Raw genomic sequence first — 288,358 nt, 5'->3', positions numbered from 1 at the left:
TGTTAAAAAGATGAATCAATTGATGGGTAGTAATGCCAAGGCTAGGCCATATCCAATTAATAGTGCCTATCAACTGTTGGAGATTATTAAGAGTTAAGGGCCTTGGTGGAATAATTTGAATTATTTGAGGCCAAATAGTTTTATGAGAGAGAGCATATAACCTAAATACTTTTAAGGCATTGACTGTTGTACCTTTTCAGGTACAATGTGTAAGCCTGCTTGGGCTATAGATTGCTGTAAATGAGCAAAGGTATTAGTTAATTGTCCTTGAGATTGGGCAGCAACTAGAATATTGTCTATATAATGATATTGTCTATATAATGATGCTGCTTTTTAGTGGGCTGTAAAGCCTGATGTATAAAAAGCTGACAGATAGTAGGACTACTTAGCATGTCTTGTGGCAAGACTTTCCACTGGAACTGTTGCAGTGGCTGAGAATTATTAAGTACTGGGATGGAGAAAACCAATTGCTTTTTATCTTTTTTTGCTAAAGGTATTATAAAAAAACAGTCTTTTAAATCTATGACTAAAACTAGCCAGTCTTTAGGGATGTAGGCTCGGTTAGGGATGCCTGGTTGTAAAGCTTTCATTGGCTGAAGAATTTTATTAATTTTTTAAGGTCATGTACAAGTCTCCATTTTTTAGATTTTTTAAGGAACTACAAAGATTGGAGTATTCCAGGGGCTATTAGAAGGTTCTATATGCCCTGCATCAAGTTGTTGTTGAACTATTTAATGAAGTTTTTCTAATTTTTCCCCCTTTTGTGACCACTGATTAACCCACATCGGTGTGTCTTTAAGCCAGGTGAGAGGTAGGGGAGATATTGGGACAGTGGCCATTAGGGAAAATGTGGTAGGGTAATTTTCATTTTCCATTGAGCAAGAAGGTCTTTTCCCCATATATTTAATGAGGTCAGGAGGACCTAGATTTGAATATGCCCCTCTTGGACGTCTGGGCCATAGCACCAGAGTAATTAGGTGCTTTTCTTAGGCTGGGTGAGACCCCCTGTGCCTGTTAGGGAAGTATCAGCCTCTATTAAGGGCCAGAATTGGTTAGAAATCACTGAACTGTCAGCTTCAGTATTTAATAGCCCGGGGAAGATTATACCCTTAATTTTAACTTAAATTATAGGTTTATTTAATTTAATAGAGGTTGCCCAAAAAACAGATTAATTGTTTGCATTTCCAACATTCCCCTCTTTCTGTATAGCATCCTGCGTTTTGGGTACTATACAGGGGAGGAGAAGGAGCTGTGCTATACAGGTGCCTGGAGGGATAACATGATATCCTGAAGCTTGCAGCATTATTTCAATTTTTTCTTCATAGTTTGAATCCGTAATATTTGGTTGAACTAAAATTTCTTTATTAGTAACACTGGATTTTCCCATAATTAGTCCTACTGTGCCTTTAGGCAATGGCCCCCCATAGGAGGCAATGGCCTCAGGAAGGAGCTAGGGAAATTTGATCCTGTTTCTTTAAGATTAATTCCCGGGTGTTGGCCAGTTCCATTCCTGTGCTTCCTCCTGCTGCAGCGCCAAATTCTGCTACTCAGCACTTCCCTGCGTCCAAAATGACTGTCTGTCTGTCTCAGGAGAGCTTCTGTTGTGAGTTGGGATGCTGGAGCTCGCATCCCCTTGTCTGTTTTCCTGTTGTTTTGAGAGGTCGCTGTCTATCAAATTTTGATTGGCACTGATTGGCTCAGTGTTTTCCTTTTTGGTAATGTGGGCATAGCTGATTAGAAGCTTTTAAATTTTCTGAATTTTTAGGCGCAGAACGGCATTTTCACTGTATATGGCCAGACTTGCCACACCAAAAGCATTTTTGATTTGTAGAAATGGCAGCGGCTAGCAAGGTAGCTTTGTGTTCCTCAGTCCCTATGTTTTGGCATGCTTTTAAATATTGCCCTATGTTAGTAAAAGTAAATCTTACTGGGGTTAGCACTTTTTTACAATCATTATTGGCATTTTCATAAGCTAACTGAAGCAATAAGGTCTGAGCCACTTCCTGGCTTTTTACCTGCCTCTGAATTGCTTGTTGCAATCTATCTATAAAATTCATATACACTTCTGTGGTCCCTTGGCAAATGTTAACATGTGAGTTGGGATTGTGGATGTTGGATTTCGGGACTTGCTTCCATGCCTTGAAGGTGATTGCCGAGCACTGGGCAAAAACCTGGGGATTTAAAACAGCTTGCATGTTGGCGGTGTCATAGGCGCCAGTGCTGGTGAGCATTTCAAATGCAATAGGAATTTGGTGGTCTGCATTTACTGCTGCTTGCTGACTGCAGCGGTCAGTATATTCAGTCAGCCAAATTGTGTATTGGGCTGGAGTGAGAATGGTTTTAACTAAACTTTTTCAGTCACAGGGAGTCATAGTGTACCCCTCTGTTATTGCCTCAATTATTCCAGATGTAAAAGGGGACTGGATCCCGTTTTCTTGAACACTCTTCCTTCGTTTTTTAAATATTTCAAAAGGCAAGGACTCATAAGTTACTTGTCTTTTCTGGCCTTGTCTCACGATTATGGGGAAAGCTGAAATAGTGTTCCAATCCCCAACTTTTGCCGCTTCCTGGAGGCAGCTATGCATAGCTGTGGGGGTTTCATTAACTAGCAGCAGTGGTGGGTGGTGGCAGCGGGGGCGCTGGTGCTGGTGCTGGCATGGGCCAGCTTTCAGGTTCTTTGTCCCAGGGCAGGAGAGTCTCCATGAGCAGAGTGATCCTAGCTTCCGCCACCCCTGTGGGTGGCGGATCTAATGCTTCTTTTGGCAAAGTTTTCATCATAGGTATTTAACTTCTCCTTTTCCTTCTCCTGAATATTTGAGATGGCGTTGTTATCCTCCAAACTGGAAATTTTCTCCCCACTTACTTTGCTTTTAGTTTTTATTGAAGGCATATGCAGGGGAGTTAAAACTGTACAAATTACACCCCAAGTAACTAAATTCTGATGACCTATGGGGATCCTGTTTTCTTGGAGACATTTAAGTTTTTGTCCTACTGCTTCCCAAACCTCTAAATCATATGACCCTTTATCTGGGAACCACAGATGTTACAGAATTCCTGGGCTGCTCCAATTGAAAACAAACCCACGGGCTCGTTAGTTAGGGGCCTGATTGCCCACCGCCAAAATTATAACTCTCAATACCAGAGTTTAGTGAAAAGAAAAAGAATTGTTTATTTAGCATTTATATAGATTTAGTTATTTGCGGATTTCTGTTGTTAAGTCTTACGTTCTTTAAAACACCCATAAACACATATCCTTGCCTCCCCCCTACCGAAACAGGCTAGCTTTAGAAAAGTCAGAAAAACCCTTTCCCTACTTTCCAAACACAGTTCAGCTTTACCAGTAGCTGCCAATCATTCAATCCTATTGGGGAGACCTCGTCTGTGTTATGGGGTCCACCAGCTTTTAATCCAGAACCTCGTGGATTCTCAGCCTCCTTGTAAACTGCACAGTTAGTCCTTTTGTAATCCACATGGCCAGTCTGTTCCCAGTCAAATCCCCACAGTCAGCCTCAGCCTCAGTTAAATCCGCACAGTCAGCCTGGCTAAAATGTCTGCCGCTTATTTTTAAATCCCTGACTACGTCCTCTGATGTAGTGGATGCGGTAACCAGTTCTGACCATTCACAGAACCTCATGCAGGATGTGTGCCTTCTCCATACCATTCCCTGGTCCAAGTCCCCTCCCATCTACCTGAGGCTTTGGATGCATTAAAGCCATTTTGCATAAGAAAGACACTAGCTACCAGCCTCAGGCATGTGGAGGCATCCTGAAAGCTGCTTCCTTTTCCCCATCCCCCAGCCTCAAACTCTGGGGTTTTTTGGAACACCCCTGTTTCTGTTACACAGACAGTGTATATTCATGGCTTGTAATAGACTGTGTAAATTCTTTTTTTTCTACCTGACATCCTGCAGTTTTTAAAAACTGAAAGAGCTGACAGAAATAAACATCCTGTTTTTTTAGAAAGACCCATTCCCAATATAGAAAGAAAATAGAAACAGAATTTTTATGAAAAAAAGTTATTTAGCTCTCTCTCTCTCATATATAAATCCTAAGTTGGGAAGCGCCACTGGGATGGGGCTGTGATTGTTTTTACAGTGTGCCTAGCATTGCATGGACTTTGTCTTCCGGCTGGCGGGAAAAGTAGTGTTTCTGTCCTGGTCCACGTTCCAGCTTATCCTGTCACAGGAGACTCGTTCATCAGCGAGTATCCCTAGCGGGGATATTAACTACTTGTTCCGTGCACGTGGTGTTGTGGCAATTTTTTGAGAGAAGAGAGAGAGTGAAAATGAATGTAAGCATATAGATAGGAACAGAATAGCTGAGACATTTTTAGAAGAGGAGAAATTTTAGAGAAGAAAAGGAAGCTCCCTTCCTTTAACTAAGCATGCCAGCAGCCTTACCAAAGGAGCAGTGCCGCTGTCCCTTCGTTCGGGATGATTTGGCCAATTTTTCCCCCTCCCTAGGCATGCTGTCCACAATCCTTGGCTCAGAGCCGGTAGCACTTCAGCGCTTCCTCATGCCCCACATTGGGCGCAACCTGAGGGAGACTCTGGGTCCCTTGGAATACATGAAGAAACTACTCAGACACTCACCATCTGAGGAAGGAAGGGAGGGGGATTTGTCTGAGGAAAATTGCCTTTGTTTCTTTATTAGCCAGGGTTTTTATCTACATGGGAAATGCATAAGGAAAACATGCAGCCCCTCATCAAATGGTTGTGAGTAATAACAAAGGGAAATGCAGATTAATACAGGGTTGAGACGCCCAGGTATTTTACACAAGTTCAAAACATTTACTCTTGCTCAGTCGTTCTGTTTTTTCACATCCTACTGACAAGAATTTAAGGCTGTTTAGAAAAAAACAGAGCAGGTTCCCTTTTCCTTAAAAGCCACTTTGTATTTCTATTCTGTCTTTGAAATCTCCTGGAGGGTGGGATTCAGAGCAGGCCTGGAAAACAACCTGCCTGCAGGCTAAGGGCCCAGTGGGGGGTGGCTCCGCACAGTGGTCAAAGTCTTTTAAACCAAACCTATCTGTTTCCCACATCTCCCCATGCCTGTCTGTCCCCTACCAGTACAAAATGATACCTGCCTCCCAATGTCTTTCATTGACCCCACTCTGAGACCCTTATGTCTCCTTAATGTCCCCATCGATCCTGCTTTCTTCACCCACCTCAGGTGGCGGACAACAGCATCTAAGAACCAAATGTGGAGCAGCCAACCCTCCTTCAAAGTTCAGCTCTAACACTTAACAGCTTTGTCACTTTGGGAAGGTTATCTGATAGATCTGTGACTCAGTTTCCTCCTCTATAAAATGTAGAAAATGTAAAGAATCTAGAAAATGTGGGGAACTAGCTAAGAGACACACTAAGATGGGAGGCAGATGAGGATAAGAATGGGAGTCTGTTGCCGATGAAACAAGGCCCTTGGCTCTTTTTCACCTGTTGGAACCATCCACTAGAGGTCCAGTTTGAGCCCAGGGTTATACCATTCCAGAGTGGAGGTGCCCTACTGTCCACAGCTCATGCTCCTTGCCTCTCCCCCATGTGTGTTGTATGTGTGTTTAATTCATTCCTGTTCTGTTGAGTTCACATGGCTTCACATATTTTTCACTCAACAGTATGTTTTTAAAGGTATGCCCACTTTGCAGCAGCAACACCTAATTGCCTCTCACTGTTGTGTGTTTCTGTAGTTAGTATGTGTTCACCACAATCTCCCACCTCCCCCCAGCCAGACAGCAACTGTCCACCTGCACAAGGAAGACTGAGACAAGTATCCCCATCACTCCCTACAAGGAGCTGGGAACAGTTCTCCAGAGCAGATGATGAGCAACAGAGTAAACACAGTTAGTTTCACTAAGCTCTGCCCAGTTTGCTTTATATGCCAGAACTTGTCTACATCTCCTTTTAGAAGATATGGGGTCTTGTCCCCTTCACAGCCACACTGGGTGTCATATGACTTTCAAATTTATGCAGATTGGTTGGATGTGAGGTGGACACTCTTTTGTTAAATTTGCCTTACTCTGATTACCATCGAGTTTGAAAATCTCCATGCGTGGGTTGACCACTAATGTTTCCCCTTCTCTCAATGTTTTCAGTTGTACCATTTCCTTTTCTATTTTGAATTAATCAGTAAGTTTTAGCTAATGCACATATCTTCTCTACCCTGTGGGCTTTTCTTATCTTTATTTGCTTTATACTTTTATATATGCTTATATCTTTAATTCTGATGTAGCTAAATCCCTTAGTTTCTGGATATAGATGAAAATGCCAGGTATAATTTTAAAAGTTTTCTATTGCTCTATGATGATGTACCACATTTTCTTTTGTTAATAAAACTTTTGTAGCTTTATCTTTTATACCTAGGACTTTATCCATCTGAAGTGACCTTGTGCAAAGAATTTTTTACACATAATGAGTCAGTTTTCCAAACACATCTGCTAAACTCTATCCTTTTTCCAGAGGTGAAGCTTCTTTCAAAGTCATTTCTCCATGATTGGATCACACTGTTTGTCTTATTCCTATGGCTTCATAGAGGTCTAGTGTTTAGTAGAGTGAGCCCTTAGCCTTGTTCTTTTTTCCAAAAATTAACTAGTATTTTGTTTCCCTTTGTTCAACCACATCAATGTTGGAATATGTTAATTACATCCTTCAAACATGCTGGTGAGATTTTGATTGGAATTAAATTTATTCTGAAGATTAAGAGCAGAACTGCCATCTTTAAAATATTAAGTCACCATCCTGGCTTGTGTGGCTCAGTTGGTTGGAGCATCATCCCGCAGAGCAAAAGGTCATGGGTTTGATTCCCAGTCAAGGCACATGCCTAGGTTGCAGGTCCAGTTTTTGGTTGGGGCGTGTACAAGAGTCAAATAATCGATATTCCTCTCCCTCCTTTCCTCTCTCTCTAGAATCAATCAGCATATCTTTGAGTGGGGATAAAAGAACATATATATATTGAGTCATCCTATCAATGAATATATTATATTTCTTCTTCTATTCACCTTGTTTTATGTTCTTATATAAAGATTAATCATTTTCTGAAAAGTTTTCTGATTTCTTTGTTAGACTAATTCCTAGATCCTTGAGAGATTTTGTTTCTCACATGAATGGCATATTATTTTTTTAAATTACTTTTTCTAATTAGTTACTACCAATGTAGAGAAATGCTAGTGTTTTTGTATGTTGATCTTTTATCTGGAATCTTACTGAGACCTCTTATTATTTTGTAGTTGTTGATATTGTTTGTCTATTCATTATTTAGGATTCTCATATAGATATCAGTCTTTTTTTAATTTTTATTCCTAAAAATAATGACAGGTTAATTCCTTTCTTTTGGCTCTTAGGTAGCTTATTCCTTGTTTGTGTTTGATTGAGGTGGGAAAAACATTAAGCTCCAGTGAAGAGTCATGGAGGGGTAGGTATCCTTGTTTGTATTTGATCACAAAAAAGAATGTTTCCAACTGCATTAGAAAAATGTTGTAGGTTTTTTGAAGACTATCTTTATCAGTTAAGAAAACTTCTCCTTAATCCTAAGTTTCTGAAAGCCTTTAAAAAGTACTGACCTTGGACTTCCAGCCAAGACGGAAGCATAGACAGACACACTGCGTCTCCCTCCACACTAAGAAGGAATGCAACTACCTCAAAACTAGAAACAACCAGAAGTTCCAGAAAATGGAGCTGCATGGAAGTCCAGCAAACAAAGATATAAAGAAGAAATACTCATCCAGATAGGTAGGAGGGGTGGAGCCAGGGCAGAGAGGATGTGGTGTGATGGCAGCAGCAGTGGCGGCAGCAGAGGCAGGCCAGCAGAAAGCGCAGTCACATGTTTTAAAAAGTCAGGAGGGGCACCTGGGGGGGCTTTCCCAGCTCCTCACTGGACCTCGAAGCCCATGGTCCCAGCACTGGGGAAAATCAAGCCTCATTGCTTCTGACTGTGCAGACTGGTGGGGGTTGGTGTGGAGGCAGAAACTGCCAGTCTCAGCAGAGTCTGCATGTTTAAAAGGCCCCCACGGTTCTAGAACATCCGCAGACTCACCCACTCTGGGAATGACTGCCAAGGCAGCAGCTGGAGGGGTGCCAGTCTGGTGCGGAGGTGGGAGAGGTGCCTGGAAGGGGGGCGAGTGCCGGGCAGGTGGCATTGTTCCCTCTCAGACCCCTCCCCCACATACAGCACCACAACAGGTAGCCCTGTACTGACTAATCCCTAAGGCTCCACCCCTTACAACATAACAGGAGTGACAGCTCTACCTGAGATTCAAAGGCAAACAAACACAGGAGCCTGTCAGAATGAGGAGACAGAGAAGTATGGCCCAAAAGGGGGAACAGATCAAGGTTCCAGTGAGAGAACTAAGCAATGAGGAGATAGCCAACTTAACAGACACAGAATTCAAAACACTGGTGATAAAGATGCTCACAGGCTTGACAGATATGTTTGAGTATGTTAAATGCATAAGAGAAGAAGTGAAGGCTATGCTAAGTGAAATGAAGGAAAATCCACACAAAATCAATGGTGAAGGGAAGGAAACCGGGTTCAAATCAATGATTTGGATCATAAGAAAGAAAAAGAAAAAAAACAACAGTCAACCAGTGCAGAATGAGGAAGCAAGAATTGAAAAAAATGAGGAAAACTTCCCAAATTTTGTGAAGGAGACGGACATACAGGTCCAGGGAAGCATGGAGGGTTCCGGGCAAGCTGGACCCAGAGGGGACCACACCAGGGTGCGTAAAGACTGAGATTCCAAAGGTGAATAATAAAGACAGAGTCCTGGGAGCAGCAAGAGAGAGGCAGAGAGTTGCCTACAGGGGGTTGCCTATAGGACTATCAACTGATTTCTCAGAGGACACTTTACAAGCAGGAAGGGACTGGCAAGCAGAATTCAATGTGATGAAAAGCAACCTACAACCAAGATAACTTTATCCATCAAAGCTATCATTTGGAATGGAAGGGCAGATGAAGTGCTTCCCAGACAAGGTGAAGCTAAAGGAGTTCATCATCACCAAGCCATTATTATATGAAATGTCAAAGGAACTTATTTAAGAAAAAGATCATAACTATGAACACTAAAATGACAACAAACTCACAACTATCAACAACTGAATCTAAAAACTAAAAACAAAATTCAAGTAAGCAAACCAGAATAGGAACAGAATCATAGGTATGGGGATTATTTGGAGGGTTATCAGCTGGGAAGGGGGAGGGGGAGAAATGGGGAATGGTGCAGGGACTAAGAAGCATAATCAGTTGGTACAAACTAGACAGGGGGATGTTAAGAAAAATATAGGAAAGGGTGAAGCCAAAGAACTTATATGCACGATCCATGGACATGAAGTAAGGGGAGTGGGATTGCTGGAGGGAAATGAGGTACTGGGCAGAAGGGAGCAAAGGGGAAAAAATTTGGACTACTGTAACAACATAATCAATAAATATACTTTAAAAAAATAAAAGAAAGTGCTGACCTTTTCAAATATTTTTTCAGCATAGATTTTTTCCCATTAGTTCATTAATGTGAATTGATCAACTTTTTAAAGTTAAACCTTCCTTGAAATCCTGGGATAAACCATATTTGATCAAGATTTCCCAACATTTTATTATGAAAATTTTTCAAACATAGAGAAAAGTGAAATTTTACAGTAAACCATATAAATTCATCAGTTATATTAATACATTACTAATTTACTATTTTACACTATTTATATTAATATTTTTTAAACATACTTTACCACATACTATTCACTCATCCATCCATTAATCCATCCCTCTAGCCATCCATCAATTCATCTTATTTAATTTTTAATTTTTTAAAATTTAGTTTCATTGAGATAATTGACAGATAACATTGTATGAGTTTAAAGTGTACAATGTGTTTTGATATCTTTATATATTGCAATATGATTACATTCATAGCACTAGCTAACACCACTATCATCTCACATAAATTTTTTTGTATGTGATGATAACTATGAACATTTGTTCTCTTAGCAATTTTGAAATTTATAACACAGTACTGTTGTCTATAGTCACTATGTTGTGCATATTTTATTTCTAAATAGGTTGCAAAGTTTAGGTCCCTTTCCCCTGAATGTTTCAGCATGTGTATCATTAACTAGAGTTTTATATTTCTGAGTAGTCCTTCATTTTCATTTGAGGTAAAATTTACACACAATGGCTTTATAAAATGCACAAACCCATGTGACTGAAACCCCAATGGAAACGCAGAACAATAATCCCAGAAAGCTCCCTCATGTCACTGCCCAGTCCCCACCTCCTCAGAGGTAAAAACATCTTCGATTTTTTTCCCACTGCAAATTAGTTTTGCCTGTTCTAGAAATTTATGTACAGTGAATTGCATGGTACATACCCTTGTGTCTGGCTTCTTTCAATCAACTTAAGAGTTTTGAGATTCACCATGTCTCTGTCTTATTGCTGAGTGGCATTCTGTCTCATATATATACCACAGTTTGATAATCTAGTCTCCCATTGGTCGACACGACGTGTTTCCTTTTATTGGTATCATGAATAAAATTACTATGAACATTCTTGTACAAGTTATTTTGTAGACATTTGTTTTCATTTCTCTTGCGTTAACATCTTGAACTGGGAATTCTGGGTTATGGGGTAGTTGCCTGTTCACCTTACAAGAAACCACCAGATCTTATTCCAAAACACCCTATCAATATATATGTGAGTTCCAGTTGTTTCACATTCTTGTCAACATTTGGAGTTATAAGTGTTTTCAACTGTAGCTGTTGTGGTGAGTGTGCATTTTAAAACACATTGCTGGATCCAGCTAGCTAACAATGTATTCAGGACTTTTCTATATGGGCCTGCCGTCGCCCGCAGGCCCACTGTGAGTCCCAGAGACTGTGGGCTCCTTGGCAGATGCAGCCCCTGGGCCTGGAGCGGGCTGACACTGAGCGGCGCCCCTGGTTGCTGTGGGAACAGGGCTTCAGGCGGCTCTGCAGGGAAGCAAAGCGGCTGCAGCGCGCTGAGGAGGATCCACATATTTTAGAAGGTGCTCAGGAGGTGAGCATTCAACTGTAAGTTTGAGAATCTAGTGGAAAGTGAGGAACAGGTGTAACGGGGGTCTGACTGGATCACTGGGGAGTGGGGAAACCCGACCCCGTCGGAAAGCTGCGCTCGCAGGACACAGGGAGGGAATGCAGAGATCCGAGGGCCTGCCTTCCCCAGAGAAGGGAGAAGGGCCATGGGAAACCCCAGGGCAGGAGACTGCAGCCACAGCGGGGCACGACATGGGCCCACTGAGGGTAAACAAACTGGGCACACTACCCACGCCTTGGGCAAAGACGCTGGGCTTCGGCACCCGAAGAAAACCTTCCTATCTGCTTCCAGGTCATGGTGGCTGGAGGAGGGGCAGGGACCTGCGGATGCGAGTGGTAGAGCCCGCCAAGATTGCCTGAGAATATGACCACTTCTGCCTCGCAAGGGATTTGGGGGCGAAAGATTCAAAATCGAGTGTGTGTGGAAGCTCTTCCTTTCCCCTCACTAGCCTGGGGGTCAGGGAGCCTTGCTGTGCAAGGGGTGGTGGTGGCAGGCTGGCGCTGTGCTGCCCTGCCTGAACCTGCCTGGCCAGGTGCGGGGATGCACCAGCCAGCCAATGGCTGGAGAGGTGGGGCGCAAGCACTGGGCCAGTGGGCAGCTGCCAGTATGGCCCAGCACACACAGATCTCAAAGGACACCTGGAGCTGAACTATGACTAGGAACCAGCTAAGCCATCTGTATTTTCCAAAGGACAGTGTATTTAAATGGGAGAAAGCATTCCAGGCACATCCTTGCACTGAGGTGGCAAGGGTTGATGGGGTTATTTGCATTTGGGTGTTTTAAAGGAAATGGGCTTTGAAGCAAAAGCCTCTTATTCTTCCAAAATAAAATACTCCTTTAACTAAAAAACTCCTTTTCCTTTTTCACCAAACCTCTGCCTCTGGAGTTTATGGGTGGCAGGCAGCAGAACCCCATGTGGCTATACAGCAACAGTAATGGCACCCACCTTGTGGCCCTAGCTGCTGTGGTAAGTCAACTCTGCCCCCCACCCAGGCATGAGAGAGTGGGACTGGGGTTTCCCAATCTCCAGGAATTTCTCTGCATGCTCACTCAAGGCAGAGGCTGCTTAAATGTGCCTAGCAGGTGGGAAGGAAACAGGTCTGGGAAGGGTATAGACTCTACAAAGGGGTGAGAATCACCTGAGTTTTGGAACCCCAAAAGGGGTCTAGGTGAGAACTGGTTGAACTTTGGGAAAGCGACTGCTTGGAGGACACTATTTGTTAGATTGGTTGGCAGAAAACTTGCTTGTGAGCACTTGTTTGGAATAATGGAGCTGGGGGGTCAAATTCTGCTTATATGTTCCCATTTTGCCTGGATATTTCTTGTCATAGCTTTTGGCCTGTATGTCTGGGCCAGCAGGGGCTATTCTGTATTCACTACTGGAGGGAGCCCACTGGGTAGAATTTTAGTGGGCTGGACTATGTACAGTCATTATCCACTGCTTAAGGAGGTATTGGTTTATTATTGTAATACTCTGTGGACTATGTATATTTTAGACTGTGGGCAAAATGGGCCATAAATGGTTCCCTAAGTTATTGTACCATCATGCAATTGGAATTATATTCCCAATGGTTAGACAAAGAGATGAAGTCCATTATGGGAAGCCATTTATGTTGTTGCATAATAGGGTTTGACCAGGGACAGAGAACTACTTCATGGTGCAGGAAGGGAAGTGGCCTCAAAACCTCTCCCTGAAAGAAAGACATAGGAAGAAAAGGAGAATAAGGACATAAATCTTGTTAATGCCCTGAAGCCAGTGGTACTCAGAGTTGGTAGCAGGAAGACCTCCCCCAACACCCCCCACTAGCTGCCCCTGAAGTAGGGCCCACAGGGCCAATGGCCCCACTCCTGTATGACTGATGAGTCTCCCCCTCAAAGACCCATCAGAGCACCCAATTTGGCCAGGGAGCATTCTTATGCAGAGCAAGACAGTTTTCTTTGAGGCAGTATCCTATAGGTAGAGTAAATTAGGAAGGCCAGTCCACTGGCTCCTATTGGGCCCATACTTCATTTTCTGCTTCAGACTTACTGAATTGGAAGAATTCTAACCCCTCATATAAGGATGATCCTCAGAAAATGACAGCTCTTGTTACCTCCATTTTTGCCACTCACCATCCAAACTGGGCAGATGCACAGGTTCTCCTTAACATCCTGCTTATATGGTGGATGGAAGCAGGCTGGCTATAAACAAGGCTACTGAAGAAGCTCAGTGCCTCCAGCAGGAGAATCCCACTGGGACTCCAAATCCAGCTGGGGCAATACTCTTGATGGAGCCCAACTGGGACCCAAATAGTGGGGACCGAGGCTTCCTAAAGCATTTTGGAAAGTGCATATTGGAAGGACTTAAGAAAGCGGTGCCCAAGCAAAAGAGCCTGAATATGGTACTGGCTATTCAACAAAAATCAGATGAGGGTCCTTCTGAATTTTTAGAAAGGATCTATCAAGCATATAGAAAGCACACTGATGCTGACACAGAGGCACCAGAAAATGTGCAAATGGTGAACATGATCTTTATTGGGCAAAGTGCCCTGGATATCGGAAAGAAACTCCAGCATTTAGATTGGGCATTGGGAATAAGTCTCTCCCAGTTGGTGGACATAGCTTTTAAAAATTACAATGCCTGAGAAGCAAGGAAGTTAGAAAGGCCATATTGTTCTTAGAAACAGAGTGGGGAAATCAGAAGAGATTAAACCTGAGGGGGAGGAGGAAAGACCCACTAGGCACCAATCAATGTGCCTATTGCAAGGAGGAAGGTGGTTGGAGAAAAGAGTGTCCAAAATTCAAAAGGGAAAATAGGGATGGAATTCCTCACTGGGAAATGCTAAAAAGGCAAGGGGAGCATGATGATGAATGGAGAGCCCCAGGGGCTCTCTTGGACATCTCCCGAGCTATTACTATTTCCCCACAGGAGCCCTGGGTACAGCTGATGGTGGGGAACAAGAAAATTGATTTTCTTGTATCTACAGGAGCTACATACTAAGTGCTGAATACAAAGTAACCAAGGAAAGTTCAGATACAGTAATGGTCACTGGAGTGACTGGACAATTACAAAAACAGGCATTCCTTCAACCCCTAGAATGACACCTCGGGGATCCAAAGGTCATACATAATTTTCTCTACATGCCAGACTGCCCTATTCCATTGCTGAGCTGAGATTTACTTTGCAAATTGCATGCCCAAATAACTTTCTCCTTAAAAGAAGCAACTATATATAGCGGTCCCACTGGCACATGCTCTCCAGCTCCAGGCACTCCTGACTTACTCAGAAGGTCCCAGAGATGAACTCTTTCCACCTGGGATCTATGAACAGTTCAACCAAACCATTCAGGCTGATAGAACCCCAGGTAAAGCAGTTCACATCCAATCCATAAAAGTTAACCTAAAAGAGGGGGTGAGGATCCCATGGGAGAAACAGTACCTCCTCAGAAAGTAGTCTTTAGAGAGAATTCAGCCAGTATTGCAGAAGTTCTTAAAATCGGGACTAATTTGGCCATGCCAATCACCCTATAATACTCCCATTTTGCCAGTCAAAATGCCTTACTTGGGTAAATATTGATTTGCAAAGGATCTAAGAGCCATAAAGGACATGGTTCAGGACATTCATCCTATGGTGCCCAACTCTTATATTCTATAGATGTCTGGAGTTAGCAAATGGTTTTCAGTCCTAGACTTGAAGGATACCTTTTTCTGCATCCTAATAGATGAATAGGCTCAACTACTGTTCACTTTTGAATGCAGGACCCAGAAACAAAAGTCACACTCCAGTACTGCTGGGCTGTGCTGCCACAAGGATTTAAGAACTCCCCAACTATATTTGGTGAGGTAGTAGCCAAGGACTTAAGGGATATTCAGTTGAAGTCAGGAGTTCTTCTGCAATATGTAGATGACATATTGATAACTAGCAGCACCTGTGAGGACTGTTTGCTCAACACCATCACAGTCCTAAGTCATTTGGCAAAAAGGGGATATAAGGTATCTCCTCACAAGACCTAGATTTGCGTACCTGGGATTTCAACTGAAACAAAGCACTAGGAGCTTCATGGTGAATAGAAAACACTGAAAATCCCAGAAAACTGAAGGTAGCTTCATGGGTTGTTAGGGATTATAATGTTCTAACAAATTTGGATTCCAGACTTTGGACTTATAGCAAAACCGCTGTATGATTCCTTGAAAGGACTGGACTCTGAACCTTTCAAACGGATAAGGGATTGTCAGGTGGCATTTGATACTTTGAAGGGAAAGCTGGTTTCAACTCCTGCACTAGGATTGCCCAATTTCCAGAAGTCTTTTAAATTGTATGTTCATGAAAGGCAAGGGATTAGACTGGGTATACTAACCCAGGCTCTGGGAAACATCCCTAGCCCCACAGCCTATCTGTCAAAGAAGTTGAATCGCACAACAAAGGGATGGCCACCATGTCTTTGAGCAGTGAAAGCTACCTGTGACATCTTACAGGAAGCTGAGAAGTTACCTTTGGGGCAACCTACTTGAGTATTGGTACCATACCAGATACCAACTCTGTTGGAACGGAAAGGATGATATTGGCTGCTGTCAGGGAGCATGGGGAAATACAAGGCCACTCAGTTGGATAACCCAAATGTTACCTTGCAGACTACAACAACTTTGAATCCAGCCACTCTGCTCCCAGACAGGGAGAAAAAGTCAGCAGGTTAGATATACTGGACAAACCATTGGTAGCACCAAACTGGGAGCTGTGCACAGATAGGAGCAGCTTCATTGACAACAGCCAATGATGAGCTGGGAATGCAGTAGTCAATGAATCTACCTAACCAGGCTGCCAAAATGCACTGCCCAGGACACTGAAGGGACAGTTCCCACATGAGCCAGGGAAACCAAACTGCTGATAAAGCAGAAAGACAAGCAGCTGGAGGGCTGCCATGCTTAGGGGTTTTGATCCCCTGCTTGGACTTATCAAAATTTAAACCTCACTACATGGAATGACATGAGAAATGAGCCTGTGAATGGGGGTACACTTAACACTGATCCCAATTCTATATGGAAAATCAACAGCCCTGATATGATCTTACTTCCAGAGGCTCTCTTGTATGCCATACTCAAACACCTACATGAAGGGACCCATTATGGAAGGGGTGCTTTAATGGACCTCATTGGGCCACATTTGAAGGGCCCCCATTTGCAAAGGACTGTCCAGAGGATTACCCAACCTTGTCATATATGTGCCAACAACAATCCTAAGACAGAACGCAGGGAGTACAATATAAAGGGTTAGGCCCATTTGAGGACTGCCAAGCAGACTTTATGCAAATGTCTGAAACCAGAGGGAATTTCAAAATTTTATTAGTTTTTGTGGCTACCTTTTCCAGATGGGTAGAGGCATACCTCACTAGAATTGAGAAGGCAATTGAGGTAGCAAAAATTCTACTTAAAAAATAATTCCTAGGTGTGGACTTCCCACAGTATTCAGAGTGACAATGAACCATCATTCACTTTGGAGATCTCCCAGAAGGTTTGACAGGCATTGCAAATAAGATGGAAACTATATGCATCTTGGAGACCTCAATCTATAGGAAAGATTGAGAAAATGAATCACAAAATAAAGAAGACCCTGGCAAAAATGTACTAGAAAATGCATTTGAAACAGTACCAGGCACTTCCCATTGCTTTGCTCCTGAGTAAGGTAGCACCCAGAAGTGGGCTTAAGTTAAGCCCTTTTGAAATAGTTTATGGGAGACCCTTCCAAACCTCAGTTCTGGGAACACCCGCCCCCCATATTTGGAACATGAGTGGAAAATTAAGCAATATGTACAACATTTGAGGCAAACACTAACCGTTCTGCAAAGTTTGCTCATTGCAGGTCTACCTACTGATCTGATGAGCCCTTACACATGTTCAAACCAGAAGACTGAGCCTTACTAAAGACTTTAAAGACTCAAGTACCTGAACAGCAGTTAGCTGACCGATGGACTGGTCCCTATGATGTCCTGTTGACAACACATTCTTCTCTGAAGCTTGAGGGAATTAAGGCTTGGATCCACCACACACAAATAAACCAGGCATTGCCTGAGGAGAATTTGAATCCTGCTGCTGTGGTTGATGCTGAAAAGGAAAGCTGGACCTGTACTCCAGAAGGAGATTTGAAATTACTATTTCAGAAGAAGAGAGTGGGCCCTGATGCAAAGTGACAATGTTCCTTTATTTTATTCATGTATTTGCAGTTTTAGGGACTTTTAGCTGCCAGATATGGAGTTTGGGTGTGGTTCATTCCATTATTGAAAAAGACAAGGATTGAAAGTGAGTTATGGTTATCCCTAAGTGAGTAAGAAGGTCTATGAAGGTTGTAGAAGGTGTGTAGAAAGTTGTAAGGTGTATAGAAAACTTAAAAAAGGCTTGTGAAGGTTGTAGAGGCCATAGGAAGATGTGAATTGATTTTTGAACAGAAAGAAATTTCAGTAGTTGGATAGAGTTATTCTCTGCTTTAAGATTTGTTTTTTGCTTTCTGGTCTTTTGAAGACTTGAGAAACTTAACTGTTTTGTTTACACTGGGAATTCTCTGTCTCTGTCTTTTGGGACTTCATGCCATTTGGGTCTTGTAAAGGTCATTTGCAGTACCAGCTAGCATAAGAACATGTCTCTGCTGTTTGGGGCTCTGTGCCATTTGGACCTAAGAAAGGTAATCTGCTGCAGGTTAGAGCTGGCTAGGGTAAGAGAGCATGTCTCTGCCATGAGACAAGTTAGTGAGAGGTTATGTTTCTGCCAGGAGATAGTGGACACACTGGAAGGTGAGAGAATGCTTCTGCCATTGGGGCTTCATGCCATTGAGGCTTCATGCCATTGGTGCCAGGTAGAATCTGGCTGGAGTGAGAACATATCTCTGCTGTTTGGGACTTTGTGCCATTTGGGACCTAGAAAATGTTATCTGGTGCCAGTTAGAGCCAGCTGGGGTGAGAGAATGTCTCTGCAATTGGGGCTTCATGCCATTTGGGACCTGAGAAAGCTTATCTGTATGGCCAGTTAGTGGGACCAGTTGGTGGGAGACAAGAGTATAATGCTAATTTTAGCCCCCTCTAATTTTTTATTTTTATTTTTGTAATTCAGCCTTTTTGCTTTGGATATTTCTATTCTGTTTCTGTTTTTTTAAAAATTGAGGTTTCCCAGGGAGAGTTAAAACTTCATATTAAGTGGAAAAGTAAAAGATATAAGGCATGGAAATGCAATTTTGGTGGATATTGGAAGGATAAGGATTTTCCTTCATATTTTTATCCTTACCTGATCCCTCTAGAATTTGGCATTCTTAATGAGTAAAGATATAAAATTTCCTTTAAACAAAACCAATAAAACTGATTTCAAATTATGATTTTAATAACAAAGACTTCGATTGGAATATCATGACTGAAGAAGGCATGCCTGGGCTCTGGTTGTTACCAGAAAGCCTTGAGGAACTAAGACTGACTTTGGAAGCTAACAAAAGCCCACTGGAGAAATGGTCTGGTACCTTGTTTGGTCGTGTGGTTCATGGCAGTCTTTCCAGGGAAAGATGGCAAGGAGGAACCTTAAGACATGATGGGAACTTCAAGGACTTGAGAAATGCAGGTACTGCAGGCAAATCCTTAAGGAATTGTGGGGCTTGGCTTCTATGCCTCGAAGACCTAAGAGTCAATCTCAAGGTTCCTTGTGGAAGTTCCAGCAAAGCAGACTTAAAAAAGCCTATGTGTTCATTGCTGCTCTTGTTGTTTTTTTGCAAATGATGAAGCAAAATCAAAAATTGGCAGTCATTTTGAGGCAAGTGGGGGTGATCTTAGGGAGGGAAATGAGGTTTTAAGGAAAATCACAATGCTCAGTTGTGATCATCAGACTTTAGTACAGCTCACTGTCTTCAAAGTTTGTTTTTAATTGAGAATTGGACTGGATTAATCTGATGATATCAAATGGTCACTGCTTAGTATCATTCCAATAAAGGCCTTACAAATGAACATCTTCTCAAAAGACAGTCTTGTGGACTCAGAAAAAGTGTAGGCTTCCCTTGAGAAGCCCACTTGCATCGCCGCCTCCTGGGACTCAATGGTTTGGCTAGACTAAATGATTGAGTTGGTGAAGTATGGGTCAGCCTATCAGCTTTGCTTTAAAACTGTTCTCTTTTCTGCCTTAATAGTTTGGACAGAAAGGTCCATATATGTTAAAGAGGACAATATCAGGATATTCCCCTAAGCCTAATTTTAGTTGAGCATAGTAAGCAATAGGGCTTTGGACAGGTGTGACATACTTTGCACATCTTCCTCCAAGGAAGATGTAGAATTAGTCCCTACCTTTGTCATTTACTTGTTATGGTTCTGATTGTCCCTTCTAACCCTCTTGCCAAAATAATCACCTCCAAAACATTACAAGGATGTAAACTCATCCAATAATGCCATCATTTGGACATTATGTATGCTGCTTTCCAGGGACAACCAACTAACCTGGACTTTGCAAGATCCTTCTCCCTTGTGTAAAGGGTCCCCTCTACTCCAAAGCCCCTTTGTTCAGGACCTCTGGACTGGGGGATAGGTAGGACTGCATCCCTTGGTCAGCAGGAAGTAGTTACAGGAGAATAAGACCATTGTTGATTTGCCCTTGTACGATTACAAGTGTCCAGAGTGTTAAAAGGGGGAATTGTAATGGAGGGAACTCCCCCCTGGAAATGGGGATGGGTGGAGAAGTGTTGAAGGCAGTGCACATGTGCATCACCCTGGCAATCAGGACTGATGCACATAACACAAACCAAAGGCACGTAATGCTGGTGCCCAAAACCAGGAAGATGGGAGATTATGAGGGATCTTTAAAAGGCAGAGCATGTGCAAATGGCACTTTCACTTTCCCATCCCCTGGCTGGTAGGTCTGTGTCTAGGGGCTGAATTTCCTGAGCTGGGGATCTAACCAGAGGGATACTGAGTGCCCCCTGCCATGACACTCCAGGACTTGCCTGTCCAGATGTTCAGCAGGTTTCAGGTAGGAGGATAGTGGGGAGGCTCAGGAGGTGGGCTCAGGGAGGCTCCAGAGAGTAGGTTCAGGGAGGTACAGTCTGACAAGGCCCACACCCCTTTCCCAGGCAGGAAGCCACAGCAGCTGCCACCTGTCCATGATACATGCCTCCTGCACAGACCCAGCAAGCGCAGTACCCCTTCCCAGGTGGAAGCCATGGTGGCTGTTATTTTCCCATGGCCAACACCAGTGTAGGCCAGTCAGGTATGGCCCCTGTGCAGCTGGGGAGGATCAGGCCCCACACTCCTTCCTGAGCACTTTGGGCCTGACCAGGAGCACTGCCAGTGCTGGGAGTAAGGAACAAGGCTGGTAAGAAGAGGTGGAGGGGTGGGGAGAGGAGATTAAGGTTCGAAGGTTCCAGGAGGCAACCAAGGGATAAGCCTTTTGCCTCTCCCCACATGCAATACCACGGGAAGCCTTCTGGCCAAGGTGGAGGCCTAGACAGACATGCTGTGTCTCCCTCCACAACTAAGAAGAAATACAACTATCTCAAAACTAGTGACGACCAAAAGATCCAGAAAATTGAGCTACGTGGAAGTCCAACATACAAAGATATAAAGAAGAAATACTCATCCAAACAGGTAGAAGGGGCGGAGCCAGGGCAGAGAGGATTCGGTGTGGTGGCAGCAGCAGCAGTGGCAGTGGCAGCCTGGTGGAAAGTGCAGTCACACATTTTGAAAATTCAGGAGGGACACCTAGGGAGTGCTCCCAGCACCAGACCAGACTGCACAGCTCACTGTCCTAGCGCCGGGGAAAATCAAGCCTTATTGCTTCTGACTGTGCAAACCATTGGGGTTGGGGTGGAAAAGAAACTGCCAGTATCCTAGCAGAGTTCACTTGTCTAAAGGGTCCCACAGTCCTAGAACGTCCTCAGACCCACCCACTCTGGGGATGACAGCCAGGGCAACACCTAGAGAGGCACCAGTCCCATAAGGAAGTGGGAGAAGTGCCTAGAAAAGGGACGAGTGCTAAGCAAGCAGCATTATTCCCTCTCAGACCCCTCCCCCCACACAGCACCACAGTGTGGTGAAATGGGTCACCAATACTTATGAGTACCTAAGGCTCTGCCCCTTACAACGTAACAGGTGTGACAGCTCTACCTAAGACACAGGCAAACAAACATAGGAGCCTGTCAAAATGATGAGACAGAGAAGTATGGCGCAAAAAGGGAACGGATCAAGGTTCCAGTGGGAGAACTAAGCCACCAGAGGATAGCCAACTTAACAGATGTAGAGTTCAAAACACTGGTGATAAAGATGCTCACAGGCTTGACAGTTATGCTTAACTATGGCAAACACATAAGGGAAGAAGTGAAGACAAAATCAATGGTGAAGGGAAGGAAACCAGGGTTTAAATCAATGATTTGGAATATAAGAAAGAAAAAAAAAATCAACCAGTACAGAATGACAAAGAATTGCAAAAAAATGAGGAGAGGCTTAGGAACCTCTGAGACAACTTTAAATGTGCCAACATCTAAACCATAGAGGTGCCAGAAGAAGAAGAGGAAGAGCAAGAAATTGAAAGCTTATGTGAGAAAATAATGAGGGAAAACTCCCCAACTTTGGCAAAAGAAATAGACATACAAGCATAGGAAGAACAGAGAGTCCCAAACAAGCTAGACCCAAAGAGGACCACACCAAGACACATCATAAATAAAATGTCAAAACTTAAAGATAAAGAGAGAATATTAAAAGCAGAAAGAGAGAAGCAGAGAGTTACCTACCAAGGGGTTCCTATAAGACTATTAGCTGATTTCTCAAAAGAAACTTTGCAGGCAAGAAGGGGCTGGCAAGAGGTATTCAAGATGATGAAAAGCAAGGATCTATAACCAAGACTACTCTATCCAGCAAAACTATCATTTGTAATGGAAGGGGAGATAAAGTGCTTCCCAGACAAGGTAAAGCTAAAGGAGTTCATCATCACCAAGTCATTATTATGTGAAATATCAAAGGGACTTACTTAACAAAAAGAAGATCAAAATTATGGACATTAAAATGACAACAAACTCTGAACTATCAACAACTGGCTCTAAAAAATAAAAACAAAACCCAACTAAACAAACTAGAATAGGAACAGAATAACAGGTAAGGGGCTCATTTGGAGGGTTATCAGCTGGGAGAGAGGAGGGGGAGAAATGGGGAAGTGGTGGAGGGACTACAAAGCATAATTGGCAGGTACAGAATAGACAGGGGGAAGTTAAGAATAATATAGGGAAGGATGAAGCCAAAGAACTTACATCCACGACCCATGGACATGAACTAAGGGGGGTAGGATTGCTGGAGGGAGAGGGGTACTGGTCAGAGGGGAGCAAAGGAAAAATATTTGGACTACTGTAACAACATAATCAATAAAATATACTTAAAAAACAGGCAACTGCTGCAGTGGCCATCTGCCAGCAGCCTCCTCACTCCTCTGGTGGTGGGTTTGGCAGAGTGGACATCAAGAAATCTAATATATATAAAATATAAATAAAAATGCCATTTTCCGTTTCATTGAACTCTGTCTCTAGAGCTATTGCCTATGGGCTGGAGACAGTGGGACCCCACTGGTTGTTTGGTTACAGCCAGAGAAGAAAAAAGAAGACCACCTTCAAATGAGCAATGACAACACAGATAACTTCTCAACAAAAACAATTGGAGACAATGGAATGAAAATTTTAAAGTGCTTAAAGAACTCTACAAACCTAGCAACCCACACCCAGCATTAATTTACAAAAATTGTGGGGAAATAAAAACATTTTCAGAAAAACAAAAACTGCAAGATTTTATTACTAGGTCACACTAAAAGAAACCTAATTTACAAAAGTAGTTTTTCCAGGAGAAGAAGGAACAAAACTCAGAAAAGCAGAAAATAATTAAAAACAACAAGAAAGATAAATATGAATATTAACATGAAACTATCATGTCTGGTGGGGTTTTTAATATATAGAGAATTAGAGCATAAAACACAATAGCACATAAATCAATATTTGAGAATTAAAATATCCTAAGATCAAAATAAAATAAAATGTCCTAAGATCTTTACATTTTCTGGAAAGAGTTAAGTGCCAACAGTAAACTTTGATGAAAACATGCATTGTAACTTAAGGATAACCGCTAAAAGAATAGTAAAATTCCAAGCTAAGACAGAAAGGAAGGAATAAAAAGTTAATAAAAAAAAAAACAACAAAAAAACAATGTAGGAGGGAAGAAGAAATCTGGAATAGTCAGGACAAAGAGAATACACATAGTAAAATGTAGAAGACCCAAATATATCAGTAATTACATTAAATACAAATGGACTAAGTGTTCCAATCAAAAGGCAAAGATCACTGAACTAATTAAAAAACAAAATCCAACTGTTTGCTATTAACAGGAGCCACATCTAAAACTTTGAGGATAGATATGTTGAAAAGAAAAGAATAAGAAAAAATAAACATGAAAAACTCAAAATAAGCTGGTATAGTTGTGTTTTTTTTTTTAATAAAGTATACTTTAAGGCAAGAGAACCTTAGAGAAAAAAGGGGCACTTCAAAATAATGAAAGATTCAATTCATGAAAAAGACATAGTTCTAAGTGTTAATGCACCTAATAGCATAGTCTTAAAGTACATTAAACCAATATGGGCAAAAGATGAATAGACATTTCAAAAAGGAAGGTATTCAAATGGCTTATAAGAGAAGATAGATATTCAGCACCATTAGTTACTAGGGAAATACTGTACAAATTTCAGCTTTACTGAGATAGAACTTCACACATCAGAAAAGGGAAAAATAAGGACTGACAATGACACATGTATTGATGAGCAACTATAACTTTTATATAGTTGCTGGAATGAATGAGTAAAGAAATGAACGATATCTGCTAAAGCTAAACATATGCCTACCCTAGAACCTTTCAGTTCCACTGACTGGTATACCAAGATCTGTCCAGAAAAAGTCCAGTCTTTGTTAATATCACAAGGACAGTTTGCACGACATTGATGTAACCTAGCAGCCAAAGAGAGTGGACTGGAATGCACATGTGTGAAAAATGATGACTTCATTGTACGAGTCAGTGGGGACAATAGATGCCGTTGAGTGAGCATGTGTATTGTGTGGCCATCACATTCAAAATGAGTGAGTAGAGCCATGAATCTCCATCAAATTTTGTGTTAAGCTTGAACATTCCTCTGTGGAAAATATTCAGATTATTCAGAAGGCTTTCGGGGATGATGCAGTGAGTGCAATGCACATAGAAGTATGGCACAAAACACTAAAGATGCTCTACAATCTGTTGAAAGTGATCACATTCTGGAAGGACTGCAACAAGCAGAACACCTGAGAATGTTGGACATGTAGGGGCTGCAATGAACAAAGATCAATGACTGCCAGAAGCTGTACTGGGGATTCCAAAAACTACTGTGTCTGAGATTTTAATTTAGGATATTGATGTGAAATGTGTCATGACAAAATTTGTTCTGTGGATTCTGCTACCAGAGAATGAACATTGTGCTGCAGTTCCTAATGACTTGATTTGGACACTACCAATGAACCCAATTTCCTCTAGAAGGTCATAACTTTGAAGGGGATTGAGGTGTCATCATCCTATGCACAATTTTTCTTGTATCCTCGATAAATGTCTCTATGTGTCATATTACATGGATGGATACTTTCTGGACAGACATCTCAAACGCCTAGGAGAAATGAGTGTATGTATCCATCAAAAGTCATGTTTATAAGGATATTTATAGCAGAAATTTTCACAGTAGCCCCTGATAATAGAAGAAACTGGAATAAGCATTGCTAAGAGAGTCCCTTAAAGTCAGGAGAAATTGAGGCCTAGGTGTACCTTGTGCCTCAGTTTTCAGAACTGCTGCTAAGTTGCTAACCTGTTATTAAACTCAATTCAATTACCAGCCATAAACATCCTGGAACAACAACTACAAAACAAAGTGGACACATATAGACTTTACTTTCTCCTTATAGTTTTTACCTCTCCCATTTGCATTTTGGAACTAACCAATCCCTGTTAACCTAGCCAAATCCTTCATTTTTGTAAAGAACCAAAACAGAAACCATGTTTGTAAATTTCACTTCTATAAAACCCTGACTTTCGTTGTTTTCTTCAGAGCACAATTTAAGTTGTTGCCTGAATTTGTGACTCCCAGAATGAAATTTTGTTTGCTCAAATAAATCCTTTTATTCTTTATTATGGTCTAAACTTATTTTTTTGTTAACACCTCAAATTAGAGAAAATTCAAATGTCCATCAACATGGATAAATAAATTGTGCTATAGTTTTACAATGCAAATTTACATAAAAAAGAATGAACTACCACTATGTGCAACAACATGAATAAAGCTCAAAAACATAATATTAAGCAAAAGAAGCCAGACACAAAGGAATATATACTATATGATTACACTTATATGCATTTCAGGAACAGGTAAAATTTAATTTTATCACCCTTAGAACAGTTATAATGGGGCAGGGGCAGCATATTGACTTGGAGGGCATGAGGAAACCTGAAATGCTGGGAAGGTAATATATCTTGATTCAGATTGTGTGGGTATATACATAAAATTCATTAAAATGTATACATAAGATTTATGTACTTTATGTATGTTATACCTTAAGAAAAAAACACATAAAACAAAAACTGACAGAATCACTTACAAGGATAAACAGACAAAACTACAATTATATAAAGATATGTAAAAACATTTCTCTCTCAAGAAAAAGTTGATTTTAGAAATCAGGAAGGATGTAGAATATTGGAATGATACAATCAGCAAACTTGACCTAGTGGACACAGATGGAACAATGCATCTAACAACTGGAGAACATGCTTTCCTTTCAAACTCATATTGAATGTTTACAAATCTGGCCATCTGATGGCGCACAAAGAAAGTCTCAACAAATTTCAAAAGACTAAAATTTAGAGCACTTTTAACTGTAAGACAGTTAAGGTAGAGATCAATTTAAAATGATAATTGGAACATTCCATGTATTTGGAAATTAGGGAACTTTTAATAACCCAAAGGTCAAAGAAGAAATCACATAGATGGGAATTAGAAAAAAAGTTTTTAAATGAGTTAGATAAAAATACCTGTTGAAACTTCTGAGATAGAGCTAGAGGGAAATTTAGAAAAGAAGAAAGACTAAATAAGTAGTTGACTGAGTATCATGTCAAAAAGGTATAAAGTAAATTTAATCACTTTAGTGTTTACCGCTTCTCTAGCTTTTTAGTTCACTTGCTCTCACTGGAAATAGTAATCTTTGTGCTCCTTGGGTTTGGGGGTCATGCCTTATTCTTTATATCCTCAGTGCCTATTAAAGTACTGTTCTGGAACCAATGCAAGTTCAGTTTGGATTCAGGCAACTAGATGAATATGCGAGGTAAAGATGAGATTTCTTTTATTCTTTTTTTCTTTTATTTTTTGGTTTTTCAATTACAGTTGTCCCATTTTTCCCCCATTGGTCCCCCCACCCAGCCCATCCATTCTCCCACAATCATATCCCTTCCTGTTGTTCATGTCCATGAGTCATTCATACACATTCCTTGACTAGACCCTTCCCTTACCTATCCCCCTTCTCTCCCTCCCCCCTCCCCCCTACTGACTACTATTCTAGTCTTTACCTATTTAGTTTGTTTGTTTGTGTTGCTCTTTAGTTTCCTGTATTAGGTCATATCATATGGTATTTTGCTGTCTTTGCCTGGCTTATTTCACTAAGCATAATTCTCTCTAGTTCCATCCATGTTGTCGCAAATGGCAGGAGTTCCTTCTTTCTTTCTGCTACATAGTATTCCATTGTGTAAATTGTACCACAGTTTTTTGATCCACTCATCTACAGATGGGCACTTAGGCTGTTTCCAGCACTTAGCTATTGTAAACAGGTCTGCTATGAACAAAGGGGTGCATAGGTTCTTTTGAATTAGGGTTTTAGGATTTTTCGAGTATAATCCTAGCAGTGGAATCACTGGTTCAAAAGGCAGTTCCATTTTTAGTTTTTTGAGGTAATTCCATGCTGTTTTCCATAGTGGGTGCACTAGTTTGCATTCCCACCAACAGTGCAGTAGGGCTCCTGTTTCTCCACATCCTCGCCAGCATTTGTTGTTTGTTGATTTGTTGATGATGGCCATTCTGACAGGTGTAAAGTGGTATCTCATTGTGGTTTTTACTTGCATCTCTCTGATGGCCAATGATGTTGAGCATTTTTTCATGTGCCTATGGACCTTCTGTATGTCCTCTTCAGGGAAGTGTTTGTTCAGGTCCTTTGTCCATTTTTTAATTGCATTGTTTGTCTTCTTGATATTGAGTCGTATAAGCTCTTTATATATTTTGGAGATCAGTCCCCTGTCTGTGATATCATTGGCAAATATGTTTTCCTATATGGTTGGTTTCCTTTTCATCTTGCTGATGTTTTCTTTTGCTGAGCAGAAACTTTTTATTTTGATGTAGTCCCATTTGTTTATTTTTTCCTTTATTTCTCTTGCCTTGGGAGATGTATCCGTGAAGATATTGTTACGTGAGATATCTGATATTTTCTTGCCTATGTTTTCCTCTAGGACTTTTATGGTGTCACGGCTTATATTTAAGTCTTTAATTCATCTTGAGTTTATTCTCATGTGTGGTGTAAGTTGGTGGTCTAGTTTCATTTTTTTGCACGCCCCTGTCCAGTTCTCCCAGCACCATTTGTTAAAGAGGCTCTTCTCACTCCATTCTATGTTCCTTCCTCCTTCATCAAAGATTAGTTGACCATAGAGACCTGGGTTTATTTCTGGGCTCTCTATTCTGTTCCACTGATCTATATGTCTGTTCTTATGCCAATATCAGACTGTTTTGATCACAGTGGCTTTGTAGTATTGTTTGATGTCTGGTATCGTGATTCCTCCTGCTGTGTTCTTCTGTTTCAAGATTGCTTTTGCTAATCGGGGTCTTTTTTGGTTCCGTATGAATTTTTGGAGGATTTGTTCTAGGTCAGTCAAATATGTCATTGGTATTTTAATAGGGATTGCATTGAGTCTGTAAATTGCTTTGGGTAGTATGGCTGTTTGGATGATGTTGATTCTTCCCATCCAAGAACACGGTATTTGATTCCATTTATTTGTATCTTCCTTAATTTCTTTCTTCAATGTTGCATAATTTTCAGTGTACAGGTCTTTTATCACTTTGGTTAAGTTTATTCCTAGGTACTTTATTTTTCTTGTTGCTATAGTAAATGGTATTTTCTTTTTTGCCTCTGTCTCTGATATTTTATTGTTGGTGTACAGAAATGCCTTAGATTTCTGTATATTTATTTTGTACCCTGCTATTTTGCCAAATTCACTTATTATATCGAGTAGTCTTTTAGTGGAGTTTATAGGGTTTTCTAGGTATACTATCATGTCATCTGCAAATAGTGATAGTTTTACTTCTTTCCCAATTTGGATGCCTTTTATTTCTTTGTCTTGTCTGATTGCTGTGGCTAGGACTTCCAACACTATGTTGAATAGAAGTGGGGAGAGTGGACAGCCTTGTCTAGTTCCTGATTTCAGGGGGAATGCTTTCAGTTTTTGTCCATTGAGTATGATGTTGGCTTCAGGCTTCTCATATATAGCCTTAATTATGTTAAGGTATGCTCCCTTTATTCCCATTTTGCTGAGTGTTTTCATTGTAAATTGGTGTTGTATTTTATCAAATGCTTTTTCTGCATCTATAGATATGATCATGTGATTTTTGTCTTTCATTCTGTTTAAGTGATGTATTATATTTATTGATTTGCGAATATTAAACCATCCTTGCATCCCTGGGATGAATCCCACTTGATCGTGATGCATGATCTTTTTGATGTATTGCTGGATCCTGTTTGCCAAAATTTTACTGAGGATTTTAGCATCTATGTTCATCAGTGATATTGGCCTGTCGTTTTCTTTCTTTGCTGTGTTGACCTGGTTTTGGGATTAGGGTAATACTGGCTTCATAGAAAGAGTTTGAAATTTTTCCCTCTTCTTGGATTTTTTGGAATAGTTTGAGGAGGGTAGGAGTTAGTTCTTCCCTAAATGTTTTGTAAAATTCACCTGTGAAGCCATCCGGTCCAGGGCTTTTTTGTGCAGGGAGATTTTTGATTACTGTTTCAATTTCCTTCTTTGTTATTGGTCTGTTGAGACTTTCTACTTCTTCTTGATTCAGTTTTGGAAGGTTATGTTTCTAGAAATCTGTCCATTTCTTCTAGGTTGTCAAATTTCTTGCCATATAGTTGTTTGTAGTAATTTCCTATAATTGTTTGTATTTCTGAGGTATCAGTCGTCATTTCTCCTCTTTCATTTCTGATTTTGTTTATTTGGGTCTTCTCTCTTTTTTTCTTGATGAGCCTGGCTAGAGGCTTATCGATTTTGTTTATTTTTTCAAAGAACCAGCTCCTAGTTTTGTTGATTTTTTTGGATTGTTTGTTTAGTTTCTATGTCATTTAATTCTGCTTTGATCTTGATGATTTCCTTTCTTCTTTTTGCCCTAGGTTTTGTTTGTTGTTGTTGTTCTAGTTCTTGTAGCTTTAGGATTAGATTTTTTATTTGAGATTCTTCTAGTCTTTTCAGATATGCCTGTATTGCTATGAACTTCCCTCTTAGGACTGCTTTTGCTGTGTCTCATAAGTTTTGGGCTGTTGTGTGTTCATTGTCATTAGTTTCTAGAAATTTATTGATTTCCTCTTTGATGTCATTGTTAACCCATTCATTATTTAATAGTGTGTTATTCATTCTCCATGAGTTTGGGTGTCTTTGATTTTTTTCCCTGAGGTTGATTTTTAGTTTCAAGGCATTGTGGTCTGAAAAGATGCTTGATATGATTTCAATTTTCTTGAATTTGTTGAGGCTTGTTTTGTGTCCTATTATGTGGTCTATCTTTGAAAATGTCCCATGTTCCTTTGAAAAAAATGTATATTTTGCTTCTTTGGGGTGAAAAGTTCTGTATATATCAGTTAAGTCCATGTGGTTTAGTGTGTTGTTCAATGCCTGTATGTCTTTGGTGATTCTTTGCTTGGATAATCTGTCTGTTGTTGATAATGGAGTGTTGAAGTCCCCTACTATGAGTGTGTTGTTGTTAATATCCTTCTTTTGGTCTTCTAGTATTTTCTTTATGTATTTGGGTGCTCCTATGTTGGGCGCATATATGTTTATCAGTGTTATATCTTCTTGATGGAATGTTCCTTTAAGTATTATGAAATGTCCTTCTTTGTCTCTTTTTATTGCCCTTGCTTTGAAATCCGTTTTGTCTGATATGAGGACTGCTACCCCAGCTTTTTTTTCAGGTCCATTTGCTTGGAATATATTTTTATATCCCTTTACTTTCAGTCTATGTAAATCTTTTGTTTTGAGGTGTGTTTCTTGTAGACAGCAAATATGTGGGTCCTGTTTTCTTATCCATTCCCCTATGTTTTTTAATTGGAGCATTTGAACCATTTACATTTAAGGTTATTATTGACATGTATTTATTCATTTCCCTTTGTATCTCTGTTCCTCTACTCTTTTTTGTTTTTTCTCTTCCTTTTTCTTAGAATATTCCCTTTAGCATTTCTTGCAATGCTGGTTTGGTGGAGATGTATTCTTTTAGTCTTCCTTTGTCTGAGAAACTCCTTATTTCACCTTTTATTTTGAATGAGAGCCTTGCTGGGTAGAGTATTCTTGGTTGTAGGCCTTTGTTTTTCATTGCTTGAAATATTTTTGACCATTCCCTTCTGACTTGTAATGTTTCTGTTGAGAAATCAGTCGATAGCCTTATTGGAGCTCCCTTGTAAGTTATTTGCTGTTTCTCTCTTGCTGCTTTTAGGATTCTCTCTTTGTCTTGGAATGTTGCCATTTTAACTATGATGTGCCTTGGAGTGGGTTTTAGGGGGTTCCTCTTTATTGGAACTCTCTGTGCTTCCTGGACTTGGATAACTTTTTCACTCATCAGGTTCGGAAAATTTTCTGTCACTATTTCTCCTATCAATTTTACAATTCCATGCTCCTTTTCTTCTCCCTCTCTTATTCCGATAATCCTGATATTATTTCTTCTCATGCTATCCTGTAATTCCCTTACGTCTTGTTCATCTTTTTCAATATTTTTTCATTTTGCTGTATCATTTGAGAATTTTTTCCTACATTATCCTCTAACTCACTAATCCGATCCTCTGCTTTGTTTAGTCTGCTTTTGACTGATTCTACTGTGTTTTTCAGTTCAGAGATTGCATTCTTCATTTCTTCCTGGTTCTTGTTGATAGTTTCTATGTGTTTTTTTATGCTGGTGTAGTTCTCTGCGAGTTCCCTGTAATTTTCTTGGAGCTGTTGGTAACTTCCTTGGAGGCTGTCATAGTTGTTTTTGAGGTTTTCGAGCATATTGAGCTTCTTCACCACCATTGTTTTGAATTCCATGTCTGACATTTGGGCTATGTCTATTCCATCTACCTCTCTTTCTGGGGATTCCTCTTTTCTTTTCATTGAGAGGTTGTTTCTGCGTCTTACCATGTTGGATTCTTCTTGTTTGTTTTTGTTATTTGGATTTGTCTGCTTTGCCTTCCCACCTTTGTGGTATGAGATTCTTTATGGTAGATATGGAGGTTTCAGTGGTGCAGTTTCTTTGATCTCCTGAGCCTGATGTTCTTGGGGTACCTTTTATATCGTTTGTTTATGCTGTCTGGTTATATTTTAGATGTTTTTTGTTAGGATCTTCCTTCTGGCTAGTTGATTGAGAGTCACTCTATCCACTTTGTCTTGAATTCTTTTGTGGAGATGTCAGTTCAGCCTTTGTGTGTTGTCTTGTTTTTCTGTATCCACAGCTGCTCTAATGAGGTGGGTCAGAGGTTCCTGTTCCTTACAGCAGTGGGCCCCCCACACGGCGCGTTCCTTCGGTGTCTGTTGGAGCTAGCCAAGGTGTCTTTGCAGGCATGCCTGTGAGTGGGTAAGGTGGCCCGAGAGCTTGCCTCAGGCCTGTCGCATAGCACTCTGGGAGTTTCCCAAGGTGGCCAGGGAGTTATCCTCAGGTCTGCCGCACTGTGCTCCAGGAGTTGGTCTCTCGCCTGCCAGTGCTGGGCCCCAGACACTTGTGTACAGTGGAAGTGAGCGATTGGTGCCTATTGATGCCGGCGAGGTATTTTTGCACTCGCGCGCCCCTGCTCGTCCAAGGCAGCCGGGGAGCTAGCCTCTGCGCAGCGCTCAGGGTGAGTGTCTGTGAGCCGCTGCTGCCTGCTGTTCTGGCTGTGTGGCGCCCACTGTTCCCGCACCCGCCTGGGCGGGCACGAGCCAAGCCTGAGCAAATGCTTTGTGCTCCAGCCTGGCACTCGGGCCTGGCGCCCACTGGAGGTGGCCAGGGGTGACTGCGCACAGTCTTCTGTGTATTCAGAGGTCCCTCCCTGCGCCCGTTTGGGCACTGATCTTATATTTGTTGGGGTGTGTCTGAGGGGCCCCTGGACTCTTGGCCCTGTGCAGCTGGGCCAGTGAATGAGGGCACTTCCCTACGCGCACCCCCGCGTCCCAAGGATAGGCTTGGGGAGTGAGCGCATGCACTTCTGCGCCTGCACTCCTCAAGAATGTACTTTCACCCCCAAACTTTCCCCCCCTCTCCGCAGTTCACAAGAGAAAAATATAAAGAAAAATATTACAATTTCATGTGCTCAGCAGCACGCTGTCTCCCGTCTTTCAGCGCCTATGCTGCCTGGTCGAGTCCTGTCTCTGCCAGTGGGCAGAGATCCGCTTTCCTTCTGACTTCCCTCTGGGGAAGCCTGTGGTCGCCAAAAAGCCTTTGTGTCCTTCCAGCCACAGCTCAGGCAGCCACCCCAGTCAGGAATCCCGTTTCGTCCCTTTTTCTTCTTTCACTATCCTCACTAAACAGGTTGCTCCCAGGTGGATTTTCTCTAATCCAGCAGTGCCAAGGCTCGACTCCTGCCAGTGTCCAACTGCTCACTGAGATGTTCTGTCTGCAATTAGTCCAAACTACAGACGGGTCTCGGGCGCCTGAGAGTGCAGCCTCCCCTCACTCCTCCGCCATCTTCCTTATTCTAAAGATGAGATTTCTGACATTCCTTTATTGCAGATATAGCATTCACACTTGCTCTCCACCACATGCATGTGCTGAACCACCAGCTGACCGCCAACTGTGCTCCAACCACTCTGCGTGCTCTGGTGGGGATTCCACCCCTTATATACTATGCCTAGACAAAGCTGACTACTAGCCAAAATATGACATCAATGCTTATATAACTGTGAGTGCGTTGCGCATGCAAATCTAATTATTATCTCTAAATAGCTTATGCCTGGGCATCTGGGGTGAGGGAGACTGACAGACTCTATTGTCCTCACACAATACCTTGCACACAGTTAATACTTGTTTTAACTGAGTTAAGCTCATAGTTAGTGCCTTAGGGTTGTTAGAAACCCAGAATCTCATATTCACATACTTACAAAAGCCAGGTAGGTGATGTGATGCATGAGGCCAACAGGATGGGGAAGGCAGCAAACTCAAGAGCATGTGTCCCATCTCAAGGGAGGACTGGTGCTGCTTGGCACAGTTTGATTGTTGACATGAGAGAACACTGGCCTGGTATGGATAACTCTCTTCCATTTGTTTATAAGAAGGTAGAAATTCAGATTTTGATGTGAAATCTCCATTTTTAAGGTATTGTAAACTATTTTTTTAAACACAGCTAGTGCCGAACCAAACTATATGGCCCTATGTCTGCCAGTTTGCAACAGGTTTATTTCATACCTTAAGAAGTGAGAATGTATTTCGTGTCTAAATACCCCAACCAATAGACTCTTGAGCATCGAGCATGTTTCTGCCTGGAGAAAAGAGTAGTGAATGCTTCCTAATTGGATTTCTGGGGCATAGTTCTAAGAGGTTTGCAGGTTTTTAAAAGCCTTCTGTAAAGCTGGATGTTTACCCCACCTGAATCAGACATGTGTTCCCAAAGATTTTTTTCCTCCTTCTGTTGTAATATTCTTAATGATTCATTCTGACTTTGCCATTCTGTTTTCCACATATTTGTCAACACTTTCATGTTTGGATCTTTATTCTGGAGAGTCTGAGGCTTGCACAGAAGATTGATTTTTAATACCCATTGCATTGTTTTTTTGGCTCTAACATTTGCATACTATTATGGCACTTTGTTTGAAAAAATAATCTTGGTGGGCAAGCAAATGTAAAGGCCAGCCTTTTGTTTTGTTAACATCCCAGTTATGTGGTGGTAACCCTTGTGATGATTTTTGTCCCTTGCTATGCAGCACCTACCTAGTTTTTGTTCCAGGGACAGGGGCCAAACCTGGCTGACTCAACCCTTGCTCAATGATGAGGGCTGGTTGAAAAACTCATGTTTTCCAGTAGCCAGCAAAGATCACTATTTCAAAGTTGTTAGAGGGAAAAGGTCCAGTTTACAAGACTTCTTTTTGTTTGGGAGAAGTTTTATTTATAATACTGGTGGGCGATTTTTTAATTCATACCTTTATTTTCCAAATGTTCTTTTTAAAATTAGTTATTTTTATATATTATGTTTAAAAGTGTTGATGGCTTCTGTGGGCTTCTGCTAACCATTGCTTATGGAGACATAATAGCAGCCATTTACTGAGCACCTAAAAGGGGCTGGACTCCATGCTCCACATTCTACACACATTATCTTTAATAGCCATCTGCCTTCCAGGGTTGTTGTGAAATTTACCTCAGTTTTCTGGAAGATGAGCCTGAAGTGAGAAGAAGTGAGATGAATTGCCTAATGACACACAGCTAGTGGAAATGAGATTCAGAGGCAGAGAGATCTGTCTTCAGAGTCAAGCTCTTACATTTTTTCAGAGCTGTATTTTTTCCCAAATAAAAAATATTTCAGCAGCTTGAAACAACAATCACTTGGAACATCGAGAGTATATATTTTTGAAGCAAAATCTTAGAAATTGTTTGCTGTTTTTCCTTTTGCAAATTTTAGCCTACTATTTGCTTGAAGAAGATAGATTTAACTTCTTGGTCTTCTTTGAAGATGGGAACTGTGATGTTCTCTCAGGATTTTCTCCTCTCTCTATGCAAACAAATATTTGTAATACATTATTTCCAAAAATCTGTCAAGCTGAAGACCTATTAATTATAAAGTTTACTCAAAAGATTTCTTATTTAAGTTTACTTGCTCAACTGAAAACTTCCTAACTTTGAAAAGAAACTGTCTGCAAATAAAAAGATAAATTTGCTTTAGTACACTTTTTATTTATTTATGTTTTAAATAACCAGAATGTTTCATAAAGATGGAGAATTCTGAGAGAACAGTTGTGTCCATCACTATGCAATGAGTAGTAATTTGACCTCCCCCATCAATTTTCACTGAAGAGATCATGTGAAGACAGTAAGAAGAGGCTTTGTATCTTCTGGGTTACCATGAAAGGATGTTTGGCTCTTACAGATTGGCCTGGAATACTGCTGACTATCATTCTTCTTTTGAATATTTGAATCTTGTATGGTTGTTATTAACTATAATAATAATTATTATTATCAAAACAGAACCCCATATTACCCTTTTAGATCTTCTTAATTAACTAATAAGACAAAGCTCGCTCATTTTAGTTATCAACAAGTATTTAACAAGTGTTCACAGGGATGGCAAGTAGGTCAGAGTAGCAAAACTACAGCTCTAGAGGGAAGAGATTGTGAATCTGTGTAAATGTCATGTGGTAGTAAGTACTCTGAAGAAGTAGATAATAGGGTAGGATTCTGTTTTAGAGGGGGTAGTCAGAAAAGACCTTCCCAATAAAGTGATGTATGACCAGAGAGCTCAGTAAGGTAAGAGAGGGAATATATAGATACTTGGGGAAGAGTTCAAAAAAACATGACTCCAAGACCAGAGGGGACATGCCTGATAAGGTCAGTGGGTAGCAAAGTGGGTGAGGTGGCTAGGCACCATGTGTGTGGGGAGGGCTGGTGGGCAAGAGCAGAGGTGTAGGAGGGACCAGATCATATCAGGCCTGGCCAGCTACAATAACGACTCTTCTCTTTCTCTGAGTCAGGGGCAGCCATTGGGAAATTCTGAGCAAAGTAGTAATATGGGCTCACATATGTTTTATAAAGTTAAATCTGGCTGTTCTATGCAACTAGACTGGGAAGAACAGGTGGCAGGTAAGAACAAAAACAGGAGACTAGTTAGGAGGTTACTGCTGTGGCTGGGATGAGAGTGATAGCAGTGAAAGTGGTGAGGAACAGACAGATCTGGGACCATTATGAGCAAAGACTCGATGAGAATTGCAGGTGGGATGGTTGTGGGATTTGAAAGAGAACAAGTCATTGATATTGACTCCAAGGTTTTTAGCCTGAGAAGTTGGTGGAATTAAATTGCCTTTACTGAGATAGGAGAGGAAGGGGTATATGGGAGTGGTGATGGGGAGTGAGATGAGTGGTTATGTTTGGCTGAATATAACTGAAAAACTCAAAATAATGATGGCTTAAGTAATATAGAAATTTATTTATTTAGTTAGTTTTTATGAAAGAAGACTAAAACATAGGCTGTCTTCAGGTGACTCCCTGAGATTATTGGTGATTCAGGCTCATTCGGGTCTTCATCCTCAAGGTCTCACATGGCTGCTAGAACTAGTGCCATCATATGTGCATTCCAGGTAATAAGAAGGAAGAAGAAGAAGGATTATGGAGTGCCCCCTCCCTTTTAAGGAGACTTCCTAGAAGTCCACACACTCTTGCATCTCATTGGCTGAAGCAGTCATATGGCCACATCTGGCTGCAAAGGAGCCTGGTAAATGTCTCCTCAAGGTGTGTGTAACCCCTAGATAAAATTGGAGTTCTATTACTCAGGTTCTGAATGAATATTAAGGTAAGGCACCAGCTCTCTTCCTTAGAGTTTGGAGTTTAATTTTGGAAGAAGAGTGTTCTAGTCTTATCTTGCTGTGTGACTTTGAGCTGAGATTCCACATTACTAAACTTCTATTTTAACTGCAAAATAAAGCAATTGGACTGAATTATTTTAAAGTCCCCATCTAACTGTAACATTACATGAGTGTTTAAGTTTGTCATATAGTAAGAATAAGTTTTATAAAAGAGAAAAAAGTGTTTGAAGAAAACATGCAAGAAGATGACTGTCAAATGTCTTAAAATTAATTTTTGTAATTGAAAGATTCATTTCAAACATATATTAATGCAGTTTCATTCTTCTACTTTTCAGAATGTTTTCTGCATATTGGTGTAGATGATTTTAATATATACCTGTAAAGAAGCATATGAATTTCATAATACTAGTATGTATTGGGTAAACTTGATATTTATTTTAGAGTAGGAAAAAATTAATAAAAACATGAATAATCAACTCTCTCATTACTTTACTCCATATATACATTTCTGTTAGCCTCATTTACCAACTTTTGACCTGTTCAACCAATTTAGTACATGTGTTCAAATTTACAAACTACAGAATATCTTCATACACATAAAAAGTCTATGTCCTTCAAGGGTCTTCAATTTATTACTGGTAATACAGTAAGTATACAAATAGGCATGTAATAAGGTGAAAGGTAAGTTTTCTGAGAGGGGCTTCATGGGTTTGTTTGGGAATGGAAGCATGTTATTTAGAGAAGGGGCCATTTGTGCTGGTGGTGGAAATCTGGATGGGCCAGAGATTGGTCAACCACAAAGGCATTCTAGATGAAGAAAAGGAAGCATCAGGCAACAGAGAATGTTCCAGTTCAGTGGAGATGAGGTGTGAGGGCACAGTGGAAAGATTATGGTATGTTAGAGTTAAGCAGACCTGGTGCTGAACCCTGAATCTGCCACTTGATAGCCAAGACCTTGGGCAAGTCACTTAAACTATTTGGGTCTCATATCCCTCATCTATAATAGGAAACAATACTACCCTCTTCATAGAGTTATTGTCTTATTAAATGCATATATGTAGTATCATCTGTAATAAATTATATAAAAGAAACTGCCACAAGGCATGGTACTCTGTGCTTCCATAGATAACAAGCCCCTTCTCCTATATGGGTAACTGATATTGTCCCTCATCACTTTTTGGGCCGTCAAATATTAATGCTTTTATTAGCCTCAATTTGATCTGCATTTTATATTGTCTGATTCTGTTTCTCTACAAATACAGTGACATGCTGAAAACCAACTAAGGTTTCTGTGGAAAAGCATTTGCATAGTAAAAAGAATGAGGTAGGGGTACAACCATGAAAGAGAAGAAATGCCTTGGTTCACCCAGGGAAGTTACAAACTCTAAAACTGCTATTCTTGCAGACACCCAGCCTCTCCCTTGCCCTCACTCCCACTTCATTATCAGCACCCAGGCTTGTAGAGTTTACTTCCTAAGTCAAGCTGCATTTCAACCTCTTCTCTCCATCCCCACCAACCCCTGGCTCTTCAGCACCTATATCTTTGGGACACCTGAGTATTCTTTCAACATCCTCTCTTGCCCCTTTCTCAGTTCACTTTCCGCAGAACAGTAAGAATGATATGTCCAGAATAGATCTGATCCTGGCAGTCTCCAACCTAAAACCCATCACTGATTTTTAGATTCAGCCCTCTCCCTTCTCATCTCACCTGGTGTCTTCCCTTTCCTCACTCTGTGGCTCCAGTCATACAACCATTCTTTTCCTGCCTGTAAGGAATCTTAGTTCTTCTAATTTCAGGGCTGTTGCATGTACTCCTCCATCTGACTGGAAAGCTCTTCCTCAGCTCTACAACCAGTAACTTCTTATCTTCTAGTTTATTCATCACCTCCTTAGGGAAGCCTTCCTTTACCCTTTGGACTTCGCCAAGTCTCCAACCCCTCCCATGTCACTTCTTCTCATAACATGGAGCATTTCTCCTTTGGAGTCTTATCGTTGTCTACCAGAATGCATTCATTTGTATGATAGATGAATACTCTGTGCCACCACCAGTCAGAGGCTCCATGAATCTCTGGTACCTAGGACAGTGCCTAGGATGTGGTAGGTGCTCAGTCAGTGTTGTTGGATGAGTATGAATGGTGCTCTGGGATACAACCTTGGTGTGTCTTCCTTTCACACATAGCCATTGTCTTCTGACCTCTCTGAATGAGTTTCTGGGGGGCCTGCACATACTTTAACAACTCCTTCATTCACTTTATTAACATGTGCATTTATTCAGCCATAATTCACTGAGTGTGCATGGACACTAGGCACAATACTTGGTACTAGTGCTACATAAAAATCCCCCCCCCCCCAAAGCCAGAAGCACTCAGAAGGCTTTAGACTAGGAGAGCAACATGGTTGTCAGTGACTTAGGAAAACCACTCTGGCTGTGGGGGATAGTTAGAGGAAGGGGTGAGGCTAGAATCAGGAAGACCCAGATGAGAAACTGGTCCAGTGATTCAGACAAGAGATGATGAGACCTGATGAGGGACATTGCTGTGGAGATGGAGAGAAGCATTCACACAAGGTACTTAGCAGGTAGAAATCACAGGCCTTGGAGTCTGAATGTGGGTGGAGGAAGAGAAAGGAGCCTAGGATAACCCCAGCATGGTGCTATCATCATTCATGTAAGAGAAAACAGAGGATGAGTAGGAGAGAAAGGAGGAGAGGGAAGGAAATGAGTTTAGTAGAACATGGCTTCCCAAGCCATTTAACAGTTTCTATTTCTAGAGAAGGTCTGATTAACCAGAAGCTCCATTCAACAGAGACTCTGCTTTTAGGAATAATCAATTTCTCCCAATACCTTACTCCTGGCAACTATTGATCTGTTCTCTATAGTTTTGCCTTTTGAAGAACATCACATTAATAGAATCATATAATGTGTAGTCTTTTAAGTCTGGCTTCTTTTACTTAGCTTAATGCATTTGATTCATTTATGTTGTTATGTATATCAATAGTTCAGCCCATATTACTGCTGAGTAGTTGCATTCCATGCTGTGGATCTACCACAGTTTATTTATTCTACAATTGAGAGACTTTGGTTTATCATTTTGGTGGATAACAAATAAAGCTCCCAAGAATCTTCATGTACAGGTTTTTGTGTAACATAGGATTTTATTTCACTTGGATAAATACTGGGAGTGAGACTGATGGCTTGTATGGATGGTATTTAATTTTATAAGAAAATATCAAACTGTCTTCCAAAGTGGTTGTTACTTTTTGCATTTCTACTAGCAATGTATGAGCATTCCAATTTCTCCACATGCTTGCCAACATTTGATATTGTTAGATTTTTGTTTTATTTTTAATCATTCTAATAAGGGTAGTGGTATCTCTGTGTGCTTATAATTTTCATTCACTAATGACTAATGATGATGAGTATCTTCTCATGTGTTTATTTTCCATCTGCATATTTTATTTGGTGGAGTATCTGTTCAAATCTTTGCCCATTGAAAAATTTGGTTGTTTTTATTTATTAAGTTGTAAGACCTCTTTATGTATTCTCAATACAAGTCATTTGTTGACTATATGATTTGCAAGTATTTTTTTCTAGTTGTGGCTTGTCTTTTCATTCTCTTAACAGTCAGTGTCTTCTGCAGAGCAATAATTTTTTATTTTTGATGAAGTCCAGTTTAACAATATTTTTCTTTTATGGATTGTGTTTTTTGCATCATATCTAATTACTCTACTTAATTCGAAGGCACAAATATTTTCTTTTATGTTTTCTTCTAGAAGTTGTAGCTTCTCATTTTGATCCATTTTGAGTTAATTTTTGTATAGCTTGTGGAGTATAGGTTGAGGTTCTTTTGTTTATTTATGTTTTGCATGTGTATGTGCAGGAACATCTCTCATTTTCTGGTTGAGTTGATCTTTTTCCACTTCTCACTGAGTTTCCATGAACTACTTTTGTACCTATGACCTAGGTGGGTTACACAAACTGGAATATTCTATCTACTTAACTTCCTTTCTATTCCTAGTTTAAGCTGATTTGTTTTCTCTAATCATATATGAGATTTAATCTAGAAGAGCTTTGTTGGTCTTTATGACTGTGTTCTATATTGGAATAGAAAGGAACTTTCTTCACTGCAAAAGGAGCATTTAAAAAACAAAAACAAAACAAAACCTACAGCTAACATTACAAAATTGCATTACACTTAGTGGTAAAGACTGAATGCTTTCCGAAAAGATCAATCACAAGGTAAGGCTATAGATTTTCACTATTACAATTCAACATCATACTAGAAGTCCTAACGAGTCCAGTAAAGTAAGAAAAAAAAGGCATATTGGTTTTAAAGGAAGAAATAAAACTCTCTGATGACATGATCAACTATGTAGAAAATCCATGGAATCTACCAAAAATGAAAAAAAAGAAAACTTCTAGAACTTATAAATGAGTTTATCATGGTTGCAGGATACAAGGTTAATATATAAAAATTCATTTTATTTATATTTTCTAGCTATAAACATTCTCTCTTCTCTCATGGAGAGACCAGCACAGCAGGAAATGGGGTGGGGGTGGGAAGAATTATAAAACAATACAGTAATTGTTTTACATAGCAGAGGGATCTTTGAGCTAAAGCCAGAGGATGAGAGAGGCAGGCCCTTGCCTTCTGGACAAAATGCAGTAGGAACAGGATTGCCAAGGCTCAAAGCCTGATGTAAAGAGAGTGAGGGCAAGAAAAGGGTGGACATGCAATAAGTGACCAAGGTGGACTTTGTCCTGCTGGCTCACTAAGAACCAGCTTTCTCTACCTTCATCTCTTTTGCAGTTAAGGGATAAGTAATTGACCCAAGAGGCAGATACTCCACAGGGAAAAAACTGGCTTGCTAATGTGCCTGCTTCACTGCCTGGTTCATGTGGGCTCAGCAAACACTTGCTTTTTGAACTCACATCATATTCCTCTGGCTAATACCTGCCCTCCCTGGAGCAGAACACTTTTCCTTTCTGTTTATTTAAATTGCAGCAACTCCAATCTAAGTTACCTTCTCACTTCCTCAAACTTCTGTTGGGAGCATTCTAGAACTGATGTTTGCACAGTCTGATGTTCTCAGAAGCATGATTCTTTGTACAGTTTTATTATTAGAAGATGATGAATTTTTAAAATGTCAACTCTGGCTTTTTCATCATGACAGAGTGTAACTCAGATCTGCACTTCCTTCATCAGAAACCTTGTAGGTCTCAGCTCTGTGCTGAGGACATGACTTTAGGTAGCAGTTAAGGCCACAGATGCCCAGAGGATCCAGGGAGGTCCAGTGAGTGATGGAACACAACCACCCAACTCCTGGTAATGTTGAGGAATATAGATCCTCCATGGCCTGTCAAGAGAAGAGAGAAAACTGTATTTTATGTGAGGTCTCCTGAGTTTTAAATATTGGCATCAAACTAAACAAAAAACAAAACAAAACAAAAAAACACTGTGAGAACATAACACGACACAACTGCTATCTGAGTGTACTCTCCTCTCACTCCCCCACTAGCTGGCTTCTGATCTATGGCATCGTTGACCTAATGTCAGGCTTCAATTGTTGAACCCTATTTCCAGGAGGAGAGCTGAGATCGCAAAGAAGTTTGCCTAGGTCACAAGGGGAGGACAACGTCTGTGCTGGGCATGATATTCTAAACTATGGATCCTGACATTTTAAGCTTTACGCTAATTTTCCTCTTAGGTTTCCAGTCAGAGGGCTTTCTCCAGTGAGGTGCATGTTCTGCAGCACTGATTTTCAGCCAGAGAGGAAGGCTGTGGGTGAGGCACCCAGGCAGAGTCTGTGCCATCACATAGGTCTTGGTTGAAATCTAGATTCCATTGCTTATTGGCTGTGTGAGATGGGAAAATCACTGCCTGTCTGGACTTCATCTGCAAAAGCGGTATGCTCATAAGTTCTATTTCAAAAAAATAAACAATCCAATTAAAAATTGGCAAAGAACCTGAACACTTTTCCCAAGAAGACGTACAAATGGCCAACAGATATATGAGAAGATGCTCAACTTCACCAGCTATTAGGGAAATAGAAATCAAAACTACAATGAGATACCACTTCATGCCTGTTAGAATGACTATTATCAAAAAGACATATAGACTTCCGGCCAAGATGGAGGTGTAGACAGACATGCTGTGTCTCCCTCCATAACTAAAAAGGAATACAACTACCTCAAAACTAGAAACAACCAGAAGTTCCAGAAAATCAAACGACATGGAAGTCCAACAAACAAAGATATAAATAAGAAATACTCATTCAGACAGGTAGGAGGGGCGGAACCGGGGCAGTGAGGACACAGGTGGTGGTGGCAGCAGTGGCAGGTTGGCAGAAAGCACAGTTACACATTTTAAAAAGTCAGGAGGGACACCCGGGAAGTGTTCCCAGCTCCTCACTGGACCACGCAGCTCACTGTCCCAGCACTGGGGAAAAATCAAGTCTCATTGTTTTTGACTGTGCAAACCAGTGGGGGTTGGGGCAGAGGCAGAAACTGCTGGTCTCAGCAGAGTCTGCTTTTTTAAAGGGCATTCATGGTCCTAGACTGTCCATACACCCACCCACTCTGGGAACGACAACCAGGCCAACATCTAGAGAGACACCAGTACCATATGAAAGTGGGAGAAGTGCGTGGAAAAGGGGCGAGTGCTGGGCAAATGGCATTGTTCCTTCTAAGACCCCTCCCCCACATACAGCGCTACAACGTGGTAAAACAGGTTGCCCTGTACTGATGAATCCCAAAGGCTCCGCTCCTTACAATGTAACAGGATTGACAGCTCTACCTAAGACACAGAGGCAAACACACAAAGGAGACTTCTGGCCAAGATAGAGGCCTAGACTGACACGCTCCATCGCCCTCCACAACTAAGAAGGAATACAACTACCCCTAAACCAGAAATAACCAAAGTTCCAGAAAATAAATGGAAGTCCAACATATGAAGTTATAAAGAAGTGGCGCTCATCCAGACGGGTAGGAGCGGCAAAGCCAGGGTGGAGAGGTCAAGCTGTGCTGGTGGCGGCAGCAGCAGCGATGGCAGCTGGACAGCGGTAAGCACAGACACCCATATTTAAGGAGAGGCGAGAAGCACCTGGGGAACACCCCCGGCTGCAGACCAAAGCTGTCAGCTCGTGATTCCAATGCCTGGGAAGGTAGATCTCCATTTCCATGAACTGTGAGGCCCGGAGATGGTGGGGATGGAGGAGGAGGCTCCCAGTCTGTCAGCGGAGAGTTAATGGCAGGAATCCCTCTTTGACCCCCACCTCCACAGAAAATGCTACAGTGTGGTTAGAAGGGTCACCTGGTTGTGATGAGTGCATGGTGCTCTGCCCCCTATAGCATAGGAGGTGTGACAGCCCTGTCCAGAAAGCAAAGGTAAACACAAAACTGTCAGGATGGAACAGATCATGATAGAGATCCCGGTGACAAAGCTGACCAGACAGCAAATATCTAATCTAATGAAGCAGCAGATAGGAAAGCTTTCTGAGGCACAGTTCAGAGCTTTGGTTATAAAATGCTTAGAGACCTAACAGCAGATCTTAAACAAGACAGGGAAGGAAATAAGGCTAGTCCTGCTGAAATTAATGAAAACACATACAAACCTAGTGGTGAGGGAAAGAAAACCAGGGATCAAACCAACAAATCAGAACATAGGGAAGGAACAAACAGTCAACCAATGCAGAAAGAGGAAACGAAAAGTGAGGAAAATGAGGAGAGGCTAAGAAACCTATGGGACAGCTTTAAGCGGGCCAACATCTGAATCATAGGGTTGCCAGAAGGTGAAGAAGAACTAAAGATTGAAAAATTACGTGAAAAAATAATGAAGTAGAACTTCCCTAACTTGGGGAAGGAAATAGACTTACAGGTCCAGAAAGCACAGAGAGTTTCAAAAAAAAACTGGACCCAGGGAGGACCACACCAAGACACATTATAATCAAAATGTCAAAAATTAAGGATAAAGAGACAATCTTAAAAGCAGCAAGAGAGAAGAACGGAATTATGTACAAAGGGGTCCCAATAAGACTATCAGCTGATTTCTCAAAAGAATCTCTGCAGGCAAGAAGAGACTAGCAAGAAATACTCCAAGTAATGGAAATCAAAAACCTACAACCATGATTACTCTATCCAATGAAGCTGTCATTCAGAATAGAAGGGCAGAGAAAGTGCTTCCAGGACAAAATAAAACTGAAGGAGTTCATCAGATGCAAACCACTGTTACATGAAATGTTAAAGGGACTTGTTTAGGAGAAAGAGGATCAAATCTATGAACATTAAAATGAAAACTGTATCACAACAACCAACAACAGAAGCTAGGGAATTGAAACAAAGACAAACTAAGTAGGCAACAAGAGTGGGAAAAGAGTTATAGGTATGGGGAACGTTATGGGGATAGGTCAGCAGGGAAGGGGGAGGTAAGGTGGGAAAGGGTGGGAGATGGTACAGGAATTAAGAAGCATAGTAGGAGGGAGTGGAGCATACAGGCAGATGTTGAGAAGAACTATATGCACAACCAATGGGTATAGACTAAGTGGGGAGGGGGACAACTGGAGGGAGAGGGGTCAGTAGGTGGAGGGGAACAAAGGGAAAAGAAATTGGGACAACTGTAACAGCATAATCAATAAAACATATTAAAAATATAAGACGTAATAAGTGCTGGAGAGGTTGTGGAGAAGAAACCCTTATTTACTGCTGGTGGGAAGGTAAACTGGTACAGACACACTGTATGGAGGTTCTTCAAAAAATTAAAAATAGAGTTACTTTATGACCTAATAATCCCTGTTCTGGGAATCTACCCCCCCCCCCAAAAAATGAAAACATTTATTTATAAAGGTATATGCAACCCTATGTTCACTGCAGCATTATTCCCAGAGACCAAGACATGGAAACAATCCACGTGTCCTTCGATAGATGATTAAAGAAGATGTGGTACATATATGCAATGGAATACTACTCAGCCATCAGAAAAGATGAAATACTGCTATTTATGACAACATGGATGGACCTTAAAAATATGCTAAGCAAAATATATCAGTCAGAAAAAGCTAAGAACCATATAATTTCACTCATATGTGAGATATAAAACTGAAACACATAGACACAGACAACAGTACGGTAGTTACCAAAGGGAAGGGGAGGGGAGAGGTAGTAAAGGGTAAAGAGTACCAAATACACAGTGATGGAAAGTGATTTACAGTAACTTTGGATGGTGGGCACACAATGCCATATACAGATGATGTATCATAGAAGTATTCACTTGAAACCTATATAATTTTATTAATGAATGTCACTAATAAATTTAATTAAAAAATAAAAATAAAAAACAACAACAACAAAAAAATTGTTACCAGATCGCTCCACGCCAGTGGTTGGCCTTGCCCCAGCACAGTCTGGTACCTTTCATGTGTTAGGCGACTTCCACGTTCTTGACTTGTGCAGGAAAAATTTCAAGACAAAAGTCAAGGTGAAAGTGAAAGTCAGTTTATTAAAACAAAATTATGTGCCTGAGGAAAGGGGCGTGGGTGTGCTCAAAGGAGAGCAGCAGGCTGGCTTTCTTTGTCCTGAGAGTTTTATCTATTTTCTATAGACTGGAATTTTAGGGGGGTGGTTCTGGAGGATGATATCAACAGAATATTTATTAAATTTCCAGGTGTGTCATTTAGTATGCTGATGTATAAAAATAATCTTATAGTGGGGTCAGGGATCAATCTCTGGTTAGTTTCACCTTTATCTTGGATTTGTCTGGCTCTCATTGGATTTTTTGTTATCAGTCTCCCTGACTAAGGTGATTTAAATCACCTGCTCTGAGGTAGCTTTGGCTAGGGAGGATATGTTTAAACCACCTGCTCTTAGGTATCTTTGGTTAGGGAAGATAGGGTCTTGTGATTTATCAGCTGGCTATTAATTGCTCAGCCATTCAGGTCCTTAATTCAGTCATTTGTTTCAGTTTTCTTATTCCACTTGGCAGGGAATTTTCCTAGTTTCTTATTAACTTGACTCAAAATTATTTATTCCAAACCTCATGGTTGTTTACTTTGTATTCTATTCCAAGAAAGAAAGAAGGAAGGGAGGGAGGGAGAGAGGAGGAATAGAAGGAAGAAAGAAAGGAAGAAAGAAAACACATACATGCAATCATTGAGCTTTCTTGAAAATTATTTTAATCTTTTATCAAGTTCTAGTTCCAGTTTTCAAACTTCTTCCCTACCCTGCATGTCAGTACTTTTTTTATAAGAAATAGATTTGCTTTTATATGTTTGACCTTGAGCCCAGAATATGGAGGAAGGACAGATGAAAATAAGCATAGCCTAAGTGAAAACACTGCAAATCTACACCTGAGGCTGGGGGAGTGGCCTCACATCTCTTTGGTACCTTTGAGTTTTCTTTCTGGACTTTCATCCTCTATGCCAGAGTCATCACATATGTACCCAAAGCAAAACCTGGAATCAGCCTGTGGCTGAAAGTGGCCACACCAATTTGAAAATCTCTTTTAAGAGTTTGATCCTGCCTGTCTGTAGAGGAGGGTTGCCATGGTACCTCTCAGGGGTGGGGGCATTTTCAATTAGACAAAGACATTCCAACACTTGAAGACAGTTGGTTAAGAAAATATATCTTGACAAATAGTTGGCATTTTAGTTTGCAGAAGAGTCAGAAACTGCCAGTAGCTCTGAGTGCCCTTTGAGGCAGAGAATGCAAGTGATCAAAGTAATCTGTATTGTCTGTAATTGGACTCCCAAATGGTAGGGCAGGGCCAGAAGTCCTTTGAGGATGTTTTCTCGCTAATAAAGAGACCTATCCAGCCAAAGATTCTGTAAGTGCTGTTAAGATCAGAAGTCAATGACGTTCATTCCTCCTGAAAAGGGACACCAGCATTCTCTCTCTCTCTCTGTTTTAGAATAAAAAGTTTATGTTTAGAATTGGCTAGCTGGACTCAGTTTGGATTATCCCAATTTTGTTAACAACATCTAAAGCATCATAACCTGGAGCCAGTCAAAGATATGCCTTCTTCTCTCCATCAGGCCTGATCAGGGTGTTGACCTTGACAGCATCAATGTTGTAGAGCTTCTTCACAGCCTGTTTGGTCTGGTGCTTGTTGGCCTTGACATCCACAATGAACACAATTGTATTGTTGTCTTTGATCTTCGAGGCTGACTCAGTAGTCAGAGGGAACTTGTTAATAGTATAGTGGTCAAGTGTGTTTCTCCTGGGAGTGCTCTTCTGAAGATATTTAGGCTGCCTTCGGAGCCGCAGTGTCTTAGGCCTCCAGAAGTGGGGTGATGTGCAGATCTTTTTTTTTTTTTTTTTTTTTTTGTGGCTGTGGACGCATTTTAGCACTGCTTTCTTTGCCTTCAAAGCCTTTGCCTTGGCTTTGGCTTTGGGAGGGGCAGGGGCTTCCTTCTTTGCTTCAGATACCATCTTTGTGAAAAGGCCAGCATTCTCTTTTACTCTCATACTCACTAATTCACCCTCCCCATTTCCTCCAAAATCTTCCTGCCTTTCCAGGTTCGTTTTCTCTTGGGTAATATACCATATTGTATTTTGGATTCATTTGAATATGTCATTCAGTCCCAGTTGTGTGACCTTGTTTCATTATCTGTTAAATGGAGATTGTATGGTGGAGGATACTTGTAAACAGTAAGTGCAATGACATCATAAATGGCTTAGCACAAAAAGAACACAGAGCTATCCAATAAACACTGGTTCCTCCCTTCCTTCCCCTCATAACTTCTATTTTTCTTTGTACTCTCTGTGTAAAGAAGTGCAACAATAAATTAGAAATACAGGATGGGAAAAAGTAGATTTACAGTTGTGAGTGCATTGAACACAGAGTTTATTCTTGTATTAATTATTGTATTATTTTCTATACAAACCACTTTTAACCTACTTTTGCCATACTGTGTAAATTATCCCTCTATTTCTGTGGCTGTTTGGCTAAAGTAAAAGAGTTGGATAGTAGTCACTGTTAAAGTGGAGGAGAGACTCTTACAGTAAAAAGGCACAATATCCTAAGATGGTTGGAACAGGACAGACAAAAATATTAATTAGTCAACAAAATCTTGCTATGACTACTTCTAGTGAGTCCAGACTGCTGAGAGTGAGAGAAGGAGCCAGTGAAAAAGCATCCCCAATAACACTACAGTATGAATGTACCTAATACCACTGCACTGTAGATTTAAAACTGCTTAAAATGGTAAATTTCATGTTACATGTATTATGCCACAATTTACTTAAAAAATTGTTACGTGATTTCTTGATTTTTATTCCAGTTAAAAAATAACACAGTTAGTGCATTAAACTAGAAATAAATCCATTTAGGTTTTTTTGTTATTAACAACAATTATATTCTTTTTAAAATATATATTTTATTGATGAAGCCATTACAATTGTTCCAATTTATCCCCCTTTGTCCCCCTCCACCTGGTATGCACCATTGCCTCCAGCAATCCCCGTTTAGTTCACATCCATGGATCATGAATATAAGTTCTTTAGCTACACCATTTCCTATACTGTTCTTAACACCCCCCTATTTTGTACCTACCAATTTGTACTTCTTAACCCTGAAACTTTTCCCCTATTCTTGCCCTTCCCCATCCCAACTGATAACCCTCCAAATGATCTCCAGATCTAGGATTCTGTTTCTGTTCTGCTTGTTTGCTTAATTTGTTTTTTACACTCAATTGTTGATTGTTGTGAGTCTGTTGCCATTTTGATGTTCATAGTTTTTATCTTCTTTTTCTTAAATAAGTCCCTTTAACATTTCATATAATAATGGCTTGGTGAATATTAACTCCTTTAGCTTTACCTTGTCTAGAAAGCACTTTATCTGCCCTTCAACTCTAAATGATAGCTTTGCTGGATAGAGTAATCTAGGTTGTAGATCCTTGCTTTTCATCACTTTGAGTAATTCTTGCCAGTTCCTTCTAGCCTGCAAAGTTTTTTGGAGGGTGGGGAGGGAAGAATGAGCTGATAGTCATATGGGAACTCCTTTGTAGGTAACCCTCTTTTTTTCTCTTGCTGCTTTTAAGATTCTCTCTTTATCTTTACCTTTGGTATTGTAATTATAATGTGTCTTGATGTGGTCCCTTTTGAGTCCAACTTGTTTGGGACTCTGTGCTTCCTGGACTTATATGTCTATTTCCTTCACCAAATTAGGGAAGTTTTCCTTCATTATTTTTTCAAAGAAGTTTTTAATTTCTTGCTCTTTCTGTTCTCCTTCAGCACCCCTAATATTTGAATTTTGGATTCTTCTTTCTTCTTGCTGTTCTGATTGAATGTTTTTTTCTTTCTTATGTTCCAAATCATTGATTTGATTCTCAGCTTCATCCACTTCACTGTTGGTTCCCTGTAAATTTTTATTTATTTCTCTTCGTGTAACTTTCACTTCTGCCTGAGTCTTTTTTGTGCTGTTGAAGTGTCCAGTGAATTCTTTGAGCATCCTAATAACCAGTATTTTGAACTCTGCATTTGATAGGTTGCTCATCTCCATTTCATTTAGTTCTTTTTCTGGAGTTTTGTTCTGTTCTTTCATTGGGGCCATGTTTCTTTGTCTCCTCATTTTGACAGCCTCCCTGTGTTTGTTTCTGCACATTAGGTAGAGCCGCTTTGACTCCTTGTCTTAGTAGCATGGCCTATTGTAGAAAAGCATACTAGTAAGTTGGATGGGGCAAAGCCTTAGGTAATTGCCAGGGCAGGGTAACCCATGTGAACCATATTGACAGAGTCTCTATGGCTCTAAGTGAGAGAGGGCTCAGAGAGGGAACAGTGCTGCTGCCTGGCCTCTGAAATTTTGTCTGCGATGAAGCTGTCTCCCAGGACTTGCCCTGATACCAGATACTTCAATTTCTCCTCATATGCCACTGGTGCCCTTCTAGCTGTTGCCTCAATACTGAAGCCGAGAGGGAGTGAATCTGCACAACTCCTAAGTCCACTGTGGGCCTTTTAAGAGGAGACTCCTGAGAATCCCACAGTTTCTTCCACCACCCCAATCCCCACTGGTTTTTACAGCCAGAAGTTATGGGGACTTATCTCCCTGGCACTGGAACCCTGGGCTGGGTGGTCTAGTGTGGGGCTGGGATACCTCACTCCAAAGGTATCCCTCCTAATTTTTATCTATCATACATGGTTGTGGGACTGCCCATTCCATGTCTCTGGATCTCTGCCCCTCCTACCCATCTGGATGAATGTGGCTTCTTTAATTCCTTTGTTGTTGGACTTCCATACAGCTCAATTTTCTGAAAATTCTGGGTGATATATTTTTTTTTGTAGTCTAGCTTTAATTGTTGCTGTGGTAGCATGAGGAGGCAAGCCATATTTACCTATGCCTCTAGGCACACACACACAGCACTGGTGAGTCTTCAGACTGCATGAAACACTTAACATTTGGGTTTTCAACTAAAGGTCTCCATATTTTACCCCTGAATGTAAATTCATCTGTATAGAATTTCAAAATCACTAAGCAACTGTGTCACTGATGTAGTTGAATTTTGTTGGGACTGGAAAAAATTTAAGGACATTTGGCTTCTCATGCTACCTAGGCATTCACTCAGACCCCTCCCCAAAGAAGATTGCTCTCAACCACAGGATGGGCTCCAGTGAGGAGCTAGGGGAAGTGCTATTGTAAAGACAGTTAGAAGGGCGGCTGTATTAAATTACCACTTAAAATGACAAGTGCAGTAAATTACTTAATGAATATTCCACTGCAGGGTCTAGGATTTTGTTATCTTCAAATGAAAAATGGAAAAAACAAAACAAAAAAATGAGATGCAATTTCAGTGAAACTCTGCTCAATGTTTTTCAAGCCTGTGGAGTTTCATTCACAGCTCTACCCCCAGAAAAAAAGCGTGTCAATCATAGAATTTGGGAGCTGAAAGGAAGAAGAGCTTCTCAGGGGAGCTCTGAGCCTACTCTTGTGAACAGGTGCTGGCAGTCACAGCGGGGCTTCTGCTGTTCTGGGAATAAATGGGACCAGAAGTGTGACGCCATACTCAGGGTCAGAAAGGGACAATAAACACTGACCCTGAGGGGGCCAAGGATAACCCTGCTCCTGCCCACTAGCTCACAGACTCTCTGGAAGAAGAGAAGAGGAAATTGTATTTCTCAAAGTCCTTACACTGTACCTGAATTTTCTAAGAGTCTAGGGGCTCTGTGGCCATGCGCTTCTGAGTCCCTTACTTACTGCAGGGGTCCACATTGTTCCCACTCCGGTCCCATTGTGATGAATGGCAGAAATCAGCAGAAAGGATGGAAGGAGGTAAATTGACTCTTTTGGAGTCCTCCTAGGTGATGAGAGCCAATGAAAATGACAATGTGACCAGATTTTACAAAGAAAAAGGTAAGTGCTTTATATACTTTATATATACATCAACCCAGTTCCAAAAGTACAACTCTGCCCATCTCACACAAGTGCAGAATGGCTTCAAGCAAGTAAACAACTTATGGGAAATTAACCCAGATGGTAAACTGGGAGGCTGGGAGGACTCCAGAGCCTTCCCCACGTCCATCAACCCACAAACTCCATTCAGCAACCTCGGATAAGGGACCACAGCAGTGGAAGAGCAGAAGGTTTTCAATTCAGGTGGAGCGAAGTAGGGCTGGATAGCAGAAATGAAATGCAGTGCTAGAAAAAACTCAATCAAGGCCAAGTCATGGGGGCTTTGAGTGCTAGAGTAAGATTTACCGCCTATGTTGAATTGTTAATTAAGAGACATTGGGGATGTGTGAGGAAGGAAGTGTTGATGTCAGATCATTAGGAAAGCTCCTCTGGCTATAATCTGGAGGGCAGCCCTAATGGAAGGACTTCAGGAGAGTATCAGTGGTTCAGCAGTGATATCTGTGGCATTAGGATCTGGACTTTCTTTGTTTTCTAAGCAGTATACTTTCTTTTTTGCATACATCTCCTCATGGGAGGAGGCAGTATAGCAAGCTAGTCATGAGCTCTATCAAACTCTACCTCTTTGTAGCTGTGGGATTTGGGTAAATTGCTTTCCCTCTCTGAACTTGGTTTTTTCTTTTATAAAATGGGCATAATAATATGCACCTCATAGGGTTATTGTGAAAGATATATAAAAATGGGTTTTTTAACACTTGTCTATACATATTTATAAATGACAGCCATTATTATTACTATTAGGAATAGATAGTAGCTTTTTGCACTGTTAATATAAGCAAGTCTGACCAGAATCAAAACTATGAAGTAAGTGAAATAAATCTTTGGTCACCTTCTCACTCTACCCTCCACCTGCAAGCTCCAAAAACTCATTTTATGGAAAAAACTGACTGGAAGTCAGGGGAACTTAGTGACAGACTTTGTCTTAGTATGAAGACTCATATATTTTCTACTGAAGTATTCATGTGTTTAATGCTAGGCTCTGGTGCCTTGTTGGTCAAACACCAGTCTGGAAGCTGCTGTGAAGGTAGTTTGAAGATGCAATTAAACACCTGCAACCAGCTGACTTTAAACAAAGGAGATCACCCTCAACTCTGTGGGTGTGCCTCTGCATTAATCTGCTAGCACTGCCATAATAAAATACCACACACTGGGTGGCTTAAAAAACAGAAATTTATTCCCCACAGCTGTGGAGGTTGGAAAGTTCAAGTTTAAGGCACCAACAGATTTGGTTTCTCCTGAGGCTTCTCTTCTTAGCTTGCAGATAGACATTCTTTCGTTATCCTTATGTGGCCTTTTCTCTGTGCACCCCTGACCTGATGTGACTTCCTTTTTTTAGAATGACACCAGTCATGTTTAATTAGGGTCTCACCCTGTTACTTCATTTAAACTTAAATATCTCTTTATCCTATCTCCAAATACAGTCATATTGGGGGTTAGGACATCAACATATGCATTTGAGAGGATACAATTCAATACATCATAGCCTCATACAATCAGTTTTTGCCTTAAGAGCAAAAACAGGTTTCCTAGAGAAGAAGGATTTCTGACTCAAGACTGTGACAGAAACCTTGCCTGAGTTTCTAGCCTTCTATTCTACCCTACCTACAGGTTTTAGACTGGTCAGTCCCCACAGTCATGTAAGCCAATTCCTTAACTCAAAACACACACACACACATGCACACACACACATGAAATATATATGGTATATAGTATATGATACATGATAGAATACATATATGTGATATGTAATTGGGGGCAATTGCATGCATGCCTGTCTTCTGGCCTCTCCACAAGGGGTCTTGGAGCTATGCTGACCAGCAGCTGAAGGCCCAGGACTGGAGGACTCAGGAAACACTCCTGGGAGTGCAGTGTGGTTGAAGGTAATTGTGGAGGAAAAGTTGTTTCTCCAGTGTAGCTCATTCAATATTTATTTATTCAGTAAGGACTGGCCTTTTGAAAGTGAACCCTGTTTGAAAGTGAACCGTGGAAATCTATATTATTTCTATAGATAACATACTTTCTGAGTCTTTGGTGATTGATCCTTCCTGCCACCTTATCTTGTCCCCTGGCTTCATAAATGATCTCAATTGTGACCCTCAGCTGTTCATTAAGTCTGTCAAACACTGTGAGTTTTCTGTCTCCAGTAATGTTATAGAAATCAAGGGTTTTGCTAGTGAATAACTTATCTGTCTGAATATATTAATTATTGCATGAACCTCTCCCCCCACCTACAACTGGCCACGTCATGGTCAGGAGAATGTCTCATACCAAAAGAAAGTCTTCATCTGTGTTAGGCACATCAAAACAAGCCCTCAAAAACTAAGACTATGAAAGTGCTTATATATTTGTATCTGTGGGGACTGGCTAGGATATATTGCAGTAACAAAGAGGTCCCCAAACTCAGCATCTTAAAACAACACCAGTGTCTTTCTTTTTCATGCTACTTATCGCAGGGAGCTCCTTTCTGGATCATCCTCATATTGGAAGGCCCAGGCTGACAAAATAGGTCCTGTCTGTATTTTTCATGGCTGTGAAGAGGGAAAAGAACACTTGGAGTCACTCACCTGGTGATTAAACGCTTGCCCAGCAGTGAAGTGCCCCCTTCATTTACAACTCATTGGCCAGAGCAGGTCATGAGGCCCTAGCCAAATCACAGGGCCAGGAAGTAGAATCTTCACATGTGCCTGGAAAGTAGAGTGCTGGAAATATTTAGCATGCAGTATTAATACCTACCACAATAATATACTATGGTTAGCAATATTCACATCTGTCTCTCACACCAAATTGCAAGCTCCTCAAGGCAATGCACTGTGTGTTACTCCCTTTGTAATCCCGAGGTCTAGCAATATCCACAATTCCCGAGGTTTCCCAGTAAATATTTCTCTTGTTTTTTTTAATTGTTCTTTTATTACAGTTGTCCCAATTTTTCCTTTGTTGCTCTCCACTGTCCCGCCCACCCCAGCTCCCACTGTCAATCCCCAAAATGTTATCCATGTCCAAGGGTCATTTATACATGTTCTTTGACTAGACCCTTCCCCTTCTTACTTCCTTTCTCCCCCTCCCCCCTCCACTCTGGTCACTGTCAGTCTGTTCCTTGTTTCCTAGAATCTGGTTCTATTTTGTTCATTTGTTTGTTTTGTTCATCAGGTTCCACTTATAGGTGAGATCATATGGTACTTGTCTTTTGCCGTCTTTCTTATTTCACTTAGCGTACTACTTTCCATTTTCATTCATGCTGTCACAAAAGGTAGGAGTTTCTTCTTTCTCTCTGCTGCATAGTATTCCATTGGTTAAATGTACCACAGTTTTTTGATCCACTCATCCACTGATGGGCACTTACGCTGTTTCCAGCAGTTGGCTATTGTAAATGACATTGCTATGAACATAGGGGTACGTAGGTTCTTTTGAACTGGTGTTTCAGGATTCTTGGTGTATAATTGCAACAGTGAAATCACTGGATCAAAAAACAGTTTCATTTTTAGTTTTTTGAAAACATTCCACACTGTTTTCCACAATGGCTGTACAAGACAGCATTCCCACCAACAGTGCACTAGGGTTCTCTTTTCTCCACATTCTCGTCAGAACTTGTTGTTTACTAATTTGTGATATCTCCTTGAAATATTAAGCATCTTTTCATATATCTATGGGCCAGTTGTATGTCCTCATTGGATAAATGTCTGTTCAGGTCCTGTGCCCATATTTTAATTGGATTGTTTGTCTTCCTGGTGTTGAGTCATATGAGTTTCTTGTTTTTTTTTTTTTATGCACCTTGAGATATTTTATGAGCTCTGTTTTTTTAAATAAATTAAATTTGTTTAGTTTTTTAAATTTTTGATTTATTTATTGTTTTTCTATTACAGTTGTCCCACTTTGTCCCCCATTTCTCCACCCCACCCAACCCACCCTTTCTCCCACAGTTAATACCCACCTCATTGTACATGTCCATGGGTTATTTATACTAGTTCCTATACTAAACCCTTTCCCTACTTACCCCCTTTCTCTCCCTTACCCCCTCTCAAATGGTAACTATTAGTCTCTTCCTTGTTTACAGGCCTCTCATTCAATTTTGCTCATTTGTTTGTGTTGTTCATTAGTTTCCTGTATTAGGTGATATCATATGGTATTTGTCTCTCATTGTCTGGCTTATTTCGCTAAGCATAATTCTCTCCAGTTCCATCCATGTTATCACAAGTGGTAAAAGTTCCTCTTTTCTTTCTGCTGAATAGTATTCCATTGTGTAAATGTACCACAGTTTTAAAGTGCTCATCTAATGATGGGCACTTAGGCTGTTTCCAACACTTGGCTATTGTGAATAGCACTGCTATGAACATAGTGGTGCCTATGTTCTTTTGAATTGGGGTTTTAGGATTCTTTGGGTATAATCCTAGCAATGAAATTGCTGGTTCAAAAGGCAGTTCCATTTTTCATTTTTTGAGGAAATTCCATACTGTTTTCCATAGTGGCTACACCAGTCTGCATTCCCACCAACAGTGCAGTAGGGTTCCCTTTACCCCACATCTTCGCCAGCATTTGTTGTTTGTTCATTTGTTGATGGTGGCCATTCTGACTGGTGTAAAGTGGTATCTTATTGTGGTTTTAATTTGTATCTCTCTAATGGCTAGTGATGTTGAGCATTCTTTCATATGCCTATGGACCCTCTGTATATTCTCTTTGGAGAAGTGTTTGTTCAGGTCCTTTGCCCATTTTTTAATTGGGTTTGTCTTCTTGGTCTTGAGTCATATAAGTTCTTTGTATATTTTGAAGATCAGTCCCTTGTCTGACGTATCATTGGCAAACATGCTTTCCCATTTGGATGGATCTCTTTTCATCTTGCTGATGTTTTCTTTTGCTGAGCATAAACTCTTTAGTTTGATGTAGTCCCATTTGTTTATTCTTTCTTTTATATCCCTTTCCTTAGGAGATATATTGATGAAAATTTTGCTGTGTGGGATATCTGAAATTTTCCTGCCTATGTTTTCTTCTAGGACTTTTATTGTGTCACAGCTTACATTTAAGTCTTTGATCCATCTTGAGTTTATTCTCGTGTGTGGTGTAAGTTGGTGGTCTAGTTTCATTTTTTTTTCACATCTCTGTCCAGTTCTCCCAACACCATTTGTTGAAGAACTTCTTCTTCCATTTTATGTTCCTTCCCCCCTTGTCAAATATTAGTTGACCATATAGACCTGGGTTTATTTCTGGGTTCTCGATTCTATTCCATTGATCTATATGTCTGTTCTTATGCCAGTACCAGACTGTTTTGATTACAGTGGCCTTGCAGTATAGTTTGATATCAGGTATTGTGATTCCTGCTACTTTGTTCCTCTTTCTCAAGATGGCTGAGGCTATTCGGGGTCATTTATGGTTCTATATAAATTTTTGAAATATTCTATATCTGTGAAATATGTCATTGGTATTTTAATAGGATTACATTGAATCTACAGATTGCTTAGGTGGTATGAACATTTCAATGATCTTAATACTTCCTATCCATGAACATGGTATATACTTTTATTTATTTGTATCTTCCTTAATTTCCTTCTTCAGTGTTCTGTAGTTTTCCAATTACAGTTCTTTTACCTCCTTGGTTAACTTTATCCTTAGGTCCTTTTTTTTCTTGTCGTTATTGGAAAAGGGAATTTTTTCCTACTTTCAGTTTCTGATATTTCAGTGTTGGTATACAAAAATGCCTTCAATTTCTGAGTATTGACTTTGTATCCTGCTGTTTTACCAAATAGTCCTGGCTGGTTTGGCTCAATGGATTGAGCGTCGGCCTGCGAGCTAAGTGTCGCTGGTTCGATCTTCCAGTCAGGGCACATCAGAGAAGGAAAACTCTGACTCCAAAAAACCTCCGCTGCCTTGCGGCATACCTCTTCAGGGGAAAGGCTAAGGGAGTAAACCCCGACAGAAAATCCGGAGCCGGAGTCCCTAAGGCGGTTTGACGTTGTAGTCAACACCGGCAACTCCTGCGGCGCACCTGAAGCCAAGCTGTATTGACTCCGTCTTTCCCTTGGACCCTTCAGATGCGAAGAGAGGGGGGGTCTGCTGCATGGGCAACAGCAGACCCTCCATATCACCCTGCCCAGGCTCTGTAGCTTCAGCTCCACTGGAGAGGACACTCCAGCGTCATCGCAAGATGTCGATTCAACACGGGAGGAGACAGATACCGTGTCACTCCCGAGTCGGACTGCACAGCCATTCTCGGCGGTGCAGATAGACTCTTAAGAAGCTACACCATCGTCTCTCGAGACGGACGGCTGCCGATACGATACGATACGATACTTGTTAGATAAAATCGTTTTTTGATAGAGACTATAGGGTTTTTTCTGTATGCTATCATGTCATCTGCAAATAATGACAGTTTTACTTTCTCCTTTCCAATTTGGATGCCTTTTATTTCTTTTCTTTTTTATCTGATAGCTGTGGTTAGAACTTCTGAAACTATGTTGAATAGAAGTGGGGAGAGTGGACATCCTTGTCTTGTTCTTGATCTTAGGGGGAAAGCTTTTAGATTTTGTCCATTGAGTATGATTTTGGCTGCAGGTTTCTTGCATATGGCTTTTATTACGTTGAGGTATGCTTCTTCTATTCCTACTTTGCTGAGCATTTTTATCATAAAAGGGTGTTGTACTTTATCAAATGCTTTTTCAACATCTATTGATATGATCTTGTGATTTGCTTTGACTTTGTTTATGTGTTTATTAATTTGTGCATATTAAACCATCCTTCCATCCTTGGGATGAATCCCACTTGACCATGGTGTATGATCTTTTTATTGTATTGTTGAATCCAGATTGCTAATATTTTGTTGAGGATGTTAGCATCTATATTTATCAGCGATATTGGCCTATAGTTTTCTTTCTTTGTTGTGTCTTTACCTGGCTTTGGAGTTAGGGTAATCCTGGCCTCATAGAAAGAGTTAGGGAGTCTTTCCTCTTCTTGAATATTTTGGAATAGTTTGAGAAGGATAGGAATTAACTTTTCCCTAAATGTTTGGTAAAATTTGCCTGGGAAGCTGTCTAGTGTGCCAGGAGTTTTTGATTATACATTCAAGTTCACTTGTTGTTATCGGTTTATTCAGGCTTTCTGCCTCTTCTTGATTCAGTTTTGAAAGATTATATATTCCTTGGAATTTGTTCATTCACCCAGATTGCCAAATTTCTTGTCATGTAGTTGTTTGTAGTAATTTCTGACCATCCTTTGTGTTTCTGTGGTATCAGTTGTGACTTCTCTTCCTTCGTTTCTGATTTTACTTAATTGGGACCTCTGTCTTTTTTCTTGATGGTTAAAGTCTTGTCCATTTTGCTTATCTTTTGACAGAACCAGCCCCTGGATTTATGGATCCTCTGAATTGTTCTTTTAGCCTATGTCATTTAATTCTGCTCTGAACTTGTTTATTTTCTTTCTTCTACTTACTCTGGACTTTGTTTGTAGTTGTTATTCTAGTTCCTACAGATGTAGGGTTAGGTTGTTTATTTGAAATTATTCTATCTTTTTTAGGTAGGCCTGTAATGCTATGAACTTCCCTTTCAGGACTGCCTTTGCTTTGTCCCATAGGTTTGGGGCTGTTTTGTGTTAATCTTCATTTGTTTCCAGGAACTTTTTGATTTCTTCACTGGTGTCATTGTTAACCCATTTCTTATTGAACAGCATGTTATTCAGTCTCCATGAAGGTATTTGAGTTTTTTCCTTAAGGCTGGTTTCTAGTTTCAAGCTACTGTAATCTGAGAAGATGCTTGATATGATTTCAATTTTCTTTAATTTGTTGAGGCCTGTTTTGTGTCCTACCATGTGGTCTGTCTTTGAGAATGTTTCATATGCATTTGAAAAGAATGTACACTTTGCTTCTTTGGGGTGAAACGTTCTATATATATCAATTAAATCCATTTTATCTAAAGTGGTATTTATTGCCACAATATCCTAGTTGATTCTTTGTTTGGAAGATCTATCCATTGTTGACAGTGCAGTGTTAAAATCCCCTACTCTAAGTGTGTTGCTGTGGATATCTTTCTTGAAGTCCTTCAAGATTTTCTTTATATTTGGGTGCTTCTGTGTTGAATGCATATATGTTTACAAGGATTATATCTTCTTGCTGGACTTTTCCCTTAAGAATTATGAAGTTCTCTTCTTTGTCTCTTTTTATGGCCTTTGTTTTGAAGTCTATTTTATCTGTATAAGTATTGCTATCTCAGCTTTTCTTTCATGTCCATTTGCTTGAAATATTTTTTTCCATTTCTTCACTTTCAGTCTGTGTACATCTTTTGTTCTGAGGTGGGTCTCTTGTAGACTGCATATATGCAGGTCATGTATTTTTTTTTTTTTTTTTTTTTATCTATTCAGCTACCCTATGTCTTTTGTTGGGAGCACTTAATCCATTTACATTTAAGGTTATTTTTGATAGGTACTTATTCATTGCCATTTTTTCCCTTTGGACCTCTTTTCCTGTCTCTCTCTTTTCTTCATCTTCTTAAAGCGGTCTTTTTAGCATCTCTTGCAATGCTAATTTGGTGGAGATGTATTCTTTTAGCTGTTTTCTTTTTGTCTTGGAAACTCCTTATTTCACCTTTCATTTTAAATGCGAGCCTTTCTTGATAGAGTGGTCTTGGTTACAGGCCTTTTTTTTTTTTTTTTTTTACTTGGAATATTTTTGGCCATTCCCTTCTGGCTTATAGTGTTTCTGTTGAGTCATCAGTTGATAGTCTTACTGGAACATCCTGGTATATCACTAGCTGTTTCTCCCTTGCTGCCTTTAAGTTCTCTTTTTGTCTTTGAATTTTGCCATCTTAATTATGATATGTCTTGTGGTGGGCTTCTTTGGGTTCTTGATTGGGATTGTCTGTGCATCCTGGACATGCATGACTTTCTCTCTCTTCAAGTTAGTGAACTTTTCTGTCATTACGTTTTAAATAGGTTTTCTATCCCTTGCTCCTCTTCTCCTTCTGATATCCCTATGGCATGGATATTATTAAGTTTCATGTTGTTCTGAAGCTCCCTTAAATCTTCTTCATTCTTTTTGAGTCTTCTTTCATTTCATTTTGTTTTCTTGCTCTGTCTGGGAATCTTTTTCTACCTTTTCCTCCAGCTTGCTGATCCAATCCTCTGCTTCATATAGCCTGCTTTTAATTCTTTCTAATGTGTTCTTCATATCAGAAATTGTATTCTTCATGTCCTCTTGGCTGTTATTGATAGTTTCTATGTCATTTTTAATGCTGTTGTTGTTCACAGTAAGTTCCTTGTAGCTTCTCTGGAGTTCGTTGTAGTTCTCACTGAGCTTGTTGAGCATCAGTGAGATTATAACCATTATTTTGAACTCAATATCTGATAGTTTTCTTGCCTCTATTTCACTTATTAGTCTTTCTGGGGATTCTTCCTTTCCTTTTAATTGGGTTTTTTTTCTTCATCTCCCCATTTTAGGGACTCTCTTGTTTGTTTATGCTTCTTTAGATTGGTCTGCTTTGACTTCCTTTCTTCGTGGTGTGACCTTCTGTGGCAGGAGACCTGTGGTATTCAGTGGTGCAGTCATTTTGATCTGCTGAGCTTGATGCTCTTTTGCTGCCCTTTATGCCATTTATGTGGGTTCTGTGGCTGTAACTGGACTTTGGTTGTTGCTGGGTAATTCTTTAGTGGGTTCTTTTCTCTGGTTGCTGACTCAGTGACTCTGCCCACCATGTCTTGTACACTGTTGCACAGGTGCTGTCAGAACAAAACCAAGCAGTGCAGGAAGGAAACCTATACCCTTAAAAATAACCACCACCCACAATCACACTACCAACAGCAAATGAGCCAGTATTAATAAAGATGTTAAATAGATTAATATTATTATTTAACAAATGAATATGAGATGACTAACTGAAGGAAAAATGATTTTGAGAGGGTAGAGGGAGGAGCAATAATAAGAGTACGAAATAGGGACAAGGCAATGAGAGAAAGAAAGTAATATTTACATCATAACTACAAAGAGAGGGAAGAAGGTGGAATGAAGTAAGACAAGGGAAGTACATAGTATTATGTTTAAACATAAATTTAATATATGTGTGTGTATATATATATAGTGAATGTGTAAAAGAAAGGAGACATTCCTCAAAGTCCCCACAGATACTGGTTTTGGGGGTGGGGAAAGGAGATAATACAGCTTTTGAGGTACTTTGCATATCTCTGGCAATTTGCTTACTAGGTAATAGTTGTGCTGCAGCCCAGAGCAAAAGGGAAGATGATAGGCTTATGATACTTCTCAAAACAATGATGTATGATGCTCTGGGTCAGCATTTAAATTAAGAGCAGGCAGCCATAAAAGAGAAGCCAAACTATCTGATAGGATGTAGGTGGGAGTTGGTTAGGAGGTCTGGGATGTAAGGGGAAAGTCATGTAGTTTGAAGAGAGAGTCCATCACGAGGTCTGGAGAAAGAAATAGGAGACCCACTGGGAAAACCTGCCTGCAGAACACGACAGCATGCTGATGAGGTTGGAATCACGAGGACCTGCCTAACCATGCATGAATTAGTTGGAGATGCCTGAAATACTGAACTGTGACTGGGAATACTGAGCCATGGACTTCTGCTTTTCTGAAAGATGATACCTCTGACTGGTGTATTCTGAAACTGCCTTGGTTTGGTGAGGGGAGGCAGTACTAAGTGTTTTTGGATGTTTTAAAGGGAGTGGGATGGTAGAAACTAGCTGTTATTCTGAATCTGTGAAACGTTTAAATAAGCCCTCTTTCCTTTTCCACCAAACTTTTGTATTGGGAGTCATGCTTCTTTGTGGTGGGCAGTCAGACTCCACAGCTGTTCCAGAACAGCATAGGCTGAGGCTCTGTAACAAGAGAGAGAAGAAGAAGAAGAGGAAGGAGAAGGAAAAGAATAATAAAAAAAAAAGGGAACCAAATTGGAGAAAAAAAGATCCACCACAGCACTATGAACAACCAATAACCAAAGATTAATATAGGTGAGATGGGAATAAGAGGGAAAAAAGAAAAAAAAGAAAAGCTTAAGAGGTGTCTAGAGGAAAGGAAGTGATTTTGAGAAGATAGAGGGAGAAGGAATACTAAGAATAAGGAATGAGAACCAGGCTAAGTTATGGAAAACTTAAAATTTAAAACAAAAAAAGGAAGGGCAAGAGGAAGGCAAAATGGTGTAGGAAATGGGAATGGTAAAACTTGAGATTTGAAATAAAAACATAGTGAAGATCTATGAATAAAATTGAAGAAGTGCAACAACAATCACCATATCCACAACCAATGAGCAAAAACTGATAAAGGTGGAGAGTGAATAAGAATATTTTAAGAACATAAAAAAGAATATGAGATGACTAATGAGAAGAAAAATGGTTTTGACAAGCTGGAGAGGGGAGAAATAGTAAGAGTGCAGAAAGGAAACAAGTTGTAGCAAGAGAAAATGGAATTTAATACAATAATAATAAGTAATAAGGTAAAATGGAGTAAGAGAAGGGAGGAGCAAAATATGAGATTTGAAATAAACTATGATATAAAAAATCAGGACTTAATATGCACAAACTTGAAGGACAAGAAATAAATGTTGAAAAGCTATGTAAGAGGAAAAATAATGCAAATGATGAAGATGACTGTGGTAGAGTTCATCTTAGTAGTATCTAGTGTTTTCCACTTTCTTATCTTTCTGGACCCACTCCTGGTGATGTGAGATGGTGTCCCAGTCTGGGCCTCAGCATCCTATTCAAGACTATCAGTGATACACAGTCTATGGCTGTCTCTTTCAACTGTTAATTTAGCCAATCTGTAATCAGCAGTCAGGATTAACAGCACAGGGTAGGTCAGAGTAATTCCAGTAGTTGGGGCTATTACTTCCCCTCAGGCTGATGCCACTTGGAAAGGAGTGGTCTCTCTGAACAAGATGACTTGAAGTATGAGGGATGATCCAGTATACGGATCCTATCAGCTGCTCCCTCCATTCTTTCTCAAAAGCCATTTTCCCCAAACTCTCCTCAACTTTCCCTAGTCCACTCTGCTCCCACTTTGCTGGAGCCCAGGATAGGTGGCTGCAAATGAAATTTTATGTGTTGGCCCCTTAAAAGACTCTCTGTGACTCCAACCATCTCTACCTAGCAGACAGAAACCCCACCACTTTTCATAGCTGTATGTTATCTGGGTTCCTTTCCATCTCTGACAGTGTAGGCTGGAGAGCCTGGCTTGCTGCCTCCCCAGCCACTGGTATTTTCCTCAGGCACTGCAGCTGCCATGCATGGGATCCCAGCCGGTCCTCTAGCATCTCCTCTGCACTCTGTACCAGTTGCGCTGTTGTGGTTTCTTTTCCTTCTTTTTTAAAATATGTTTTATTGATTATGCTGTTATAGTTCTCCCAATTTCTTTTCCCTCCACTCCCCTCCACCCACTGACCCCGCCTCCCTCCAGTTGCACCCCCGCTCAGTCCATGCACATTGGTTGTACATATAGTTCTCAACATCTTCCTATCTACTGCACTCCCTCCTACTATGCTTCTTAATTCCTGTACCATCTCCCTCCCTTTACCCCTGTCCCCCTCCCAGCTGACCTCTCCCCAACATGTGTCCCATACCTATAATTCTTTTCCCACTCTCGTTGCCTACTCAGTTTGCCTTTGTTTCGATTCCCTAGCTTCTGTTGTTGGTTGTTGTGATACAGTTTTCATTTTAATGTTCATAGTTTTGATCCTCTTTCTCCTAAGCAAGTCCCTTTAACATTTCATGTAACAGTGGTTTGGATCTGATGAACTCCTTCAGTTTTACTTTGTCCTGGAAGCACTTTCTCTGCCCTTCTATTCTGAATGACAGCTTTGCTGGATAGAGTAATCATGGTTGTAGGTTTTTACTTTTCATTACTTTGAATATTTCTTGCCAGTCCCTTCTTGCCTGCAGAGTTTCTTTTGAGAAATCAGCTTATAGTCCTATTAGGACCCCTTTGTATGTAATTCTCTTCTTCTCTCTTGCTGCTTTTAAGATTCTCTCTTTATATTTAATTTTTGACATTTTGATTATAATGTGTCTTGGTGTGTCTCCCTGGGTCCAGTTGTTTTTTTGGAACTCTCTGTGCTTCCTGAACCTGTAATTCCATTTCCTTCCCCAAATTAGGGAAATTCTGCTTCATTTTTTTACATAATTTTTCAATTTCTAGTTCTTCTTCACCTTCTGGCAATCCTGTGATTCAGATGTTGGCCTGCTTATAGCTGTCCCATAGGTTTCTTAGCCTCTCCTCATTTTCCTCCCTTTTTGTTTCCTTTTTTTGCACTGGTTGACTGTTTGTTCCTTCCCTATGTTCCGATTTGTTGCTTTGATCCCTGGTTTTCCTTTCCTCACCACTTGTTTCATATGTGTTTTTGTTCATTTCAGCATGACTAGCCTTCATTTCTTCCTCATCTTGTTTAAGATCCGCTGTTAGGTCTGTAACCTTTCTTATAACTATAGCTCTAAACTGAGCCTCAGAAAGATTATCTATCTGCTGGTCCAATAGATCATATATTTGCTGTCTTGTCAGCTGCGTTATTGGGATCTCAATCATGATCCCTGCCATCCTGACACCTGTTTACTGTACCTTCCTGGGTGGGACTGTCACATCTCCTATGTTATAGGGGGTGGAGCCCAATGCACTTGTCACTACTGGGCGACCCTTCTCACCACACTGTGGCGCTTTGTGTGTGGGGGGGGGTCCAAGATGGATTCCTGCCATTCACTCTCTGCTGAGAGACTGGGAGCCTCCTCCTCCATTCCCACCCCCTCCAGCCCTCAAAGTCCTAGGCAATGGGGGTCTGCCTTCCTTGGCATTAGAATTATAATCTGATGGGTTTGGTCTGCAGCCAGGGGTGCTCCCCAGGTGCTTCTCACTTCCCCTTAAATATAGGTGTCTGTGCTTACAGCCATCCTGCCGTCCCACCACTGTCACCACAGCTGCTGCTGCCAGCACAGCTTGACCTCTCTGCCTCGGTTTTGCCCTTCCTACCTGTCAGATGAGCACCACTTGTTTATGACTGCATACGTTGGACTTCCATGTAGCTTTATTTTCTGGAAATTCTGGTTATTTTTGGTTTTGCAGTAGTTGTAGTCCTTCTTAGTTGTGGAGGGAGACAGAGCATGTCAGTCTAGGCCTCCATCTTGGCCAGAAGTGTTGTGGTTTCTTTTGTTTGTCTGTGGTTATAATTCTTCTCTCCAGCTATTGTTTAGTTTGTTATTCCAGATGATTTTTTCACAATTTAGATGTAATTCCAGATTTGTCCTGGGAGGAGGTTAGTGTAGCTTCACTGACTCCTCCATCATCTTGAGTCTCTGGTTTTTTAGTAAATAGTTGATGAATTAAGAAACGAATGTCCTTTTTCCCATCTCCCCTCCATGTTGGATTTTGTTTTGAATGAAAGTGAATAGCTTCTTGATTATAAGTAACCACCTTAGATCTTATGAGAGAAGTTTGGAAGCTATTTGAGATGGAGTCCAAAAGAACTCCTTCTGTGATAGGCACTCAAGGCTCTGAATTTTTTCATCTGACTATTCCAGCCCTGCTTTATTCTGGCAATACATGGCCAAGATCAGGTCCGGGTTTCTTCTTTGCAGATATCTCTCTCTGGTCAGCCAGTTCAAGTGTCTGAAATTTTACCATTAGGAGGCAGTTATGAAGCGATGCCTTTTAAATTTTACCTCCCTGTGTGTGAGCTGATACATTAAAACTTTCAGAGTGAAAAAGTTAATAAAATCCTCTCCAGTGAGAGGTACCCATCTAAAGAGTGAGAGACTATGAGAAACATGGAGAAATCAGTGAATGGAAAAAACATCTAAGCATGGTACAGGGGTGGTAAGCATAAGTGAGGTGGCAGGCTGTGAAGATCCAAGCACCTGGTGCTTGGGTAGGAGGTAAGAAAACGTCAAGAAGGAGGCAAAGGGCACTACCCAGAAGACATGGTGGTCCTAGAATGAACTGTGCCTCCCTCACAGTGATGTCAATGCATCTGGAAGCCAAGGCCATGTGCCAACAAAGAAGAGAGCATGGCCTGGAGATGAAGGGGCACTAGGAAGAACAGCTACAGTGGGAAAGATTGATCAGGCTTTAGAAATAGACAGACCCAGGTTCAAGTTCCAATTTCAGCATGTTCTCTGCTATATGACTCTAGATGTGTTTTTTGTTTCCTCTGAACTTCAATTCTTCCATCAAATGGAATTAATTACATCTCATAAGGCTAATGTGAAGATCAAGAGACAATATATGTAAAGGAGTAAAGCACTGAGCTCTGTGCATGGCAGATAACAGTTGCTCAATAAATGTGGGCATCCTTTTATCCTTTCTCCTGCTCCAATTTCTTTGGAGCCCACCTTATTACACACACACAGCAATGAGAAAATTCTTAGTTTTATAAAAGTATCATTCTTATTTTAGGAGTCTTTAGACTAGTGTTTTTCAACTGTTTTGATCACAACCCACAATCAAAAATACATTTGAACAAGATCACATTTGGGCTGGAGGAGGAAATAGGTGCAAGCATCAGACTCCATCTCATCAGGCTGAACATGAAGGAATCTCAAACTCAACATCCCTCTTTGTGTCCTGAGAAACTTCTTCACAGACATGCCAAGGAAGTGAGGGAGAAGGTTCACAGCAGCACTATTCATAAATAGCCAACTGGAACCATCCCTATGTCCACCAGCCCTGGGTCAGTTTATATATTTCGGTGCAATCAGAGGAAGAAAGTTACTCATGAATGAGCCACAGCTGTACACAACAATGGGAATAAATCTCACAAATACAACACTGAGTAGAAGAAGCAGTTCCTGGAAGAACTGTTGAAGAGCTCAAGGACAGGTCAAATTAGGTTCTGTATTTCCTGTTATATATGTGAGTGATGAAATTATAAAGAAAGCAAGGGGAAGATTATCATTTTAAAAAAGCAAAGATAGTATTTGCCTTTGGGAGAAGAGGGGCAGGGAGGTGAAGTGGGTGTCAGAGATGGCTTCTAAGGTACTGGCTCTGTTGTCAACTGTAGTGGTGGGAATTCAGGTTTTGGTTTTATTAGTCTTTAAAATATATAAATTGTATATGTACTTCTGGGAGCTTAAATTATTTCACAATGAAAATAAAGGTTAAGAAATAAACAGAAGTACATTTTATGCCCCACTGAGGACACACATTTTATACCTATGTTTATGTGTGTAAACTAAAACAAATATTTTACCTTTATTACATGAGGTGCACTTTTGTATATTTTATTCTGTTTGGTTCAGTTCTAGGTTTTTAAAGAATTATTTGTTTGTTTATTTATTTATTTATTTGTAGAGAGAGGGGAAAGGAGAAAGAGGGAGAGAAACATCACTGTGTGTTTGCCTCTCACTAGTGCCAGTTCTAGTTTTTAATGCTAGTTGTTAACTACTAAACTGATTTCAGAACCCAGTAATGGATCATTACCTATAGTTTAAGAATACTGCCTTCAACTAATAATAAAGCAGTATTCCATCTTGCCTATATCAGAAAGGCTATTTGAAATATTTGGCAAAGCCCAAATAAAGCAGATAGTCCTTCTTGGAAAGGACATACCACTTCTGATAAGCTATTTACATTTCAATAGCAAAGCTTTTCCTCCGGGAAGGATGACCAATATGTGATTGCTGGTTATTGCACTGCAGAATCAGGCACCCAAAAAGAAGGCCAGATACAACAGTTTGAGGGTTCTGTTTTGGTGGTGCAATAAGAGTGTTTCCAAAATTTCCTCAATAAAGAAGCAATGGAAATTATTCACAGATGCAGCAGGGAGTGAGAATTGCTGGACAGGGAGTGCTGAGATGAAAATGGAGCTAGAACAGAGCACCCCATGGGAGAGCAAGTTGTTTCCATGCCATCCCATGATGGTGGGCAAACTGCATGGAAGGAGCAGGTTGTTGCTGGCCAGATAACAGAGAGGCAGTAGAAACAATCATAGACCACCAACAAACACACCTTTGGTGTCTAAATTATTCAGACTGGTCCTCTCCAGGGCTTCAACATTAGCACCACTTTTAAAGTTAAGCATGATGTGTGAAGAACAATGCAACTCCCACCCATGTGAATCATACATTGGCGCTAAGGAGACTAGGCACCTGTTTGGATGGTCTCCTTGCTGCTCTCTGGTTTCCTGTAGGCACCCAAGTTCAGCAAAAAGTGACTCCCAGGCAGGCAAGAGCAGGAGCTTACAGGATACTGACTTCAGGGACCCCAACCCATCTAGCAAAATCCTGTATGGGATATTTCAGATGGCCTCTGCATTGGGCTGGTCCAAGAGAGTGACCAGAGGGCAGGCTCTGGCTGCTTGTGAGAACTCCATTCAAGCCTTGAAAAGAAAAATAGATGGAGCAGCTAGATGTTACCACTGAAAGAGGTCAGAGCTAACTACTGCCCTATTTCCACACTGAACCTTCTGATAAATACATGGCTAGTAGATAGTCAGAACCTTTGGCATGAGCTGCCAGGAGGCTAAGAAATCATTTGGGCTCTAGATGGTCTCTGCAGTGATGCTGGGACAGCCAGAGTGCCACCTAGCCATAGGGTTGGATTATTGTAGGACAAAGACAGGAATGAGATAAAATGAGAAAGAGTAAGTGACAGAACTCTATCGTTCCTTCTTTTTTTTTTTTTATAGTCACTGGAAATTTCTAGCCAGGATAATAAAACTTAGGTTCCCAGGTACCTCTTCATTCCAGAACTCCTCTTCTAAAGTAGGAAGGAGAGTTGTTCTGCAACATTATGGGCACTCTTCGAGCCCTTTAGCATCTTATGTGCACAGGAGAAGATATCCCCAGGTGCAGTCAGTTCATACATATTGAGGGCCTTCCTTTTCCATCAGGGTATACAGCAGTGCAGAAAATTAGGAACCTTCTGGCCTCTTAAAGAGTCCACAGAAAAGGATCTGCTGAGACAACATGAAATGTGTCCCCTTTGTCCCCAGTAAACTGTTAATGCTTCTTTATCTTAAAGATAAAAGGCTACAATATATTGCAGCTCTGTGTGTGTGTTCATGTGCTTATGTGCACATGCATTTGTCCACAAACTGAAGAGAGAGAACAAGCTTCTGAGAAAGACCAGAAAAGAATGGAAACAGTCTGTTAAGCAAATGTTGACATAATCAGGTGTCAAATATCACCTTGCAGAGGTCAGCTTTTCTCCTATGGGCCCCTCTCCCCAGTGGCTCTTGGCCATTAACCCATTCTCTTGCTACTAACCTACTTTCTGTAGAGGACTCACATATGCATTTTAAGGTATCCCCTACAAAGAAAATCAGGGTTTGAGAATATAAATATGACATAAAAGCTTTATGAAAGAAAAGGCAACAATTTCACACCAAGTATGCACTTCCTAATAATAACAGACATTAAGCTGCTGTAGGTTTTTCCTATCCTGTTTGTAAATGTGCCCTGAAGGTAAGAAGCCATGAGCACAACCAATAACTCTAATAACTGAATAATAAATAAGCATCGAGTGTGGGAGAAATGCCAACAGGCTGGAACAGCGCCTCCCTGAGCAGGTTGAAATAGATCAAAGAGAAATTATTAGGACAACTCTCTATAGATTTCCTGACCTTCACGTTTGTCCAGAACATGTGGCTGCAAACAAACACACTCTTAAATGCACACATAGCACACACTACTGACCTGCTTGCAGTTCCAAATGTGTCTGCTGAAAACATGGTTGTTTTAGTGTGGGCTTAGAACAGCCACTGCCAACGGCAGGGCAATTGCTTGGAGTATTTAAGACTATCACAAAATTAGATGGATCCTGACTTCAGCATCAATCAGCTTCTTTCCCAGGGGGTAAAAAAAAGATGTGTGTGGTAGGGGACAGGGAATTAGGTTACTGCGTTGGAAGAATTAACATAATGGAAGGAAATGAGAGCTGCACCTAGTATATAAATTCATTGTCATAAATAACTCACTCCTGAAACATGTTTTCCTTTATGATTTCTGGCAGATTTGGCCCAATGATTTGGGGCATGTCTGAGGCTCCATTTAAGTCTGAAGTAAGGGAAAGTGAGCTTCTTTAGGGAAGAAATACCTACAGGCATGAATAGGGAAGAAATGGCTGGCACATGTGATGAAATGAGTAGTTCACAGTTTTTGCCAGAGCTCAAGGGAGAAATGCTACCTAATTAGAAGGGTAGCCTCCCTCTCTCAGGAACTTCCACCAAGGATGCCACTGCCACCTTTGATAAAAACACCCAGAGCTTGCCCCTGGCCATGTCCCTTTGGACCCTGGGAGAGGGAATGGGGCATGGGGCCAGCAAATTATACATTTTATTAATATTGTTAGTATGTCCTTCAAAGTAGTGACAAAATACTAGGATAACATTAGAAATGAAAGATACAATCTCTATTTCAGTCCACAATATAAAACTAAATTATGAAAAAACAGTTCTATGGGTATGCACATATTGATCTAACAGTCCTCTTGTTACAGAAACAGGGGTGTTCCAAAAAACCCCAGAGTTTGCAGCTGAGGGATGGGGAAAAGGAAGCAGCTTTTAGAATGCCTCCACATGCCTGAGGCTGGTGGCTAGTGTCTTTTTCATGCAAAATGGCTTTAATGCATCCAAAGCCTCAGGTACATGGGAGGGGACTTGGACCAGGGAATGGTATAGAGAAAGCACACAGATCCTGCGTGAGGTTCTGTGAATGGTCAGAACTGGTTACCGCACCCACTACATCAGAGGACGTAGTCAGGGATTTAAAAATAAGCGGCAGACATTTTAGCCAGGCTGACTGCGGATTTGACTGAGGCTGAAGCTGACTATGTGAATTTAACTGGGACTGACAATGCAGTTTTAAGGAAGGGACATACCTTGCTGCTTTGAAAAGGAAAAGACTGACCATGTGGATTACAAAAGGACTAACTATGCAGTTTACAAGGAGGCTGAGAATCCACGAGGTTCTGGATTAAAAGCTGGTGGACCCCATAACACAGATGAGGTCTCCCCAATCAGGATTGAATGATTGGCAGCTACTGGTAAAGCTGAACTGTGTTTGGAAAGTAGGGAAATGGTTTCTCTAACTTTTCTAAAACTAGCCTGGTTTGGTAGGGGGGGAGGCAAGGATATGTGTTTATGAGTGTTTTAAAGAACATAAGACTTAACAACAGAAATCCGCAAATAACTAAATCTATATAGCTGTTAAATAAACAATTCTTTTTCTTTTCACTAAACTCTGGTATTGAGAGTTATGATTTTGGCGGCGGGCAATCGGGCCCCTAACTAAAGAGCCCGTGGGTTTGTTTTCAATTGGAGCAGCCCAGGGGTTCTGTAACACTCTGTGTTCATTTTATGTACTTGGCATAGAGACCTATATACAGGGTATTTGGAAAGGTTGCGGCTGATTATTGGAAGAGTAGGAGAAGGAGAAAGAGGGGAAGGAGAGAAAAGGAGGAACAGGATGATGATGTTGCCTTGGAATGGTTTTGTTTAATCTTTTCTGTAAAAGGGATGAATTAAATGATCTATACTATTCTTTGTAATTATGAAAAACCACTTTCTCATTCAATCCAAAATTCTATAAATATGAGTATTGTATTTTTTTCAGTGTTGTATACAAACCCATTTAATAGATTGTGAATGAAAAGACTAAACCTATTCCACCATCAGACACCATATTAACAGTGGAGTGCAAAGAGAAATTGACCAGGCAAAATCCCAGATGGAAAGCAGCAATTTGAATAATGAGCCATTTGGATTTCATGGCTAAGTTCACCTTTTCTGCTGGCATGAGAAGAGTAAGAAAGCATCAAAGTGGTGATGTTAAGGATATCAGAGCCAACTCCTTTCTTGAGAAGAAAAATTCACACACATCCATTAAACCATTATGAGCTTGAAAAGCTGGCTTTTGTTTTTGTTAATGAGAACTTCTTGTTCTCTCTGTCAGTAGAAGTGAGTAAAATGTGAGTGTCTTCTCTTCATTCATTGATTCATTCAATGACTTTTCTACTGAACATCTGCTAGGTACTGTACATCATCAATGTCAAGCCAATTGAGAAACTGTCAGTGCCCTCAGGGAGCTTGCAGTCCAGTAAGAGTCTAAGAGGTATTCATATATTACTATCACACAAAGCAGGATAACATAAATGCCCTGAGAGAGTTCTTCTCTTCGGCAGCCGTCCGTCTCGAGAGACGATGGTGTAGCTTCTTAAGAGTCTATCTGCACCGCTGAGAATGGCTGTGCAGTCCGACTCGGGAGTGACACGGTATCTGTCTCCTCCTGTGTTGAATCGACATCTTGTGATGACGCTGGAGTGTCCTCTCCAGTGAAGCTGAAGCTACAGAGCCTGGGCAGGGTGATATGGAGGGTCTGCTGTTGCCCATGCAGCAGACCCCCCCTCTCTTCGCATCTGAAGGGTCCAAGAGAAAGACGGAGTCAATACAGCTTGGCTTCAGGTGCGCCGCAGGAGTTGCCGGTGTTGACTACAACGTCAAACCGCCTTAGGGACTCCGGCTCCGGATTTTCTGTCAGGGTTTACTCCCTTAGCCTTTCCCCTGAAGAGGTATGCCGCAAGGCAGCGGAGGTTTTTTGGAGTCAGAGTTTTCCTTCTCTGATGTGCCCTGACTGGAAGATCGAACCAGCGACACTTAGCTCGCAGGCCGACGCTCAATCCACTGAGCCAAACCAGCCAGGGTGAAATGCCCTGAGAGAGATGCAGATAAAATACAGCAGGTGCTCCAAGGTGGCACAGCTGTGACAAGAAGAAGCTACCATCTCCATTGTTGCAAATGCCAACTACTTGGTCTCCTAAAGCTGACCTGACATTGCATATATATGGGCAGTATGTTGGCTCTTACCTGCAACCACTTCTCTCCCTGTTGTGCTCAGTACTTTCTGGGTCTTTAAGAAACAGAGTGACCTTTGGCCTTTTGCTTTGTGTTTCAAGGATCCAGAGGCCTGAGACTACTTCACATGGTCTTAACATCTATGCACCCAGTAGACTAACTCTGTGATTACAGGTCAACAGTCCAAGAGAAGAAAAGGATACAAGGTTAGATGGTGACATTTTTATAGTATCCAACCTGAAAAGTGCTGGCTGTTTCCTAGATTATCTGCACTACGAACACCCAGGGTGAAACATCCCAGCATTATCAAGAAATAGCATCATCTCAAGCCCCGCCATTACATTCATTAAAAATAACTGATCTCATGGTCTGCTCAGAGGAAGAAAAATATCAACCCTCTTCATGGAAACACACACACAGACAGTTAGGTTTCTTAATGCTACCTTTGTTTATATTCCTAACTTTTGGTTTTCACCAGTAAACCCAGAACCTTCTTGATGAATTTAGGTTGACAAAGCTCAAAAAAATACATTCTTTATGATAATATGGGGCCAAGGGCCTCTCATGGAATTAAATATTTGCTTTACCTTGCTCTGGTTCATGATCAGATAGCTCTTTAGAAAAAGCTATCCAGGGTTGACATTTGCTAGGATTTTCTGTTTTACAGAAGAGAGAAAATCAATCTCAGATGTTACCATCAACATTGATGTTAAAAGACCAGTGGAGAAAGAAAATAACAGAGATGTTACTGAGAAGAATTTTTCTCTCCAGATGTTCTGATGGGCCTCAAAAATACACAGCACCCACCCTTCTAAACAAGGTTGCACAGATTATAAAATAGTAAATAATAAACAAGGAAGGGATTTTTTATTCTTACTTTGTAAATTATATGCTCATTGTAGAAAAATAGAAAATATAGATAACAAGAGATAAAACAATTAGCCAAAATTCTTCTGCCCGAGACAATCATATCAAATATTTTGGCATATATCCATTGCTATAGATTGAATATTTGTGTCCCCTCAAATTCATATGTTGAAATCCTAACCTTTAATGTGATGATATTTGGGGGTGAGGTCTTTGGGAGATAATTAGGCCCTCCTCTCATGAATGGGATTGTTACTGAACAGCAAGGTGGAGTCCTGCCACTTGCCACCACCCTCTAGGCAAAATTCCAGAGGGAAAGATTTGGTGATAAAGGAAAGTCTTTATTCAAATACAGTCACTTAAACCTATCAAGTCACAGCTTTAATTACTTAAGCCTATTAATTAAGGCTAAACTGTAACACTTGGGTTCTATCTTTTCCCTCGTTGGATTCTATAGGGTTAGTTTACAAACTAAACATAATACACAAAAGCTACACAATTCTGGAAGAATAGCAGGCTTCTGCCTCAGAGCTTATTCCCTCTAGAACACACAAAGAATAAACCTGGGGCCCTCTGCCAGATCAGGCTATGCCTGGAGTTCCTTCCCATCCAAAATATCATCTCTTGGGAAATGCAGGCAGCTGCTGCACCATCATCCAGGCATCCTCAAGGAAGAAGAGCCTGAGAGCCTGAGCCAGAGCCAGATTCCAAGAGAGAGAGAGAGACAGCTCAGGAACTAGAACAGCTTATGACCCAAAGAGCCAGCCCTCTTTTTATTTCCATTGGTTCTGAAGGCATGCAGCTTCTCAGCCAATCCCATCCTAGACTGCTTTCTATTGCCTGGACAAACTCCTCCTATGACCCCCCTTCTACTTCTCCCCAGTGATCTTGATCAGATTTCTCTCTATCAGGATTAGTGGTATAAAAAAAAGTCCCAGAACACAGTGAAAAGTCTGCCATCTATGAATCAGGAGGTGGGTCCTCACCAGTCCCAAAATGTGCCACACCTTGGTCTTGGACTTTTCAGCCTCCTGAACTATGAGAAATAAATTTCAGTTGTTTTAAGCTACCTTGTCTATAGTATTCTATTATAAAGGTCTATACCATAGAAGCACAGTTCCAGGCAAGTTTACTTGGGATTTGGTGAGACTGAAAAATAACAGTGGAGCATTGGAGAGGGAATTCATACCAAGTTTATTCTTGCAGCAGAAGGTGAGAAGTAATAGAAGATCCACCTTTATACTATTCTTGTGGTGGCAGGTGAAACAATGGCAAATTACTTGCCCTTAGTCTCATGGCAGCAGCCGAGACAGTAGCAAATTATCCGCACTGCCTAAACGAGAGGGGCTCATATATATATGGAGTTAGACAAAAGTGGCACAGGGCCAACCACTGTGAAATAGCATGACAATTGTGCACCAAGGCATTTTTTAAAATACGTTTTATTGATTATGCTGTTACAGTTGTTTCAATTTCTTTTCCCTCTACTTCCCTCCACCCAATGACCCCCCTCCCTCCAGTTGGTCCCCCACCTTAGTCCATGCCCATTGATTGTGCATATAGTTCTTCTCAACATCTTCCTGTCTACTCCACTCCCTCCCACTATGCTTCTTAATTCCTGTACCATCTCCCTCCCTTTCCCCCCTTCCCCCTCCCAGCTGAACTCCCCCCAATATGTTCCCTATACCTATAATTCTTTTTCCACTCTTGTTGCCTACTCAGTTTGCCTTTGTTTTGATTCCCTAGCTTCTGTTCTTGGTTGTTGTGATAAAGTTTCCATTTTAATGTTCATAGTTTTGATCCTCTTTCTCCTAAACAAATCCCTTTAACATTTCATATAACCGTGGTTTGGATCTAATGAACTCCTTTAGTTTTACTCTGTCCTAGAAGCACTTTCTCTGCCCTTCTATTCTGAATGACAGCTTCGCTGGATAGAGTAATCATGGCTGTAGGTTTTTTATTTTTATTACTTTGAATATTTCTTGCCAGTCCCTTCTTGCCTGCAGAGTCTCCTTTGAGAAATCATCTGATAGTCTTATTGGGACCCCTTTGTACATAATTCTTTTCTTCTCTCTTGCTGCTTTTTTTTTTTATAAGTGTATTTTATTGATTATATTGTTGCAATAGTTCCAATTTTTTCCCCTTTGCTCCTCTCTGCCCAACACCCCTCTCCCCCAACAATCTCCCCTCCCCAAGTCCATGCCCATGGGTTGTACATACAAGCTCTCCTGCCTCACCCTTTCATATATTCTTCTTCTTTTTTAAAAATAATTAATTAATTGTTTTAACAATAAAAAAAAAATCCCTCCCTCTCAGACTTAAGACCCTTTATAATCTTATAAAGGACAATGGGCGAAGGTCTCGAGCTCCTCTAGCTGCTTCAAGCTGGACATGGTCATCGTCCTACCTACCCTTGGGTCCAGAAATCCCTAATAAGAGTGGAGGTGTGGAGGCGGGTGTGGCCTTCCCTCATGGGGAAGGATCATGCAGACTCCAGGCCGGTTGGCTGTCCCTGGACAACAGCATGCTTGATTTAACAGGCTGGCATCTTTTATTGTATTCTGGAGGCAACAGATTTGGCCACAGGATTAAAAGACATCATTCAATCCATAACCACTAGATAAGAGAAGGCAGAGATTAATTTTTCAATGTCCCACATTAGGGAAAAGAAGGGCTTCTTTGGAGGAAGGTGTGCCAGGTACATCTCACTTGTCCAAAACCATTTTACCCATTATACTTAGTTTCGGCTGAGGGAAATAGTTTAGGTTTGCCCCTCTCAGACCTCTGGGCTCTTTCTGTCAAAGCCATTAGGACAGAAAAGAGAAACCAGTTTCAAAGGGAAGCCCACAGACCATCCCATTCTTCACCAACCCAGCCACTTAGTTCAGCCAAACCGTTGAGTCTCAGGAGGCAGCGATGCAGACAGGATTAAGTGAGGCCTATATGTACAGACAATCACTCAGGTAATGAGATCGTAGGCTTATGCCTTTTGAAAACAGAAAACACATGTTAATTTCTGTAACATAACCCATGTACAAGTCTCTAAATCTGTAGGACTGTCTTATTGGAAAGACATCGAGTTGCAAGGCATTTGACATTTTTCTTGCCTGTAAATTAGACATCTTTGATAATACCACAGACATAGTTTAATTTTCAAATCAAAACAAACTTTAAATGAAGATAGACTTTTTTTTTTAACTTTTTTAAAGGTCTCAAATTTTAATAAGATACTGAAAATTGAAATAGCACATGAAAAAATTTGTTATAATTCAAATTTTTGAAAACCAGAGAATCTAGTTAATACACCCAGGACTAATCATGCTCACCAAACCACCCAATGTTGTTTTTTTTTACATTCTTTCTGCACAAGTTACTTGCTTCTAATTCTTGATGTTCAGTTTCATCTTACAAGCAGGCTTCTACAATACAATGATAACACTCAAGACCTATTAGGACTTCTTTGGGTCAAATAAAAAAAGGAACTGAAGTCATTCAAATGCAGGCTATGTAGATTCCCTATAAGTCACTAGCATCAATGTAGATAAGAAAAAGATGCAAAAAAAAAAAAAGACAGCACAGAACTGCTATAATAGGTAATCAAAATATTGGTCTACAGTCTATCCTAGAATAGTCACTTTCCCAAGCTGCTGCATAATGGCCTTAACATTACCAGCAATAAACAAAAAGTACAAGAATAAGGATTATGGCTAAATTGACTCCATGTCATAATTATTCTCCATGTCAATAGTATCAGAACGATCTCCATGATATAGGCAGTAACGACAGCCACATCTAAATTTTCTGGATCTTGATTCAATCTCAAGTTTCCTCTCTTGTGCGTCTTTTTGAAGCAGAGACAGGGTGCAGTACCTAATAACTTGCAGCATCCTTCGCATCCTTTCTTTCCGAGCAGTCGCCAATGTCCTCACTCCACGTCTCCTCTGGTAGAGCATGCCTTGACTCAGCCCCAGGCCCAGCCCCTGTAAGGGTTTTTCTCTGCCCTGCTGTTGGGGTGAATGTTCTGGTAGAAGGGAAGGGAGTTTGGTACTAGGGTTGAGTGTCAAGTTACCAAGGTTCTTTGCTAGTAGTTCTGAGACAGCTTGAGTGTGAGCCGAATATTCTTCACGGGGCATCTGAAGAGACTCGGGGGTCCAGGTTGGGTTAAGCTTCTTTGGGGAGTCCATTGGATGTCTAGTCACAGCCTGAAACTCCTAGATTCTCCAAAGGGTTCAGTAGAAGGCGATACTCAAAACTCTCGAATTGCTACAAAGTAGCTCAGAAAGAACCCTATAGCCCAGAAACCGCTAGAAAATCCCGAACTCCAACCAAATGTGAGAGAAAGACCAAATCTCCAGATAGACTTTAAATACGGTTAGCTGCACTACTTTATAGTCTACCACTGAGCATTGTGATTTTCCTTGAATCACGATTTTTCTCCCTAAGATCACCCTCCTTGTCATTAAAGGGACTGCATTAAGTTCATTTTTAATTTATCCTGTTCATTTGCATAAACACAACAAGAGCAGAAAATGATCACTTATGATCTTTAGTTCTGCTTTGCTGGAACTTACACAAGGAACATTTAGGGTGACCTTCAGTCTGCCCTTCAGGGCACAGAGGCAGAACCACATACCTGGCATTCAGCCTTGCCTGCAAACACCTGTCTTTTCCAAGTCCTTCTGGTTTTCTATTGTGCCTTAAGGTCCCTTCTAGCCATCTTTCAGGAAAACAACCTTCATTCCTTCCCTGGAAAGATTGCCATGGACCGCACATCCAACCAAGGTACCAGACCTTTTATCTCGTGGGCTTTTATTACCTTTGAAAGTCAATCCCAGTTCCTCATTGCTTTTTGGTAACAACTGAGCCCAAGCATGTCTCCTTTAGGCATGACATTCCATTCAAAGTCTTAGTCAAATAAAAACCTCTATTACACAACTGGTCTTATTAGTTTTATGCAAAGAAACTTATGTCATTACTTACTTGTTTAGAATACCAAACTCTGGAGGGATCAGATAAGGAGAAAAATATACAGTGTGGAGGAAAATCCTTGTCCTTATGATATTCACTGAACTTGCATTTCCATTCTTTATATTTTTATTTTTTTCCCCCACTAAAAATTTTTTTGTTTGTTTTTCCATTGCAGTTGTCCCACATTTTCCCCCTCTTGCTTCCCTTCACCCTGCCCCCCCTTCTCCCACATTCAGTCCCCACCCAGTTGTCCATGTCCATGGGTCATTTATACATGTTCTTTGACTAGACCCTTCCCCTTCTTACCCCCTTCTCTCCCTCCTATCTCCCCCTTTGTTACTGTTAGCTTATTTCTTGTTTAGATACCTCTGGTTCAATTTTGCTCATTTGTTTGTGTTGTTCATTAGTTTCCTGTAATAGGTGATAGCATAAGGTATTTTTCTTTAGTTGCCTGGCTTATTTCGCTAAGCATAATTCTCTCTAGTTCCAACCATGTTGTTGCAAATGGTAGAAGTTTCTTCTTTCTTTCAGTACTTATTCATTGTCATTTTCCCCCTTTGTATTCATGTTCCACTCTGTCTCTCTCTGTTTTTTCATCTTCTTGAAGCGGTCCCTTTAGCATCTCTTGCAATGCTGGTTTGGTGGAGATGTATTATTTTAGCCTTCTTTTGTCTTGGAAACTCCTTATTTCACCTTCCATTTTGAATGAGAGCCTTGCTGGGTAGAGTATTCTTGGTTGTAGGCCTTTGTATTTCATTGCTTGTAATATTTTTTACCATTCCCTTCTGGCTTGTAGTGTTTCTGCTGAGAAATCTGATGATAGCCTTATTGGAGCTCCCTTGTATGTTATTAGTTGTTTCTCTCTTGCTGCTTTTAGGATTCTCTCTTTGTCTTTGAATGTTGGCATTTTAATTATGATGTGTCTTGAAGTGGCCCTGTTGGGGTTCATCTTCATTGGGACTCTTTGTGCTTCCTGGACTTGCGTGACTCTTTCTCTCCTCATGTTAGGAAAGTTTTCTGTCATTAGTTTTTCAAAGAGGTTTTCTATTCCTTGCCCTTCTTCTTCTCTTTCTGGAATTCCTATGATACGGATATTATTACATTTCATGTTGTCCTGCAGCTGTCTTAGAGCCTCCTCAGTGTCGTTCAGTCTTTTTTCATTTTGTTCACTGTCTGTGAGTTTTTGTCTACGTTGTCTTCCAGCTCACTGATCCGATCTTCTGCTTCCTCTAGCCTGTTTTTAATTCCTTCTATTGTGTTCTTTAATTCAGAGATCGTATTCTTCATTTCCTCCTGGCTCTTATTGATAGCTTCCATGTCCTTTTTGATGCTGGTGTAATTCTCAGTAAGTTCCTTGTAGTTTTTCTGGAGTTCCTTGTAGTTTCCCTGGAGTTCTTTGTAGTTTCCGCTGAGCCCATTGAGCTTCTCCATAATCCATGCTTTCAATTCCATATCTGATAGTTGGCTCCCCTCTATTTCATTTACCACTCTTTCTGGGAATTCTACCTTTCCTTTCAATGGGGAGTTCTTTCTCTGTCTCCCCATTTTTGTGACTCCTATTGTTTGTTGGTGCTTCTTAGAATGATCTGCACTTCCTGGATCTGCCCCTAGTGGCGTCAGATCATGTACCAGTCTGGGTCTAGGCAGTCTGTTGAAGACTTCCAGGGATCTACTGCCTTTGTCTGACTTCTTTAGTTGTTAATCTATTCAATCTGTGATTAGCTGTCAGGCTTAAGGACCGTGGGTGTGGCAGCTTAATTTCTGTAGGCTGGGCTTTTGCTTCCCCTCAGGCTGAAGCCACTTGGGGGTGGGGGGATGGTCTGCCTGCAGTGTGGGGATGAGTCAGCACTGGGACCCGGTCGTCCGCTTCCCCAGTTCTCCCCTCAAAGCCACCACACCAAACTCTACCCAAGCATCTCTAGTCCTCTCTGCCTTTCCTCCGCTCGAGCCCAGGGTAAGTGCTGGCCAAAATATTTTCATATGTGATCCGCTTAAGAGCTCTTTTTCTTCACCTGTTTCTCTCCAGCTAGCAATAAACCCTGTGGCTTTTCGCTTCTCACAGCTGGATATTATTTTACTTTCCACTCTGTTGCTGTAGACTGGGAAGCTCAGCTGGGGGTTTAGACCCTGCCCTTTTCAGGGGGAACCCCCGGCTGCTGAGCTGTTTCTCAGTCCCTTCAGCTGCCACTTGTGTGAGCCCAGCCGGCCCTTCTGCATCTCCGCACTCCCTACTGGTCACGTTGTGATACAGCGGCCCCTTCTGTCTCCGTGGCTATAAGACTTCTGTCCAGCTAGTGTTTGGTTGGTTATTCCAGATGATTTCTCCAAAATTAAGTTGTAAATCCAGAATAGTTCTGGAAGGAGGTTAGTGTAGCTTCTACTTACTCTTCTGCCATCTTGTTTCTCCCTCTCTTGCTGCTTTTAAGATTCTCTCTTTATCTTTAACTTTTGACACTTTGATTATAATGTGTCTTGGTATGGTCCTCCCTGGGTCCAGTTTTTTTTGAAACCTCTGTGCTTCCTGGACCTGTAAGTCTATTTCCTTCCCCAAGTTAGGGAAGTTCTGCTTCATTATTTTTCCACATAATTTTTCAATTCCTAGTTCTTCTTCTTCACCTTCTGGCAACCCTATAATTCGAATGTTTGTTCCCTTATAGCTGTCCCAGAGGTTTCTTAGCCCCTCCTCATATTCCTTACTTTTTGTTTCCTCTTTCTGCACTGGTTGACTGTTGCTTCTCTATGTTCTGATTTGTTGATTTGATCCCTGGTTTTCCTTTCCTCACCACTTGTCTCATAAGTGTTTTCATTCATTTCAGCATGACTAGCCTTCATTCCTTCCCCATCTTGTTCAATATCTTTTTTTAATTCTGTAAGCTGTCTTATGACTATAGCTCTGAACTGAACCTCAGAAAGATTATCTATTTGTTCATCAGTTAATTCACGTATTTGCTTTTTGGTCAGCTGCGTGATTGGTATTTCAATCATGATCTATGCCATCCTGACCGTTTTTGTTTATTTTTCCTTCTTGGGCAGGGCTGTCACACTTCATATGCTATCGGGGGCAGAGCCCTGTGCACTCGTCACTACCACGTGACCCTTCTCACCACACTGTGGTGTTTTGTGTGGGGGCGGGGGTTCAAGATGGATTTCTGCCGTTACTCTCCGCTGAGAGACTGGGAGCCTCCTCTTCTGTCCCCACGCCCTCTGGGCCTCATGGTCCTAGGCAATGGGGGGTCTGCCTTCCCGGCATTGGAATCGTGAGCTGACAGGTCTGGATTGTAGCCGGGGGTGCTACCCAAGCACTTCTCACCTCCCCTTAAATACAGGTGTCTGTACTTATTGCAGTCCTGCTGCCCATCGCTGCAGCTGCCGCTGGCAGCAGAGCTTGATTTCTCTGCCCCGGCTTCTCCCCTCCTACCCATCTGGAAGAGCACCACTTGTTTATAACTTCATACTTTGAACTTCCATGTAGCTTTATTTTCTGGAACTTCTGGTTATTTCTGGTTTTGCAGTAGTTGTAGTCCTTCTTAGTTGTGGAAGGAGACAGAGCATGTCAGTCTAAGCCTCCATCTTGGCCAGAAGTCCCAAGGCATTTTCTTACATAAGGGTGAGCTGGGAAAATACATGCACGTGGAGACAGAGATTCTGGCTATGTTCACCCTGACATGATAAGACCAAACTGGGCTCAGAAAATATATCACATATATGTACGTGTTTTTTAAATGGAACTAAAGATATACCACAAATATTTTTATATATTTATATATACATGTATGTCATTACTGTTTTTTAAAATCCTCACTAGAGGATATGTTTTTTTAATTGGTTTCTTTTTTTAGAGAGAGAGGAAGGGGGATGGAGAGAGCGAGAGAGATTGACATGAGAAAGAAACATCGTTTGGTTGCCTCTTACACATGTGCTGACTAGGTACAAAACCCTGAAACCTAGGTATGTACCCTGACTAGGAATCGAACCCACACCTTTTGGTGTATGGGAGGATGCTCCAACCAACTGAGCAACATGGCCATAGCCATCATTACTTATTATTTTAATCCTCACCCAAGGTCATGCTTATCAATTTTTATTTTTTAGAGAGGGGGAAGGGTGTGAGAAAGAGAGGGAGAGAAACATCAATGTGAGAGAAAAACATTGATTGGTTGCCTTTCATATGTGCACCTACCGGGTACCAAACCCAGAATCTAAGCATCTGCACTGACTGGGAACTGAACCTGTGACCTTTCAGTTTATAGGAGGATGCTCCAAACAACTGAGCCACACTGGCCAGGGCCATTACTTTTTTAATGGTCAAATAATATTCTAGTCTCAAGATGGGCTACAATTTATTTATTCAATTCTTTATATCTTTTAGAACACTTAGGTTGCTTGCAGCTTTTCACTATTAAAAGTAGACCCTAATGAATATCTTTATGTTTACATTTTGCATACTTTCTTGTTACTTTCTTAGGATAAACTTTTATAGTGGAATTGCTAGGTACATATACATCTTTATGATATTTATTATATATTTCCAAAGTGTACTCTAGGATATTGTACTGATTTACAGTTTTAGCAACAGTGTCTAAGAGAGCCTCTTCCCTGAAATCCATGAGAAGCACCTTTTCAAATCCTGTGTATCGTCTTTGCCCTTGGAGTCAAAATGAGGACATGGACACACCCCTTTTCTGACAGCAGCAAACTGAAAGAAAGTTGTACCACCTGTGTGTACTGGACAAAGAAAGATGTTCAGGCAGCCATAAACTGGAGAAATCACTGAGATGGGCTGTTATGACATAGTGAAATTTTACTCAAGAGAAAGAAAGAGAAAAGAGCAGGGTGTCAGCCTCGAAGACAGGCAGCTTGTTTTTCTCATTCCTTCCTAAGTTTAAAAAGGAACAACATTTTTGTTTATACAGCATTGCTCTTCTAAACAAGTTAGTTTACACCAACAAGGTTTCGACTTTCAATCCTTTCCCAGATTCAAGTATAATTGATACCTCTGTGGTTTTACAAAGATTTCTGCAGCACATCCTCTCCCCTCATTTGTTTGGCACAGGTATGATTATCTGCTTTTCTGCAGGTTAGGGCGCTGTCTAAATGGCAGGGTAGTATGGTCCCCAGTCTAGCATGTCCCTTAAATATTTTCCTCTTTCACATAATATTAAAGACATTGGAATAAAGACATATTAGCCACAGGATCTTTGGTAGAAATTGCATTTTTGACATAATTCCTGCTGTCAGATTAGGTTGTTCTTTGCCTTACTTTCTTCTAAAGAAGAATGCAACAACAAATAAAACAAAATTGAAATCTGGTTTCAGCCACGCCATAGATGCAGTGCCAGTAACTGCATTAATGGAACCCTATTCATTGTGTGAATGACTCTGTGGATCATGATTACTAGCCTATGAGGAAGTACCATTGTTTGGGCAGTGCTCTGAGGGACCCTGTAATGATTAATTGTATCTTTCAGCTTGGCTAGGCCATAGTACTTAGATATTTGGACAAAGATTACTTTAGATATTTTTTATGAAAGTATTATTTCTGATGAGCTTAATATTTAAATTAACAGACTTTGAGTAATGCAAATTACCTTGCATAATGTGGGTAGGCCTCGTCTAATCAGTTGAAGACCTTAACAGGAAAATACTAATATCTCTTGAGCCAATCCTTAAAATAAATCCTCTCTCTCTCTCTGCATCCCTCCATCCTACCCGCCCCCCCATTTCTACCTTATTTGGTCACTTCCAAATCCAAGAAGCAAGCACAGGTGAACTCCATTCCTTCCCACTTTTCAAAGACATGTTGAAGGAATAGTAATGTTCTAGGTTCTGTGCCAAATTCACAATCCAACATTAGGCTAGCCTTAGTGGCAAGCTCTAAGTGGATAAGTTCCAGGTGGCAAGCCTGGAGTTCAGATCCAGGTTTGCCTGATTTTCCTGACTCCCAAGTTCAGGCCTTTGATCACTATGCCGCCCAGCCTTGTTGTAAAAGTAGTTTGGCCTTTGAAGAAACATTCAGTCCCAATTAGGGACAAACAGGGCTCTAAATTCTCTTTACTTCTGAGCAGATGAAAACTACCTGGAGACTGTTTCAGCTTCTGAACACACGAAAAGAAGTTTGATGGTAGAAAGGGAGTCTTTCCCTGAGCCAGTGAGTCAGAGCTCTCAGTTTATCTGGATTGAGAGTGATTTGGATACTTAACACGTCCTACTGATTATTTCCATATCTCTGTCTTCATCTTCAGCTCCCATCCCTTTCCAAGATCTGTCACATGCAGAGCTGGGCTCCAGCCCTGATTTAACAGCTCCCGGCTTAGCTCTTCGCAGGCTCCCTGTGGTCCTACAGAGGCTGCCTTCTGGGCAGGTAGCCTATTGGCTGCTCTGCCCCTTAGATGAAAATATCTCTCTAGCACAGTCCCCAGACCTGCTCTTCTCTTTCCCTCTTCACTGCTCTATTTACCTTCCTCCATCTCCTTCCTTTGCAGATAAAAAGATCTGGAGGCAGGAACAATGGGGAGGAAAGGAGGAAGAGGAAGACCAATCTTGTCCCTTTCCTCTCATCTTGCCTCTCAAGTCTAGACACAGTAAAAACATAATAGCATCTTCCGGCCATGTAAATAGATGCTGCACTAACTGTCACAGGAAAGTATCAATGTGTTTTAACATTCAAGGGTTTAAAGCTGTGAGAAAGCCCTACCCACTGCTGTTTGGAAGCCCAGAAGGGAAAATGACAATAAAATAAGGGGCACTGGGTTCCTGTTTGGTTCTAGGTAGATTATGTGAAAAAAATACCATTTGCCTTTCATTGACTACACTTCAAGTGTCATGGAAATATCTGATATTTTGGTATTCTTTCTTATATTCCTAGGAAATATCTATGGAATCATTCTGCCTCTTTATTTCTACTGTTTCCCTTTTCCTCATCCTCTATGATGCCAGAAGCAGCTGCTGTTGCCTTGGCAACATTACAGAGTAAACTTGTTGCTTTTGGATGATCTGTACCCAACCTGGGCTCTGTTGAGGCTGTTTGTTTCCTTCTCCTGTTTTTCAAGTCAGACTTCGTAATTCAGATGCTGACCTTCCTGAACAGTTACATGAGGGTTAAGAGAACTTTACCCTTCACAGAGTTAGAAGGACTGAATCATTCCTTTGGATTCTGGTCTTTCCCATAGAAACCTTAGTAAAATGTATTCCTGCTACTAGGGAAAGAGGACCCACCAACACATTAAAATCCAATGAGATCAGTTAGTGTACCTGCAGAAAACAGAATCTCAACAAACAGAGAAACAGGGCCACCACATGAAAAAAAGAATAATATTTTAAAATAATCTGCTTTTTCCATGACTATAGACATATTTTTATCAATTTATCTGTTTTTATTCCAACAGAGATATAATATAGCAATTATAAAAATAATATTTGCATCTTAAAACAGATTTGGAAAATACAAAATAATATTTAAAAATTACCAATAATTCTGCTAATCCTGCTACCCACAGAGAGACATTGTTACTATTTTTTGTACATTTTTTTCTTTTGTGCTGTATATTTCTTTAAAAAACAAGATGAATTTGTTTTATAAATAAAATTTTAGCTCTGGCTGGCGTGACTCAGTGGATTTAGTGCAGGCCTGCAAACCAAAAGGTCTCCAGTTCAATTCCAGGTCAGGTCACATGCCTGGGTTGCAGGCCAGGTTTTCAATTGGGGGTGTGCAAGAGGAAACCAATTGATATTTCTCCTGTACATCAATGTTTCTCTCCCTCTCCTTCTTCCTCCCTTCCCCTCTCTCTGAAAATTAAAAAATAATTTTTATATCCTGATTCTCCTAATTTAATATACATTGGACCTTTTTGCATGTTATAAAAATTATTTGAAACATAATTTTTCTCTCTCTCCTTTCCTCTCTCTCTCTCTCCAATGTATTTATCTGTTAAAAAACCTGGTCATTTTTCTTGTAGATTTTATTATAACTTGAATTTTGCCAATTGGATCCCCATGTTGTCGTTTATCATGCTCCTCTATCTCCTATATTTCCTAAAATTGGTAGCTAAATCTGGAAGTTTGATCTGGTTTGGCAAGAATGCTTTTGTAAGTGCTGTTGTAGACTTCCCAAAATTTACACAGTACCAGTTATATTGAGGTACAATTTATGAAGGTAGGATAAATGCCTAATTTATTCCATTTATTTTCCAGTTATCAATATAATGAAGTAAGTGCCAAGCATGATCCAAAGGTAACTATTTAGCTTTTTTCTAGTACCATTATGCATGCATGGATTTAAATGTATTTGATGTGTTTTAAGCCATTGTAGTTCTTATTCTCAGTCATGCTTCAGTTGTCCTGTCTTCACCCAGGGAGAGCCTCTTCACATTGGTTTCTGAATCCTCAAGAATTTTTTAATTGCTTCCTTACTTTCTGGTGTGATGAGATATTCCAGATTCTTCTTAAACATCTTCTGCTCCAGATCTAGAACTAGCCATTTCTTTAAGATCTAGTTGGTTTTTAAATGGGAAAACTTATATAGAAACCACAATTGGGATTTTAAGGTACTTATTTTTCAAGGTCTTTCCTGTGAACAGAATAAGAAACTTTGCTTTTGTTCTCCTCCTTTCCCTCCTCCTCCTCCTCTTTATAATCATTATCATCATCATCCTGTTCCTCCTCTACCTGCTCCTTAACATAAAATATGCCATTGTAATTATTGCCATTTGCATTCAAGACTACAGTATTTTTCTTTAACTCATCAGTCTGTACCTGTGGATCCTTTCTCTTAATGCCAATGACACCAACATAATTACTCATTTGCTTCATCTACAATACACACACATCAAATTATCCCAAAAGTTAATGATTCAAAGCAACCATAAACATTAATTATATCACAGTTTCTTAGGATCAGCAAATCAGAAGCAGCTTAACTGCACTGTTATGGGTCAGAGTCTTTCATGAGATTGCATACAATTTGTTAGCAAGGGCTGCAGTCATCTGACAGTAGAGCTGGGGCTTAGAGACCTGCTTCCAAGGGGGCATACTTACCTGGCTACCAAGACTCAGTTGCTCCTAGAGGACTGCTAGTGGGTCCTTCCAGCAGCCAGCATGGTTTCTGGCTTTTCTCAAAGTGAGTAATTTAAGACAACAAGGTATAAATGGCAGTGTTTTTATCTAGTGTCAAAAACCACACATTGTCTTGTATATCAGGTTCTGTTGTTATAAGTGATTCATGCAGTCTGGCTCATATTCAAAAGAAGGAAAATTAACCTCCCTCCATTGAAAGAGGAATGTCAAAGAATTTGCAGACATATTTCTTTCCACTCTCTGACTGCAACTTATTTATATCGCAAATATGAAATATACTCATCCCTTCCAAAGACTCCTCAAAAGTCTTATTCTTTTACAGCATCAGCTTGAAGTCCAGGATCTTGTTACCTATATCAAGTTCAGGTGTAGAGGAAACTCTTCAAGTATCCTAGAGTACAGCTGCTTGAGTACAGTTCCTCACAATCTGAACACCTATGATTTAAAGAGAAAAGTTAAGTGCCACCTACACACAATACATGTGTTACAGCTACATAGGTGAGATTGAACACTCTGAAGCGGTGTATAAAGTAAGCAAAGGATTTTTAATAATGGCCAGTAGTTGGGTAGACCCTGAGCTGGTCTTTAACATGCTCCAACCTACAAGGGAGTCTAAACGCTGGATTTTTATACTGGTGCAGTCTCTTTGTTTCTTTTTTTGGTGGGAAACAGCCTTAGAAAGAGGGGGCTGGGCAGGACTGCAGGAATGTCTTGGCAGTAACAGGAACAGAAATTCGCAAGGCTATAAGGTTATCTCCAGTGGCAGCATAGCTCTTCAGCCAGGGACGAACTCCCTGTGAAGCAATTTATTTTCAAAGGGCTAGACATTCTGCAAAGCACAACCTTCACAGATGTTATAAACCAGACACAAGCAAATGGGAGGTGATAGAGGCTGAGGTGCTTTTAGCTTGTAAATCACTAATTGCTATAACACTCCTCTTTACATTTCTTTTTCCAAGGCCTTTTAGCAAGTCCTTACTACTTCTTACAAAGAACATTTAAAGCCCTTACATACTTACATATTTAGCAGACCTTTGAAACTTTTTTTTACAGGGAATATTTGGTGCCCCTACACATGCACACACACACACTTAACATATAATGGTGGGACAAGCATAGGATAACTATTATGGATTCTGCCACCTCCCCCCTGCCAACATACACACACATACCCATTCAAAATGGAGGAAAACAGGAGACACACAGGAGCCTCTGAACCATAGCAAAATCCATCAGGGCAAATATTGAAAGTTCCTTGACTAGAATGCAAGACTTAATTAGTTTTCATAGCTCTTGCCTTCAGCCTCTGAGCTCTTGATTCCATAGTCTACAGCATTCTTTTTTTTTATGTTATGATTTTTTTATTGTTTATTCTGTTACAGCTGTGCCAGTTTTCCCCCTTTTGGCCCCCTCCACCCAACCCACCCCTCTCTCCCACAGTCAATCCCCTCTTTGTTTACATCATTCCTTCTTTTTCATGAAAGGTAACCCTTATGTCCTGCTGAATAGTTTCTTCGGCTTGCTTCCTGCCTATAGAAGCTTCAGGATCCAAAACCTCTTGTCTTTTTATACTGACTCTGCCCTTTCCAATTCAAGCTCATAGTACAATATTTCTGCCAATTTAATTCTTTTAAAAACGTTATGGATCTTCTGGGATTCATGTTGTAGTCTACTCAGACAAAACCATATTCACAGACTTTTTCAAAATAAGCTTTTCTTCACCTTGGGCTTCTATTTGCAGTCTTTTCAAGGCCCTTTAATCTTTCATTAATACTCTTAACTTCGCCCTGGCTGCTGTGGCTCAGTGGATAGAGCGTCGGCCTGCAAGCCAAGTGTCGCTGGTTCGATTTCCAATCAGGGCACATGATTAGGTTGCACGTCAGATCCCCAGTTGGGGGCGTGAGTGAGAGGCAACCACACAGAAAAAAAAAACAAAAACTCTTAACTTCTGTCTACTGCCCAATTCCAAAGCCACTCTTAAATTTTAGGGTTTTATTATGGCAGCAGCCTACCCCTTGTACAAATTCTGTGTTAGTTATTTATTGCTGCATGACACATCATCCTTAAACTTAGTGGCTTAAGGCAACAGAAGCATTTATTATGTGACAGTTTTGGTAGGTTAGGAATTTAAGAGCAGCTCAGCTGAATTGTTCTGGTGAGGAGTTTCTCATAAAGTTGCAGTAAAGAATTTAGTCAGGGTGACAGTTATCTGAAGGCTTGACCAAGTCTGAAGGTTCTGCTTCCAAGGTGTCTCATTTACATGGCAAGTTGGCAAGATATGTTAGTTCCTCTCCATATGGGCCTCTCCAGAGGACTAATGGAATGTTCTCATGGCATGAAGGCTGACACCAGAGCAAGCAATTCAAGAGAACAATGGAGAAAGTACAGTTCCTCTGATGATTTAGCCACAGAAGTCATACATCATCACTTCCACACTTTTCATTAGAAGCAAACCACTAAATCTGGCTCATATTCATGGAAGGAGAGTAGGCTCCACTTTTTGAAGGTGGTGCTATATTTTTAAGGCACTACTACCAACAATATAACTACTAAAAGTAGTTAAATTTTTTAAACTTCTTTTTGTCCTCAGAGTATGTATGTTTTACTAAGAATTTATAGTCATGTTACTATGTTCCAGAGTCACTTAAAATTGTCCTTACTGTGTGCCTATGCCACCAATTGAAAAACATAATTTGTTTTTTTTTTTTTGCTTTTGACTTTAGGGGATTTATTTTTAATTTGTATTTTATAATTTTATAAAATAGTTTCAAGTTATGTTTTTTAAAGATTTTATTTACTTATTTTTAGAGAGAAGAAGGGAGGGAGAAAGAGAGGGAGAGAAACATTGACGTGAGATAGAAACATCAATCGATTGCCTCTCGGGGACCAAATCCACAACCCAGTTATGTGTCCTGACCAGGAATTGACCCAGTGACCTTTTGCTTTGTGGGACAATGCCCAACCAACTGAGCCACACGGGTCAGGGATAGTTTCAAGATTTTGAAGTCCCACTGTAGAAGAAGTTATATTCAGAGAAGTTTAGCTTCATTTATGTGCTCTCTACCCTTTCCCTTCTCTTCCCTATAAGTAAGTTTGTTTTTAGTTTTTTATTTATTCTCCCACTTTTAAATAAATAAAAAATGAATATATATCAAATACATTCTAAAATAAATATTTGCACATTATGTGCACAATCTGTCACGTTTTAATTTACCAATATATCTTGAATTCATTTCATAGCAATATTAGGAAATAATCATGATTTCTTCTTATGGCTAACAGTCTCCATTATATGAGGTCTGTCCAGAAAAAGTCCAGCCATTGTTAATATAATGAGAACAGTTTGTAGGCGACATCGATGTAACCTGGCAGCCAAGGAGAGAGGACTGGAATGCACATGCATGTACAATGATGAATTCACTGTACTAGTTAGTGGGGGCAGTAGACGCCATTGAGTGAGCATGTGTACTGTGTGGACATTGCATTCAAAATGACTGAGTGGGTAGAGCAATGAACCTGCAACAAATTTTGTGTTAACCTTGAACATTCCTCTGTAGAAATGATTCAGATGATTCAGAAGGCATTAGCTGTGGGCAACTGGTGATTGGCAGCTTCATCATGACAATGCACCTGCTCATGCATCATGTCTTGTACAGAGTTTTTTTGCAAAACATCAAATCTTCCAGGTAACTCAGCTCCTCTCTAGCCCATATTTGGTGCCCTGAGACTTTTGGCTTTTCCCCAAACTGGAAATCACCTTTGAAAGGGAAAAGATTTCAGACCATCAATGAAATTCAGGAAAATACAACAGGGCAGCTGATGGCAATTGGGAGTAGAACTGTGTGAGGTCCCAAGGTGTCTACTTTGAAGGGGACTGAGATACCATTGTTCAATGTACAATGTTTCTTGTATCTTCTTCAATAAATGTCTCTATTTTTTCTATTACATGGCTGGATATCTTCTGGACAGACCTCATATATGTGTATATAGTATATTCAATTAGTTCCTTACTGAGGGATAATGTGAAGGTTTCTGTTCTTTACTATTAACGAATCATGCTACAATGAACACCTTTATGTATATATATTTCTAATTTTTTCCATATATAAAAAAATTTATCCTCACCCAATATTTTTTCATTGCACTTTTAGAGAGGGAGAGGGAGAGAGAGAGAGAGAGAGAGAGAGAGAGAGAGAGAGAGAAACATCAATGTGTGAGAGAAACATTGATCAGTGATCAGTTGCCTCCCATGTGCACCTTGGCCAATTGAACCCACAACCTAGGTATGTGCCATGGCGGGGGATCAAAACCACAACCTTTTGATTTTCAAGACAAGGCTCCAACCAACTGAGCCACACTGGCCAGAAAATATTTTTATAGCTATAATTTATTCCATATTGTGGATAGATGTACCTTAAATTATATAAGTCTACTTCTGTTGTGGACATGTAGATTATTTCTATTTTTTCCAGTAGTGTAAGTGATATAACAATGAACATCCTTGTACTTAAATCTTTATTGACATTTTTGGTTGTATCATAAGAGCAGATTCCTAGAAATTTAATTGTCAAAGTTTCTGAATCTTTTTAGGCAGTTGATGCATATTGTCAAATTGTTTTCCAGAAAAAAGCACAAGTTACACTCTCAAAGGCAGTACATTTTAGTATCTGGCACTGTTGAAATTTGTGTTCAAATCCACCCTCTACCACTTACTACTTGAGTGACTCTGGACTAATTAATTTTCCTGAGTCATAGTCTCCCTGTCTAAAAGTGAGAAAAATAATATTTATATCATGGGGTTGTTGTGAAGAGAAAAAGAAGGCATTAGACTATTTGACTACAGATGTACTTGAGTACATAGAGCAAGTATTTAGCATAGTGCCTGATATACAATACATCAAACATTTAAATTGTTATTATTATTCTTATCAGCGGATGAGAATGTTAGTCTTATAAAAGATTCATCAGTACTGAATATTATTGTTAAAAATAAAAAAGTATGACATTGACAAGTAAAGGATGATATCTTGTTTTAATTTGAATTTCTTTGATTTCTAGTTTTATTGGATATTTTTCATTTATTCATTAATCTTTTAATTTCTTCTTCTGTATGCTCTGTTTATATACTTTGCCTATTTGTTCTTTATAATTTTAGTACTTTAAAATGCATATACAAGAGCTCTTTAGTAGGAGGAACATATCTTTTGTTGTCATAATTGCTGTAAATATATCCCCTGATATTTTGGATTTTTTCAGTTTCAGTTGTTAGACATTATTTTGACATACAAAGTTTAACATTTTATGTGATCAAATATTTCCTTTTGTGATTACATCAATACACTTTTAAAATATTTATGAAGTACCTTACTATTTCAAGATTTAATTATGTGCTCTTCCACATTTATTTGGTTTTTTGGTGCATATAACTCATATACAGAAAAGTACATTGATCAGAAGTTCATGGCCTGAAGAATTACCACAAAATGGGTATATTTATTATATTAGTTTCCTAGGACTGCCATAAGAAAGTACCACAAACTGGGTGGCTTGAACAACAAACAGCTACTCTCAGTTGTGAAGAATAAAGTCTGAGGTCAGTGACAGCAGGGTTGGTTCCTTCTGGCGGCTGGGAGGGAGAATCTGTTCCATGCTTTAACCCTAGCTTCTGGTGGTTTGCTGGTTGTCTTTGGTGTTCCTGGCTTGTAGATGTATTGCCCCAATCTCTGTCTTCATGTTCAAATGGCATTCTCCCTGTATGTATGTCTCTATATTCAAATTCCCCCCTTTTATAAGAACACTAGCTGTGTTGGATTAGAGCTCACACTGAGACCTCATTTTAACTTGATTACCTCTGTATTGTATTTCCAAGTAAGATCGTACTCTGAGGTACTGGGATTAGGGCTTCAATATATCTGTTTTTAGGAAACAATGTAACCCACAACAGTCATGAAACTAGAGCACAGATTTTTTTAAAAAGAACAGACTACATCTAGCTTTCTAAGACATAGCTCATGTCCCCATTCAGCCATAACCCCTTGCCAAGGTTACCACTCTCCTGATCTCCCACACCATAAGTTGATGTTTCTGTTCTAGAACTTCATATAAACGGAATCACACAACATGCACTCTTTTCTGTGTGGCTTCTCTACTGGAAAATTATATCTGTGAGATCCATCCAGTTTATTGCATTGTTGCATGTAAAAATAGTTCTTTTTTTCATTTTTTGTAGTACTTAACAAAAGGAGGAAAAAGTAATATAATTTATCCATTTTATTGTTGATAGATACTTAGGTTGTTTCTAGTTTTTTTTAAACAATTGTGAATATAGTTGCTATGAAACTATATTAGAAATATGTTGGGATGAAAATCCTAGACAAGTCTCTTGTTGAATCCATGCTCACATCTGTGTTGGGTATATGGAGTGGACTTTCTGGCTTATGGGGTGTTTAGCTATAGTAGATGCACCCAAACAGTTTTCCAAAGTGAGTTCAGCAATGTATGAGAATTTTGGTTGTTCCACATCCTAACTAGCACTTTAGGTTGACTTGTACAAAAATATTTTTGATGAAAAGATGATAACAGTGATGACAATATCTTCTCATTAAAGTTATTGTGAAAACCAGGAATTGGGCTGGTCATTTTACCTATATTATTTCATTTAATATTTAAACTACTTTTCAAGGGAGTTATTTTACAGGCTACAAAACAAGCATCAGTGAGATTAATTTGCCCAAAGTAGTAGTAAGTAGTAGTGTAGGGTTTGAATCCAAATTTGTCTAATTACCAATCCCAGAGACTTTCTAGTCCAGATAAAATGTAAACCTGGTTGTCACAGAAGTGAAGGGAGAGCCCCAGGCATTATGATGTAGCATGAGGGACTAGATATGGCTACTGTGGAGGGGTCAACTTAGTAGTAAGAGGTAGACACAACTTTAAATATCTATCTGAAAGCTCGTTTGTGCCACCCTATCTTGGGGACATTAAGCATGAGCATTTGTTATTAGGGTGAACTCCAGACATTTTCCAAAGAATGAGTCTCTTGAGGACTGATTCTGAGAATAGATAGATATGCTTAATATTTTAAAAGAGAGTGATACAGACCAGTTTTGGAATACAGAGTTAGAGCAAGAGACCAAGTCTGAGACCAAGGAAACAAAACCATAATAGCATATCTGTGGCACTGTTCTCACCACTGATGTCAATGTGTACTCCTTAGCCCTTCAGCCCTCACTCCCAGGCTAGGTCTCAAGGTAGTATCAGGAACATTAACCCTTAAGAACATAGAAGGAGCCAAGTTCAGTCTTATCATGCTCTCTGCTTTCATGGCCCTGGATGATAGCATGAATATCAGTAGGAAAAGATATTTTATGAAGCAGAAAGAAAAAAAACATGCTGCCAAATAATCACCCTTCCAAGATGTTCATTAGATTCAAGTATTGAGAGGCTGTTTTGAAATCAGGCACTGTGTTGGGCACTTTTAGACACATCATCTTAGTCTTCACAATAGCCTTGAAAGAAATAACATTTCTATTATTCCCTTGTGACAGATGTGGGAACCGAGCTTCAACAGGGTTAAGAAACCTGTCTGAGGTTGCACAAAGGGAAAAACAGAAAACACAATAGTTCCATTCTAACAAAGGATGGAGAAAAGAGAAGTTTGAACCTCTATGAATTATGAGGTGTATTTTTAAAAAATCTATGGGATTACGATATCACTGTTTAGTGTTTTTTGTATTGTTTTGTTTTTAAGTAGGACAAAAAAGAACATTGGATATTTTCCAGCTGAACACTAATGTTGATTGCCTTGGAAAATAAAAACTTTAGAGAGCAAATTCTGGTATTGTGGGTCAGCAACCTTACTTATGAGCCATTTAATGACTGAGTGCAGGGACACATATCCTATAAAAGTATCACACTGATGAGGTCCTTATCAGTTCAAATGTTGCCATCTTCTAGGTCTGTGCCAGTGCAATTATTTTAGAAAGTACAATGCTTCCATTTTAATTGGTGCTTGGTTTATTTGTCTCTTAAAACGTTTGGTTTAGTTTAAAATTCAAAGTCAAACTAACACTTGGGTTTGCCCTGGTTTCAATAAACCTGTTCATTTTTTCCCCTATATTTTAATCTGTTGTTGGTTTAATTGCCTGACCAGGTCACAGCATACATGTCCCAGATGTATATACACTTTCATACATTACAACCAAAACACTAGCCAGGGCAAAGAGAGAGGCATTATGGAAGGAGCAATGGGCTCACAACTGCAGGTGCAGTTCACCCATAAGGCCCATCCTCACCCAGGCACACTGGATCTGGGCTGACTTCTCAATAGAGAAACAACCAAAGGAGAGGGGAAACACAACACATTCAAATCTCCTGCTTTAGTCACAAAGGCTGACTATCCCCAGAAACTCTGACTCTTCACATACTGCTCAGGAGCCTTCTTTCAGAACCTGTGGGTCTACTTAGGAACCAGCCCTCCCGCAGCCACCCCCCGCCTCATTTGGAGAAAGGGAATGCAGTCTGAGGACTGGAATGCCTCTGTCTGCTCCAGCATAGAAATGTGCTGCTGCATTCACAAACACAAGCAAATGATGTGGTATATGTGCTCTTAATCTCTGTTTTAATGTAACCAACAATCTAGTGGTTAAGTAGCAATTTACTGCCCACAAATATGCAAATGAATGACAAGTGAAGCCCCTCCACATTGTAATTATTTTGCTGATTGAAAAAACACTTTCCTCTGTGTAGGTTTTTCTGTGTGTGCATTTATGCATTAGGCATTTCATTATTTTTAAAAGCATACCCAGTGAATTTGTATGCTTTAATATTTTCAGGCTTCAATAATTACAGTATTATGAATATAGTGTTTATTTTTCTTGTCCAGAATTTTATATAATACATATGATTTTTCAGGGGGTTGAAATCCAAATTGCAGAAATTGTCAGCGCAAGATTAAATGGTGCATTTCTGCACCTGCCAAATCCTTATCTGGAATCAGAGGAGTCTTGTAATATTTGATTTTTCTCCCAAGCAGCTCTGGTGCATCAAGCCAAGATGTATGTTATCCATCTGCTTACTTTGGATCAGGCTGTTTTACTATTTGGAGGTTTAAACACTTTACGTTTTTGCCAGTGCATTAAGAAAGGCTCTCATGTTAAATTAAGTCAATTAATAAATGGACACACATTAAGCAATCAATTTTGTTAGCCTATTTCCCCTGCATTATGTATGATTGGCTGTAATCACAAGATAAATGCAATGTGCTGATCTATGGTAATGTTCAATAATACATTCTCTGTCAGGCTCAATTCATCAGGGAGTTTCAGTAGGAGAGGCATTTGTTATTGGCTGTCTCTGTACCTCAAGGATAACATTTCTGTCCTTTTGATTGGCCGCCTCACTGCTGCAAGATTCTAACCGTCTTATTTTGATGATGAATATGAAGGCACGCTAAGACAATCTCTGGAGCGGAGTGTCTCGGTGGCTGCGCTCCTTCCAGACCCCAAGGACTTACAAGCTGCCTCCGCTGTCTGCCTGTGCCAACGACCCCTCCAAAGTTGTGATGCTTTTCTTTACCCAGTGCTTTGGAGCTATGTTAGATCTCATTCACTTCCGCTTTCAGCACTACAAAGCTAAACGGGTTTTCTCTGCTGCTGGGCAACTTGTCTGCGTGGTAAACCCAACGCACAACCTAAAGGTGAGCTGCTCTCTATTTTATATACACGCCGCTCGAGTTCAAGTCCTTTCTCCCAGGCGTCAGTGACCCTCCCGTGCGTGCACGGAGCTCCTGGCAAAGGCTAGTTCACGTGTGCTAGGATGTATTTGGGACCCAGAGAGGCTGCTTCAGCTCACTCTGGCTCTCTAGGTGTTCTTTGTGGTTTTTTTTTTTTTTTTTTTTTTTTTCCGACTGGTCAGAACAACTGGAGTGACTGTCTAGTTCCTTTCCTTCAAGCTGTCAGCCCAAAAGTGTGGTGAGGGTCAGAAGTGAAGGTGGTGGAGGAAGTAGGGGGCGACCCCCCCCCCCAATATTTGTGGACAAATGTTCAGTAAACAGAATTTGAAAAGTTACCAAAATTGTAGCCTGCCCATGTGTTTGCAAAAGCAGACAAGCATATGGATTTTGGAAGCCCCCCTCTGGCTTTCGTTGAAGTAATTCAGGGAGGAACACCCAAACAGGGAGCTGAGAGTTGGTCAGGCGGCTCTTTCTACAAAGTATTTTCCCTTGTGTCAGACTCTGCGTGAGTATGTGAGTGTGTGTGTAGTGTGTGTTAAGAGAGAATAAATGTCAGGAGTTTGTCTTTGCTTTCTGCTAAATGTTCCCCCGCCCCAATTCCACCCCCTGCCCCCCTTGCACTGAGGACAGGAGGAGGCAGATTTGCTTCAATTGTATAATAAGGAAACCTGCTATGAGCTACTATCTAAATCACTGCAGGCGTTTGTTGGTACTGTGTTGCCTGTGGCCACCCAGCTAAGAGTCTGGGGCACTGCTTCTGCATTTGTGTCTTCAGGTCAATGCTCTTTAAATGAGAACAGCCAAAAAAACGGGATGCTGGAGGACAAGCAGCCCACATCCTGGCCAAGAATGATGGGGAAATGAAGAGCCACTAGCTAGGGGTGGTGGGGAAGACAGGAAGTGCAGTTGTGGAGGGGCGGGGTGGGTGCAGCTGAACTCCCAGAATGCGAAACCGAGCCACCGTGACTCTGTACTAAAATAAATGGACTTCCTGGGAGATTCTTTCTGGTCCTCACTACACCCATGGTTGTGACAGGGGGGAGGGCATGTCTGCAGGGAGAGTGCTGGAATAATCCCCATCACTTTATATAAACTCCTATAAAGAGTTAGACTCTTCTCAGAAGGATCACTGCAGGGCTACCCTGGGAGGTGCCTCCAACCTTCACCCTGCAATTCCTGCAAGTCCCCAGGAGGGACAGCAGCCTGGAGCCCCTGGGGCCATTGCCAATGCTGGTCCTGGGTGGAGGGGTGATGGCCTGCTCTGGAATGGCTATGATGAACTGACTTTCTGTGGTACCCAAGATATGACTAACACCATCTCACACAGCCTCCCTTGCTCTCTTGTCCGTCCTCTCTCTCAATCTCTTTCCCCTCATTTCTTTTTCTCTTTATGGCTTAGTTTTATAAATGAGAATTCACCATCAGTCATCCTTGGCAATGCAAGTATATGATGTACATATTAAAATATGATTCTGAGTTCCATTTCATGGCCACTTTTGAGACCGCATTTGAACTCCCATTATTTTGTCACTTAACATTGGTTAGTTCCTGAGAAATTATTGTTTACTTCTGTTTTGCATTTTAATACACTTAAAATTTGTTTATGAGATTTAGCATTGCAAAGTTTGTATATGGTTCGTTGACTACAGATAACAATGGAGGAAGAGAGGGGTGCTCAGATCTTGGTGTGGGATGCATTTGTGTATACTTTTTAGTGATGTATACCTGGATATTGACAAGTAGTCCTGCTGCCTGAACCCAGGAGTCCAGAGTCAGGTTGGAGCTGTGAGAAACGCTCACAATAAAAACTGGGACACAGGACTTGAGCAGTAAAACGAGGCCTTCATTCACGAGTCTGCAGAGCCGGGCGCACCCTCACAGACAGGAGAATGTGCGCACCAAGTAGACAAAGGAACCTGGTTTTATAGTGTTGGCTTCCCCACCCTGAAATTGCCACCCTAAAGTGAGAGCTATTAGATTCCCCACCCTAAAGCAACTAGTTTCCCCTCCCCTCTCCTTCTTCACCGTTTCTCCATGACCGGATACTCCAGAGTTACAATCTAAGCTGTTCATCTAAGTGCCCCTATTGTGATTTGTGAATATGCTAATGCTGTCTACTCCCTTCTCAGAGATCCTTTAACTACATTTGCCCTTAAGACCCTTTAATTACATTTGCCCTTTGTTACCAATGACTTTTTACTGGTTTGGGAGTCACTATGTCCTTGTTTCCAACAATTCCCCCCTGTCTCTTTTGGAAAATTGACTACTCAAACCATTCTATTTATTCCTTCAAATCTAAGGATGATTTTTTTTTTTTTTTTTACTTTCTTCCTTATGGTTAGGATTCCCTTTGGCCTCCAGGAAGAGATTATGAAAAGTTGCTGGCATCTGTTTAGTTAGTGCAGTTTCAATTAGTCTTTGAACTAAATCTCTGACGCATGGAATAATACAACAGCCTAAAGCTGTGAGGACACCTGTTACCACTACGAGGGATACGAGAGCTGATGAGATCATTCCTTTCCAGTTGCCAAACCAATTTTCTAACCATTCTGTTATGGGATTGTCAATACCTGAGTTTTCTGCTAGTTTATTTGCAAAGGTAGTTAGTTCCTGCAGAGCCTTAGTGATAGATCCATCAGGGGCTGTATTATTAGGGATAAATGTGCAACACTGCCCCCCAAGCATTACACATACACCTCCCTTTTCTGCCAACATTATATCCAGTGCCATCCTGTTCTCCCAAGCCACTCAACTGGTGGCATTTAATTGTTGAGCGATTCCTTCTATAGCATTCCTAGTATAATTGATAAACCTCTGTTGGTTATAATAAATATAGTTTATCTAATCAACAGAAGAGCACTGACTCAAACCCTGCTGCTATCTGACTTCTAGCTTTAAACTCATTTGGAACTCCTCTGGGGACCCCAATGGCGTCAATATAGATATGAGGATTATAGGATTCACCAGGCGCCACTGACCTCTTTTTCCTAACAGGGGCAGTCTGGATCGGTTTCGGAAATGCTAGGGTAAATGGGATAGCCAATTGAACCAGGGCACAGGTTCCACTCCACCTGTCAGGTAGGATTTTCCAGAGGCTCCTCTGCCCACAATACCACTAGACATCTGCCCTGGGGATTCGGAGGGGAATATAGTTGCCGGCCCCACTGTGAAGGCGGCTTGCATTTCTGGTATGAGTGCATGTTAGGAGTTCTCCCACAGGGGTACCCGAATTCGCTTCCCACCTAGAGGGGCAAGAAGAGTAATTCATGGGCCCCACTGAGTATGAAGGGAGGGATTGAGTCCCATTACTCCTTCTAGAGGGAAGAGGAGAGACAAGCTTCTGCAAGTCTTGTTTCCCCATGCATTCTTATCCTGGTAGAGAGCGAGCATACAGGCCATTCCCGAGGGGTCAGAGTACCAGCCTAGTGGAAACGGTACAACCTGTGCCTGGGGTTTTCCTGTGGTACAAGCATAACAGTTGCTTTTATTCAGGGATTTAACAGTAAACTTGACCCATTCTACCCAAGCACTTGCGTCCCCGTACCCAGTCTTTATTTCTAAGGTTTGTCTGAGATCTAATACCTTAAAAACTTTTACCTTGGCTGGATCATTCTGGGGTCTTTTCTGAGGAGTTTCTGAGGTCCCAGTGGGGGGGGGGGGGGTAGATTTTCTAGGGAAGGAGGAGTTGTCACTAAGTGAAGACCTAGCCACCCTACTGGATTTATGCCAGATACATCAGCTTCTAGGCCATAAACTCTGGCAGCCACGTGGGGTTCCTGACTTAAGGTTTGTGGCTGGTTCAGTGTCAGAAGAAGAGGGTTGCACCAGAGAGTCTGGCAGTTTTGGGGAGGAGCTCCTTTGCCCAAAGTTATTGTAGGCAAAAGAGAGACCAGTTTTAAAGTGAAGCCCACTGACCAACCCATACTTCGCCAACACAACCACTTAGTTCAGCCAAACTGTTGAGTCTCAGGGGGCAGCAATGCAGATGGGCCTCTTAAGTGCAGCTTCTATGTACAGACAATCACTCAGGTAATGAGATTATAGGCTTATACCCTATGAAAACAGAAAGAACACACACATGTTAATTCACACAACACAATTCACAAACCAATATTTAAATTTGCAAGACTGTCTTATTGGGAAGACATCCAGTTGCAAGGCATTTGACATTCTTCTTGCCTGTAAATTAAGCATTATTGATAATGTCGCAGACCTGGTTTAACTTTTAAGTGAAAATAAACTTTATAGACAGTTAGCTGCACTGAGCATTGTGATTTTCCTTGAGTCACGATTTTTCTCCCTAAGATCACCCTCCTTGTCAGTAAAGGGACTGCATTAAGTCCAGTTTTAATTTAGCCTGTTCATTTGCATAAACACAAGAGCAGTGATTGATTACATATGATCTTTAAGTCTACTTTGCTTTACTTATACAAGGAACCTTCATGTTGACTTTTAGTCTGCCCATCAGGGCACAGAAACTGAGCCACACACCTGCCATCTGGCCTTGCTTGTAAAACCCATGCTTTTTACAAGTTCTTCAAACTTTCCATTGTGCCTTAAGGTTCCTTCTAGCCATTTGTCAGGGAGGCAACCTTCGTTTCTTCCCTAGAAAGATTGCCAAGGTGCCAGGCCTTTCCCTTTTGGGCTTTCATTAGCCTAGGTATGCCTCCTTCAGGGATGACATTCCAGTCAAAGCCTCTGCTGACAAAACCACCATTAGCAACTTGTATTATCAGTTTTATGCAAAGGAACCTTATGTCACTTCTTACTTCTTTAGGATGCCAAATACTGAGGGTTCCAGTAGGGAGAAAAATATAAAGGCATGAAGGAAAATCCTTGTCCTTCAAAACTGCATTTCCATATATTATACCTTCTATTACTAAAACCATACAATTTCTTCTCAAAACCTTTATAAATTTCTAACAAACCTTTTCATTTACATGCCTTACACCTTTCCTGGTTCCCTTTCTCTTATGTGAAGTTTTAAAATTTCCCTGGGAAACCTCAATTTTTTCTTTCAGAGCATAAACAGAACACAAGCAGTTGAGGTTTCCTTTTCCCAAGTTTAAAGCTTCCATAACTTTCCCTTTTATTATTACAACTTTTCTTAGACCTTCTGCAGCATTTACAAACTTTCTAAATACCCTTTACTGCTTTAGATTTAACCATAATATGCTTCCAATCCTTGTTCTTTTCCACATGGTGAAGGACTGTACTCAAACTCAGTATTTGGCAGCAAAAAGTTCCTAGATTTGCAGAGATATTCTGCAGCTTTTTGAAGTTCCTGCTTCTCCTCCTCTCTTCTAACATACACTTTCTGAGCCTTCCTGAGGAGTTTTTCAATTGCTTTATTTGGCCCATTCATTTACTTTTTGCAATTTCTTACAAATATTTGGCCAGTTTCTGTTACAATGGTGACTTTTAAGAGTCCCTGTCCTACAGCAGTCTCTGGATTTAGACCAGAATACTTCCTTATTTGGTCCCTGAGCTTCTGTAGGAATTTGATGGAGCTATATTTCAAATGCCTTGGAGACATCCTGTGCATGGGGAACGGCCTTCTTGATTCCCCTGATGACGAGGCTCCTAAGGTCTCTCATCTGAGCCCTATCCTCCGGCCTGTTATCCCATTCAGTGTCTATACTGGGAAACTTGTTAGGCTGGGACAATTTCCTGACCAGGAGGATGTTCCCTTTCCCATATTCTCATAGCAGCCCGTCTTGATTACTCCCTTCTCTTTCCTACTGAAGATATCTAGTATAGACATTAATTCTGTCCACATGTATATGCTGGGTCCGGGGAACTGGTCTAGTTCCACCAGTCCAAGGGGGTCCTCTACCAAGCGCTTCATATTGCGCTTGAAGTTTCTAACTTCAGTGCTTGTTGAAAGAACATTTGACATATCTAATATGTCCTGGACCCATGGAGACTTCCATAAGGGGAAACCGGCTGCTCTGAGGGAATGGGGAAGTTCTTTAGGTCTTGCTTACATTGTTTCAATTCCTTTCTTAATTTAGATAAGTTCCCACCAGCGCCTTAGGTGTCATGGGGGCGGATACTGGTGGGGTATCTGCTAGGTGTTCCTGGCCTCTTCCGTCTGTACTGTCTGCCCTGGTGCCTCCGCCCAGTTGGCCACCGGCTGGCCAGGGCTATAAGGAAGTGGGAGACAGGACAGAGGGTCCCAGGCCTTATCTTTTTCTTTTTTACAGGGAAGAGACCTGCAGATCTGCTGGTAAGTGGTGATCAGCAGAGAGCATATTTCTTCTCTTCCTTAAAGGCTGATGCCTGGCCCTGGCTGTTGTGGCCCAGTGGACTGAGCGCCAGCCCGCGAACCAAGTGTCACTGGTTCAACTCCCAGCCAGGGCACACAACCAGGTCACATGCCAGGTCCCCAACTGGGGGCACGAGCGAGAGGCAACCACACAGCGATGCCCCTCTCTTCTCTCCCCAAAAACAAACAAACAAACAAACAATCCAAAAAATCTGAACACATATAAGACCAGGGCTTGACAAACCCAACATTCATCAGACCCAAATCAGAGCTGGAAGACAGATTTCCCCTAAATGGGTTCCTTTGACCAAAGAAAACAACAGTATTTTACCATTGTCTGTTTTTCCTTACTTTTGGTCCGGGGATCCTCTCCCCAGTGCTCTAACATTCTCCCTAATGGACTGTTTGATGGGATGTTTGTGGGGCCTTCCTTGGCCCCACCCCTAGGCCTAGAATTTCTATTTCCCATCCTCAGCTGATTCCCATGGCTGAATCTGGTTGTGTTCTCAACCTCCTTCACCAGAGATCTATTGAGAATGGACCCAGCAGAGGGGCACTCCACACTCGCTTACTTGCACACAGACCGAGATGCTTCGTTCGTCTCCGGCCGCTTCCCTCACAGGACAACGGACCCAGCGGAGGGGCACTCCATCCATTTCCTCACGGAACAATGGACCCAGCGGAGGTGCACTCCGGCCGTCTCCCTTACGGGACAGCGGACCCAGCGGAGAGGCACTCCACACTCGTACCAGCCACACACACAACTCGTACCAGCCACATGCACAATCAGCTTCCCAAGGATGCCCAGCCACCAAGGCAGTACTTAAGTCCAACTTTCTTACTTTGGCCCGTGCACGAAGTTACCTGGTTGCCGCGGTGTTTGCTTTTGTCTCCCCCTGCGTCGATCCACTGCTGTCCCAACAAGAAGTCTCGGGTCATTTCCGGACACTGAGGCGGGTGGGCCCTGGGTCAAGCGGGCCACCCAAAGTGGGTAGGATGCATCTCCCCGCCTTGGCTCAGAGCCCCTTCCTGCACACAGGCGGAGGATCCCGGACGAGCCTCCAAATTGTGAGAAACGCTCACAATAAAAACTGGGACACAGGACTTGGGCAGTAAAGCGAGGCCTTCATTCACGAGTCTGCAGAGCCGGGCGCACCCTCACAGACAGGAGAATGTGCGCACCAAGTAGACAAAGGAAACTGGTTTTATAGTCTTGGCTTCCCCACCCTGAAATTGCCACCCTAAAGTGAGAGCTATTAGCTTCCCCGCCCTAACGCAACTAGTTTCCCCTCCCCTCTCCTTCTTCCCCGTTTCTCCATGACCGGATACTCCAGAGTTACAATCTAAGCTGTTCATCTAAATGCCCCTATTGTGATTTGTGAATATGCTAATACTGTCAACTCCCTTCTCAGAGACCCTTTAATTACGTTTGCCCTTAAGACCCTTTAATTACATTTGCCCTTTGTTATCAATGACTTTTTACTGGTTTGGAAGTCACTATGTCCTTGTTTCTAACAGAGCCATGGGTCAGCTCAGAGCCATGAGTCAGCTCTGACTAGCTGTGTGACCTCAAAAGACTCAAAAGAGCCTTTTCTCACTTTCAAAATGAACATACAAATACCTATCCTGCCTCCTCCACAGATCTGTGAGGCTAAGAAGAGATACTGGAGGTGCATGTGCTTTATAACACTCTCCTTCAAAAAAATTATGTTAGTGCACATAATATGTAAGGATTCATTAGGAATTGCAAAAGTTGTCACATAAAGCCTTTAGACAACTTAGAAACTACATAAGCAATAGCATAAAAATAAGTGACATATGCTTTAAGAGCTAACTTTTTCAAGTACATTCTCATTTGGCTTTTCAATTCCCATTAAAAAAAGCACTTAAGAGATTTTGCTCAGATAAGCATCGCCTCAGGTAAGCAAAGCAAGTTGAGTGCTGCTAATGCAACCAGGGCATGCAGCAGAACAAACAAGATTCACAGAGGCTGTGCCAGGCAGAGACCTCTGCAGCCCAGGCTGCCTCCATGGAGGTCTTGATAAGTACCTTGTGCTCATCCATGGTCCAGGTGGTACATCTGGTAAATTTTACCTGTTTCTTAAACCTGAGGGCTAATAGTCATTAATAAAGCTTTTAAAGGAACGATTCCATAGGGGCATTGCTGCTCCCATCACATATTAAAAAGTGCATAAAACCTCAAAAGAAAAGTGCTTCTTCTAAGCATTAATTTCCATAAATAGACCACAGAAAGATGCCTGGGATATAAGCTATGATCCACATGGGGGGAAATTTATCCCCCCCCCCGGGAAATTTTTTTAAAGAAAAAAAGAAAAAGCTGTGGCAATGTTAACCCAGAATAGCTACTGATCTGTGGTACTTCCCTGCACTTTGTATGACAGGCTGGTAGATGAAATGATGACTAAGGACAGAGAAACTACAGCCTTGCTTTTAATTTTCTAGGTGGCATGTAGCCTGTGGGGTTTTTTGCTTTGTTTTGTTTTGTGGAATCATTTTTGCACTTTGTCCTTTCCAGGGCTTTCCTGAGAATGCTGACAGTATTCCAGGACCTCAGGCAAGTGCTGAGTTATAATCAAAATTCACTTACTGAGCAGAGAAAATCATGTATTTATCATGGTAGTACAAGTCACCTTCATTCTCAATCTTATTATGGTGATTACTCAGTAACCTGGGACTCCTTCAAAGCTGATGCCTTTCCTTCTAAATTGAAAGCAGAAGACTTCCCAGGAATGCAGACACCTTGGTTAAAGCCATTTATTCCCCTTAATCCCACCCTGGCCTGGAATATGAGGGGCCTCTGCTTTAAGCAAGTCCAAGGCAGGGGAATGATCTATAGCAGAGTCATCTCTGTGGAGTGCAAATGACACTCTGTGTCCCTGTGTCTGTCTGTCTGTCTGTCTGACTGTCAGTCTCTGTCTGTAGGGAGGGCTCCTTGCACAGATGATGCCCCATTTCTCCTTCTTATGCCATGACAGTGACCACTGCCAAGGAGCCAGTGTTCCTGGCTGACTGCCCTCTGCTTCTACACTCACAGAGGTTACTGAAATGTAGCTGGAGGAGGGAGACTAAGGCTGCCACCAGGGAGGACTCTGGCTCCTGGTCTGGATTCAGCCCTCTGTCTCCCTCATGTCTTTTGCTTGTTTCCAACCCCAGAAAGCCTTTCTCTCCTAGCTCCTCTCCCATCCACACTAGCTGCTTCTATCATGTCCTGCCATGGGCAGCCCTACCTTCTTCTGCCCCATCTCCAGAGGTATCCTTTGAAGGGTGAACTGGCCACTTCCTGAACTCAGGGACTCCAGGGAAGGGTCTGTAGATGTAGCCAGAGCCCCTCTGGGAGCAGTCCTCAGCCCTTCCCAAGCAAATACTAGCTGAGCTGAGGCCAGCTGGGCAACTTCCTGATCTTAACCACAACCCTTAATAAACCAGTTTCTGCAAGACCACCAATAAGATGCCCTTGCTATTGTCAACATCATTGCTGAGAACCACAGTGCCCTCCCCAGTATCCAGGTCTGAGGGTGTAACCTCCCCAGCTCTACTGGGAGGCTATTTATGCCTCTTTCTATCCAGACTTCTTAGAGCTCTTCTCTATCGTAGCCTGTTAACATTGGGTTTACACACATATACACAATGGTGGAAAAGTCATAAGGATCAATAATGACTTTAATTAAAGAGCCTGACAGACACTAAATCTAAAATTAGGGCATTTTAGTACCATTACTTGAAGCATCCACATGCCTTTCATTTTCTAAGACCAACTTGTGTGGATGAAGTGTGTTGTGTGACTCATGATGGAAATTGGGGGTGGGGAGTTGCATGGAGGAAGAGGGAGATCATTAAAGGAGGAAGCTGAGGAGAAAAGTGTAGCAAAGCCAAACATTGCCCCTACTGTTTATGGAATAGTCTTTGGGAATGCCAAAGACATGGGACTTTCAACTAACTCTGCTTGACACAATGCAACAGACAGTTGAATGAGAGCTAAAGACTTGAGCTTTGTCTTTAGAAATTGAGAGGTGGATTTTGGAGTGTTCAGCCTAAATACTTTATTAAAGTAGTTAAAGGTTCAAACAAGATTGTTTAATTCTGCAGGTTATTATTGACAGAGCCACCTCTGAGGGTCCCATTCTGGGTTCTTTGGAAATAATACCGTCTTCCTTCTGCTGTCCAGGTTGGAGCCTCTTCACAACTCATTAGCACCTTTGAGGGCAGAAAGGATAAGGGAAGGGCTGGATTGGGTGGTGCTCACTCTAGGAGCTTAATTCTAAAGGCTTCCCCTGGTAGCCTCTTCCAGCCCTTTGATTTTGTGAATATTGTATGATACTGTACTCTGTGGGTACAAAGAAGTCATGGAGCTTTTCTGCTTAATGGTAATTGCAAATGAGACTCTCGAGTCACATAACTGGATGCCCTGAGCCCTGAGCAGTCATTTGGTAAACTGCTAGTGATGGAGTTGCAAAGTTGACTGAAGCTGGCACTGAGATGAGGTAAACTGATTAGCTCTGTACCACATTCACCCCAGCAATCCCGAAGTAGATTTATGGAACTCCTTTAACTACAGTCCCTCAAGCTACAGGGATTGTTTGGAAGAAATTAGAAAGAAGATACTGAAAGCTTTTCTTAAATGCATGTAGAGGTCAGAATTATTTGAATGGCTTCCCTGGGGTGAGGCTGAATATTTTTCTAGCAATTAACAGTATGAAAAAATTAACTGTGAAGGTATTTTACCCTTAGCAAAGTCATGTTAACTTGACCAGCTCTGTTCCCCAAAAGGAAAAGTTGCCCTATTTAGACATTAATGTGACATGGAAGGGGTCAGTCTGGAAAATGGAGACCTGTCCTCCCACAAAGGTCTGCGGCTCAGGGAATGACAGTGTCAGGGCAGCCTTGCTCTGAGAAACCACCTGGAGACCACTGTGGAAGCAAGAAACAAGTTTATAGAGGGAACAAAGGGGAAGTGGGTAGAAGGGTGAGGCAACTCCCAGACCAACTTGAGGGCCTGTAGGAATAAGGGGAATGGGGAGCAAGGGAATGGGGACTCCTGGTCCTCCATGAGGGCCCATAGAAGTCCCACCCAGACTTCTGCAGGCATGCTTTTTAAACTTGCCAATCACACATTTCAGTGAGGGTGAGTTTGTTGTATTAGCATATTCAGTAGATTGCTTGCATCTCATTGCTTTTCCCCCTTACCAGGTTAGTTAACATATCCTGTTGGTTGGGCTAAGTCCATTAACATATCCAGTGGGAGCCCTGGCCAGGGCCAGGTTTATAAGCGTATCTTGTTGCACTTCTTACCAAATTCCAAGTGTGCATTCTAGCTGCCTCCATGTTCTGACAGGGGCAATGTCAGAACTGGGAGGTTAAATCTTATTTTACAGTCGAGAAAACTGAGACCAGAAAGGGCAAATGATGTGTCTTAATTGCCTATGGCTGCTATAACAAATTAGGACAAATTGAGTGGCTTAAAACCAGAGAAATGTATTCTCTCACAGTTTAGGGGGCTACAAGTCCAAATTTAAGGTGTCAACAGGGCCATTCTCCCTCCAAGGCTTCAAGGAAGAAACTGTTCCTTGCATCTTGCAGTTTCTAGTGGCTTCATGTGTTCTTCACCTTATGGCTACATCATGCCAGTATCTACCTCTGTAATCATATTGTCCTCTTCTCTGTGTGTCTTCTCCTCTGTGTATTCTATCTTATAAGAATACATGAGATTGCATTTAGGGCCTACCTTGATAATCCAAGAAAAACTTCTCTTCTCAAGAGCCTTAATGTAATCACACCTTTAGTCATATAAAATAATATTCACTCTTGTCATGTGAGGTAATATTCACATGTTCCAGGCATTAAGATGTGGTCATGTTTTGGACAGCCACCATTCAACCCACTAAAGAACTTTTGCAAAGTCAACCTATTTCCTGACAGAATTGGAACTAAAGCTTATCTCCTAATGACAGACTTACATTTGCCTCATTGCCCTGGGCTGCCTTCAAATCAGCCCAAACTAAATGGCCTTTACATGGGTATACTCTGTGGGAGCAGAAAATTGTGGAGACCCCCTTTTAGCAGCCAGTCCATCTGTTCTAGGCCAACAGTACCACCCCATGGGATGTACCCCCACACTCCACCATTTCTCCTTTACCAGACCCACATTTTCTTAGTAAATTGAAGCCTCTCCCTTATTCCTCCACCTCTCCATAAATCTTTTCCTTTTCTTTTTCAAACTCTTTTTAAAATAATGCAATATACATGATGCATGCACATCACATTTTAAAAATCAAATGATAATGAGATACATAGTCAAAAGTATGGTGCTTTATATTTTGCCCTTGGTGCATATTTTATTTTATTTTATTTTTCAATTACAGTTTACATTCAATATTATTTTGTATTAGTTTCATTTGTCTTGGTTCATATTTTATAAATCCACCAGATCAACTTCAAAAGAAACAAATGGTGCAGGGGGAATCCCTGGGCTCTGGTAGAGACAGTCCTGAATTCAAATCAAGACTGTGCCATTTGCTGATGTGTGTGACTTTGAACAAATAGCTTGGCCTCTCGAAGACTCCATTTCCTCATCTATAAAGAGGAGAAAATAATGCCCACATTTAATGGTGGATGTAAGGATTAAACAAGCTCACATAAGGAAAACGTCAGCCACTGAGGAGTCAGTAAATAGCAGTTATTGTCAACAGGGTCATTACAATGAAAGTGGCTCCTCAGAAGCTGGTGTTCACTCCCCACAATACCACCCAGCTGTTTTTCTCTTACTTTACTCCTCCATCTCTGCAAGCCTCAGTGCTTGCTGTTCTTTGGGATGCAAATTTCCCTTGGACTTGAAGAGAATTTTGAGAAGAACAATTTCTTGCCTTACATAAAAGTCAGATTTATCCTTAATGCTAAGTTTCAAAGAAAACCCTGAGCCTTGCTTGGGTTCTGAGTCCAGCAGTCCAATGGGAGAACGGCTGGGTCTCAAGAGAACAGGGTGCCCATGTTTGGACAGGAGCTAAAGAGTTGGGTCCCCTGTATTCATAGAGGCAGGAGCCAGCCGCACAGATTGGTCCCCTTCCCCACCTAGCCTGAAACTTGTCCCTCATAATTTATGCATGAGTTTGTTTCATTAGCAGCAGCTGAGTGAGCACACACATAAGTGGCTCTGTGAAGGGTATCTGATCCAGAGGGGTGGATCTGAGGTCAAGTGACACCACTGAGAGATTCACGAGGGTGGGTGGAGGTATGTGGGCAAAAATTGCATGCTCCCTGGGAGACTGGGTATTTTCTCTCTTCCCTTCAGTTCATTCCACATTGAGATGTAGCTTCAATCTAAGTGAGGTGGAGGTGAGGAGTGAGGTAGATGCTCAAAGGAGGTTGTAGCCCTGGAATCGAGGGAGAGAGTGTGTGAAAGATGCTCTGACGTTTTTGAGCCAAGAGTGAATTCCTAGATCCCAATGTCATCAGAGAATTTTTTAAAGTACCAGGCTAGGCCATTAACCTGAGTTCCCTGCACTCCAACCTAAGTTTTTTCTACACACACACACACACAAACGCACACACAATTGATAGTGATTCTGAAATGCCAACCTTTTTGGGCCCTTAGTAATCTCTGAATAGCAGTGCAAAGTCACAGGATGCAAAGCCCAATGGATAGGGGAGCCTGGTCCCTATCACTGAGGAAGAAAGACTGGAGATGAACAAGACCCTTCTCCTCCACCCAATCTGTGAATGATTGCTCCAGTCTCAGGACAGAGGTAAGGGAGAAAGTAGGCCTGTGAAAGAAGAGTAACATTCTAGTTGAGGCTCTAGAGTATAGATTTTGGAATTAGATAGATCTGGGTTTGAATCCAATGCTGTCATATCCTTGAGCCTGCACTTCCTCACTTGTGAAGTAATTGTGAAGATGAAATAATATGTGGGCATAAAGTACTTAGCATAGCATCATCATCGGCAGCCGTCCGGCTCGAGAGATGATGGTGTAGCTTCTTAAGAGTCTATCTGCACCGCCGAGAATGGCTGTGCAGTCCGACTCGGGAGTGACACGGTGTCTGTCTCCTCCCGTGTTAAATCGACATCTTGCGATGACGCTGGAGTGTCCTCTCCAGTGAAGCTGAAGCCACAGAGCCTGGGCAGGGTGATATGGAGGGTCTGCTGTTGCCCATGCCCGTCCGTCTCGAGAGACGATGGTGTAGCTTCTTAAGAGTCTATCTGCACCGCCGAGAATGGCTGTGCAGTCCGACTCGGGAGTGACACAGTATCTGTCTCCTCCCGTGTTGAATCGTCATCTTGCGATGGCGCTGGAGTGTCCTCTCCAGTGAAGCTGAAGCTACAGAGCCTGGGCAGGGTGATATGGAGGGTCTGCTGTTGCCCATGCAGCAGACCCCCCCTCTCTTCGCAGCTGAAGGGTCCAAGGGAAAGACGGAGTCAATACAGCTTGGCTTCAGGTGCGCCGCAGGAGTTGCCGGTGTTGACTACAACGTCAAACCACCTTAGGGACTCTGGCTCCGGATTTTCTGTCAGGGTTTACTCCCTTAGCCTTTCTCTGAAGAGGTATGCCGCAAGGCAGCGGAGGTTTTTTGGAGTCAGAGTTTTCCTAACACAAAAAAATACTCTGCAAATGGTAACTATCATTACTATTAAATGGAGTCCCTTATGCTTAAGATGTGACCAAGATTCTTTAGCTCAACTCATATGAATATCCAAACTTTTCCTATTCCAACTGGATGTTGGAGGCAAGAAAGGGAACAGTTAGCAATAAAAGGACCTGTCATTGAAGTGATCGTGATTTTGAAGTATAATAGGTTCAAGCTAAGATAACCAGAGTGATACTCTAGTCCTAGGCTTTGGTCTAACAGATGAGGCCAAGAAGGATGAAGCGACTCACTCAAGGTCACATATGATGAGGGGTAGAATCCATTGCTCTATCTGTGTCACCACACTGCTGGGGGATGGGGCATTGGTTAAGGACACTGACTTTATAACATGACCCATGGCAGTGCTGGACATCTTCACAGGGGGTCCTTTGTGTTCAGAAACTTGCCTGGGTATAAACCAGTGGGACAACAGTGGAACAGTGGACATTAAAAAGGCAAATATTCCTTGTGTCTTTAGTGCTAGCACAAATATATAGCAAAGGCATGGTGAGGAGCCAAGTGAAGTCATCAAAGCCATAAAACCATAACTCTGGATGTTTAAATAACAGGATGGATCAAGTCCTCCTAAAAAATGCTACATTTCATCTTGACCATGTGCCCAGGATGAAAGAGCCATCAGAAAATGAATTTGAAACTAGCCTAATGTTTTTAGCCAAAGAATAAAGTCCTTGTGGATAATTTAGAATTGTGGTCTAACTAGAAATGTCAGTTTTCATTGCAAGAGGCTGTATCTCCATCATTTCTTGGTTCTTTAATGTATTTTTAATCCCAGATCCATGATTAGCAGGGAGCTGTGTGCTGCAGGACTGTCTCCAGATGCAGCGCCGGGAACTTCAGACAGGACAGAGTATCCTGTGGACATGATAGGGCTAGGCCTCCCAGGACAAAACTAGAGAGTGTGCTCTATGGAAGAGAAAGGCCATTGCAGATGGTGTTTGGAGAGAGAAGATGGGGTTATCCTGGTATTAGGAAGGTCCCACAAAGATGGAACCAAATCCATATCAATAACAGATTTTACAAAAAGCTGGCCAGCAAGTCTAACCATCTGCCCATCTTTGCAGCCAGACACCATGTTCCCTCAGCTCGAACTCCTACAACCTCTCCAAGGATGTGCTGGGAAGTCTGTGGCAAGCAGCTACTCAGAACCTCAGGTTCCCTTTCTATAAATAGGAGTGTATTGTGACTTACAGTAATGTAAGCCAACTACACATCCTGAAACTCTCTGACAATGGTTTTCTACTGTCTCAGTTATGCACACAATAATAATAATAATGAGAAGAACAACTGCAAAATGACCATTCTTTATTGAAGGTTTACTATGTGCAGAAACTGTGCTAAGTGCTATGCATTTGATTCCCACTAGGAAGTGGTATATTATGATCATTCTCCATTATACAGAAAAATCAAAGCAGAGAAAGGTGAAAGAGCTTACTCAATATCACATAACTCTAGGTGGTGGAATCTTTTTAAATTAAAATCCTGTGCTTATAAGCACTTATTTATATGTCATCCCTGAGTATTCTCTTTTCACAACAAAAAGTGAGCCAACTTTCTTGGCCATAGGACTAATGTTGAATGTATTATATTTCATTTAAAAATATTGATTTGGGATTCTGTCTTATTCACCCTTACGTGTATAAACGTCAAACACACACTAGATGCTGCAGCTGCTGGTAAACAACTCTGGGAGGTATGCTCTAGGCTTCTCTAAGCTGCCCGTGGAATCAAGCTCTGTGATCTATAGAAGTGATTTTGTTTCCTCCTCTTGCTTCCTGAAATCACCTCCCACATAAACTCTAGCAGCCAAGACCTGATCTCTGGCTCTACCTTTGGGGAACCCAAATGAAGACTACATATGTACATGTTTTTTTATCAGCTAATGTTTATCGAGCACTAAGTGACAAGTACTCTGCTAATTTATCTGAACTAACTACCTTTTTAAAAAACCTCAGAACAATGCCATTGGCCTGTCTCCACATTACTCAGGAGGAAGCTGAGGCATAGAGATAGTAAGTAACTTAAGCAAGGATACATCCAATGAGTGGTGGAGTTTAGCTAGTGCTTTTAACCTCTATGTTACACTGTCTCTCCCTTTTGATTACAATACTGGCTCTCTGAAAGCTTCTACAAAGAACCCAACTGTCCAAATTTAGTCTCAATAAAAATTATGATTTGCATAAAATACTTGAGAAAAATCTTTGTAACAACTTTACCTAAATGCCTGACTCAAAATTACCCTGCAGGAAAAATTGTGCTCCATGACTGTTTTTTTTTTTTTAATGGATTACATTTTTGACAGGTGAACAGGCTCTCTGAAACTAACAGTGACTCCCAAATCTGGGGCACATGATTGACTTGCTTCTCAATGACAATGGGAGCAAATTCTCTGTAAGCATTGGGATAGCATTAAACAAGTCATCTTTTCTCTGAGAAAATAATAAAAATGAAAGAAAACCTTAAAGCAAAAATGTCCTTTAAGAGAACGTGGCTCTTACCATGTCATATCTGTTCTCTCCTTTCTCATTAACAGCCATACTTTATTAGTAAGTTTATTTTCATAAAGCAAGGAGGAAAAATTTTAATGACCATTTTCTACCTAATTTAACTTAGCCTATACCTTGATACCTAGTAAACCTATCCCTCAATGCCTTTCAAACATTTTCTCTTTCCAAAACTGCTGTAGAAAGAACTGAGTGAGTGAGGGGTGTAGGTGAGAGGTAAGCTTATTTGAGGAAAGTGAAATATTTATAAGGTTTGTTTCTAGTGTGAAAGCTGGAGGAATTTGTGTCAGAGATTATACTGACATCAGAGAATGTCTAAACACTCAGTGAGGAGCTGTGGGGGAAATTCACCTAAGTAAAACCCAGAGTTCAGGCACACCCAGCAGTCCTGACATCTGGAAAAAGTCACACAGAACTCCACATGGTTCACAGGGGACACTGAAGTGGATGGAGTTAAAGGAATTCTGTGAGAAAAAGTGCCTCAGACATGAGTGATGTGCCTTCACCAGCATTCCCAGTTCCCCATGACACCTGCTCATCACAACGCCCCAGAGGTTTGCATGGAGGGCAACCAGGCAGGTGCTGGCACCATAAGCATGTCTTCCATGTCCATGCCCATGCCCTACTGGGTGTTCCCACAAGCAGGAGAGCTGATGGTCACATTAAGGAACTAGCTCATTGAAGCCAAAGTGATACATCTATTTATAGTAATTAAATAAATGCCAATTGGATCCTTCTCAGAGTGCTTACTGAAGCAAGTGCCAGATACACAAGGATCTCAGAGAATTCAAGAGAAACTGCAGGCAGAAAAAAAATCACCCAGGCATTTACCACCTACACCTTGAAAATACTTGGCAGAGGAAGTTTCTCAGAAACAAGAGTCTAAGCTTTTATCTGCAGTATGGCTCAGTCCTGTGGGGTCTGGAACAGTTATTTAACCTTGGCTTCTTCATCTGTCAGGCACATTGCTTTGTGCCTCCCTCAAAAGTGACCTTGGTGTGCAGCAAAGTGTCTTTACCATTGGCCTTAACTACATGCTGCCTATTTTCAAAATAGGTTTGAGGCAATTTATACCAAATGATGGAGTGACAAGTTAATAAAATGGAAGTAGGATTCCTGGCCAATATGGAGGTGTAGACAGACATGCTGCATCTCCCTCCACAACTAAGAAGGAATACAACTACCTCAAAACTAGAACCAACCAGAAGTTCCAGAAAATCAAGTTGCATGGAAGTCCAACCAACAAAGATATAAAGAATAAATACTCATCCAGACAGGTAGGAGGGGCGGAGCTGGGGCAGAGAGAATGCAGTGTGGTGGTGGCAGCAGCAGGCAAGTGGAAAGCAGAGTTACACATTTTCAAAAGTTGGAAGGACACCTGGTGTTGTGTTCCCAGCTCATCACCAGACCACACAGCTCATGGTCCCAGGACCATGGAAAATCAAGCCTCATTGCTTCTGACTGTGCAAACCAGTGGGGGTTGGGGCAGAAGCAGAAACTGCCGGTCTCTCAGCAGAGTCCACTTCTTTAAAGGACCCCCATGGTCCTAGAACATCCACAGACCCACCCACCTTGGGAACGATGGCCAGGCCAACAGCTATAGGGGCGGTCAGTCCCATACAGAAGTGAAAGAAGTGCCTGCAAAAGGGGCAAGTGCTGAACAAGCAGCATTGTTCCCTCTCAGACCCCTCCCCCACATACAGTGTCACAATGTGGTGAAACATGTCGCTCTGTACTGATGAATCCCAAAGGCTCCGCCCCGTACAATGTAACAGGAGCAACAGCTCTACCTAAGAAACAGAGGCAAACAAACACAGGAGCCTGTCAAGATGACAAGACAGAGAAGTATGGTCCAAAAGGGGGAATGGGTCAAGGTTCCAGTGGGAGAACTAAGCAACGAGGAGATAGCCAACCTAACAGATGAGAAGATAGACAACCTAACAGACACAGAATTCCAAACACTGGTGATAAAGATGCTCACAGGCCTAACAGATATGCTTGAGTATGGCAAACGCATAAGAGAAGAAGTGAAGGCTATGCTAAGTGAAACGAAGGAAAATCCACACAAAACCAATGGTGAAGGGAAGGAAACCAGGTTTCAAATCAATAATTTGGAACATAAGGAAGAAAAAACAGAGTCAACCAGTCGTCGTCGGCAGCCGTCCGTCTCGAGAGACGATGGTGTAGCTTCTTAAGTGTCTATCTGCACCGCCGAGAATGGCTGTGCAGTCCGACTCGGGAGTGACACGGCATCTGTCTCCTCCCGTGTTGAATTGACATCTTGCGATGACGCTGGAGTGTCCTCTCCAGTGGAGCTGAAGCTACAGAGCCTGGGCAGGGTGATATGGAGGGTCTGCTGTTGCCCATGCAGCAGACCCCCCCTCTCTTCGCAGCTGAAGGGTCCAAGGGAAAGACGGAGTCTATACAGCTTGGCTTCAGGTGCGCCGCAGGAGTTGCCGGTGTTGACTACAACGTCAAACCGCCTTAGGGACTCCGGCTCCGGATTTTCTGTCGGGGTTTACTCCCTTAGCCTTTCCCCTGAAGAGGTATGCCGCAAGGCAGCGGAGGTTTTTTGGAGTCAGAGTTTTCCTTCTCTGATGTACCCTGACTGGAAGATCGAACCAGCGACACTTAGCTCGCAGGCCGACGCTCAATCCATTGAGCTAAACCAGCCAGGGCTTACAGTCAACCAGTACACAATGAGGAAATGAGAACTGAAAAAAATGAGTAGAGGCTTGGGGACCTCTGGGACAACTTTAAATGTGCCAACATCCAAATCATGGGGGTGCAAGAAGGAGAAGAGGAAGAGCAAGAAATTGAAAACTTATGTGAAAAAATAATGAGGGAAAACTTCCAAAATTTTGTGAAGGAATTAGACATACAAATCCAGGAACCACAGAGAATCCCAGGCAAGCTGGACCCAGAAGGGATCACATCAAGACACATCATGATTGAAAACACTAAGACACATCATGATTAAAATGCCAAAGGTGAAGGATAAGGAGAGAATCCTAAAAGCAGCAAGAGAGAAGTGGAGAGTTGCCTACAAAGGGATGCCTATAAGATTATCAGCTGATTTCTCAAAAGAAACTTTGTAGGCAAGAAGGGACTGGCAAAAAGTATTCAATGTGGTGAAAAGCAAGGACCTACAACCAAGATTACTCTATCCAGCAAAGCTATCATTTAGAATGGAAGGACAGATGAAGTGCTTCCCAGACAAGGTAAAGCTAAAAGAGTTCATCATCACCAAGCCATTATTATATGAAATGCCAAAGGGACTTACTTAAGAAAAAGAAGATCAAAACTATGAACACTAAAATGACAACAAACTCACAACTATCAACAACTGAATCTAAAAATAAAAACAAAATCCAGTTAAGCAAACCAGAATAGGAACAGAATCATAAGTATGGGGATCATTTGGCGGGTCACCAGCTGGGAGGAGGGAGGGGGAAAATGGGGAAATGGTGCAGGAATTAAGAAGCATAATTGGTTGCTACAAAATAGAAAGGGGGAAGTTAAGAATAATATAAGAAAGGGTGAAGCCAAAGAACTTATATGCATGATCCATGGACATGAACTAAGGGGGATGGGATTGCTGGAAGGAAGGGGGATACTGGGCAGAAGGGAGCAAAGGGGGGAAAAATTGGAACTACTGTAACAACATAATCAATAAAATATACTTAAAAATATAAATAAAATGGGAGTAAAGTGAAGAATTCAAGTAGATTAATTGTATGGTCCTAGCATATTAATCATGGGTGACAAAAATTTAACATAAAAGTAAAATTCCATGGGTGTACTTTAAACACCTTCATGTACTGGAAGGATCATGGCCTTTGGGGTCAGATGTGGCTTTAAATTTAGTTCCAATATTTGTGACTGTGTGACCCATGACAAATTACTTAACAACTCTGAGCTACATTTTATTTGTCTATAATAAGACATACAATATGAAGTTAAGGAGAAATAAATGTGACAAATATATGCAAAAGCACTGAGACCAATGCTGGGCACATAGTAGGGCCCTCATAAACACTGATCTCTTTTATTTCTCCCTCCTTCCTTTCTTCTGTTCTTTCCTTTTTCATTTGTTTTCCATGTTAAATAAGGAAGTCTTCAGGGAACACCAATGACATTATTTGATTATTGGATTACAGGGGAATCTCTGGGGATGAGAAAGTTTGAAATTATGAAAGGAAGAGTATCCTGTCATTCAGAGAAGGAACAAGTTTTCCCAATGGGAAATGATTCAATTAACTTATCTAAAGTCACCAGATGAGTGTTTTAAATTCTTTGTATCTTATTTTTTTTATCTAGGTGTGGAGTTAATAAGATGAATTTCTTTGAATACGTCGGATCTCCCAAAGGGATCTGGAAGGAGAAAGGGGGATGTGAGAGGATAAGGCCACTGTTACGGAGGGCCAGGACACAATGCCAGACAGACATGATGCTTCACAACAGCAAGATGGCTGGGCATCCGGGGGGCACTAGATCCTGCTGTTCTGGGACAGCAGATGTCTACACATTTTCCTCTAACTGTTACAGAAACAGGGGAGTCCAAAAATCCCCAGAGTTTGCTGCTGGGGGATGGGGAGAAGTAAGCAGCTTTTCAAATGCTTCCACATGCCTGAGGCTGGTGGCTACTGTCTTTCTTATGCAAATGGCTTTAATGCATCCAAAGCCTCTGGCAGATGGGAGGAGTCTTGAACCAGGGGACGGTATGGAAAAAGCACACAAAGCCTACGTAAGGGTCTGTGAATGGTCAGAACTGTTTGCAACGCCCACTGCGTCAGATGACGCAGTCAGGGATATATAAGCAGCTGCAGACATTTTAGCTCGGACTCTCTCTGGCTCTCGCTCGTGCTCTCACTCTGAGACACTCTCGCTCTCTGACTCGGGTTCTCACTCGCGCTCTGGCTCTGGCGCTCTGACTTTCTCTCTGGCGTGCCCGCGCGCTCACTCTCGCTCTCTCGCTCTCTCGTGTGCTCCCTCCACATGGCTTGGTGAAGGGGCCTTCTCCATGTGGCTTGGAGAAGGGGTCTCCAGGCTGCTTTAAGAGGCTCTCGCCATGCGGTTTTGAGAAGGAGAGGAGATCCACGCGGTTTGCAGGAAGAAGGCAGTTTGCAAGGAGGCTGAGAATCCAGGTGGTTCTGCATTGAGAGCTGGAGGGCACCACAGCACAGAAAGGACCTCCCCAATCAGAATTGAATGATTGGCAGCTGCTGATAAAGCTGAACTGTGTTTGGAAAATAGGGAAACGGTTTCTCTGACTTTCCTAAAACTATGTGTTTGTGGGTGTTTTAAAGAGCATAAGACTTAACAACAGAAATCCGCAAGTAACTAAATCTGTATAACTGTTAAATAAACAATTCTTTTTCTTTTCACTAAACTCTGGTATTGAGAGTTATAATTTTGGCGGTGGGCAATCGGGCCCCTAACTAAAGAGCCCGTGGGTTTGTTTTCAACTGGAGCAGCCCAGGGGTTCTGTAACATAACCACTAGAAAAATAAATATGACAGGGGTCCAAGATGGTGGCAGAGTGGGTGGGAGGTATACCTCCTCCCAGGACCAAGCTGTAATAACAACTAAAATATGGAAAAATCAACCTGAATAACCAACCAAAGACTAGCTGAACAGAAGTCTTATAACTGAGGATTTATAGAAACCACATGAGACTAGTAGAAAGGATGAATTCACCAAAAGAGCGGACCCTGCTCCAAAGGGCAGCAGTTGAAATACTGGAAGGATATCTCAGCTATAAAGGTTCCCCCTGAATCTCCACTAGTGGTTCCAGCCCAGAGCACCAGAGCCAGGAAGAAGTGCCCACATAACACCTGGCTGTGAAAATCAGCAGGGATTCTGTCTACCAAGGAGATGTTAGTCTGCTAGAGATATAGGTGCCCTCTTAAAATGCACAAAATTTCATTTGCAGGCATTCACCTTGGGCTCCAGGAGAGGTAGGGAGGGCAGAGAGCACTAGAGTTTCATGAGGAGAGACTGGGATTTGTGGCTCTGGGGAAAGAGATGAAGGGAGAGCCTCCAGATCCTTGTGCTGAGTCCCTCTCCCACACTGCTGATGCCTTCTTTCTTGGGTGGAACACTCCTATCCTTAAGGCCTCAGCCTCAGGGAATGCAATAGCCCCACCCTCTGAGCAACCTGTTGTTCTACCCCGTAGAGCTTACAACCTGTTGAGGAGTCAGCTGCATGGGCAGGGATGTAGAGGTCCAGGCATACTCAGGGGAGTCAGTGACTGAATTGTGCAGCTCTGGGTCAGGGGCCCTCCTCCTTTCTTTGCCCAAGGCTGACTCGATGACCCTGCCCTGCTGAGCTCAGGCTCCTGGCAGAATCTTGGACAGACTGGGTTGTATAGCTCTAGGACAGGGGCCACTTTTCCCTCGCACACCCAACCAGTGCAGAGCCCTTAATTAACATAGCCAAACCTTGGTCTGTTTGGGCCTGATAATTTCTGCTGGCCTATTTCCTGAAACTCCACATCACAACAAATGTCTTCAGGCACCTGGCAGGTGGCAGCTAGACTTGGTATACAGAGGAACTTTTGCTGAGTTGCCTCAGACCCAGCATTGGCACCAAGATTGAACCTGTATAAATTTGGGGAATACCACTCGCACCTACCTGCTAACCCACCAAGAATCCTTCTCGTGTAACTTGCGTATCACCAGAGGCTCTTTCAGTGACTAATCCTAAGAGGTAGCCAGCCAATGTAGGCAGGCAGTGTTGGATCTCAGGGTGCCTAAGGCCTTTTGCTGGCCTGCCCCTGGACTCGGTGCTACTGGAAGCCACCCTTGGTGCATAGATTGGTCCTTTGCATGCCACATCCAGACCCAGTAGAGGCAGCCACAAACTGAGTATTGCTTTGCAGCTCCAAACAGGTTGCCCACAGCCAGTACAGGCAATGTCTGACATTTACCTGCATCAGAATCCCTCCCAAGAGGCCCAAGAATCAACACACCCAGTTATCAGCTTTTGACGATATCACAGTGGGATGCAATTAGCTTCACTAGAGGTATATGCAGAGGGAGCTGTCAGCTGGCACCAGATCCTGCAAAGGTGAATTCTGTTTAGTGTGGTTAGCACCTATAGAGCAGCTCATACACTGTGGTTGAGGTTGATCCTCACAATCACCCAGCCTAAGAGTAGATCTCATGCATGAATGGACCAATAGCAACCAAGACTCAATTACAACAGGAGGGCTCACATAACCCACACAAAAGACATTTCTGGAGCACCCTGCTCAGGTGATCAAGGAGATTGTGTGACTGGACAAATAGGATGCCTACTACATAAGGCCACTCTACCAAGACTGGGTAACATAGCAAATCTACCTAATACATAAAAACAAGCACAAAAATGAAGACAAAATGGGGAGACAAAAAACATGCCAAAATGAAAAAACAGGAGTTAAATGAAATGGAGGCAAGCAATTTACCAGATATAGAGTTAAAAAAAAAAAAGTTTATAATGATGCTCAAGAAACTTAGTGAGAACTACAAAAAACTTAGTAAGAATTTCAACATCATGAAAAGGACATAAAAACCATAAAAAATACAAGTCAGAAATGAAGACTATAATATTTAAAATGAAGAATACACTAGAAGGAATAAACAGTAGGTTGGATGAAGCAGAGAATTTAATCAGCAATTTTAAAGACAAAGTAGCAGAAAACACCCAATCACAGCAACAAAAGTAGAAAAAGAATTAAAAAAATGAATATAGTTTGGAACAACATGAAGTGTAACAACATCTGTATCATAGGGGTATCAGAAGGAGAAGAGAAAGGGCAAGGAATTGAGAACCTGTTTGTAGAAATAATCAATAAAAACTTTTTAACCTGGTGAATTAAAAAAAAAAAAAATCACACAAATTCAGGAAGCACAGAGAGTCCCAAACAAGATGAACCCAAAGAAGCCCATACCAAGACACATCATAATTAAAATAGCAAAGGTTAAAGACAATGAAAGAATCTTAAAAGCAAGAGAAAGAGTTAGTTTCCTACAAGGAAGCTTCCATTAGACTACCAGTTGGTTTCTCAACAGAAATATTTCAGGCCAGAAGGGACTGGCACAAAATATTCAAAGTGATGAAAAGCAAGCATCTATGACCAAGACTACTTTATCCAGCAAGGCTATCACTTAGAATTGAAGGAAAAATAAAGAGCTTTCAGACAAGAAGAAGGGATAAAGACAGGAGAAGGAAGAGGAGAAACATAGTTATAAAGAGTAAAATGGCAATAAATACATACCTATCAATAATCACTTTAAATGTAAATGACTTATGTGCTCCAATCAAACACATGGGGTAGCTGAATGGATTTAAAAGCCAGACCCATATATATGCTGTTTACAAGAGATCTACCTCAGAAGAACAGACACACACAGAGACTAAAAGTAAAAAGATGGAAAAAGATATTTTATGCAAATTAAAAGAAAAAAATCTGAGGTAGCAATACTTATATTAGACAAAATAGATTTTACTACAAAGGCTATCATAAGAGACAAAGAGGGACACTAGATAATGATAAATGGGATAATCCAACAATAAGATTTAACCCTTGTAAACATTTATGCAACCAACATAGGAGCACATAAATATATAAAGCAAATCTTGATAGACATAATAAGAAAGAACAACAGAAATGCAATCATAGTAGGGAATTTTAACACTGCATTGGCATCAATGGATAGAGCTCCCAGACATAAAATTAACTAGGAAACAGTGACTTTAAATGACGCACTAGACCAAATGGATTTAATTGATATGTTCAGAACATTTCATCCTGAAGCAGCAGAATATACATTCTTTTCCAGTGCACATGAAACATTTTCTATAGGATAGACCACATGTTAGGACACAAAACAAGTCTCAGTAAATTTAGGAATATTGAAATCACATCAAGCATCTTCTCTGACCATAATGGTATGAAACTAAAAATCATTCATAAGGAAAAAAATGAAAAATACACAAAGATATGGAGGCTAAATAACATGTTACTAAACATTAAATGGGTTAACAACAAGATTAAGGCAGAAATCAAAAGGTACCTTGGAACAAATGAAAGTGAGAGCACAACAACCCAGAACCTATGGGACATAGCAAAAGCAGTCCTAAGAAGGAAATTCATAGCATTACAGGCCTATTTCAAGAAACAACAAAAATCTCAGACAATCTAACTTTACACTTAACAAAATTAGAAAAAGAACAACAAAGACCTAAGTGAGTAAAAGAAAGTAAATAATAAAGACCAGAGGAAAAATAAATAAAATAGAATCTAAAAATCAATACAGTATTCCCTCATTTATCGCAGGTATAACGTTCCAGACCCCCCCCCTACAACGTAGGAACCTTACATTTATTCTACACTCTTAAACCTATGTAACTTTAACAACATACATATACAGTACCGCAAAATCCCACAACATAGTGAAAAAATCCACAATAAATAATTAAATATAATATTTTTAAAAATCTCACGATACAGTGAGGCCATAATAAGTGAACCGTGACTACTGTACAAAAGACTAATGAAACAAAAAGCTGATTCTTTGAAAGGATAAACAAGATTGATAAACTTTTAACCAGACTCATAAAAAAAGTCAGAAATTAAAGAGGAGAAGGAACAACTGGCCCTACAGAAATTCAAAGGATTGAAAGAAAATATTACAAATACATGTATGCCAGCAAATCTGAACAAAATGGATACATTTCTAGAAACATATGATCTTCTAAAATGAATCAGGAAGAATCTAGATAGACTGATTATAACTAATGAAATTGAATCAGTAATCAAAATCTCCAAACAAAACAAAAGTCCTGGACTGGATGGCTTCACAGGTAAATTTTACCAAACACTCAAAGAAGAACTATCACTATTCTTGAACTATTTCAAAAATTCAAGGGAACAAAGACTCCCAAATTCATTTTATGAGGCCAACATTATCCTAATTCCAAAACCAGATAAAGACACAACAAAGAATGAAAATTATAAACCAATATCCCTAATGAACATAGAAGCTAAAATCCTCAACAAAATATTAGCAAATTGATCCAGCAATACATTAAAAAGACTCATACACCATGACCAAGTGGGACTTATTCTGGGCATGCAAGCTTGGTATAATACCTGCAAATCAATAATTGTAGTACACTACATAAATAAAATAAAGACTAAAAGTAACATGATCCTATCAACAGATGCAGAAAAAACATTTATAAAATCTAGCACCATTTGTGGTAAAAATAAAAAGACCTCTCAGTAAAGTGGGAATAGAGGGAACATAACTCAACATAAAAAAGGCCATATATGACAAACCCACAGCCAACATCATACTCAATGGGCAAAAACTAAAATTGTTTCCCTTAAGAATAGTAACAAGACAAGGATGTCTGCTTTTATGACTCTTATTCAACATATTACTGAATGTTCTAGCCACAGCAATCAGACAATGAGAAGAAATACAGGCATCCAAAATAGGAAGAAGTAAAACTCTTATTTGCAGATGACATGATACTGTATATAGAGAACCCTAGAAATTCTACCAAAAAAACCTACTAAAACTGATAAACGAATTCAGTAAAGTAGCAGGATACAAGATAAATATCCAGAAATCAGTTGCATTTTTATATATCATGAATGAACTATCAGAAAGAGAAACTAATAAAAAATTCCATTTAAAACTGCATCAAAAAGAATAAATTTAACCAAGGATGTAAAAGACCTGTACTCAAAAAATTATAAGAAACTGAAGAAATAAATTGAAGAAGATACAAATAAATGATAGCATATACTGTGTTCATGGATAGGAAAAATTAACATAATTAAAATGTCCATACTAGCCAAAATAATCTATAGATTCAATACAATTCCTATCAAGATAGCAATGGTGTATTTCACAGAACTATTCCAAATATTCCAAAAGTTTATGTGGAACTACAGAGATTTTAAATAGCCACAGCAATCATGAGAAAGAACGAAGTTGGAGGAATCACATGACCTGATATTAAACTATACTTTGAGGCCATAGCAGTCAAAACAGCAGGGTACTGGCATAAAAACAGGCATATAGATCAATAGAAGAGAATAGAGAGCCCAGAAATAAACCCACACTTTTATGGTCAATTAAATATTTGACAAAGGAGGCAAGAAATACAATGGGATAAAGATGGTTTTTTAATAACAGTGTTGGAAAAATTGAACAGCTGCATGTAAAAAAAAAAAAAAACTAAACCACTTTCCTACACCTTGCACAAGAACAAACTCAAAATAGACTAAAGACTTCTATGTAAGACTAGAAACCATGAAAATCCTAGAAGAAAACATAGGCAGTAAAATCTAGACATTTCTCCTAGCAATATTTTTTTCTGATACATCTCAGGGAAGGAAAACAAAATATAAACAAATGGAACTACATCAAACTGAAATGTTTTTGCACAGCAAAGGAAACCATCAATAAAATGCAGGGAAAAACACTAAATGGGAGAACATGTTTACCAATACATCTGATAAGTGGTAAATATGTGAATTTTATAAAGAACTTACAAAACGCACATCAGCAAAATGAAAAGGGAACCAACCCTATTGGAAAACAGATTTGCCAATGATACCTCAGACAAGGGTTTGATCTCCAAACTATATAAAGAACTTATATGACACAAGACCAAGGAAGACAAACAATCCAATAAAAAATGGGCAAAGGACCTGAACAGACATTTCTCCAAAGAGGACATACAGAAGGCCCATAAGCATATGAAAGAATGTTCAACATGACTAGCCATCAGAGAGATGCAAATTAAAAAAACAATGAGATACCACACCACACCAGTCAGAATGGCCATCATCAACAAATCAACAAACAACAAGTGCTGATGAGATTACAGAGAAAAGAGAACCCTAATGCACTATTTGTGGAAATGCAGACTGGTGCAGTCACTGAGAAAAACAGTATGGAATTTTCTCAAAACACTTAAAGTGGAACTGCCATTGACCCAGCAATTCCACTACTTGGATTATACCCAAAGAATCCTGAAACAACAATTCAAAAGAACCTATGCACCCCTATGTTCAGAGCAGCATTATTTACAATAGCCAAGTGTTGGAAAGAGCCTAAGTGCCTATCAGTAGATGAGTGAATCAAAAACTATACAGTTACACAATGGAATACTATGCAACAGAAAGAAAGAAGGAACTCCTACCTTTCGAGACAGCATGTATAGAACTGGAGAGTACTATGATTAGTGAAATAAGCCAGGAGGTGAAAGACAAATATGATATGATCTCACCTAATATAGGAACCTAATGAAAAACAAACAAATGAGCAAAATAGAACCAGAGGCATAAGAACAAGGAGCAGACTGACAGTGACCATAGCAGAAGGGTGGGGGAGAAGATGGCAAAGAAGGGGAAGTGTCTAGTCAGGGAAGAAGACTAAATGACACTTGGACATGAACAACAGTGCAGGGAGTGACTGTAGGAGCAGGGGTGGGGCAATAATTGGAACAACTATAATAGGACAATAAAAGTATTTTTAAAAATTAAAAACATTGAAAAAATGAACTTTCAATTTATTAAAATTGAAAAAATAAGACCTTATAAAGCTCAACACCAAGAAAACAAATAATGCAATTTAAAAAATGAAAAGAAACACAGGAGACTTCTGGCCAAGATGGACGCCTAGACCAACATTCTCCATCTTTCTCCACAACTAAGAAGGAATACAACTAACGCAAAACTGGAAATAACCAGAAGTTACAGAATATAAATGGAAATCCAATGTATGAAGTTATAAAGAAGTGGTGCACATCTGAACGGGTAGGAGGGGTGAAGCGGGGTGGAGAATCAAGCTGTGCTGGTGGCGACGGAAGTGGCGATGGTGGCAGGATGGCAGTAAGGACAGACACCTGCATTTAAGGGGAGGTGAGAAGCACCTGGGAGCACCTCTAGCTGCAGACCAAACCTGTCAGCTTGCAATTCCAATGCTGGAGAAGGCAGACCCCTATCGCCTCGGACTGTGAGGCCCAGAGGGCATGGGGATGGAGAGGAGGCTCCCAGTCTCTCAGAGGAGAGTGAAGAGCAGGAACCCCTTTTGGATTCCCTCCCCTGCAGAAAACGCCACAGCGTGGTGAGCAGGGTCACCCGGTTGTGACGAGTGCAGGGGGCTCTGCCCCCTATAGCATGGGAGGTGTGACAGCCCAGCCCAGGAAGCAAAGGTAAACACAAAATTGTCAGGATGGCACAGATCATGATAGAGATCCTAATCACATAGCTGACCACACAGGAAATATCTAATCTAATGGACCAGCAGTTAGATAATCTTTCTGAGGCTCAGTTCAGAGCTTTGGTTATATGAATACTTAACAGAAAAAACAGCAGATCTTAAACAAAACGGAGAAGGAAAGAAGGCTAGTCCTGCTGAAATGAACAAGAACACATATGAAACTAGTGGTGAGGGGAATAAAACCAGGGATCAAACCAACAAATCAGAACATAGGGAAGGAACAAACAGTCAGCCAGTGCAGAAAGAGGAAACAAAAAGTGAGGGAAATGAGGAGAGGCTCAGAAACCTATGGGACAGCTATAAGCGAGCCAACATCTGAATCATAGGGTTGCCAGAAGGTGAAGAAGAAGAACTAGACATTGAAAAATTATGTGAAAAAATAACGAAGCAGAACTTCCCTAACTTGGGGAAGGAAATAGACTTACAGGTCCAGGAAGCACAGAGAGTTCCAAAAAAACTGGACCCAGGGAGAACCACACCAAGACAGTTATAATCAAAATGTCAAAAATTAAGGATAAAGAATCTTAAAAGCAGCAAGAGAGAAAAGAATTATGTACAAAGGGGCCCCAATAAGACTATCAGCTTATATCTCAAAAGAAACCATGCAGGCAAGAAGGGATGGCAAGAAATATTCAAAGTAATGAAAACCCAAAACCTACAACCACAATTACTCTATCCAGCGAAGCTGTCATTCAGAATAGAAGGGCAGAGAAAGTGCTTCCAGGACAAAGTAAAACTGAAGGAGTTCATCACATCCAAACCATTGTTATATGAAATGTTGAAGGGATTTGTTTAGGAGAAAGAGGACCAAAACTATGAACATTAAAACGAAAACTGTATCACATCAACCAACAACAGAAGCTAGGGAACCAAAACAAAGTAGGCAACAAGAGTGGGAAAAGAATTATAGGTATGGGGAACATTATAGAGGGAGGTCAGTAGGGAGGGGGCAGGGGAGAAAAAAGGGAGATGGTACAGGAATTAAGAAGCATAGTAGGAGGGAGTGGAGCATACAGAAAGATATTGAGGAGAACTATATGCACAACCAATGGGCATGGATTAAGGTGGGGTGGACAACTGGAGGGAGGAGTGTCACTGGGTGGAGAGGAACAAAGGGAAAAGAAATTGGGACAACTATAACAGCATAATTAATAAAGCATATTTTTAAAAAAATGAACAAAGGACCTGAATAGATACTTCTCCAAAGAGGACATATATATGGCCAATAGACATATAAAAAGATGCTCAATGTCACTAATCATCAGAGAAATGCAAATTAAGACAATAATGAAATATCACCTCATCTTGTCAGAATGGCTATTAGCAATAAATCAATGAACAAGTGTTGGCAAGGATGTGGTGAAAAGGGAATCTTCTTGCACTGTTCATGGGAATGCAGATTGGTGCAGCCACTGTGAAAAACAGTATAGCATTTCCTCAAAAAATTAAAAATGGAACTGCCTTATGACCCAAAGATTCCATATCTGGGACTGTATCTGAAGAAAATCAAAACACTGATTCTAGAGAATATATGGGCTCCTATATTTATTGTAGCATTATTTATAATAGTAAGATTTGAAAGCAACCCAAGTACCCATTAGTAGATGAGTGAGTAAAAATGTGGTATATTTACACAATGGAATGCCGTTCAGATGTAAAAAAAGAAGGAAATCATACCTTTTGTGACAGCAAGGATGGACCTGGAGATTATTATGCTAAATGAAATAAGCCAGTCAGAGAAAGACAAATACCACATGATTTCGCTTATATGTGGAATCTAATGAACAAAATAGAAACAGACTCATAGGTACAGAAAACACACTGACAGCCAGCCATCAGAGAAGAGGTGGGTTGGGAGCTGGTTGAAAAAGGTGAAGGGATTAAGTGAAAAAATTACATCAGCACAGATAACAGTATGGTATTTACGAGAGGGAAAGGCATGGGGGAGGTAGAAGAAAGTAGAAGGGGGTTAAATGGTGACAGAAAAAGACTTTACTTTGGATGATGAAAACAGAAAACAATACACAGATGATATATTTATTACAGAATTGTACACTTGACACCTATATAATTTCATTAACCAATGTCACTCCAATAAATTCAGTAAAAATATTTTTTTAAAGTAAATAAATATGGCAAATGCAATTCCCTCTTACTCTCTGAAGTCACATAGGTATGTTCAAGAAGTCAGGATGTGGTGTATGCAAAGTGATCACCAGCAAGAATTACATGCAAATAGTTGGTGTAAGGAATATGCAGCAGCCCATGTGGCCTTCTCTGTGAAGCCTGTCTTTTTTAAATTTATGTTTTTTAGTATATTTTATTGATTTTGCTGTTACAGGTGTCCCTTTTTTTTCCCTTTCCCCCCTCTGCCTGGTATCCGCCATCCCTCCCATCTTAGTTCATGTCCATGGGTCATGCATGTAAGTTCTTTGGCTTCATCCTTTCCTATACTATTCATTTTATTAATTAATTAATTAATTAATTAATTTTGGGGGTCCCCCACTCGGTAACAATTTCCCTCTCTCAGACTTAAGACCCTTTATAATCTTATAAAGGACAATGGGCGAAGGTCTCATGCTCCTCTAGCTGCTTCAAGCTGGACATGGTCATTGTCCTACCCACCCTTGGGCCCAGAAATCCCTAAGTGTGGGGGTGCGGAGGAAAGTGTGGCCTTCCCACATGGGGAAGGATCTTGCAGACTCCAGGTCAGTTGGCTATCCCTGGGCAATGGCAGGCTTGGTTTAACAAGCTGGCATCCTTGCGGTATTCTGGGGGCAATAGATTTGGCAGCAGGGTGAAAAGACATCATTAAAACCATAACCACTAGATGACAAAAGGCAGGGATTAATTTTTCAATGTCCACATTAGGAAAAAAAAAAAGGCTTCTTTGGAGGAAGGTGTGCAAGGCACATCACACCTGTCCAAAACCCTTTTTGCCCACTATACTTAGTTTGGGCTGAGGGAAATATTTTAAGTTTCCCCCCTCAGACTTCTGGGCCCTTTCTGTCCAAGCCATTAGGATAGAAAGAAGAAACCAGTTTTAAAGTGAAGCCCACAGACCAACCCATACTTCACCAACCCAGCCACTTAGTTCAGCCAAACCATTGAGTCTCAGGAGGCAGCACTGCAGACAGGATTAAGTGAGGCCTATCCATACAGTCACTCAGGTAATGAGATCATAGGCTTATGCCCTATGAAAAAAGAAGACACATGTTTATTTACACAATATAACCCACAAACCAGGCTCTAAATCTGCGAAGACTGTCTTATTGGGAAGACATCCAGTTGCAAGGCATTTGACATTCTTTTTTTTTTTTTTTTTTTTTTCTGTGTGGTTGCCTCTCACTCATGCCCCCAGTTGGGGACCTGATGTGCAACCTAGTAATGTGCCCTGACTGGGAATCGAACCAGTGACACTTGGCTCGCAGGCCGATGCTCAATCCACTGAGCCACAGCAACCAGGCCACATTTGACATTCTTATTGCCTGTAAATTAAGCATCTTTCATGATGTCACAGACCTAGTTTAACTTTCAAATGAAAACAAACTTTAAATAAAAATAAACTTTATATAGACAGTTAGATGCAGTACTTTATAGTCTACCACTGAGCATTGCAATTTTTCTCCTTAACATTATTCTCCTTGTCATTAAAGGGACTGCATTAAGTCCAGTTTTAATTTATCCTGTTCATTTGCATATACACAACAAGAGTAGCAAATGATCACTTATGATCTTTAGTTCTGCTTTGCTGGAACTTACACAAGGAATATTTAGGGTGACCTTCAGTCTGCCCTTCAGGGCACAGAAGCTGAGTCACATACCTGGCATTCATCCTTGCCTGTACACACCTGTATTTTCCAAGTCCTTCTGGTTTTCCATTGTGCCTTAAGGTCCCTTATAGCCATCTTTCAGGAAAGCAACCTTTGTTTCTTCCCTGGAAAGATCACTATGAATCACACAACCAATCACTCTACCAGGCCTTTTTTCTTGTGGGCTTTTATTACCTTCGAAAGTCAATTCCAGTTCCTCAGGGCTTTTTGGTAACAACCAGAGCCCAGGCATGCCTCCTTTAGGCATGACATTCCAGTCAAAGTCTTGGTTAACACAACCTCTATGAACAACTGGTATTATTAGTTTTATGCAAAGAACCTTATGTTATTACTTACTTCTTCAGAATTCCAAATTCTGGAGGAATCAGGTAGGGAGAAAAATATACACTGTGAAGGAAAATCCTTGTTCTTCTAATATTCACTAAAATTTTATTTCCATATGTTACATTTTCTTTTGTTCACTTTCCTACATGTGAAGTTCTTTGGGATTTTTTTGGGGGGGGGCATCTGCTGGCTCATTTATTTATTTATTTACTTATTTATTTTGCTTTAATTATTTTTTCACTAAAATATTTTTGTTTATTTTTCTATTACAGTTGTCCCACTTTTTCTCCTATTGTTCCCCCCACCTTGCCCACCCCTTCTTCCAGTCCATCCCCATCCCATTGTCTATGTCCATGGATCATTTATATATGTTTTTTGACTAGACCCTTTCCCTTTTTAAACCCCTTCTCTCCCTCCCCTCTCCCCTCTTGTCACTGTTAGTCTACTCCTTGTTTACATGTCTCTGGTTCAGTGTTTCTTGTTTGTTTGTATTGTGCATTAGTCTCCTGTATTAGGTAATATCACATGGTATTTTTCTTTCATTGCCTCGCATATTTTGCTAAGCATAATTCTCTCTAGTTCCATCCATGTTGTCACAAATGGTAGGAGTTCCTTCTTTCTTTCTGCTACATAGTACTCCATTGCGTAGATGTCTCACAGATTTTTGATCCATTTATCTAGCCAAGTGTTTCCAGCACTTGGCTATTGTAAACAGTGCTGTTCTGAACACAAGGGTGCATAAGTTCTTTTGTTATTATTGATAGGTACTTATTCATTGTCATTTTCCCCTTCATACTTGTGTTCCTCTCTGTTTCTCTTTGTTTCTTCATCATCTTAAAGCAGACCCTTTAACATCTCTTGCAATGCTAGTTTGGAGGAGATGTATTCTTTTAGCCTTCTTTTGTCTGGGAAGATCCTTATTTCACCTTCCATTTTGAAAGAGAGCCTTGCTGGGTTAAATAATCTTGGTTGTAGGCTTTCGTTTTTCATTGCTTGGAATATTTTTTGCCATACCCTTCTGGCTTGTAGTGTTTCTGTTGAGAAATCTGATGATAGCCTTATCTCAGCTCCCTTACATGTTATGCGCTGTTTCTCTCGCTGCTTTTAGGATTCTTTCTGTTTTTCAATGTTGCCATTTTTATTATAATGTGTCTTAGAGTGGGCCTGTTTGGGTTCTTCTTGATTGGTACCCTCTGTGCTTCCTGGACTTGCGTGAGTTTCTCTCATCAAGTTAGAGAAGTTTTCTGTCATTACTTTTTCACAGAGGTTTTCTATCTCTTGCTTCTCCTCTTCTCCTTCTTGTATTCCTATGGCATGGATATTACATTTTATGTTGTCCTGCAGCTCTCTTAAAAGCTCTTCATTCTTTTTCAGTCTTTTTTTTATTTTGTTGCATTATAGAGGAATTTTTTTTCTACATTGTCCTCCAGCTCATTGGTCCATTTTTCTTCTTCCTCTAGCCTGCTTCTAATTCCTTCTGTTGTGTTCTTCAATTCATAAATTTATTCTTTATTTCCTCCTGGCTCTTATTGATAGCTTCTATGTCCTTTTTCATGCTGGTGTAATTCTCAGTAAGTTCCCGTAGTTTCCCTAGAATTCTTCGTAGTTTTCTTTGAGCTTGCTGAACTCATTGAGCTTGCCTATAATCCATGTTTTGAATTCCATGTCTGATAGTTTTCTTTCCTCTATTTCATTTAGCACTCTTTCTGGGGATGCCTCCTTTCCTTTTGGTGGGGGGTTGTTTCTCTGTCTCCCCATTTTTGTGACTCTTCTTGTTTGTTGCTGCTTCTTAGATTGATCTGCACTTCCTGGTTCTGCCCCTGGTGGCATCAGATCATGTACCAGTCTGGGCCTGGGCAGCCAGTTGGAGACTACCAGAGATCTACTGTCTTTGTCTATTTCCTTTAGTTGTTCATCTATTGAATCTGTGATCAGACATCTGGCTTAAGCACGGATGGTCAGGCAGATTAATTCCTGCGGGCAGGGCTTTTGCTTCTCCTCAGGCTCACGCCACTTGGAGGCAAATGGTCTGCCAGCACGTTGTGATGAAGTGGCCCTCTCTTTTTCTCTGTCATTATAAGACTTCTCTCCAGCTAGTGTTCAGTTGGTTATTCCAGATGATTTCTCCACAATTAGGTTGTAATTCCAGATTAGTCCTAGGAGGACGTTAGTGTAGCTTCCACTTACTCCTCCACCATCTTGGATCTCCTGTGAAGCCTGTCTTAATAACCCCTCTCTCATGGAAAATCAGGCCTTCCTCATTCTGCCTCACTGATCCCACTATAGATTTAATCACAGCCCTCAGACTCTCTCTACATAGTTATTCACACCTCTGTGTCTCTATCAGATGATGAGTCTCCCAAGGGCTCTGCATCCCCAGGCCTAGTATACATGACTGGCACATAGTAGGTGCTTAGTAAATGTGGGTCTAATTCATAAACAGAAGGCTCAGGACCATGAGAACAACGAAAGGAAGTGGTATAACCAAGCGTGTTGTCAAGACAGAGGCTAAAGAACATGGAAAGAGACAGAGCCTATCTCCTGAAGCCTGCTCTTTGGTAAAAACTGTCTATGAGGAATACAGGCAGGTTACAAAGCCAGAGCTAGACAAGCAGTGAGACATGGTCCCAAACCCCCCAGATCCCTTCTGCCTAAAGACAGTGTTGGATTTCTGAGCCTGAAATGGGTCTGGGCTCACTGTTGGGGTCAATGATACAAGAAAGTGTTGTGTGATAGCAAGTATTGGAATCAGGAGCCACACTACCTGGGTTCAACTATTTCCTCTGTCAGTCCTGTGACTTTAGGCCTGCAACATAGCCTTTTTATGCCTCGGTTTTCCCATTTGTAAAAAGAGGATAATAATAGTATCCACCACTTCTGTCCAAGATGGAGGCATAGACAGACACTTGGCATCTACCTCCACAACTAAGAAGGAATACAACTACCTCAAAACTAGAAACAACCAGAAGTTCCAGAAAATCAAACTACATGGAAGTCCAGCAAACAAAGATATAAAGAAGAAATACTCATTCAGACAAGTAGGAGGGGTGGAGCCAGGGTGGAGAGGATGCGGTGTGGTGGTAGCAGCAGCGGTGGCAGCGGCAGGCTGGCAGAAAGCACAGTTTCACGTTTTAAAAAGTCAGGAGGGACACCTAGTATTGTGTTCCCAGTTCCAGACCAGACCATGCAGCTCACGGTCCCAGCACTGGGGAAAATCAAGCCTTATTGCTTCTGACTAGGAGAACCAATGGGGGTTGGGGTGGAGGCAGTATCTGTCAGTCTCTCAGCAGAGTCTGTGTGTTTAAAGGGCCCCCACAGTCCTGGAACATCCACAGACTCACCCACTCTTGGAACAATGGCCAGTGCAACAGCTAGAGGGGCAACAGTCCCATATGGAAGTGGGAGAAGTGCCTGGAAAAGGGATGAGTTCTGGGCAAGTAGCTTTGTTCCCTCTCAGACCCCTCCCTCACATACAACACCACAATGTAGTGAAACAGGTCGCCCTGTACTGAGGAATCTCTAAGGCTCTGCCCCTTACAACTTAACAGGAGCTACAGCTAAGCTAAGCTAAACTTAGATACAGCTAAGAGGCAGAGGCAAACAAACACAGGAGCCTGTTAAGATGAGGAAACAACTTCCAGCCAAGATGAAGGCCTAGACTGACACACTCCATCTCCCTCCACAACTAAGAAGGAATACAACTACCATGAAACTGGATATAACCAGAAGTTCCAGAAAATAAAGCTACATGGAAGTCCAACATATGAAGTTATAAAGAAGTGGTGCTCGTCCAGTTCGGTAGGAGGGGTGAAGCATGGCTGGAGAGATCAAGCTGTGCTGGCAGCGGCAGCTGTGGCAATGGCGGCGAGACGGCAGTAAACACAGACACCCGTATTTATGGGGAGGCGAGAAGCACCTGGGGAGCACCCTTGGCTGCAAACCAAAGCTGTCAGCTTATAATTCCAACACCGGGGAAGGCAGACCCCCATTGTCTCAGACTGTCAGGGCCAGAGGGTGTAGGGATGGAGGAGGCAGCTCCCAGTCTCTCAGAGGAGATTGAACAGCAGGAATCCATCTTGGACCCCGCCCCCATGAAAAACACCACAGTGTGGTGAGAAGGGTCACCCGGTTTTGATGTGTGCACAGGGCTCTGCCCCTGTAGTGTAGGAGGTGTGACATACCCACCCAGGAAGCAAAGGTAAACACAAAACTGTCAGGATGGCACAGATCATGATAGAGATCCCAATCACACAGCTGACCAGACAGCAAATATCTAATCTAACAGCTCAGGAGATAGGAAATCTTTCTGAGGCACAGTTCAGAGCTTTGGTTATATGAATGCTTACAGACATAATACCAGATCTTAAACAAGATGGGGAAGGAAGGAAGGCTAGTCCTGCTGAAATGAATGAAAAAACATACAAACCTAGTGGTGAGGGAAAGAAAACCAGGGATCAAACCAACAAATCGGAACATAGGGAAGGAACAAACAGTCAACCAGTTCAGAAAGAGGAAACAAAAAGTGAGAAAAATTAGGAGAGGCTCAGAAACATATCAGACAGCTATAAGCAGGCCAACATCTGAATCACAGGGTTGCCAGACAGTGAAGAAGAAGAACTAGACATTGAAAAATTATGTGAAAAAATAATGAAGCAGAACTTCCCTAACTTGGGGAAGGAAATAGACTTACAGGTCCAGGAAGCACAGAGAGTTCCAAAAAAAACTGAACCCAGGGAGAACCACCCCAAGACATATTATAATCAAAATGTCAAAAATTAAGAATAAAGAGAGAATCTTAAAAGCATCAAGAGAGAAGAAGAGAATTATATACAAAGGGGTCCCAATAAGACTATCAGCTGATTTTTCAAAAGAAATCCTGTGGCAAAAAGGGACTGGCAAGAAATATTCAAAGTAATAAAAAGCAGAAACCTACAACCATGTTTACTCTATCCAGCAGAGCTGTCATTCAGAATAGAAGGGCAAAGAAGTGCTTTCAGGACAAAGTAAAACTGAAGGAGTTCATCAGATCCAAACTACTGTTATAAGAAATGTTAAAGGGACTTGTTTAGGAGAAAGAGGATCAAAACTATGAACATTAAAATGAAAAATGTATCACAATAACCAACAACAGAAACTAGGGAATTGAAACAAAGGCAAACTAAGTTGGCAACGAGAGTGGGAAAAGAATTATAGGTATGGGGAACATTTTTCAGGGAGGTCAGCAAGGAGGAGGTAGGTGGGAAAGGGAGGGAGATGGTACAGGAATTAAGAAGTATAGTAGGAGGAAGTGGAGTAGACAGGAAGATGTTGAAAAGAACTATATGCACAATCAATGGACATGGACTAAGGTGGGGGCACAACTGGAGGGAAGGGGGTCTCTGGGGGAGGGGAACAAAGGGAAAAGAAGTTGGGACAACTGTAACAGCATAATCAATAAAGCACATTAAAAAGTTAAAATAAAAACATAAAAAAAAATTATCCACCTCCTGAAGTTGTTGTAAGCACTAAAGTGCTTGGAACAGTTGTTGGCACAGAGTAAATGCTACATGGGTGATAGCTATTATTGTTGCTGCTGTTGTCATTATTGTCATTACCAGATGTGAGGCACACTTAGTCCACAGGTCCTGATGGTGATGCAGTGAAAGGAGAAAGGAATCTAGTGGTCCTGACTATCATCTGCTGTATCACAGCTGCTCTAACTTTAACTGGTTAGGAGTTATCATCTGTAGATTAGTCCTCTACATGCTATTGAGAACTGTTTTAAGTTCCACTTTTTGAAAATCTGGGAAACAGTCACTCCTATAATGGTGCCAGATTGACTTTTAAAGAATCTTGGGTTTGGAATTGGTTTGTGGTGCATCCAAATGAATCCGGGGCCTTTGTGGCTTAGGGGATAGGGAATCAATCTTTCTCCTTCTGTCTTTATAGTTTGTTTTGTAGAGTCTCAGACCTAAAGAGGACAAAAGGATATTTAAAAGCCCCTTATTTGTTAAAGGAAACTTGCTGCTTATTTTTTATTTTTGTAGTATTTTCATTTTTTTTTTAATAAAAATACACACAAAGATTGTTGTGTCATTTCTTGGCTCCACTGGCATTCAGTTCTTGCTCTTGAGCAGCTTTCTTTGCTTTTACTATCTTGATAATTTCTTTATATTGTTTCATGCAGTTCTGCTTTGTCCTGTTAGGCACTGCCTCTGTTATTTCCCCGCATCTTTCAAGTGTATTTACTGGGTACATTTTCAAAGCTTATTACAAAAGCTTTTGTTCTTCTGTTGTCCAAGAAGTGACATCTTTTCATGGGTCTTCAAATTATTCTGAAAGTGTTGCCTTGTCTGCTTGAGACACCACCCATGTTCTTTTTTAAATGTATCAATGCACTTACTATGTACCAGGTACACTGTTCTAGTTACAAATATTAATTCACCTAGTTGTAAAAATAACCCCTGTGAAATATAGCAATTATTACCACTACTTTACAGATGAGGAATGAAGCACAGAGACATAAGCAATATACTCACAGCCACACAGCCATGAGTGATGGAGCTAGGATCATGAGTGAACTCAGGAACATGGCCAGAGCTCGTCCTGTGTCTTCTTTTATGCCACCTGTCCAGGAGCCCTAAGTTTGGGTAAATGCACAAGAAGGTAAGCAGGGCTCTCCAGCTCAGGGTGGGTTGAGCTATCTGCCTGTCCCAGAGTCTCCCACCCAGAGGAGCACTGCCTTCCCTGCTGAAAGGAAAGGTGAATGCCACAGACCCCCACCATAATCCTTGGGCTGACTCCAGGTAGTCGAGCTTTGGAAGAGAGGTTTTGTTCCACAGACACTGAGCTGAGAAGCCTAGGGGACAGCCCCCATGAGGATAAGGACAAAGACACTATCTCGGCCATGGGCCCTGAGCTTCCAAGGAGTCCTGTAATTTGAAAGCCCTCAACCTCTACTTCTCCTTGGTTTTCCATTACTTCTCAGATAATTCCCCTCCTCAGAACACAGAGGGCTTGGGAACTGGATTTTCTTCCTTTTCTCCAAGCAAAAGGAAGAAGCCCCAGGGAGCCTGTTGATGTCAGTAAACAGGTCTGTGTGATTGGGATCCTTCTCCATTAGACAGCTTTTCATTTCCCCTGAATAGAGATGAATGTGGATAACTCAATGATAATGAAAATATTGTAAAGTGCCAGGCACAGCACGTTTAGATACAAATATCATGGATAATTTCTTAGCCTTGCTGCTAAGAAAACCAGTTGTTGAGTCCAGAATAATTCCAGTAAGAAATTGGCATTTGGGGATTAATCATTTAGAATATAATGACTGCTACAACCCAAACTAATGAGAACAGAAAGCAGTTTACAATTTGAATTTTGGGAATGAAATACACTTTACCAGGCTTTCTGGTTCAGGAAAAGAAGAATAGAAGGAGATTTATTTTTATTTTTATTTTTTTCCCTTAGTACTGATTGAGCAAAATTTAAGAAAGCATTCTGCTAGAACAGCTTTTGAGAAGACTAGCCAAAAGTCTGTGCAGACACCTAAAACAAACCTTTTGATTGATTATTAAAAGCCTGGTGGAGCTCTTTCCAGAGGCCCTAAGCAGGTTTGGGGGCAGCAAGGCAGGGGTGAATCATCACACATTGGGGAGGAGGGAGCTATATCTGCGAAAAAGCCTCCCTGACACTTCAGCTTTGACCTTCAGCAGGTCATCTCTCCTTTCTGAGTATGTCCCCTCCTGCAAAACCTTAGATGGCTTATTGTAAGGATCAAATGAGAAAATATCTGGCAAACTATTCTGTGATCTTTAAATCACAATGTGGATAAAGAGTATTATTTGGAGGAATTACTCCCTTTCTCATACTTTTATTTGTTTGCTTAGCTATGCCTTGTTCTAAAAAGGACTTGAGGCAACATGCCTTTTTTTTTTTTTTTAAATTTCTTACAGAGTTATGAACACCTTTTAGAATAACTCATGGCAGGCAAGCAGTACCAAAAAAGACCCAGGGTGATTTGCTGGGTCCACTAGACAGGAACCTGTGGGTCAGAGAGGGAGTAGAGCCCTTGCCAAATCTTCAAGTGCTGAACTGCTATGATAATGAGCAAGGAGGAAAAAAAGGTGGAATAACCCATTCATTTATGTGTCTATTTATCAAGTTTCTGCTATGATTATATGTTTTATTTACTGAGGGACTGCTGTGGAGAGTGGTGCTATTATGTAGAGATTTTAAAAACCCTCAAAAGACATCTACTTAACAAGTATCTCATGGGAGAGGTCCCAAATTATTCACAAGTTTCCCAATTTTTATCCAGTTTCCCCCCTATTTTCTAGTTGACATTGGTGATATAGATGCTGATCAGGATTCCCCTGAATTCTTTCAACTAATTGGAAGGCACACTCTTCCAAGTCCCCCCACAAAAGAGGGCTTCCCAGGTTGCCTGCCAGACTTGAATAGTCAGAGTAGATTCTGAGAATGGATTTAGACCTATCTTAGGATAATGGCAAAGTCAATGGAAAAATCAGAAGTGTTGGCCAAGACTGTGGAGAGGTTGGAAAACTTGTGCACTCTTGGTAAGAATAGGAAATGATACAACAGCTGTAAAAAATGGTATGGAGTTTCCTCAAGAAATTTAACACAGAATCACCATATGATCCAGTAATCCCACTTCTCAGTATGTTCCATTGAAAATGGGATCAAACATGTATTTGTATACCAATTTTTGTTGCAGCATAATTTACAATAGTCAAAAGATGGAAACAGCCCAAATATCAATCAACAGATGAATGGATAAGCAAAATGTGGTCTGTGTATACAATGAAATATTATTCAACCATAAAAAAAAAAGAGTAAAAATCTGATACATGGTACAACATGGATGAACCTTCAAAATAAGGTGCTAAGTGAAATAAGCCAGACACAAAAGGACAAATATTGCATGATTCCACTTATATAAAATATCTCAAATAGGCAAGTTTATAGAGACAAAAGTTAGAATAGAGGTTACCAAGAACTAAAGGGAAGGAAAAATCGGGAGTCATTGCTTAATGGCAATTTCTGTTTGAGATGATAAAAACAGTTCTGAAAATAGTGGTGGTGGTTGCACAACACAGGAAATGTAATTAATGCCAGTAAATTCTACCCTTAAAAACACTAAAATTAGCGACTTCCAGCCAAGATGGAGGCCTAGACAGACATGCTGCATCTCCCTCCACAACTAAGAAGGAACACAACTACCTCAAAACTAGAGACAGTCAGAAGTTCCAGAAAATCGAGCTGCATGGGAGTCCAACAAACAAAAATATAAAGAAGAAATACTCATCCAGACAGGTAGGAGGGGCAGAGCGGGGGTGGAGAGGACACGGTGTGGTGGTGGCAGCAGTGGTGGCAGTGGCACGCTGCCAGAAAGTGCAGTCGCACATTTTATAAAGTCAGGAGAGACACCTGGGGAGCGTTCCCAGCTCCAGACCAGACCACAAAGCTCATGGCCCCAGCGCTGGGGAAAATCAAGCCTCATTGCTTCTGACTGGGAAAACCAGTGGAGGTTGGGATGGAGGAAGAAACAGCTGATCTCTCAGCAGAGTCTGCTTGTTTAAAGGGCTCCCATGGTCCTAGAACATTCGCAGACACCTCCACTTTGGGAACAACAGCCAGGGCAACAGCTAGAGAGGCGCTAGTCCCATACAAAGTGGGAGAACTGCCTGCAAAAGGGGCGAGTGCTGAGCAAGCGACATTGTTTTCTCTCAGACCCCTCCCCCACATACAGTGTAACAACATGGTGAAACAGGTCGCCCTGTACTGATGAGAAACCTAAGGATCCGTCCCTTACAATGTAACAGGAGCGACAGCTCTACCTAAGAAACAAACAAACACAGGAGCCTGTCAAGATGAGGAGCCAGAGAAGTATGGCCCAAGAGGGGGAACTGATCAAGGTTCCAGTGAGAGAACTAAGCGACCAAGAAATAGCCAATCTAATAAACAATGAGCTAGCCAACCTAACAGTTGTAGAGCTCAAAACACTGGTGATAAAGATGCTCACAGGCTTGACAGATATGCTTAAGTATGGCAAATAAATAAGAGAAGAAGTGAAGGCTATGCTAAATGTAACAAAAGAAAATCCACACAAAACCAATGGTGAAGGAAAGAAAACCAGGGCTCAAATCAGTGATTTGGAACATAAGGAGGAAAACAACAGTCAACCAGTACAGAATGAGGAAACAAGAATTGAAATAAATGAGGAGAGGCTTCGGAACCTCTGGGACAACTTTAAACATCCCAACATCCAAACCATAGGGGTGCCTGAAGAAAAGGAAGAGCAAGAAATTGAAAACTTACGTGAGAAAATAATGAAGGAAAACTCCATATTTGGCAAAAGAAAGAGACATACAAGTCCAGGAAGCATAGAAAGTCCCAAAGTGCTAGACTCAAAGAGGACCACACCAAGACACATCATCATTAAAATGCCAAAGGTTAAAGATAGAGATAATCTTAAAAGCAGCAAGAGAAAAGCAGAGAGTGTCCTACAAAGGGGTACCTATAAGACTATCAGCTGATTTATCAAAAGAAATTTTGCAGGCAAGAAGGGACTGGCAAGAAGTATTCAAGGTGATGAAAAGCAAGGACTTGCAACCAAGATTACTCTGTCCAGCAAAGCTATCATTTAGAATGGAAGGGCAGACAAAGTGCTTCCCAGACAAGGTAAAGCTAAAGGAGCTCATCATCACCAAGCTTTTATTATATAAAATGTCAAAGGGACTTACTTAAGAAAAAGAAGATCATAACTATGAACATTAAAATGACAACAAAGTCACAACTATCAACAACTGAATCTAAAAAATAAAAACAAAACCCAACTAAAAAAACAAAAATAGGAACAGAATCATAGGTATGGGGATCATTCGGAGAGGGTTATCAGTTGGGAAGGGGAAGGGGGAGAAATGGGAAAATGGTGCAGGGATTAAGAAGCATAATTCATTGGTACAAACTAGACAGGAGGAACTTAAGAATAATATAGGAAAGGGTGAAGCCAAAGAACATATGTGCATGACCCATGGACATCAACTAAGGGGGGGGTGGGACTGCTGGAGGGAAGGGGGCAGAGAGGAACAAAGGGGGAAAAAATTGAAACTACTATAACAACATAATCAATAAAATATACTTTTTAAAAAAGAAGGAAAGATACTAAAATTGGCAAATTTTCTAATATATATATATATATATATATATAATCATATATTTTTAAAAAAGAAACTTTACTTAAAACAAGGCAAACTCTTAACAAAGCTGAGCATAGCAGAGCGTTGCCCAGGTGGCTTCACTCCACATGCCTCTCTCCCTCTCAACCACTTGAGATTGGTTTAGCCTTACTGTTCAGCTTTCTCCCTACCACCACTGGGCCTTTGGAATGCTCCTCCACCCATGCAAAGTAAGCCTTTTCAGACCACCCAGGCTAGGTCTGGTGCCTTGATTATATGCTCTCAAAAACCCATGTTTCTTCTCTTCAAAGTACAACCTCCAGTGGTGGGTTATTTGAATAATGTCCGACTCCCCCAGGAGACATAACTACTGTGAAAACAGGAACAATGTCTGTTTAATCTCTCCATTTTCACAGCATTGTCTATAATACGCCCTCACTAAATAAATATATGCTAGATGAAGTGAATTTGAGAATGAATTGCCTCTTGATTGACACAGATGATATCAGTTCTGTGGAATCACCCTTACACCAGACAGGAGGGCAGCCTGAGCCCCAAGCTCTTCAGGCCTCACCTGGTCTTCCTCAGGGTGTGTCCCACCCCATGGGGGGAAGGAATCTCCAACCCCAAGTGAATACTTCTATATTGAGCTCTCACTTCCCTCTCCAAGCCTCTCTCTGGGTATGTAGAGTTTGTCTTCTGCATATCTGTCCTCCCAAGGGTTCACTATGCCACCAGCATGCATGCCTCTAGGCCTTGCAGGTAGACAAGGCTTTGTTTTTGTGGAGACTGTGAACAGAACTTAGATGTACAGGCTGGGGTCGCCACATACATCTATCAAGTATTAGATGGAACCAGAGATGGGAGAAAGTGGGGGTGGGCTGCCCAGGCTGGAGCCATAGCTGACTGTCTCCACTACCATGTTCCAGAACTTTGAGCACTCTAGATTCAAGACTGGGCTTCTAACATATTATGAAGATGCTTCATTATCAACATAGGAAGAAAAAAATGTGTTTTATTCAACAGTCTGTTGGCTTAGTTTGTAACTCTGAAACATCTAGACAAATGGTCTATGGGCCTCTATTTGACCTTTGCTTTGGATCTCACTAATGTGAGGGAGTGGCCTGCATCTCAGCCAGACAGGAAGGAAGTCCTCACCAAGAGGGGAAAAATGGTTCTTGTGTCTTGAACACAAAAGTTCTAAAAATACAAGGAAATTGCTACTCTAAAGAGGGAAATTGCTCTTCTAAATAATGATTTATTAGCAGACCTGATAAAAAGAAGTGCTCTTTGGTCTTCTGAGGAAAAAATAACATGCAGGAAAGGAAACAAATAAGATTATTTTGTCTCAAACTAATTGATGGAGATAGATGTCAGAAGAAGGGTTACCTGGAGAGGTGCGTGAGGGGGAACTACCTGGGAGGGGCATGCGGGAAGATTCCAGGAGTCCTGTGTTCTGTATCTTGATCTCACTGGTGGTTACTGGGTCATGCACATGCTAAAATTCACCAAGCTGCACATCTGATATCAATGCACTTTACACACAAGCTGTTTTAGAGTCAGTCAGCTTGGGCTTGCCAGCTCTATGTTTTTGTGCAAGTTACTTATTCTCTTAAAAGTCCTTTTACTCAGTGAATAGAAAGTGAGATCAACACTTCTACCTCACAGGGCTGTAGGAAAGGTGAAAGAAGTTAGTGCTCGGTCAGTGGTAGTTCTTCATCGTATTAGCTACATTAACTACTATTAAATTAGCTATACAGGTTGTTTATTACAATTCTTGAAACTGCTAACTTAAAAAATAAAAAGGCCTTTCAAAGTGAAAGACAAATAAGCATTTATTTAAGATAAATAAGAATAGCTGTTCAGGAGTCATTAATTCAAGCAGAAGCCCAAATAATGCTCCAGTTATGAGACCAAAGCAAGGAGTATTTATGAGAAAGGGAAGGGGGACAATTACATCAATAGAAAGAAGGCATTTCTATTGGTACAGCTAACATAACATAGTGATGTTAATTCTAAACAATGTTTTTAATTTTCAGTCCAGTAGTTCATCAGTCCAGTAATCCTATCTGTTTTTTTTGCTATCTCTGTGAACAGTTCTTTGGGAAATAAGATTGCTTAGGCCCAGTCTAGGATTATTTTGCCCTGTTTTAACATCCCAAAGATCTGAAGCATAAGACATGCAAAGCAGTTCCTTTCTTGGCATGGCAGCTTCTGCTCCATTTTAAAATGTCTCTGTATATGTTATGGTTTACAAAATTTTGAAATGTATGACTTGTTTCAAGGTACACTTTTTCTAAATGCAACAAAGTAAGTTAGCTCTGTCTAAAACTCTCCTCTCTTGTAACTGTTTTGTCAATATCACTTATATTCATCAACTCATTTCTTTTAAACTACACTTGGTCTAGATGTTGAGTTTTCTCCTTGATAAGCAGGGTTACTCCTCACCATCAGGCATTGCAATACAACTGGATTTGGTCCTGAGGGAACTTGAGCAAACTGCTGAAATTTGCTTGTTGAAAAAGACCTTTGCTCTCACAGTGAACTTCACCTGGGTCCCAAAAGAGGCCTGGGCCTGGCTGCATTTGATTCCTTATGGTAATGTCCTGGCTCTAATCTCATTCCACATGGGAGCTCAGCAGGGGTGGAGAAGAGATTTTGACTGTTCTTATATTAGGTGAGCTGGAATAGCAGTTTTTGAGTCCCAAAAAATATATATTGACTATGTCTTCTTTATTATATTGTACTTCTGTTAAATTACATTGTTCTCTTAATTCAACTTCAAAAGAAAAGTGGGCTTTGGCACAGATTCCTAGAGGCTTTAAGGTGAACATTTGTACATTCAAACCTTTATCTAGTGCACACCAAGAATAAGACACCATCCCAAGCATTGTGAGAGAAAAAAAAGAGCATCACAGCTCTCAAAGAGCTTAACTTTTAGACAAGGCTATTCATCCAACCATCCAAATATTTACTTAGCACCTACTATATGCCTAGCACTATCCTAGGCTCTGGGGATGTATTGGTGAATAAGATAAATCAGTTCCTGATCTTGTGAGGTTTACAATCTAGTCTAAGGAGGAAAAAAAACAACAGCACATAAATATATCAGGTAAGAGTAAGTGCTTTACAGAGAATTAAAACAAGCTTCTGTGGACCGGGTCATCCAGAAAACCCTGGCACATGAGCACAAATCTGAATGAAAAAAATGGTTCTGGAGCCAGCCCTGTAAGGCTCAGGGAAAAATGCCTTCCAGGCAGAGGCTAAGGAGAGACTAAAAAGCAGAGACACAGGACTAGGGTGTTGAGGGCCAGAGGAGGAACCTGGGTCTTACAGGATGAATCCAGGTAGCAAGGAGGGAGCAGAAAGAAGAGTCATCCTATTAACAAAGAAGGATAATGACAAAGGCCCCAGGGTGTGAGTGTGTGACTGGAACAGGTATGACATGGGGAAAGGGGAGAGTCTGCACAGACACAAAGGGTCTTTGAGAAGGGCCCTTGCCCTCCACTTTTGGGAACTCCTTGGTGGGGCAGTAAATGGGGGAGAGGTGTTAGCAGTGAGGACATAGGGGTGGGGGACAGGGGAATGCAGACAGACAGAAGACCTATTAGAGGCATTGTGATATCCAGAAAAGAAATAACAAGGTCCCACACTGCAGAGAGGGCTGAATGGTAGGAAACAGAGTTGATCAGGGAGATAAGTAGGAAGTAGAAGCATGACTGGGTGAAGCTCCAGGGCCTACCTGGTGCTTTATCTATGACAAGTGTGCACTGTTTGTGGAATGAACAGGTGAAGAGTAAGCTCAGCATCTCAGGAAAGGGGCAAGAAGGAAAATAGTTCAGCAACATAAAGTGCTACCTCTGAAGTCACTTCTTGCTCATCGAGATGTTTCAGAAAAACGCTGATTTTTAAAATTTTCTTTTACCTTTACCTTTTTGGCAGGAAGGTGAGCTGGGAGAAGTGGGTAATCTGAGACACTAATTTGCAAAGATGAAAGGGTCAGTTGAGATATAACGCCCTCCACTTTGAGATGATGCTAAGCACATTCCCCTACTTGGCTGGGAACTGAGTTCCTTGCTTTGGCAAAATCAATTTCCTTCTTGGTTTGTTATGGTGAGGAGTGAGTGTGGTAGAAAGCTCTGGCAGAGAGGCCACACTCCCTTCCCTGCCTTTTCTTTCTCTTCTTCATTTCCATTTATTAATGCTATACTCCCAGAGTCAAGATAATGATTTAAAAGGTCCAATTTTGTTACATTCTAAAGTCTGTCTGCCATCAGGCTGATTGTAATGAGATTTGGGATGGACTTGAGGTCTTAGCTGGTGTCAATTCATCTCTGGAGAAAGTGCTACCATCAAAATACCCAGGAATTATTTGCACTTAGAGGACAGCTGAAGAGACCTATCGATGTGAAATGCCTGGGGACTCCTGGAGTGTGAGGTGCAATTATGTTTCTTATTTATTTCCCCCAACTTTATATTGGGTCAGTGAGCTCTCATGAAAATAAATATTTATTAAGCATCTATAAAACTATTATACCACTCTATCTTTGCATAACATTTGGTACTCAATGTGAACACATTAGAGCATGTTAGGTCTCTCATTTGCTTCTTGGCCCAGCTGTGGAGACAGTAGAAGATGGCCTGTTGTTTTGCTTTTGTTTTTTAATAACTGAGGAACCTAAGGCACAGAGAGAATAAGTCCTTTTCTCTAATAAGTGGCAGAGCAGGATTTAAAGCTGGATTTTCAATTTCAGTGCATTTTACAAGTCAGTACATGGCACCACTTCCTCTATGTGCCAGTGTATGTGATGCAGTCTGGTGGTCCAGAGAAATTTGGCACGTATGTTTTCTACCTGCATGCTAGAGTCATCTATGAAGCTATAAATTTTTTAAAAATGCTGAATCCTTGGATCTGTTGGTGGTGGTGAAAATAACACCAGAATGTTACCAACAATTGGATTTCAGTTCAGCAACCTCGGTACTTGAGTTCTGGCTAAGAAAGAATTCAAAGCCAAGACTCAAATACAAGCAACAGTTTATTCAGAAAGTCACAGAGGTAGGAGAAGTGAGCCATATAAGAAATGGATTCAGAAAATAAGTTACAAAGGCAAAAGAAGGGCCCTTGGAGCTTAGGAGAAAGAGGCAAGGGAAACTTGCCTGGGGAAAGGGAGTAGGGAAAGGCATGGCCATGCTCCATAGAGAACCACACTAGGTCCTCTTCCTGAGGGTATTTCTCTGGAGGTCTCAGGAAAGGATTCCAACAGAATATTCTTTAGCTTTCCAGATGTGTCCTTTCAAGGGTATGGTCTCCATTAATTGGTTGGCTCCAGAGCAGAGGGTCATTAGTCATTACAGCTGGTCCTGATGTCAGTCTATCTGGTTTTGTTGCTTTTCTTGGCCTGGAGCCAAAACACAACTGAGGCCTAGATGTTATTCCTGGGGGATAATGTTTAAGGGAGTGGTGGTGCAAGGGCCTACATGGGAGTCACATGAGGACACTTTGCCTTCCTCCAAGGATATCTACCACATGACTAGCAACATATGAGCCGGGGGGAGGTCAGAGGATCTAAACCACATGCCCAGCAATATGCCAGGGGAGCAAAAGTCAGCCTGAGGGCAAGGTCCTTATTTTTCCAGTTTTGCCTATTGTTAGGCACCTAGGACTTTCTGCCCTGTTATCTTGTGTACCTGGTTCATCATCCTTGCTCTGCTCCTGTTTGTCTAAATGCATAAAGCTCCAGAGATTGTGCTTTAATTAGATCAGGTGAGGCCCAAACCCTTCAGCTTATAGAGATGGGAGGGAGAAAGAATAGTAAGAATATCATGGTTATGTGACCAAACAGAAATGAGGTTCTACTGTCCACTGCCCATAGGCAAATTATGGAGGCAGAGATTTGGTGAAAAAGGCAAGAGTTCGTTTATTCTAAAGCTACACAATTTTGGAAGAATGGCAGGACTCAGAGCCCCTCCCCTCCAGAACACCCAGAGAAAAACCCCACCACCCTTTGACAGATTAGGTCAAGGCTGAACCTGGAGTTACTTCTCCTATTTAAAATACTGTCCTTTGGGAAACAGGTGGCTGCAACATGACCATCCAGGCAGCTTAGCTTGTTCTGGTTGCAGTCCAGTTTCAGGCATCTTTCTGGAGTCTGGGTGTGTGTGGCCCATGCAGCCATCAACCACCACCACTTCCCATGCCCAGGGGTCAGGGTTGCTGCTAGACCACACAGTTTCCAGGGCCTGCCAGTCCACAAATGTTCCAGCCATCCAACAGGGTGAGTGAGGGGAAGGAGAAAGGCCGAGTCTCTGTCCTCCCTCTGTTTTCAATATTCATGCCCAAAATTCCATATGCTCCAGAAGTGCCCAGCTTCCCACCCAATCTGTCCTTTTATTAGGCTAGACTGGCAAGTCTGCACATCTCCCTACCACTACGTTCCAGAGGGGAGTAGGAGGGGTTTTCCCCTCTGTCAATCACCTTCTCTAGCCTGTGCAAACTGTAAGGCTTCCTCCTGTGGCATCTCTGCCTGGGGTGGGGAATCTGTCATCACTAGCCACGCTAGCTTTGTTGCCAGGGCAATGTGACACTGCTGCACTGATTGTTTACTGAGGGACACAGCCTCTCCCGGCCCAGGGATAGGGAAACCTGTCACAGAGCATGCTAGCAGCATGGGACTTCAGTCCCACCACCTCCGATGTTTCCTGCGACACCTCCCTCACTCAAGTTTCTCCTCTGCTCTGGGGTCTGGTCAATTTCTTTGTATCATTTACCCTGTTATTACTTTTTTTAATAGCAATGCTTTATTGACAGGTACCCAGCCTGCTGCTGGGTTTATCACATTTAATCCTACTAAAAACCCTTTGAGGCAAGGAACATTATTGACACTTTTAGGGAACTTAATATGGAATAGTGAAACAAATAAAGGATTGAGAAGTAATAGAAATTGACATTAAAACCAAGTTCTACTTGTTTTTATTTGTGCAATTTTTAGCACATTACTTAAAGCTCTTTAAATCAAATTTGCCTAGTTTGTAAAATGGGATGTAAAAATTTGCTCTAAGTTAGTGTGAAGATGAAATGAAAGAAAGCATTATCTTTGAACTTTTTAGGGTTTACTATGTAAGCCATAAAACATCATCTCACTGATGCTATAGAGGAGAAACCTGAAGCTCAGATCTGGTAAACAACTTGCCTAAGGTCATGGGTCACAGCCCAGGCCATTGTGGGACAGACACCCTTCTTTTGATACAAATCAGCACCAGCCCTTATACTTGTGGACCTTTAGGACTAAACCACAAAAACTTTCACAGTACCTGCTTACCCTATGGGCATTTGTGGTTTCAGCCTCTGCCTTAAAAGGAGGGTTGGATAATGTTGGTAGGGAGAAGCTGGAAAGGTTTCCTAGTGACTTTAGATGCCGAGAGTTTGACTCCAAAATGTTTCCAACGCTTGGGAAATTATGGAATATACCAAGCTCGCTAGAGCCTAGAGTATACATTCAGATAATTGGAGAATTTTAGAGCCAGAAGGCATATCAGTTGCAGGTTTCGTAAAATAAAAGAAGATGGAAAAACTCCAGGGGCAGAATGAGACTTAAGGTTTCTAAAGTAGTGGCTATAAAAGGCTTGCCTGGGAAACTGAGGCAGACTCACTTCGCCTATATTAGTGGTTCTGAGGATCAGCAGAAATAGTGGACAAGTGCTCTAAAAACTCTTGGGGAAGCAGAGGTTCTCAGCACTTGCTGCATATTAGAACCAGCTGGGAGAGGTTTCACAGGACTCAAGAGTAAGGAGCACCACATAGATTAAGTCCGCATTTGGGGAATGGGGCCCAAGAGTAAAAGCTCTCCAGGCAATTTCAGCTATACAATTAAAGCTGAGAGGCCACCATTCTTAACCCTTTGAGTGCCAACATTGCTCTGAGCAATGCTGATAAATTTTCCCTAAAGTGTCAGTGTGCTCCCAGTGACTCTTTTTTCGATGGCTATAAATGTAAATAACAATGGAATAATTAATATTTTATGTTTCGTTCTTTTTTTTGTACCTCAGATTATATGTTGATATAATTTTTTCTCATGTTGATCCAAATTTCGAATTACACCTGGCACTCAAAAGATTAAGCATCATGCAAATATGAGTTGTAATTATGTTACTATGCAAGTAGACCCAGGGCTATTATAGAATAGGTGCCCATCTTCTACTAAGGTTCAAATAATAACTAACAGCTTTAATACATAGCAGAAGGGACTAGTTAAACCTAAGGAGGATCCATCTGTCCAGAGAGGCATTAAAAGAGACCCTAGTGTTTGCTTCTCTCTAGGGTGACCCAAACATAACTTCCATGGAAGACCATGTGAACTCTGTTCTTTGCTTGCTCTTTAATAAAGAATAGGACCACCCATAGGTAATATTAAAGGCTAAGGCTGGAGGCCATGGGGGCAGCTTTATGGCCAGTTATTCCTGGCCCTGGCTGGGTGGTTCAGTTGGTTAGAGCATTGTCCCATACACCAAAATATTGCAGGATCAATTCCCAGTCAGGGCACATGCCTAGGCTGTGGGTTCAATCCCAGGTCAGAGCACATAGGGGAGGCATCCAATTGATGTTTCTCTCTCACATTGATGTTTCTCTCTCTTCCTTCCTCTTTCTCTAAAATCAATAAACATATCCTCAGGTGAGGACAAAAAGCAAAACAAAACAAAATGTTTCTTCCTGTTTCAGAACAAGAATGAGTTTTTATCTCCCAGCCTTGCTGCACACAGAGCTTCAGCACTGAGGATATTGAGTCTTTAAAAAGAAATATTTTTCTCATTCTATAAAAAAGTACACAATAATTTTCAAAGTTTATAAATCAAAAATATAAAAAATTTAAATCACCCATAATTTCATGGCCCAGAGGCAATTATTATTAATATTATTTTTGCATTTTTCCTAGTCTTTACATTTACACGGTAATACAAACTTTGGCTCATTTTTAAGATATTGATCACTTAAGTAATAATTCGGAGTTAAAACTTAGGTGAGAAAAGATTCAAATTCAAATGCACTCTATTTATTTATAAGAGAAGTCCTTTTAGCTCAGTGTGTTTTCACATGAACCAATACGCTGCCTACTATATGGGAAATAATAATGAATAGTTACTAAGGAAATAAAAAAATCTATGTTGGAGTTGAACAAATCACATTTCAGAAAGATTGCAAATTTTCTGCTCATTGTCCCCAAATTATTGATATCAGAAAAGAGTACTATACAGGTCTGAGTTGAGACCCCAATGTCACAGCAGCTGGGCAGGTCTCAGGGCTAATGCTGGAGAACTTGGACCCATAGATCCAAGAGCCAGACTTCTCCTCTGAGGTGCCCTGAGTAACTTGCAGCAGGAAACACATGCCCTAAGGGCAGAGGCCTATAGTCCAAGGTAAGAACACACGGATATGCTGCATTCACTATAGCGTAGTGGCTGCTGCTGATCCTCATAAATCACTGCCAGCCCTTCCCCAGGACTTTGGCCCGGCTCCATGAAAGGTGGTGCTGAAAGATAAGAACCAGGAATTAATTTTGTCCAGGAAAAAGAACTTCCAGGTGTTTCACAACATTTGTTCTTATTCCCTCTCCCTACCCAGTTTGCTGAGCAACAAATCCCCCCTTAACTGCATTTCTACCCTACTTCATTGATTATCAACCCAGTTAATGAACAGGTTTGTCCTGGGGCCATCGCTAGGTGATGATGTAATTAAGAGGTGCACAAAGCCATTGAAATAATGTTTGTAATTTGGATCTTTGTTATAGTTAATTAGAACAACAGTTAAAATTCAATCCATTGATTTTCCGTTTTAAAGTCTCAGTATTCTAATGGAACCAACATTGTTTTGACTGCCCACTGTGTGTCAGACATTGTACTAGGTCCTGGGCAATATGGTCCAAAAGCTGATGGTTTAGTTAGGGAGACAAGAAACCAGGTAAATCTAACACATTGTAATTGGGCTGTTAGTAACAGTATTTACTTTCTAGTATCACAGTAACAAAATACCACAAACTAGGAGGCTTATCAGCATAAATTATTATCTCATAGTTCTGGAGGCAAGAAATCCCAAATTAGAGTATAGGCAGGGTTGGTTCCTTCTGTGATCTGTGAGGGAGAATCTCTGTCCTCTCTCCCAGCTTCTGGTGGCCTGAGGAATTCCTTGACTGGTCGATGGCAGTCTCCCTGTGTCCTCACATCCTCTTTCTTTTATTTGTTTGTTTCTGCATTAAAAATTCACCTGTTGATAAGAACACTGATGATATTGGATTATGGCCCACCCTAATGATCTCTTCTTAGCTTGGTCATCTGCAAAGACCCTATTTCAGAATTAGGTTACATTCCCAGGCACTGGGGGTTAGGACTCCAATATCTTTTTCAGGAACATAATTCAAGCCATGTGGTACCCATATATATGTACAAAGCAAAGGGCAAGGAATAGCAAGTCCTGGTGGAAGAGTCTGGGTTGGTCAGTGAAAGAGGAAGAGGGAAAATCATGTGCAAAGGCCCAGCAGGCCAGGATCAGCCTCCTTGAAAACTGGGCCAGAGGTGACATAATAGAAAGAAGCCCCACAGCTGAGCTGTTCCCTGGTGAGGTCACTCCAAAGACTCCAGAATTTGGGGTGGGAGGAGAGAAACCTCAGAGAACCAGACACCTGGGAAGAAGCACCCCAAGGCAGAGAGTTCTCTGCAGGAGGGTATTTATGATGTTGGCAGGAAAGTGGAGGGAGGTAATGGGAGCAGGGGAATGTTGTTTCTCAGATGGACTCCGGAATTTCCACTTCTCAGGAAAACAGCCATACAAGATGCATGCATGAGCAAGTTACCATTGTGGGCGACTGGGGCACAGTTACTCTGGAACCCATGTGAGATGATGTAGAGCACACCTCAGAGTTGTCCCCCCAAGAAGGAAGAATATGGATAGTTTTCCCCCAATTTCTTCTCATCCTATGTCAAAGCTGCCTTGGAGAGGCACAAGCAGAGTCACAAGCACTTTCAGTCAGAAGACATCAGTATATCTGGGAAGGGTAAGTGCCAGGGGGATGTGGCCCCTACAGAACTTGCTCCAATGTGTGTAACAAGCATGCAGTCTTCCACATGCAGGAGATGTCAACAAGTGCACAGAGGGTGAGAGTGTGGGTTCAGGGCTCCAGCAGACCTCAGATTATATTCTCATTTCTAAAGTGGAAATAGCAAAGCTGCCTGGTTCATGGGACAGTTGAAAGGAAGAAATATAAGTATAAATATGAAATGATGTGCATATTAAGTATTAATATGTTATACATATTTAAGTGCTTATAATGATCAAGACACTTTCTGAAGTGCTTTATGTAAATAACTCATTTACTCCTCTGTAATAGTAAAAGATCAGTATTATTATTATTATTCCTATTTCATCTATGAGAAAATTAAGGTACTAGCTAGTAAGTAGAAGAGGTGCAATTTGGTTGCCTAGTACTGCCTCTTAGCAATAAAATATTACCTGATTCAATGAAATAATTACCCAGTTGGTTGGTAATAAATGCTCAATATAGTATTGTTCATTGATGCTACCTTTAGGCACATGTAGTACACAGCAAACTCTCTTTTCCCATGGTCCTTGTTTTCTAAGCCATCTTCTCCAGGCACACTGAGATTGGCTTTCCCAGAGCAGGTGAAAAGCAGTTAAATGCCACCCAAAATGAAGGGAGCCCCTTGCTGAATGCACGTGGTGTCAGAGAGCAGCGCCATGAGCCTTCACCACACTTAGAGGTGTAGGTGAGCAGTATGAAGAAAGCATAGCTGAAGGTGAGGCGGAAGTGTTTCTGGCATGAGGGCATTTGGATGAATGTCATTCCTCAGGTTTTATAACAAGACTTTTCAAAAAGAGATGTATACCCATAATTTTCTAGTTCATGTTAGTGAAAATAAGTGGCTGTAAACACCTCTCTTCTTTTGCTGGGACATTAGCAGGTTTCCCTGGATAAACTTCACTTTACTGTTTTTATTACAGTCTAGTGAAGAGCCAGCAGAAACAGGGCCACCAGGGTGTCTGACTGCAGGGCATCATCCCCTGTAGATTTTGTGAAAGGAGAAGAGGGCTCCTGGGCATATGCAATGTAATGGCACAGAACAGAAACACAAATTCGAAGCACCTCACCTTCAGTTCCTGCTGGTCTCAGCTCAGGTCCAGCAGAATGATAATGCAGAAGGGCCCAGCCTGGCTGCCTGGCCTTGAGTCCTGCTTCCAACTACCTGTTTGAGTCTGGGAAATGCAACTGAGTGTCTCTATGCTTCAGTTTTCTCATCTCTAGAACAGAGATTATGATGATTCCTAACACATGGCTTTACTGTGAGCATTGAATGAGAAGATGCATGTAATGTGCCTAATGGGGGCCTGGCTCCTAGAAAATGTTATATAAATAGTATCTGTTGTCATCTTTATTATAAGGATCCCCCATACTCTTATGTCACTATAATGACTTCTGCCAGTTGTGTGATAGATGAAGGAACCAGCTCCCAGGAAGTTAATCAACTTATCTAGACACTAGAATCTCATTACAGGCTGAGGCAAGAACAGAATTCAGGGTTATTGTTGTTTTTTTTCTATCAAAGCCACTGAGATCTTAGTGTAAACACCTGTAATCAGCAGAAAAAGCCAAAAAGCCTAGTTTTTCCTGGTGGATAAGATGTAATGCTTTCAAGTGAACTACCTACCTACATACCTGTCTATCTATAGAAAAGGGAAAAAACTCTATTTACAGAAAGAAAAGAGATTTATTTTAAGGACTTGGCTCATGTGACTGTGGGAGCTGGCAAGTCCAAAATCTGCAGGATAGGACAGCAGGCTGGAAAAAAAGGATATTGTAACTTGAGTCAGAAGGCAGTTTGCAGGCAAAATTCCCTCTTCCCCATGGCAGTCAGTCGGTTTTCTCTTAAGGCCTTCAGCTGATTGTATGAGGCCCAACTGCATTACGGAGAGTAATCTGCTCTACTCAAAGTCTACTGACTTAAATGTTAATCTCATCCAAAAAAAAAAAAAAAAAAAAAAAAAAAACCTCATAGAAGCATCTGGATTTGTGTTTAACCAAATATCTGACGACTTTGGCCTAACCAAATTCACACATAAAATTAACCATTCAGACATATAAAATGCATCAATCAGTATATCCCCTCTCCAGCAAGCACCCACATTGATGGGTCTTTGTGGGCAAATATACTCATGACTTCCCTCAGCAGCCCAAAAAGATATGAGCAGCCTGATGTTTGGGGGAGGAGCCAAGATCTGGGGTAGTGAGAGAGAACAAAATTTACAGATTGCAACATGTCAGCAACCTGCCATTTCTCTTTGCTTGTAAAGGTCATGCCCATTCTCTGAGAGGTCACTTCTTCTGAGATGTCCTCCCCAATTTTCCAAGATGGTGTTGGTTTTTCTGTTAAATATCCCCTAGCACCTAATGCTATGACACTTCTCACATGTAGTGTAATTGCTTAATAACTTGTCAGTTCTTCCCACTGAACTCTCAGCATCTTGGGGACTATGCTCCAAAAACTCTTTTTAAATGGGTGGATGAGGGTTATGAGCTGCATGTTTTTGCCCTCCCCAAATTTATATATTTAAACCCTAACATCCAATGGGATGATATTAGGAGGTGGAGCCTTTGGGAGGTTATTATGTTTAGATGAGATTATGAGAGTAGAGCCCCCGCCTCTCCCCAAAGGGATTAGTGTCTGTATAAGAAGAGAAAGAGACTGAGGTTTGCTCTGCCATGTGAAGATACAAGAAGGTGGCCATCTGCAAACCAGGAAGAGGGCTCTTACTAGATGCCAGATCTGCTGGCACCTTGATCTTGTACTTTCCATCCTCCAGAACCGTGAGAAATAAATTGTTGTTAAGCCATCCAGTCTATGGTATTCTGTTACAGCAGCTTGAACTAAGACAGATGAGCAAATGAAAAAATGAACGACTGTAAGGTTAGGCAGAGGGCTTGTCATCACAAAGCTGGCCAAAGAGGCCTCACACGCAAGACCGCAGGAACGATATTCTCTAGTGTCTTAGTTTGTGTAGTTGCTAATACAAAATACTACAGACTGCTCATCTTATAAAGAGCAGTTCATTGCTTCGTTCTGAGGGCTGAAAGCCCAGAATCAGGGTGCCAACATGAACAATGAGGGCCCTTTGCTGGGTCATGTAGCTGCACATGACAGAAGAGACAAGGGAGCTCTGGGGTTCTCCTTTATAAGGTACTAATTCCATACATGACAGTTCCAACCTAATGATTCAAGCACTCCCCAAAGGCTCCGCCTACTAATACCATCACATTTGGCATTACTATTTCAACATATGAATTTGGGGTGAGGGAAACACAAAAGTTTAGACTATGACATCAAATTCCCTAGCACCAAGTCCAGGGCTTTTCCTCTCACTCCCTACACTGTTGAAACCAAACAGCCTCTTTCCCACCATTGTCCTCTCCCCTTCTCAGCTGCATGAGAGCATCACAGAGTAAAGAGCTGAGGCCACCCATGTACCAGAACCTGGTCAGTCCTGGGCAGGCTCACAATCCTCCCACTGGATCTGGCCAATTTGCTTCTGAGTGTGGGCAGTGCTGACAGCAAAGACACTTCCCAGCATTCCCCATGGGAACCCAGAAGATCTGGGTGGACCTCAGTTTGCTGGCTTCCTTCTGCTCCTTAGGACTGACTGTGGTCTCACATTTCAGCCCAGGAGGGGCTCAGCACTTTTACTTGCTGCCTGCACTTGAGCCTGTGAAGACACCCAAAACTTTCTGTAACTGTTAACTGCCTGTTCATGTCATCTGCAAAGACATTTGTTCCACTAGCACATCAGAAAATCCTAGGGAAGTCCTGCTTACTAGTGCTGTTACCTCAGGCCTTATTCTTATTAATCAACAAAAACTCCCTCACCTGGTTGCTCTTTGGTGTGTGTGTGTGTGTGCGTGTGCACACGCACATGTGTATTTACACACACATATATAATATACATATCCATATGTATGACAAAAAACGTAAGGCACTGAGGAAGCTGTACTCCAGGCTTCTCGTTATTCAATGTCATGATAATGATCAGTATAATCATTATAATATCAGCCACCTGCTGCTCCAGAATGACTGTGAGGATTAATGGAATGCTAGTAACAAAATGCCATGAGTCCTCCGGGAAGCTTTTTAGAAGGCAGTCTTTAACCTCTTTTAGGTGAAAACAAAACAAAACAAAAAAATTAACTAGGAATGGGACCACGTCCTAGCCAGTCATGTAACCTCTTGGACTCCCCTTGTCTATAAAATGGGCACACAGAGCTTATCTGTCCTCTCTCCTGGGGTTTGGGTGAGGACAGAAAGAGATCATGTAAGTGAATGACTGATGAAAACCAGCAAGCTTGAGACATATTCCCAAGTGTGGCCCCCTGCATTATCAACCGTTAGGCCAAGTTTCTGCATCAAACAGCTTGGGGCTCCAAATGGCAGCTCTTCCTTAGAAGTCCCTGCATCTGCTCAAATATGACTCACTTATTTCTTCTCTATCCATCACTGCTGACAGGTGTCCTTTCAATGAGTGAGTTTGGGCTAAAAAGGGCATGAGGAGAGTCTGGTTCCTTTTCTCTAAATGTGGTCTTAGCACCCATGCCCAGGTGACATATTCCTCCCCGTCAGTAGCTGAGGCATCTCTGAAAGTTCACATGGAGCCTTCCTACAGGAATCCAGCTCAGGCCCTGAACCCTTCTCACAGCAGGACCAGGTTAACAGTTCTCTGGCTCCCCAGAGAAAGAATCACCTTCCCTTTAGAAAACTCTTTCTCCAAAATGAGCTCTAAGCCCTAAGACAATAGAAATTGATATACATGAGGAGCAAAAGTTAAACCCAAGAGCAGCAACCCCCAGAAGAGGACAGCCCTGGGACCCTTGGAAAAAGAAATTGAAGCAGGTGAAAAGGGAAGCAGTTATCTCCTCTTCCTCACCTTAATCTCATAGTCTAAGATCCTGGTTTCCTGAGATGCAAAGAAAATGTCACCCAGTAGATTCACTTAGAGGGCATTAAAAGTGCTTTTTCAGGTTGTCTATTTGTCCTATCAACAAAGCCTAATTAGAGCATTTTCAAAATCTGGTTAGGCTGAAACATTTATTTCGCTTAGGAAATGTTTATTGCCTACATCATGGGCAAAGTACCAACTACTACTACTACCCTTCATTCCCTCCAGCTAGTCTTGCCTCACTAAGTTCAGATTATCATCATCATCATTAACCACCAACACTGATTAACATCTCTGTCCCAGGCAATGTGCTATGGTACATGAATCTTTCTTTTAATTCTTAAAATCACCCTATGACAGATATTTTCTTATTGTACTAATTTTATAGATGCAGCTCAGGTCACAAAGCAAATGAGCAGTTGAACCAGAACTCAACCCCAAGTCTCCAAAACTCATGCTCTTAACCTTTTCCCTATTTTACCTCTCTTGTGTATAACAGAATAATTCCTCAATGATATTTTCATTGAAGACAACGAGAAGAATATGGGCATACAAGTTGTGCACTCTTTCTTTCTGATTCTGTGCCTGATTTCTGGGAATTCTGTCCCAGGCCCTTCAGGCACTGTATGTGGAGAGACAAACCAGAGGATCCAGGAGAAGTTTGTTGCTTCATATCTGCTTGTAATTGAATTGGTAGTGACAATGCACAGCTAAATTTTAGCAGTATAATTTTTTCAAAGTAATCATTCTTGTAGAATTAACAATCAATTCTAGATTCCCATCATTCACCTGAGTATAGCAGTATATTGTTTCTCTAAGGGTTTGCCTCTGACTCGAAGCCTAGAAGAAGAAAAAATCAATGAGCTCCAGGCAAATGCTGGGCTAAAATTTCAGTGGTACATTGGTTCCTGTTGCAGCATTTTTCTATTTCCACAGGGCGATTTCCTCCTATTTGGGGACACATCAATGCCCCATGTCTGAGTCACCAAACACTACCGGTTTGTAGCAGTGTTTGAAAAATGCCTCCTGGATTTTAAGTATCCAGAGTTGTTTGAAGCAGCACTATATCAGCTAGACAACATATACCAGAGTCAATATATATGTAAGCTCCTGGTGCAAACCATTCCTCATCTAGACACTGTGTGAAAGCTGACTCTCATGAGAAGCAGAAATTTAACCATTCATTCTAGCCATTTCGGAGCATCTTGATGCATGTGGAATAGGGCTGGGCCTGCTTTTCTCACCTCCATGGACTTTGAAGGAAGGGTTCAGCAGCCACAGGACCCTGGTGTCTCCTGGGGGAGGACACAGACCTTAGTTTCCTGGGAGGGTCCAGAACATTGGCTATAGGCCCTTCTGATAAAAGCTGAAGGCTTCTCAGCTGTCCTTGCTCAAAGGTCTTCATTGTGTTGTCCCAGGACTCTGCATTGGTTTAGGAAGTTTGGGTGCTGTGGGTTAGGACTACCACAGATAGAGAACCCTGAGCTTGGGCTGCTGATAGGAGAAATTCCAAATAAAAGCGGTTTTTTGTTCTGTTTTTGTTTTGCTTTCTCTCTCTCTCCCTCCCTCCCCAACACACACAACCACAGGGACATTATTTTTAAAATAGCATTTTTTTAAATTATAAAATTGATATGTGCTCTATAAGGATGCTTATAAAATATAGGAAATCAGTACGTAAGCTTTGCCTATGATTCCACTGATTATAACCACGATTAATATTCTCATGTTTGTGCTTTCGGCAAATTTTTTAAAGTATATTTTATTGATTATGCTGTTACAGTTGTCCCAATTTCTTTTCCCTTTGTTCCCCTCCACCCAATACCCCCCTTCCCTCTAGCAGTCCCACCCCCTTAGTTCATGTCCATGGGTTATACATGTAAGTTCTTTGGCTTCTCCATTTCCTATACTATTCTTAATATCCCCCTGTCTATTTTGTACCTATTAATTATGCTTCTTAATCCCTGCATCATTTCCCCTTATTCTCCCTCTTCCCCCTCCCATCTGATAACCCTCCAAATGATCCTTAAACCTATGATTCTGTTCCTATCCTTGGTGTTTCCTTAGTTTGTTTTTTAAATTTATTTTTATAGTTTTTCTATTACAGTTGTCCAAATATGTCCCCCATTGCCCCCCACACACAGCCCACCCCTACTCCCACAGTCAATTCCTACCCCGTTGTCCATGTCCATTGGTTATTTATACTAGTTCCTTTACTAAACCCTTCCTCTACTTACCCCCTTCTCTCCCTCCCCTCCTCCTCCCTGATAACTGTTACTCTGTTCTTTGTTTATTTGTCTCTGGTTAAATTTTGTTCATTAGTTTATGTTGTTAATTAGTCTCCTGTATTAGGTGATATCATATGGTATTTTTCTTTCATGCCTGGCTTACTTCACCAAGCATAATTCTCTCTAGTTCCATCCATGTTGTCGCAAATGGCAGGAGTTCCTTCTTTCTTTCTGCTGAATAGTATTCCATTTTGTAAATGTACCACAGTTTTTTAATCCACTCATCTACAGATGGGCACTTAGGCTGTTTCCAGCACTTGGCTATTGTAAACAGGGCTGCTATGAACATAGGGGTGCATAAGTTCTATTGAATTGGGGTTTAAGGATTCTTCAGGTATAATCCTAGCAGTGGAATTGCTGGTTCAAAAGGCAGTTCCATTTTTAGTTGTTAGAGGAAAATCCATACTGTTTTCCAAAGTGGCTGCACCAGTCTGCATGCCCACCAACAGTGCACTAGGGTTCCCGTTTCTCCACATCCTCAGCAGCACTTGTTTGTTGATTTGTTGATGATGGCCATTCTGACCAGTGTGAGGTGGTATCTCATTGTGGTTTTAATTTGCATCTCTCTGATGGCTAGTGATGTTGAGCATTCTTTCATATGCCTATGGACCCTCTGTATATCCACCTTGGAGAAGTGTTTGTTTAGGTCCTTTGCCCATTTTTTCATTGGGTTGTCTGTCTGCTTGTTGTTGAGACATATGAGTTCTTTGTAGATCAGTCCCTTGTCTGAGGTATCATTGGCAAATCTGTTTTACCATATGGTTGGTTCCCTTTTCATCTTCCTGATGTTTTCATGTGCTGAGCAGAAACTCTTTAGTTTTATGTAGTCCTATTTGTTTATTCTTTCCTTTATTTCCTTGCCTTAGGATATGTATCAGTGAAAATATTGCTACGTGGGAAATCTGAAATTTTCCTGCCTATGTTTTCCACTAGGACTTTTATTGTGTCATGGCTTACATTTAAGTCTTTGATCCATCTTGAGTTTACTGTGGTGTGTGGTGTAAGTTGGTGGTCTAGTTTCATTGTTTTGCACATCCCTGTCCAGTTCTCCCAGCACTATTTGTTGAAGAGGCTCTTCTCACTTCATTTTATGTTCCTTCCACCTTTGTCAAATATTAGTTGACCATATAGACCTGGGTTTATTTCTGGGCTCTCTATTCTATTCCATTGATCTATATGTCTGTTCTTATGCCAGTACCAGGCTTTGTAGTATAGTTTGATGTCAGATATTGTGATTCCTCCTACTCTGTTCTTCTGTCTCAAGATTGCTGTGGCTATTAGGGGTCTTTTTTGGTTCCATATAAATTTTTGAAGTATTTGTTCTAGGTCTGTGAAAGGGATTGCATTGAATCTATAAATTGCTTTGGGTAATATGGACATTTTAATGATGTTGATTCTTCCCTTTCATTTACATGGTATATGCTTCCCTTTATTTGTATCTTCTGTAATTTCTTTCTTCAGTGTTATGTAGTTTTCCAAGTACAGGTCTTTTATCTCTTTGGTTAAATTTATTCTTAGGTACTTTATTTTTCTCTTTGCTGTAGTAAATGGAATTTTTTATAGTTTCTATCTCTGATATCTTATTGTTGGTGTACAGAAATGCCTCAATTTCTGAATATTAACTTTGTATCCTGCTATTTTGCCAAATTCACTTATTATATTGAGTAGGTTTTAGTGGAGTCTATGGGGTTTTCTATGTACACTATCGTGTCATCTGCAAATAATGACAGTTTTACTTACTCTTTTCCAATTTGGATGCCTTTTATTTATTTTTCTTGTCTGATTGCTGTGGCTAGAACTTCATTGAATATAAGTGGACATCATTGTCTTGTTCCTGATCTCAGGGGAGTGCTTTCAGTTTTTGTCCCTTGAGTATGATGTTGGCATCAGTTTTCTCATATATGGCCTTTATTTTGTTGAGGTATGCTTCCTCTATTCCCACTTTGCTGAGTGTTTTCATCATAAATGGGTGTTGTACTTTATCAAATGCTTTTTCTGCATCTATTGATATGATCATGTGACTTTTGTCTTTCATTTTGTTTAGGTGGTGTATTACGTTTATTGGTTTGTGAATATTAAACCATTCCTGGGATGAATCCCACTTGATCGTGATGTATGATCTTTTTAATGTGTTGCTGGATCCTGTTAGTCAGTATTTTGTAGAGGATTTTATCATCTATGTTCATCAGCGATATTGGCCTGTGGTTTTCTTTCTTTGTTGTGTCTTGACTGGTTTGTGATTAGAGTAATACTGGCTTCATAGAACGTGTTTGGGAGTCTTTCCTTTCTGTGAACTTTCTGGAATAGTTTGAGAAGGGTAGACATTAGTTCTTCCCTAAATGTTTTGTAAAATTTGCCTGTGAAACCATCCAGTCCAGAGCTTTTGTGTGCCAGGAGTTTTTTGATTACTGTTTCAATTTCACTAATTGTTGTTGGTCTGTTCAGGCTTTCTGCTTCTTTTTGATTCAGTTTTGGAAGATTATATGTTTCTAGAAATTTGTCCATTTTATCTAGATTTTCAAGTTTCTTCCCATACAGTTGTTTGTAGTAGTTTCTTACAATCCTTTGTATTTCTGTGATATCGGTTGTGATTTCTCCTCTTTTGTTTCTGATTTTGTTTATTTGGGTCCTCTCTCTTTTTTTCTTGATGAGCCTGGCTAAAAGCTTGTAGATCTTGTTTATGTTTTCAAAGAACCAGCTCCTAGTTTTGTTGCTCTTTTGAATTATTTGTTTAGTCTCTATGCCACTTATTTCTGCTCTGATCTTGATGATTTTCATCCTTCTACTCGCTCTAGGCTTTGTTTGTTGTTGTTGTAGTTCTTGTAGTTGTAGGATTAAATTTCTTATTAGAGAATCATCTATCCTTTTTAGATATGCCTGTATTGTTATGAACTTTCCTCTCAGGACTGCTTTTGCTGTACCCCATAGGTTTTGGACTGTTGTGTGTTCATTATCATTTGTTTCAGAAACTTCTTGATTTCTTTCTTGATGTCATTGTTAACCCATTCATTACATTGGGGAACACAATTTTCATCAAGGTATATCTAACAGTTGTTTTTAACTAACTTTTGGCATCTGAATCCAAAAATTACCATAGTTTTCCTCTATCACGTCAACTTTTTAAAGTACAGAATAGTCTCTCTTAGTCCCCAAAATCATACAAAATGTACATACAAAGGAAAATAAAGAAAAAATTACCTGAAAATACTGTTTATTTAGAGTTATTTTATTTATATAAAGGCTATATATTGTTACTGTAAGTCAAATTGTGTACAAGTAGTAAAGTTCTGCTACCAAACATACATATTAAGGTATTTTATCTTTTCAAATGACAAGCTAGGAAATGCCATAATGAGATACTTGAAGCAGTTTCCTTCAGTTGACAAAGGTTTAACAAATTGCTTCATGAGACCCAGTTTTATGTGCAGAGGTAGGATTATAATGTTTTTTCTGTCAACAAGTGGCTCGTGTAGAATATTTGGATCACCAAGTTTGAGGTCAGATCTTGGAGGCCAATTCGACTCCACCCAATGCTTCTCAAGAGCTCTCCTGTCCCACATACTCAGAAAACAGGGATACTTGGTCTACCCACATTGCCGACCAAGAAGGAATCAGACCATTTTAAAGTCAACACAGATTATCCAATTGTGCTTGTTATATAGCAACAGATCAATGACTCTCTTTATGACTTCATGTTCTTCATGAAAAAAAACTGAATGCCAATTGGGACTGCACCAAAGAAATTGCCATTGTGGAGGACACACTTCAAGCTCTGCTTTGAGCTATCAATTAATAGTCACCATTCAGTTGCATTATAGATCAGAATTCCCAATTCCTCCATTAAACCATGTATGTTATGACAATACACAAAGCCATCATCACTTTGAAAGTACTGCAGAAATGTACTTTCTCTTGATCAAAAGTAAGATGCCTTCGCTCCTCTTTCAAGCAAGTTTTTCTCATTCAGTCTTGTTGCTAGGAGTTCAGAAGCCTTTTTGGATAGTCCCAAATTTTGTGCCATATCATTCAACTCATGCTGATCAAATCCCTTATGAACTGAGTCATCTTAAATTTCAAAATCTTTATCATTGCTCTCACTTGGTTCTTTACCATACTCCTGTTTTTTGAAAGAGGGTAGTTCAGTGAAAACTGGCACTAGGATTTCAACTGAATGAGGCACTGGGCATATAGCTGATGGTAGACTAGGATACTCTATTTTACATTTATTTTTCTTGTTATATCCTGATGTTTTCAATATACAAAAATAACAGTCACTTGAATGATCTCTGGTCTATCACCAAACCATAAATATACCAGGTGGCAATTTATCATGTGTTCCCTTCATCCACATACATAAACTTTTGACACACTGCTTGCACACCTTGTGAGGAGCCCAAGACTTATCTTGATCACCAAGTTTTACTTTAAAATATGCAAATTAAGCTTGCCTAATGCTCTGATGTTTGACCTTTGACTGGGAATGATGAAACTGCCACAGATATAACAAAATGAATCAGGGTTGTTTAGGCACTTACAATGAGAAATAGCAGAGGCAGACATGATCTGAAGGATAGGAAATAAGTATGTATGTAAATAAAATAAATTCTGCTAACCCCTTGTATACAGACAAGAACTTGAACTACACTTGGGAATATGATTCACTATATAGAGCAGCACACAACTTTTCACCACACTGTCTACTGTGTAACTGAGTAGCCTAGACAAGTATGAACCTGTCAGTGGTCTCCAAGGCTGTCCCCCACCACTCCCCACTTGAGGGAGTTTTGCTCTCAGCCAATAGGAGAGCACTAGTGTTTCCCTCGATCCAGGCTCAATCCAGCTTAGAGTGGTCGCATTAATATAAGCTATAGGAAAAACTTGATGTGATAAAAGAAAACTAACTGCAGTTTTAAAATCAGCATGCCTATTTAAGTCTAAAACAGTTGAAAATCAAACTCAACAGGAATTATGTTAAAAATTGTTCCCCTGTGTTATTTAATATCATGGTATCAACTCCATGAGTTTGAGTGTCTTTGAGTTTTTTCCTTGAGGTTGATCTCTAGTTTCAAGCCATTGTGATATGAGGAGATGCTTGATAGAATTTAAATTTTCTTGAATTTGTGAGTTTTGTTTTATCTCCTACCATGTGGTCTACCTTTGAAAATGCTCCATGTGCACTTGAAAAGAATGTATATTTTGCTTCTTTGGGGTGAAAAGTTCTATAATTACCAAATAAGTCCATTTGATCTACAGTGTTGTTCAATGCCTCAATATCTTTGGTGTTTCTTTTCTTCAAAGATCTGTCCATTGTTGACAATGGGGTGTTAAAGTCCCCTACTATGAGTGTGTTGCTGTTTATATACTTCTTGTAGTCTTCCAATATTTTCCTTATATATTTGGGTGCTCCTTTTTTGGGTGCATATATGTTTACCAGGGTTTTATCTTCTTGATGAATTGTTCCCTTAAGTATTATGAAATGTCCTCCTTTGTCTCTTTTTATGGACTTTGCTATGAAATCTGTTTTGTCTGATATAAGTATTGCTACTTCAGCTTTTTTTTCATGTCCATTTGCTTGAAATACTTTTTTCTATCCCTTCACTTTCAGTCTGTGTAAATTTTTTTGTTTTGAGGTGTGTCTCTTGTAGACAGCATATATGTGGATTATGTTTTTGTATCCATTCTGCTACCCTATGTCTTTTAATTGATTCATTATTCCATTTACATTTAAGGTTATTATTGACAGGTATTTATTCATTTATTCATTTCCCGTTGTACCTGTGTTTCTCTTGCTCTCTCTTTTTCTTTGTTTTCTTTAGCATCTCTTGCAATGCTGGTTTGGTGGAGATGTATTCTTTCAGTCTTCCTTTGTCTGGGAATCTCCTTATTTCACCTTTCATTTTGAGTGAGAGCCTTGCTGGGTAGAGTAGTCTTGGTTGTAGGCCTTTATTTTTCATTACTTGGAATATTTTTTGCCATTCCCTTCTGGCTTGTAGTATTTCTGTTGAGAAATCTGATGATAGCCTTATTAGAGCTCCATTGTATGTTATTAGCTGCTTCTCTCTTGCTGCTTTTAGGATTCTCTCTTTTTCTTTCAATGTTGCCATTTTAATTACGATGTGTCTTGGAGTGGGCCTGTTTCGGTTCACCTTCTTTGGGACCCTCTGTCCTTCCTGGACTTGCATGACTTTTTCTCTCATCAAGTTAGGAAAATTTTCTGCATTACTTCTTCAGTCAGGTTTTCAATTCCATGCTCCTCTTCTTCTCCTTCTTGTATCCCTATGATATTGATATTGTTTCATTTCATGTTGTCCTGCAGTACTCATAAATCCTCTTCATTCTTTTTCAGTCTTTTTTCATTTTGTTGCATTGTCTCGGAATTTTTTTCTACGTTGTCCTCTAACTCACTGAACCAATCCTCTGCTTCATTTAGCCTGCTTTTGATTGCTTCTACTGTGTTCATCAGTTCAGAGATTGTATTCTTCATTTCTTCCTGGTTCTTATTCATAGTTTCTATGTTCCTTTTTATGCTGTTGTAGTTCTCAGTAAGTTCCTTGTAGTTTCCTTGGAGCTCTTTGTAGTTCTCCTGGAGTTTGTTGTTTTTTTCTTTGAGTTTGTTGAGTTAATTGAGCTTCCTCATTACTGTTGTTATGAATTCCATGTCTGATAGGTCACTTGCCTCTATTTCATCTACCCCTCCTTCTGGGAGTTCCCCCTTTCCTTTTGTTCCTGTTTGGTGGGGGCATTCTTCCTGTTTTGTGGGGTGTTACTTCGCCTCCTCATTTTGGGTAGTTGGTCTTGTTTGTTTCTGCTTCTTAGATAGATCTACTTTCACTTTCTGCCTTTGTGGTGTGACCTTCTTGTATACAGCTGTTGACCTGCTGCCTTCAGCTGACGCCACTTGGAGGGGAGTAGTCTGCTTAAGTGATTTCTCCTATAGCACTGGAGATGATTCTGTACTGGGATCTAGTCTGTTGCTCTCCTATCTTTTTCTCCAAAGCCAGCACCCAAAACTTTTTACAAAGTGCCTCTAGTTCACTTCATCCTCCTTTGGCCTCAGCCAGGGTAGAGTGCACTCCCTCGCGCAGGTCAGGGGTGGATTGACTGGTTGCACACCGGGGTGGGTGGGTCCAAGGCTCTTCTGCACAGGGCCGGCAGTGGGCGGCCTCATTGCACGCCTGTTGTGGGGGATGGGGGCACCTCTGCGCTTGGCAGGCAGATTGGTTGTGCACCTGGGAGGGTGAACCAGGACATTTCCGTGTGCACACTTGCGGGACCCAGGGGCAAGGTTGGGGAGTGGGCGAGTGTGTTTCTGCATCTGTGTTATTCAAGAATCTTGCCCTTCCCCTAGCCTCTCCTCCCCTCTCTGCAAAAAACAATCTAAAGAGAAAAATAAAAAAGAAAATCATATCACACACACACACACACACACACACAAATATGCTGTTTCTTGCCTCTCAAAGCCAGATGCCACCTGGCCCACTCCTGGCTCTGCCAGGTGGCGGAGCCCTGCTCTCCTCCTGAATCCTCTCAGGGGAACCTAGGGTCACTGAAAAATCTTTGCACACTGCCAGCTGTAGCTTGGAGAGCCAAGCCAGCCAGAAATCCATCTTTTCCCTTTCTCCTCTGCTATCCTCACCAGACCGGTTGCTCCCAGATGGTTTTCTCTGATCCAGCTGTGCCAAGACTCAACTCCTGCCAGTATCCAGATGTTAACTGAGATGTCCTGTCCACAATTGGCCTAAACTACAGACAGGTCCTGGGAGCAGGCAAGCACAGCATCCCCTCACTCCTCTGCCATCTTTCCAAAATCTGTTTTTATTTTTTATTCAGTTGTTGATAGTTGTGAGTTTGTTGTCATTTTAGTGTTCATAGTTTTGATTTTCTTCTTTTTCTTAAATAAGTCCCTTCAACATTTCATATAATGGCTTGGTGATGATGAACTCCTTTAGCTTTATGTTGTCTGGGAAGAACTTTATCTTCCCTTCCATTCTAAATGATAACTTTGCTGGATAGAGTAATCTTGGTTGTGGATCCCTGCTTTTCACCACTTTGAATACTTCTTGCTGTTTCCTTCTTTCCTGCAAAATTTCTTTTGAGAAATCAGCTGATAGTCTTATAGGAACCCCTTTGTGGGTAAGTCTCTTCTTTTCTCTTGCTGCTTTTAAGATTCTCTCTTTATCTTTAACTTTGGCATTTTAATTATGAAGGGTCTAGCTTGTTTGGACTCTGTGTTTCTTGGACTTGTATGTCTATTTTCTTCACCAAATTAAGGAAGTTTTTCTTCATTATTTTTTCAATTTCTTCCTCTTCTCCTTCCGGCACCCCTAATTGATGATTTAGATGTTGGTATGTTTAAAGTTGTCCCAGAGGTTCCTAAGCCTCTCCTCATTTTTTCCAGTTCTCGTTTCTTCATTCAGTACTGTTTGACTGTTTATTTCTTCCTTATGTTCCAAATTGTTTATTTGAACGCTAGATTCCTTCCCTTCACCATTAGTTTTGTGTGAATTTTCCTTTGTTTCACTTAGTATAGGCTTCACTTCTTCCCTTATGTGTTTGTCATACTCAATCATGCTAATCAAGTCTGTGAGCATCATTATCACCAGTGTTTTGAACTCTTCATCTGTTAGGTTGACTATCTCCTCGTTGCTCGGTTCTCCCACTGGACCCTTGATCTGCTCCCTCTTTTGGGCCATACTTCTCTGTCTCCTCAACTTGACCACCTCCTGTGTTTGCCTCTGTGTCTTAGGTAGAGCTGTCATGCCTCTTACATTGTAAGGGGCAGAGCCTTACGTATTCTTCAGTATGGGGCATCCCATTTCACCACGTTATGGTGCTATGTGTGTGGGAGGCATCTGAGAGGGAACAATGCTGCTTGCTCAGCACTCATCCCTTTTCCAGGAATTTCTCCCACTTTCTGTATGAGCTTGTCACCCCTCTAGCTGTTGCCCTGGTTGTTGTTCCCAGAGTGGGTGGGTTTGTGGACGTTCTAGGACTGTGGGGTCCCTTTAAACAGACCGTGCTGAGAGACTGCCAGTTTCTTCCTCTACCCCAACCCCACTGGTTTTAACAGTCAGAAGCAATGAGATTTTATTTTCCCCAGTGCTGGAACTGTGAGCTGCATGGTCTAGTCTGGTGCTGGGATCACTCCCTAGGTGTCCCTTTCAACTTTTATAATGTGTGACTGCAGTTCCCACCAACCAGCCACAGCCACTGCCTTGCCACTGCTTCTGCCACCACCACTGCCACCACACCGCATCCTCTCCACCCCTCCTACCTATCTGAATGAGTATTAGTTCTTTATATCTTTGTTTGTTGGACTTCCATGCAGTTTGGTTTTCTGGTAGTTCTGGTTGGTTTTAGTTTTGAGGTAGCTGTATTTCTTCTTATGGTTGTAGAAGAAGGTGAAGTGTGTCTACCTATGCCTCTATCTTGGCTGGAAGTCTGTGCTTTCAGCAACTTTTTAATGCAATATGCTTGATTGTATTTTCATAGAAGAACATTAAATAGCATTATGTATATGTGGTCTTATATTGTTCTATTTTTTAAATTTCTATATTGTAGACATTTTACTAGGTCATTAGGAAGCTAGGACCTTCTTGGGTAAATACTTTTTATCCCAGTATTCTCTGATTTGAGTCTTGGCCAGGCTAGAAGAAAATGATTCCAATTATTGATACTCTTGCCTGAAATTTTCTTGCCATCATGAAGCAGTTGATTCTGCTTATAAGTGGAAGTCATTCCTGGTGATTTCTTCATGAGGCACAGCTCACAGTCTTCAGTGGACATATACAACTTACCTAGGGCATTTGTTATAATGTCCAGAGATTCTCATTCTGCAGATCTACAGGCACCAAAAATAAAAGTGTCGAGTACTTATAATGATTTTCAAACCTCAGCCTATAAATTTCCAGTGTAGCCTTAAGTGTGGAATACAAATTATGAAGTCCATTTAAAGGTCTCAGTTCTGTAAAGCCCACAACATCCTCATTTCCCCAATCCTGACTCCCAGAAGCCCAGACCATTGCCTTAAGGCAGTAGCCACTGCAAGGTCAATGGTTATGCAGGACAGCCTCAAGATTTTTGTCTACTTCAAGTCTTATGATCCTCATTGACTTCTTTTATGAGTCAGGAACAGGAAGGGACCATCAATATTGTTACAACAGGGTTGGAAGCCCACTCATTTACCACATGAAACATGCCACTGAAGGCGTAAACAGAGGTTGCTCTGGCTTCAGAGGCTCCTTGCTCAAATAAGCTCTTTAAGATGAGAATGGATCCAAATCTTAAAACATGTTCATAATTTGAGATATGCAATAAATGCAACATTCTTTTCTCCATAACTGAATTAATATTTACTTAGGATTTCTATTCTATCAAGAGTGAAAACTTAATCTTAGCCAAGTTAAAGATTTCTCACTTTTTCCCAGAGTTGTATCCATGTTTCGAGGGGCCTATGAAGTGATGTCCTGGTAAGTGTTTAGCGATCAGGTGTCTGGGGAAAAAATTATGCACACATGTATGTATATAAGTTCATTATAAGTTTTACTAATGTAAAGGATGTGTAACACAATTTTAAAAGAATAATAAAATATACAATATTCTTAATTTTAAATCCCATATACCTACACAGAATGCCTGATTGGTTTTGCTTGTACCCATAGACAGCCTATGGTTACAATTCAGCCATCAATTTGACAAAATCAGATTATACTGAGATATCATCACATCATTGATTAATGTGTGTGATTTTCATTTGAATGGTGATGTTTTCTTTTATGTTAACAAGATAAAGGTGAAGTGGTCAGTAGAGACAAATGTCAGAATATCACTCATAAATGAAAAGAATGACTTCTTGGATGAATCAGGTAATTTTAGAATATTAAAATAATATTTTCTCAATATTTAGTGTTATTTAACACAAAATAACAACTACATACATGACACATTTTAAGTTTAGTTTGCCTTTTTAACATTTCTCCATCACTTTCTTCAATCTATTCTATACAATTAAAAAATGTTTTTTAAATTAAAAAACAGAAAATCTAGCCCTAATTTTCACCATTTGCCAATTTCCATGATGTAAATACTTCCACCATGGCTAATCTTAAACTACCAATGTGACATTGTACATGAAGTTGGGAAAGAGATGCTTACCATTATTTAGTATTTCTGCCATACATAAAAATACAAACACAGATTTACAGATATGTAAGTTACCTCAAGAACACATATAATAGTAAAATAATTAGGAGGTGATGAACTTACCTTTGTTTTTAATATGATTTATCTAATTGTCAGTTTACATGATTTTATTTTAACACTGACAGGGTTTAATAATCAGCTCACAAAATTCTCAAAATGTTAACAAGTAGCTCTTGTGAGCTGATACACACTGTGCTTACATGCTGTCAGTGGTTGGATTTAGTGGGCCTTCTTTCTAGCTATTGTCATTGATTCATACTAATACCCACTAAAGAGTTTTTGCTGCCATCTGGTCTCTGGTCATTAGTCCAAGCAGGTCTCTACTGCATCCTGACTTCTCCACACAATACTGTCTTCTTTCTCCCACAAGCTCTCTCTCAGCTCACTTCTATGCCTCTCTGGATGCATGGGGATGCAGATTTTTAAATGCATTAGGAGGGCTGGGAGATTCTTTTCTTTAATGACATGCAATTCTTACTTTCTGCTCTACTAAATTTATTAAATAGGCCCATAGACTATTTTGGGACTCTACGTTCCATTGATCTGCTTGTTTCTTCTTGCACCAGAATCACACTGTTTTAAATGCTGTAACTTTATTCTGTGTTTTACATATAGTCAGCTAGTCTTTTTCACTACTATTAATTTTTCAGTAAGGTCCTAAATATACTTATATTTTTTATACAAATGTTTTATATCAACTTAATTATGTTTTTAACCTATTGGCATATTTATTATGATCCTGTTAAATTTATGGAATATCAACATAATTATAATATTGAACCATCCTACTTATTAATAGGTTATACATTTTATTTATTCAATTCTTTGTGCTCAGTAGCATTTTATACATTTTTTAATAGCTTGTGAATTTATAAATTTCTTATAAAATTTATTCCTAGGTATAATTTGACTGTGTGAATATATAAAAATTATTAATATATATTTATGAAATTTGTGCTTTTTTGAGTTCTTTAATTTTTATAATGATTTCCCAGTTGATCCTCCCCTTTCCAGATTTTTTACCTCTATTTCTCTCTCCTATCAAATTCAGCTGGCTACTTTCTGTGAAATGTTAAATAATAATAGTACAGTGAATATTCTTGACTTGTTCCAAATACCATTTGCCCATTATAAATAATGCCAGCTTACTTATTAAAAAGTTTCTATCTAGTCCTATTATTTATTTATTGTTTGTTGGTTTGCTTATTTTTAGAGAGAGGGGAAAGGAGAAAGAGAGGGAGAGAAACATCACTGTGTGGTTGCCTCTCGCTCATGCCCCCAACTGGGGACCTGACGTACTGGGAATCGAACCAGCGACACTTGGTTCGCAGGCCGATGCTCAATCCACTGAGCTACAGCAGCCAGGGCCTTAGTCCTATTTTTTTATGACAGTCTATTGAGATATAATTCACACACCTTTTAAAGTATATAATTCAGTTGGTTTTCACATCTTCACAGAGTTGTGAAACCACCACCACTATTTAATTTTAGAACATTTTCATCATCCCCCCCAAAAAACCCCATATCCAGTAGCAAGCACTTCTATTATCTCCTCCCCAGCCCCTGGTAACCATGGAGCTATCTGCTGTTCCTGTGGATTTGCCAATTCTGGGTATTTCATATAAGCGGAATCATACAATTTATTTATTTTGTGAGTGAATTCTTTCACTTAGCGCAGTACTTTCAAGTTATATCCATATTGTAATATGTACTAATACTTCATGCCTTCTTGTTGCCAAATAAAATTCAATTGAACGAATATAGTACATTTTGTTTACACGTTTATCAGTTCAAGGACATTTGGATTTTTCCAGTCTTTTGCTATTATAAATAATACTGCTATCAACATAAAACTACAAATTTTTGTGAGAACATAAGTTTTCATTTCTCCCGGGTATGTACCTAGGACTGGGTCATATGATAACACTATGTTTAACCTCCTGAGAAACTGCCAGAATGTCTTCTGAAGCAGCTGCACTGTTTTACATTTCCACTAGCAGTGAAAGAGGGTTCCACTTTCTCCCTATACTCACCATCATTTATTTCTCTTTTTTATTTTAGCCATACTAGTGGGTGTGAAGTAGCATATTAGTGTGATTTTTAATTCCATTTGCCTAAGAGCAAATAACATTGAGCATATTTTCCTGTGCTTATTGGCCATTTGTGTATCTTCTTTTTTAAGAATAATTTTTAAATTTTCAATTACATGTGACATAAAATATTATATTAGTTTCAGGTGTATGACATAGTGATTAGACATTTACATAACTTACAAAGTGGTCACCCTGATAAATCTAGTATCCATCTAACACCATACATAGTTATTACAATATTATTGACTATATTCCCTATGCTATATTTTACATCTCTATGATTGTTTTTAAAACTGGCAATTTGTTTATCTTAATCTATTTCTCTTTTATAATCATGCCCCCAATTCCCTCTCTTCTGGCAAACATCAAAATGTTCTGTGTATCTATGAGTTTTTTGTTTGTTTGTTTGTTTTGTTCTTTAGATTCTAAAGTAAGTGAAATAATGTAGTATTTGTCTTTCTCTGTATGATTTATTTCTCTTAACATAATACCCTTTAGCTTAATCCATCTTTTCACAAATGGAAAGATTTCATTCTTTTTTATGGCTAAGTAATACTTCAGTGTATATATATACCTTATCTCCTTTATCCATTCAGTGATCAATGAAAAATTATGTTGCTTTCATATGTTGGCTATTTAAAATAAAGCTGCAATGAACATAGTGATGCCTATGTCTGTTAGAATTAGTGTTAGGGGTTTCTTCAGATAAATGCCCAGAAGTTGAATTGCTGGGTCATATGGTAGTTTTATTTTTCATTTTTTGAGACACCTCCATATTGTTTCCACAGTGGTTGCACCAATTTACATTCCACTGATAGTGCACAAGTCTTCTCTTTTTCAACATCCTCACCAGCACTTATTTGTTAATTTATTGATAGCAATTTGGATAGGTGTGAGATAATATATCATTGTAGTTTCAATTTGCATTGCTCTGATGATTAGTGATATTGCACATCTCTTCATATATCTATTGGCCATCTGAATGTCCTCTTTGGAGAAATGTCTATGGTGGTGCTCTTTAAAATCAGATTCTTGTGGATTTTTTTTTTTCTTTTTTGGTGATCTGTGTATATGTATTTTATATATTAACTCGTTATTGGATCTAACATTGGCAAATACCTTCTCCCATTTGGTAGGTTGTCTTCCCATTTTGTTGATGGCTACCTTCACTGTGCAAAAACCCGTTAGTCCAACATGGTCCCATTTGTTTATTTTTTCTTTTGTTTTCCTTGCCAGAGGAGATATCAAAAAACGTATTATTAAGAGCAAGGTCAGAGAGTTTACTGCTTATATTTTCTTCTAGGAGTTTTGGTTTTGAGTCTTGCACTTAAGCCTTTAATCCATTTTGAGTTTACTCTTGTCTATGATGTAAAAAAGTGATCCAGTTTCATTCTTTTGTATATGTCTGCCCAGTTTTCCCAGAGCCATTCATTGAAGAGACTGTCTACCACACAGTGTATTCTTGCCTCCTTGTTAATAGATTAATTGACTGTATAAATGAGGGTTTATTTCTGGATTCTCTATTTTGTTCCATTAATCTATGTATCTGTTCTTATGCCAGTACCATGCTGTTTTGATACTGGAGCCTTTTAGTATAGCTTGATATCAGGTACTGTGATATCTCCAACTTTGTTCTTAGTTCTCAAGATGGCTTTGGCTATTCAAGGTCTTTTGTGGTTCTGTGTAAATTTTTGGGATATTTGTTCTATTTATGTGACAAATGCCATTGGTATTTTGAGATGGATCACACTGGATCAGTAGATTGCTTTGGGTAATATGGATATTTTAAGTATGTTAATTCTTTCTATCCATGAGCATGGTATACCCTTCCATTATTTGTATCTTCTTCAATTTCTTTTTTTTTTTTTTAAAGTATATTTTATTGATTATGTTGTTACAGTAGTTCCAATTTTTTCCCCTTTACTCCCCTCCACCCAGTATCTCCCTCCCCCAGCATCCCCCACCAAGTCCATACCCATGGTTCATAAAAAATAACTATCCCTCCCTCTCAGATATTAAGACCCTTTGTAATCTTGTAAAGGACAATGGGCGAAGGTCTCAAGCTCCTCTAGCTGCTTCAAGCTGGACATGGTCGTCGTTCTACCTACCCTTGGGTCCAGAAATCCCTAATAACAGTGGGGGTATGGAGGGGAGGGTGGCCTTCCCACATGGGGAAGGATTGTGCAGACTCCAGGTCAGTTGGCTGTCTCCGGACAACGGCGTGCTTGGTTTAGCAGGCTGGCATCCTTGTTGTGTTCTGGGGGCAACAGATTTGGCAAAAAGGGTTAAAAAGCATCATTCAATCCATAACTACTAGGTGACAAAAGGCAGGGATTAATTTTTCAATGTTCCACATTAGGAGAAAAAAAAAAAAAAAAAAAAAAAAGGGGCTTCTTTGGAGGAAGGTGTGCTAGGCACATCTCTCCTGTCCAAAACCCTTTTGCCCATTTTATTTAGTTTGGGCTGAGGGAAATAGTTTATGTTTCCCCCCTCTCAGACCTCTGGGCCCTTTCTGTCCAAGCCATTAGGATAGAAAAGAGAATTCAGTTTTAAAGTGAGGCCCACAGACCACCCCATTCTTCACCAACTCAGCCATTTAGTTCAGCCAAACTGTTGAGTCTCCGGAGGCAGCGCTGCAGAGAGGATTAAGTGAGGCTTATGCGTACAGACAATCACTCAGGTAATGCGGTCATAGGCTTATGCCCTTTGAAAACAGAAAACACATGTTAATTTATGTAACATAACCAACAAAAAAGTCTCTAAATCTGTAAGACTGTCTTATTGGGAAGACATACAGTTGCAAGGCACTTGACATTCTACTTGCCTGCAACTTGAATCTCTTTGGTGATATCACAGATATGGTTTAATTTTCAAGTGAAACCATTTTTTAAATGAGAAGAAACTTTTAAGATGGTTAGCTGCCTTACTTTACAGTCTGCCACTGATCATTGTGATTTTCCTTGAATACTGATTTTTCTCCCTAAGATTACTCTCCTTGTCTTTAAAGGGACTACATTAAGTCCATTTTTAATTTATCCTGTTCATTTGCATAAGCATAACAAGAGCAGCAAATGATCACTTATGATCTTTAGTTCTGTTTTGCTGGAACTTACCCAAGGAACATTTAGGGTGGCCCTCAGTCTGCTCTTCAGTGCACAGAAGCTGGGCCACATACCTGGCATTCATCCTTGCCTGTACACACCTGTCCTTTCCAAGTCTTTCTGGTTTTCCATTGTGCCTTAAGGTCCCTTCTAGCCATCTTTCAGGAAAACAACCTTCGTTCCTTCCCTGGAGAGATTGCTGTGGACCGCACAACCAACCATGGCAGCAGGCCTTTTATTTCGCGGGCTTTTATTACCTTTGAAAGTCATTCCCTGTTCCTTAGGGCTTTTTGGTAACAACATGAGCCCAAGCATGTCTCCTTTAGGCTTGACATTCCAGTCAAAGGCTTGTTCAGAAAAAGGAACCTCTATTAACAACTGGTCTTATTAGGTCTATGCAAAGAAACTTAAGTCATTACTTACTTGTTTAGAATGCCAAACTCTGGAGAGATCAAATAGGGAGAAAAATATACAACGTGAAGGAAAATCTTTGTCCTAATATTCACTGAACTGGCATTTCCATTCTTCATATTTTCATTTTCCCCCACTAAAAAAAATTTTTTTGTTTGTTTTTCCATTACAGTTGTCTCACTTTTTTTTTTTCCCCTCTTGCTTCCCTGTATCCTGCCCCTCCCTTCCCCCACATTCAGTCCCCACTCAGTTGCCCATGTCTGTGGGTCATTTATACATGTTCTTTGATTTGACACTTCCCCTTCTTACCCCCTTTTCTCCCTCCCCCCTCCCCCCTTGTTACTGTTAGTCTACTCCTTGTTTACATACCTCTGGTTCAATTTTGCTCATTTGTTTGTGTTGTTCATTAGTTTCCTGTAATAGGTGACAGCATAACGTATTTTTCTTTCGTTGCCTCGCTTATTTCGCTAAGCATAATTCTCTCTAGTTCCATCCATGTTGTTGCAAATGGTAGAAGTTCCTTCTTTCTTTCTGCTACATAGAACTCCATTGTGTAAATGTACCACAGTTTTTTGATCCACTCATCTACAGATGGGCATTTAGGTTGTTTCCAGCACTTGGCTATTGTAAATAGTGCTGCTATGAACATTGGAGTGCATAGGTTCTTTTGAATTGGTGTTTCAGGATTTTTCGGATATAATCCCAGTAATGGAATTGCTGGTTCAAAAGGCAGTTCCATTTTTAGTTTTTTGAGGAAATTCCAAACTGTTTTCCATAGTGGCTGCACCAGTCTGCATTCCCACCAGCAATGCACCAGGGTTCCCGTTTCTCCGCATCCTCTCCAGCACAAGTTGTTTGTTGATTTGTTGATTATGGCCATTCTGACTGGTGTGAGGTGGTATCTCATTGTGGTTTTTATTTGCATCTCTCTGATGGCTAGTGATGTTGAGCATATTTTCATATGTCTATGGGCCCTCTGTATGTCTTCTTTGGAGAAGTGTTTGTTCAGGTCCTTTGCCCATTTTTTAATTGGGTTGTCTGTCTTCTTGGTGTTGAGTCGTATGAGTTCTTTATATATTTTGGAGATCAATCCCTTGTCTGAGATGTCATTGGCGAATATATTTTCCCATATGGTTGGTTTCCTTTTCATCTTGCTGATGTTTTCTTTAGCTGAGCAGAAACTTTTTAGTTTGATGTAGTCCCATTTGTTTATTCTTTCCTTTATTTCCCTTGCCTTAGGAGATATATCAGTGAAAATGTTGCTACGTGGGATATCTGAAATTTTCCTGCCTATTTTTTCCTCTAGGACTTTTATGGTATCACGGCTTACATTTAAGTCTTTGATCCATTTTGAGTTTATTCTGGTGTATGGTGTAAGTTGGTGGTCTAGTTTCATTTTTTTGCATGTCCCTGTCCAGTTCTCCCAACACCATTTGTTGAAGAGGCTCTTTTCACTCCATTTGATGTTCTTTCCCCCTTTGTCAAATATTAGTTGACCATATGAACCTGGGTTTATTTCTGGGCTCTCTATTCTGTTCCATTGATCTATATGTCTGTTTTTATGCCAGTACCAGACTGTTTTGATTACCGTGGCCTTGTAGTATAGTTTGATATCAGGTATTGTTATTCCTCCTACTGTGTTCTTCTTCCTCAAAATTGCTGTGGCTATTCGGGCTCTTTTTTGGTTCCATATAAATTTTTGAAGTATTTGTTCTAGGTCTGTGAAATATGTTGCTGGTATTTTAATAGGGATTGCATTGAATCTATAAATTGCTTTGGGTAGTATGGACATTTTAATGATGTTGATTCTTCCCATCCATGAGCATGGTATATGCTTCCATTTATTTGTATCTTCTTTAATTTCTTTCTTCAATGTTATGTAGTTTTCTGAGTACAGGTCTTTTACCTCCTTGGTTAAGTTTATTCCTAGGTATTTTATTTTTCTTGTTGCTATGGTAAATTGAATTTTTCTTTCAGTTTCTATCTCTGAGTTTTTATTGTTGGTGTATAAAAATGCCTTTGATTTCTTAATATTGACTTTGTATCCTGCTATTTTGCCGAATTCACTTATTAGGTCGAGTAGTTTTTTTGTGGAGTCTATAGGGTTTTCTATGTACACTATCATGTCATCTGCAAATAATGACAGTTTTACTTCCTCTTTTCCAATTTGGATGCCTTTTATTTCTCTTTCTTGTCTGATTGCGGTGGCTAGAACTTCCAAGACTATGTTGAATAGGAGTGGGGAGAGCGGACATCCTTGTCTTGTTCCTGTTCTCAGGGGGAATGCTCTCAGTTTTTGCCCATTGAGTATGATGTTGGCTTCAGGTTTCTCATATATGGCCTTTATTATGTTGAGGTATGCTCCCTCTATTCCCATTTTGCTGAGAGTTTTTATCATAAATGGGTGTTGTACTTTATCAAATGCTTTTTCTGCATCTATTGATATTATCATGTGGTTTTTGTCTTTCATTTTGTTTATGTGGTGTATTACGTTTATTGATTTATGAATGTTAAACCATCCTTGCATCCCTGGGATGAATCCTACTTGATCGTGGTGTATGATCTTTCTAATGTGTTGCTGGATCCGATTTGCCAATATTTTGTTGAGGATTTTAGCATCTATGTTCATCAGCGATATTGGCCTGTAGTTTTCTTTCTTTGTTGTGTCTTGACCTGGTTTTGGAATTAGGGTTATACTGGCTTCATAGAATGAGTTTGGCAGTCTTCCCTCTTCTTGTATCTTTTGGAATAGTCTGAGAAGGATAGGAGTTAGTTCTTTCCTAAATGTTTTGTAGAATTCACTTGTGAAGCCATCCGGTCCAGGGCTTTTGTGTGCTGGGAGTTTTTTGATTACTGCTTCAGTTTCACTAGCTGTTATTGGTCTATTCAGACTTTCTGCTTCTTCTTGATTCAGTTTGGGAAGACTATAGGTTTCCAGGAATCTGTCCATTTCCTCTAGGTTGTCAAATTTCTTGCCATACAGTTGTTCATAATAATTTCTTATAATCCTTTGTATTTCTGTGGTATCAGTTGTGATTTCTCCTCTTTCATTTCTGATTTTATTTATTTGGGTCCTCTCTCTTTTTTTCTTGATGAGCCTGCTTAAAGGCTTGTCAATTTTGTTTATTTTTTCAAAGAACCAGCTCCTACTTTTGTTGATTTTTTGAATTGTTAGTTTAGACTCTATGTCATTTAATTCTGCTCTGATCTTGATGATTTCCTTCCTTCTACTTGATCTGGGCTTTGCTTGTTGTTCTTCCTCTAGATCTTGTAGCTGTAGGGTTAAATTTTTTATTAGATATTCCTCTAGCTTTTTTAGGTAGGCCTGTATTGCTATGAACTTTCCTCTTAGGACTGCTTTCGCTGTATCCCATAGGTTTTGGGTTGTTGTGTGTTCATTATCATTAGTTTCCAGAAACTTTTTGATTTCTTCCTTGATGTCATTGTTAACCCATTCATTATTTAATAGCATGTTATTCATTCTCCATGAGTTTGAATGTTTTTGAGTTTTTTCCTTGAGGTTGATTTCCAATTTTAAGCCATTGTGATCTGAGAAGATGCTTGATATAATTTCAATTTTCTTGAATTTGTTAAGGCTTGTTTTGTGTCCTACCATGTGGTCTATCTTTGAAAATGTTCCATGTGCACTTGAGAAGTATGTATATTTTGCTTCTTTGGGGTGAAAACTTCTATATATATCGACTAAGTCCATTTGATCTAGAGTGTTGTTCAGTGCCTCCATATCTTTGGTGTTTCTTTGCTTCGAAGATCTGTCCATTGTTGACAATGGGGTGTTAAAGTCCCCTACTATGAGTGTGTTGTTGTCTATATCTTTCTTGGAGTCTTTCAAAAGTTTCCTTACATATTTGGGTGCTCCTAAGTTTGGTGCATATATATTTATAAGGGTTATATCTTCTTGATGGATTTTTCCCTTAAGTATTATGAAATGCCCTTCTTTGTCTCTTTTTATGGACTTTGCTGTGAAATCTGTTTTGTCTGATATAAGTATTGCTACCCCGGCTTTTTTTTCATGTCCATTTGCTTGGAATACATTTTTCCATCCCTTTACTTTCAGTCTGTGTAGATCTTTTGTTCTAAGGTGGGTCTCTTGTAGACAGCATATATGTGGGTCATTCTTTCTAATCCATTCAGCTACCCTATGTCTTTTAATTGGAGCGTTTAATCCATTTACATTTAAGGTTATTACCGATAAGTACTTATTCATTGTCATTTTTCCCCTTTGTACTCGTGTTCTTCTCTGTCTCTCTCTGTTTCTTTATCTTCTTAGAGCAGACCTTTTAGCATCTCTTGCATTGCTGGTTTGGTGGAGATGTATTCTTTTAGCCTTCTTTTGTCTTGGAAGCTCCTTATTTCACCCTCCATTTTGAATGAGAGCTTTGCTGGGTATAGTATTCTAGGTTGTAGGCCTTTGTTTTTCATTGCTTGGAATACTTTTTGCCATTCCCTTCTGGCTTGTAGTGTTTCTGCTGAGAAATCTGATGATAGCCTTATTGGAGCTCCCTTGTATGTTATTAGTTGTTTTTCTCTTGCTGCTTTTAGGATCCTCTCTTTGTCTTTGAATGTTGCCATTTTAATTATGATGTGTCTTGAGGTGGGCCTGTTGGGGTTCATCTTCATTGGGACCCTCTGTGCTTCCTGGACTTGCGTGACTCTTTCTCTCGTCATGTTAGGAAAGTTTTCTGTCATTAGTTTTTCAAAGAGGTTTTCTATCCCTTGCTCTTCTTCTTCTCCTTCTGGAATTCCTATGATACGGATATTATTACGTTTCATGTTGTCCTGCAGCTGTCTTAGAACCTCTTCAGTCTTGTTCAGTCTTTTTTCATTTTGTTGCATTGTCTGGGAGTTTTTGTGTAGGTTGTCCTCCAGCTCGCTGATTCGATCTTCTGCTTCCTCTAGCCTGCTTTTAATTCCTTCTACTGTGTTCTTCAATTCAGAGATCGTATTTTTCATTTCCTCCTGGCTCTTATTGATAGCTTCTATGTCCTTTTTCATGCTCACGTAATTTTCTGTGAGTTCCTTGTAGTTTTTCTGGAGTTCTTTGTATTTTCCGCTGAGCTCATTCAGCTTCTCCATAATCCATGTTTTGAATTCCATATCTGATAGTTCGCTCCCCTCTATTTCATTTAGCACTCTTTCTGGGGATTCTACCTTTCCTTTTGATGGGAGGTTGTTTCTCTGTCTCATTTTTTTGACTCCTATTGTTTGTTGGTGCTTCTTGGAATGATCTGCACTTCCTGGATCTGCCTCTGGTAGCGTCAGATCATGTACCAGTCTGGCCCTAGGCAGCCTGTTGGAGACTTCCAGGGATCTACTGCTGTTGTCTGTCTTCTTTGATTGTTAATCTATTCAATCTGTGATTAGCTGTCAGGCTTAAGGACTGTGGGTGTGGCAGCTTAATTCCTGTAGGCAGGGCTTTTGCTTCCCCTCAGGCTGACGCCACTTGGAGGGGAATGGTCTACCCGCAGTACTGGGGATGAGTCAGCACTGGGACCCAGTCAGCTGCTCCTCCAGTTCTCCCCTCAAAGCCACCGTGCCAAATTCTCCCCAAGTGTCTCCAGTCCTCTCTGCCTTCCCTCTGCTTGAGCCCAGGGTAAGTGGTGGCCAAAATATTTTCGTATGTGATCCACTTAAGAGCTCTTTTTCTCCTGCTGTTTCTCTCCGGCTAGCAAGAAAGCCTGTGGCTTTTCGCTTTTCACAGCTGATACTATTTTACTTTCCACTCTGTCGCTGTAGGCTGGGAAGCCCAGCTGGGGGTTTAGACCCTGCCCTTCTCAGGGGGAATCCCCAGCTGCTGAGCTGTTTCTCAGTCCCTTCAGCAGCCACCCGTGTGAGCCCAGCCAGCCCTTCCGCGTCTCCGCACTCCCTACCGGTCACGTTGTGATGTAGCGGCCTTTTCTGTCTCTCCGTGGTTATAAGACTTCTTTCCAGCTAGTGTTCCGTTGGTTATTCCAGATGATTTCTCCAAAATTAAGTTGTAAATCCAGACTGGTCCTGGGAGGAGGTTAGTGTAGCTTCCACTTACTCCTCCGCCATCTTGGATCCGCCTTCAATTTCTTTCTTAAATGTCTACTAATATAGTAGACCTTTTAGTTTCTAGTACAGGCCTTTTATTTACTAGTATATGCCTTTTATTTTCTTGGTTAAATTTATTTCTAGGTTTTTTTAATGTAATTGTAATGAAATTGTTTTTCTTAATTTTTCTTTTGGATATTTCATCATTGATGTATAAAATGCAACCTATTTTTGAATAGTAATTTTGTATTCTGCCACTTTACTGAATTCACTTATCAGTTCTAATAGATTTTGGGTAGAGTCTTTATATATATATATATATATATATATATATATGGTATCAGACACCTGCAAATAGTAACAGTTTTACTTCTTCCTTTCTAATTTGGATGCCCTTTATTTCTTTTTCTTGTTTTGAGTGCTGTGGCTAGAACTTCTAATACCATATTGAATAAAAGTGAAAATGGACATCCTTGTCTTGTTTCTGATCTTAAAAAAAAATGTTCTTAGCTTTCCTCCATTGATTATATTAACTGTGGGTTTGCCATATATGGCCTTTATTATGCTGAAAAGTGTTTGTAATATTTTCATATAATACTTTGCATTTCTATGGTGTGATTTGTCACATCTCTTTCATTTCTGATTTTATTTGGTTCTTTTATCCTTTCAAAGCACCAGCTCTTAGTTTCCTTGATCTTTTGTATATTTAAGACTATTTCATTATTTCCACTTTGATCTTCAATTCCTTCCTTCTACTCATTTTGGGCTTTGTTTGTTGTTCTTTTTCTAGTTCCTTTAGATATAAGGATAAATTGTTGGTTTGAGATTTTTCTTGTTTCCTGAAGTAAGCCTGAATTGCTATGAATCTCCTTCTTAGAACTGCTTTGACTGTGTCCCATAGTTTTTTGAATTATTGTGTTTTTATTTTCATTCATCTCAAAGTATCTTTGGATAGTTTTCTTGATCTTGTTGTTAACCCATTCATTGTTTGGCAGCAAATGTTGGTGTTTATTTCAATTTTCTTTTTGTAATAGATTTCTAGTTTCATACCATTGTGATCAGAGAAGATTCTTGATACGGTTTTAATCTTAAGTTTGTTGGGACTTATTTGTGACCTAACATGTGGTCTATCCTGGAGAATGTTCTATGTATGTTCGAAAAGAATGTATATTCTGCTGCTTTGAGCTAAAATGTTCTAAAGATATCAATTCAATCCTTCAGGTATAATGTGTCATATAAGGCCACTGTTTTCTTGTTGATTTCTTTTCTGGATGATCTATCCATTGATGTCAATGGGGTGTTAAAGTTCCCTATTATGACTATATTGTCCATATCTCCCTTTATGTTCATTGATATTTGCTTTATATGTTTTGGTGCTCCAATTTGTAGTTCATATATCCTCTTGTTGGACTGATCTTTTCATCATTATGAAATGTCCTTTTTTGTGTGTTTTATTATAGCCATTGTTTTAAAGTCCATTTTGTCTGTTGTAAGTATTGTTACCCCAGTTTTTTTTCATTCCACTTGCATGAAATATCTTTTCCATTCCTTTACTTTCAGTCTGTAAGTGTTTTTTTTATCTCCACTGGGTCTCTCATAGACAGCATATATATAGGTCTTGTTTTCTTATCCACTGAGCCAATCTATCTCTTTTGATTCAACCATTTAATCTATTTAAAGTAATTAATAAATATGTAGTTATTACAAGTTTATTATTTATATTTTTTATCTTTTTTCCCTGCTTCTTAAAGAAGTCCCTTTAACATCTCTTGTAATGCTGGTTTGGTTGTAATAACTCCTTTAGCTCTTTCTTGTCTGGAAAGCTATTTATATCTCCTTTGATTCTAAATGATAGCCTTGCTGGGTAGAGTAGTTTGGGTTGTAGGTCTTTGTTTTTTTGTCACTTTGAATATTTTTTGCCAATCCCTCTGGCTTAAAATTTTTCTGTTGAGGAATCAGTTAACAGTATTAAGTGATACCCTCTGTACATAAATAACTGCTTTTTTCTTGTTGCTTTTAAGATTCTTTATCTCTAACTTTTGATGTTTTAATTACGATGTATCTTGGTGCGGGCCTCTTTGGGTTCATCTTGTTTGGGACTCTCTGCACTTCCTGGACTTGTATTTTTGTTTATTTTGCCAGGTTAGGGAAGTTTTATGTCATTATTTCTTCAAATAAGTTTTCAATCCCTGACTCTTTTTTTCTTCCAGTTACCCTATGACACCCACTTTATGTTGTCCCAGATGTCCCTTAAATGTTGCTCATTTTTTTAAATGATTTTTTCTTTCTGGTATTCTGATTAGGTGTTTTCCACTCCATTTTCTTTCAAATCATTGATTTTTATCCTCTGCTCCATCTATCTATTGTTGATTCCCTTTAATTCTTTATTTCATTTATTGTATTTCTCATTTCTGACTGGTTCATTTGTATGTCTTCTATCTCCATCTTTATATTTCCCATCTCTTTGTTGAAGTTCTTATTGAGTTCATCTACTCTTCCCCTAAGTTCATTAAGCATCATTATAACCAGTGTTTTGAACTTCTCATCTAGTAGGGGTTTTTTTGTTTCTATTTTGTTTAGTACTTTATGGCAAAGGTGCCTCACACACCCTAGGCTCGGTTGGAAGTTGCTCTGTCCAGCAGAGGCTTCGTGACCATGGCAGAACAAACTTTTACCCAGGACATTTTATTATGTCTGGGGGAAGGAAGGTGGCTGCCTCTCTAGTGGAGAACAGCAATTAGACCTTCTTCCCTCATGCCTTTTATTGAGGAGGATACACATGAAAGATACAAGGTCAAGATTCACAAATCATCAATAGTTTGGAGGCGTTAGGGTTACAGCTACCAATAACAGATTACATGTACGAGTACAGGGGGCACAGTGACCAGTCTCTGTCATGGTCTATCAAATATCTTGACACCACACTGGCATTAGGTGCAAGGTTTCATACATTCCTATCTAGAGACTGTCTATGTTATACTACAGATAAAGAAAGCAGAGCAGTTCTAAAGCATAAAAGCATAATAAACATTTTTCAAATCTAACTCCCATGGAAACCCTCTTAGTGGCTTTCGGGTATGTCTCACACACAGCCTTATGTTGAGACTTAAAGACAGGCACGGCCAGAATGCTGGCAGCAGTCATGCTCAGGCCGGGGCTACAATTCCCTAAACCACGAGGAGCAGTTCCCTACAGTACTTTTTATGAAGTTTTATTGTTTTGTTTTGTTTTATTCATTTGTGACATGTTTCTTTGTCTCCTCCTTTTTGGCTGACTCCCTGTATTTGTTTCTATATATTAGGTAAATCTGCTATGTCTGCTGGTCTTGGCAGAGTCACCTTATGTAGTAAGTGTCCTGTGGGGCCCAGTGGTACAATCTCTCTGGTAATCTGATTCGGGTGTTTTAAATATGTTCTTTGCATGGATTGTGTGTGTCCTCCTATTGTAGCCTTGATTTCTGTTGTGATGTCAGGAGGAATTGCCCCTCAGGATGGCTGGCTATGAGGAACAGTATGACTGTAGTGGATAAGTTGTTGTGCAGGGGCTGACCCCAAGGAGATTGATTCACTTTAGCAAGCTCTAGTGCCTGCCAAGTCTGCTTTTTGTGTATGTCATTTGTGGAGGTGGTTGGCTGATGCTCTGGTGTGGTCTGAAACTGGATCCTTGGTGTGTTGATTCTGAGGCCTCCTAGGAGAGTCTTGGTGGAGGTCAAGGTCAATTGCTGCCTGCGCTCAGCCTAGATCCACCTTGTAGGAACTACAAGTGATCTGCAGATGACTGCCACCTGTGCTGGGCTTGGAGGTGCCTGGGAGAGGCTAAGCTATGAATTGAGGTCAGCTGCCACTAGTGCTGTGCTTCAGGCTGCTTAGCAAAAGATAAGGAACCCACTGTTGCCGGACACTGCTTTTTGGGATTTGTGAACCTTTGAGAAATTTTGAGCAAGTCCCTAGCACACAGACATTTTGTGTGGAAAAGCCACTGGAAATAGCTTGTACTGACCCACAAGTTGGATAAGTGGGGTGTCTTGGGGAATCAGCAGGGCTGGGTAAATTGTGTTAACCAGGTTGATGGAAACTCAGACTTGGTTCTAGCCAGAGCCTGCAGGCTGGGTTAGGGAAGGACTCAACAAAGGAACACTGGTGTCTGTCAGCACTTCTGTCGGTAAAGAGCTGTTACAGTCAGCTGCAACTCAGCTGCAGTCCCTCATGGGTCTCTGAGACAGAACTTATGGGGACTTCTCTTTCTTGCACTGAAGCTCTGAGCTGGGAAGTTCAGTATGGGGCTAGGACCCCTCACTCCTCAAGGAGACCTCTGCAGCTGAGACATCCCTCCCAATTATCAACTGACACAGTAGTTGTCCCCCCTCTCTAAAAATAAATAAAAGCTTTATATATGTGTGTGTGTATATATATATATACATATATATATATTTACATGTATATACACATATACATATATACAACTTAAGGAGGACATGGATCATCTGTTTGGCAAAGATCTGGTAGCAATCGTGGTAAAGAATTTCTCTGTGAAACCACTTGGGTCTGGTGGTTGCATCTTGGGAGGGCTATGGCAGGGGAGCAAAAATTTTCCCTATTACTTCCTAGCAATTGATATGTTATGTTTTCTATTTCTTCTGATATTACTCATGTTAATTTATCTCTTCTAGAAAAAGTAGATATATATTTGCATAAACTGAAGCAAAATAGCGTTTTATAATTTCTATGAATTTCCTCTCTCTGAGCTGATTATCATTTCATATTTTTACACTGTCCTTTAATAATGACTCAAATTGTTCTTTCAGGGAAAGGATACCTCTTTGCATGTCCCACTTTTGCACATTAGCCCCTGTGGAACAATTTAAATGTGAAACAACAAGTTAGATCCTATATATTAAACCCAGATTCCCTACGCAGGACACGTGGTGCAGGTTCCACTTAGTCACTAGCCATTTCTTATCATATTCCCTTAGGTGATTTCCTGGACGAACATGGGTAAGTAGCTTAGTCGTAAATTTGAATAAGATCTGTAGTTAGTTAAGAGTATTGTACTAATTTCACTCTCCTGAATTTGATAATTACATGATGGTTAAACAAGATGTTAGCATTAGGTGAAGTTGGACCAAGAGTACATGGGAAATAGCTATATTGTTTCTGCAACTTTTTTCTAAGTCTAAAATGAGTTCAAAATAAAAATAACTTAAAAAAATACCTACTATATTAACACAAAACTTGAATGTAAAAGTTTACAGCTAACAATATAATATTTGCAATGTAAAAGGAATCTTTGCTTTTTAGAAATAGTTTTAATTAATATGTACTTATAACAATGTTAATATGTTAATAGTAACAATGAATTCACCTAAATAAACTATAATGATTCTATTTTTAAACATAATATATAAACCATTCTATTTATAAAAGTTCTAACCATAATTTACTTTCTAACATTTAATTTGTTTTCAGTATGCAACTATATGTATCTCCACAAAGGAACTGTATGTGATTAGACTTAAATATGCATTTTGTAACTGCTACTAATCATATATCCCCCTTCACATCCCACCCCATCTACCTGGCAATTTTTTGGTAAGAAATTTGTTTATTTCAACAACTTCCTCACCCCTCTTCAAAAAATTTAATGGCTCACCAAAGCTTTATGACAAGACCCAAACTCCTTTGCAGAACATAATAGCTGAGTGGCCTCTTCTGTGTCATTTCTCATCAATCCCACCTTGACCTCCTTGACCTCCTTGACCTCCCAGGATTGCTGAACTATTAGTAGCCTTCAACTCTATTTCAGAGGTTTTTGCTTTTTGTCTACCTGAATGTCCTTTCCCTCTCTCCACAACCTACTCATTGCCAAGATAATCCCCATCTGGCTCTCAGGCTTAGCTCAGCTATCATCTCCTCCATAAGACTCCCTGGCCAGATTTCTCTCCTCATGTCTCCTCTGCTTCCACAGCACCCTAAACTTATTTCTGCCATAGCACTGACCACACACATATTACAGTTCTCTGTTTTCCAGTCTATCCCTCTATCAGAATGTGTTTTCTTTAAGGAAGAAAACACTAGGTCTTATTTATCATTTTATCATCAAGATCTGTCACAGTTCCTGGCTCATAGAAGATGGGTAAGTTTGATGAATGAATGAAAGAATAAAACTAAATCCATACACACCAACTTTAGGCATATGAACATACCACGTGATCACCTGCTGCATACCCACCAGTGACATGAATAACACAGACTTGTATAAAGTGCAGCCCTCACTTTCAAACTACCTAGAAGATTAAATTGCTCCTACCCACACCCTACTGAGCAGGCATCATGGTCCATGGTTGTTTCAATCCAGAACTCTTATTCCACCTTCTTTAGATTGCCTAATGCATATAAATTTGGCATAGCAACATACTGAATGAGAACTGGAGCTAGCTTAACTCACCAAAGTCTTATGTTTCAAAATATTGCATTATCCGAGAACATTTTCACTGCCTGTCACAACGTGAACTGTGGCTCCTGGTGACAGCAAATGTGTCTCCACGTCTAGTATTTGAATACCTTGGCTGAGAGTTAACTTAATAATCCAGAAGTTTTTCCCACTGTCCTTTCTGCCCCAGGCCATACTCCAAGATCCAAAAGAAGCATTTGCTTAGTAGTTCCTTCCCTGCCTCATGCCACCTCGCCCTCTAACCTCACCACCCTCATCATCAGGTCAGGGCTCAGTGCCTGAAAAAAACTGGACTACTGTTACCCTGCCACTTTATTAAATTTTCTTACTCTTTGTATTAGTTGATTCTCTTAAGTAATATCTCAACCTTTTTAAAACGCATTTTCCCCTCCTGCTACCTGTGTCTTCCAGAGTCAGCAAGGGCAGGCAGGATTTCCATCAAAACTCAGCCTTGCTGCCTCTTGAGCATCTTCATCCATTGGCCTAGAGCAATGCCTGGAATATGGAAAATATGAATCAGTGAATGCTATCACCTAGGTGACAAACATATCTGACCTTACCTATATTCAAAATTACATGGACACTAGGTATGAAAAACCCTTTTTAAAAAACTAGTAATAGTTCTTGACTGGAGAGAAACCATAAGAATGAATAGCGTAATGTGTTAATAAATATCTGTTGAGCTCCTGTGTGAAAGGCTCTATACACACATATTTCCATTGTCATCTTTAGTCACTCCTATTAGAAGGCATATCATCTTCACTGAAGCTTATGCATCACTGGATACCAAACCAACCAAAAGTGTTCTGAAATCTCTTACCACCCCCACCCCAATCCTGCTTCTAAAGCTCTTGATAATTTGGTTACACTGTTCCTACCCAGCCTTATTTCTCATTATTCTGCTGAGGACGCACCAGTCCATGGAAAGAATAGTTCCTTGCCATGCTCAAGCTGTTCCCCATCCCCCAGTAGTGCTCTCCTCTCATCCCTCCACTACCCAGTTTTCATTCATTATTTCTGGCCCATTTCAAGGGTCACCTCTTGCACAAGTATTTTCCTACAACTCAAGCCATTTGATATTGAAGGAAAGGCAGCCTGCTTCAATCCATGCACTCTTATATTTCAGAAACATATGGCTTCACATATGGCAGGTACCAGTGAGCTTCCTGGTTGACAAAATAGTAATGTTGATGGCCACATCCCTCTCAATAAGTCATACAGTGTCCAGCATATTCTAGTTGCCCTACAGGCACTTGCTGATTGATAAGGTTCCTGGGAGGAAATGGCCCTGAGACTACAAGCAAAAGTGAATACAGGAAGAATCTGCCCTTCTTATGAGATAGTTATGGAAGTGAGATCCCATCCCCCTCCCTGCTATGGACATGGCTCCAGGAGAGGTCACCCACAAAGATGATGTTCTATCTCATTACCAATTCAGTCCCCATGGAAACCCTTGCCAGGGCCCTTAATTTCTTGTGTTAAAACAATGAATGAGGTGACCCCAGAACAATCTGTAATAGGTGGCATGGGTCAACCATTATTCATTTGTACTAGTGCTTTTTGCATGATGGGCTGAGATGAAAATTTGTCCTCTTTCTTGCAAGAGCTATAAATTAGTTTTATGCTACTGTTAAACCCAGAGGCAAAAAGTGGGGGAAGGGATTGGAAGTGGGGGAGGGTTAGTAAATAAGGCCTGACTGCTTCTAGGGACAAAACTACTTCATTGACTGTGGAAACAGGGAGGAGGCAACAGAGGACAATGAGATTGGATCACGAAAGAAACTGATGCCGAGACTCTAAGATAAGGCAGTGAATTCTTTGAGGATCTTAACTGAATCTTGTTTCTCTTTTTATCTCCACTATCTGGCAAGTTTGCTGAGCAAATTTACTAATAACTGATTGAATACATAGGGCAATTGTGTCTCTCTTTGCCATATCTGAATGAAACCAATTATGCTACATCTGTATGAGTTCTCCAAGGCCAAAGGAGCCAATAAAAACAATGATACTAATCTACACTTTTTACACATGTATTGTTCCATAAGCTATTAAGTGGAGAAAAACTGCTTACAAGACTATACATATAATATTTAGGTATTTATGTTCAAAAGGCACTGAAAAAATTATAGACCAAAATGTTAATAGTGGTACTGTCAAAATAGTGGCATTCTGAGTTTTCTATTCTCTTTTTTATACAATGCAGAATTTTCTAAAAGTTTTATGATGAGAATACATTTCCTCCTAATCAGAAAAAAATTGTTTTTGAAAAAATTTTCATCATAAGATATAGTTACCTGTGCTAGAAAAGGAGAATAGTGATGTAGAAGATGGGAAAAATTACCCATGCTTGACTTTGGAATAGGCTACGTACATTATTTCCCCACAAGATTTATCTTCCTAATTATGCTTTGCTCTATACTTAATATTAGGATTAGTTCTAAGTCCCTGAGCTCCCTTGTCAGCTAGTTAGCTGAACTGGATGGCAGGAAAAGTCAGCTTGGAATGAAATGAAATATGAGCTGCAGGTAATCCACAGGCAGATAACTGAGCTCTGGCTGTACACACGGAGAGGAGACAGGAAGCTCTGGGGGACTTAGTTCCTGCCCTCTAAAGCCAAACTCCTGAGAATCAAAATGTAGCTTCACTATTGCTAACCCTGAGATTCTGGAAAAGACCCTCATCCTTTCTATACCCTGGTTTTCCCATATGCAAACTGCTAGTGATAATAGTGTCCACCTCCTGGAGCCAGGAGGAAGGTTAAATGAGATGATATGTGTAATGTGCTTAGCACAGGCCGTCAGCAGGTGTCAGTCAGGACAGTTATATTTTGGGCATGCCCCTCCATGGTTTGTGTTCATATAATACTTTCTTTCAAACATTTAAAACACATTTAACCCCTTCCTCATATCCTCTAGGAGTGGAGCAGTTAGCATTATTCTCATTTTACAGTCATGAAAACTAAGGTCCGGAAAAGTAAAAAGAGTTGCTCTTGAATTTGTAAGGCATGGAAGGACTGTGACCACATCTTAGTTTTTCCGGAGGCTTCATTGCCATTTGTTCTGCCCCACCCCATCTCTCACAGTTGGGTTTGACTATCTATGCCTCAGTAACCAGGGAGTTACTGTTAAGTACTTGACCAAGATCAAATGCAGTAGAAATGCATTTCTCTAGTCATGGGGAGAAATTGAAGAGACTCACATTTATCTGAATTCTTGTCATGAGGCTGGTACATTAGCAGGGTTGGAACTGAGGACCTGTCATTTCTGTGTTTTATGGAGGATGGCTTCCTTCCAAAGTATTCTCTGGTATTACATTTGAAAAATATTTTGGCAGCTGTGGAATGGGGAAAAGTATGAGGAGGAGGATAGAGTCCTTCTAAACTCCCTTTCCTTTACAAATAATTCATCCTGAAATCAGAACTTTAAAGTGGGTTCTAGTTCCTTTTTCACTTCCCATCCAAGGCACCTTCCTTCTCCTCCCTGCCCTCCTGTTGGGTTTGACATTAAAAGAAGAAAAGCAGAAAGGACAGGGCAGTTTGTACTCAGGCCTCTCCAAGAACTGGACAGGATACTACCCTGATCATTCTGCAAATTCCTTCCTGACTCCTGAAAGCATTTTCTCTCCCTACTAGAAAAGTCAGGTCTGTGATGATAGTGACCACATTTGCCTTGTTCACCATTTAATTTCCAGCACCTCACATGGTAACTGCTTAATATATATTTGTTGAATTAACAAGTGAGTGAATGAGTGAAAAAACTCACTACATAACAGCAGAATAGTATGGAAATCAATGGATGCTACTGAAGAGGGTGATATTTGTTTGTTTATGTATTATTACTACTTATAAATAAGAGGAGGAAGTCACTTCTAAATTCTGAACATAAAAACCCAATTAAACTAAATAGTAAGAGATTACAGGTAGCCATTAAAAATGGAGAATTTATTAATTAAAGCTAAGCTCTCTCCTAAAAATGAATTTAAATACTACAAAAAAAGAAGATAAACTAGCTTCCCATTCTGTACTTAAAAATTCCCTCAGAGCTATGCTTACCTCTGCCCCTCCTGTGAAGTTGGTCTGTATTCAAAGCTCTGCCTGAGCAGGAGGGCTCCATACCACTGACAAGTCAAGTTGATATCTTGCAGAATGGGGCCATTCATTGTTACAAAAGTACTTTGAAACCTCCTAAGATAGGAGGTTGTAACAAAATCAGATAGGTAAGAGAAATGTCTGAAGTCATTAAGAACCACGTATCTGATTCCAAAAGAGATACCTAGGGGGATGTAAGTGGGCAGGGAAGATCTGCTTCAGCCCTTCAATCAAAATGTAGTCTGTGACCCAGCCACTTGGGCATCTGGGAGCCCAGGCATGTTGAATCAGACTCCCTTTTCACAAGATGCCCAGGAAATTCCTGTGCACACTGCTGTGTCTGAGGCTCACAGGTCTAGCCCTCTCTGGAGAAGTGAAAAGAGTTTTGCTGCTTGTGACATTCCAGGAGCCACAATGGAATATTTATTCAAGTGCAGGGCATAAAATTTGGTGCATTTGATCAGTTGAAGCTTTGCACATGCCTTCTCTTCAACAATACCCTTAGAGCACAGGAAACAGCAGAGAGAGGATGCAAGGCCAGCCCCTGGTATGATCCCAGAAGTGACCCAGGCTGTAGGCATTGGGTGTGCTGCAACCAGCCTGGCCTGCAGATGGCTGAGGCTGGGAAGTTCGTCTCCTTCCCCTTGGGCCAGTTTGAGATGCTTGTAGAAAGTGAGCGTCCTCCAACTGGGGACATGTGAAAAAAACTAGACCAATGTTAAAATGTAGCCATGGTGAGTTCTGGGAAAAAGTACACTTATTGACACAATTTCAATTGCCTTGAAGTACATTGGGCTAATTATCTTTGCAGACACTAATAAATGTGTTCCTTAGAGACACACAGTGATGAATATTGGATGAATGAGTTATTAAGGACTGGCCAGACTGCTAACCTCGCAAGCCCAAGGGGTGGAAATTCTCATTTTGCCTTCCCATATCTTCCCCCAACCCTATGATATTTATTAAACATGTACCCAGTGACTGGGAAAGCTTTAGAGTCAATAAAACCCCTACTCCCAACTCACTTATGCAGATTTACTGAGAGCTGTCCACAGCTTTTCATGGCCGTACTGTAGACATGAACCAAAGTCGGAGGTTAGCCTCCTGTAACCGCTTTGTCATACTGTGGTGCTAGTTTCAGTCCTTAGCCCCTAATCTAGTCTCTGAGAGCAGTCTTCTTCCCCTAGAACCAAAAAGCTAAGCCTGCACCATTCCAGGCACGGCTGTGAATACCTACACTGCCTTTCATCTCTTTTTTCAGGTCCTTCATCTCTTTAGAGTGTCAGCCACAACCCGCTTCTAAGTCCACGTGACTCCTACTTTCCCAGGATATCCAGGTCCTTTCCCTGTTGTGACTGTCATTCCCAACTCCAGTCCCCCTAATTATTATTATCTCAGGCAACCATATCAATAAATGGTCAAATGAACACATGCAATAATGAAAGAAAAGGCTTGTTAGGGTTCTTCCATAAGTTTCATACATTATGCCCATTTAACATTTGTCTGGAGACAATAGCCAGTCTTTCTTTCTTTTTCTTTCTTTCTTTCTTTCTTTCTTTCTCTCTTTCTTTTCTTTTCTTTCTAGCATGGAGTGAAGGGCATAAATCTTTAGTGTATTATTCCATGGATATACATATCTATATCTATATATATAGGTATATCTACATAACTACCACCTACATCAAGAGTTAAAATATTTCTGGTCTCCCAAAGGCTCCCTCTTATTCCTTCTCAGTCAAATTGCACCCACACAAAGATAACCACTGTGTGAACTTCTGTCATAATTGTGTTTGTGAACTTCATACAAATAGAATTATTAAGAATGCACTCTTCTGTGTCTAGCTTTTTTTTGTTGAACATGTTTTTGAAATGTACCCATGTTACTGTTTATAGTGGTAGTTCATTCTCTTGTTATAGCTGTGTAGCATTTCATTGTGTGACTATGTACCACAAAGTATCCATCTAAAGAACATTTAAGTGGATTTTAGATTTTTGGCTATTATGAGTTAATCTTTCTGTAAGTATTCATGTATATATATATATATATATTTTTTTTTTAATTTCATAACATCCATTCTTTCAGGTGTTAAATGTAACTATAAAGAATCTGATATTTTACTCTATTTGCAGGCTTGCCCCAGTTTCATGGATGCTAGTGGAAAAGATGAGACTCCTGGTTCAGAGATGAAGGGCAGTTTGTTACCCAGAGCAATAGCGGCAGCCAGAGTATTGGCATTTTTGCACCTGTTCCTTGAGAACCAGTTCCCACAGGGTAATGCATATAGGGCTGGATGATGCCTGCTAATGCAGTAGGTTGCATCTCAGGGAGTCTCAATCTCTTATAATGGAAAGTAAGCATATCTGCCCTTAGCTCTGGAGAGAGAAGATCTCTGTGTCCCAAGGCTATAAGAAAATCTTCCTTTTGCTCCACAGTGAGTCATTATCTCTCTATTTCAAGGCTATTCTCTATATAGATATCCTTGAATAGATAGTCTGGAACAAAAGGTATTCAATGCCTTGCTTGTGAGTTGGATGGAAATGCAAAAGTGCAATGGATACTTGTTTCCCAGCAGGTGTATGTTCAGGAGCGGAATTACTGAGCCCAAAGGGCTGGCATATATTTAGTTTTAGTCAATAAATACTGCCAGAAAAGTTTCACAAAGTGATTTACTAATTTATATTTCCATTAGCAATATATGAGATTCAATTTCACCACATCCTTGCCAACACTTGATATTGTTGATCTCTTTCATTTCACCATTCTAGTAGCTCCATGCCTTTTTTTTTTTTTTTTTTTTTCAGGGACTCCTCCATATACAGGACTGCTTAGATGTTATTTATAATGATGGTTCAGATCAACATGAATACTATAACAATTACAAAATTTTCATTTATCAACTATATATTCATAGTCATATGCCAAGCAATGAGGACTTTAAGTGTGAGGCTCTGGGGAAGCAGAAAGACACACAGAAAACTTCTCTCAGGAAACACATTTTAAGGATATAGAAAGTACGAGGTTGTTCCTAAACAAGAAAAGCTGGTCTTAAGGAAAGGTGCTACCTATGCAATTTCATTCAAGCCCTGCCACCATGGATGAAAGGCCTGAGGGATAGATGCTTATTGGAGGAGAAAGGAGTGCACTAGTGGGGAAGCTGAGAGGGTCGATTGCCAGACCTCCTCATAGAATTGCCTATATTTTCTAGCAGCACTGCACTGACCAAAATGCTAGTAAATGATAATGACAATGATGATAAGGATGATAATGTTGCCATCATTTCTTGAGTACCACTTCTATTCCAGGCACTAAAGTAGGCTCTTTTCATATATTAATAGATGTACATTTCAGTCAGTATCTGTTGGCCAGTGAGAAAATTGAAATACTCAGTAAAAGGTTTTTTTGTTAGTGAAAACATTGGCCCTGGGTGAGAGATGTCAGGGTGCTTGAAGGGAGACTTGATGGCTTTGGTGTTTCTGTGATTTCATCCAGTTCAGATATGAGCCTAGAAATTACGGAGGGTGAATTTCCTTAGCTGGCATCACAATCAGCTAGTTATTTTTTTAAGTAAACCTTATTGATTATGCTGTTATAGTTGTCCCAATTTCTTTTCCCTTTGTTCAACTCCACCCAGTGACCTCTCTCCCTCCAGTTGTACCCCCCCTTAGTCCATGCCCATTGGTTGTGCATATAGTTCTTCTCAACATCTTCCTGTCTACTCCATTCCCTCCTACTATGCTTCTTAATTCCTGCACCATCTCCCTCCCTTTCCCCCTTCTCCCTCCCTGCGGACCTCCCCCCAAAATGTTCCACATACCTATAATTCTTTTCCCACTCTCGTTGCCTACTTAGTTTGCCTTTGTTTCAGTTCCCTAGCTTCTACTGATTGTTGTGATACAGTTTTCCTTTTAATGTTCATAGTTTTGATCCTCTTTCTCCTAAACAAATCCTTTTAACATTTCATATAACAATGGTTTGGATCTGATGAACTCCTTCAGTTTTACTTTGTCCTGGAAGCACTTTCTCTGCCCTTCTATTCTGAATGACAGCTTTGCTGGATAGAGTAATCATGGTTGTAGGTTTTTGCTTTTCATTCCTTTGAATATTTCTTGCCATCCCTTCTTGCCTGCAGAGTTTCTTTTGAGAAATCAGCTGAGAGTCTTATTGGGACCCCTTTGTACATAATTCTCTTCTTCTCTCTTGCTGCTTTTAAGATTCTCTCCTTATCCTTAATTTTTGACATTTTGATTATAATGTGCCTTGATGTGGTTCTCCCTGGGTGCAGTTTTTTTGGAACTCTCTGTGCTTCCTGGACCTGTAAGTCTATTTCCTTCCCCAAGTTAGGGAAGTTCTGCTTCATTATTTTTTCACATAATTTTTTCATTTCTAGTTCTTCTTCTTCACCTTCTGGCAATCATATGATTCACATGTTGGCCTGCTTATAGCTGTCTAATAAGTTTCTGAGCCTCTCCTCATTTTCCTCACTTTTTGTTTCCTCTTTCTGAACTGGTTGACTGTTTGTTCCTCCCCTATGTTCTGATTTGTTGGTTTGATCCCTGGTTTTATTTCCCTCACCACTAGTTTTGTATGTGTTTTCATTCATTTCAGCAGAACTAGCCTTTATTCCTTCCCTGTCTTGTTTAAGATCTGCTGTTATGTCTGTAAGCATTCATATAACCAAAGCTCTGAACTGTGCCTCAGAAAGATTTCCTATCTGCTTCTTCTTCATTAGATTAGATATTTGCTGTCTGGTCAGCTGTGTCACAGGGATCTCTATCATGATCTGTGTCATCCTGACAGTTTTGTGTTTACCTTTGCTTCCTGGGTGGGGCTGTCACACCTCCTACGCTATAGGGGGCAGAGCCCTGTGCACTCATCACTACTGGGTGACCCTTCCTTCCACACTGTGGCGTTTTCTGTGGGGGTAGGAGTCCAAGATGGATTCCTGCCATTCACCCTTTGCTGAGAGACCAGGAGCAGTTCCTCCTCCATCCACAACCCCTCCAGGCCTCACAGTCCAAGGCAATGGGGGTCTGCCTTTCCTGGCATTGGAATTGCAAGCTGATGGGTCTGGTCTGCACCGGGGGTGCTCCCCAAGTGTTTCTCACCTCCCCTTAAATATGGATGTCTGTGCTTACCTCTGTCTTGCCACCATTGCCACAGCTGCCACCGCCAGCACAGTTTCAACTCTCTGCCCTGACTTTGCCCCTCCTACCCATCCAGATAAGCACCAATTCTTTATAACTTCATATGTTGGACTTCCATTTATTTTCTGGGACTTCTGGTTATTTCTGGTTTTGTGGTAGTTGTATTCCTTCTTAGTTGTGGAGGGAGATGGATTGTGTCAGTCTAGGCCTCCATCTCGGCCGGAAGTCTCCTGTGTCAATCAGCTAGTTATTAAATAACAAAAATAATATAATAGTGATGATGATGATGATGATAACGATGATGATGGGCTAGGTATTATACAGTGTACTTGGTATCTCATTCAATCTTCACTTCAACCCTAGGAGACATTACAATTCCAATTTTTTATATGAGGAAACCAAAGCATAAAGGGGTTAATAGTCTACAGTCTCACAGCTTTTAAGAGCAAAACCAAGATTCAAGTCCGAGTTTGTAAGACTTCAAATATGTTTTCTCCCTACTTTGCAGCACCATCTTGGTCATCTCCTCTTGGTCAAATGGCATATTTCCTATTTTAAGATAAGGATTATAGGAAAGTCTAATTTGCTAAATAGTATTACTCAGCATTTAGCCTGCTGTTGGAACATGGTCTTTTATGTGAAATGACGTAGTCCTGTGCTCTCGATTTGTGCATCTCTGGTATGATCACATGGGTGTGAGTTGATAATAATCCTTAGAAGGACTCTAGGATGTAGCCATGCCCCTGTGTAGACTTAGTGTTTCCTGACAGTGAGGTCATTTCCAGTCATCTAGGTCATAGGCAAATTTTAGGTAGAAAACCAGACACAGCTGGGATTGGGGACACACATGAATAAATACCACTCTTCATTTCCCACCTAGTTCCCTACTGATACCAGCAGTCCCATGGTATCAGGAGTCAGAGGCTGTGAGAAATCCACCAGGTCAGTTACCCAAAACTGTGATGGGGAGAAGAGAGGGAAGAGGAATGGAAATAGTCACATCAACTTTTCAGTAGCATGTACATTTCACTGAGTCTCTAAGATGGAAAAATTTAAGACCCAGAGAAATTTATTCATTCATTCCATATGAAGAATTTATTGAGCTTTTTTAGGTACCAGATAATGTTCTAGAGACACAGAAGTGAATATAACCAAGTTCTTATTTCCAAGAAACTTACATTACAGTAGGGAAGATAGTACACAGATAAATAGATGGCCTACACTACATATACATTATAATTATATTCACTAGCCCCCCTTATCCATGTTTTCACTTTCTGCAGTTTCAATTATCTGCAGTCAACCATAGTCTGAAAATATTAAATGGAAAATTCCAGATATTTTGAGAGAAAAATCACATTGACATAACTTTTATTATAACATATTGTTATAATTGTTGTATTTTATTGTTAGTATTGTTGTTAAACTCTTGCTATGCTTAGTTTTTAAATTAAACTTTATTTAGTTTTTAAATTAAATTTTATTGTAGGTGTGTATATATAGTAAAAACGTAGTATATATAGAGTTTAGTACTATCTATGGTTTCAGAAATCCAATGGAACATATCCCTGACAGATAAAGGGAGGTACTCTAGTGCTGATGGATGTTATGAAGTGAAATAAAGCAAGGTAAGGGTAAGTGTATTAAAAGTCTTCAATTTTTTAATAGGCAAGTGAAGGACAGCCTCAGACTGAAGGTAATTATGGAAGAGAGAAGTGAACAAAGTGTGAGAGTGAGCCACATGGGTTCCTGGTAATGTTTTAAGGAGAGGGAATAGACAGTGAAAAGTTCCTATTGTAGGTGTAGACAGCATTTTCAAGGAAGAACAAGTGGTCAATGTGCTTACAGCAGAGTGAGTAAGGGAGTATAGGGAGAAAAAAGACAAGGTTAGAGATTTAGCTGGGGGCAGAGTGTGTTGGTTCTTAATGGCCATGAAAGGGTATTGGTTCAGTTTCATTCTGAATGTGGTGGAAAACTATTAAAATGTTAGTGAGAAAAGGCAAGAATGGATGCAGGAGGACTCATGTATTAGTTTCTTAAGGCTGCCATACAAATTACAATAAACCTGGTGCCTTAGAATAACAGAAATTTATTCTCACACAGTTCTAGAGGCCAAAATTCCAAAATCAAGGTGTTGGTATGTGCATGTCCCCTCTAGGGGAGGATACTTCCTTGCTTCTTCTTGTTCTGGTGGCTCCTGGCATTTCTTCACTTGTGGTCACATCACTCCAATCTCTACCACTGTCTTCACGTGGCCTCTTCCTCTGTGTCTGTGTCTTATCTTCTTCTATCTCTTCTAGAACACTTGTCATTGGATTTGTGGCCTATCATAGTCAAGAAAGGGGATGCGAATGACATGAAGTCCATGGTGACAGTCAGACGGTGAGAACTGATTAGATTGTGTTAAGGTGACACATCAATAGGAAGGAGTCATTTATTCAGCCTGTCCACAATATTTCTTGGGTACCTACCATGTTCCAAGCACTGTTGACACTGTGGGTCAGGTGGGCGGTGGGGAGAAACAGATATAATGTTTACCCACCTAGAGCTCACATCATGGTCCAAGAAGAAAAGTGGGTATTGAATACCTCTATGGCATGAAAAATGGGTATTGAATAAATTGCTAATTATAAAGGAAACACGGAACAGACACACCTGATCTAGTCAGAGTGAGAAACTCTCTACAAGCAATACAACTTAGCCAGGCCAAAAGATATGCTGAGGGTAGGGGATAGGGAAAGCAGAGTTCTGGCAGAGAGAGCAGAATGAGTTCCTGGTCATGATGTCCTTAAAGAACCAGACAAAAACCGATGGCATGTGGCCTTAGCCGCCTGGCCATCAGAATTTCTCAAACCATCCAAGACACGCCTCTGCCAATACATCTGCCAACACATCTGCTAACACATCAGCTTCTAAAGTTTTCCTTTGTATATATGACCACTTTTAGCGAACCACCCCCTTCTCTAAGATCACAGCACTGACTCCTACTGTGGTGACTCTTGTTACTTGAGCCATACTGTTGCCCACAACCTGAGATTGTCCAGACTAGCTGAGGTTGTGCTGCCAGCATGCTAGGTACACCTCCCTTGAGTCACTCCTGCAGTCCTGAAGTCATCTTCCAGAGATGTTCATAGTTAATGGTCTTCAATTCATTACATCTTTTTTTTTAAGTATATTTTATTGATTGTGTTATTATAGTAGTTCCAATTTTTCCCCCTTTGCTCCCCTCTGCCAAGAACCCCACTTCCCTCCAGCAATTCCACCCCCTTAGTTCATGTCCATGGGTTGTGCATATAAGATCTTTGGCTTCACCCTTTCCTTTATTATTCTTAACTTCCCTCTGTCTATTTTGTACCAACCAATCATGTTTCTTAGTCTTTGCACCATTTCCCCACTTCTCACCCTTCCCTTTCCCAGCTGATAACCCTCCAAATGATCTCCATACCTATGATTCTGTTCCTATTCTGGTTTGCTTAGTTGCATTTTGTTTTTATTTTTTAGATTCAGTTGTTGATAGTTGTGAATTTGTTGTCATTTTATGTTCATAGTTTTGATCTTCTTTTTTTTAAGTAAGTCTTTTTGACGTTTCATATAATAATGGCTTTGTGAAGATAAACTCCTTTAGCTTCACCTTGTCTTGGAAGCATTTCATCTGCCCTTCCATTCTAAATGATAGCTTTGCTGGATAGAGTAATCTTGGTCGGAGGTTGCTTTTCATAACATTGAATACTGCTTGCCAGTTCTTTCCTGCTTGCAAAGTGTCCTCTGAGAAATCAGCTGATAGTCCTATAGGCACCCCCCTGTAGGCAACTCTCCACCTTTCTCTTGCTGCCCTCAGGACTTCCTCTTTATCTTTCACTTTTGGCATCTCAATCATGATGCGTTCTGGTGTGGTCCCCTCTGGGTCCAGCTCACCCAGGACCCTCCGTGCTTCCCAGACCTGTATGTCCATCACCTTCGCAAAATTTTGGAAGTTGTCCTCTTTTTTTTCAATTCTTGCTTCCTCATTCTGCACTGGTTGACTGTTTTTTTCTTTCTTATGTTCCAAATCATAGATTTGAACCCCGGTTTCCTTCCCTTCACCATTGGTTTTGTGTGGATTTTTCTTCATTTCACTTAGCATAGTCTTCACTTCTCTTATGTGTTTGCCATACTCAAGCATATCTGTCAAGCCTGTGAGCATCTTTATCACCAGTGTTTTGAATTCTGTGCCTGTTAGGTTGTCTATATCCTCATCTGTTAGGTTGGCTATCTCCTCATCGCTTAGTTCTCCCACTGGAACCTTGATCCGTTCCCCCTTTTGGACCATACATCTCTGTCTCCTCATTCTGACAGTCTCCTGTGTTTGTTTGCCTCTGCGTCCCAGGTAGAGGGGTTGCTCCTGTTACATTGTAAGGGGTGGAGCCTTAGGGATTCGTCAATTAGGGCGACCTGTTTCACCACGTCATGGCGCTGTATTGTGGGGGAGGGGTCCAAGAGGGAACAATGCCGCCTGCCCAGCACTTGCCCCTTTTCCAGGCAATTCTCCCACTTCCACACTGGACTGGCTCCCCTCTATGTGCCGCCCTGGCCATCGTTCCCAGAGTGGGTGGGTCTGTGGATGTTCTAGGACCGTGGGGGCCCTTTAAACAAGTGGACTCTGCTGAGACTGGCAGTTTCTGCATCCACTCCAACCCCCACTGGTCTGCCCAGTCAGAAGCAATGAGGCTTCATTTCCCCCTTTGCTGGAACCATGAGCTTCAAGGTCCAGTGAGGAGCTAGGAATTCTCCCAGGTGTCCCTCCTGACTTATTAAAATGTGTGACTGCGCTTTCTGCCTGCTGCTGCTGCCGCTACCACACTGCATACTCTCTGCCCCGTCTCTTCCCCTGCTACCTGTCTGGATGAGTATTTCTTCTTTATATCTTTGTTTGCTGGACTTCCATGCAGTTTGATTTTCTGGAACTTCTGGTTGTTTCTAGTTTTGAGGTAGTTGTATTCCTTCTTAGTTGTGGAGGGAGATGCAGCGTGCCTGTCTACGCCTCCATCTTGGCCAGAAGTCGAGATTTTCTCATTACATCTTAACCTCTAAACTGCTCACACAGTCACTGGGTTTCACTGGCCAGTTGCAGATATAAAAATTTGACTACACAAAAAGTTGCTTTTAAGAAAAAAAGTCATCTGCAAGATAAGTAAAATTCATTAGCACTTTCAAAACCTAGCAGATGAAAGGTAGAGGTAAAGAGTAAATGAAGATAGCACAGCATTCCTCTGACTGTGTGGCTTAATTACTGTTCTGCCCCTAATATTTATGGGGAGGTCCACAGATTGTATGTCTAAATACTTACAAGTAAAAATCAAGCTAAGAGACTCTTAAAATATGGTCTACCCTCCTACATTAATAAATATACTTTCATAATGATCTGGATGATCACAGCCCCCAGCCGGTGGAGGCATAATCCTACACTGTGATGAGCCTTATGCAAAGGCAAATGGACACTGCAGGCCATTCATCCAAACTCTGCTTATAGCTCCCCAAAATAGTCACTCTTTGGCCACACCTTCTGGATATTGGATCCCAGAAACAGCACAGGCTGCAGGGAATTGACTCAGAGCCATTGTGTAGGAAATTTCAGAATCCTGGATACCTGGAGTATGTTTAGAAGGGCCAATCTGAGGTCTCTGGGTGGGTACAACTCAACCCATTTGCACCTCATCTCATAGGGAGGAGGATAGCTGAGGAGGACCAATGATCTTTGGTTGAAGTTACTTCCTGGCAATTGTGAACATGAAATGAATAAGGAAGTATGGTGCATTTAGCCTCTTGTTGGGTCAATGGTCCTGCCTATTCCTGCCACATGTAGAAAGGGAAAGTGATTCTAAGTCAGTCTAGAAGGTAGGTAGATTTTCTGGGTTGATCCAATAGACTGAGCTTTCCAAACAACTTCTGAGAGGCAATCTGCTATTGGTAAAGGGAATGCCTGAGGCTTAATCTCTGTAACGAATAAAATCAAAGAAAATACCTCTCTGGCATAAAAATGTTCTTCTTTAAAGCTTTTATTTGACTTCCTATGATGGCAAATGAGCATGATCTGTACCTCCTCTTAGCGAAAGCCCAATGCATATTCTGTCTCATCACTTTTTGGTTCTGGGTGAAGAACTGCCAGGAAACCTTCCTGATGAGCCACAGCTATGGACTGACATAGACACACACACACACACACACACACACACACACACACACACATTTCTATAGCAGCCAAAAAGAAAAGAGCCTCCAACTAAGGATAGCCATTCTATAAATATGGTCCAGGATAGAGCTCCATCTATAAATCTTTCATTCATTCAAGCAACAAATATTTACTGGGTTTACCAGACCCCAGACAAAGCAAAGTGCTGAATTTTTCCAACACTGGACTAGCACTGGGCAAACAAGACACAGCCCCTACCCTCCATGGCTTCCATCCTAGTTGAAGAGATAAAGTCATGAACTAGTGATTTTCAATATGAGTTAAAATAAGCAGTGAATTGTATGGACAGATCTTTACTACTACTTGACTCACAGAGGGGGGAGGGAAGCAAGCATCATCCCTGTCTTATATTGGCTGATGGTCTCAGACAGACAACACCAATTGGGACTATGGCTGACCCACTTGATTCATATTATCATTATCCTCATGTATGAAGCTGTTACTTATGCATCAATGAGTGGTACAAATATGTGTCATGCATCTATCGTGTCTTGTCCTGAGCACTGTGCTAGCAGTGAGACATGTGAACAATAAGTCTCCATCGTGAAGGTGCTTATGACTTACACATGAGTTGGAAATTGTGTATGCAGGAAACTACTCATGTGTAAGTCAACCAGTGATAAGCAGCCAAGGGCCACAATGTAGGAATGAAAGAAGGGCCTGGGAGCTCAAGGACAGAGTCATAGTTTTTGTTTTCACAATGCCACCCACATATTCCTCCCCAACCCCTCACATAGCTGGGAACTATATTTATAAAATGACCAGATTGATCAGGAGGCTTTTGAGACCATAGGACCAGCACATTTGTAGACACCTGTATGGTCCTCTTTTCACGGTTTTTTACACATGGACCTTGTTTTTAAAAAGTTTTGCCCACCAAAATTTTTATTTTTCAGTTTTATCAGTAATACACATTTCCCTCTTTTCTAATTTGTTAATGCACATATGGCCCAAGACCCAAGGCTTCTGTGCATCTGCTAAGCAATGTCTCCATGCTTGATTCACATAATTTTAATCACCAGTAAAGAAACTGTGTATGCAGTGATATATTTAAGGCAAGATTTTGATATCCTTAGAGATGGCATCAGACTGCCGTAAGTCCTTGACTTAGTGTCCAGATACAGGAATACTTAGGGAATAAAACTCTGGGTCTATCCTTAAAGTAAAGAATCTCTCTCAAATATTTTAACCAATCTTCATTTGGAAAACTACAAATTTCATCAAAGAGAAATTTCTAGCATCTTTTATGCTGATGAACAAACTACTAATTTCACCAATGAAAATCTCTGCAGAAATCTTAATTAGCAGCATCTTGTGTGGATCAAAAATATGGATGCTAACTGAGGCAATTGTCATTATCTCTGGAGTATGGACTTTCCAATGAAATGTTAGGTGATCACCTGAAAGTATGAATTCCTGATTAGGGAGCTGACAATCCCTAGAGTGTAGGTTAAAAATGTACAAACTGAGTCACGGCCAAGATGGAGGTGTAAATACACACGCTCATCTCCTCACAACTAAGAAGGAATTTACAACCACTTTAAAACTAAAAAATATATATATTAAAAAAAAAATAACACACAGTGTAACAATATAATCAAAAGAGAAAGAAAAAAAGAATTACACACAGAAACCCAGAAAATCAAAACTACAGGGAAGTTCTGCAAAAAAAAATAAAGTAGAAATAATCAGCCAGAAAGGTAGGAGAGGCAGAGCTGGGATGAAGAGAAAGAGGAGCAGAGCAGCAGCTGGGGGGAGGGGGGGCAGTGCTTGATGACAGCACAGCTGGCTGCAGGGCTAGAGGCAGCAGCTGCACAGAGCTTGGCAGGTTGGCATGGCTAGCAGTACAGTAACTGTAGCTGTGACAAAAAACACAGTCATACAGTTTAAACCCGAGAAGCGATCCCAGCCCCAAACCAGATGAATCTCAGCCCCAGAACAGACCACGTAGCTTGCAGTTCCAGCACCAGGGAAAATAGAGCCACATTGCTTCTGACTGTGAAAGCCAGTGGGGGCTGGGGTGGAGGAAGAAGCTACCAGTCTCAAAAAAGAAGCAGCTTGCTTAGTACAGAAAGAGGGAGAAGTACTTGGAAAAGCGGTGGTAACCAGCACGGTTCTCTCTCAGACCGTCTCCCCCAAATACAGCACCAAAACACAGTGAAATGGGTCACTAGCACTAATGAATACCTAAGGCTCCACCCCCTATAACATAACAAGTGCTACAGCCCTACCTAAGTCACAGAGGCAAACACAGAAAGCTGTCAAGATGAGGAGACAGAGAAGTATGGCCCAAAAGGGTGTGCAGATCAAGGTTCCAGTGAAAAAACTAAGCAATGAAGAGACAGCAAACCTAATAGATGAGGAGATAGTAAACCTAACAGATACACAGTTTAAGGGACTTGTGATAGAGATGCTCACAGACTTGACAGAAAATGTTAAACAGGACAGGGAGGAAATGAAGGCTATCCTGAGTGACATGAAGGAAAATCCACATGAAACTAGTGGTGAAGGAAAGGAAATCAGGGTTCAAATCAACAAATTGGAACATAAGGAAGAAATAAACAGTCAACCACTATAGAAGGAGAAAACAAGAATTTTAAAAAATGAGAAGAGGCTTAGAAACCTCTGGGATAGCTTTAAACATGCCAATATCTGAATCACAGAGTTGCCAGAAGGTGAAGAGGGAGAGCAAGAAATTGAAAAATTATGTGAAAAAACAATAAAGGAAAACATCCCTAATTTGGGGAAGGAAATGGACATACGAGTCCAGGAAGCACAGAGAGTGCCAAAAAAACTAGACCCAGGGAGGATCACACCAAGACACATCATAAAAAAAAAAATGTCAAAGGTTAAGGATACGGAGATAATCTTAAAAGCAGCAAGAGAGAAGAGAATTACCTACAAAGGGGTATCTATTAGACTGTCAGCTGATTTCTCAAAAGAAACTTTGCAGGTAAGAAGGGACTGACAGGAAATTCAAAGTGATGAAAAGTAAGGACATACAACCAAGATTACTCTATCCAGAAAAGCTATCATTCAGAATGGAAGGTCAGAGAAAGTGTTTCCCAGAAAAGGTAAAGGTGAAGGAGTTCATCATCACCAAGCCATTATTATATGAAATGTTAAATGAACTTATTAAAGAAAAAGATCAAAACTATAAACATGACAATGATAACAGTATCACATCTATCAACAACAGAAGCTAGAGAATGGAAATAAAGGCAAACTAAGCAGACAACCAAAGTGGGAACAGAATCATAGGTATGAGGAGCATGTGGGGGGAGGTCAGCTGGGAAGGAGAAGTTGGGAGAAGGAGGGAAATGATGTAGGAATTAAGAAGCATAGTAGGAAGGTGGAGAATAGGGGGATGTTGAGATGAGCTTACATGCATGACTCATGGACATGGATTAAGTGGGGGGAACTGCTGGAGGGAGGGGGATTGCTGGGTGGAGCAAAGGGAAAAGAAATTGGAACAACTGTAACAGCATAATCAATAAAACATACAAGAAATGTACACACTACATCACATTCTCTCCACTATAGTAGTTCAAAGAAAATTATAGACATTATCATGCTATCTTCTTGAAGACCAAGTATGACAAAGTTTGGGGGAAAAGGAGCATAATATACACTTTCTAATGAGGATGCTCTATCCCAGATGATAAAACCTGCATTTCAGAGCCCCTTAGGTTTTGTGGGCACATATACAGTCATGCTAGGTTTTGAGAAATAGAGGTGGGGAGCCAGGGTACCCAAAAAAAATGAATTGGGAAACACTCAGACTTCAGCCTTAACTGCCCTTCCCAGAAACATTGAGAATTTTTCTAACACTGCAGCATGTGGCCCGGGAGCAATTACAATTATTCTCTGTTCTTAACCAACCTGATTGCCAACTTGGTTCAGGCCTTGATTTTATCCCATTAGTCTGCCCTGAAATTTACCCCACACATCTGCATTTGCTGTCTGTATTTAAAATGCATCCATAGCATCTCCCTTCACCCAGCACTGGAGTCTCATAAATAAGGGCCCTAGCAAACTCAGAGCAAATGCCTTTCATTTGAAATTGGATACAAAATCCTCTTCAGTTGAAATGCTTTAGGATGGCCATGTTCCTGGAAACAAGCAGAAGGTCAAAGACTTCCTCTACATATAGGGAGCAGATTCTGGAGAAAAGTGTCACGTGATTTTCCAAGGGCAGGTTTCACTGTTGGATGCCAGGATTTGGTGGAATAGCTATTAATAACCATAGGAGTGTAGATGATCAAATTAAGGAAGCATTTTTAAATTCAATTACACTCTCAGTGAAAATGGTCTCACTAATGCTTGGGGAAAGAATTATATACAGTCCATAAAGCCTAACAATTTTAAACTGAATTTTGCACAATATTCTAAAGGTTAATTCAAGATCTTTCTTCCAAATGGGAAGTTAAATACAGGCAGTGAAAGGAAGGCATCTGTGGACTGACTGGAGGTTTATCAGTCTGTAAGAGTTCATTAGTTTGAATTAGCATAATCACTAATGTTATACTAACACTTTAATGACGGAAAGTAATTACTCACAAATCCATGGTTAAAATTCATTTTCCAAAAGTGATTAGAATTTTGCCAATTAAAAGAATTCCTATGAAACTAGACCACCAACTTATACCATACACCAGAATAAACTCAAAATGGATCAAAGACTTAAATGTAAGCCGTGAAAAAAAAAAAAAAGAATTTCTTCTCCCTGCCAGCAGCCCTGTGACCTCACTCACCCAAAGATCATTTAAATGAAACATATTTTTCATCAGAAGATGGAGCAGGAAGAAGTGAAGGCTGTTTTTATCCTTAGCGCCTTCTCGGGGCACAGCAACTGCATGCTTCTCTATGAGTTTATAATGTCACGTTCTATTTGCATAGTCATTCACTTCTGTCACTTTTGAGTATACCCCCAGATGCTTTGTTACCCTACAGCAATTAAGAAATGAAAAGGCTAGTGGAAGATGAGGCCAAAAGGAAGCAATGAAAGAGTCTAAGTGCAAAGACCATTGCTAAGGTCCAATAGTTGGACTAGTATGGGGACTTGGTGGCTGGCCCCATCCTGAGCACCAGCTTAGAACAGACTCCACTAGTGATTCCTACAGCTGCTCCCTAAAGCATGAAGTTGTACCTCTTGGGCCCTGCTACTGACCTCCACTGAGGACTGGGTGCCACCTTCATGCCTCAACTCAGATTACAAGTCTTGGGCACTACATATGACTGCTCTCCAGCATCATGGTCCACCTTCTCTCCATCCCCGCCACATCCTCCATCTACCAGCCACTTTGAACTTGTCATTTCTTAACTATCCCATGTTCTTTAGTTCCTGGATCCTTCTAACCTGATATTCACCTTGTCGGTAAATCTTGCCTATTCTGTTAGAACGTTCACCCGTCATTCTTTGCCCAGTGTAAATGTCACTTTTCACTGACTAGAATAGCTACCTCCCTCATTTGTACTGTCAGAGCCCCCATTGAATCCTGAATTTTTTCATTCTGTTACATTATACATAATTATAGTGAAATACTGAGTCAGGAATAAGGATATTGCTCTGCTCAGGATGCTCACCCCCTTGCACATGGTAGGTGGTATACACACATTTATCGAGTGGCTTAATGAATTGTAGGCATAGATCTACCCTTCCCACCCCCTCCAACAGCCTCATCAAATCTCAGCCTAGGAGGACTAGCCTGGGCAGATAAACAAACATCACAGGGGAGGGAGTAGAGATGTTTACATACAGATGGGCATTCCCTGTTCAACTGTGTGCCTTACCCAGCACCACTTCCAAAGGGAGCTGACTCTCACTGAGTCAATCTCTGGGCTCATTGGGTTCAGCTAATGGGAGACCCTGGCAAGAGTTTGGAGGCAGGAAAGAGTGATTAAGGCATTTCTTTTGGACTCTCCCCACTTCCATTTTATACCTCTGATGTTAGCTACACAGAACAAGGTGGAGAAGATGAAAAAAGGATGTGGAAAAGGGCATGTTGAAAATAACTTGCCCAGAAATTGCTCCTGAGATGGGAATTTTAGAATGTTTGTTTTCATGGGTCAGCTTTGTGACAGGAGGTCCCAGGTCAAGTGCAATGTTGGGGTATCCAAACCCTCACGGTTGTCTACGATCAGCCTAGAGTACTGCCCAGGTGCAAAGGGCAGCTGACCAGCATGAACACAAGTAGGTATGGACTGAGGTGGAAGGATGCCAAGTCTTCACCCCAAATCACATCTAAATGGAAATGCCATCTCTGATGTAATATTTGATATGTTTTTTAAGTTTTTTGACAGGCATTGTTTTATTTTATTCCCTAATAACCCTTTGAGATAAATATTTTGCTGATGGGGAAACTGCCTTAGTCATAGGGCTAGACAAGTAAACTGTGAAATAAACCAGAGTCTGGTGACACCCAGGCTGTGATCTTCCCTGTCTATGGTATGTCACCTTTAACTGCTCTGGGCTTCATTCCCAGGTGCACCTCTTACAAGTTGTGTGACCTTGGTCAAGTGGCTCAACCTTTCTGTGTATCAGTTTCTTCATTGATAAGACAAACACAGTATGTTTCTCTTGATTGTTGTAAAGACTAAGTAAAAAAGGAGGGGCTTCTCAGAGGCTGGGGGAGTGGACAACATTTGGGGCTTTCCATGAGAAGCCAAGAGCATATCCTCTTGAGCTCAGCAGAAAAGGTTGACCTGCAGAGCCTGAAACTGGTGGAAGTATCTGGGAGGAGGCCCTCACACCTGACTGATGAAGTGTGTGAGCTGTGGCCTTGTACAATCCCAATGAATAAGAGGAAGCCCCCACCCCACCCTCACCCATTGACTAAGTGATACATACCACCAGCAGGCAGGTGGGAGCTAAGCCAGATTTTTATTTATACTTATTTTTCTATTACAGTTCACATTCAACACTATTTTGGATTAATTTCAGGTGTACAATAGAGCAGATAGACATTCATATGGGTCAGCAATTTTTAACCAGTGTATCACAAGAGTTTTTCAAGTATGCAATACCTGACTATTTGTCAGGGACACATACTTCTTTTCCCTTAGATTGCCAAATAAAAAAAGAAAAGACAACAGCCAACACAATAGTAGCCATCTGGTGTGAATGAATCAAAATCATACCTAGTTTTTGTCAGGTTGACAAAAATATAGTTTTTGGTGTACCATAGAATTTTAGTAATTCAAGTGCCTACCTGGCTCCATAGATAGTTATTACAATATTGTTAACTGTATTCCCTATGCTTTATCTTACATCCCATGCCTATTTTGAAACCATTTAGAAACACCATTTAGTACTTCTCAATCCTACCCATCACCCCTCCCCTCTGGCATCCATAAGTTTGTTCTCGGCATCTATAAGTATGTTTCAGTTTTATTTGTTTATTTTGTTCTTCCAATTCCATGTAAGTAATATCATATGGTGTTTGCCTTTGTCTGGAAGAACTAAACTAGATTTAATTTTATTTCTTCTTAAAGAGGAAACTATATTTTCTGTGAAAATTAATTGAAATAATTATGTAAAAAATACCTACATTCCAAAGTGCCTAACACTTAGTAGATGCTGTGTACTAGTTCCCTTCCCTATTTTTAACACTAATGGGCAAGTATTAACAAGATTCTGGGGCACATCCTGTTCCTTCATGAGTCTGGTGGTTGACAGCAGACTGCTGGGTAGCTGCCATCCAGAGAGCAGAGCAGGAGATCCAAGATGGTGGAAGAGTAAGTGGAAGCTATACTAACCTTTTCCCAGGACCAATCTGGAATTACAACTTAATTGTGGAGAAATCATCTGGAATACCCAACTGAACCCTAGCTGGAGAGAAGCCTTATAACCATGGAGAGACAAAAAAGGCCACTTCATCAAACCGTGACTGGAGACACAAAAGGGCTGAATGGGTTCCACAAGTGGCAGCTGAAAGGACTGAGAAACAGTTCAGCAGCTGGGGGTTCCCCCTTAGAAGGGCACAGTCTAAGTCCCCAGCTGGGCTTCCCAGCCTATAGCAACAGAGCAGAAAGTAAGATAGCATCGGGCTTCAAGAAGTGAAAAGTGGCAGGGTTTTTTGTTTGTTTGTTTGTTTGTTTTTTGGCTGGCCTAAAAGAAACAGCTAGAGACAAAGAGCTCTTAAAGGGCTCATATATGAAAATATATTGGCACCCACTTACCCCAGGCTCAAGCAGAAGGAGGGAAGAGAGCACTAGAGATGCTTAAGGAGAGTTTGGGGTGGTGGCTTTGGGGAGAGAACTGAGTGAGGAGGGAATTGGGTCCCAGTGCTAACTCATTCCCCATACAGCAAGCAGACCACTACTCTCCAAGACAGAGGGGAAGCAATAGCCTCACCCACAGGAATTAATCAGTCCCACCCTCAGTGTGTAAGCCTGACTGCTGATCACAGATTGAATAGATTAAAAACTAAAGGAAACAGGCAAAGGCAGTAGATCTCTGGTAGTCTCCAACAGGCTGCCTAGACTTAGAGTGGTACACGATCTGATGCCACCAGGGGCAGATCCAGGAAGTGCATATCAATCTAAGAAGCGGAAACAAACAAGAAGAGTCACAAAAATGAGGACACAGAGAATCAACCCCCCATGGAAAGGAAAGGAGGAATCCCCAGAAAGAGAGCTAAATGAAATAGAGGAAAACAAACTATCAGACATGGAATTCAAAACATGGATTACAGTATTCCCTCACTTATCATGGGTATTACAGTCTAGATGCACCACCCCCCCCCGCGATAGGTGAAAATCCATGAAGTAGGAACCTTATATTTATTTTAGTATTTACATATATTTTAAGGCTTTATAAACCCTTCCCACACACTTATAAACCATCCCCAGTCCCTTATTAACATCTCCCCCTCCCTTATTAACCTTTCCCACACTTTTATAAACACTACTTATGTTCTTAAACATATTCTACACTCTTAAACCTACGTAACTTTAACAACATACATATACAGTACCACAAAATCCCACAATATAGTGAAAAATCTGCAATAAATAATTAAATATAATTTTTTAAAAATCCCGGAATACAGTGAGGCCATAATAAGTGAACCGCGATATACAGAGGGAGTATTGTATAGGGAAGCTCAATGAGCTCAGTGAGCTCAAATAAAACTACAAATAAGTCCAGGGAAGCTCCAAGTAACTTACTGAGAACTACACTAGCATTAAAAAGGACATAGAAGCTATCAATAAGAGCCAGGAGGAAATGAAGAATACAATTTCTGAATTGAAGAACACAGTAGAAGCAATCAAAAGAAGGCTAAATGAAGCAGAAAATCAGATCAGTAAACTGGAGGACAACGTAGAAAAAAATTCCCAGACAGTGAAACAAAATGAAAAAAGACAAAATGAATAAAAAGGGTTTAAGAGAGCTGCAAAACAACATGAAATGTAATAATATCCCTATTATAAGAATATCAGAAAAAGAAAAAGAAGAGCAAGGGATAGAAAACCTGTTTGAAAAACTAATGACAGAAAACTTCCCCAACTTGATGAGAGAAGTCACACAAGTCCAGGAAGCACAGAGGGTCCCAAGGAAGATGAACCCCAACAGACCCACTTCAAGACACATCATAATTAAAATGGCAACATTGAAAGACAAAGAGAGAATCCTAAAAGCAGCAAGAGAGAAACAACTAATAACATACAAGGGAGCTCCAATAAGGCTATCATCAGATTTCTCAGCAGAAACACTACAAGCCAGAAGGGAATGGCAAAAAATATTCCAAGCAATGAAAAACAAAGGCCTACAACCAAGACTACTCTACCCAGCAAGGCTCTCATTCAAAATGGAAGGTAAAATAAGGAGTTTCCCAGACAAAAGAAGGCTAAAAAAATACATCTCCACCAAACCAGCACTGCAAGAGATGCTAAAGGGTCTGCTTTAAGAAGCAGAAGAAACAGAGAGAGACAGAGAGGAACACAAGTACAAAGGGGGAAAATGACAATGAATAAGTACCTATCAATAATAACCTTTAATGTAAATAGATTTAATGACCAATCAAAAGATGTAGGGTAGCTGAATGGATTAGAAAACATGACCCACATATATGCTTTCTACAAGAAACCCACATCAGAACAAACGATCTACACAGACTGAAGGTGAAGGGATGGAAAAAAATATTTCAAGCAAACAGACAAGAAAAAAAAAGCTGGGATAGCAATACTTATATCAGACAAAACAGATTTTACAGCAAAGTCCATAAAAAAGACAAAGAAGGACATTCCATAATACTTAAGGGAAAAATCCATCAAGATAATATAACCCTTGTAAACATATATGCACCCAATGTAGGAGCACCCAAATATATAATAAAAATCATAAAGGACTTCAAAAAGGATATTGGCAACAACACACTCATAGTAGGGGACTTTAACACCCCATTTTCAACAATGAACAGGTCTTTGAACAAAGAAACACCAAGGATATTGAGGCGTTAAACAACACCCTAGATCAAATGGACTTAATTGATATATACAGAAATTTTCACCCCAAAGAAGCAAAATATACATTCTTTTCAAATTCAAATGAACCATTTCAAAGATAGACCACATGGTAGGACACAAAACAAGTCTCACAAAGTCAAGGAAATTGAAATTATATCAAGCATCTTCTCAAATCACGATGGCTTGAAACTGGAAATCAACCTCAAGGAAAAAACTCAAAAACATTCAAACTAGTGGAGAATTAATAACATGTTATTAAATAATGAATGGGTTAACAATTACATCAAGAAAGAAGTCAAATAGTTTCTGGGACCAGAGGGCTTCACAGGTGAATTTTACAAAACATTTAGGGAAGAACTAATTCCTATCCTTCTCAAAATATTCCCAAAAAATCCAAGAAGTGGGAAGACTCCCAAACTCTTTCTATGAAGCCAGTATTACCCTAATTTCAAAACCAGGTCAAGACACAACAAAGAAAGAAAACGACAGGCCAATATCACTGATAAACATAGATGATAAAGTCCTCAACAAAATATTGGCAAACCAGATCCAGCAACACATTAAAAAGATCATAGACCATGATCCAGTGGGATGCATCTCAGGGATGCAAGAATAGTTTAATATTTGCAAATCAATAAATGTTATACACCACATAAACAAAATCAAAGAAAATAAATCATATGATCATATCAACAGATGCTGAAAAATCATTTTATAAAGTACAACACCCATTTATGATGAAAACAGGAAACTCAGAATAGAGGTAGCATACCTTAATATAATAAAGGACATATCTGAGGAATCTGAAGTCAACATCATACTCAATTGGCAAAAATTGGAAAGCATTCCCCCTAATATCAGAAACAAGACAAAGATGTCCACCCTCTTCACTCCTATTCAACATACTCTTGGAAGTTCTAGCCGCAGCAATCAGACAAGAAAAAGAAATAAAAGGCATTCAAATTGGAAAAGAAGTAAAACTGTCATTATTTGCAGATTACATGATAGTGTACATAGAAAACCCCTATAGACTCCATGAAAAAAAAAAAAAACTACTTGACCTAATAAGTGAATTTTTCAAAATAGTAGGGTACAAGTCAATATTCAGAAATAGAAGGCATTGCTGTGCACCAGTGATAAAATATCAGAGATAGAAAAAAAATCCCACTTACTATAGCAACAAGAAAAATAAAGTACCTAGGAATAAATTTAACCAAAGAAGTAAAAGACCTATACTCGGAAAAGTATATAACACTGAAGAAAGAAATTAAGGAAGATACAAATAAATGGAAGCATATACCATGTTCATGGATGAGATGAATCAACATCATTAAAATGTCCATACTACCCAAAGCAATTTATAGATTCAATGCAATCCCTATTAAAATACCAATGACATATATCACAGATCTATAACAAATACTTCAGAACATTATTTGGAACCAAAAAGACCCCGAATAGCCACAGCAATCTTGAGAAAGAAGAACACAGTAGGAGGAATCAAAATATCTGAAACCAAACTATACTATAAGGCCACTCTAGCTGTAATGTTGTGTGTAATCAAGCGACACTGAGGTAATTCCAGTGGAGAGAATTATTGGACGAGTGGGGGGCTGCCACACGCTCAGGAAAGTCAGCCAAGTCAGCCAAGAGCAGCGCAGAAGTCCATCCTTTTATTGAGTTTAACATGATACTAAAAATAGATCAATGAGAACAGGCTCAAGGTAGAGAACTTTAAAAATTTTACAGAGAATAATCATTATCTAAAAGTTAAGCAGAGTAACATATAATGAGGCTTTAACTTCCTAAAGATGTATAACTTTGTCCTTAGGTCTGGTTTCAGACAAGAGTTATCTATAAGGCAAGGAGATGGAATACTAAGCATGGAGGATACCATGGCTCAGCAGCCAGATACAGCTTTGCAGCTGCAGGCATCAGCAAGGCCAGCTTGCTTATCTGAGACACAGGGCACCCGGGCTGAAGGACATGGGAACATGTCCTTCCTCAAGAGGCCTGATTTCCTCTAACAGCCATGGTAGTCAAAACAGTCTGGTACTGGCATAAGATCGTTCATATAGATCAATAGAACATAACAGAGAGCCCAGAAATAAAACCCAGTCTATGTGGTCAACTAATGTTTGACAAAGGGGGAAGGAACATAAAATGGAGTGAAAAGAGTCTCTTCAACATATGGTGTTGGAATAACTGGACAGGGACATGCAAAAAAAATGAAACTAGACCACCAACTTACACCATACACCAGAATAAACTCAAGGTGGATCGAAGACTTAAATGCAAGCTCTGACACCATAAAAGTTCCAGAGGAAAACATAGGCAGAAAAATTTCAGATATCCCACACAGCAATATTATCACCAATATATCTCCTAAGGCAAAGGAAATAAAGGAAAGAATAAACCAATGGGACTACATCAAAATGAAGAGTTTCTGCTCAGCAAAAGAAAACATCAGCAAGATGAAAAGAGAACCAACCATATGGGAAAACATTTTTGTAATGATACCTCAGACAACGGATTGACCTCAAAAATATATAAAGAACTTATATGACTCAACACCAAGAAGACAGACAACCCAATTTAAAAATTGGCAAAGGACCTAAACAAACACTTCTCCAAAGAGGACATACAGAGAGAGGGTCCATAGGCATATGAAAGAATGCTCAACATCACTAGCCATCAGAGAGATGCAAATAAAAACCACAATGAGATACCATCTCACACCAGTCAGTATGGCCATCATCAACAAATCAACAAACAACATGTTCTGGCGAGGATGTGCAGAAAAGGGAACCCTAGTGCACTGCTGGTGGGAATGCAGACTGGTGCAGCCACTATGAAAACAGTGTGAAATTACCTCAAAAAACTAAAAATGTAACTGCTTTTTGAACCAGCAATTCCATTGCTAGGATTCTATCCTAAGAATCCTGAAACACCAATTCAAAAGAACCTATGCATCCCTATGTTCATAGCAGCACTGTTTACAATAGCGAAGCTCTGGAAACAACCTAAGTGCCCATCTGTAGATGAATGGATCAAAAAACTGTGGTACATTTACACAATGGAGTTCTATGTAGCAGAAAGAAAGAAGGAACTTCTACCATTTGCAATAATATGGATGGAATTAGAGAGAATTATGCTTAGTGAAATAAGCCAGGCAATGAAAGACCAATACCATATGATATCATTAATGAACAACACAAACAAGTAAAACTGAACCAAAGCCATGTATACAAGGAGCAGACTAACAGTGACAAGGAACAAGAGCGGAAGGAGCAAAGGGGGATAAGGATTGGAGGGTTCTAGTCAAAGAACATGTATAAATGACCCATGGACAGGGACAATGTGGTGGGGATTGACTGTGGGAGAAAGGGTGGGCAGGGTAGGGGGAAGCAATGGGGGAAAGAGTGGAACAACTGTAATAGAAAAACAGTTAAAAAAGAAAAGAAAAGGGAAACAAAAAACAGAGAGTAGAGCTAGTGTGGCCCTCACTTGCCTGCAGATCACCTCCACCACTAGGGTCACCATCTCAGCACACCATGTGCATGTGCGTGTGTGTGTGCATGTGCACACGCTATATGCACTAATGAAAGGGAAGCTAGCCAGGCCTCAGCTGTTAGCCACACTCTGAACCCAGGGATAGAAACTCTGGCAGCAGTCAGGTGAGTGTGAAAGAAAGACCCATGCTCTGATCCTCTATACACCAGAGCTGGTTAGAAGGCAAGTGCCCAAAGGTACCTGAAGTCCAGAAAGGGCTTGGAGAGCTAGGACAGAAGGATCACTCTCTTCCTGAGGGCAGTGCAGAGAAAGGCTGCCTGCCATGTGACAGCCTCCTGCCTGCAGCATCCATAGAGCTGCCACCTCCACTGAACAGCCTAGATACTGCAGACTAAGAAAAAAAAAGAACTCAAGGAATGAAGGAGGGAGCTGAAAGAGGGGATAATAGGGGTGGGGGTGGCCTGCTGCTGTGTTCAGAGTTAGGAGTTGTGAAAATGAATCCCAGTCTTTCAATTACCAGTTTTGTAACCTCAGGCACATTACTACAGGAAGCCTGTTTCTTCATATGAAAAATATGAACTACAGTCCTCATGAAGGACCCTTACAAAAACCACAATTAATTATATTCAAACTAATATCTGTACTACTCACCAAGAAATGTGGTATTTATTTTGCTCATGGCTGTACTCCTTGCACCCGCAAGGTCTGGCTATAGCAGGTGCTCAATAAATGCTTGCTGATACTTGATCAGAAGCTGCCGTCACAGCTCCTGGTGTTTTGGGGGGCATTTGTTGGGAAACTGCTATGAAAAACAAAAGGACAGGATTTTCAGGGTGAGGGCTGCCTGGTGGTGAGACCCTGGGAAGCAACTCCAGAGCAGTGAGCCTGAAACAGAGCAGAAGTGTGCCTGGTAGGCAAAGTCCCAGGAGTTCCAAGTGAGGCTTCCTCTCTGGGAACCTCGGCCCAATCATATATAACCAGCTCTGCAACCCACTAGTTTCCTTAAGAGTCCATGAGAAGGGCATCCATAACAGCACAACCCTTGACAGCAGTGGAAGGACAAATGGGCACTTACTGAAATTTTGTTTTAAAAATAATAGCAATGATAAAATGGGGGGTGGGGACTACTTCATTAATCTCCAGTGTCTGCACATAAATATCGACAGTATCAAAAGAACAATTTTTGTTCTTTACAACTAATGACCATCATACTACATGTCCAGCAGGGAAATTGCCCATTTGATTGAGGATCTTATTAAAGAATCAGAAAGGCATAAATATTGCATTCTCTTACACTGAGTTGTCAGAGCCTCAACCACCCAAAGCATTCATTGTGTCCCTCATTTTTCTTTTTAGACTTCTAAAAAAGTTCCATTATATTTGGGAAATCTCTTCTTGTAGGAGAAATCATTCGAAGGGGTTTCTCTTTTTAATTGGGTAAATTTAGGTTCTATACTGAAATAAAATGACATAGAAGGGACTTACAATTTTTCAGCATCTGAATTTGGCAAACCATTCAAAACAATTTTGTCTCAAAAATATTTGTCAAAATGGATAACAAGTGTTGGCAATCATGTGAAGAAATTAGAACCCTCTTACATGGTTAATGGGAGTATAAAATGGTAATGCCACTTTGGAAAACAGTCTGGCAGTTCTCATTTTTTAAGAAATACCTGCACTGGAGAGTCTGCTTTTAACACTTTAAACACCAGGGGCCTCTCAGCCAGTCTTGAGAGATGGACTTCAGTCCCACTAACATTCTTCTCTTTGTCCTACAGTATGCGTCCAGCTATCATACAGTCACTCGGAGCGCACCAGACCAAGGCAGCTACCCACATCACCACCTCAGCCACCACCACCATGACCACCACCGCTCCCACCACCACCTCTGCCACCACGCCCATCCTCACCATCTTCACCACCAGGAGACAGAGCTGCATGCTACCCAGGTGACACCCTGCATGTGCCCCTTGTTCTCCTGCCAATGGAAAGGTCACCTGGAGGTGGTGGCTCCCCACCTGCAGCAGATGCACAGGGTTGATATACTTCAGGGAGCTGAGATAGTCTTCCTGGCCATGGACATGCACCTCCCCGCCCCAGCTGACTGGATCATCATGCACTCTTGCCTTGGCCACCACTTTCTACTGGTGCTTAGAAAACAGGAGAGACATGAAGGGCACCCCCAATTCTTTGCCACCATGATGCTGATTGGGACCCCCACCCAGGCCAACTGCTTCACTTACCGCCTGGAGCTCAACAGAAACCATCGACGTCTCAAATGGGAGGCCACCCCCCGGTCAGTCCTTGAGTGTGTGGACTCAGTGATCACTGATGGGGACTGTCTTGTCCTCAACACCTCGCTGGCCCAGCTCTTCTCTGACAATGGCAGCCTTGCCATTGGAATTGCTATCACTACGACAGAGGTCTGCTCCTCAGAAGCTGAGATGTGAAACAAGAGGCTGCCAGAGGCTTACACACAAGAAAGTCTGCTTGTGCCCCTCAGTGCTACAAATTCCAGGACTCCAGACTCCTTTTGATTTCTTCTCCTTCCTCTTTCCTTCCCTCCCTTCTTTCCTTTCTTTTCTTTTCTTCTTCTTTTTTTTTTCTTTTTTTTGGTCTCAGGTACTTAGTGGTATCTAGTATTTGTCTTCCTTGAGCATTACATTATGTAAACATCTTGTGATGCAAGATCTTAATGTGATGTTTGTCCTGATTAGTTGGAATAGTTTTACAGACAGTTTTTAATCAGATTCAATCAGAATGGTTATTACCCTCCCCCAATTCCCTTCTCCATGGTTTCCAAAATGAGCAAAAGCTACCAATACCCTGAAGCAGATCGTTGAGATTGAAAAGAGACTTGGTATCCAAACCATTTCTTTCTTCTCTTTCTAGTCTATTTCAGGGCAAGCTAACTTCTGAATTGTGTGAGAACAAGCAGGTTGGGAAGGGGACATCACTCAGGCACCTTCCCAGGAACCTCGGGGTCATAGCTGTGCTGCTGGATGTGAAGGGATGATGATGTCTCCTCAAAGGCCAGGGCACCGGGCTGGAGGCATCATCACACTGAGTCCTCTGGGTCCATCCCAGGGTTCAGGGGAGTGGGCAGATGTTGACCCTCTTTTGGCAGGCTGCCATGGACTTGCTCTCAGCTTGTGCCATCTTGTCCTGCTCTGGAATCAAAGTTCTCACATTTTTGGTGCTTTCTTGGGAACCCCTTTGTCCTCCTTTGTGCAAGTAGTAAAGAATGATGGGCAAGATGTGGGGAAGGAGAAGCAGCTGAAAAAAAGGACAAAATTAATTTCCCGCCTCTGGGAGGGTGTTTTCTCCTCAGAGAGTTTTATTATCAAGTTATAAATCGGTCAATCCTTTCACTAGTGTGGAGAACTTTTGTATCAGGCAAAGAATCCACTGTGTTTTTTGGTACCTTATAAAAGAAACATGACTCACCATTAAACACAAGGAACTGGGAGTCTGTGCCCAGGTCCTCTGACCTGGAGGGCCAACCAGTTCTTCACACACCTGGGAGGGTCCTTTTTCCTTTCCTTACTTTCTAAAGTGTTCTGCAGACCCATTCAGGACACAGATGTACTGGTCAAGAATGTATTCGGCACCTGAGGCAGTGGGAATGAAAATCCATATTGCCTCTACATAGATGGCTTTCTCTTATTTGGTTGTCAGAACAATTTGTCAACATCTTGTGGAAATCTCTCATATATTTGAAGAAAATAGCATGTTTAGTCAACTTTGTCTCTTCTGTTCAAGGCTGAATACCTGTAAGCCTCCCCAGTAGACCCTCTCCACCCACCTTTTTGTCATTTTTGTTCTCCCCTTGGCTACCTTCCAGTTGCTGCAGAAACGTGGTGCCCAAACCCCACATAAGGTTCATTAGAACTGAGTGGGCTTTTTGCCAGCCAAATGCTGCTGTCTGCTGCATTCCCTCACCTCAGCCAACTTGGCTGGATCCTGGCTGGCCTCCAAGTGAGTACTTAGTTTCAGGCAGCTTGCCCTGGATGGCCATCAGCAATCTTTTCCCCACCAAAAATAATCCTGAAACACAACATCCTTCCCTTAATTACCAGCTAATCCTCTAACCACCTGTGCCACCAACCCACACCCCAAGCACCAAAAGGTGGTGCCAGTCAATAGGAGATTTAATAATGAAGCCCCCTCTAGTCACACGGTGATTGCTGGGACCCTGGAGCTGAGGTTTCTTTCTCTTAGAGCCCTAAGGGGGTCAATAACTATTGTGTCACTGACTGAGACAAACATCAGGTTGCAAATTTCTTTCTCTTAGCATGGTCAGAACATCCTGCCAGGGCACCAGCTGTCCCCATCAAACCACAGACATGAGCAGAATCAAGTGGGAGCCGGTTGGTCAGCACTAGGAGAGACTGGCTCACCTGGCTCCTTGCTTTATCCCCAGGCCCTTACCTAGAACCTAAGACCTCCTTGGCTGCAAGTCTGTTTCCTCTAGAAGTCACAGTTCTGCTCCTGGTTTCTGGTACTCAATAGCTTTGATAGCATTTCTGTAGCATCACAGGTGCCCAGAAAAATAAACAAACAAAATCTCAATAAGAATATAGTGTTCACAGAGCCTTGGGGCTCCTGCAAACATTGCCTCTGCTTTTTTGTTGTGCCAAGTTACCTGAACCAAACTGGGAGTAACTTTCACATTACTGTTATTGCTCACAAGACTGTATTATGAATAAGTGATCCTAGATAGAAATTGATATTTTTGGTTCTTAGAAACCTTTAGAATAAAGAGTAGAAATGTGTTATTTTTTTTTTCATCTATGGTGCTGCCAAGGTCTTTCTTCCCATATCCATATGTGAAGAATGGAAGAAAAAGGAGCTAACTGAAAACAACAAATAGGGACAGAGACTTGTACCAACAAAGCATGTTGTATTGAGCTTTATCATCGCAAAGGGCTCCTTCATTTGAGTCTCGGGTTAATACTCATCAGTATCCTCAGTATACTTAAAAATTAAGGTTCAGAGACATGAAACAACCTTCCCAAAGTCATATGTCAAATGGTTGGAACCACAACTATAACCCAGTAAATCAACTACAAACTTGGTGTTCTTGCAATAGTAAGACAGACTCAAAATATTCACCAGTGTTCCCACCTCATCAGTGGACTTTGGGCCTGAGGGTCACCTGGGTCTTGGTATTGGGATACATAGGGGAAGAGGGAGAGAGATTTGCTTTTAGAGGCCTCTCAGCTTGAAGAGGTGGTCAACCTGGAAGTGAGGAGGAGGATGGGGGAGGGCTTGTGGGAACCAGTATGTGGAGTCTTCAGTGCCCTCAGGCCACTTTCTGTGTCCCATCACCCACTCCAGGCTTCTCATTCTTAGATTCCCTGGAGCCCATCCTGTGTGGAGCCCTGGGAACTGGTCACCCTCTAAGGAGGATTTGCATTTTAAAAGTAGGACTATGGAGGCAGCAGCACTTAACAACTGGAAGTAAGTTACCTGTACTTGAACTTTAGGCATCTGTTAGGACAATTTTTTTCAGGAGATGTAGAGAGAAGGACACTTCTGTTCCTGCAGCTGACCCTATATAAATGATTGTTACAGAAATGAAGGTCAGGCCATACAAAGAAGATTGTCTTTAACAATTGGTATCTGCATGATTTTGCATTCGAGATAGATCCCAACACTATCTGCAGCTACTGTGGACATTTTAGAAATACTAGTACTCATGGCTACCATTTATTGAAGGCTTCCTAAGTGACCTAGTGGGCTAACTACTTAGACTATATTATTACCTCATTTATTTCCCATAACAATCTTATAAAGCAAGTACATTATTGTGCCCACAAGAAACTTAAGCTAAGAGAGGTTAAACATTTTTTTAAGGTCACACAGCTAGCGAATGATAGAGCTGGTCATGAAACCTAGCATGTCTAGCTCCAACATCCAGGCTCTTGACCATTATCAACTATATCCTTTCAATGAATTCATGGACCCAAGGCTCAGAAGGATCAGTCATCAAGTCTGAGTGGCATAGAGGCTTTTTAGTACTTTAGTAATAAATGTGCCCTTTTGTTTCTCCTTTTTCTCCCTTTTTTCCCAGCCCAAGACAGAATGATGTGCTAGAGGTTATTAAATCTTTAAAGGAGTTTGCTAGCCAAATGTTAAGCATAGCCATTATTAAAATTAAATTGTATAAATTTACAATTAAATAAATTATAAAATGAAGATAATACTCAAAATTCATCACTTTCTATTTCACTACTTTTTTTATTTTCCGTGCTCTAGAGGTTATTTCTATCTATCATATCTGTATAGTGACCCTACAGCACATCACCTATAATGATGTCCTACAGCACATCTCCCAATTCCATGTTTAGTGACATAGTTCGAAATTGACCATGATGGTAATATTTACACCATGGAAATTGGCAAGTGCTCTAAACTAGGCTTCTCCATCTCAGAGAGCTAGTTGTTAACCAGTAACCAGAACACTACTGCCTAGACATCTCTAATATACACAGTGGCATGGGAACTTTAGATCGAGAAGCAAGATCCTGGTGGTCACACTGGTGAGTTTTCTGTTGTGTTAACCTGGAAAATGGCCATTCAAGAAAAACACTGAAAAGAGGTTCAAGAGATCTGTTGTAGAAAAGCACTGATTTTCCCTCCAAATCAGGTTATCATATAGGTTACCTACATGAGTTAGAGTTTGTCTTTTCCAACACTGTATAAAAATATTTTACCTTGAGTGCTATACTACAAATAAATACTCTCCTCCCTTTTTAAACCTTTTTATGGTATTAAGACAAGAAAAAGAAAGGTAATCAAGAATCATTCTACTTAACCTTAATTGATATATATATATATATATATATATATATATATATATATATATATATATACAATTTTCTAGGCTTTCTTACAATGTTAAAGACAAGAAAAGCAAACTAAGAATGCTACTTTATCTCTACCCTGTCTACTATGAAAAATGTCATTAAATTGCATTTGATATTGTTTCCTTAAATACTTCAGAGTTATTCTATGTGATTATTGGGGTTTTTTCTCCCAACGGGCTACTATGCAAAATGAGGGAATAGAAATGAAACACTACAAAAGAAAGTACAATTATCAAAAATTTGCCAGCTGTTACATTTGACTTATGTTTCATTATCTCCCTCTCCTTTTCATTTTTGCCTCCACTTTAAAGTTATAGCTGGATGTAAAGAAAAAAGTGCTATGGGAGGTGAATAAAAGCCCTAGCAACTAATTTGCTCTCAATATTGTTTCAGCATATGGTGCTGCCCTGAGAAGGACCAAGCAAGCCTCTCTCACTGAATTGCGGAGAAAGGAAAAGGCCATCACTCCCCAGCCCCGCTTCCTCCCAGTGCTCCTTATCTCAGCTGTCCCCTGCCTCTGCCTGACAACAGTATCCCTGAAATTTACTTCTGGGCCTATCAGATCAGTTGTCAAGGGAGCCTTCATGGTTTAATTCTTTAATTTCAGGTTACTGTTACTTACTCACAAAATCACAATTGAGTTAGAGTTTAATTCCTATCGCCTGTCAATTCATTTTAACCTCTATCTTCTTTTCTACCTTCTTATTCTCAGAACCCATTTCCTGCTCTCACAAAGGCTTATAGAGAATGCCTTGAATTGATCTGAGTGATCAAAACTGACAGAATGACCAGCATGAATATTCATGAGCCAGGTTAGTTTTTAGGCCATGTCCTCTCTTAGGACAATTCTGCACCCCATGGTGTCCCAGGTACTTGCTCTTCCCTTTAAAATACCCTCAAAGATATGCATAAGGCTGACAGTGCTATATACCCTAAAAGATGTGCATAAGGTTGCCAGTGCTAGAGAAAAACTCCACTGCAGGAAGAAACCGATCGCCTGAAATTTGGCAGGAGGCAGAGGCCCAGTCCAGGCTCCAATATGAAATCTAGAGTTTTAGGTCCCAAACTTTTGTGTACTTAAGAATTATCCAGAGAACTTGATTTCTGGGCCCCAGAACCAGAGATTCTGATTAAAGAGGTCTGGAATGGAAACAGAATTCTGACTTTTAGTACTCTCCACAAAGGATTCTTCTGTAGGTGTTTGGCTAACCATTAGATTCTCAAATTCAGAGCTGCTCATACTGGTAAGAAAAGAAGCCACTGAAAACAAAACAGCAGATAAATTCACCTGAAGAAGAGAGCTGGTCCTTCTGCAAGAGGGAGGGAGGCTGGCAAGAAGGTGAGGGAAATGGCCACAGTTACATTCTGATGGAGAAGCAGGAAATAGAGTCTAAAAAATGATAGCAGAGGGGAGTTTAGCAGGGATTCCCCACAACCAAGCGGTAGAGAGAACTCACTCCTTTCATCATTTGGGGATGGAGGTGGAGGGAAGTACATGCAGAGGAGCGAGAGAAGTGGCCATGCAGGCAGAATGCCGGAGCTCTTCAGCCATGACCCATGACCAGGGCTGGCTGATGGAGGCCAGTGTGGAATTGTCCCCAGAGCTGGGTGTCACACAGTGACAATCCCCATAGCCAGCTGCCACTAAAGGGACTGTATAAATCTTCCTTGTGAGTGCAGAAGTGGATGATTCTGCAAATCCCTGCCAGGTTGGGATGATAATTCATATTTAAATTTCTGTCCCCAGTCCTGACAGAGCATTATGTACTAAATCCCCAGGGAAACATTTATTTCTCCTGCAAATCTCCCTGAAGTGCCTGAGCAGGGATCATGTTTCAGGGCCCTTGGTGGGGACTGAATCATCAGTCCACTTTCCCCAGCAGCTCGGAGCTAAACCCCACATAAGCCTTGCCTATGGGGTGAGAGAGAAGGAAATCACTAAACTACTTTCTTACCAGCCTAGAGGTAGACTAGATATACTCTGCACTTCCTCTGCAAGGGAGTTGGTGGGAAAAGCATCTGTTAAGAATTAAAGTTGGGGCATAGATTACAACCCAGTTAAGACATAATTCAATTTCTATTCTCTTTGCCTATTCTTGGGTTCCAATTCAACTTTTATTAATACACTAGAGATAAACATTTCTTGATTTTTAGATCTGAATTGACAGACAATTCTGGGAATTACAGATTTGAAAATAAAACACATTTAAATAGGACATTAAGCACCCCAATACATCAAAATGCTTCCAGATTATTCAAAAGGTGAGCTCACCACCTAGCTCATGGTCCTGCTTCCTGCAAATAATTTAAGAAGGTCTAGGCCAGTCAGCAAAAGCCAAGAAAGGTCTCCTGAAACTCTGTGTCCATGTCCTAAACATCCAGCTCTGCACTGACTAACCCAGGAAAGGTGCTCTGTAAAAAAAAAAGGAATCAGAAAAACCATCATTGCTGGGGCTGGCTTAGAGAAGAAGCAACACCCTGCACATGAGGCTTAGTTGTGGAATGGATTCTGAAGGAGAGAAGAGAAAGAACAAGGGTGCTTAATACAATACAAGGCATCCATTTCAATATGAATTTCAGATAAACAACAGCAACAAAAGAAATTTAGTATATCCTGTGAAAAATTTGGGACATAGTTCATAGTTATACTTGTCAGGCTGTCTTTGCTCTGAAAAATCACCCAGAGAATAGTTGAGGTTTTCACACCCAGCTTTATTGAGGGAAGGGAGAGAAAAGGATTAGAAGTAAGAGAGAAACTCCTGGCCCACCTCGAGAGGCCTGTAGGAGCAAGGGAAGAGGGAGAAGAGAACTTCCACTCAGGCACCATCTCCACATCTTTCCAAACGTACATTTTGGTTAGGGTGAATTTTACCCATAAACACATTCAACAAATTATTTACATTTCGCAGCTTTTCCCCAGTCTATATGTAGTGCTAGGTCCATTAACATTTCTTCTGGGAACAAGCAAAGTCCATTCCCATTTCCCATGGGGATGTTGGGACCGGGTTAATATGCAGATAACTCATTTGCATATGTCAAAAGTCTGGCAGGCGGTCCAGCTGCTGCCGTGTATGACAATGAACAAACAAGTAGTGTAGGCCGCAGATGCCCCAAAGGAACTGGGCTGGAGGGAGGAGCCTTTGTGGGCAAAGCTTGCACAGCCACAGTAGAAGCTGCAGTAGAAGCCGTACTCCCTCCCACTAATCGCAACAACCAGACTGCCATGTTCTGATGTATTTCTTGCTTACCTGAAATTCAAATTGAACTGGGTGTTCTGTACATTTATCTGCTAAATCTGGCAAACCTAGGAGAAAAGAGTCAATAAAGTACATTCATTTTTAACGTGGGTGTAAGTTGCTACCCCCAGCAATCACTCAGGAGGGGGGGTTCCCCCTTGTTAACTCTGCCCCCATCTGGGACACCAAAAGCATGAATAATTCTCTTTGGCTGGTGGGCCATTTTCCTTCAGCCCTGTGGCCACAAACATGCTGGGCCTGTTTTCGGGGTGGACAGTGGTGGGCTGCAACTTACCTCTGCTTTAAAACAAGACCAGAATGCCTTTAGATCCTAGTCTTGGGGGCACTTGGGCAAAAGAAGCCATGACAATTTAGAAATACTCCCAATTCCCTGTGAGCCACTAAGAAGAATGCTTCAGGAAAGAATGTTTGGGTCTCTTTGTCTTAAGTAACAAAATATTGTTGCATGCCTAATGTACGTTGGGGTTGCTGAAAAATAGAAAATGGAAAGGAGATCTGATTCCTTCCCTGAAGGAACTTCTCAGTGTACTAAGGGAAACAAAACGAATGTACTTACACATGCACTGAGCAACTCTCAAGCACCCAGCAGTTCCTAAGCAGCAGCCCAGTAGCTGAGGTTGGACTTGACCAGTAAGGAGACAATGAGCCCACATGTACTGAGCTTATTATTTACAGCAGTAAGAACATTTTGGTATAGGTTCCCCGAGCCCCAATTCCAATAGGATAATGTTGTAAAGACAGGTATTTCTGAGCACAGAGTAGGGATTGCATTGCAGGAGAAGAACTCTGAGATCAGGTGACTCTGATTTTTCTTTTTTTTAGGAAAACAAGTCCTTATTTACAATATTTCAACCTGGGGAGGACAGTGAGCACTTCAGCTCAGAGCCCTGCTCTCCCACTGGACCCAACATTTCCCTTGCTTCCTAAAAAGCTAGAAGCCAAAAACATGCCCAGAAGTTCCCCATCCTTTATCTGTCAGCTGTCTCCTTCAGGATCTGGGGTACAATGCCATCAGCCTCCATATTAGAGTCCAGGAAAACATGTGCCATATTGCACTGGATCATGCACGGTTCTCTCTCTGCCCTTTCAAAGCTGCATGGAGTTCTCCTCTGCCCTCTTTGCAAACCGTGTGGATCTCCTCTTCTCCTCTCAAAGCTGCATGGTGTTCTCCGTGACTCTGATCTTAATATGGCGTTCCTAGAAAAACTGCTTAACCTCTTCTTTGGGGAAAGAATTTTATTTTTTACCTTGGAATGTAAGCCAACTTTTCTGAGAAGGGAATCCCTCTATCTTTACTATCCAGGAATGTAAGTAAATTTGCTCTAAGAGTCACTGTCTCTATACTTGTATTAACATTTCTGAAAAGATAGTTCTAAAGCAAATTGGTTGTTCATGCCTATATGTATAGAAACATGAGAGATTCATGAACAATTATCTACCAACAGCAATCTTGATGTCCATGACATCAGGATTAAGGTTTATATAACACAGCTATAACACAAAGTTAAAGAAATGATTAACTGACATGCTTTGACAAGGAGCTTGATGGCAGCTGATATAGTTAAAGAATGCTTCATAGAAGAAGAATTTGAGATTGTCCATGAGTAATTTGTAAATAATATCCAAGACTACCAGCCCATTTTATTTTCTAGAATATGGGTTGCCAAACTCTTCCTATAAATAAATATTAATAAGCGAATAATAAATATTTTAGATTTTGCAGACCATATGCCCTCTATTGCAACTATTCATTTCTGCCATGTAGTGTGAAAACAGCATTAGACAATACCTAAATGAATGTGACTGCTTCAATAAACTTTATTTACAAAAGCAGGCACCAGATTGGATTTGTCCCACAGGCTATGATTTGTCAACTCATTCACTAGAGCACCCAACAATTAACATTCACACAGGTGCAATGGAATGACCAAATGTTGGAAATGGTAGAAGGAATTCATTCAGTTGGAAGAAAGTCAGATGAACAGGAAGAAAATAATGAAAATAATTTTAAAAAAATCTATACTACATAATTCCTAAGGTTTGTTATCACCCCGAAATTCCATAATTGTTTAGAGGCTTAGTAGATTAGCTATAAAGTATACAGGTATTTTGAGCTTTTCCCAAGTATAAGAATGAAGTTAGAGACCTGTTAGAAACTTATTCTTTGTATTCACCTGCAAGATTCTAGGAAAGCTAGAGATTCTAGAAGGCCACAGGAAGCCCTACTTGTGATTGCTCCTGTGTTCTCTGAACTAAATGATGAAGGGGACTTTGGGTCTAAGAATCGGTGACCTGTCCATAACATCAGGATTAAGCTTCAGTACAACAATGAGGAGGAGTACATTGATGGAGAATTCTATAAGTAACTTTCCTGAAGCAGAAGACAGTCAAAATACAAGGGTTCTGTCTTAGGAAATCCAGTTCGTCACAAGAAAAAAAGGCTTTGGAATATGACACTGTGTGGTGCTGTTCAAATATCTTCTTTTCTGGTGTTTTAAGATGTATCCAGAATTTTATTTAATCAGGTGTGGTAAGAAGTGATACAAAAACAACTGCATTAGAAAGAAAAGTTTATTAACAATTCTGAAGAGGAGGGAAGGTAAGCCGTGCCACAGGGTGACACAGGATACAGGGTGAAACAAGAGGCAGGAGGAGTGCGGGGAAAGCATCAAAGGCAAAAGCTTTTATTTTGGTTTTTCATGGGAAGGAAGGGGTGAGGCAGAGTAAGGCAGAGTAAACAGCTGAGCAGGTATTTGAATCATTTCAGTGGGCTCTAGGCCACAAGGATGGTCTCTAACTTGTCCCATTCTTGTCCCTGGAGTGATTTAGGGCAGGGGTTGGTGTCCTGGACTTCAAGATCTTGATAAAAGAATGAGGGTTATGGTGTAAATTCAGAGTTTGTTGGTGTGAGTATCAAAGGCATGCTCACAGCAAGTTGTTTGTTGTCTCTAGGAATTAGCTAGCTAATCTTGAAAGGGGCAGTCCCTTCCCAGTTCCTCAGGACCCCAGGATGTCAAAACATCATAAAACATAGAAAATAGTACACATGATTAAAACACTGGAGATTTTTTTCTAAGTGTTTAGACAAAAGAAAATATAGCCTAAAAGTGTTTTAATCTCTTTGAGAAAGTCATATGGGCTGAGAGAGTTGTACCCTTTGTGGAAAATTGTCTCTTCATACTTGGGTGGCTACTGCATAAACTGGGATGAGGCCCAAACTAAGACAGTGGAATCAGCAGAGCTTAGGGACAGAAAGCAGCCTTTCAAGAGGACAGTAATTCATAAAGAAAAGTTGTTCAATCTGTGTGAATGGTGCCCTCTGCAGCTGTGTGGGTAACAGTCTGCACAGCTGTACACAGCAGCCCAGAGTGTGAACCACCCAGGACACATGGGGAAGGGGAAGAATATCAGTCAAAGTTTTTAGTTGTGGACAGTAAAATCTACTTAAGTTAGTTTAAACATAAAATAAATCAGGAAGTTCATGGGAGGGCCAGAGAGTCACAGCTGAGGACAGAGAAGCCAGAGAGCATTCAACTATAACACAAAACTCTTCTAGCAGAAATAGCACTGCTGTTGCCTTCTGCTGCTCAATGCTTTGACACTAGGGACCAGATACTAGGGTTAGAAACTCTGCCCAAGCTGCCTGAGAAGAAGGAAGGGTAGCAGGGCATGCCACCCCAAAATATGTCACATTGGTATATTCGTTATGGTGAGCTGAAGGCACTTAAAAATCAGCAAATGCTGGGATAAGCTTTCTATGAACTCCCCTTATCTACCTAAAGGCAGATCCTCCAAAAGAACTCAACTGTCATATATCCACCACCACCCCCCCCAACAGCCCTGGCAATTTCATCAACCAGTTAAGATTGACTCATCACAGGAGAGAAGACTATAAGTCAACATCACACAAAGACAAACTTTGTCACAAACTATCCTACCTCTCATCTATTCTTCTAAGGACCCATCAGTTTTTCCTTAAAATCATTTACTCTCCCTTAAGAGGCCTATATCCCCTGTTCTCCTTTATTTAATCCTGAATTCTAACCCACCTTGGAGAGTTACTCATTTTTCCTGACATCTCCCATGTGTGCATAAGGTTTACATGTTAATAAGCTTCTGTTTGTTTTTCTCTTGTTAATCTCTCTTTTATTACAGGGGGTTTAGCAAGAACTCAGAAGGGTAGAAGGAACAGTATTTTCCCTCTCTGTCACTGTACTTTCTAGAAGATCAAATCCCTAAATCATATGAGGAGACCTGAATGCCAGGGAAAATGGAAATAATAGGTTTTGGTTTTCAGGCTCTTTGCTCAGGAAGGCAAACTGAAAAGAGATCAGAGTCAGAGCTAAGTAAGTGAAGTTGTGCTATTGTCCCAGCAAAGATAAGAGGTCTAGAGTTCCAGGAACAAAACTGGGCACTGGAAGCAGACACCACTGGGATTATCATCTGAGTTCTGGATTATACCCATGCTGGTGTGTGCTGGGAGCAATGGGTGAATGTTCTGAAGAAGCACCAAAACCCTTTAAGTAGACTGCATTTTGCCAATAAACCCATTCCTGAAAAAATGAACAAAATCACATGCTAAATGCCGCATATAATATTTATTACTTTAAGAATCTTATTATAAATTTTCTTGTAATGTGAACATTTGTCCTTCTATATTTCTTTCACATGAAGCTGGATTTAATAGATTTCTTCTTTTCTTTCTTTCTTTTCTTAATTCAAGGTATACCATCTCATTGGAGCCTTTAAAAAAATGGTACATTACAAATCTCATTTAAGGAGGCCATAAAAAGCCACTGTTTTGACATAGCAGGCATGATGTAACTGCAAATGGAAACTGGCAGCTCTCAGTGTCATCATTAAGCTCCCTGCCTTCCAGATTAAGAGTTGGAACTCATCAGCTGGGACACAGAGGGAAAGATCTGTGTGATCCTACTTCTGGAATGTGTCCACTTATTAGCTAAAATCCTCAGAGTATCAATTCAGAAACAGATCGTGGGCTCCATCCACATGTATGCTATAAATACTCACGAAGGTACTGGATGGGAGGCATAGGTACTTAATGCTCACATAAAAAGCAGCAAGCAGATGACAATTAACACTTCAAACTGTCCCCAAGGAACAAAGCAGACTTGCAACGGTGGCAGCAATGCTGATTTCTCATTTCTTTTTAAAAAAATTTTCCTGAGAGTTGGAGGCCAAAAGCTTCACATTATGAAAGATTTCGCTGTCAACTCACTCAAATCTCAGCTTATAATGGAGATTGGTACTCGTTAATAGATTCATGCACTCCTTCCCCAGTACCTTGTCAAATAATAGAATAGTAAAAGCAATAAGAAAGGAGTCCACATTCACACACATGTCACAAGTCTAACTGTGGGAGGGGGCTTGTTTATTATCCTGTATAGAGCAGAATCAAATTATTTATGGACCATTTAGATGCAAATGTCTCATTCATTTACCATACATGCTGCATATGCAGACAATTTAGCCAAACAATGACTCTATGAGGACATCCCCACTAATCTTTAAATATCAACTGTGCCTTAAAAGGCGATTTGGGTTTTCTATGAATTGATCAATCATGACAAGTAATTTCTTCCTAATGTTCAGGCTAGCCTCTTTTCTCTTTACCATCTGTAGGTGAGAAATCCTATTTTCTGCTAGTGATGAGCTAATGGAAAAGGCTACGGACACAGGTTAAGGAAGAATAGGAGTTTGTGTAGTCATGACTGTGTCACCAGATAAAATAACACCAATTCTATTTCCAGCCAAGATGGAGGCCTAGACTGACATGCTCCATCTCCCTCCACAACTAAGAAGAAATACAACTACTGCAAAACCAGAAATAACCAGAAGTTCCAAAATATAAAGCTACATGAAAGTCCAACATATGAAGTTATAAAGAAGTGGTGCTCATCTGAAGGGGTAGGAGGAGTGAAACCAGGGAGGAGAGGTCAAGCTGTGCTGGCAGCAGCAGCTGCGGTGACAGCAGCAGGATGGCGGTAAGCACAGACACTGTATTTAAGGGGAGGTGAGAACACCTGGGGAGCACCCCCAGCTGCAGACCAAACCTGTCAGCTCTTCATTCCAATGCCAAGGAAGGCAGACACCAATTCCCTCAGACTGTGAGGGCCGGAGGGGGTGGCGATGGAGGAGAAGGCTCCCAGTCTCTCAGCAGAGAATGAATGGCAGGAATCCATCTTGGACACTTGCTCCCACACAAAATGCCACTGTGTGGTGAGAAAGGTCCCCCGGTTGTGATGAGTGCACGGGGCTTCGCGTAGGAGGTGTGACAGCCCCACCTAGGAAGCAAAGGTAAAAAAAAAAACTGTCAGGATGGCACAGACCATGATAGAGACCCCAATCACGCAGCTAACCAGACAGGAAATATTTAATCTAAGGGCACAGCAGATAGGAAATATTTCTTAGGCACAGTTCAGAGCTTTGGTTATACGAATGCTTACAAACTTAACAGCAGATCTTAAACAAGATAAGGAAGGAATAAAGGCTAGTCCTGCTGAAATGAATAAAAACACATAAAAAATAGTGGTGAGGGAAAGAAAACCAGGGATCAAAGCAACAAATCAAAACATAGGGAAGGAACAAACAGTCAACCAGTTCAGAAAGAGGAAACAAAAAGTGAGGAAAATGAGGAGAGGTTCAGAAACCTGTGGGACAGCTATAAGCGGGCCAATATCTGAATCATAGGGTTGCCAGAAGGTGAAGAAGAAGAACTAGAAATTGAAAAATTATGTGAAAAAAAAAAAAGTGAAGCAGAACTTTCCTAACTTGGGGAAGGAAATAGACTTACAGGTCCAGGAAGCACAGAGAGTTTCAAAAAAACTGAACCCAGGGAGAACCACTCCAAGACACATTATAATCAAAATGTCAAAAATTAAGGATAAAGAGAGAATCTTAAAAGCAGCAAGCGAGAAGAAGAGAATTATGTACAAATGGGTCCCAATAAGACTATCAGCTGATTTCTCAAAGGAGACCCTGCAGGCAAGAAGGGACTGGCAAGAAATATTCAAAGGAATGAAAATCAAAAACCTACAGCCACAAATACTCTATTCAGTGAAACTGTCATTCAGAATAGAAGGGCAGAGAAAGTGCTTTCAGGACAAGGTAAAACTGAAGGAGTTCATTAGATCTAAACCACTGTTATATGAAATGTTAAAGGGACTGGTTTAGAAGAAGGAGGATCAAAATAATGAACATTAAAATGAAAACTGCATCACAACAACCAACAACAGAAGCTAGGGAATCAAAACAAAGGCAAATTAAGTAGGTAACAAGAGTGGAAAAAGAATTATAGGTACAGGGAACATATTGGGGGGAGGTCAGCAGGGAGGGGAAAGGGGGAAAGGGAGGGAGATGGTACAGGAATTAAGAAGCATAGTAGGATGGAATGGAGTAGACAGGAAGAGGTTGAGAAGAACTGTATGCACAACCAACGTACATGAACTAAAAGGGGGGGGACAACTGGAGGGAGGAGGGTCACTGGGTGGACGGGAGCAGAAGGTAAAGAAATTGGGACAACTGTAACAGTATAATCAATAAAACATATTAAAAAATAAAAGTTAAATTCCTCAAGGAATAAAATCTTGATATTGCTTTTATTAATTCAACAAATTTTGTAATATATTGGCTAGGGTATAATTCTCTAAGTTCTAAAATAGAACTCATGCCAAATAAATTGTAATTCACTATCTCTACCTCTCTTTCCCCATCTATCTCTACACACACACACACACACACACACACACACATTCATACCTGTATCCACACTCATTTCTTATTCCTTGCAAAACTCCAGCCATTTAAAGCTTGCTGCTCCTACAACATTAACTTCTCTTTTTTAGCTTTTTAAAATTGTTTTTCTATTACACTTGTCCCATTTTCCCCCCATTGCTCTCCTCTATCGCACGCATCCTCCCTCCCACAGTCATTTCCCACTCTTGTTCATGTCCATGGGTCATTTATACTAGTTCCTTGACTAGCCTCTTCTCCTTTTTTCCTCCCTTCTCCCCCTGCCCCCTCACCTCTTGTCATTGTCAGTCTGTCCCTGTTTCCATGCCTCTGGTTCTATTTTGCTCTTTTTTTAAAAGTATATTTTATTGATTATGTTGTTACAGTAGTCCTAATTTTTTTTTCCCTTTGCTCCCCTACACCCAGTCCCCCGCCCCCATTCCTCCAGTGATCCCAGCCCCTTAGTTCATGTCCATGGGTCATGCATATAAGTTCTTCGGCTTCACCGTTTCCTGTATTATTCTTAACTTCCCCTTGTCTATTTTGTACCAATTGATTATGCTTCTTAATCCCTTAATCCCATTTCCCCATTTCTCCTCCTTCCCCCTCTCAGCTGATAACCCTCCAAATGATCCCCATATATATGATTCTGTTCCTATTCTGGTTTGCTTAGTTGGATTTTCTTTTTTTTTTTAGATTCAGTTGTTGATACTTGTGAGTTTGTTGTCATTTTAATGTTCATAGTTTTGATCTTTGTTTTTTCTTAAATAAGTCCCTTTAACATTTCATATAATAATTGCTTGGTGATGATGAACTCCTTTAGCTTTACCGTGTCTGGGAAGTACTTTTTCTGTTCTTCTATTCTAAATGACAGATTTGCTGGATAGAGTAATCTTATTGTAGGTCCTTGCTCTTCATCACATTGAATACTTCTTACCAGTCACTTCTTGTTTGCAAAGTTTCTTCTGAAAAATCAACTGATAGTCTTATGGGCAACCCTATGTAGGTAACTCTGCTTTTCTCTTGCTGGTTTTAAAATTTTCTCTTTCTCTTTAATATTTGTCATTTTAATTATGTTTTGTCTTGGTGTGATCCTCTTTGGGTCAAGCACTTTGGGACTCTCTGTGTTTCCTCGACTTGTATGTCTCCTTCAGCAAATTTGGGGCGTTCTCCTTCATAATTTTTTCATGTAAGGTTTCAATTTCTTGCTCTTCCTCTTCGTCTTCTGGTATCCCTACAATTTGAATGTTGGGACATTTAAAGTTGTTCCAGAGGTTCCTAAGCCTCTCGTCATTTTTTTCAATTCTTGTTTTCTCATTCTGTACTGGTTGACTGTTTTTTCCTTCCTTATGTTCCCAGTCATAGATTTGAACCCCTGTTTTCTTTTCTTCACCATTGGTTTTGTGTGGATTTTCCTTCATTTAATTTAGCACAGCCTTCACTTCTTCCCTTATGCGTTTGCAATACTTAAGCATATCTGTCAAGCCTGTAAGCATCTTTATCACCAGTGTTTTGAACTCTACATCTGTTAGGTTGGCTATCTCCTTGTCTGTTAGGTTGGCTGTCTCCTCGTTGCTTAGTGCTCCCACTGGTACCTTGAACTGTTCCCTCTTTTGGGCCATACTTCTCTGTCTCCTCATTTTGACTGGCTCCTGTGTTTGTTTGCCTCTGTGTCTTAGGTAAAGCTGTCAAACCTGTTAGTTTGTAAGGGGTGCAGCCTTAGGTATTCATCAGTTGTGGCGCTGTATGTGGGAGAGGGGTCTGAGAGGGGACAATGCCACTTTCTCAGCACTCACCCCTTTTCCAGGCACTTCTCCCACTTCTGTATGGAACTGGAGCCTCTCTAGCTGTTGCCCTAGGCCATCTTTCCAAGAGTGGGTGGGTCTGCGGATGTTCTAGGACCATTGGTGGCCTTTAAACAAGTGGACTTAGCTGAGAGACTCGCAGTTTCTTTCTCCACTCCAACCCCCACTGGTTTTCACAGTGAAAAGCAATGCGGTTTGATTTCCCCAGCACTGGAACTGTGGGCTGCAGGGGCTGGTCTGGTGCTGGGAGCACTCCCCAGGTGTCCCTCCTTACTTTTTAAAATGCATGACTGCTTTCTGCCAGCCTGCTGCTGCTGCTGCCACTGCCACCACCACACTGCATCCTCTCTGCCCGGCTACGCCCCTCCTTACAGTCTGGATGAGTATTTCTTCTTTATATCTTTGTGGACCTTCCATGCAGCTTGATTTTATGGAATTTCTGGTTGTCTCTAGTTTTCAGGTAGTTGTATTCCTTCTTAGTTGTGAGAGAGAGGCTGGAAGTCATCATTTGTTTGTTTTGTTCATTAGGTTCCTGCATTAGGTGAGATCATATGGTATTTGTCTTTCGCCACCTGGCTTATGTCACTTACCATAATACTCTCCAGTTCCTTCTATGCTGTCGCAAAAGGTGGGAGTTTCTTCTTTATTTCTGCTGCATAGTATTTTATTGTGTAAATGTACCACAGTTTTTTGATCCACTCATCCACTGATGGATACTCAGGTTGTTTCCAGTGCTTGGCTATTATAAATAGCACTACTATGAACATAGGAGTGAATAGGTTCTTTTGAATTGGTGTTTCAGGATTCTCTGGGTATAAATACAGCAATGGGATTGCTGGATCAAAAGGCAGTTCCATTTTTAGTTCTTCAGAGGAAATTTCATACTTTTTTCTACAGTGGCTGCACCAGTCTACATTCCCACCAACAATGCACTAGGGTCCCCTTTTCTACACATCTTTGCCAGCATTTGTTGTTTGAACCAGCTCCTGGTTTTATTGATCTTTTGAATTGTTTGTTTAGTCTCTATGTCATTTAATTCTCCTCTGATCTTGATGATTTCCTTCCTTCTATTCGCTCTAGGCTTTTGTTGTTGTTCCTCTAGTCCTTGTAGCTATAGTGTTAGATTTTTTATCTGAGATTCTTCTATCGTTTTTAGGTAGGCTTCTATTGCTATGAACTTTCCTCTCAGGACTGCTTTCACTGCGTCCCATAGGTTTTGGGCTGTTGTATGTTCATTATCATTTGTTTCCAGAAACTTGTTGATTTCTTCATCGATGTCATTGTTAGCCCATTCATTATTTAATAGCATGAGTTTGAATGTTTTTGAGTTTTTTCTTTGAGGTTGATTTCCATTTTCAAGCCACTGTGATCTGAGAAGATATTTGATATAATTTCAATTTAATTGAATTTGTTGAGGCTTGTTTTGTGTCCTACCATGTGGTCTACCTTTGAAAATGTTCCATGTGCACTTAAAAAGAATGTGTATTTTGGGGTGAAAAGTTCTGTATATATCAATTAAGACCATTTGATCTAGAGTGTTGTTCAATGCCTCAATATCTTTTGTGTTTCTTTGCTTCAAAGATATGTCCATTTGACAATGGGTTGTTAAAATCCACTACTATGAGTGTGTTGCTGTCGATATCCTCCTTGAAGTTCTCCAAGATTTTCCTTATATATTTGGGTGCTCCCATGTTGGATGCATATATTTTTACAAGGGTTATATCTTCTTAATGGATTGTTCCCATAAGTGTTATGAAACGTCCTTCTTTCTATCTTTTTATGCCCTTTGCTGTGAAATCTGTTATGTCTGAGGTAAGTATTGCTACCCCGGCTTTTTTTTCCATGTCCATCTTCTTGAAATACTTTTTTCCATCACTTCACTTTCAGTCTGTGTAGATTGTTTGTTTCGATGTGGGTCTCTTGTAGACAGCATATATATGGGTCATGTCCTGTTTTCACCCCATGGCTCCCCCACACCAAGCCCACCCCTTCTCCCACAGTCGTATCCCATCCTGTTGTCCATGTTCATGAATCATTTATACATGTTCTTTGATTAAACCCTTCCCTCACTTATCCCCCTTCTCTCCCTCCACCCTCCCTCTGATAACTGTTATTCCGTTCCTTGTTCAATTTTGTTCATTTGTTTGTGTTGTTCCTTAGTCTACTGTATTAGGTGATATCATATGGTATATTTTTTCTTTGCCTGGCTTATTTCACTAAGCATAATTCTCTCTAGTTCCATCCATGTTATTGCAAATGGCAGGAGTTCCTTCTTTCTTTCTGCAACATAGTACTCCATTGTGTAAATGTACCACAGTTTTTTAATCCATTCATTTACAGATGGGCACTTAGGCTGTTCTCAACAATTAGCTATTGTAAACAGCACTGTTATGAACTTAGGGTGCATAACTTCTTTTGAATTGGGGTTTCAGGATTTTTCAGGTATAATCCTAGCAGTGGAATCACTAGTTGAAAAGGCAGGTACATTTTTAGTTTTTTGAGGTTATTCCACACTGTTTTTTATAGTGGCTGTATCAGTCTGCATTCCCACCAACAGTGCACTAGGGATCCCATTTTTCCACATCCTCAGCAGCACTTGTTGTTTGTTGATTTGTTGATGATGGCCATTGTGACAGGTGTAAAATGGTATCTCATTGTGGTTTTTATTTGCATCTCTCTGATGGTTAGTGATGTTGAGCATTCTTACATGTGTCTATAAACCCTCTGTGTATCCTCCTTGGAGAAGTGTTTTTTCAGGTCCTTTACTCATTTTTTAATTGGACTGTCTGTCTTCTTGGTGTTGAGATGTGTAAGTTCTTTAGATATTTTTGAGATGAGTCCCTTGTCTTAGGTACTATTGGCAAATATGTTTTCCCATATGGTTGGTTTTTTTTTCATCTTGCTAATATTTTCTTTTGCTGAGCAGAAACTCTTTAGTTTGATATAGTACCATTTGTTTATTCTTTCCTTTATTTCCCTTGCCTTAGGAGATGTATCAGTGAAAATATGTCTACATGGAATATCTGAAATTTTCCTGCCTATGGTTTCCTCTGGGACTTTTATGGTGTCATGGCTTACATTTAAGTCCATCTTGAGTTTATTCTGGTGTGTAGTGTAGTTGGTGCTCTAGTTTAATTTTTTTTGCACGTCCCTGTCCAGTTCTCCCAACACCATTTGTTAAAGAGGCTCTTCTCAGTCCATTTTATGCTCCTTCCCTCTTTGACAAATATTAGTTGACCATATAGTCCTGGATTTATTTCTGGATTCTCTATTCTGTTCCATTGACCTATATGAATGTTCTTATGCCAGTACCAGACTGTTTTGATCACAGTGGCTTTGTAGTATAGTTTGATGTCTGGTATTGTGATTTCTACTGCTGTGTTCTTCTGTCTCAAGATTGCTCTGGCTATTCTGGGCCTTTTTTGGTTCCATACAAATTTCTGAAGTATTTGTTCTAGGTCTATGAAATATGTCATTGCTGTTTTAACAGAGATTACGTTGAATCTGTACATTGCTTTGGGTAGTATGAATATTTTAATGATGTTGATTCTTCTCATCCATGAACGTGGTATTTGCTTCCATTTTTTTTGTATTGTCCTTAATTTCTTTCTTCAGGTTTTTAATCTTGTTGGTTAAGTTTATTCCTAGGTACTTTTTTGTTGTTGTTGTTGTTGCTATAGTGAAAGGGATTTATTAAAAAATTACTGTCTCTAATATTTTATTGTGGGTGTACAGAAATGCCTTCGATTTCTGAATATCGACTTTGTACCTTGCTATTTTGCCAAATTCATTTATTATGTTGAGTTTTTCAGTGGAGTCTATAGGGTCTTCTATGTATACTATCATGTCATCTGCAAATAATAACAGTTTTATTTCCTCTTTCCCAATTTGGGTGCCTTTTATTTTATTTTTCTTATCTGATTGCTGTGGCTAGAACTTCCAACACTGTGTTGAATAGGAGTGGAGATAGTGGAGATCCTTGTCTTGTTCCTGATCTCAGGGGGAATGCTTTCAGTTTTTGTCCATTGAGTATGATGTTGGCTTCAGGTTTCTTCTGTATAGCCTTAATTATATTGAGGTATGCTCCCTCTATTCTCGTTTCACTGAGTGTTTTCATCATAAATAGGTGTTGTACTTTATCAAGTGCTTTTTCTGCATCTATTGATATGATCATGTGATTTTTTTCTTTATTTTGTTTAGGTGGTGTATTATATTTATTGATTTGCGAATATTAAACCATCCTTGCATCCCTGGGATGAATCCCACTTGATTGTGGCGTATGATCTTTTTAATGTGTTGCTGAATCCTGTTTGGCAATATTTTGTTGAGGATTTTAACATCTATGTTCATCAGTGATATTGGCCTGTAGTTTTCTTTCTTTGTTGTGTCTTGACCTGGTTTTGAAATTAGGGTAATACTGGCTTCATAGAAAGAGTTTGGGATATTTCCCTCTTCTTGGATTTTTTGAAATAGTTTGAGAAGTGTAGGAGTTAGTTCTTCCCTAAATGTTTTGTAAAACTCACCCGTGAAGCCATTTGGTCCAGGGCTTTTGCATGCCGGGTGATTTTTGATTACTGTTTCAATTTCACTCTTTGTTATTGGTCTATTGAGGCTTTCTACTTCTTCTTGATTCAGTTTTGGAAGAATGTATGTTTCTAGAAATTTGTCCATTTCATCTAGGTTGTCAAATTGCTTGCCATACAATTGTTTGTAGTAATTTCTTACAATCCTTTGTATTTCTGTGGTATCAGTCGTGATTCCTCCTCTTTCATTTCTGATTTTCTTTGTTAGGGTCCTCTTTTTTTTTTTTATAAGCCTGGTTAAAGGCTTGTCGATTTTGTTTATTTTTTCAAAGAACCAGTTCTAGTTTTGTTGATCTTTTGAATTGTTTGTTTAGTCTCTGTCATTTAATTCTGCTCTGATCTTGATGATTTTCCTCCTTCTACTTGCACTAGGCTTTGTTTGTTGTTGTGATTCTAGTTCTGTAGGGTTAGATTTTTTTTTTTTTTTTTTTTTTAGATTTTTCTGTATTTTTCAGGTATTCCTGTATTGCTATGAACTTTCCTCTCAGGACTGCTTTTGCTGTGTCCCATAGGTTTTGGGTGTTCATTATCATTACTTTCCAGAAACGTCTTGATTTCTTCCTTGATGTCATTGTTAACCCATTCATTATTTAATAGCATGTTATTCATTCTCTATGAGTTTGAATATCTTTGATTTTTTTCTTAGAGGTTGATTTCTAGTCTCAAGGCACTGTCATCTGAAAAGATGCTTGATATAATTTCAATTTTTTTGAATTTGTTGAAGTTTCTTTTGTGTCCTATTATGTGGTCTATCTTTGAATATGTCCCATATGAATTTGAAAACAATGTATATTTTTCTTCTTTGGGGTGAAAACTTCTTTATATATCAATTAAGTTCATTTGGTTTAGTGTGTTGTTCAATGCCTCAATATCATTGGTGTTTCTTTGCTTTGAAGATCTGTCTATTGTTGATAATGGGGTGTTAAAGTCCCCTACTATGAGTGTTTTGCTGTAGATATCCTTCTTGTAGTCTTCTAATATTTTCCTTATATATTTGGGTGCTCCTATGTTGAGTTCATATATGTTTACCAGGATTACATCTTCTTGATGGATTGTTCCCTTAAATATTATGAAATGTCCTTCTTTGTCTCTTTTTATGGCCCTTGTTGTGAAATCTGTTTTGTCTGATATAAGTATTGCTACCCCAGCTTTTTTTTCATGTCCATTTGCTTGGAATACTTTTTTCCATCCCTTCACTTTCAGTCTGTGTAAATTTTTGGTTTTGAGGAGTGTCTCTTGTAGACAGCATATATGTGGATCATGTTTTTGTATCCACTCCACTACCCTATGTCTTTTAATTGGAGCATTTAATCCATTTACATTTAAGGCTATTATTGACGTGTATTTATTCATTTCTCTTTGTACCTCTGTTCCTCTCCCTCTCTTTTTTTCTTCTTTTTCTTAAAGCATTCCCTTTAGCATCTCTTGCAATGCTGGTTTGGTATGGGATGTATTCTTTTAGTCTTACTTGTCTGAAAAACTCCTTATTTCACCTTCTATTTTGAATGAGAGCCTTGCTGGGTAGAATAGTCTTGGTTGTAGGCCTTTGTTTTTCATTGCTTGGAATATTTTTTGCCATTCCCTTCTGGCTTGTAGTGTTTCTGTTGAGAAATCAGTTGATAGCCTTATCGGAGTTCCCTTTTATGTTATTTGCTGTTTTTCTCTTGCTGCTTTTAGGATTCTCTCTTTGTCTTTGAATGTTGCCATTTTAATTATGATGTGCCTTGGAGTGGGCCCTTTTGGGTTCATCTTCAATAGGACCCTCTGTGCTTTCTGGACTTGCATGACTTTTTCTCTCATCAGGTTATGAAAATTTTTTGTCATTACTTTTCCTATCAGGTTTCTATCCCTTGCTCCTCCTCTCCTTCTTGTATTGCTATGATTCTAATGTTGTTTAGTCTCATGTTGTCCTGCAGTTCTCTTAAACCCTCTTCATTATTTTTAAATATTTTTTCATTTTGTTTTATTTTCTGGCAATTTTCTTCTACATTGTCCTCTAACTCACTGATCCAATCCCCTGCTTCGTTTTGCCTGCTTTTGATTGATTCTACTGTGTTCTTCAGTTCAGAAATTGTATTTTTCATTTCTTCCTGGTTCTTATTAATAGTTTCTATGTCCTTTTTTATGCTGGTGTAGTTCTCCGTAAGTTCCTTGTATATTCCCTGCAATTCTTTGTCGTTTCCTTGGAGTTCCTTGTAATTTCTCTGGAATTCGTCATAGTTTTATTTGAAATTGTCAAGAACATTGACCTTCTTTATTACGATTCTTTTGAATTCCATGTCTGATAGTTGGCTTATTTCTATTCCATCTATCTTTCTTTCTGGGGATTCTTCTTTTCCTTTCATTGGGAGGTTGTTTCTGTGTCTCCCCATGTTGAATTCTTCTTGTTTGTTTTTGTTTATTCTGCTTTGATTTCCCGCCTTCGTGGTATGAGAATCTGTATAGGAGACCTGTGGGATTCAGTGGTGCAGTCTCTTTGATCTCCTGAGCCTGACGCTTTCAGGATGCCCTTTATGCCATTTGTTTAAGCTGTCTGATTGTATTTCAGTTACTCTTTGGTGGATTCTTCCCTCTGGTTAGTTGATCGAGAGTCACTCTGCCCACCTTGTCTTGAGTTCTTTGGTGGAAATGCTGTTATAACATAAACACACAACCCAGGCAAGAAACCTAGACCCTCAGAAATATCCCCACCCATAATCCCACTTTCGGTACCAAATGAGATAGTATTAATATAAATGTAGAGAGGTTAAGGCTATTATACTATAGGAGAAACAGATAAGAGTTGTTTTAAATGAAAGAAAGATGATTTTTGCAAGGGAAGATGATAGAATAATAATAGTTGCAAGTAGGGTCAAGGCTATGTGAATCAGTAAGTAATGTTTACATTGTATGTTAAAAAAGAGAAGGAAGAATGTAGAATGAAGTGAGAAGGTGAAAGTGTATAGTATTAGGTTTATGTAGCAGTTTTATGCTATATTTTTAGTGTGAAAGGAAGGATAAACAAAACAGACAAACAAACAAAAATTAAAGAAGAAGGATAGGAGGAAGAGAAGGTAGGAAACAGATCAAAGAAAGAGTTTTTTAAAAAGGAAGGAAAAAAGGGAAGAGAAAGAAAAGGAAAGGGAAGAAAAGGAAAAAAGGGAAGAAAAAGAAAAAAATGAAAGACTTTTTACTCAGTCCAACCTTTGGGCCCAGTCTTCATTTTCTAGATCCACCCTGGTCCAAATTCCGTGGGTTTCAAATCTTTTCTGGCTGGCTGGCTGTGAGGAGATCTGGCTGGTTTCTGTGGCTGTTTTTCTTTCACTCGTGGGCCTGCTGTAGCTTTCTGTTGTGAGCCACACTGAGTTGGGTCTCTCCCCACTTGTCCTGTGACACCCTCCAGTAACCCTCAGGCTTGTCTAGCAATGTAGTTCTGCTGGCAAGCCAGTGAACATGTCCCTAGTCTCCATGCAGCCTTGGGTCCTGTGTTTGCTCTTCCTCCCAAAAAGTCTGTGCTCCAAGCCACAGCTCCGGGCCGCGTCCGTTACTGACTGGCAGCATTCCACTGTTCGCCTGTGTGTACTGCTCACCTGTCTGGGATTCTCACCAAGTCTGCACCTCTGCAGCAACCTTCCTGCATGTGCCCCTGTCCCCGGCTCAATTCTGCTTCCTTATTTAGTGGTGCCACAATGCGTGCACCTGGGATGCAGAGCTGCCAGCCCAGATTTGCCAGCCCAGGGGATCCCCACCTAGACTCAGTTCACACAGTTTCCCACAGTCCGGGCTGCTCTCCACCTTCCCACACCTCCGGCTCTTTCAAGGAAACCCTCTCATTGACACTCTTCTGGATTTTGCTGGTCCCAGCACCTATGGCAGGCAGCAGTTTCCAAGCAGATCCCAGCTAATGGGCTAGTATGTAGCTGCCTCTTTGGGGTGCGGTGTAACAGCGGCACTGAGGTGGGAGGCCCTATGACTGGGCTGGGGGACCCAGCGACTCCTTTTGAGAGCGTGGGTGAGCTTTCTGCCCTCTTTCACACTGCTCCCACACTCCCTTCCCTGTTCACGCTATCTGAAATCCGCACTCACTACTCTCCGTATTTGTACTCCAAGTTTTTCCGTGATGGGAGCAAGCAGACAACACTACTACCTACTCCACCACAATCGTATCCCTCTGGGTCATGTTTCCTTATCCATTCAGCTACCCTATGCTTTTTGATTGGAGCATTTAATTCATTTAAGATTATTATTAATAAGTACTTATTCATTGTAATTTTTTCCCATTTGTGCCTTGTTCTTCTCTCTCTCTCTCTCTGTCTGTCTCTCTCTCTTTCTCTCTCCCCTCTCTTTTTCTTCATCTTCTTAGAGTAGTCTCTTTAGCATCTCTTGCAATGCTGATTTAGTAGAAATGTATTCTTTTTGCCTTTATTTTTCTGGGGAACTCCTTATTTCATCTGTTATTTTGAATGTGAGCCTTGCTGGGTAGAGTAGTAGTTTTGGTTGTAGGCCTTTGCTTTTCATTGCTTGGAATATTTTTTGCCATTCCCTCTGGCTTGTAGTGTTTCTATTGAGAAATACTGTGATAGTCTTATTGGACCTCCCTTATATGTTATTTGCTGTTTCTCTCTTGCTGCCCTTAGAATTTTTTCTTTGTCTTTGAATGTTGCCATTTTAATTATGATGCATCTTGGAATGGACCTCATTGAGTTTACCTTCATTGGGACCCTCTGTGCTTCTTCAACTTGTGTGACTTTTTCTTTTCTCAAGTCAGGTAAGTTTTCTGTCATTACTTTTTCAAATAGGTTTTCTATTCCTTGCTCCTCTTTCTATCTCTCTGTTATTCCTATGATATGTGGGCCCCTCTCTGTGGCTTTGTTCTGAGTTTTTGTCTTGCAGAGCCCTTGTGCCAATGTACAGGCTTACAAGACCAAGGCTCCTTACCAAGTCTCAAGTTCCACCTCAGCTTTTCTTCTAATAGAGTCTTTATGTGACCCCCATGCTTTAACACCAGTCCCTGGGGGCCCCAATGTCCATACTCTCCCCCACTCCAAAATTCACACAGTCTCTCACAGTCAGGGCTGGACTCTGTCTTCCTGCACCTCCAGCTGTTTCACCAAACCTTCTCTCTGACTCCCTCCCAGATGTCACTGGACAGGGTGCCTATGGTGGGAGCAGATTTTCCAGGAAGATCTTGGCTAATGAGCCAGTCAGTGGCTGACCCTATGTGGTGAAGCAGAGGTGTTGGGCTGAAAAGCCCAATGACTTCACTTGGAGAGTGCAGGACATGGTTTTTGCCTTCTCCTACACTGTTTCCATGCTCCCATTCCTGTTTGCCCTCACTGAAAGCCTCTCTCACTCACTCTCTGCTCCATATTTGTACTCCAAATCCTTCTACAATGGGCACAAGCAGCCAACACTGCTACTTACTTCACTGCCATCTTTCCTCCCCCACCCCAAATTCTTCTTAAGTGTCTCTAGTCCACTCTTCACCCTCTGCTGGAGCCTGGGATAAGTGAGTGCTGATGTATTTTAATGCGTCATTCTTTTTAGAATCTCTCTGTGTCTCCAGCCATCTCTCTCAAGCTGGCCAAAAATTCTGTGACTTTTGCTTTTCATAGCCAGATGCTGTTTTACTCTCAGCTCTGTTGCTGTAGGCTGAAAAGTCCAGCTGTGGATTTAGACTCCATCTTCTTAGGGGGAACCCCTGGCTGATGAGATGTTTATTCATTCATTCAGCTGCTGTCCATAGGACCCAGTCAGCCCTCTCATGTCTCTGCACTTCCTACCAGTCACGTTGTGATGAAGCAGCCTCTTATGTCTGTCCATGGTTATAAGGCTTCTCTCCAGCTAGTGTTCAGCTGGTTATTCTGGATGAATTCTCCACAACTAAATTGTAATTCCAGATCTGTCCTGGGAGAAGGTTAGTGTAGCTTCTGCTTATTTCTCTGCCATCTTGAATCTCCCTTAACTTCTAATGCTTTCCTTTTCTGTGTTTCTCTTCATCCCTCACAACTTTACTACCTCGGCCCTCTCAAGTCACATATTGCCAAATTCAGTGGCTTCTCATTCTTTGTTTTACTCAGACTTTGCCACATTTGATGCTGTGTTTGGTGATGGATTTCCAGAAAATTCCTGAACACTGTATGGAGAGGTCCACTAGGCAACTCAAACTCAGTTTATCCAAAGTCACCATTGAACTGCATCCTCTACCTGCATGGGATTATCTCCACCAAACCTTATGTTCTTCTCAAGTTTAATGTTTTTGGTGAGGCAGCACTCTCCTCTCAGTCACCTGGACTAGAAATTCCAGAGGAATCTTAATCCCCTCCATTTTCCTCCCTAGCTTTTCCAGTAACATTTGGCATCCTCTTGATTCTTACTCTATATCACTGGTTCTCCAAGACTTGTCTGGATTTCAGAAAAATCACATCACAACTGGCAGAATTACTCAAGATATTCAAATTGCCACATAAAATTCTGCCCACTATAGGGCTGAGTTTGCAGTTGATACTTTCACAATCATCATATTACAGGTAAAAATATTTGACTACTTCATACTAAAATGCATATTATTTGATTGTAAATAACTTTCCTTTTTAAGTATATTTTACTGATTATATTGTTACGATAGTTCCAATTTTTCCCCTTTGTTCCCCTCCACCCAGCACCACCCCTCCCCCAGCAATCCACCCCCCAAGTCCATGCCCATGGGTCATACATACAAGCTCTCCTGCATCACCCTTTCATATATTCTTCTTCTTCTTTTTTTAAATAAATAAATGATTAATTAATTATTTTAACAATAAAAAATAACAATCCCTCCCTCTCAGATTTAAGACCCTTTATAATCTTATAAAGGACAATGGGCGAAGGTCTCGACCTCCTCTAGCTGCTTCGATCTGGACATGGTCATTGTCCTACCTACCCTTGGGTCCAGAAATCCCTAATAAGAGTGGGGATGTGGAGGAGAGGGTGGCCTTCCCACATGGGGAAGGATCGTGCAGACTTAAGGTCAGTTGGCTGTCCCCAGACAACGGCGTGCTTGGTTTAACAGGCTGGCATCCTTGTTGCATTCTGGGGGCAACAGATTTGGCAACAGGGTTAAAAGACATCATTCAATCCATAACCACTAGATAAGAGAAAGCAGGTATTAATTTTTCAATTTCCCACATTAGGGAAGAAAAGGTCTTCTTTGGAGGAAGGTGTGCCAGGCACATCACACCTGTCCAAAACACTTTTGCCCATTATACTTAGTTTGGGCTAAGGAAAGTATTTTAGGTTTCCCCCCTCTCAGACCTCTGGGCCCTTTCTGTCCAAGCCATTAGGGTGAAAAAGAGAAACCAGTTTTGTAAAGTGAAGTCCACAGACCACCCCATTCTTCACCAACCCAGCCACTTAGTTCAGCCAAACCATTGAGTCTCAGGAGGCAGCGCTGCAGACAGTATTAAGTGAGGCCTATACATACAGACAATCACTCAGGTAATGAGATCATAGGCTTATGCCCTTTGAAAACAGAAAACAAATGTTAATTTCTGTAACATCATCCACAAACAAGTCTCTAAATCTGTAAGACTGTCTTATTGGAAAGACATCCAGTTGCAAGGCATTTGACATTCTTCTTGCCTGTAAATTAAATATCTTTGATGATACCACAGACATAGTTTAACTTTCAAATGAAAACATATTTTAAATGAAAAGAACCTTTAAAGATGGTTAGCTGCACTACTTTATAGTCTGCCACTGATCATTGTGATTTTCTCTGAATAACAATTTTTCTCCCTAAGATTAGCTTCCTTGTCATTAAAGGGACTGCATTAAGTCCATTTTTAATTTATCCTGTTCATTTGCATAAACACAACAAGAGCAGCAAATGATCACTTGTGATCTTTAGTTCTACTTTGCTGGAACTTACACAAGGAACATTCAGGGTGACCTTCAGTCTGCCCTTCCATTAATGAAATTTTAATAAGCCAGCTTGCAATAGTTTTGGATTATCTTCATTGCAAAAACCATTTGAATAACTGTCTCCCCAGTGATAAGCATGTATTAAAGAAGTTTATATTACTGAATGAACCAATTCACAAATCGGCCATAATGCTTATTTCTGCATAAATGTGGCAGAAATGTTAATTGTGAAGCTGTCAGAATCTTTATAAAAATAAAAACATGTTTTAATGGGTTGGTACTTTGAGATAAAATTACAGGTGTAACAAAGGTGGAAGTCTATAACAAATGCAAAACAAATTTCTGTGGATAGGATCCTCCAGATGATATTATTGCCTTTTACCAGGAGTGAGCAACAGACAATAAACCACACTTGAACTACAGAGAGTGATCAGGCCCAGGAATAAGCCAGGAGCCACCTGGCAAGATGTGCATTAGCCTGTAAGTGAGAAGAGAGGAAATACTGAAGGATGGAGTATAGTGGGAAGGGAAGAAGAGGAGAATGTTGCTGGACAAAGTATGGCAGCCCTTGGCATTGTTCATTTGGCCTAATCCCAAAGTCATTTTATTTTGTAAAACCCTGCAGGTTAGAGCTGCAGAAAATTTTTAGAAAAATGTTTTTCCAAATGCATGCCAATTCTACACCATAATAATAGCTAAGGCTTATTACAGCAGCATTTCTCAAGTTTTAATAAGCATGTGAATCACCTGTGAATATTGTTAAAATGCAGATCCTGACGTGATCAGTCTGAATTCAGGCCTGAAGATTTTGCATTTCTAATAGATTCATAGGCGATGTGGATGTTCCTGGTCCCAAGGACCATACTTTGAGGAGTAACAATAAAGGATTACCATGAGCCAGCCACTGTTACAGGTGCTTTATGCATGGTGTTGACTCATCACAACAAACCTCTTAGGTACGTACCATTATTTTTCTCCCCTTTGATAGACAGAGAAATGTAGGCACAGAGAGGTTATATAACTTGCCTAAGTTCACACAGCCAATAAAAAATAGAGCCAGTATTCGATCTCTGGCAGCTGAGTGCCAAAATCTGGGTCTTGTTGATCATTGACATTTAAAAATCAAGCTTAATTTTTAGAGATATAATTTCTGTACACCCTTAACCCACCATGAAGCCATACAACATGTTCAGGTTTCTGCTTGTAGACATTTCTTCAACACATTTGTTGACAACAGTTATTGAGCAACTATTTTAAGCTAGGCCCTGGGATAAGCTCTAATTTTGTAGAGAGCAGGCCCTGTCTAAAGGAGCTGGGACAGGCAAGCAGGGCACTGGGACAAGTGATAAAACAACTTTGATGCAGAATGACCCACTTTGGGACACAATTTGAAACGATACATTTCCAACACAGACATAACCACACTTTTATTTTTTTCTTCCTAAAGTGGAAGGGAAGGAAAGAAAATGTAAGCTAAGATTTTCTTTTTGCAAATGTCTAATACATTGCAGGCCTTGTTTATACTGAGGTAATACATGATATTACCTCATTTAACCCTCACATCAACCTAAAATATAGGTGATACTTTTCCCACTTTAAAGCTGTGTCAGACCCTATCCTGGGCCACAGAGCTATCCAAGTGGGAGTTAACATTTGAACTGACCTATAACTGACTCCAAAGCTGGTATATTTCCCACATGCCACAGTTCCAGTTTTGTGTTGCTGCCAATCTACTACAAAACCTTGTCGCCGTCGTCGGCAGCTGTCCGTCTCGAGAGACGATGGTGTAGCTTCTTAAGAGTCTATCTGCACCGCTGAGAATGGTTGTGCAGTCCGACTCAGGAGTGACACGGTATCTGTCTCCTCCCGTGTTGAATCGACATCTTGCGATGACGCTGGAGTGTCCTCTCCAGTGAAGCTGAAGCTACAGAGCCTGGGCAGGGTGATATGGAGGGTCTGCTGTTGCCCATGCTGCAGACCCCCCCTCTCTTCGCAGCTGAAGGATCCAAGGGAAAGACGGAGTCAATACAGCTTGGCTTCAGGTGCGCCGCAGGAGTTGCCGGTGTTGACTACAACGTCAAACTGCCTTAGGGACTCTGGCTCCGGATTTTCTGTCGGGGTTTACTCCCTTAGCCTTTCCCCTGAAGAGGTATGCCGCAAGGCAGCGGAGGTTTTTTGGAATCAGAGTTTTCCTTCTCTGATGTGCCCTGACTGGAAGATCGAACCAGCGACACTTAGCTCGCAGGCCGACACTCAATCCACTGAGCCAAACCAGCCAGGGTTAAAAAACACTCATTTGATTATGTTCTAGGATTCTGTATGTCCAGAATTTGGAAAGGGCACAGCTGCTCCACAATGCTTGGTGGGCTCACTCCCAGGGGAGTTTCTTCACTCACAGATCTGGTGCCTGGTTAGAAAGCCTTAAGGGTGAGTTTGTTCAGCTGGGACTGTCATTTGAAGGGCCTCCATGTGATCTCTTCAGCATGGCAGCCTCAGGATAGTCAGACTCTTTACATGGTGGCTCAGGGCTCCAAGATAAGTGTTTCCACAAACAAGGTAGAAGGTGCATGACATTTAATGATCTAACCTTAGAAGTCACATAGCATCACTACACCTTTCTTTATTGGTACACATGGTCACAGAACCTGTCCAGATATAAAAGAGGGGACATAGACCCTACCTGCCAATGAAAGATGAGTCCAAGAAGTAGTGAACTAGTGACCATGTTTTAAAACCCTCACAATCACTTTCATCTCAAGAAACCACTCTCATATGTAGTCTTTGCCTTTTGGAACCATATAGAAGCCTTTCAATAACTTAACCCATAAGGACCTGAATCAGTGCAACACAGGTATACTTGGACCCCACTCAAAGAGATAAGATACTAAGTGGCTGGAAGATGTCAACAGGCTGAGCTCACCTCCATCCTACCTTTGGGAGTGCTCAAAGGACCATCTTCATAGCAAGTCATAGAACTGGCACTGACCCCTGATTTCCCCCCTTTAACACTCAGAGATGTTGTGGAAATGAGGAGGATATTACTGTTGAGCAGGAATAGCTTCCAACCTATCCACATCTTTCTTGTATCTGCCTCCTCACCACAGGAAACAGCAGCTCCTAGATCAGGTGTGATGGCATAACAGCAGGCTCACCTACATCAGTACCCTGACAAAGGACATGGTTTCCATGGGACATTTCCAATGGGGACACTTGACCACCTTAAGATTTTCTCAACCTCTGTTTAGGTTATGGTTTTCTTCCACCCTCCTCAGAACTTTATGTCAGCTCTGAAGGCCTGAGAAGGAGCCATAGGAAGCCATTCACCAATAGGTGAGAGCATAAATAATAACTGATGGAGGGCTGATTAGGCAGGAAGCCATTTAATCAATATGATCAGGGACTACAGATCACTTATATAGAGTTCAATCAGAAAAAATTGATGTGTGAGAAGCGCCTCTTTTACTATTTCTCAAAAATTTTGTGTTCTTCATTCAATGTGGACTTACTTTGATTTTGGCTTGACAAATTCAGTTTTAATATTTAGGGCCTCCAACAAAATGAAAGTATCTTTCTTTCCCTCTCTCTCCCTCTCTCCCTTCCTTCCTTTTCTTCCTTCTTTCTTAACAATTACTAGATAGTCTAGGCACTAGGAAAACATTAGTGAACAAAAGAGATAAAAATCCAGGCCCAGTTTACATTCTGGTTGGGAAAAGATAAGACCAATAAGCATAATAAACAAATAATTGATACATTATGTGAAAATGAGGTAAATGCTATGGTAAAATTAGGACTGGGTAAGAAAGAAGTTACAGGTTCTTGTGAGATGGTGAAATTTTAAATTGAGTGGTGACAGAGAGAAGCTGTGAAGATGGCATTTAAGCAAAGATGTGCAGGAAGCAAGGGAATTATCCATGGGGCACATGAAGAAAATAACATTCCAGGCAGAGAGAACAGTCACCTCATGGGGAGAGATGGGGGTGCCTGGCATGATTGTGGAACAAGGAGGCCAATGTCACTTGGGTAGATTGAGCAAGAAATAGTTGCAAATTAGGCCACAGAGGTACAGAAGGGCCCAACTATGGACTTTGCCTTTTATTCTGGAAGTGGGTGCAGAAGGAATTATAGGGGTTTTAGCAGCAGAGTTGCATAATCTGACTCAGTGTTCAGAGGATGCTCCTGGCTGCTATAATGAGAATAGACTAGAGAGGGGATGAGTGTGGAACCAAGGAGACTGCTGATGAGGCCATCACAGAAATATTGGAGAGAGATAATAGTGGCCAAGACAAGGGTGTTATCAGTGCAAGTGCTGAGATGTGGTCAGATTGTGGATGTATTATGCACATAAAGTAACAAAATTTAATGCAGATGGGGGAGGGGATGCAAGAAGAAGAGTGGCATAAAAGATAACTACAGAGTTTTGGACCTGAGCATCTGGAAGCATAGGGTTGTCATTACCCAAGATGGGAAGACTGTGAATTGAGTAGAATGGGGAAGAAAAGATAAGGAGTTCTGTTTTGGGTGTGTTGAGTTAGACATCCAAGAGGAGATATCAAGTGGGCAGTTAGATGGTATTAGCATTAACTTTTGGAGAAACCACTTGAGAAGCAGCCATTTCTGAAATAACAGATGTTCACAGGTGACTGCCAGCAGGAGTTGTTTCCCTATAGGTAGGGAGGCATTGGTCAGAATAAAACAGTAAGTGTTATGTCAGTCAATCAGCATATATTTTTTGGGCATCTGCTCTATGGCAACACTGTTCCAGGCCCATGAGGGGTGGAGAAGGAGACTCAGACATGAATTTTTCTTTCAAGGTATCTGTAAACCCCCAGCTGAACTTACACTTGAGCTGCATTCAAATCAATGCATTCAAAGATATCCATCAAACACAAAGATGTTCTGGGTCCTGGGGGAAACACAGAAGTGCCAAGACACAACCAAGAAAGTCACCCAGAGTTAGAGGGGAAAGACATAACCTGTTAAAATTTAAGAAGAAATCTATGAAAAAAAATCACAAGAAAATCAATGAACCAATGTAAAATAAAAGTAGGAAAATCCCCAGCAAATGACGTCCTATTCAGAATGCTTATTGGGAGTTTCAATACTAAAATGGTTAAAGTAGGTTACTGCTCAGGTTCAGGAAGTTATCTGCCCATGGTCAGGCTCTAGAACACTCCACTTCTGGTCTTCATAAGTCCTCAAAGGTGTGAGGCCTCTCTTTGTTGATAATGGAGTTTAGGAATCATTTTGTATGAGGACACTAAGTCAATAGTTTTCAAACATCATTGTTTGGGAAACATGTAAAAATTCAGTCCTGTACCACATCTCCAGGAATTTTAATTTATTAATTTAGTTTCAGTCAGGTCCTAGGCTCTAATATCCCATCACTGAAGTCACTGTGAGAATGAGCAGGCAAGTTGCCAGGTCCCCCAGGGCTACATTTGGGGAACGGGCAGTGAGCAGAATTGTTTTTTGTTTTGGTATAAGTTTGTGATTCTTGGTGGTTGACTTATTTACTCAGAACTCATGAGTCTATTTTGACCACATACCATTGTCATACATTTTACTCTAATAAAACAAACAAAAAATAAATATAGTTTAATTTCATTTAAATAAAATTTAATTTTCTGGAAAATACAGTGGAGTGTGCTTATCCAGCACTCTTCATGTTTCTCTTCAATAATGAAGGAACAAAAGCAATCATTTTGATTGGACTCTCTTCCCTTCCTGCTTTTGATGCATCTGGGCATCTCAATTTTTTAAATCAGGCTCTTATACTCAATAATATGACAATATCAGCCCCACCCACCCACTGGGCTTTTTGACATATCTCTCCTTGAAAAGTCTTTTTACTAGTGATCCCTATTTATGTATTGACCCCTAAATAGAAACCACACATCAAAATATTTTAAGTACGGCTCTTTGAAAAGAAGGAGGTAACAAGTTCATGCACATATGTGTCTCCTGGGCTCTGTGTATTGAACCTAAGTAGAGTTCTCATGGGTTAATTGCCATAATAACCCTACTACAGTTTCTAATAGGTCAGAAGCAAAGACAAGGTCATTGCAACCTAGGGCTTCTTGTTTTATATCTGCTCAAAGAGTCAAATTTTTTGAGCCACTGTGAACACTGAGTGTTTTAGTTTACATAGGATGAAGAAACATATCTGCCTGAGAAACAGCCCAATAAATGGTACCACTAAAATTTGAACCCAAGTTTCCAAATTCAATTCCCTTTCCTCTTTTTTCTTGTGGAGAAAACAGCAAGATCAATCATATTTGCAGTTCAGGCTTTTCCCCAGAATCAGTCAAACTGAGAAGTAGTGACGGGTTTCTTACTCCTCCACTCTAGTTCAATGTGTTGGTGAGGAGTAGCATCTTACACCCACCAAAAATAGTACAGGAAAAATTAAATGATTCTATTGAATGAGGAGTAGGGAAGGAGTCCCATGGAGCACCTTCTTACAAATATATTCTTATTCTTCACCCTTTGTAATCATGATTTCATTCAACCCTTTAAATCACTATGAATAAAAGCTGCCCTAAAGCCTTGCCTTGTGCCAACTTAACAACATCATTATTACAGTCTTGGGACCTAGCAGGTGAATGGGGAATGAGGAAAGGTGGGAAGCAAAGAAAAATGGGTGGCACAGTCACAGAAATCAGGAAGACAACCAGCTAAATTGAGTGGTTTCTAATCTAATGCACTTAAGTCAGACTCAATAAAGCTTGGCACTCATCCCTGTTCTGTGTTACTGATATCTCAGTAGATTCTAATTAGTATTGATATATTGGGCACTTGATAAAATCCTTTCTCATAGTTTTTTACACTGAGCCCTGTGAAAGTCATTAACAGTGTCTGCCAACTATTGTTGTTCCCCCCTACTTTAGGTACATGGGATTGTACTTCCTTGTCCGGGCCAGTTTTGTCCTATGTGTTATGTGTTTCTTCTAGGTAGAACTTTTAATTGTTGGTGCAAGGGCATTCTTTTCCTCTGGATGGAAACTGTCAACTTCAAGATGGTGACTGTTCTGTCCCTTGGGTCTTTGAATGATTGCTATCAACAGAGACCCTTTGACAACATGGGATAGGCATGTAACATGCAAGTATCTATGTCTCTATACACTCATGACCTATGGACATGAATCATGCATGAAAAATAAACTTTTATCATTTTAAGCCACCAAGATTTGGAAGCTTTTGCTACTGCAACATAGTCTAGCCTATCCAGATTAGTTCAGCAACCAAGATTTTGAACTGAGGATAAGTAAGAAAAGGGAGCTTTGAGGTAACAGGAAGCCTTTGCCAGAATCATGAGGAATTACATATCTCTAAGATTTTTGGTGTTCTAAGAGGACTTCTATTTCTGGAGAGGTGCAATATGAAGATCCCAAAGCCCTATTGAAGCCTATTTGAGTTTATGGACCCTCTCGTGATTCTAGAGGAATGACTATCAGTACTTGATACATGCCATAACTCCCTATAGGATACTCAATAAACAGCAATACAGACTGAAAAGAAAGTAACCAGCTGGAACAAAGTGCTGCCTTTTCACCTGTCTTCCCCACTTAACCCAGGGTCAGTATTACATGCATGCACTCAGGCTGTAAGGCTTGGGTTTGAATCCCAGCTTCATCATTTACCAACTGCATGACTAGTGGGAAAGTTGTTTGCATTTGTGAAGAGAAATTAACAAATCAATACAAGTAAAGGGCTTGGAACAATGCCTGGCACAGAGTAAGCACTATATAAGTACCAGTTACTAATATTATCAGTGTATCATTAACGTTGTCATTAGTTCATTTTTTGAGCTATCAGTGAGTATATATTTTTAATTAGACAGGTAAATCTGAATTAACATCTAATGGATTTTTTTCAAGCTACAAAGATATTTTAAGTGAAAATACAGACTTTAATATATATTTTTAGTTTCAAAGAATTTGCTAGCCATTCTGCTGCAGTCATTCAGATGATGATGCCTTGGCAGATGTCACTATAAAGCACCAGGCTGTCACAAATGGTACGTGTTCATCAGCCCAGGTGTTGTGTGATTCACAAAGCCAACGTTTACTGTTAGTTATTGGTGATAAATATTATCCTTGTCTCTAGATACCATCATTTTTAAAGTTTTCCTTGTGGCATATTCTTCACAGATCCCCAAATCTGTAGGACATATGGAAATATTCAGACCTTTTGTGATGGAGACTCATTTTTAACTTCTGATTGGACTCAGTGTTCTATTTTGTTAAATGACCACGAGTTTGAGTAATAGGGGAGTTCAAGGAACAACCAAATGGTGCATTGACATTTTTCAGGTAACATTCAGTCCCACTTGATGTTCCGAGTATTTGTCACCAAAACATCTAATACACTTTGGAGAAACTCCAGGAGCTCAGCGTGTTCACAAACAGCACGTGCTCCGAGAACATCAAGTATCCCTTGCTATCTCTTTGGCTGCTTTCCAAGGTGCTAGGAACCCATCATATGGCATTCATGATGGGGAGCACTGGCAGACTGATCCATGCCAGAAAGTTTGGCCAATAGTCTTCTCTGCATCCTCTGCCCCACTCCACTCCTCTGGTTTCAGTCTCTCACATACATGTGAGTCTGCTCTATGAGTTACAGTGGAACAGGAAGAATATTAATTAATCCTTATTTCATCCCTGGCAAGTTTAGGACAGCTCTGTTTACTTATTTTTTTTTAAGTCAGATTGCTTGCTGTAAAAGTTATACTCAGTAACATTTACTCTTTTTAGGTGTACAAAGTTCTGTTGTTTTTAACACAAAGGTACAGAAACTTCTTCTTCAGGGGTCCTCCTGAGAATGGCACTTCAATAGCTCAGATACCACTCAGGTCTCTGACTTCTGGATTTCCATTCTCATCCTTTAATCCCCCAAACAAGTGATAATAACCACTTTTTAACACAAAAGTAAAGGGCATATAAGCTCCAGTTTTCTATTAGGCCCTGAGAGACTGAAATAGCACCTTTCAACTCAGTAGTCACTTCTATATGTATTAATAATGCCTTTTTATTTTCTGTATTTCTGATATTTTGACATCTGGGGCTTTGCTGACATTGGAAGGACAGCTCCTCCCATGGTTAGCAGGTCCTAGAGATAGTAAATGACTTGCCAGCAAGTATCCTTTTTATATGCAAACTGTCTCCAAAATGGTTTTATTTAAGAACAACAGAGAATTGTAATTCAGAATATGCAGTTTAATACTGAACCACTCACAAGTCTGAAAAACAAAAGAGAGAAATGCCTTTTTATGGACTTAGAAAAAGCTGTTGTAAAGGAAGAACCCATTGGAAGAAATTGAATGTTCCAAGTATATTAACTTTTCATTGACTGCCTTATGGCAACCTCCTTTTGGCTGAGCTGTTACTGGGCAGGGAAGAACTTTTTCTTCTGCCTGTTGAGAGTGCATTGTAGTATCACTTCCTGTCTGAGATCCAAGTTATGTTTATTGTTGTTGGATTCAATGGTGTACATTGAGTGACACATGTATGAGAGTTTTCTCTTTTAGCTTCTCAACTCCATTTTAAATGCAGCTTCTGCCTTTTAATTTTCACAAAATGAACCAATCCAAAGACCACATGCCACCACTTCCCTTATTGGACTCTCACATACTGACCCTAATCATCCAGGGTCAGGTATCAGACAACTAGAGACAGCACCTGCACCCCAGAACCCTCTAAAATTATTCAAAATAGTCAATCCAAAACCTGCTTACCCTACCATGTCTTACATTTCCTGCAGAAACCACAATAAACGTTCTTGCTCACATTTTTCTCTCATTCCTTCTGCTCCTGACCAACCCTGGTGCTATCCAGTGTGGTCCTTCATGGCATGGCATGTTCACCTTCTCTTGGGAACTATTAGTGACAAGTTGTCTTTTCAATGGTAATCATCTCCTGATCTATTGGCTTCCCTGTACCTGAATAATAATAAAATCTACATTTTATAACAATATGCACCCACATATATTACAAAGTATTGGGTTGGCCAAAAAGTTTGCTTTTTTCTTTAAGATGGCTCTAGTAGCACTTATTTGTCTTTAACGTCATTCAAAACAATTTAGTTAGATTATATTGTGACAGTTGTCATAACAGCGTGTATTTAAAACACTTGTCAGAATTGATGAATTTTTGTGTAGCCATCTTAATATTGAAGATGGAAGAAAACTCACATTTTTGACATATGCTTTTTTATTTCAAGAAAGGTGATAATGCAACTGAAACACAAAGAAGACATCTGCAGTATATGGAGAAGGTGCTATGACTGGTCAAATGTGTCAAAGTGGTTTGCAAAGTTTTGTGCTGGAGACTTCTCACTTGACAATGCTCCATGGTCAGGTAGACCAGTTGAAGTTGATAGCAATCAAATTGAGACATTAATTGACAACAGCAAATGTTATACCACATGGAAAATAGCCAACATACTCAAAATATCCAAATCAATAAAGTTATTGGTGAAAATAAAAAATGTGTCTTTTATTTTACAGAAAAAAACTTCAACATTTTTTTTGGCCAACTCAATACATGTCCAGCTGATTACTTGAAGAGTTCTCACCAAGAAGCATGTCAATGACTGCCTTGATGCTCTTCAGTAACAACTGCATGGCCAACACATGGGCCAATGCTGACTCTCAGTCACAGTGTCATTAAAAATATAAACAGCTTAGGAAATCATTTTGTTAAAGTTAACATAAAATTCATTTATACAGATACTTACTGAACATCCTTATGTACCAGGTAGTACCAAAGATTCAAGAAAGAATAAGTTGTGGTCCAGACTTCCATATATCACCTTACATTCTATAGACTGTAGTGGCTAGTCATTGTGCTCCTGGCCTCATACTTATGGTGTTATGAGTGGAGTGTAGCTTGGGGATGCCAGCAACAAGGCAGCCAGAAAAGAAACTAAAGGTATTTGTAAGTGTAAAAGAATAAATAAAGTCTTTCTGCACCATGGATACCTTCTCTTGCTTGCTGAACCTCCAGCCTTTGGCCTGCTCAGTTACCTCAATTTGTATTTACCTTACACTTCCAGAAATTATTTTTAAAAAGAATGTGTCACTAGTATTTTCTAGATCATAGCCTGCAAGATTGGGCATAGCGGCTTCCCATCCTTGTTTAAGCAAGGAATGCAGTCAAGCTAAAACTGATTGCTGGCTCAGAGACTTTTATACCAGAGGAAGCATGGCCCAGTAAGATATCCCAGTGAAGGGCAATGTTGGCCAAGGAGGGCTTGCCAACCATAACAGCTGTTTATTAAATATCCACGTCTCCATATTAAGGCACAAAAAGGATTACCTGTGGTGGCTCTGTGTGGTTGATGGAGCCACATGGTAAGTTTATCCAATGGGTTGTAAGCAGAAGAGACATGTGTTAGTCACTTCTAAGCCAAGCACGTAATTGTTGAAGAGAAACTCTAAAGCTGCTTTGCCCAATATGGCAGCCACTAACTTCATATGGTTATTGAGCTCTTGAAATGTAGCTAGTCCAAATGAGTTGCATTCTAAGTATTAAATTCTTACACTGGACTTCAAAGAGTTAGTATCCAAAAAAAAGTATATATAAAAATGCATTCATGTATTTTATATTGATTATATGTGGAAATTATAATATAGGTTTAAATAGAATACATAATTAAAGTTAATTTCACCTTACCTTCATTTTGCCTTTTTAACATGGCTACTAGGAAATTTGAACTTAAATATGTAGCTTATATAATGTATTTCTACTGGACAGTGTGCCCCAAAGATATTTTCCCTCTGCTACAGAGATTGGGAATGTGCCATATAAGGTTGCTTCTGATGGCCAGAGTTCTTGTGTGGGACTGACAATAATGTGGAGAGAGCCCTTTATCTATCCTCAAAAAATAGCAGCATAAGCAAGAAATAAACCTTTTATTAGACTCAGCAACTGAGATTGGGTTTGTACATTATCACAGCCTGAAACAGTCCATTCAATATGATACAAAAAGAATGAAGTTATGATGGAGGCCTAAACAGACACATTGGGTCTCCCTCCAAAACTAAGAAGGAATACAACTACCTCAAAACTAGAGATAACCAGAAGTTCCAGAAAACTGAGCTGAATGGAAGTCCAACAAACAAAGATATAAAAAAGAAATACTCGACATCAACTCGGAGGAGGACCAGGGCGAGCGGCAGCCGCAGCAGCCGGCCTCAGAGTTTGCAGATGCAGCCCCAGCGGCGCCGGCGGCGGGGGAGCTGGAGGCTCCAGTGAACCACCTGGGGACTGGTGATGACATGAATGGGGACCGAGTGACAATAAAGAGGCCTCGTCGAGAGGAGACTCACATCTGTGAGAAATGCTGTGGAGAGTTCTTCAGCGTCTCGGAGTTCTTGGAACATAAGAAAAATTGCACTAAACACCCACCTGTCCTCATCATGAACGACAGCAAGGGGCCGGTGTCTTCGGAAGACTTCCCTGGGGCCGTGCTGAGCCACCAGCCACTCGGCTCAGGCAGTAAGAGGGAGGATGGGGGCAGCTCAGGAGACGTGAAGGAGAAGCCAGGGGCGGAGTCTGTTCTGTACATAAAGACAGAGACCGCCCTGCCTCCCACACCCCAGGACTTAAGCTATTTACCCAAAGGCAAAGTGACCAACACTAACGTCACTCTTCAAGCACTACAGGGCACCAAGGTGGCGGTGAATCAGCGGAGCGCGGACGCGCTGCCCGCCCCCCTGCCCGGTGCCAACAGCATCCCGTGGGTTCTGGAGCAGATCCTGTGTTTGCAGCAGCAGCAGCTACAGCAGATCCAGCTCACGGAGCAGATCCGCGTCCAGGTGAACATGTGGGCCGCCCACACCCTCCACTCCGGCGTGGCGGGAGCCGATACCCTGAAGACTGTAGGCAGCCACGTGTCCCAGCAGGTTTCTGCGGCCGTGGCTTTGCTCAGTCAGAAAGCTGGAAGCCAAGGTCTGTCTCTGGACACGTTGAAACAAGCCAAGCTACCTCACACAAACGTCCCTTCCACCACAAGCACTGTGTCCCCAGGGCTGGTGTCCTTCGCCTTGAGGCCGGATGGGACGAGGGTGCTTCCGAACCGCATCCCAGGTGCTTTGATACCTCCAGCCCCGAGCTCTGTGCTCTTCCAGAGCCCTTTCTCCACTGTGGCGTTAGATCCATCCAAGAAAGGGAAAGGGAAGCCTCCCAACGTGTCCCCGGTGGATGTCAAACCCAAAGATGAGGCCACACTCTACAGGCACAAGTGTAAGTACTGTAGCAAGGTTTTTGGGACTGATAGCTCCCTGCAGATCCACCTCCGTTCCCATACTGGAGAGAGACCCTTCGTGTGCTCTGTCTGTGGCCACCGGTTTACCACCAAGGGCAACCTCAAGGTACACTTCCATCGACACCCCCAGGTGAAGGCAAACCCCCAGCTGTTTGCTGAATTCCACGACAAATTGGCGACAGGCAATGGCGTTCTCTATGCCCTCTCTGTTCCTGTTCCCATAGCAGGTCGGAGCAGTCTCCCGTCAACATTTGTCCGAGCACAGCCAACCTATGTCAAAGTTGAAGTTCCTGGTGCCTTTGGACCCACAACAGTGTCCCCAGGCGTGACACCTTTGCTGGCGGCCCAGCCACGCCGCCAGGGAAAGCAACACGCCTGCACATGGTGTGGGAAGAACTTCTCCTCGGCCAGCGCGCTCCAGATCCACGAGCGGACCCACACTGGGGAGAAGCCTTTCATGTGCAACATCTGTGGGCGAGCTTTCACCACTAACGGTAACCTGAAGGTGGCAAAACTGCCAGAGGAGGAGCGTGAAGGAACTTCATCTCTAATGCCAACTTGCAAAAATAGAAAGCTTAGCTTGGTTCACAGCCCAGGAAAGGTCTGGAGCTGCCCTTGCTGCACCTGTGGCTTGAGGCAGGTGGCTCCTTGAACCTCAGTTTCCCAGGCCTGGGGAACATGGTCATGCTGACTTCAGGGTAGTGCTGCAGATGAAATGAGTTGTGTAGTAAAATGTTTCCCATTATACCTGGAACACCTGAACAGCTTCTCAGATGATTAAGAGCAAGTCACTTCTGAGTTTGATGAGATAACTCCTAACTTCTAAGGATGTCTGAAGATGAAATGAAAATGCCTCAGAAAACCTGGCACCTCCCAGATTCTTTGACTCTTTAATGAAGCTGGAAGAGGTTTGAAAACACAAAAGCCAGACCAGGAAAGTAATCCCAAAAAGGCGGCCAGGTTGAAGAAACAGTAGGCAGTATGATCATCTGATTCCCCCCTCCCCCATCCCTGCCCAAGAGAACTGATATCTGGAATTTTTTACATATGAAATCTAATTTTTAAATATAAACTAATAAATATGTTTGGGTAGAGCCAAACAAACCCTTATGCCAGCCAACTGTGGCTTTTGCCAACAAGTACTCACATATCTGTGTTGGTGGAAACCTTTCTGTCCCTCTTCCCGTAGGTCCACTATATGACACATGGCTCCAACAATAGCTCTGCTCGCCGTGGGAGGAAGCTGGCCATCGAGAACACCATGGCTCTTCTAGGAACAGATGCAAAGAGGGCCCCAGAGGTGTTTCCCAAGGAAATCATAGCCCCTTCCGTGAACGTGGACCCTGTCGTGTGGAACCAGTACACGACCATGCTCAATGGAGGTCTGGCCATGAAGACCAACGAGATCTCAGTGATCCAGGGCGGAGGCATTCCTACTCTCCCGGTGTCCCTGGGGGCCAGCTCCGTGGTCAATAACACCACTGTCGCCAAAATTGATGGCTCCCAGTCCGCTGCCAGCGCCGATGCAGAGAAGCTGGGGGCAGCCGACAGCGTCCTGAAGCACCAGTTCCCTCACTTTATGGAGGAAAACAAGATAGCGGTCAGCTAAGCGGCAGGAAGGAGAAGCGCAGCGGCTGCTCGTGAACGGGACTGTTCTTGTTTTTGATTTTGTTTCTGTTTTTTTAAGTAAGGAACCTATCTCCTCCTGTTTGTTTTCTTACTGATGTGCAGACGATGTTTACAGTTGTAACCACAACCTCAGGCAAGTCCTACAATCACGATGTTGCTATGCTGCTTTGCAAAAAAAAAAGTTATAGGAACATAAATACAGATTAGTATTTTTTCTTAATTTTGGAAAGAAGCGGGTCTTGCAAAGTAGCTTTGTTACTTGAGACAAACTATACATGAAAACTTTGTCCAGGCTAGAGTAACTATTTCCAAAGACTGCCACCTGTTTTCAAGTTGGAACTTACTGAACCACAGTGGAAAAGACAACTGTTTAGCCTAATCGGGGGGGAGGGGTGCTGTGTGTTTCTGTGGTGATGGTATGTGGGTAAATACATCTGTCGTTCTTAGGGACCTGCTTGATGTGCCACCCAACCCTGCACCCATTTTCTTTGAATGTACTTTTTTTTTTTTTTACTAAGGTTGTAGAACTACAAAATTTCTTCAGCCTTGGACCTTAAGTAGGGTGCCCTCCAATGGACTGATGGTAGTCCTTAGGGAGTCCATGCATGTTGCTGCTTATTGAAGTACAGGTCAGGGGGAGCCCCAGAGTGCCAATGTATCCCCTGTGCTTTCCAGATGCCACCTTCTTCCTGAACACCGGGCCAGGTGTGCACCTGAGCAGGGGACCTCAGGTGACTTAATTTAGTTTGCCAGTGCCTATTCTATTGAAGAAATGGGTTTTTCATTCTTGAAGAAACTCATGGAAGGGCATGTTTCTTATTAGAGGTTCACATATTAATTTTTATAAACATTTCCCTGATGTGACTTAATGCTAAGTAATTTTGAAGATTATTTTCCCCCCCCTTTTGTTGCATGAAGGTGACGAAGTTGGAACAGGCAAGTCCTGGGTATGAAAGCTTTAATTTATCTACCTCATTTATTTTTTATTTTTGTAGCCTTAGTCTCTTTTCCTATTTTATGATCGCTGAAAGTGTTCTAGTCCCTTTCTTAAACCTAAGGGTTGGTGTATTGGTGGGAGCAGCTGGACATTCGAGATGTTTCTGTGATTTTTTTTTTAATCCCCTTTTCTGTATATGTAATATGAAGCTAACAATAAACACTGCTTTTATGGTTTAACGAGGAAGAAGGAAAGACCCTAATTTCTGCGTGGAGGAGTCTTTCTCCCTCAATGTGGAAATGTAGAGTGGGAAGATCAAAAGTGGGTCTCTGAGTGATTGCACCTGACTTGTGGATCCAGAAACATTGTTTCGTTTTTGCCATGTTGTGCCTTTCCTCCTGGGATTGTAAGTGAACACAATGATAGCACCTGTTCACACTGTGAAGTGGATGCTGTTACAGAGGACACGCCAGAGCCTTGCTCACTGTTGGCCTTGTGAATGTATGGTGTACGGAGAGAACCCTATAGTTGTACTGCTGATGTTGACTGTTGGAGAATAAACTTTGGATATTTTGTTTCCCCATCACGCGTGTCTGTGAGTTTTTCTGGTAGTTTCTGCTCTAAAAAAAAAAAAAAAAAAAAAAAAAAGGAATACTCATTCAGACAGGTAGATGGGGCAGAGCCCGGGTGGAGAGGACATGGTGTGGTGGCAGTGGCAGCAGTGGCAGCAGCAGGCTGGTGGAAAGCACAGTCACAGATTTTAAAAAGTAGGGAGGACACATGGGGAGTACAGGTAGGGACTGTTCCCAGCTCCAGCCCAGAAGATGAAGCTCATGGTCCCAGCGCCTGAGAAAATCAAGCCTCATTGCTTCTGACTGTGCAAACCAGTGGGTTTGGGGTGGAGGAAGAAACTGCCGGTCTCTCAGCAGAGTCCGCTTGTTTAAAGAGCCCCCATGGCCCTAGAACATCCACAGACCCACCTACTCTGGGAACGACAGCCAGGGCAACAGCTAGAGAGATGCCAATCTCATATGAAAGTGGGAGAAGTGCCTGGAAGAAGGGCAAGTGCTGAGCAAACAGCATTGTTCCCTCTCTGACCCCTCCCCCACATACAGTGCCACAACGTGGTGAAACAGGTTGCTCTGTACTGATGAATACCTAAGGCTCTGCCCCTTACAATGTAACAGGAGCAGCAGCTCTACCTAAGACATAAAGGCAAACAAACACAAGAGTCTGTCAAGATGAGGAGACAGAGATGTATGGCCCAAAAGGGGGAATGGATCAAGGTTTCAGTGGAATAACTAAACAACAAAGAGATAACCAACCTAACAGACGCATAATTCAAAACACTAGTGATAAAGATGCTCACAGACTTGACAGATATGCTTGAGTATGGCAGACGCATAAGGGAAGAAGTGAAGGCTATGCTAAGTGAAATGAAAGAAAATCCACACAAAACCAATGGTGAAGGGAAGAAAACTGATGTTCATTCAAATCAATGATTTGGAACATAAGGAAGTAAAAACCAGTCAACCAGTACAGAATGAGGAAACAAGAATTGAAAAAAATGAGGAGAGGGTTAAGAACCTCTGGGACAACTTTAAACGTGCCAACATCTGAATCATGGGGGTGCCAGAAGGAGAAGAGGAAGAGCAAGAAATTGAAAGCTTATGTGAAAAAATAATGAAGAAAAACTTCCCAAATTTGGAAAAGGGAAGAGACATAGAAGCCCAGGAAGCACAGAGAGTCCCAAACAAGCTAGACCCAAAGAGGACCACACTAAGACACATCATAATTAAAATGCCAAAGCTTTAAGATAAAGAGAGAGTCTTAAAAGCAGCAAGAGAAAAGCAGAGAGTTACCTACAAAGGGGTGCCTATAAGACTCAGCTGATTTTTCAAAAGAAACTTTGCAGACAAGAAGGGACTGGCAAAAAGTATTCAAAGTGATGAAAACAAGGATCTACAACCAAGATTACTCTGTCCAGCAAAGCTATCATTTAGAATGGAAGGACAGATGAAGTGCTTCCCAGACAAGGGAAAGAAAAGAGTTCATCACCAAGCCATTATTATACAAAATGTTGAAGGGACTTATTTAAGAACAAGAAGATCAAAACTATGAACATTAAAATGACAACAAACTCACTACTATCAACAACTGAATCTAAAAAATAAATATAAAGTCCAACTAAGCAAACCATAATAGCAACAGAATCATAGGTATGAGGATCATTTGGAGGGTTATCAGCTGTGAGGGGACATGGGGAGAAATGGGGAAATGGTGCAGGGCAGAGGGAAGTTAAGAATAATATAGGAAAGGGTGAAGCCAAAGAACTTATATGCACAACCCATGGACATAAACTAAGGGGGGTGGGATTGCTGGAAAGAAGGGGGGTACTGGGTATAGGAGAGCAAAGGGGGGAAAATTGGAACTACTGTAACAACATAATCAATAAAATATACTTAAAAAAAGAATGAAGATATGAGAAGTCAGTCTGGGTAGAAGTGGCACAAGATGTATAGTAGGAAAGATACACAGAGAAGTAGATGTTCCTTACATCATAATCTTGCCTGTGATTATTCCTGCATCACACACACACACACACACACACACACACACACACACCTGTTTGTCTGTTTTTTTAAAATCCTCATTCAACATTTTTTCATTGCTTCTAGAAAGAAAAAAAGGGAGAGAAGCAGGGGGAGAAACATCAATTGGTTGCCTCCAATATGTGCCCTGACGAGGCATCAAACCTGCAGCCTAGGTATGTGCCCTGATTGGGGATTGAACAGCAACCTTTCAGTTTATGGGACAGTGCTCCAACCAAATGAGCCATACCAGCGAAGGCACATAAGCCAGAACATGAAGTGCTTTTCTTGCCCAGTTAAACTTCAGACCACCAGGTTCTGATGAGGGCTGAACAGATCTTATAAAGAACCTGGCTTGCAGAGATAGTTGATGCTATAGTTTTAGTTTGGCTATACAGCACATGTTTTTACCTCACTTCTGCCCATGGAACCACATTTGATATTTTAATTCTTGGGCTAACAATCAGCATAATGCACCATTTATCCTGTATCCTTAATTTGTTCCACATTCATCCTGATTGTGCAGAAAAAAATAATCCTGGGATGAACAGCTGAAGGGGATTCTGTAAATGGGTACAATACTAATAAGGACTTAGCCAACTGGTTTTCAATGAACATTAAGGAAGAGGAATTATGAAGACCTCTTGTAAAGGAGGTATGGATGGTGTTTCTGAAGATAAACTTGCCAAGAATCAGAAATCCAGACTCCTCTACCTTTCCACCTATCTGCTACCTCCTTCATTCTCTGCTTCCATTATGGGTGTTTTGACTATAATAAAATGTTTAATTAACAATTGTTTATAATATGGATTTATCTTTTTATATAACAAATTTAAGGTTAGTCAGTCCAAGGTTAGTGTAGCAATTCAACAATGTCATTAAAGACGGAGACTCCACCCATCTTTGCTTCTGCCTTCCTAAGCAAGTTAGCATGTTGCCTCATGGTTGCTTTAGCTCCAGCATCATATTCATCTTCAAGATGGAAAGGAAAAAAAGGGAAGAAGTAGCTTCAGTCCCATCCCTTCGGTACAAAAGGTGGGGCAGATGACAAGCCCTCATACTTGGGGAAGGGGCATAATTTAGAGAGAGAGGTATGGAAGAGATGTACCTGCTTCTCTTGAATCCATGGCCTTGACTCAAGGCTTCCCATCAGCTGGGAAGAGGAGACACGTTTTAATGTTTTTTTTTTTTTTCTATTCAGAGGGTTATCTTTTTGCAGTATGCACAGTTGGTGAACTTGGGCCCAGCAGTCTTGGTTGAAGGGTTTCTACTTCACACCCTCCAGGGATGTTCCTAGCCAGCTTTAATAGTCACTTTTATAGGAAAAGTGACCAACAGTTTGGAAAACAGTGCCTTAGGGGTTAGAATGTGTAGCCCAACATGGGTCTTAACCAGGACTATCCCCAGCCCTGTGCTAATTCCAATCCTCACCCCTTTCCCACACCATTACCACCACTAGCAGTACCATACAGAAACATAACAGGTTTATACCTGTCCTTAGGGCAGCTGATTGGCAATTCATTTCTACCAAAACATTAGCGAATAATGACCAAGCATTATGCCCTTAGGAGCATCTGATATTAATAGGCTACCATGGAAGTATCAGAAGTTTTACCTAGAGCATGAGGGCTATGGGTAGTTATGGGCCTGAAACTTAGAAAAGAGGGCAGCTCCCTGCAATCCCGCTGTTGGTTCTGATTCTGTTTCCAGAGGCAGAGGAAAGCCGCACCCGTGCAACAGAGACAACTCTCATAAGTGGCATTCCTAGCTGGGCAAATTGCCCTGCAGCAGAAAGAGCTGGTGCTAATTTAGTGTTTGTGTCTCATCAGTTGAAATTTTTTTTTGGAAGGAATTCACAGGTCATAATTATTGATCTCTGTGACAGCAATCAGAGAAAGCTTTTTTGTGCCCTCAAAAGAGCAGGTCCAGAAATAGATGCAGTGTCTTTCTTGGCCAATCGGAGCTTCTTCTTGTTCTAACTTGTTTTAATAGCTGACTTGCCATTTAAAGAAGAAATAAAGTTCTACATAGTGAGTTTGGATGCCCTAACCCCTCTCCTGTCAGCATTTACAGAGTGTTCATTGGGGCCCTAGCCATAAAGTCTTAGAGAATGTTGTACCTGACTTTCAACAGATGGATGTTAATGGGTATTTATTTACAGAGTAAAATTAAATTAGAGCTGCATACAACTTACATAATAAGCTTTGTTCTCAACTGACTGCTGTTTTCAATAGCACTTGGGACTTTTCAGTCACAGCTGCCCCAAAGCGACAGCCACTGAGTATGGAGATTAAATAATATCCTAAAGCTGGAAGTCTTGATGAGTATCTATTATCACATCCTGGAGACCCCACAACTTCTCTAGACACTAGCAAAGGATCAAAGATCCATGTTAGTTTGTTGTCATAGTTTGGGATCAAAATAAAGCTGTTTGATTCGCATTTGGAAGGTATTAAACTTCTATAAGTTTATGGCATTTTTATTTGTATAATGCCTCACACTCTATACAACACACATAATTACCAACATGCTACCCCATGTGTTTGGAGAGCCTGAAGGGAATAATGATTTCATTGTAAACCTATGCATGTAAAGCTGGTCTTCAGGGAGAGCACATCATAGACAGGTCAGAGCCTGGAGGAAGGTGGGGAGAAAATGCTCAAGACAGAGCCAGGTTGGCAAAACTGGATCTTTAATAAAAAATTGTCATCTCCTTACCCCAACCCCAGGCCAGAGAGCATGTATTGACCAGATACTTCCTGTCCCTCCAACCAATTGCTCCTGACAAAAGTCACAATGATGAACACTTTCTGAAAAACTCTAGCCCTTTAAGTTTGCTTTGTTTAATCCTACTGACAGCTTTAAGAGATAGCAACTATTATTGCCACGAATAGTTCTCTTTTTACAGAAGAGAAAATTGAGTCCTAGAGTAATTAAGTAGTTAGCCCAAATGCCCCGGTGAATAAATGGAATAACCAGAATTTGAACTCATTCTACCTGGCTCCAGAAGACAAAGTGATTACTCAATGCTCTATATAGCCTCATAATGCAAACTGTATGGACAGTTCTATTAGTAGACCTGAGGTTACTATTTACCAATAGAAATAAAAAGTGGCTTAAAATGAGACTTTAAATCCTCTAGACTATATTTGCTACCCTTGGTTCTTACATTGGGCAAACAAATAAAATCCTTAAAGGGAAGGTTACTTAAATTTTTTATTTATCCATTACAGTATGGCTTATAAGCTATAGTTAAGACATAATAGACTTCTGGCCAAGATGGAGGCTTAGACTGACATGCTTGGTCTCCCTCTACAACTAAGAAGAAATACAACTACCTCAAAACAAAAGATAACTAGAAATTCCAGAAAATAAAACTACATGGAAGCCGAGCGTATGAATTTATAAACCAGCGGTGCTCATCCGGACAGGTAGGAGGAGCGAGAAAACGCGGTGCTTTCCATGGTAGCAGTGGGGATAGCGGTGGGACTGAGAGAAACCCCAGAGGAGCAAGCCCAGCTGCAGTCGAGTCCTGGCAGCTCGCGATTGGAACGCTGGGGAGGGCCAACCCCCCATTGCCTTGGACGGAGAGGCCCAGAGGGCGGGGAGACAGACCCCGGTCTCTCAGTGGAGAGTAACAGCAGGAACCCATCTTGGACCCCCGCCCCCATAAAAAGCGCCACAATGCCGCGAAAAAGGTCACTGATCACCGCCAATCACTGATCGCTGCTGGCCACCAGGTAGTGATGAGTGCACGGGGCTCTGCCCCCTATAGCCTGCCCAGGAAGCAGAGCTAAACACAAATCCATTAGAGTGAAGCAGACAATGATTGAAATTCCAGTGACGCAGCTCACCAGGCAGCAGATGCAAGACCTGACAGAGGAACAAATAGGAAAACTTTCTGAGGCTCAGTTCAGAGCTATATTTATAAGTTGGCTTACAGAATTAACAAAAGATTTGGAACAAGACAAGGAAGGAATGAAAGCTACTCATACTGAAATGAACAAAAACACATATGAGACAAGTGGTGAGGAAATAAAATCCAAAAATCAAATCAACAAACCGGAACATCGGGAAGGAACAAACAGACAACCAGGGCAGAAAGAGGAAACAAAAAGTAAGGAAAGCGAGAAGAAGATCAGATACTTCTGGGACATCTATAAGAGATCAAATATTCAGATAATAGAATTGCCAGAGGGCAAAGAAGAAGAACTAGAAATTGAAAGATTATGTGAAAAAATAATGAAGCAGAACTTCCCTAACTTGGGGAAGGAAATAGACTTACAGGTCCAGAAAGCACAAAGAGTTCCAGAAAAACTGGACTCAGGGAGACCACACCAAGACACATTATAATCAAATTGTCAAAAATAAAGATAAAGAAAGAATCTTAAAAGCAGCAAGAGAGAAGAAAAGAATCATGTACTAAGGGGTCCCAATTAGACTATCAGCTGATCTCTCAAAGGAGACCCTGCAGGCAAGAAAGGACTGGCAAGAAATATTCAAAGTAATGAAAATCAAAAACCTACAGCCATGAATACTCTATCCAGCAAAACTGTCATTCAGAATAGAAGGGCAGAGAAAGTGCTTCCAGGACAAAGTAAAACTGAAAGAGTTCATTAGATCCAAACCACTATTATATGAGATGTTAAAGGGACTTGTTTAGAAGAAGGGGGATCAAAACTATGAACATTAAAATGAAAACTGCATCACAACAACCAACAACAGAAGCTAGGGAATCGAAACAAAGGCAAACTAAATAGGCAATGAGAGTGGAAAAAGAACTATAGGTGTGGGGAACATATTGGGGGGACTTCAGCAGAGAGGGGGAAGGGGTAAAAGGAGGGAGATGGTACAGGAATTAAGAAGCATAGGGAGGGAATGGAGTAGACAGGAGGAGGTTGAGAAAAACTATATTCACAACCAATGGACATGGACTAAAAGAGGGGGACAACTGGAGGGAGGGGGGCCACTGGGTGGAGGGGAGTAGAGGGAAAAGAAATTGGGACAACTGTAATAGCATAATCAATAAAAAATATTTAAAAAAAGACATAATAGTGAGGTCAAAACCATAATCCCTCAGAGCAAGCAATATATACCACTTATATCTCTACACAAATTTGAGATTTTGTGATGTCAACTGGTGTCTAGATAAACACCAATTCTAACAGAAAGGTTTGTATACATGAAACATATTCCTAAAATCCACTGAAATCATTAGAAACAACCAAATGTAGTGAGTGAAATATTCACCTAGGGGTTAGGGTCTGCAGACTTTTCTACTCATTAGGCATGTGACCCTCAGCTCATGGACCTGTTTTATGATGGGTTAGATGGCTCTTGGCATTCTTTAAAAGTCCAACTTAATTCTGCTACAGATTCTACAGTTGCTGTGGGCTGATCCAGGAATAAACATATGAACAAAAAAATGGTTAGTTTTCCTATGAAGTCCAGGAAGGTGAACCCAGCACAAATATGATGCAAAATAGGAATGTCAAACACAGTATTTAACTGTTGATGGCCAAGGTCCTTAACTAAATACAATTCAGTTCTTAACTCCACAGTGCCCCCATGTACCACACCCTTCATCTCTATTACTATTTTACTAAAATTGGTCTCATCTGTCTGCATCCCCCAGGATCCTGATCTCTACCCTGTACAAATGGGCACTAAATATTCAGGTAGCCATTTTTATATGCCAATACGAACTATCAGAAAGAGAAATTAAAACAATCTCATTCATAATTGCTTCAAAAAGAATAAAGTGCTTAGGAATAAAACTAATCAAGGATATAAAAGACCTGTACTCAGAAAATTATAAGACAATGAAGAAAGAAACTGAAGAAGATACAAACAAATGGAAGCACATACTGTGTTCGTGGGTAGGAAGAATTACTATCATTAAAATGTCCATACCAACCAAAGCAATCTATAGATTCAATGCAATTCCTATCAAGATACCAAGGATATATTTCACAGAACAAATATTTCAAAAACTTATATGAAGCCACAAAAGGCCCTAAATAGCAACAGCAATCTTGAGAAAAAAAGAACAAAGTTGGAGGAATCAATGTATCTAATATCAAACTATACTACAAGGCCATAGTAACCAAAACAGCATGGTACCAGCATAAAAATAGACACATAAATCAATGGAACAGAATAGACAGCCCAGAAATAAGTTCACACGTTTATAATCAATGAATATCTGAGAGAGGAAGCAAGCACATACAATGGACTAAAGATAGTTTATTCAATAAATGGTGTTGGGAAAACTGAACAAATAACAGACAGAAAAATGAAACTAGACCGCCTTTTTATGCTACACACAAGAATAAATTCAAAATAGATCAAAGATTTAAATGTTATACCCCAAAACCATAAAAATCCTAGAAGAAAACATAGGCAGAAAAATCTTGGATATTGCTTGTAGCAATATTTTTTTCTGATATATCTCCTTAGGCAAGGGAAACAAAAGGAAAAATAAACAAATGGGACTACATCAAACTAAAAAGTTTTTTACATAACAGAGAAAAAAACATCAACAACAGAAAAGAAAAAACACAGCCTACAGAATGGCAGAACATATTGCCGATACAGCTGATCAAGGGTTAATATCTAAATTGTATGAAGAACTTATAAAACTCAACATATACACACACAAAAAAAAAACCACATATAATCTAATTAAAAATGAGCAAAGGACCTGAAGAGACACTTCTCCAAAGAGGACATATGGATAGCCAATAAACATATGAAAAGATGTTCAACATCACTGATCATCAGAGAAATGCAAAATAAAATCACAATGAGATATCACTTCACACCTGTCATAATGGTTATCGTCAATAAATCAACAAACAAGTAGTTCTGAGGAGGATGTGGAGAAAGGGGAACACTTTTGCACTGTTGGTGGGAATGAAGATTGGCGCAGCCACTGTGGACAGCAGTATGGAGATACCGCAAAAAATTAAAAATGGAATTGCTTTATGACCCAGCAATTCCACTTCTGAGAATTTATCTGAAGAAACCCAAAACACTAATTCAAAAGAACATAAGCACTCTTATGTTTACTGCAGCATTATTTACAATTGCCAAGATATGGAAGCAGCCCAAGTCTCCACCAGTATATGAGTGGATAAAACAACTATGGGACATTTACACAATGGACTACTACTCAGCTATAAAAAAGAACAACATTTTACCCTTTGCGACAGTATGAACGGACCTGGAGAACATTATGCTAAGTGAAATAAGGCAGTCAGAGAAAGACAGATACCATATGATTTCACTCATACATAGAATCTAATGAACAAACTGAACTAACAAGCAAAACAGGGACAGACTTATAGAGGAAGAGCAAATGACAGCTAGTGGTGGGAAGAGGTTAGGGATGGAGGGATTGTGCAAAAAGGAAAAAGAACTCATGGTCATGGACAACAGTGCGGTAATTGCAGGGGGAGGGGACATAAAGGAATGAAATGGTAATGGAAAAAATACAATAAAGATTAAATCAAAAAATAAATCAATAAATAACTGGTATTGGTGAGGATGAAGAGAAAAAGGAAACGGTGGGATTTTTTTTTTTAATGTAGGGAATTTTTTTTTAAGCATCAAGTTTTCTAAATGCCTTCAAAATAAAATGAATCAGATGATAAAGCTGTTGGGCTCCATTTCAACACAGAGAACTACATTTATTTTCTAAATAATGTTTCTATTATGTATGGCAGAAGAATATAATGAAGAATGATTAATGAGTTTGGGGAGACTTCGAGGGAAATCTTTAAAATCAATATTTAATAATCATTCCAGACTTACAATATGGCAGCCACTATGTGAAACAGCTATTCCCACATTCAATCCTCAAAATACTCTTATTGTTATTGCCCAGAGTAGAAATACAAAATATAACATGCCACGTGTAAGTCACTTGCCCAGAGTCACAGACCAGTCTTTGGCAACATCAGGATTTTGAATGTGTGTCTCTAATATGTGACACCAATTTCCAGCTCTCCTGTAGGTCACCACAATGAAGGGACTGAGAGGACAATAGCTGGCTTCAGAGCACCTGTGCAGCTTACGCTCAGGCCGGACATTTGTCTGGAATCCCTGGCACACAGTCATGTGCCGGGATTTTAACTTGATGCAGCCACTGTGGAAAACAGTATGGAGTTACCTCGAACAATTAAAACTACAACTAACATATGATCCAACACTTTCACTTCTGGGTAATTATTCAGAGAAACCCAAAACACTAATTCAATGCACCCCTATGTTCACTGCAGCATTACTTATGATAGCCAAGAAATGAATGCAACCTAAGTGTCCATAAACATATGGATAAACATATGGATATATACAATGGAGTATTACTTGGCCCTAAGAAAGAATAAAATCATGCCACTTGCGACAACATGATGTACCTAGAGGGTATTATGCTAAATGAAGTAAGTCAGGCAGGGACAGACAACTAGCTTATGCTTTCACTTATATGTGGAATCTAAAAAACAACATAAAAGAGCAAACAAAACAAATTCATAAATACAGAGAATATTTTTATGGTTTCAAGATGTGAAGGTGGTTGCAGGTATGAGTGAGAAAGGGGAAGGGATTAAGACTGCCAGTTATAAAAATAGTCACAGGATGTAAAGTCCAGCATAGGGAACATAGTCAATAATATTATAATAACGATGTATGGTGTCAGATGGGTACTATATTTATTAGGGTGATTACTCTGTAAGTTATATAAAGGTCTAATAAGTAAATAAATCAATAAGGCAGTTGAATTCATAGAAACAGAAAGTAGAATAATGGTTACCCATGGCTGGGAGGAGGAAGAAATGGGGAGTGTAATGCAGCCGTTCTAAGCCAGGGAGCTGCACTGCACTTGTGTTTGTGATATTCTGGGAAAAAAAACACTGAGAGGACCAGCAGATGTGGACATGCTGTTTATTACTTGCATTTCAGGGGAGTGCACCAATGATGATGACAGTGAATCAGTGCTAGAGTAACTGCACCCCACCTCCAGCCTTGGTGCTACTTACAGGATTAAGGAGGGAGCAGTGGCAGCAGGGAGGAAGCTGCAGTGTGTGAAAGTGCTAGAGTTGTGATAAACACAGGGGCCTTGAGAAGATGGAACTCAACATACAGGCTGTTTTCCTCACTCCTTATGGCTTCTGGAAAGGCAGCCACCTGTTCTCTGAGGTGAAGGGGCCATGTCTTGAACTACACTGCATCCCAACATGCTCCTCCACCTCATAACTGTCACATTAGTTCTTCCAGACTGGGAGTACCTGGGTGGTAAAAGCATAGATTCATTGCATTCATATGCCATAAATAGAGTATAGGCTATACCCTAAGAGGAGGAGGAGAAGGTAGAGGCTAACAAAGCCAATGAGGCCATGGCACCACCAGTTTCCCAAAGAATTCCACCAGGAGGTGAAGGAATCTGAGGCCAAAGCCAACATGTGTTTGATTTCATTATCTAATGCAGTCAGGGCCTGAGACATGTTATGGAAGTTATTAGGGATGTACACACAACATTTGGTATGTAGGATGGCACAGGTTCCTCCCTGGGTTGCTCTTAAGAGGTCTAAGGTCATGTGATTCCGCAAAAATTTTTTCTCATTTGTGAGACTTCCTCGGGCACTAGAAATAGAGCTTCTAGTATGATCAAGAGCTAAAGCAGTATTATTTACTAAAGCAGTTATGGTTGCTTACGGGAAGAAAGAGCGGAAGAACGCTGACTGGTACGAGGCTCACTGGGAAGAAATGGAACCCGTGATCGAGGCTAAGAGGAAGGCCCTACTGGCTTACAAGGTCACGCCCACTCCCAGTACACTTCAAGCTCTACGGGCTGCCAGGAACAAAGTCCAGAAGACTGCCCGCCACTGTGCCAACACCTATTGGCTAAACCTGTGCAGAAGCATTCAGGAAGCCGCCGATATAGGCAACGCACGAGGAATGTATGAGGGTATCAAGAAGGCAACAGGCCCAATCCCCTCCAAGATCGCCCCCCTTAAGTCCAAGACAGGTGAGGTCATCACTGACCAGGAACAGCAAATGCGGCGGTGGACCGAGCACTACCTCGAGCTGTACGCAACGAAGAACACCGTAACAGACACTGCTCTTAACGCCATCCCAGACCTACCAGTCATGGAGGAGCTAGACACCCCACCTACTGCGGCAGAGCTCGGCAAAGCCATCGACCGCCTCGCTTGCGGGAAAGCACCAGGAAGCGACGGAATCCCTCCAGAAATCCTAAAGAGCGGGAAACCAGTCCTGCTACAGCCGCTCCACCATCTACTCTGTCTCTGCTGGAAGGAGGGTTACATCCCCCAGGATATGAGAGACGCCAACATTATCACCATGTACAAGAACAAAGGAGATCGCAGCGACTGCAACAACTACCGGGGCATCTCTCTCCTCAGCGTCGTCGGCAAAGTATTCGCCCGGGTCGCTCTTGCCCGCCTGCAGACCCTTGCTTCCCGCGTCTACCCAGAGTCCCAGTGTGGCTTCAGAGCTGGCCGATCAACAGTGGACATGATCTTCTCCCTACGCCAGCTGCAGGAGAAGTGTCACGAGCAGCATAAACCACTCTACCTCGCCTTTATTGACCTCACGAAGGCATTTGATCTGGTCAGTCGAAGCGGACTCTTCAGCTTGCTACGGAAGATTGGCTGTCCACCACATCTGCTTGCTGTGGTCATGTCCTTTCACGACAACATGCACAGCACGGTGTCCTACAACGGCGCAACCTCTGAGGCCTTCCCAGTCAGCAGCGGAGTAAAGCAGGGCTGCGTCCTCGCGCCTACGCTGTTCGGAATCTTCTTCTCCATGCTCCTCCAATACGCCTTTAAGGACTGCAGCGAGGGTGTCTTCATTCACACCAGATCCGATGGCAAGCTCTACAACCTGGCCCGTCTACGAGCCAAAACCAAAGTCAAAGAGGTGCTCATCCGTGAGATGCTCTTCGCTGACGACGCAGCCTTGACATCACACTCCGAAGAGGGACTCCAGCAGCTAGTCACTTGCCTTTCCCACGCATGCAAGGAGTTCGGACTAGCCATCAGCCTGACGAAGACGAATGTTATGGCTCAAGGCACGGGGACTCCCCCATGCATCACCATCGACGGATACACCCTGGAGGTTGTCAACGACTTCACTTACCTCGGGTCCACCATCTCGAGCTCTCTGTCAGTCGACTTGGAGGTCAACCGGAGAATCGCCAGGGCAGCCACAGTTATGGCCAGACTGAACCGGCGAGCGTGGAACAATTCCAGCCTCACTGAGAAAACCAGACTGCGCATCTACCAAGCCTGCGTACTCAGCACTCTCCTCTACGGCAGCGAGACGTGGACCACCTACGCAAGGCACGAAAGGAAACTCAACAGCTTCCACATGAGGTGCCTGCGACGCGTCCTGCATGTCGCCTGGCAGGATAAGGTCCCCAACACCGAGGTGCTGAAGCGAGCCAATATGAGCAGTTTGCATGCAGTTCTTAGCGAGAGACGCCTCAGGTGGCTCGGCCATGTCAAAAGAATGGATGCAGGCCGTATCCCCAAAGACCTCCTCTACGGCGAGCTAGCAGAAGGCAAGAGGATGACAGGGCGCCCAAAACTGCGGTTCAAAGACATCTGCAAAAAGGACATGACACAATGCTCCATCAATCTCAACACATGGGAAGTTCAAGCAGACGACCGCCTAGCCTGGAGGCTCACGGTCAGGCAAGGTACGTCACGCACGGAGGCTGCGCGCAACGAGGAGGCGGTCCAGAAAAGATCGAGGCGGAAGCAGCGTCAGCAGCAGCAACAACAGCCATCTGCCTTCACCCGTACCAAGTGCGGCAGGGATTGTCACTCCCGAATCGGACTGCACAGCCATTCTCGGCGGTGCAGATAGACTCTCAAGAAGCTACGCCATCGTCTCTCGAGACGGACGGCTGCCGACGACAAATATTGCAAAAGTGTAGAACCACCAGTCCACTAGTCTGACTCCGTGGTGGGCCCAAAAGGAGTCCCAATTCTGGGGGATACCTGGGATGTAAGGCTTCCCCCAAGTATAGTGTCCAGTCCAGTTGTAGGGCAGGTAGGGCCACCCATAGGCTTCAGAAACCCAGAGGGTTCCCATGGAACAGTATGAGTCCCCATTGGAAGTGAAGCATTCTGTTTCCCCCAGCATCCTCTGCAGTCAGGATTGTGATGTGTTGGCAGAGGTCTCTGGGGGTCCATCCCTTTAGCTGGGAAGTTTTATTGGTGGTTCTGTTGTGGCATTTGATGCCCAGTGGCATGGCTTGCTGAAGTGCTACCTTTAGGGCTACCAATCACCCCAAGTCATCCCAAATCACATAGCTAAGCCATGGTTTGGTCCAGTTTACCTGCTTCTGTACAAGTGCAAACACTGAGGCATGGGTGCGATTGTAGAGGAGGTTAGAGCTGTTCCATGTTTGCAGCCAATCCCATTTGGTCTGGCTGGTGATGGTCAATCCATCAGGGATGTCCTGCAGGGGCCACTATGAGAAACTCTTTGCAGACCCAACTGTCTGAGTGGTTCTTCACAGCAGCCAGAATTTCCACCCATTGAAGGGAGGTGTTGCCTCCTCATACACCAAGCAGACAACCCCCAAGAATTTACAGAGAAGTCAGATAAATAAGATCATAGTATACATTCTATGAAAACAGAAAGAACACAAAGGTTAATGAACACAGCAAATTATAAACCAGTTTCTGAGTCTGCAAGACTTCCAGAAGAGAAGACTTCCAAATGCAAGGCTTTTGCTGAAATAAAATTAAGCAGTGACAATCTGATAGATCCTCTTTTTCTGTAGTTTAAAAGTCTCTGGTGATATCATCAGGTGCTGAGGTGAATTCTGTATGTTTGACACTACATCAGTAGGTCTCATAATTCCAAATCAAAGGATGAAAAAAAAAGTTAAACATTAGTTTAAAAGAAAACTGGAAAAATTCAGGATCCATCTTGTTCATATGAGCTAAATAAAATTTTACAGACAATTCACTGAATTGGAGTCTACTTTCCATAATTGTGTATAATAGATTTTATTGAAACATAATTTTTCTCCTAAAATCACCCTCATTTTTGTCTAAGAGCCAAATCAAGACCAATTCATTTACTGCATTAAGTTCAGTTTCAGTTTGACTGATTATTTGCATAAACACAGCAGGAAAAACAATTGATTATATAGGCTTTCTTTTTTTAAAAGATTTTATTTAGCTTCTTCTGCCGCTCCTGGTGCTGCTTGTGTGCTCATTTGGTGAGGACCTGGTACCTCTTTTGTGAAGCGGCAGCTGAGGAGACTCCGGCGCTCGCCATGGCCGATGAAAAGCCCAAGGAAGGCGTCAAGACCAAGAACAACGACCACATTAACTTGAAGGTGGCGGGGCAGGACGGGTCCCTGGTGCAGTTCAAGATTAAGAGGCACGCGCCGCTCAGCAAGCTGATGAAGGCCTACTGCGAACGGCAGGGTTTGTCGATGAGGCAGATCAGATTCCGATTTGACGGGCAGCCAATCAATGAAACAGACACACCTGCACAGTTGGAAATGGAGGATGAAGATACAATTGACGTGTTCCAGCAGCAGACAGGAGGTGTCTGCTAAAAAGGGAACCTGCTATTTTACTTCAGAACTCTGTTCCTCCAGACCAAGAAGACATTCTCAGTTAGCAAACTGCAATTTGGTTCCACCACATCTTGACTACTACAGTATAGTTTTCTCTATCCTTTCATTTCCCCTTCCCCCGTTCCTTTATTGTACATAAAGTAACTGATGTATGTGCACAAGCATTTGCATTTTTTTTAAACTAAATGGCCAATAATATGTTTTGATTGACATCAAATGGAGATGGGATGGGGGAAAATACTGGTTCTGTGAAAATACCCCCTTTCTCCATTAGTGGCATGCTCATTCAGCTCTTATCTTTATATTCCAGTAAGTTATTTTGCTCTCACTGTTTAACAAAAAAAGAACAACATAAAAATCCTTGCATACCTTGTTTGATTGGAGAATTTTAATGTTTTTCATTTATCATTGTAAAACCAAGGACAATTTTATAACTTTTTTGTACATAGCTGTTACTTGTAGGGCAATCTGTCTTTAAGTAGGGATAAATTACTCTAAGAGAAATGAATCCTGGATAGTTTTCCCTTCAAGTCAAGCATCTTGTTGTTTAAATAAACTTCTTGTTTAAAATGAAAAAAAAAAAGATTTTATTTATTTATTTTTAAAGAGGGAAGGGAGGGAGAAAGAGAGGAAGAGAAACGTTGATATGTGTTTGCCTCTTGCATGCCCCCAACTGGAGACCTGGCCCACAATTTAGGTATGTGCAATTACTAACAATTGAGCCAGCAACCCTTCTGTTTACATTCCAGCACTCAATCCACTGAGGCTTTCTTAAGTCTGCTTTTCTGGAACGTTACAAGGAATTCCTATATTGAGCTTTAATTAGTCCCTCAGGTCTGGGAAGCCAAGCCAAGCACACAGTTGCCATCAGAATTTGACCACAATACCTGCAGATTTGGGAGAGTTTCTCAATTTCTCAAAGTCCTCAAATGTCCTGAGGTTCTTTCCTTGCTATCTTTCAGGAAAGCAATCTTTGTTGCTTACCTGCAGAGACTGCCATGAACCTTCTGAATAAGCAAGGTACCAGGTCATTTCTCCAAGTTGCTTTTCTTGGCTTCAAAGTCAATATTCCTTAAGATTTTCTGGTGACATCCAGAGTCCAGGCATGACTCTTGTGATCTTTGACATTCCAGACAAAGATGTAGTTAATGACACCACAATTGGAAACTGGCTTTGTGCGTTCTGTTATGAAGAAATCAGATTCCTATTGATTTCATGCAAACAAACATATTACCATGGAAAGAATAATACTCATTAAGAGTTTCCAAATTTCAGAGGGATCAGATAGGAAAAAAGTATAAATGCTTCACTATTACTTATGAAAGTACAATTTACCAAATTGTTTTAAGAAAAACAAAATTTTGTTATGTATGAAAAACAAAGGATTAAAAATCAGCAATATATTTCAACAAAAAGTTATAAAAGCCACAGCTATCTTCAGTTTATTATGTCCCATAATCAATTTCTGTCCATCCTAACCATCTGCAAGGAACTCTATAAATCCAGCTATTTCACAGAACTCAAGCAATCTTCACTCAGTTCAAAGGTATAATCTGAAAACCCATTCTCAGAAACATGCAATCTAAAACAAGTCAGAGTCCTCCCCATGAACTTCACCAAAGATATATTTTTGCAAAAGCATCAGAGTAAAACAATGTCTTTTTATAAATGAGAAAAACTTAAAATTACATGATCACAGTTTTGAGTATGATGCAGTTGACAAAAGAATTTGCTTTCCTGTAACAACATTTTAAGATAACTAAAATTAAAAATTAAAGTATATCAGAACTTATATAATCTCTAGAACATCTACTATAATAATAAAAACATGTGTATACAATAGAACATACTTATTATTTCTTTATTTGAAAAAGCTTTCCATATATTTTAAGCATATTAAATAGGCCTAATTGACTCAAAAACTTCTCTTTTATAATGGAGGGAGTACAAATCCTTGAGGTATTCCAGGGGCCCTTTGGAATAACTCAAAGTCATTTCTTGGTTATAAAATCTCTTAAACTTTGAATTTGGGAAGGATGTCAAACAAACTTAACAAAAAGAGTATAATATAAACTTTTTGTAAAACAATGCATTTTTATTGTAATAATATTAAAAGACATTACTTAAACTTAATACCAGTTTTCACATCAAATAATTTGTCCAGATCATAGGATCCTGCTTAATTTATGTGTTTACTTTCTTTAGGCCAATAAAATATTACACCCTAGTTATGCCATCCACAGACAGAAAATGCACCACATGTACTACACAGATAAACACATATCACCTAAAAACCATACACATGAAGACTGAACACATAAAGACTACGTAATTTGAATTACTAATTTGTGTAGAGAAAGCACAAAATTTTCTCATTTGCTTGTCTTTTTGCTTCCTTCCTCTACACAATCCTTCTTCAACTTGCACAGATCCTCTGCAATTTTCCTACTCCCTTTTATTTTTCCCATTTAAT

The 288,358-nt window shown here is 40.8% G+C and overlaps 3 protein-coding genes and 2 pseudogenes across 3 annotated transcripts; 3 read left to right on the top strand and 2 right to left on the bottom strand.

Moving 5' to 3' along the window:
• Positions 1 to 47,822: 47,822 nt before the first annotated feature.
• LOC149996154 (large ribosomal subunit protein uL23 pseudogene) lies at positions 47,823 to 48,248 on the bottom strand (annotated as a pseudogene).
• A 30,302-nt stretch (positions 48,249 to 78,550) lies between these two features.
• LOC149996153 (developmental pluripotency-associated protein 3-like) lies at positions 78,551 to 79,027 on the bottom strand. The gene has a single exon (XM_090258953.1). The coding sequence runs from the start codon at positions 79,025 to 79,027 to the stop codon at positions 78,551 to 78,553; it is 477 nt and encodes a 158-aa protein (XP_090115079.1).
• Positions 79,028 to 98,430: 19,403 nt separating this feature from the next.
• On the top strand, positions 98,431 to 224,138 carry SIAH3 (siah E3 ubiquitin protein ligase family member 3). Its single transcript, XM_090258744.1, has 2 exons — positions 98,431 to 98,580; positions 223,458 to 224,138. The coding sequence occupies exons 1-2, from the start codon at positions 98,446 to 98,448 to the stop codon at positions 224,127 to 224,129; spliced, it is 807 nt and encodes a 268-aa protein (XP_090114870.1). The 5' UTR covers positions 98,431 to 98,445; the 3' UTR covers positions 224,130 to 224,138.
• A 40,892-nt stretch (positions 224,139 to 265,030) lies between these two features.
• On the top strand, positions 265,031 to 268,831 carry LOC149996151 (sal-like protein 4). The gene is made up of 3 exons (XM_090258204.1): positions 265,031 to 265,038; positions 265,953 to 267,600; positions 268,285 to 268,831. Exons 1-3 carry the CDS (start codon positions 265,031 to 265,033, stop codon positions 268,702 to 268,704), a joined length of 2,076 nt encoding a protein of 691 aa, XP_090114330.1. The 3' UTR covers positions 268,705 to 268,831.
• A 16,654-nt stretch (positions 268,832 to 285,485) lies between these two features.
• LOC149996150 (small ubiquitin-related modifier 2 pseudogene) lies at positions 285,486 to 286,343 on the top strand (annotated as a pseudogene).
• The last annotated feature ends 2,015 nt before the right edge of the window (positions 286,344 to 288,358 follow it).

This window comes from Furipterus horrens, unplaced genomic scaffold (assembly GCF_987537825.1).
Source record: "Furipterus horrens unplaced genomic scaffold, mFurHor1.1.pri manual_scaffold_12, whole genome shotgun sequence".
Classification (NCBI taxonomy): Eukaryota; Metazoa; Chordata; class Mammalia; order Chiroptera; family Furipteridae; genus Furipterus; species Furipterus horrens.
This window is presented reverse-complemented; position numbering and strand designations above follow the sequence as displayed.

Excerpts from the sequence above, each read along its gene's own strand:
- LOC149996151 (XM_090258204.1), top strand. Across the intron at positions 267,601-268,284 it reads CCACTAACGGTAACCTGAAG|GTCCACTATATGACACATGG; the intron begins GTGGCAAAACTG and ends CTCTTCCCGTAG.
- LOC149996153 (XM_090258953.1), bottom strand. The coding sequence starts at position 79,027 with ATGGACTCCCCAAAGAAGCTTAACCCAACCTGGACCCCCGAGTCTCTT.
- SIAH3 (XM_090258744.1), top strand. The coding sequence starts at position 98,446 with ATGCTTTTCTTTACCCAGTGCTTTGGAGCTATGTTAGATCTCATTCAC. Across the intron at positions 98,581-223,457 it reads ACCCAACGCACAACCTAAAG|TATGCGTCCAGCTATCATAC; the intron begins GTGAGCTGCTCT and ends TTTGTCCTACAG.